The 253,760-nt window shown below is 37.5% G+C and overlaps 6 protein-coding genes and 2 long non-coding RNA genes across 11 annotated transcripts in view; 5 read left to right on the forward strand and 3 right to left on the reverse strand.

Annotated features, from left to right (window-relative positions):
* The first annotated feature begins 41,542 nt into the window (after nt 1-41,542).
* Nucleotides 41,543-44,814, forward strand: LOC125140158. The gene is made up of 3 exons (XR_007139403.1): nt 41,543-41,597; nt 41,775-41,827; nt 42,546-44,814. It is a non-coding gene; the product is annotated as an uncharacterized LOC125140158 (long non-coding RNA).
* A 23,112-nt stretch (nt 44,815-67,926) lies between these two features.
* gjb9b (gap junction protein beta 9b) lies at nt 67,927-70,956 on the forward strand. 2 transcript variants are annotated; one of them, XM_027175677.2, is made up of 2 exons: nt 67,927-68,043; nt 69,793-70,956. In XM_027175677.2, the coding sequence occupies exon 2, from the start codon at nt 69,846-69,848 to the stop codon at nt 70,596-70,598; it is 753 nt and encodes a 250-aa protein (XP_027031478.1). In that variant the 5' UTR covers nt 67,927-68,043; nt 69,793-69,845; the 3' UTR covers nt 70,599-70,956. The 2 variants fall into 2 exon arrangements, with proteins under 2 accessions (XP_027031478.1, XP_047663596.1); XM_047807640.1 differs by lacking the exon at nt 67,927-68,043 and adding an exon at nt 68,716-68,909.
* Nucleotides 70,957-72,504: 1,548 nt separating this feature from the next.
* On the forward strand, nt 72,505-77,316 carry pef1 (penta-EF-hand domain containing 1). Its single transcript, XM_027175918.2, has 5 exons — nt 72,505-72,657; nt 73,100-73,376; nt 74,364-74,504; nt 74,678-74,821; nt 76,402-77,316. Exons 1-5 carry the CDS (start codon nt 72,640-72,642, stop codon nt 76,629-76,631), a joined length of 810 nt encoding a protein of 269 aa, XP_027031719.1. The 5' UTR covers nt 72,505-72,639; the 3' UTR covers nt 76,632-77,316.
* Nucleotides 77,317-77,806: 490 nt separating this feature from the next.
* smim12 (small integral membrane protein 12) lies at nt 77,807-79,091 on the forward strand. Its single transcript, XM_027175919.2, has 2 exons — nt 77,807-77,867; nt 78,260-79,091. Exons 1-2 carry the CDS (start codon nt 77,865-77,867, stop codon nt 78,548-78,550), a joined length of 294 nt encoding a protein of 97 aa, XP_027031720.1. The 5' UTR covers nt 77,807-77,864; the 3' UTR covers nt 78,551-79,091.
* An 11,583-nt stretch (nt 79,092-90,674) lies between these two features.
* On the reverse strand, nt 90,675-95,904 carry gja4 (gap junction protein alpha 4). Its single transcript, XM_027175522.2, has 2 exons — nt 95,760-95,904; nt 90,675-93,642 (listed from the first exon to the last, which is right to left on the reverse strand). Exon 2 carries the CDS (start codon nt 93,631-93,633, stop codon nt 92,587-92,589), a length of 1,047 nt encoding a protein of 348 aa, XP_027031323.1. The 5' UTR covers nt 93,634-93,642; nt 95,760-95,904; the 3' UTR covers nt 90,675-92,586.
* Nucleotides 95,905-100,050: 4,146 nt separating this feature from the next.
* dlgap3 (discs, large (Drosophila) homolog-associated protein 3) lies at nt 100,051-243,064 on the forward strand. Of its 3 annotated transcripts, none has more exons than XM_027175943.2 (13): nt 100,051-100,216; nt 160,862-160,955; nt 183,596-183,700; nt 227,791-228,887; nt 233,367-233,584; nt 234,811-234,913; nt 235,312-235,528; nt 237,039-237,517; nt 237,663-237,757; nt 239,681-240,129; nt 241,743-241,834; nt 241,999-242,145; nt 242,567-243,064. In XM_027175943.2, the coding sequence occupies exons 4-13, from the start codon at nt 227,862-227,864 to the stop codon at nt 242,882-242,884; spliced, it is 3,144 nt and encodes a 1,047-aa protein (XP_027031744.2). In that variant the 5' UTR covers nt 100,051-100,216; nt 160,862-160,955; nt 183,596-183,700; nt 227,791-227,861; the 3' UTR covers nt 242,885-243,064. The 3 variants fall into 3 exon arrangements, with proteins under 3 accessions (XP_027031744.2, XP_047664056.1, XP_027031745.2); XM_047808100.1 differs by lacking the exon at nt 100,051-100,216 and adding an exon at nt 110,945-111,148; XM_027175944.2 differs by lacking the exons at nt 100,051-100,216; nt 160,862-160,955; nt 183,596-183,700 and adding an exon at nt 197,362-197,494.
* On the reverse strand, nt 193,356-196,984 carry LOC125140164. The gene is made up of 4 exons (XR_007139406.1): nt 196,922-196,984; nt 196,021-196,130; nt 195,333-195,416; nt 193,356-193,657 (listed from the first exon to the last, which is right to left on the reverse strand). It is a non-coding gene; the product is annotated as an uncharacterized LOC125140164 (long non-coding RNA).
* A 5,825-nt stretch (nt 243,065-248,889) lies between the features above and the next one.
* The window catches only part of ilf2 (interleukin enhancer binding factor 2), a 5,171-nt gene continuing 300 nt past the window's right edge, over nt 248,890-253,760 (reverse strand). Inside the window, exons 2-14 of the mRNA XM_027175946.2 lie at nt 253,109-253,168; nt 252,860-252,902; nt 252,345-252,449; nt 252,030-252,107; nt 251,843-251,945; nt 251,514-251,579; nt 251,302-251,418; nt 251,128-251,206; nt 250,837-250,924; nt 250,296-250,357; nt 250,097-250,211; nt 249,436-249,526; nt 248,890-249,342 (exon numbers count right to left, since the gene is read on the reverse strand). Coding sequence (XP_027031747.1) covers nt 249,191-249,342; nt 249,436-249,526; nt 250,097-250,211; nt 250,296-250,357; nt 250,837-250,924; nt 251,128-251,206; nt 251,302-251,418; nt 251,514-251,579; nt 251,843-251,945; nt 252,030-252,107; nt 252,345-252,449; nt 252,860-252,902; nt 253,109-253,168 — 1,159 coding nt within the window. The 3' untranslated portion in view covers nt 248,890-249,190. The remainder of the gene's footprint in view (nt 249,343-249,435; nt 249,527-250,096; nt 250,212-250,295; nt 250,358-250,836; nt 250,925-251,127; nt 251,207-251,301; nt 251,419-251,513; nt 251,580-251,842; nt 251,946-252,029; nt 252,108-252,344; nt 252,450-252,859; nt 252,903-253,108; nt 253,169-253,760) is intronic.

Raw genomic sequence — 253,760 nt, forward strand, 5'->3', positions numbered from 1 at the left:
CATTCTAATGTCCATATTCCCCGAGCTTTAGTAGAGGTAAGGAATAGAGCTACCAGTAAACCCGAGATTGTGTCCAACACCATTTCAGCTTTGTTTAGGCCTTGGAGTTAGGAAATTGAAATTTATTGCCATTAATCTTTAGTCCATCGTTGGGGCGCCGATGCAAAATGAAGGGGTAGATTGTGGCAGGGGGGTGACTTTGATTATGTCACGGTGCAGGTGCAGCATTAGCTGATTGGCAGCTCTACGAGCTATAAAAACATGAGCATGCACGGTTACCTGGGATGCGTCATGTCGTAACTCAGAGCCGGTCTCCAAGTCGACACATCGCAGGGTGATCTCCACACTTAGACTTTTTGGTTACTAAAGACTGTTTAAGTTAGACTTAACTGATAACTCTATAATTACTACAAAAAACACTGAGAAAACTCCTCAGACCTGGATGAGAATGAGCAAACTTCTTTATTGTGGTCAATCAGCGAACAATCTTTTAAGAGAAATTGCCAAATTGAAAGTGAAAAATGAAAACCCCCAAAAAAGAGCATGTCATGCAAAAATCAATCAAGAAAAACAAGAACTCTCGAGACGTTCTTGCAAAAATAAAAAACACACGCACACACCACACACCCCCCACACACCACACATGCACACACAACACACGCGCATACACACACGCATACACACACGCACAGACACAGACATACGCGTGCGCGGGGCTGCCTCCTTCATCTGGCCAGAAGAATTTGACACACACACATTAGCCCACGGACACGCGCATGCGCCCGCACACACGCACACCTTCGCCCTCGAGCCCCAGATATCTTCTCAATATATACCCTGGTGCTCCTAGGAGCCTCCTCTTTGGTTCCCAGTATTTCTTGGAGTCCCAGGTGCCATATCACCTTATTTACCGGAATCACCTCCTATGTTTTCTAAATACACTGACCTAATTTCCCCTTTCCCCATTACCTTTTCCCCATATGCCCATTTATGGATTTTCCTCCCCTTAGTTCTCAGGGCCTAGGTCTGTGAACCAACGTCTTATTCAGTCTACAAAAGTTATCGCTATGAGCTAAGGTCTGAGAACCATGGTCTTCTTCATTCTCCATAACAATTTATGAGCTAAGGTCTGGGAACCATAGTCTTTTCCATTCTACATAACAAGTTTGTATTTGTTATTACAAATGTGCTCAGACTAACTAGGCCTGACAGCCCCGAATCTGGTTATTTTTAATAAGTTTATGATTACAATAAACATCTTTGGCCTACAACATCGCCTGCATATGTCTTATGACAGCAATTGTAATATTTTGCAAGGCCTAATACTTTACATTGGTTATAGTATTGTAATGAATAATACTTTAATTATTTCTACTAAAATTTTTTTTACAACAGTCACTTGGTTACTTGCTGCGTCGCTAATGTGCTTGAGACGGTAAGGAGAACACGCTGTTGGTTGTTTATAGTGCACTGTTTTAATGTGTTTTAGAGACTGCGATTTGTTTGAAGAGCACTTCTGCCTTGACCCTACGAGTCGCGCTGCAATGTCTGCTTAATATTGTCACATAAATTGGGCATAGATATTGGAGAAGCTGTGAGAACCTGACACAGTGCTGGATCACTGTTTTGTATCGGCGTTGAAAGATTCCATTGGCTTTCTATAAAACATTGACATCTGCGATTGGGTAGGTATTTTGTCACATATGCATTAGAATGGGAGAACATGTCTAACAACATGTCTAGTAACAGTCTCACTTTGTTTATAGGTGTCTTGACGGCCTGTAATTATTCCAATTGGCCTGCTCCGCGTTTGTATGACTGCAGTGCTGTCGGGTTTCCAACAGAGTTTCAATCCGGTTGCCAGATCTGTTTCCAACGGGTTTCTAAGTTTACTGTATCTTTTGGTTATTTTCCTTTTGTGGTTGTTCCATATTGTTTTGTCTGTTTTTAGTTTTACAATATGAGATTTGAAGTATTTCATTTGAAATTTTGATTTGATTCTTTGGGTTGCTGCTGTTCTTCAGTTGCAATTGATTTTGTATTGCTTCTGGGGTTTGAACAGTTAATCTGGATTTTGATTTCTTATTTAAGTTACTTTCTATCCAACTGTGTTGGATTTAGTTTTGATTTATATAAATTGGCTGCAAGTTTACTTTCTTTTCCCCTCTCTTATATTTTAATTTGTATTTTGTGGAAATTTGATTTATTGGAATTATTTATTGGTTATGAAACTTTTATTTACTTTTGTTTTCTTGTTGTCTTAGTTTTTAATGTGACTGTGGTTGATACCATACATCTTTCTTGGCAGGGCCTGAGCACTAGGGGCGAAGGACGGGTTTTTGGTGGTGCTATTTCTTCACAAGTGTGTGGGTGCGTGTGTGTGTACACAGTGAAGTACAGTTATTTACTTATGAGTATGGTCTGATTATCTGCTTTTCTATGCTGGTAAGCTCTAGTCCCTGTTTCTCAACTTGTTCTGACTGTAATTGATTATACGAACTTGTGTATGCCAGTTGTAGGTGTCCCTTTTAAATTATTTGGGTGAAATTCCCAAGGTAGCGTAGTCTAAACTGAACTAAACTGACTTTTATTAGTATTTTAGTAATAAATGTTCTAGCACCTTCATATCCCCACCCTCGTACTGCCACACGTGTGTATGTATGTATGTATGTATGTATGTGTGTGTGTGTGTGTGTGTGTGTGTGTGTGTGTGTGTGTGTGTGTGTGTGTGTGTGTGTATACACATATATATATATATATATATATACTGTATATATTCTAATTCTATGTTTCCAGCAGATTTCTCAGAATTTCATGAAATGTAACAAACTCAAACATTATGTGATTTAGCAGACACCCTTATTCAGAGCCACTTACATTTTCTTATTTTATGCAACTTATGCAATTGAAAGTTAAGCTCCTCAATCAGGCAGCTTGTAATAGCTTGGTGGACCTGGGATTTGAACTCACAACCTTCTAATCAGTAATCCAACACAACCACTGTGGCTACTACAAACACTAGTAAATCATTTAAAAATGTATTTAATTATAATAGTGTAAACCATGCTCACATTCACTTTAACTATAAATAATTGTTTTTCAAAGAGCACAAATATAAGGTAGCTAAAGGCATTATATTACAGTTCTACATTATAACCTGTGATCAGCATTGTGAAGTACTGTATATACTGGATGTCTGAATTAAAATCACATTAAAATGAGATGCTGATGCTTTACTGTACATTATAATTCATAACATAACAATCAAACATCTGAACCAAGCAGAGACAAATCTCTCTTCTCTGTCTTCACACACACATTACAATGCAGAACATACTCATGTGCATTTGTGTACAGCCCTCAATTTCCCTCATTGCAGTAGCTGTGAAATTGATTATTATGATAATGCCATTGCAGGTGAAGACAGTGAAGAGAGGTAATGACATCTTTGTAATGAGTGGTCATGCCATAGCTTGCATTATTCAGTAGCAAGTCGTCTAAGTTGTGCATATTAAGCATATGTGTCAAATAAAAAACTGATCTCATTCAGTTACAGCAACTTGCTAATTGCCCCTTTATAGTTGAGAAACCTAGTCATAATACTGTGTTAATCTAGACAATCAGAATGGATTATTAATTAATATGGGTTGTTGCATTTGTGGTGAAAATAAACTCAGCAGTAACTGAAAACACAAACACACTTGCAATGTATTTTGCTGGTTTCGTTATTTCAGGCTTTTGTTTATATATTCTTTGGCACAGAAATTACCCCTGGATCTATAAGAATAAAGATTATTAACTCTGCCTCTTTTCAGAGCAAGCCCAAAAGGCATATGGCTTGTTAGAGGTTGGAGTGAAAAGGAGAATTGTCAATGATGTCATTACAATTGCAAATGGCCTTACAGGCTGCAGAAGACTAAAAATCTACAACACGCTTTTAACTTCATCATCCGCACATGATTAGCAGGATTATCAATCATATCGTTACCTTGTCCTATATATTTTGTGACAATAGCCGAGAATATTTATATACAATTACAAGACTATTGTAGTTATATAGACTGTACTGTAGTTATATAGACTTTCTACCCTAATTTTATGTTATTCTGATTAATTGGGATTTGTATTTGGTTTGGAAGGAAGGGTTTTCAGGAATGTTCAGTTCATGAAATATTATCTATTGATACTGTAGTTCAGAATGTCTGGAATATAGATATCTATGGATTTTATGATCACACAAGAACTGATTGACTTAATCGTAATGGCCAAAATACTATAGTATTAAAGGTAAAATTTGTAATTTATTAATTAAGTTTCCAAGCATGCAAGAAGTATAAAACGTCAATGATATTTTAGGGGAAAAACGGTTTACAGTAATGTCAAGCAAAGGATCTGGATTGAGTTTCTTAAAAGTAATGCAGCACAAAGTTTAATGTTAAATGGTGGAGTGAGCATCACATTGAACACTCTTTCTCCCAGTCGCTTTAACTGTGCAGTGCTTTTGGCAAACACAGCAGTGACTGATTTTATTTATTAAAAACTTCTGCTGACATTTTCCTTGTCAGGGTAATGAAACAGTCACCATTGTGTGCAATCTTACATAACGTCCTTAATACTAGTATCATTACAACATGTTTGCTCTGCTTTTCCGAATGATTTGCTCAAACTGCGCTGTGTAAGTGTGCAAATATGCCATGTGATATCTTTTAGCTTTGATTTCATTGAGATAATAGTGAAGTTGGTGAAGTGGCTAAAAGATCAAATATGTTGTTGACTGTCAAAACAGATCAGGCTATCTCGAATTATTACTTGAATTTAAATATTTCAAGCAAGTTGCATATCTGCTTTTGTTCCCATGTCTCATGATTCTCCTTGCGCATTACAGAACACCTGCCTTTCATAGCTCTGTCTTTCCCCATTAAAGTCAAATGGCAATATATAAAATCCAATCTGCTGGCTCCTTTTGAAATGGGGACTAGAATAAAGAATCAGTGTTGAAAAGAAAAAATATAGCTAAGAAGAGAATAAGGGAGGGGTGCACGGATGTCTCAAAGGAAAAAAGCCGAATAAAAAGAGCAAAAGCTAGTAAGGGAGAGGTGGAGAGAGAAAGCTGAGATTGGTAGTGTGGTCTGATTTGATTTCTTGCGTTGATATAATGGCTCTTCGTTTTCTATTAATCTTCCCTCTCACCATGCAGTGGAGGCAAATCGGGGTATTAGAATCTTGCCACTGGGCACTGTGCAGGCCATTAAAACATCATTACCATCATCTCCCATTATTCAAGGAATGTGCTGAAGGAATTACCGCTGTAATAAGACCGACCTGAATTTCAACACAGTTTAGCCTTGTAGGATGTCCTCACGCACATGCCCTCACATTGACTGGTACACACTTACATGCACACGCAGATGTCTTCGACTTCAACAAAGCAATTCATATTAGACTGACGTGACTCTGCTGCAGGGTTCCTTGCTTATTCATGAAAACGTTCACCTTTGAAAATATTAATATGAATGCTCTCAAGAATACTATTGTTGATAAGCGTATTGTGGACAAAATTACAACTCAGAGCAGCATGGAGGTTCAGTCTTGGGCCCCGGTGACTGTCTTTATGGAGTATCCCTCTGTATTGAGTATCCCTGTATGATGTATCTCTCTGTATGGAGTATCTCTTTGTATGGTATATCCCTCTGTATGGTGTTCCATCTAAGGATGGAATGATGTGTGTGTGTGTGTGTGTGTGTGTGTGTGTGTGTGTGTGTGTGTGTGTGTGTGTGTGTGTGTGTGTGTGTGTATAATACAATGAATACACAATAAATAAATACTTTTTTTTAAACAGAGAATACAGAATATATATACTATACAGAATAGAAGTGATATTCCTATTAAAATCAGTTGTGAAAAAAATATTAATATACATTTCACACTGTTTAATCCATGAAAACAATCGCTTTCATCTTATTCTATCCAAGATAAAATGAAAAAGGATTACAGTAATATATGCTAATAGCCTCTATTTTAATTCTAATTAGAAATTTAGAGGGCTTATGTTTAAAGAACATAGTGCGTATTGAATTTGAGCTAACTCTGTGATTTTCTTTAATGGTGAAATGATCCATTCTGACCCTTGCCTTCATGTATAATGTGGAGTGGAGAATGTTAAAGCCTGTGCTAAGACAATAATGAAGAAACAGGGTTCACATGTGGCATTAGTCTCTTCTTGGCTAAGTATTAGTGTTTCACTAATCTCAGGGGATTTAATACTGTAGACTCAAGTAGCAGCCAAAATAAAGAGACCAATTAGTCTAAATTCACTTTCCAATGAAGAGTCCAGGAGAGAGACCCAATACAGATAAGCAAACTGTTCTTCAAGATCAAGGTCAACAGGTGATCTGGTTTGAGTCTCTCAGATTATTATTTTTTTCTTTAATCTTCTGATTTCATCTGATCATCAAATGTTATGATACCTCTAAACAGAGCTAAGCTAAGAATGGACACTTTACAAATCAAAGTATGAATTGTAATTTTAGAATAACCAAAACATCCATAATAAGGACCAATCAGAAAAAAACTATCATTACTATAATTCTATAATATTAATTACATATAATAGGATAAAGCTGCTCTTTTATATTATAGCGATTTTGCTAAATCTATAAAACAGCATTTGCTCGACTCATCATAGCCATCCATGGGTTCACTCTCTGAATAGTGGAATGCCAGCAGATTGAGGGAAGTGAAAAACAGAATGGAAGGATGCTACAGAGAATAGGAAGACATGTGGGCCGGATGATGTGCAGTAACACAGTAAGCGGTAGCATTTTTCATTTGCCCGATTAAACACACCACTGAGTTTCTAATTATCCTGCATCATCTGATAAGAGCAATGTTCTATCCACTATCATGTCCAGGGTCTGGATCATGGAAATAATGGATAGCATTTACTTTACAAGGCGATGCGTAATGGGATTTACCCATCCTTTGCTTATACGTGTACAAGACAACATCATGCAAATGGAGTATTTATACCATTATGTGTCCCAGAGTGAGGACTGAGTTATGAGAATATTAGAATGAGTTTGCAATGGAATTAAACTCACACTGAGTGGACACATGCAAACATGCACACATTTATTTTCATGAAACAAATGAATTTTGTATTATTCTCTTTGGAATGATTAATGATAGGATGTAAGGAATTGGCAAAACAGTTACATTGCTTTACTAAGAAGGCTAGTAAGAGCTAATTACTGTATACATCTAAGTAAGTAAGATAATTTCTGTATACTTTTACATACACACATACTGTATATATTGGCATAATATATATATTGGAGAAAATAGATATGGTATCTATATGGTATCTGTCTCTATCCCTGCTTCATGACTGAGATTATCTTGCTATCTATTAGTAGAATTTAGCATGTTTTCCCATGCCTATGTGAGCTTCCTTAGCGCAGCTATTTTTTTTTCTTCGTTTGTGTGTGTGTGTGTGTGTGTGTGTGTGTGTGTGTGTGTGTGTGTGTGTGTGTGTGTGTGTGTGTGTGTGTGATTCTCTACATGCTGAAGGTCAAGGGACTGGTTCTATCGACATTCATGTGTCCCACAAATGAAACATTTCAGGTGGCTTAAAGAAATAGTTATCATGCAAACTGATTTTTTTTTGAGTGAAATATATTCTTAAGATATTCTTTTCTGCAGTGTCTTTGAAAGTGATGAAATTTCTGTTGAAAAACCCATTAATAATAAAGAAGAAAATAAGAGGGGATAGAAGGGAAGGAAAATTGATTTGATACCACATTAAAGGAAAATGGTTGGGTAAAAAATGGGCAGAGTTACACCTAATTACACAGCAATGTCCCATGACTATTAAGCAGAGCCAAGTGATTTCATGCCAATGCTTAGCCAAGTGTCTCTGCTAGGTACGATAATGCTTTTCCAAGCAGCTGAATTAATCCTTTGTTCAGAAAACAGCCTGTCCTTTATCACCTCCTTTTACACTGCTTTCCGATTCCAAGCATCGAAGTGTTTTACCCATATGAGTTGGACAAGCCAGTCTGTTTTGATGTATTGTAAGTCTGACCTCTGAAGACATGTTGGTGTCTAGCACAAACAGATCACAAACAGAGTAGCTCAATCCTACTCGGGTGGTTTTACAATCAGGGTGCCACACGTCTAGTTAATCAATTTTTTACTTTTTTATTAATTGAATCTCTTTTATTCCATTTTGCAGCATTTTTCAACAGGGAACACATACTGTACATACACTATATATTTTGGGACGTCTGCCTTCACCTGAACATGAATTTTAATGACATCACATTCTTAATGTAAGGTATAATATGGAGTTGGCCCACACTTTGCGGCTATAAGAGATTCAACTCTTCTTGGAAGGCTTTTCACAAGATTTAAAGCTACTGTATGTTTATGGGAATTTTTGACCATTCCTCTAGAACCGCATTTGTGAGGTCAGGCACTGATGTTGGACAAAAAAGGCCTGGCTCACAGTCTCCACTCTAAGTCATCCCAAAAGTATTCTATCTGGTTGAGATCAGGACTCTGTGCAGGCTAGTCAAGTTCTTCCTCAACAATCTCTCTCATCCATGTCTTTAAGGACCATGATTTGTGCACTGGTTCACAGTCAACAGCAAGGGGCCATCCCCAAACTGTTCCCACAAAGTTGGGAGCATGATATTGTCCAAAATGGCTTGGTATGCTGAAGCATTAAGGGTTCCTTTCACTGGAACTAAGGGGCCAAACCCAACCCCTTTAGCGGTGTCCCAAAACCTTTGGCAATATAGTGTATCATATGGTCAAAGTAGATTTTTTTTTTATATTTTACACAGGGCTTTGGTTACAAATGCAAACCCCCCCCCCCCCCCCCCAAAAATAAACAAACATTGGTATTCATTCAGGTACAATGAATACAACTGACAAATAGTTGAAACTATACAATTATTATCAAGTTGAATAAAGCATTATGCCCATGTGTTGTCTTATGTAATATTAACTTGCTCATGTTCAACCAGCAAAACATAAGGGTTTTGATCTTGTACTGATTTGAATGCCAGCAATGATATCCAGGCAGCAAAACATTAAAGCTCTGCATAATCCAGAGCTGGAAATCTAAGAGATTCTTTATGTCGTTCTTGCTAATTAAGGAATTCTACAGAAAAGGAATTGGTTCAAAGCTCATTGACATTAAAAACACTCGACCGCAGGCAAACAGCATTGCAAATGTAGCTGGGAAAAGATCTGCTCAGTGACAATTCAGTTTTGATTAAGCAAAGCATGACTTTTCAAACTCAGATCAAATCCCCTGGAAGAACTGTATATAAAGGAATGGTTTTTCAGTGCAAGATAATCAGGAACGAAAGCTTGCATAGCTATGGATTGAGGCGAACCCATTTACATTCACACAGATATATCTCATGTATTTCTATGCTTGCTAATTAAGCAAATAGTCAGAGATTGCAAGTTCCTATATGGTGTCCGCTGCAGCCATTCGTTCTCATTCACCTTCAGCAACCATTTTATCCTGGTTAGCATAGATGATTCAAAGCCCATCCTGGGAACACTGGGCATGAAGATAAAATACATCCTGGATGTACCTGGGCACCAAGTACAATGCAATGCTCCATGTGCACACATACCTTCACACATTCATTCAAACTTGGGGGCAATTTATTGTAGGCAGTGCACCTGCTGGCATGCTTTAGGAGGTGGAAGGAAACTAGGGGCCATGCAAAAAAACAAAGGGAATAAAGGGAAGACAGTGAAAATCTTCACACACTATAACTCATGCTTAGAATCAAAACAGGGACCCACTACCAGGAATTAGCTGTGGTGTAAAATGCTGCGGACTATTGCTGAGATGCGAAGTCATGATCTATGCTATCCAACTAGTGCACTCTGTAAAGGTAAAGCAAATCTCCTCTGATGTGTCTTTAATCAGAAGAAGTGTGAACACTGCCATCTAGTGAGACTCAATTGAACACAGTGTAAAGTGCATTCCAGTAAACGACACTACAGCTCCATCTCCCTTTCTCCCAAATCATCCATCAGCCTACTGAAACCATTTCCGCCTCCAGCTCATTAGTGCAATGCTGTATCCAGGCAAGAGAGATACATCCTATCAGCCCAAATCTAATAGTGACTTCTCGGAACCTTCACTCTGCCTCTAGCAATAGATCAGCACCAATGATAGCTTTTCCACCAGGCATCTGAAAATAAGAGAGTGAGACAGTAATAAAGCCACTCTTATCACTCCTGTCAGTGTCAGATTCATGCTGCTGGCTTTTCTAAACACATTTCTTCCTACCTTATTAATCCTTTTACAGTAAGGTGTAACAACAAGTGTGAGCTGTTACTAAAAGTTTGTACAGCCCCCACTGTGAGGCTGTAATGAATGGAAATGGACTGCACTGTTAAAATTTGTTAATGAGCCTTTCATTTGACATGGTACATTCAGTTAAGCTACAGCTATTCCAAAGTGTCCCCTAAAGAATCTAAATGAGTGTGGAAATTCTAGACGGCTGCTGAGGGTGAGAGTGTGGAGAAAGATTAATGGCTCAGAACTCTCATCATATAACTATGTAAATTTTTTAGGCTGTGCTTTGGTTGTGCTTTGCCTCCATTGTATTCCAATCTGAATATACACAATTTCCCTGCCAATGAAGTGTGTAATGTTTACCATGTGACTATCGGTTGCTGTTCAGTGCAATGTGTTATCAAGGGTTAAATTAGAATAACACAATAATGAGAAAGCTCCTTTCAAACAGTCTTATGAGCTTCGAATCCTATGTATACATTTAGACACTTGTTTCATTATGTTTCACGATTTATTAATTTCCTCACATGATTTTTTCATATGAATCATTTATCCATGTGATTTTTGTCACTTGATTCATTCAGTAATTTTGCATGATTCCTAATTTCACAGCTGACCTGTCACATGAATCAATTAATTTAACGTTACATTTTGCATGATTTATTTTAATTTTTTTTTTCACTTTATTTCACAGTCATTGTGTTTTTTGTTGTTGTTTTCCCCCCACATTAATCATTCATATGGTTTTTATTCACCACCTATAATTCATAGATATGACATGGCACACCATTTTTGCAGTGTACTTTCACATGCCTTTCACATTCAGTCCCATGCACCTCAATAATAATCACATATTAAAACCGCATTACCATGTGTTACAGACTAATTAAGATTTGATTTGGCTGAGCAACGTTTACGGATCAAGTGTTCAGTTTCAGAAGTGAATCTTGGCTCTCTTAAGATAAGTTACACATCTCTGCAGAAAACTAGCATTAAAAGATGATAAATAGATAAAGAGAACAGAAAAGCAAGTGTAATTGTAAATTATCCCAATAAAACCAGTAAAGACACAGGGGGTGGGTGGGGGGTGGGGGACTTCATCCAATGCCCAAGAACGATTGGCAGCAATGATTTGAGTAATAACCGTTATAGAGGAGAATTAGGACAATGGGCTTTTGTCTGAAATGGACACTTGTCAGCACAAAAGTACTCTCAGATTTGTATGCACATGACCATATAAATACACATGATCAAACTTACAAACTAAAACAAGAGATATGATGTGAATATGATGCTTTAAATGTTAGAAAGTCTATCTGCAGAACAAAGCAAGACAAAGCAACAGACTAATGGAATGTGTGTCTCTTTTGTTCAGTGAGATGATGTGCCTCACCATTGTAATGAGCCCTGCTCCAATTACCTTTCCAGCACAAAGGAGCAAATGGACATGCCGACAATGTGATTACCTGATAGTAATCACTTGTAATTTGATTGTCATCCTTATTTTTAATTCAGAGCAGAGTTGCCTGCATCAGAGTTTGAAATCAACAGCTAATAGGGGTTGATACTTCTTAATTATTAAGCCAGTTGAATGAAAACTTAAAGGGGAAATTTCTATCTGGCCAGGTTCATTAAATTATTTTGCGAATTAGCATGGTGTCATAAATAAAAGGGCAGAGTAATAAAGAAATTGGAGGGGGAAATGACAGTAAATGAGCAGATTTTTCTTCCACTGTAATGAAATAAAATTAGCTCTACAAATTAGCAAGCCTTTTGTATTGTGCCTAGAATGCATTTCACAATATGCAGAGGTCTTTTACAAAGTTAGAAAGGAGAATGCAATGTTTCCCCCAAATTTATGAAGTTACAAGGAGATAAAAGGATGAAGTAAGGAGATAAAGATCCATCATTTTATCATGTTACCATCTTACCATGTCCTTTTCCACAGACTCATTAGTAACACCTGGTAGCATTTTAATTTGCATCGTAAAATCACTCTACAGCTCTGGATATGATACTACAAATTCACATAAATTGGCAAAATGCAATGAGAGACTGTGAATGTAAAGAGCATATAACCGTGTTTCATTCATATTCTTATTTATTTTTTTATGAAGGGAATATTTGAGTAGTATTTATGATCTTTCTAAAGATTCTGGTAAGGCTTTCAGGACATTTCATGGTTGTACGCAGGGAAATGGTTGTGTGGAGTATTTGGACATGGCATTAGTTCATGTTTTCCCAGTAATATAAATTTTAATTAAGATAATTATCTTGCCCAGTTCTCTCGTCCATATTAAAGATTCATATGCAAATAGGAGTTGGCCTGTATCACAATAAAAGTCATAAAAATGTGACAGTGGCAAACCAAAGTGACACAGAAGGAGAAAGAGCGAAATGCACAACACTGCAATTTAACATGCAGCATATGAGGTTTATAATTAGCATTTCTAAAAAATCTGTTTAAAAAATTGACAATAAGTAAAATATTTTGGTTTAAAATGGATTTTAACCATTTCTCTTGACCATTCTCAATACTTTCACTGACTTACTGGGAATAAAAATGCCAAGCACTAGATGCCGACTCAGCAGGAACCACTCTTTTGGCAAATTCAAAAGACCAGTAAGTCTCGTAGACAAACACAATCTGTCATTTGTCCAGACAAAAGCATTCTCCTGAGTTCCTCTATCTTTTAAAGCACACTAATGCATCCGCTCTGTCCCAGCACAATGTGACTGGCTGGATGGTACACAGGCTAAAACCAGTCTACTGGCCTTGGCCCCAGAACACAGAGCTCTTCTGTATTCTCCTGCTCAGCTTCTGGATCATTGTCCACTGTGCAGTTTGACAGTCTGCCAGTTCTAATGCTGCTAGTGTAATGTCCCTTGTCAGCTCCTATAAACTCATATATCTATCACTGAGATTGGCCTTAAAAACTTTAATTATCCGAGTGAATAAAAATTACCCTTGATTTTGGGGACAGTCAGTGGAATGAGAAAAGTGTAGGATGTACAGAGTTAGATATTGCACAACAGGAGATGATCATAACAAGGGAGAAACCTGGGTAAGGCTTCTGTGAAGATATTATAGACTTATACAATAAATAAATAAATAAATAAATAAATAAATAAATAAATAAATAAATAAAAACTAGATGAATACTGCCATTTTCCAGTATATATTCATTTCCTCCATGAAATATGATAATGAACAACAAATGAAACCTGAGCAGAAAAATGATATTACAAAATAATACAAAATGTATCTAGCTGGATGGTATATGGCCTTTCTTTTTTAATTGGGTTTTTAGAGAATCAAACATGATTTAGCAACTCAAGAACAGCCATAATCTAAAAAAAAAAAAACACTTTCCATAATGTGAGACCTGCTTCCTTTGACAATATAAACAAAGTATTTTATAATTTGGCACCACTGGCACTACTGATGAAAGCTGGAATAGCTGTGTTTGAATTGAATTATGCTGTCATTTCCAGCCGGAAAGTCTGCACTTACTGGACATATGATCGATGAGCTTCACTGTCAGATGTATATGGAACAGCACATGAAGTTGTGTGTTCTCAGATATCTAGTTACATAATCTAAGTAAATCTGAGTTTATAAAAATGTGGAAGATCCCAAGAGAGATTTATGGAAGCTTTTGTGGGATTATTTCTTATTTTTCCATGATTATATTATGATGATTTGATTTGCGATTTAATCATTTGACCAATTCCATGTGACTTTGCATCATATGTAGGTGACAATGTTCTTGCCTTTGATTTTCTATTATAGCCTTAGTGATTATCTACATTGTCTTTAGTGTGTCCTTTGCTCTCGCATCCATATAAAAGAAAAATGTTTCCAACTTATGTTTAGATGCAAGAGTGCACATCTCTTTACTATATGCTTCCCTTTAAATAGTCAAATGATTTTCTAAACAGTCTAAAATGATGTAATGAAATAAATATGCACAAATGCAAACACAAACACAAGCCGGTCTTTAACCCTAAACTTCATACAATGCCATACAAAATACAAAAATTTTTATTCTCTTGGAATGCTTTTCTAGTCTTCATTATTTGACAATAAATAATTAATTTGCTGAAGGTCTTTCAGTAATTATTCTTCCTAATGAAGGCCACCACTGTGTCCCTTCCCTCTTTTTCCCCAAAGTGGCTGATAGTAAAGAGGGAAATAGGCTACAGTGAAAAGGTGTGGCCTCAATTAAATGTCCAAGGTGAGAGTAAAGGACTTTAGGATTCTGGAAGTGAGTAAAATGCAAATCAGCACAGTTACATCAGGACAAGCTTAATTAAAAGTATTACAGCAGGAGCATCTAGGAGTCTAGTAGGGAGACATGGTCTTGCAGCAGCTCTGCATATAAACTCACCTGATTAATGAGTGTTAAAAAAAAAAGATGAATGTCCCTGTTTATAATCAAGTGCCAAAAATGGAAAAACCAGGATGAAAACAAAATCCCAACATGAAAAAGATGACACCTGGAAATTGATTAATGTGGTCAACTGTTTCAGTTTTTAAAGAAAATATATTAGACTTGCAGTCTGAACAGTATATTTTTAGTATATATCTAATATCCCCAGTGTCATATGGGTTCCCCTTTGAATCTGGTTCCTCTCAAGGTTCCTTCCTTCCATTCAAGGGAGTTTTTCCTTGCCACTGCTGCCTGAGTCACCTTAGACTTGGTCATTGGGGATAAATGCATACACATTGAAATATATATTGATCTTGAATTTTGTATTATATAAATATTTATTTTATTCTTTATAAAAAACTTTTGTTTTATGTTTATGTCCTGTAAAGACAATGAGACAATGTCAGTTGTAAAAATAAACTTCAATTGAATTGAATTGAATATAAGAATATATGGGCATGAGCTGCTGTTAGATATCATACTTGCGGTACTTACATTAAGGATGGTAAAAAGCTCTTTATTAATTTATTAAATAATCATTGATAGAGTCTTGAAGAGTGTCAAGAGCATCAAGAGTGTTACACTGCACTAGCTGTGTGAAATCTGCTCACTTAACACCCCTAATATGGAAAACGTTCTTGTAAATGAGAGCTATTACCATATTTTCACCCATAAACAAGGCAAAAATAATTCCCCAAAATAAAAATAAAGGACTGCTCCTGGGATAAAGTCTGTTCAATGCTCCTAAAGACATTAACTCTCATTTAAGTCAACTTGTTTAGCTATTTAGAAACCTGCAATGGGTGGTATGAGGGGTTAATGAGCACATTAAGCCACAACAAAAAGCAGTTTAGCAAAATAGTAACTGTTATACCTGCACAAATTATACAAATTGAATATAAATCTATGAAACAACCATGCTGCATGAAGACATGTTCCATTTAATTACATTTGATTAGGCTAGTTTGAAATACAAAAGAAACAGCAGGAGGAAATGAAATTGTGCTCTTTAATGAGAAATTAGCAGGACTAGCAGGAAATCTATAATGGCATTAAACCTCACATTTATTCAGTTACCACTTTATCCAGGTCAGGGTTGCTCTGGGAACACTGGGCATTAGCTGGGAATATTACATTCAATCACATATTCACACATAGTGGCAATTTATCATAGACATCCCTGTTACTGGAATGCTTTTCGGAGGAGGAAGGAAACCCAAAAAACCTGCAGTGCTAAAAATAAGCACATTCAGTACAAAGAGATATCAGTATAGTACAAAAAGAGATAAGCTAGGAACTGGCAGTATGACTACACAAAGCTACCACTCCTTTATACACTGCCACAATAGTAGAAGATTGAGTGGGACAGAGTTCTGAGTGATAGTTCAGGTAAGACAGACAATGCTATCAGGCAGAGCTGTAGTGTTAGCTGAGTGGAAAACCAATGTTCTTTACAAAAGGAGGCTGTCTAAAGCTAAAGGAAGACATCCATATCCTTCTCAGATCTGATGGGTTAGTTCTGGTCTAGTCAGCTATAGTGTAAATTGGAAAATATTTATGGTACAAAGGTAAAAATTTTAACATCTTCAGTCAAACAATAGTCTGTTGGTGTAAAAAGTCCTACCGTTTGGACCTGATACAGCTAACAATTTTAGATTAGCAAAATGTTTTCTAAATGTTACAGTTATTTATGTTCAGAAAATGTTCCTGTAACATTGCTGTATCATTTGCTATAGCAAATATTGTAATATTGTTATTTACAATTAGTAAAATCACTTATTTTCAGCATATTTAATGACCATTTTTGTTGCATTTCAAAAAGTTATTGCAATATACAGTATAAAAATAGAACATTTAAAATAAATATCAAATAGAACATTTTGAAATCAATTTTCAACATTGAATATCAGAAAAACATACATCTCATGCAACAATCTCATTATTTTATACCAGGTTAACATTCAGATTAAGCAACTTGCTGTCACCATTTCACTTGGCTATTCAAAAATTTCCTAGTTACCAGGGTTGAGTCCATATTGTTCATAAACTATATTGGATGACTTGTGTAAAAGCATGAGATTTTCAATAGAAAAAATAAAAATGAATAAAAATGGTGTACAGTACTTCAGTGTAGAGGGTGCACTGATTTAGAATTGCAGTGTTCAAAGTGCTCTAAAAGATTGTACTTTGTATTATACATGCAAATTTGTAAATCACCTTTGAGCTAGCTAATACAAAACTGTCAAATAGTTGTCAAGTATACCAGATTCCACACTGCACAATTGGAAATAATATTTTTTAACTTGTTATTCTTCATGGCACCGATCAACATTTATTGTCTACGTGCTTTGCTGTGCATCCCAAACAAGACAGATAAGAATGATTTGAAATGATGATCTATCTATCTATCTATCTATCTATCTATCTATCTATCTATCTATCTATCTATCTATCTATCTATCTATCTATCTATCTATCTATCTATCTATCTATCTATCTATCTATCCATCCATCCATCCATCCATCCATCCATCCATCCATCCATCCATCTATCTATCTATCTATCTATCTATCTATCTATCTATCTATCTATCTATCTATCTATCTGCAGATATTAATTACGGAGACAAGAGAATGAACATTAAAAACTTGCTGAAGACTGTGATATATTATAGACTTTTTTATGTAGGTTAAGGTAATGTACCATTTTAATCGCATAAAGTAATAATTTATTAATTGCCTTTCATTGTTCCAGACTATGGCAAATTCATCAAGCAAGAGTGCTCAGTGGTTAATAATATAAAGAATGATATGTTACTAAATCAGTGTTCAGAACTGGCTGAAATAAGTTTAGGTGTCTATAAATGTACCATCAAATAAATGACCATGCATCTAAAAAATATAACATAAGAGTGAAAGAAGGAGTTTCTTATAGAGTTTAAGGTCATGCAAATATAGTAAACTGAAAATGAACATGCGCTAATTAACACAAACAAATCACCTTATAAATTGAGGCATCTGGTAAGTTGTAAGAATTAGACAATGTTGAGTTGTGTGCTTCTCTGAGGTCTGAGTTACTCCTACCTGATGTCTAATAAACATCTAGTAAAAATAAGTTCCATGCAAATGCAGAGAATTCATCATCGACAAGTTGCATATTTTAGCCTTTTCCATGTTACAAAGCAGAAGGCAGATGACTGATGATGAATTTATTCATCTGTTTTAATCTATCTTTAATCTCTAATCTTTAATCTCTAATCATTACAGATTTCACTTTTTGGAAACTCTTCATGCGTTTCTCTGTGCAAAAAGATTAGTATTCAATTCATTTCATGACTAAAATGCACTAATTAAATGATCTAAAACTAAACTTATCATATTTGTTATGTACAGATATAAGCTCTAATTCAACCTTTCTATTTGTACTACACTAGAATAACGATATGCACAACCTGTACAAGTTCAGCAGAAGTGGTTAATGAATTAAGCTTTGGATGCAACAAACTTTCCCAAGCTGATACATATTGGAGTTGTGACATCCAGGTACAAAATTTAATGCATATGTGGTGAAGTGTGAGTGCTATTAATACATTCAAAGAAAATTTACACCACATGACTGCCTCATTAATGTAATGGATTATAAACCTAATGCATATGCAATGAAGTAAAAGAGGTACTAATGCATTCAGATATGATCTATACTGCATCACTCTTTCATTATATATATTGAATTATTTCACAACACATATTTTAAAAGCTGATCGGTCATAAAGTGTTTTCAGTTGTGCTAATTAATACTAATAAACTTGTTCCAGAACATAATCATTTTTATTTCAATAGCTCAAGGACCTGCATGGTGAGCACTCCACATGATCTAAGATTTATAGGTGAATTAAAAACATGCATATTGGTTAATTAAAACATGCAACAAAGCAAAACATTTATTCTTTGATTTGGTTAAGTTATCTTTTAAAATATGTTTATTTAAACTCTAAGGAAGAAGTCTCAGTTGTCAGTGTTTTGAAAAGGTCAATAGGTTTTCGACTGAAATGTCTTCAGGAGAGAGAAGTTTGCACTTTTCAGTTACTGAGCAACATGACAAGGTATGTTTCTGTCATATTTAGACAAGCGAGTTGAAAGAAATAAGGATTCAGGGGAACAACTGTTTGTGTGTGAGAACACCAGTATCACACAGGGGGGAACCCTCACCGGAGTACTGACTTCTGGGGTTACGACTATGTGTTTCTGGGTTTTACTTCCGGTTGTGAGATTATAAAATACTAAGCTCACGATAACATCAACGTGAAGTAACATCTCCATTGCTTTCATTGTTTGTATTATTTTGTATTATTCTGTATTATTATTATTATTCACCCATTGTTCTGTTTGTACTTACCATGCTGTCAGCCTAACCCTTGTCTGTTTTGTTAGCCTAGCTCCTTGCTACTCTGATTACTGAATCTTTTGCCTGTTATTAGGATTATGTGTTTTTTATGTATGTATAATCACTTATGTGATTAAGTTTTGTATATTTCTGCCTCAGATTTATTAAAGCTGTGTTTACTTCTTCACATGGATTCTGTCGCCTCTTCCTTACAGTATACTTTGCCATCAGAGAATCCAGCATACCTAGCAAAGCTCCAAGCCTTAGTTGCTTATCATGGAGAAGCGCTAGTGGCCTACCAGGAGAAACTCACTGCACTGTAAAACACCAACACACACCTGCTTGAGCCCTGCACAACCCTCCCACACCCAGGTCAGACTCATTACGCAGACTCTTTGCCAGAAAAATTTGATGGCACATTTGATCGCTGCAAGGGATTTCTCTGCCAGTACAAGATACTTTTTAATCACCAACCAGGTGCCTTGGAGGTTGACGCTAGTAAATGCGTATTTCTCTTGACCCTCCTTACGGAAAGAGCCTTGGACAGGGCTGCAGAACCCTAGGACACAGACATCCTGGTACGTTCCTCCATAATGCATTTCACGCAACAAATTTGTGAATTGTTTAAGTTTCCATCTGAGGGGTGCGACTTCACGGTCCAAGTTACATATCACGGTGGATCACGCAGTAAAATTTAGCACTCTTGCCCCTCAGAGCATATAGAATGATGCCACTTTAAAGGTTTTCTAAGAAGGCTGTTACGATCCCAGAAGGTGTTTAGGGGTATGGCTGGGATGCAACAACATGAAATGATGTTGGATTTTATCTTTGGTGTGTATGTGGCAATCAACAACCAGGACAACAAAAATAGAGGGCAAAACAGGTTTGTATTAATATACAAGTGGTTGTGACAAGTGAAAGAACAACTACTGTAATGTTTACAATACTTACAAAAACCAGGCATCAAAAGACACAACGGGGGAAAGGGACACGAGCTGTGCCAAAACAAAGAAATAAGCAAAACAAAACCACTCTACCTTGAAATGAACCCTCTAACCTAAACTACAAAGGAAAAGTAATGAGACAGATCTTCGGCATCTAACGATGCCCTAACTAACCTACACTACCTACCCAAACAAAACGTACAGAGGGTGGCACACGCTCCTAACCTAATGTGTCTAATACAGAAATGATTACCTATGTGTTGCACAATGTATGTCACGTGACATACTTACCTGTCCACTTTCCTCAATATACACAATGTCACACACAGGGCGAATGAACACTAACATACAGACCCAGAACGAGTGACTAACGAGTTGGGTTACATGAACAGGATGACATACAACGGAAAAACACAACGCAACGAACAAATCAGCAAACGTTATCAAAGGAGGGTCAAGTTCATCCGGAACACGAGCGAGCGAACTCCATGAATGAATGGTGGCGGGTTTAAATAGGCGGGATCGGGCGTTGATTGGTGAATCGACGAGTGACGTCACATAGGATAATCAGGATTGACAGAAAAGGTGTCCAATGGCAGGGATCTGTGGAGACAGATAGCGGAGCAAAGAGAGAGTGGGAAAGAACAACAAAAAAACACCAACCTCAAGGCTGAACTTGCCTGTCGGGATAAAGACCTCTTGATAGCCCAGTACATGAGGCTGGCCATCCGCCTGGACAACATAATCAGGAACAAGCCACCACGAGATGAACCATTACCTGACCTTTCCTGTGCGGAGTTGCCTGAGCCCATGCAGATTGGCCGAACTTGTGTAACCTTTGTTTCCAATTATGCTTTAATTGTGGACGTACTGTGAGGCCTGCCCAAAATCCCCCCCCCAAAGTACCAACTAACTACTATAAACTTAGTCTGCAAATACTGGCACTACAAATTGGGCTCATTCACATGGAAAACATCCGCCCAGTTTGTCACTGCTTAACCAGATAATCAAGTCATCCTGGGCTTGCCATGACTCTGAAATCACTACCCTTCATAGAAACTCCATACTCCAACTCCATAGAAAGCCCCACAATACACCCAAATGCCAAAATAAACCCTGAATACCACGACCTGAGGGAGGTGTTTAGTAAAGCAGAAGCCTCCCAGCTACCCCCTCACAGACGCACAGATACTCCTAAATGCTACCTAACCAAAGAGGTGCATTTACCCCCTCTCTAGGCTGGACATTAAAACCATGGAGGACTACATAGAAGAGGATTTGGCAGCAGGCTTTATCAGACCCTTTACCTCTCCAGCCGCATCTGGATTCTTTTTGGTGGAAAATGACTGAATGACATAACAGTCAGGTACCCTTTTCCAACTCAGGGACAAACTGGACTGGATAAGCCCTTACAATCTGGTTTGCATATGAGGACCGCATTTTTCACCTCTATGGGTGATGCAAATACCTAAGGATACCATATGGCCTGACTTATGTGCAGTAATAAAATCCCACTGAACCACTGTGTAAATGGGAGCATAGATGCAGGTACTACTCCAGCCAACATCAAGGAACTACAGAGATTTCTCACGCACTCACTCATTTTCTACCTCTTATGCAAACTACCTCGGGTCACGGGGAGCCTGTGCCTATCTCAGACGTCATCGGGCATCAAGGCAGGATACACCCTGGACGGAGTGCCAACCCATCGCAGGGCACACACACACTCTCATTCACTCACACACTACGGACAATTTTCCAGAGATTCCAATCAACCTACCATGCATGTCTTTGGACCGGGGGAGGAAACCGGAGTACCCGGAGGAAACCACCTACAGAGATTTCTTGTCTTTGCAAACTTTTACAGAAGGTTCTTGTTCTGTGGTCGTGCCACAGACATAATTAATAAACGGAAAACCAGAGACAGCACAAACTGCCTTCAATGACATCAAGCAAAGATTTACCACAACCCCCATCCTGCAATGCCCTAACCCCAGTATGCCATTCATCGTGGAGGTCAAAGGTTCTAGTAGTGGAATAGGGGCTGTAAAAAGCTCCACCCAAGGAACTTATTTCCAGGAAATTGAATTTAGACAAAGCCAACTATGTTGGATATCAGGTTCCAAGATGACCAGAGCAGATGCTCTGTCCAGGTCTATCGCGGTCTATCTTGGATTCCCGGAGAAATTGGGGTCACTTACAGTATAATACCTGGTGATTTGGAGGGATAAGGCCCAGAGAGGTCTTTGGTAAATGCAAATGACATATTGGACCCCTCACTCATCATAATGTTTACCCAGACCGACTGCATGGCCGATGAAAGGGGGAAAGGTGGATTCTGTGAGAACACCAGTAACATCCGTAACCAGGAACCCTCACCAGATTACTGACTTCCGGGTTACGAATACGTGCTTCCGGGTTTTACTTCCAGTTGAGCAATTATAAAAACAAAGCTAATGCTAACATCAATGTGAACTATCGTCAACTCTGTTGCATACCGAGCCATTTCTCTTGCTTTCATTGTTTGCCACATTTGTGTATGTCCCATTATTCTGTTTGTACTTATAACGCCGTTAGCCTAGCCCTTGCCTGTTTTGTGTTTTGTTAGCCTAGCACCTTGCTACTCTGTTTACCGTATATTTTGCCTGTTTACAACAATTACATGTTTGCCAGACATTTTTCATATTTCTACCATGGATTTTTAAAGCTGTGTTTATTCTTCACATGAATTTTGCCTCCTCTTCCTTACTCTGTGGTTCCTAGATTGTTAGGTATGTCATTCACTGATAAATTGAAAATATTAATCATTGGCAAATTGTTATGGTATACTGTAAGAGCAGTAAAACCTTTTAGGATGTGGTATTATGGGGAACTAATTGGGGTGCACTGAGGCACAACACACCACCCTGTTGTTAATTTGTTTCTTTTTACAGCATGCCCCGAGTGTTTTATTCCATATTGAAAAACATTATGAAATATGTCCAATAATCCAAGTAATCATGCTTGCATTTTGTTTTGAATGCAATAAGTGACTTCTCTTCATGTCTATGGCAGTGCAGAGAAGCAGTTTCAACACATATCCTGATGACTCCTCTTTCTGCGAAGTGGTAATAAACATCGTAATGGCAATGTTATGACTTAAACTTGCAGTATGTGAAAAGGGGGTGAAAACTAACATTTTGGTATGATTAATGTCCATCATGCTCCAGAGCTGAGATTTTAGCTGGAATGATTTTCATACCCCAGTACAGTATCGGCAATGATTTTGAAATGCCATATCGCAGAATCTATGCATAATAGCTTAAAAATAATCTTCATCCCAAGTTAGTGTTGAGTTTCCTGACACGTACAGTAGAGTGAATTTGGTGGGAATCGGATTTGGGGTCAATTGGCGCCCAAAAATACGTTGACCCACCGGCTTAGCATTTTCGGTACTTTTTTGACCAAAAATTTACGTTTTCTGATCTTCTTTAAAATTTCAGTATGTGAAAAGGGGAGTTAATACTATCATTTTGGTATGATCAATGTGCATCCATCATGCACCAGAGCTGAGATTTTAGCTGGAATGCTTTTCATACCCCAGTACAGTATCGGCAATGATTTTGAAATGCCATATCGCAGAATCTATGCATAATAGGATAAAAATAATCTTCATCCCAAGTTAGTATTGAGTTTCCTGACACGTACTGTACTGTATGGTCTTGGCCACCCTGCTGCAGCTCAGTTTTAGGGTCTTTGCAATCTTCTTATAACCGCCTTCTTATAATCTCCATCTTTATGTAGAGCAAAAAATTCCTTTTTTTTCAGATCCTCAGAGTTCTTTTTCATGAATGACCAGTATGAGAGAGCGAGAGTGATAACACCAAATTTAACACACTTGCTCCCCATTCACACTTGAGACTTTGTAACACTAACAAGTCACATGACACCTGGGAGAGAAAATGGCTATTGGACATTTTCACTTGGGGTGTACTCACTTTTGTGGCCAGCGGTTTAACACATACGCACGTAACACTGCCGCTTTAATCGCGTCATACTCCAAACTTTGTTCTAATGTTAGAGCAGAGCACATCTCCTGCGCGTTTCCTAACAGTTTGCACTGCAAAAGCAAAGGCCGAATATGTCTAGGCCACTGTAATGTGGTCGCGATGCGTTCAAATACAGTAAAGTAAGTGTCGACTTCACTTTCTCTGAACGACGGAACTAACGAGATTTGTTTGCCAACATCGAAATCAGAAGGACTTACCAGTGCCATATGCGATGCAGCAGGGAGAGGAGAGGATGTATTCACTGGCTGGCCCAGGAATTATATTCCCCTTGTCATCAGGAGATGGACCTGAGGGCTGGCCAAACTTTAACTGGAGCTCGAGCTCTTTCAGACGAACGTCAGGCTGCGTCTTTGATATTGTTGGCGTGAGAGTTCCAGGTTTAATTCCTTCAGACGGTCCGCCAACAACTTCTCATCCGGCAAAGACGGGGGAATGGGATCTATGCTAATGACTTCTTCGGATTTGAGCTCTGCTTCCGCATCACCCAAACCTTCAGAGAGTTCAAGGTGAGAAGCAACACCCGAAACCGCACCTGCTTCCGGTAATACCTTCTGTTTTACAAGCTCAGTGCACAACACCTCTTTAATCTCCCTCTTAAGTGCAGTACGAGAAACAGCAATATCAAAGAAATCGGCAATAAGCAATAAATCTTTACGGCACTTTAGCAGTTGCTCATGCGTGGGCGCAATCGCAAATTTCTCCAATTCAAATCCCGACGACATAACTACCTCCCACACAAAGTAAAAAATCCCCAGCAAACATCAAGCAGAAAACAAACAACAAGGATCGTAGGTGAGGACGAGCCCCCAATTTCATGTTACGCCCCGTCTAGGGGTGAGGGCGAAACATGAACGAGAACGAGACACCAGGGGTAACTGAAAGAACAATATTTTACTAGGAAAACAAGTGTACAAACGGGGGTATGTCTTCAAGAGCCGACAAGGCCAAAATAACAAACAAAACGGCTATGTATTGCAACCTTTAACTTCCCTACTAAACAAAAGAAAAAGAAAACACAAATCACTTCCCTATCTCCCTAAGAATAAACACAATAAAAAAAAAAAGGTACAAACAAAATGGCATCGGTCTCCCTACTTCCCCAGAAATACTATATACCACTATATACAAATTAGCAAACAGGTCCAAACAATTGCAATCCAGAATCAAAGTCAAAAGAACATGCAGGAGTCAGTATTAACAGGAAATGCTAAGAATATAAATACACAGAGCAATTTCACACAACTAGTTAGCAGAAAGCAAGTGATGACAGCAAATGAGCCAAAGAAGCTAAACAGGAAGTGGTGGTGGAGGCTTTTATAGGCCAGAGGGAGTCAGCTGACCAGCAGGGTGTGGCACCAGGTAAACCTCAGGAACCAATCAGGGTTTATCCTGCACAGAAACACAAACACCTCCCCAAAAACAGAAAACAATTAGAAAAGGACGTAACAACATTAATGGCTGTGTTGAGTTATTTTGAGGGGACAACAAATTTACACTTTTATACAAGCTTTACACTCACTACTTTTTTTTACAATTAATTGTCATTTCCTCAGTGCTGTCACATGAAAAGATATAATCAGAATCAAATTTATTGGCCAAGTGTGTTGACACACAAGGAATTTGGTTCCAGCAGTTTGTGACTCTCAAAAGTACAGACATACACAATACTAATTAAATATTAAATATTTAATGTAATTAAATATTTACAAAAATGTAAGCGGTGTATTCACTTAGATACTGTACATGTGTAATGTATGTGAGTGTGTGTTCAATTAAAGTTATTAAATACATACATTTTCTAAAGTGAATTAACTTTAGAGCACAATGTTAATTTACCCAGACTTTCTGCTTTGTAGGGACATTAAACCAGTCAGGATTATATTTATAATAAAAGTTTTACTGTAGTTAATTAAAATTCATAGTAATTACTATATCATATCCTTTGAGGTGAATAAATGAATTAAAAATTTAGACTTTATGTTGAGTTTAGCAACAGAACAGTTTGTATAATAACAGTTCCACATATTTGATATTCAATATATGATTCAGTTCACAATCTAATAGTGCAGTTAAAGCAGATGGTAATATGACTTTATTTAAACATGTTTATGTACAGTATATATAATTGTTGTGGGAATGTCACTTTAATGTCTCACTTTTTTTTTAATTTCCCCACTTGGTCATGAAATACGTTTCAAATTTTATCCAAATATTAATCTCGCTGTTTGGCTGGTACAGTAAATAAAGATGCTCATCTGATGATCATCAACATTGGCTCATCAAATTAATGGAGTTATAGCTGTATGGACACTTGATTCATAGATGGTTACATGTGTAGTTTTGAGAGTGAAAAATAATCTTTCCATTCCTTTCTGCCTGTGAAGGTCATAGCGTATTAGTTACTTATTTACTATATTCATTACGTGACCAATTAAAAATAATATAAAATCCATAGTCACCAGATTTCAACTAAATAGAGCAACTTTGTGCATCATCCACCAGTACATTCTCCAGTGAATAATTAATTATAGATAATAAATAATATCGTTTAACAGGAATAAATGAATAAGATGTTCACATGTTAAGTGTCACGAAGTGACACGGTGAGACAAAGGCGAGTGAGGATCCAAATGCAGTTTAAAGTTTTTTACTAAACAAAACACAAACGAACAGGCAGGCAACGCGGAACAAACAGGAAACGGGAACATGGACATGCACACACCAACACCAAAAACGACCAACAACATTGAAGTGAACAGACAGAGTATATATGGTGAACGAAAACCAATCACAAAACAGAGACAGACAAGGACTAAGACAAAACACCTGGGGAAGAGAATGAATGTAATTAGTGTCCATGGTAACAGATAGGTGGGCGGGGTCAACAATTAACATCAGGGAGAGACGGCAGACAGAAACAAGGGGAAAACACAGACAGACACATTACAGAGCCCCCCCCCTACGAGCGGCTTCCAGATGCTCCCAAGTCCACAAAACCCAGTTCAGGCGGGTGAAGCGAAGGCGCAACCAGGGTGGGAGGGCGGGTCGGGTTCGTGTAGTGGTGGCGCCGGCAGAGCCGGAGGCCAGGGCGGCGCCGGCAGAGCCGGAGGCCAGGGCGGCGCCGGCAGAGCAGGAGGCCAGGGCGGCGCCGGGAGAACAGGAGGCCAGGGCGGCGCCGGGAGAACAGGAGGCCAGGGTGGTGCCGGAGGCAGAGCCAGAGACCAGAGCAGGACCGGGGACCAGGGTGGTGCTGGAGGCGGAGCCAGAGACCAGAGCAGGACCGGGGACCAGGGTGGTGCTGGAGGCGGAGCCAGAGACCAGAGCAGGACCGGCGACCAGGGCGGTGCTGGAGGCGGAGCCAGAGACCAGAGCAGGACCGGGGACCAGGGTGGTGCTGGAGGCGGAGCCAGAGACCGGAACGGAGTTGGCAGCCAGGGTGGTGCTTTGGGCCTATGAACAGGGACAGGAGGTAGAAGGGCTGGCAAGTCCAGCGAAGCAAAACACAGGGAAACAGAAACATGCATAGGTTCAGGCCAGGCAGAGAGTTCAGGTAGTTTGGGTGTCATGATGTCGACCGCGTCCTCTGACTCAGTCATTTCGGTCGACCCGGCCGATTCGGCTGGTTCCGTCAGCTCGGCCGGTTCCGTCGACCCGGTCGGTTCGGCAGGTTCCGTCGACCCGGTCGGTTCCGCGGGTTCCGTCGACCCGGTCGGTTCCGTCGACCCGGTCGGTTCGGCAGGTTCTGTCGACCCTGCAGGTTCCGTCGACCCGGTCGGTTCGGCAGGTTCTGTCGACCCTGCAGGTTCCGTCGACCCGGTCGGTTCAGCAGGTTCCGTCGACCCGGTCGGTTCCGTCGACCCGGTCGGCTCGGCAGGTTCGGCAGGTTCCATCGACCCGGTCGGTTCCGTCAACCCAGTCGGTTCGGCAGGTTCCGTCGACCCGGTCGGTTCCGTCGACCCGGTCGGTACGGCAGGTTCCATCGACCCGGTCGGTTCCGGCGACCCGGTCGGTTCCGGCGACCCGGTCGGTTCCATCGACCCGGCAGGTTCCGGCGACCCGGTCAGTTCCGTCGACCCGGTCGGTTCGGCAGGTTCCGTCGACCCGGTCGGTTCGGCCGGTTCCATCGACCCGGTCGGTTCCGGCGACCCGGCTGGTTCCGGCAACCCGGCTGGTCCAGCTGGCGGCTTAGGGATGCCGGCCGCCCGAGCCGACCTCATCGGGGTATCCGCCAGTTTGGAGACCAGCCGGTTAGCACGGACCTCAGCCGAGCTCGCCGGTACGGTAGCCATGGGAACTGGCTCAATCACGGATGTGCACGGGACTGGTCTGGGCGGAGGCACTGTGGAGCATTCGGGCGTCCGTGGCTGATTCCACTCTGTGGCCCACAGATCCCGATGCTTGCTGCCCCCCCCCAAAAAAATACTTACGGCCGGCTTCCGTCTCTACAGTGCTCACGCTCAGCGTGGACCTGTCCAGGAGCAACGCCAAGTTGACGAACTCCGAGAATGTCTTTATTTCTCTGGTAGACGGCATCAAATACCGCAGGATCTCCCTTAGTCCGTGCTTAAAAATGTCTTTGAGCGCCTTCTCATCGAAGTTGACCTCGCTGCACAGGTCCAAGAATACCTCCGTGTACTCCTCAACTGGGGCGTCCTCCTGACGTAGGCAAAACAGGAGTTCTGCTGGATCCATTGGTGGTTGGTCGTTCTGTCACGAGGTGACACGGTGAGACAAAGGCGAGTGAGGATCCAAATGCAGTTTAAAGTTTTTTACTAAACAAAACACAAACGAACAGGCAGGCAACACGGAACAAACAGGAAACGGGAACATGGACATGCACACACCAACACCAAAAACGACCAACAACATTGAAGTGAACAGACAGAGTATATATGGTGAACGAGAACCAATCACAAAACAGAGACAGACAAGGACTAAGACAAAACACCTGGGGAAGAGAATGAATGTAATTAGTGTCCATGGTAACAGATAGGTGGGCGGGGTCAACAATTAACATCAGGGAGAGACGGCAGACAGAAACAAGGGGAAAACACAGACAGACACATTACATTAAGGTTGTGAAGTATAGTTTGATACAGCATATGCTTACGTGTGCAGTTCCTTCATATTTTTAGCCTCAGTGCTACTTAGTGAATCTCACCAAAATTGCAAGAAACAAAGTCAAAGTCAAAACTTTTTTCTTTTATCCTTCACAAGTCTCTACTTCCACATAGTTTGATTTAAGAAACTTCCAAAGCATATTTCCTGGAGTGATGATGAAGACTTTATTACTCTAAGGGCCTGCTTGAGATTTATATAAGCTGGAGGAAAGAAGGGTAGGGCTTCTGTGGAGATAGGAGGTGTGGGTGGAGGGAGAGCTCTATAGGAGAGACTTACAGTAATGTCAAACTTTCTGTTAATTACTATTTTGGCTGATACTCAGAAGCTTTGTCATTTACAGTTTTGTATTTATCTGTTTCTGACTTCATGTTATGTTGAATCTCGACACCTCTCAGTGTTTTAGACGTCACTCTAAAGTCTATCTATCTATCTATCTATCTATCTATCTATCTATCTATCTATCTATCTATCTATCTATCTATCTATCTATCTATCTATCTATAATCTTATTCACATACTTTAATTATGAGACAAATCTATTGTCATTGGGAGGAAGGTTTACACTGAAGCATTACCGACACAAAACATACTGTAAATGTCTGCCTTCCTGTACAAAGGATTAAATTAACTTTGGTGAGGAAATATTTGCTGAGTAATTCTGTTGACTACATTTAAATGCATATTAAGTCATTTTTACAAGTACAAAGTGTGCATTGACGTGTTTAAATGATGATGTGTGCATGCATGAGCGTTGCAGACGTTTTAACATCTGGTGTCTGATTACAAATTGACAGCATTAGGCAGACTGACTACAGCAAGGTTATATAGTAACCTAAAATATTTCTATGTAGATTTGAAATCTAAATATATTTGATTTCCTAAAAGTAGAGATGTCAAAGAATATAATTTACAGAAAAATGTACATTTTGGCCATGAAAACTATCTAAATATAATTGTATCCGAATAGTATTCCACTGTTTATGACATGGTTCTATTCATATCTTCAAATAATTTTGCACAAGATTCTAGCACACATATCCCACTTACAGTACAACTGTATAGTCTACTTCAGTAATAAATAAGTGATTATTGCAGTGTCGACCAAAAGGTTATTGTAGTGAGTTATTAATAATAAGCCTTACCCATTCACTCTAAGTATAAAAAATAGTTTTACTTAAACTTGAGTACTTAGTTTAATTAAAAACTATAGCAATAATCAGATCATGAGAGGATTTGTGACACTGTTGCTGGGAACAGAGCTGTGAGTGTTTCAAGACTAGAAATGGGTTCCTGCATCATTTTCACACCCACTGCACCTCCTATTAGGCAATGCCCAGGGGTGCCATGTAGCTCCCTGTCATACTATTAGACCCATTGCATTGGTCCAGTGGGCAGAGATGTAACCATGGAATACACAAGTTACAGAGCACACAGAGTTCAGCAGTCCTGTTGAAGCATGCCATCCAGCAGTTTGAATAAAGTGGGAGACCAGGTTCAATCAGGAATGGCAACTGTCAGACTATGCTGACATGATATATGACTCATTGGCAGACAATCTGGTGAATTTTATAACAGAATGAAATAATAATCCTGTGTATGGAATTCTGAATGCAGGCTGTTCCTAGCATGCTCTTACCTTCAGTAAGAAGACAAGACAATGCCGCTTCAAATATTCTGACAAAACAACTGAAATTAAAATTGATTTGTGTTGAACTGCGTTGGCCTAACATAATCATATGACATCCTTGGCATAATGAGCTTATAATGCAGGCCAGTATCGACCAAACAATGTCAGTTTGACTTCTTGTTGGAGTCATATTCACTATTGTCATATTTAATGATCATTAATCAATATTGTCTTAATTTATGAATATCAGAATAGTGAACTGAACCCCAAAGCTAGGTCTCTGTCAAAAATGAAGGCTCATATATCCAATTTAACCAGAGGGATAGAGAGATCTAATGACTGATGTCTTGGAGGGGAATAAAATGCTTAGTGTGTCCTTCATATATCAAAGTGGGTGAAAGTAAACCTATTGAAAACATCAGTCACTGAACTGTATCCAAATAGGACACTGATTAATTTCTTCTTGCTTACTTGCATTGGGTCACTGTGTTGTTGTTTTTCACTGAAAATCCATACAGTTTGTTTCTATAGCTAGCTACTGTATAAATTGCTGTGGTTTTGCATAACATATGGAGTTAACAGTAAAGTCTTTAACAGTTTTGGCTTCTTGTCCTCCCAATAAGTTTGTACCTGGAATCAATTCTAATGCATACTCATACATTAACTATTTAAGAGATAGATCCAAAAACATTTAGGGTACTTTGTAAGACCTTTTTGATTCCAAGAGCATACAGTAAGGGTTGTGATGGGGCAGATCATGGCATGGAAGCGGACCCAGAAGAGTATAGTCGACTACACTGAAAAATAGTAATAAATAAATCAATCAATAAATGTTTTTTGTTTGTTTGTTTGTTTGTTTGTTTTTAATTTTTCTTATATATAAAAATGTCCTTAGTACAGCAAATCTTTTATTTTTTGTTCATGAACTATCAAGGCTTCTGTCTCACACCTTGTCCTGTAGTTTATCAAATTATAAGCTTTTTCCAATCACAAATTATTCTGCTAGGTACAAGTGCTGAAGGTATTACTTCAGGAAGGAAAGTCTTTTCACAGATTTTTATTGATTTAACATTTAATTCATCCACTTACTTTGTCTGGTAAGTGAAAAAATCATAAAATGAAAAAGTAAATGGACAGAGAATACACTTCTCAAAAATTGTTAGTCATTAAGACATATAACCCCTTTGAATTTATAGCCATGAACTAATGGGTATGTATAATAAAGTAAGTGGTGTTGCTATTGGTAGGTACTTATCCACACCATTGTAAGCAAGAAATCTTATGAAAGTGGACCTGCATAGATGTTAGCTGATCACTACAAATATAATAATTCTAGTAAAAAATAGAATATTATCTAGAATAGAATATTATAAATTTTATCGTATATCTCATAACTAGAATTTGAATACTGTATGATATATAAGTAACTGTGTCTAAGTCTTAATTCTTTGGTTGGAAGTTTTTCCTATTTTATTCTATTCTAAATTCAATTTTTATTTCACACTCAATCATACACGTGTTTCTATGTAATCATGTTCTACATGTTCTATGTAATCATACATGTGTTTCTATTAAAACAGAAAAACACACACGCAACTTTAATGAAAGTCAAAAGATGGGCTGTCATAGGAGATTGAGTTCTATGACGTTGTGACCTCTCATGCATTACACTCATTTTCAGTAAATGGGACACTCCATATCATTGTTTCTTTTTGAGGTTGACACTGATATCATTATATTATCATGGTTCCAGGTTTTCTTTAGCAAGCTCCCTTTACATACTTCCCAACAACAGCTATGACTTTGGGTGGATTTTTCCTTTATAACCTTCCACTTGACATTTCCTTCTATATTAGTTGGAGACACGGATCTTGGTGAAGTGCAGTGACTGTATCTCTAAACACATCAGAACACACACACACACACACACACACACACACACACACACACACACACACACACACACTGTGTATTAATGAAATAGTATTTTTTCTACTAAAAATCTCATGCTTTAGAGACACAGAAAATAGATAGATAGATAGATAGATAGATAGATAGATAGAGAGAGAGAGAGAGAGAGAGAGAGAGAGAGAGGACAAATCAGTTTTTTATCCATCATATCTCCAAATATTATTGCTTCATTTTAATAATCAGCTTATGAATTTGGCAACCATCTCGCATTCGGTCAGAAGAGATTCCACAGCTTATGGCATTCACTGGTATTCCAGCTAAAGTTTTGCACACACAGATTTCTGGAGGCCAATCTCACTGCCTAGTGGTCCCAGTAGTGCCTTCAAAGTTTGTTTGCACTGTTTAGCAGACAGCTCTTGTTTTCCACTGGGGAAGAGAGAATAATGTTGCTATACAGTGGGAATATTCTGTCAGCATGTTGTACTCTGTGTTAGATTTGCTCTTGGTGTTGGCATGCACTGGATGTCATCTCTGTGGGTATTACACTGCAGATGCACCCTGCTGTGATTCACACCCAACCCTGGGGCATGACATGAAACATTTGCAGCACCAGGAAATGGAGGACATGCCATTGTTCAAGATGGGAAACACAAGGAACACAATGTAAACTTTAGAACTTAAACTAGAATTTCAACATCTATACAGAACAGCCATTCAGTAATTGTCTATTGGTCTAAAACTACTGATATTTTGCAGAAAAACAAGTTTATATTTAAAAAAGGTGAATGAAGAGCCTGTTGTGGTAGATGGAGCTGTGAAGGCAGTTTTTATCCAATCAGATATTTTGCTTCTGGAAATACATCTGAGAAAAAAAAAAAGAAAAAAAAAAAGATTAGAGGATCCAGTCCAATTTCTATCTGATGGAAAGTGGTTGATAATCCATATTGGATTATAATTATCCTGAATTCATTATTCTTCTGTTAAGTAGAAGAAGAGTTTTCTGTCAGATTAAAACATTATTTATCCAATTCAAATTAATTTCCCAATAGAACATTTGCATACATTCTGTTCTTTTGCATAACTGAGTGGAGGAGAAAGACAGCAAAAACTTTAAAGTTCAATGTGTGTAAACCTTAGTCAGAAAATAGTGTGTCAGCATAGAGTGAATGGAGCCAGCATTAATAATATTAATTATATAATAATAATAATAATAATAATAATAATAATAATAATAATAATAATAATAAATAATTATATATATATATATATATATATATATATATATATATATATATATATATATATATATATATACAAGAATAATACACACATGCATATATATATATATATATATATATATATATATATATATATATATATATATATATATAGTGTGTGTGTGTGTGTGTGTGTGTGTGTGTGTGTGTGTGTGTGTGTGTGTGTGTAATACTATAAATACTCTGTACACAAAATTATTTATAGATTTATTATAGTTAAAACATTTTGATGACATCCAGACTTTTTTCATCTTTTTTTAACGAAAATATTCAGAAAACAGCATCACATTTAGAGTCACATAATCTTTAGCAGTTTGCAGTCACAAAAAAACTACACCTAACCCATGTTTTTTTCTATTCCAGTGAGGGTTGACTTGCTTTCTCACTTCAATCCAGCTGCATTGAGTTTGTTTAGAAGCCTGGATCAAGATAATCTCCAAATGGTTGCTTTGCTCCCCACATATGATTAATGTGTTCACACATGTATGATCTTAGCCTACTTTTTAATTCTAAAAAAACTTTAAATGCTACATATGTAGAAGGTGTAGAAGATAAAAAAACAACAGAGCTGTTTTATGTCATGTAACTATGTATGTCAAGTCATGTATGTCAAGTCAGGTAACTACAGATGTGCAGCTGGCACATTTTTCATAAGGCATGTACTGAAGAATCTACAGCTTCAAACGCAAATTACAACTGGTAGATGATTTGCTGTATCGCTATAAAACATGTACCAACAGTGGTCCAATTAGCTTTCATGTGGATAATGGCACTTATTCTTTTAAATTCTTTTTTTTTTAAGTCAGAAAACAGATATTTCTCTGAGAATGATCATTAGAGCCACCATCTGCTGAACATCCGTGACCTCGAGGGTATGTGAAGTTGTTAATGGGGTGTTGCCATTAACAACACACTGAAAAATAGCAGTTGAGGGTGGAAAGGAATTGAAAGAATTGAAAGAATATTTTGAAATCCCATGTGATCTATTAATCTAGAATGCTGTTTTCATTCTCCCTCCATCTGCAAGTGCGAGAGAACTGCTCCATCATCTATGAACAAGAAACCCCATCACGGCAGTGACACTGAAAATGAAACATATTGACCACCTGCACAGAATTGTTGGTTGTAAATGCTAGAAAGTGAAACATGTGGTGAACAAGTGCTAACAATCTTCTTTATGATTACTAGTTGCAGATTGATGTAAGAAAAAAAATACAGAATCAATAGACAGAGAGCATTTTGTCGGCAACAAAATTTCTCCCACCTCTGTGTAAGCAGACATCCTCTTAGTCTCTTGTGGATATTAGGAGAGTAGTGAAATTCATTACTTTACTCAACAGGTGTTTCCACAGCAACCACCAAGTTGTTTCTTTTTTTGAGATTGATTAGCACTCACATCACATCTCCTCTATGCTACACTGACAGCACAAGGTGAAAATATAAATACAAGAGAGAAAGAACAAAGGCAAAAAAGGAGAAAAATACTGACAGATCTGGAGCGAGTGAAGGCCAGCAGAGCTGACCAGCATATCAACACCAAAGTGGCTGAGTGGGTCTCCTAATCTCTTTCTCTCTCTCTCTCTCTCTCTCTCTCTCTCTCTCTCTCTCTCTCTCTCTCTCTCTCTCTCTCTCTCTCTCTCTCTCTCCCTCCCCCTCCCTCCCTCTATCTGAGGCAGAGTAGCATATCAATGCTTCAGTCAAACGTCAGCCCTACTAAATGCTCTCTCATGAAGACATGAGAAGACAGGGGTGCTTTGAGGAGGAAAACAAGTGCTTGACTAAACTAGAGCAAGAGCTCATGACGAAGCTCTTTTCACAGTTCAACAGCTGTAGGTATTGGTTGGAGTTCACTACTCAGCACTCAAACTTAAATCAGAACCCTTTAACACAGATGAATGTAAGACAATACTGGATTTTAACATGAAAAATTACTTCAAGGGTGAGTTGGATAAAAGCAACAGATTTTTTTTGGTTGTTGTTTTGCATTGTTGATTGCAAATAGATGTTTCAATAGTGTATCATTTTTCCAATGTTCTACCTATCCGGATTTCTGTGTAATATATTTTCTGTGTAGGAGAAAATATTCTACTTTGACTCACACTTGTATTACAGCCATTTTGAAATATAATGATAATAAATATTAGGTTCCTGTAAAAGTATTTGATGAGCATGTGAAGTACCAAAGGACTGAAACTCACTGACAATTTCAGTGATCATTATTCTCTGTGTCTAGTGGTACGTTTGCAGGCTCAGCCATGCATAATGCTTAGGCCCGGGACAAACCATTTATAACAAATCCCCAGTGAAACATATACTATATAACTATATAACTATAACTTATAATTCATGATCACACCATTCTATGCAATATTCATTCTGAACTTTTTCATACATTCAAGGTCTATAAAGACAAACAGTGAACACACACACACACACAAAAAAAAAGCAAAAATGCAAACAATGAGAGGCTATGGAAGGCAAAGCAACAATAAAGCATGACTTTAAAAGAAACCAGAATTTGAATAGATGTGCTAATTTGGAAATGCACAACAGATGTGAGTGCTCACTGAGATGACTGAGATGTGACCTGCAGGGTCGGAGGATATGCTGGGGCTGATGGGTAATGTTTTATTGTGCCTATTTCAGTATAACCATGACCTATTGATAGAAATACCAAAATACTCACTGATTAAAACATGTATTCAGGCTGATTTCAGGATTCATGTAATTAATTAATATTTGTTCTATTCTAATAGTTCTATCTTAGCTCAGTCTGGATTGCTGAATGTGAGTTTAGTTGACTGTATAATTCAAACATTGGAACATTAGTGGGCGTTCTGGCAGTTGTCTCTCTTGTCTCATGTGGTTTTGTTTACGTTTTGTGTTCACGGTTCTCTTTTCTATTTCCTAGTGTTTCCCAGTTTTTCTGTTATGTTACTAAATTTAATAAATCGAGTTTTTAGCTATCCTTGTGATTGGGTCTGAATTTTATCACTAAAGACACCACCGTTTTCTGACATAATGTGCAATTGCATCTTCAGAAGTTTATAGATACAGTATGTTGATCTGTAATTTTTTTTATATGTCTATTTGATAAAAGCAAATGTTATAAGTGTTTATTATGTTATAATGCTATGTTATAATCACTCATATAAAGCGAAATTAATCACAATAGGAGGGATAACAAGTATAAAAATGAAACTTGACAGACTTACTTTATAGAAATTAGAAACAACACATAGCATCGGGGCTGATGAATAAATTTATCATCATATTGCATCAAAGGCTAGAATAACATACTTTTTAAAAAGAATGATATTACCTGAAAGGTTGCTATCTGCATGAGTAGGAAAGAAGAAAGGATTCATTGTACATTTTGCGTTCACATTAAGTTTTTTTGACCTTGTGTTTGAGTGAAAGTTCTCTTTCACTAAGAACCAGTTTATATGCGGCTAGATTAATTATTTTTTCTCTGTGGATTACAAGAAAAGCCTCTGTATAAACTGCAAATGTCTCAATATTTGTATATATATATTCACAGTAGGAGTATAACTGTGTGTGTGTGTGAGAAGGTGCATGTTATTATAGGGAAAAAAATAATCTATGTCTATTTCCATTACAGTGTTCCAATCTTTGCACTTTCATGCAGTAGATAGTCAATATCCAAGGTTTGTCGATCGACACATTCACTGAATTCCTCCGAAGATGTGGCTGATCTGAGTTCCATTCACTGGAGAATCCACTGCATCTTGCAGCAAGTGTGTAAATAAAATTGGACATCTGGCTAATAAATTGGGAGTTTGTCCTTTCAGCTTTTAATTATGGACTGAGAGCATTGTCAACAGTGTTTCTAGAGGGAAAAGGATTATTGACTAGGTTGTTCTTAAGCTCTGAATGGTTTTAATTAAAGTAATCAATGTTTTTTCAAGTGTCAGATTAAACGTGGTTAAACGTGATTAAAAATTGTTCATTTCAGAGTCTAAGAGCGAACAGTGGACATCCCCTTCATAATGTTCTTCCAAAATTACTCCAAATCGGGCTAAAAATAAATAAATAATGTTACAAATATTATCTAGGATAAGAAGAATAACTACAACAAATAATTTAGTAACAGCAGACCCCTGAGTCTTGTAGTATATAAGAAGAAAAATGGAATATTTAATCAATATGTTTAGTTTATGATACTGCAATCATAGGAATATCAAAGGGCATATACAGCAGGAATGGATGACAACAAAACAAAGACATGGCTAAAGAAAAAACTCAGTCTACACATATAAGATGGTGCACAAATAACAAGAAAGATAATATATGTGCTGTTAAGTGCATATTCCTTTCCTGAAGATTTCAATTTAAATAATTAATGGAAATTTGGTTCAAAAGGGAAATTCAAACGAGATTTAAAATTTCTATAATTTCAAGCTTTATTTCAGCCCAAATATGATAGTGAATAAATCACTATATGGTGTTTTGTGTTTTCTCTAAACCATGTTAATTTATCAGATTTTTAGCTTAAAACAGATTAAATGGTTTTTGCCTTTCATTGATCTAGAAAGCCTTAGGGGAAAAAATGGCATACTGAGTCCATCTATCTGGAAATTTAGTAAATTGGCCCTTGAAAGCATTTTAAAAGCATTGACACATATACTAGAAAGTCAGAGTTCTGATTTTACATAAGCATCTACAATATTGAACATAAAAAATCATGTAAATAAATAAATAAATAAACACACAAACAAACAAATAAATGAATGAATTACCCAATGCAATTTAGACTAAAGGACATTTAGAGACCCAGAGGACATTTTAAAAAGGAGGAATTTCAGATATGAGTAGCTAAGACAAAAGTTCAGAAATCTTAATTTTTGTAGTATTGTAAAATGATATTCCTGTAATGTGGGTTTTAAAGACGGTGCTGGAAATGCTGTAGCATAGATCTTGAGATGGAAAGTTACTCGATGCAATATTTAATTGATATCTGTCCTGCCTCTGGAGATGTCCTGAAAACCTAGTTTCTTTTCCATTTCTGAAGGATCGTTTGAACGTAAATCTGTCTGATGTTCATCTAGGCACCAAGTTTGGCATAGCAAAAGCCCCAGTAATGCAAGAAATGTCTTATTTCATTTTATGTTAAATTGCCTGTCAGGTGGCCTGGTCTGATGAGTCATGTTTTCTTTTACATCATGTGGACAGCCGTGTGTGTGCATCACTTACAGTACCTGGGGATGAGATGCTCTATTGAAAGAAAGAAAGCCAGCAGAGACAGAATGATGCTCTGGGCAGTGTTGTGCTGGGAAATCTGGGGTCCTCACATGTGGATGTTACTTTGACATGAACCACCTACATAAACATTGCATCAAGTTCTGTAAGATGTGAACTGGGGCCTCCATGGATTAGACTTATATTTTCCAGCACATCCCATAGACAATTAATAAGATTGAGATCTGGGGAATTTGGAGGCAACACCTTGAACTTTTTCTTGTGTTTCTTAATCCATTCTTGAACAATTTGTCTTGGGACAGGAAGCATTATCCTTTTAAAAAGCAGATGTGTCTAATCCCATGAGATTTTTAAAATGCCAGCTTCAAGGTCCAAGAGGGCACACTCAGTCATGAAGAGAGAAGTTCTAAACATAACTAAGAGATGAATACATATATGAAGCTTTTATGCCATGACTGTATCTGAGCTGTATATATGTTTAACATCTATGGCTGTTGCTTGACACTGGTCTCAGAGAGATTCCTCTGCCTGATCTGTCCCCAGCCAGCAGCTCTCAGTTTGCAAAAACTCTCTTAATTACAATGGCAAGTGGAGCAACACATTCAGCCAGGTCAGCCTATTTAGAGTTCCACAGTCTGCACAGGTCCCTATACATTTGTCTGACAAAACAGAACAGAGTGTGTGTCTTGGTTACTGAGGTTAAGTTTTGGGTTAGATATACAAAACAGGTGAAGCATAGTGTCAAAATTAGTAGAAGGTCCTCACTTTTGACAGTAAGCAAATTATAATACATTTTACAGTCTGCCATACCCTGAACACAATATCATGCCCTTTTACAGTATCATACCCTTTCATACACTAAAAATACCCCATCATACCCAATCTCAAACCTGTTGCACACACACTATTAAGTTTTCACACACAAACATTTTCTTTATGACATATTCATAACACATTATCAGCAGCAAAAGATACAAAGAAAATAAACTTTCTGATTATGTGGTCATTATGTGGATTACTGTATGTACTCATGTCATCCTTTCCCCTCCTTTAGAGGAGGAGCTTAATGTACTGTAGATGGACTAAAAACACATTTTCCAATCAAAGTGCTAATTACACCAAACAATGACAGCATGGCCGTAAATCCCGTAAATCACCCAGACCCACAGCCACAAAAAAAAGAAAATTTGAAACCTTTTTTAATTCCTTGTTTTTATTGTTGTGATTATTTTTTTAATGATATTTTACTTTCTTTATGTAAAGCACTTTGAATTACCATTGTGTATGAAATGTGCTACAGTATAAATAAATTTGCCTTGCAGTGTAATAGACTAGATAAAATGACGGAGAAATGGAAAATTTGAACCTGAGAAAAACTTTGAAAATAACCATAATTATGCAGTCTCCATGCTACAATAATAATGATAAAAGCAAAGTTTTTCACTGTGGGGACATGTCTTTATAAGTATTATTTGTGTCCCCCTTCAAAAATTGCTCATGAGAAATTTTATATTTACTGTCCCCCCCTCTACTGTTAAATGAAATTTACGCCCATAAATGACAGAATGTTTTTTAGTTTTAATGAAACATTTTATTATTCACAGACAACATGGCATGAACACTGTAGACCCTAACAGACTTGAAACTATTGAAAAGTAAATAAATACACCTGCATATCTACTTTTATGCATGTGTGTTGCTTATTGAAAGGCTGCCAGACTGATGCCTCTGCCAGCAGCAACAACAGCTACTTGCTTTGCTTTAGGCCTTAAAGCCAACACAAAGCAAGAAATATTGAAGACAACCCATCCATAATGATCAAAATAAAATGAGTTTAAGTTTACTAGCATACCACCACAGTAGTAAGCAATCTGTTCATTTAAATTACACTTTTTTCATTTTAGTTTTGCGAACACTTACAAAATAATATTATTTAATACAATTATGTTAATAAAATATTCAGTTTGGGCTTTAGTCTCATATTTAGATTAGATAATTAATTATAATATATATATTCATTCATTCATTTTCTACCACTTTATCCGTGCCTACTCAGGCGTCATCGGGCATCAAGGCAGGATACACCCTGGACGGAGTGCCAACTCATCGCAGGACACACACACACTCTCATTCACTCACACACTACGGACAATTTTCCAGAGATTCCAATCAACCTACCATGCATGTCTTTGGACCGGGGGAGGAAACCGGAGTACCCGGAGGAAACCCCCAAGGCACGGGGAGAACATGCAAACTCCACACACACAAGGCGGAGACAGGAATCGAACCCCGACCCTGGAGGTGTGAGGCGAACGTGCTAACCACTAAGCCACCAAATATGTATATGTATATTTAATAATATAATATGTATATATAGTAATAATAATATATAACTTAAATCAGTTGTAGTGCTAATATTTTTGTGTGTGTGTAAATATATATATTGAACCACTGAACTATTTTCTTTTCATTGTACAGGAAACCTCTCGGTGTAATTGCACAGCCCCGTCATTGTCATGCTATTGATAGAGGTCAGTTTTTGCACTATAAATATTAGAGTTGTTTTGTCATTTGATATTACAGCCTCTACTAATTGATTGGGGTTGCAAACATCTAGAGGAAATTAACCATTTTTAGCATGTTTTGTAACTTTATTTACAAAAGTCTTCTCATCCATCATTTCTCTTAGTCTTCTCTTCCATCACTTTTTATTTTTTTCATGTTTATCAAGCTTTAGCTTCTGAAGCCAGCCATGAGACTGATTTCAATATGTTCTTCGTTTGTCAAAGTCATTCTTCAACTATAACATATCAAGTTGTCATGTTCACTTTTTAGATCTTACACGAAAATCAAAATGATGCCCTGAAGCTAAAAATATTGTTTTCTATACAGGCAAATGTTGTGCAAATATTGTATAATGTGCAAAATATTGTGCATTTGATATATTTAAATCATATTCAAATAAGTGATTCACACATGAAAATATTATGTTTTTGAGGGCGGTGTCAAATGGACTTGCAGGCAGGCTTTAGTCTGTTAAAGTTAAAAATATGATAGAAGGAAAACCAGGCATGGGTCAGGCAATCAACAAAAACTTTCAAGGACAAAACTTAAAAAAAAAAAAAAAAAAAAAACAGACGCCAGGGACTACTGTAATGATGGCATGAATGAACATATTTTTTCTTACCTTAAGAGAGGAACATTGCCCTGAAAGCGACAATAATATTTTTTTTCTTATTTGGTTTGCAGGTATGAATCAAAACCTGAAAAAAAAGTATCCAAGAGGTTGTTATTGGTTCTGCCAAGGAAGACTTTATGGAGGCTTACATCAAAAAAAATTCTAGGATAAAAGACTTTTTACTGACAATTACTGTTCTTGTTTTGCATAGTGAAGATTCAATAGCAGGAAAAATAGCAAAAAAATGTTAAGTAAATTCTTGTCTCAAGCAATTCTGCCAGATGTAAGAGTGATAACTAAATGATTAGCAAGCATAGACAATTTGTTTGTATACTTGCTTGTTATGTCTCTGTGTATAAACTGTATACAATTGGATAACTTTAGAATGTTGTCTTCATGATTTGAATTTTCTCCACATGTATTCCTGCAATTAAGCAAAACTCAACCACCCTGATCATGTTTTGTTGGTTTAAATTTCTTAGATTTTGTGACTGTTTTGTTTCCATGCTCTGTTCTTTCTGCAGTGCCTATTAGTGTAAAGTTGAATTTGTGTGTGCAGCTGCAAACAATTTCTGTCCTATCCTAGCACATAGACTCGAGCATATAACTGTGTGCATTCATCTGTATTTGCAGACGTCTTTCAACACTTTCACTGGCCAATGGAATACCAGCTACACTTGAGGCCCTCTCCAGACTAGGTGTTATTTAGTGCACATATGGCCTTGATTCTTAACTAAATTCATGTACAGCATATACATATACCATTAAAAGCCTGGAGTGTACGAGTTATTCTTTTACCAGGGAAAGGATAGAAAGACGTTTGCACATACACATGAATGAGCAAATGTATATGCTCAGGTATACGGAATGCATGTAGAAGATCCTTGACAAAGATCCGGCTACATCTATCCAAACACGTACAATTAATTGGATTCTCGAACAATGAAGGAAATAAAGAAAAACCCTTAACACTGATCAATGTAAGTGGCAAATGTCGATACTAATTTATGTGACTTTTTATCATTAGCCAGTACAAGAATGTTGCTTACTTTATTGAATATAAAACAGTTTTTATATATAAGACCTATCAAAATATCAGAAATATCAAATGAATATATCTATTAGCAGAACATGGAGTTATTAAAATAACAAGTTAATGTTATACATGTTATAGCATTATATGCTGCTTCTATGCCAGTTTTATTTGAAGAGTACATTAGGATTTTAAAACACATTCATAACCATGTATGGGCCCCAATGTTTCTTATTGAAGAAATAAGCATTAATTAGTATTAGTAATTACTAATCAGTATTACCCTCCTGGCAAACCTATGAGATAACAAACATTTTTATAACCTACACTGCTTTGTCATTAAATGAAACCGAAAGAGACTGCTGTATCTGTAAATATGCTTTAAATCTTATCTTGGAAATTAATGTTTCATTTTTACTGTTACCTGTTACTACATTCATGAAGTATTTATTTCTTGATGTTCTTTTGAAATGGTTGCTCTTCGAATCAGTCCATTTTGACAAAAGGGTAAGACATGCTTCTATAGAATTGAATAGAAAGATATTTTCTTCACCTAAACAATATTCAAAACTTTGCAGGTTTCAATAATGTATCATACAATAATGTATCATAATGTTTCAGTAATGACAAGCTTAGAAAAGTTGTATTTTGAATTCACATTCAAAATACTGTACCAAATAGATCTAAAATCAGCCTATATTCAAAAAAATTTGCTAGTGAAGAGGTACTGTATGTGTTCAATATACAGTATGAGCTAAAAAAAAAATCCACATTAGTTTTCTTGGTCTTAAGGCATTGGCCACGTGCTTCTTAAGGCATGAGTAAGTATTTTGTCTTTGCATCAACTTAAAGATATGGCTTAATCAATGACAGGTTTAGCAACAACTGATTTGTGGTCATTATGTCTTTTACACAGCGACTTTGATTTGGTCCTTCTCTAAAGCAGTCTTTGGCAGAGCAGGGTTGGGCAATTGAATTAATCTCACTCTGTGAAAGTGAGTAACACCTTGGAGCTTTTCTATTCAATAAAAGCCCTTTCATTTACTCATCATGCTCTCTTTATCATTCATTCTTCAGTTAACCTTTTTTATTTTCTCACTTAAACTGAAGGAGGAGGAATGACTGAAGGAATGTTGAAGAGGGTAGCAAAAAGCGTGCCTTCATCATGAATTAGTTTGAAAACATGTTGAATTTTCTTAATTATACCTGTATAGCAGTATTACTGAAATCCAAAGAAATAATGCTGTGCATTTTAAGCATATATGTCCATATATTGTTGCACTGCCTTATACATTTATTCCAAGATCTTGTGTAATATATAAGCCCAACATCTTAGGTTTATGCAAAATGAAGATCTAAGACAATGTTTTTCATGGGAAAAAAAAATTGTCCAGTTTTGTAAGGAGTGCTGCCTAATTCTGGATAAGAACAAAAGCTAAAGTCTGAAAAGAGTCTTGCCAGATCAGGCTAAGAGACAGGCGGCTCTAGTCCTATGGAGGTAATGAAGATCAATAGTACCGAGGATGAGAGCAGGCTGTGATCCAGGAACTGTCTCACAGTCATGGGCCAAGGCACTATTGATTTTACCTGCACTTCCACCATCTGATAAAGAGGCTTTCAGGATTCCTGTGTAAAAAATGCACAAAACAGGACCAACGCTGAATCTTTTTTTTCTTAATGCGGATCTCTGTTTATAAAAAGAAAAATCAATTATTTATTTTTCATCTTAAAACATTATGCCACATGTTAGCATTTATCATCACTACTCATCAGCTCCTGCTCACATACATGCCTCATTAATCACATCACCCGAGACTCATTATGCTTTGTTAATCCCCCTGTTAAGTTCTGTTGGTTGTGAGTTTCGTTGAGAGCATCTCAGTCAGCTCCTTAGTTGAGTAGTCAGGGTACCGGTCAGGGAGTTGTCCAGTTGGCTTTCATAATCCCAATATCCTTCCAGTTCATGGAATTTTTGCTCAGTAAAAAAATCCAACACTGCAAAAAAACAAATAAACAAAAAAAAAAACAAAAAAAAAACAAGCAAAACTGATCCTCACTATGTTCCTTATTTGAAATGAAACAAATGTAAGCACCTTTTGTTTCATGTTATATATACAGTTTGTTTGAGCACATGCCATACAACTGACTTGAAACACAAAAAAGAGGGTAAACCCAGGACAAGAGATCTTAAAGCTAATACAACGCAATAAATATAACCCAAACAGTTTATTCATAATCAATATTTTAAATCGTAACCCAGTAAAATAATACAAAAATAAACTTATTTTTCTGTTTTATCTGCATGTTTTCATGAATTATGTTCAGTAATGAATTAAATATATATATATATTTTTTTTTTCTTCTCCTTCATATGTTTTGAACCACTGAGTCATTTGTTCCAGTGTGTACAGATTGGCCCAGAAAGAGGCCTGTGGCTTGCCTACTGTGAGGCGTCTTCTTCATGGTTGCAGGAACAGAGAAATAGAAGAGTGGAAGTGGCACATTTGCTGCACTGCTGGGATCAGAGTGTGAAAATTTTCTGTAACGATTTGCCTTTAAGCATGGGCTAGCAGCCGTGAAACTCCATGCACTGTGCAAGGTGAGCAGGCTGGTGAGGCAGTTTCTATAAATGGAAAGTGAAACATTCCCTCTGTCTCACCTTTGAAGTCATTAAGAAGTCAAAGTGCCCCCAAAGTGCAGAACAATGTACATGTAGAGGAAAGTAACATTACAACAACACTACATGTGGACTGTGATGCAGTAAGTAGCATTGTGTTCTTTCATCTCCAGGGCCTGGGGTTTGATCCTGAACTTGGGTTACAGGGGTTTCCTCTGGATTTTTTTCTGGTTTTATCCACAAAAAAAAAAAATCTTATAGGTTTGTTTGTTCTCCCTTAGGCATGATTTAGAGTGTAGATATACAGTATGTGTGTGTGTGTGAGAAAGATGACTTTCAATGGATTGAGGTTAATTCAAAAGACATTTCAAAAATGTGATTTGTCCAAAAAAACAACCATTACACATTACCAGATATGTTGTTCAGAATTGTATTAAATACTTATCAAAAGTACAATTCATAGGAAAAATGTTTTTTTACCTTAGCCATACAGTAAACTACTGTAAACTCTGCCTAATGTTTGTAAGTATTTTAAATCTTTTTGATTAATCACACTAATTAATGTACTCAGGATTGCTTTCAAGCTCCTTACTTTTTGGCTTTCTTGTAAAAAATATAATGGAGTGAGAATATTATTGCTGGGCAGAACAAGGGATATTATCCACTGTGCCAGAGCATCAGAGCCACATGGCAAATTCCTCCCACTAATCCTCTTTAGAGGAGACGCAGAACAAGAGCTTATGGCAACAGTCACATTCTCTATGTCTCCTTTATCTCAGTCTCTGAATGACACCCTTGAGGGAAGTGATGTTGCCCTAGTGAAGAAAGATAAAACATTTGACAGGACATGATGTCTGGCATCTCAAGTCTGTATGACTCCCATCATAAGTACATGATTCATCTGCTCTGAAGTTCAGTCTTTATATCCTGGAGCAAGAGTCTGAGAATTAGTTGCCAAATTAACTGTGATCAACAAAATACACCAAATATACAAAAATACAAGAAGTTTTCACATCTTTACAACAGAATAAAAATTAGTATAGACTAGTTTGAAAGCAAACAAAAATAACAGAGCAAATTTTGCATTTTAGTTAATATTAGTTAACAATAAGCACTGCTGTTTGATCAGAACATTTTTGAATAATTTTCTATAACACATCTTACCATTCTGACAGTTTTACATTTAAAACATAATCATTTCTACAGTACCTCATTCGCATGGGTTTGAATGGTGAATGCTCGATTTATATTAAAGCAGATACATTGAATGAAAAAAAGTGGTTTTTTAAAATGACTTTTTAGAAAAGAAAGAGGAATTTATTTAGCATTTACTGAGAAAGTCAGAGTTTTTTATGTCGTTCCTTCCATCCTTCTGTCATGGGAAGGTCTTCAGGGCTGAGATTGAAAGTTTGAGCTTTCTTGTTTCTCAGTAACATGGTATAGCGGTGGTTTGCATGTTTGCGTGTTTTTTTCTTTTCTTTTGTGTGTGTGTGTGTTGATAGAGAGAAACAGAGGCTTGTTAGAGAATGACAGCTTACAGTTTAGCAAAATTTAAATTTATTTTAAATGTATATTTTCATTATATAATGAGAAAACCTGAGGCTACAGTGTTAGCAAAAACTGGATATAAGGAAGAAACTTTGAGAAAAGTGTGATTATAGATAATTCTCTTACATAATTGTGTAGTATATGGTCAAAAAGTGAAATTGTGTATTGCACTCAAAAACACACTGTATTTTCTATCAAAATATGTTTTGTTGTTGTTGTTGTTTTTCTTCAGGATTAAAGGCAAGTGTTTGTGCTTAAAGGAACTCATCCCTAGACAAATCAGGCAGCCTTGTAACCTTTTAACTTCTAACGTGTATGACGTCTATGCTTTCCTCTTAAAGTGTTCAGTTATCACATGACCAGACCAGATCTATTTTAAAAACTGATTTGCTTATTGCAAAGAAATGGGCTTGTTTGTTATCTATTGTCAAACTATATGATTAATGAATGACTACCTGTATTTCAGGTAGTCTCACTAGCATTGTTGTATCAGGTTATTATGACCTGTTAAATGCTTACTTCCTTGTTTCTTTTCCTCAAAATAAAATATACACTGAATCTCAGAAAGGCAATGGGTTGTACATTTCTTAAGACTCCACCTTAGCTTCACTCTAAATGGGGTGCCATGGATGTTGGGCTCTGTAACCTCACACTATATTGTTCCAGTGCCTGAAAATGGCTTTTATTCTGGGCTGAAGATGAGATAAGCCAGTGTCAAGAATGCAGCAGTTCAGCTCTGACATTCACTCGGGGGTTGTTATAAAGGAATAGATTCACATTCCCTGGCTCTCCTATGTTCATTTCCTTGGTGCAAAATCTTAACCTTTCTTTTTCATCTGCTCTGCCTTGGTCTCTTTTTCGTTTTCATTATGTTTAGCCCATATCTCTCTACCCTTTACAATTTTCATGTTTCACAAAATCTCATCACATCTTTTGCCATTCATTCTGTTCCCATTGCTCTCCTACTATCTCATCCCAAACGTTCCCATTCCCATCTTTTTTTTTTTTTTGCCAGTCCTTCTGCTACTGTGCCAACTTTGTGAATGCCGCTGTCATTAGGATAAAGTATGACAACCTTTGGGAATCTGTTCTTCTTCTTCAGCTAAAAAACAGCAGTGCTCAAAGACGGAGGTCTCTGAGCAGATCGGGTTATATAAAAACCATTCTGCAGTTTAATACTTTACCTCACACACTCTATCCCAGCCTGTGTGTATATGTGTATCTGTTGTGTAGAAGCATAGGCAACAAAAATCCAAGTCAGTGACTCATCCTACAGTATGTACTATGAACTATGAGTCCTCTTGGTGTTTGCCCATTGTGCAGTGTGTGGGACAACACTGACACCTCAGTGCTATCAGGCTCATTTCATCCCACAGCCTGTCACTTTCCCTCTGCATCTTACTTCTCTGGGGTCAGAAGCCCATAAATATAACTTGGATATATATGGTCACAGCTGTTAAGCAGCTCTGACACTTTACCTCCAAATGTCTCCAGCACTGTCCTGGATGCCTATAAATTCTAAAGGCTAAAGAACACTGGACATGTTCAATACAAGTCAGGAAGCGATAGCTATGTTTTACTAGGATTACTTTTATCCAGTCTTTCTTTTCTTTTACTTTTCAATTATTTTTGTTTCCACACAAATAAAAAAAATATAAATAGACTACTCTCCAATTTTCCCAAAGTCTTATATATCAAATAAATGCAGTATATATTAGTGTTTGTTTAGAAATGTCTGAGGACATAAAAGTCATCTGAGGTGAACATTTGACAGGAAGGAATTTATGTTAAAACTATAACAAAATCGGAAAAAATATAAAAAAATAAAAAAAAAAAACTCCCAGTTACATAATTGCATTTGACTATATAGTGTAAATTAATACAAGGAATAAAAGGAATAAAAGGAAATTATTTAGAATCAAACTCTTCAGTGTCCAGATCATGATGGTCCCTCTTTTAAGCCTGTATCCTCTCTAAGATTTCTAACTAATATTGTCTCAGGGAGTTTTTCTTCACCACCAATTCATCTGGCTGGTTGATTACAGAGCAACACGTACAAATGACATCTCAATGACACTTCACACAGCTTGTTTGCTGGATTGTATTTATATTTTTAGAGAAGAAGAAATGTTTATTCAGCAGCTGACCGTAACCATTCATCCTGAAATCCAGCAAAATGGCAGTTTACATTTAATAATCATGGATAGTTATTGGACAGGATTGAAATCACACACTATGTGAGCTGTGTGAGGTGATGATGTGCTAATGTGTGCAATCAGTGGTCCTGATGATAAGTAGCTAATTTTGACTTCAATTTATTTTGTTTAGATATTTTTAAAAATAAATAAATTTCATAATCAGTGATTTTTTTTTTATTTTGCATAAGCTGGTAAGAATAACTTTTCCCCCCTTTGTTAATTTGAGATAATTGTATGGTAATAAAAGCTTGTGTTAAGTTATTGGACTGCTTATCCATGCAGAACATTTCTTTTATATTCATGGAATTGTGAATGTGAACAATTCAGACAAATGGTTTTCAGTAGGGTTCAGAGGCAGCCAGGTTTGGATCAAATATCCTCATACTTATAAGAATTCATGGTTTTATGATCTTTACAAGAGCTTCTGGACCACCAGCCACAGTACAGTCCAAAATCATAAATATTTTAAATATTTTTCATACATATTTTATTCATACAGTCTCTCAATCTATTTCATGGGTACTCTAAGCAGCAAACCAGGAAAAGTCCATTATTATTGAGGCACCCTTCAAGAAAATGGAAAGCATTTTCTTAACATCAATTCTAATTCACAGTGAAAAGAAATACAGATAATTTGAGATTAAATTTAGCAAATGAAGAACATAAATGGCCTTTGGCTTTTCTTTTTAGTTAGAAATGCTCATTTTAATTTCCTGCTCCATAAATATCATGCAGCTAAATTAAACATATGTTAGATCATAATAGAGGTAGAGAACAGGACTGCCTAGCTACACCTTCACTATTTCTCAACAATGTCTGTTATCTCTTATCCAACATTCAGGAAAAAATTCTACAAGAGCACTGGGGCTGAAGCGTCATTGTCTTCATTAGCTTCAGAGCATTTCCTAAAATGAATGAATCTACCCTTTTAAAGAACAGCCCTGTTAATTATGTGGCAGGAAAATGGTTTCCATTATGATATAAATGATGTCCCATTTTCTAATTTATTCTGTGAAGCATGATCAAACTTTGAGAGAGGGATGAGGGCTACAAAAGGTTAGGCAAGGCTTAGACTGATCAAATAAAGCCATCTATTGTACAAATCAACTTTCTTTTGAGAGTCAGAGATTGAACTCTTCATTTGTAATTGCCCAGCAGGAAGGCAGTGTAGTTTAGCTATTTACTCATCCTGATCCACACATGGTCTCACACATTCAAATTCGTACAACAATTTACACAATGGTTAAGTTCAGGGTTATTTTTTTTTTTATTACATATTAAATGTAACTTTTCTTGATGAATCCATATAAATTGGATTTGATTTTTTACACATTTTAGAAAATAATACAAAGCTGAATGGTAATTTATTCAATACTACTTAAGTCCTCATAAAAGTATAATGTCTGACTTTACTAAAGGGAGGCACATTGGCTTAGTAGTTACAATGATTTCCTCTGACCTCTGAGGTTGAGGGTTTGGTTCCCGTCTCTGCCTTATGTGAAAACTGAGTTTGCATGTTCTCACTGTTCTTCAGGGGTTTCCTCAGGAAACTCAGGTTTAAATTGATTGCAGGTTGTTCACTTGTGCCCTGTGATGGTTTGGCACCCTGTCCATTATGTCCTGTGCCCTGAAACTGCAGGAATAGGCTACAGAAAAAGATGATGGGGATTTACTAACACCATGATTGACATTTTGTGCACATAAAAGCTACATTTCTTTACAAAATGAATAAATTAAACAGTGATGTGATAGTTTGACCAAATAGAATCGGATTATTTGACTCTTTATCAATACAGCAGATGCTGGCTTTTTGACCAGACTACTTCTATCTGTTCTTTCACTAAAAATTGGTAGACATGGTAATTTGCTCACGTTTATTCAAGTCCTATTGACTCCTATTGATTTGAGGCTATTATTATTATTATTATTATTATTATTATTATTATTATTATTATTATTATTATTATTGTTGTTGTTGTTGTTGTTGTTGTTGTTGTTGTTGTTGTTTATATGGTTAATGTTTTTCTTTAAAGTCTTCTTTATTTTTTTTATTGACTCCTCCAGTAAGCTTCATATTATGAAGCATTTGGGATTAAAGTGTTTAACCTAATAAAGATTACATCATTAGAATTGGAAAGAAGACTATCTTCTTAGGATAATCGCACATATAGTAAATAGTAGCACATCCAGATATCAAGAGAATCTGCATGCTACAAGAGAACAGTATAAATTCAGTGGGTGCACTAAGATCCAGCTCAGCTTCAAAACTTTTCTTGCCTTTGGAAACATATCTGCTTCTTTCAGTGTTTCGTCTCTAGAACTGTGTCTTTCTGTGTACGACCATGTCTGGAGAACAGAAAGCTGTCAAGAGTGCACCCTTGGGAAAATGCTTGGGTGTTAGCACAGAGCTGTTAGAGGGAGATGTCAGAATGTCTTTTTAAATCTTGGATTGCTTGAGCATTCTCTCAACAAAATGGCTGGGGCAAATATACTGCTAATGAACTGAGATCTCTGAAGCCATTGTGCAGCTGAGAGCATGCCTGAGAAGAAAGAAACTTTACTTTCTATATAGGGTCATTACATTTTAACATTGACTCACTATATTTATTAACTCGGTATGATTATATTATATTATATATATATATATGATCTGATTTGTATATGGTTGTATAAAGCTTGGCCTTCCTTTGACATCAAGAATCTTTTTTTTCTTTTCCAACTGCCTCTGTTGCCATGATACAATGTCACATGTCTAGAGCTCACTCTCCCTCCTGCAACACTCAGCTCCACCACTTCCTTTAGCATTCCTATCTCAGAAATAAATCCCTCCTATACTGTTTAGAAACTGTATACCTTATATAATCATTATATATCACATGGGCCCTGTTACCAACACAACACAACAGAGCAAAACCAAACAGCTTAATTACCAACCATGGAACAGGTGATAACATTAGAATAATTAGCCAGTATACTTATTCATGATCATAATGTACATTTTATGTGGCCACAACCCTCTGAATCATGACTATCCACACCTCTGTGTTTCATACAATGCTGACACTGAAATAAACTTAATCATTCATTCATTCATTCATTCATTCATTCATTCATTCATTCATTCATTTATTTTCTACCGCTTATCCGAACATCTTGGGTCACGTTGGAGCCTGTGCCTATCTCAGGCGTCATCGGGCATCAAGGCAGGATACACTCTGGACAGAGTGCCAACCCATTGCAGGGCACACACACTCTCATTCACTCACACACTACAGACAATTTCAGTCAACCAGTCAACCTACCACGCATGTCTTTGGACCGGGGGAGGAAACCGGAGCACACGGAGGAACCCCCTGAGACACGGAGAGAACTCCACACACACAAGGCGGAGGCGGTAATCGAACTCCCAACCCTGGAGGTGTGAGGCAAACATGCTAACCACTAAGCCACCATGCCCCCCTAAACTTAATCAGATAATTGATAATTATAAGTTACTAGTTTTTTCTTTAAACTCTATTACACTTGTGATGTGTTGTAATTGTGTGTATATTGAAATTGTGTGTGTGTGTGTGTGTGTGTGTGTGTGTGTGTGTGTGTGTGTGTGTGTGTGTGTGAGAGAGAGAGAGAGAGAGAGAGTGTGAGAGAGAGAGAGTGTGTGTGAGAGAGAGTGTGTGTGAGAGAGAGAGAGAGTGTGTGTGTGTGTGTGTGTGTGTGTGTGTGTGTGTGTGTGTGTGTGTGTGTGTGTGTGTGTGTGTGTGTGTGTGTGTGAGAGAGAGAGAGAGAGAGAGAGAGAGAGAGAGAGAGAGAGAGAGAGAGAGAGAGAGACCTTGAGAATTTAATTCAGAAATATTACAGTACTGGCCATGGTTGAATATTTCAGGGATGTTAACAGGTATTATCAATTATCTTAGAGGTGGGGATAGTCACTTAGATGATTCAAAGGGCTGTGCCTGAATAAATTTACAGTATTTTCAGAAAGACTAATAGAACACACTGTATATACAGCATCCTAAAATAATAATGAGATAAAAAAAGAATAAATTAGAAGAATTATTGTGGTTTCTGTTTCATATCTCTACACCCTCAGCTCTTGTTTCAGATCTTGTCTGTAAATGTTACTTCTTTTTGCAAGATTGTGTAAAATAATTGTTGTCACCTGCTCTGCAACTGTAAATATTTGTACAGCATCTTCCTTCTGCTACACAACTTTAGTAAATATGGTTATTGTTATTATGACTAATATCTCAACCATCATTTTAACACAGTTACTGCAACATAATGGGGAAAAAAGACATGAAAACACAGGTTGTGCATCACCAATCTATTACAATATATCTTATTGAGTACAAAATTAGCAGTGAATCTTATCTGTCTCGGTGTTTTTCACACAGTGCATCATCCGATATGCCGCAGCAATTATTGCCTTTCAATTGTTTTATACACAAAGTGTAACTATTCTCCATGTGCTTTTCTGCGTGTGCATTATTGGCATCTAATGCTCTCTTGTAATGATTTGATATTAAATAAGCTACCATTATAGGTATATCACACAGAATGATGAATTTTTGTTGATGTACATGCATGTTTACAGTGTTCTCTGAGTGGTTTTTCACAGTACTCGCTGAAGATATGTATAATCTTGCATTGATAATGAGGTAAACTTTTACATGAAAGTTTGAAATCTGTCATTTAAAATCACTCCTAAGTAACGAACTATTTTCCATCTACATAACAAATTCTGAGTACATTTACTTAAGTAACATAAAAGCTGTTTCAAAATAATTCTACAGAAACACCAACAAGATTGTAATACTGTCAGGACTCTCCTTGGAGCGTCTTGTCATGTGATTTGCATCAGGACTCAGGGCTGTTAATGTTCATATCTGTTTATTTCCTCCGTGGTGCAGAGTCCTTGTCTTTTGTTTGTCGGTGTTAGTTTGTAACCTGGTTGTTTAGCTGTGTCGTATTTCTTGTTTTTGTGTTTTATCCCTGCAGTTGGGTCAGGTTTTTATCCTCGCTGTGGTCGCTGCGAGTGCTGACAAATACTGACTTTTAGTGAGTCTACACCAGGAGCACATAAATACCAAAATAAATTAACATCAAATGAAACTGCATAAGTAAGCAAGCCCAATAAAATGTTCGAGTGTAGAGCATCTAAGGTGTCTGTTACTACTACAGTTATTAAATATTGCTGTGTCCTTGAAGTCATTCAACTGGAACACAAACAAAACAGCAATATTCCTATTAAAAGTGATTTAAGCCAAGAATCAGACCCTGTTAATGTGCTGATGTGCAACCTCAACCATTAAATGACCGAAAAGCTATGGCTATCAGTGGAAGAGGAGGTCATTTCCCTCCGTAGGTCACAGGAGCCCTGAAATAACGAGTGGATGTTGCTCAACATGGCGTGAAATGACTTTATTGCATTTTCACATTAAAAGCATTGATAGAGTACATTTCTAATAAAGGTTTGTAGTGCCGGAGGGAGAATCATTCAGAGGCTGGTAGTCATGCGCAAGGGCAGAGAGAGTAATGCGTGAAAAAATATCAGCCACACCTGTCTAATTCAGTAATACACACATGGCTGCAGTAAATATGAGAAAGTCAAATAATCAAATGTGTTAACTGGACACGTGGCAAAGATGAATGGACTTGGGAATTTAAAGATGGGGAAATAAACCTTGCGAATGGAAAAGCTGTAAAGATGGCCAGATTGATAGTCGTCATATGTTTGTTATTTTCACCAAGAAACTCTGCTAGTAAAATTTTCATTGTATTTTTGGACATTTTATTTGGTAGAAAGGTTTGTGTTCACAGTTGACTGCATAATTTAACTGCACTGTTCTCTAAAAATCTATAATATTACTGGTATCTAGTTTTTCCTCATCCAGCATCCTAATGGAGCAGAAAATCATAAGCTTAGCTGACAGAAAAAGCACATGCATAGCTGACAGTTAATGACAGATAACAGCATGGACATTTTAACGAGTTAAACTGCAGAAAAACTGAGATGGAGGTGAACATAAGCACCAGTGTCATCTTTCGCCAGGAGATTTACTTGAATACACAGTGACAGCACAAATTTATTGGCCATTAATCATCTGCAGTGGTCCAGCCAACATGCATAATTACCAGTGTTGTACTAATTTTCTTCTTTCCAGCCTTGTTGTCATTCTCAGGTCAGGCCAACATCAGGGAAGGAGAAGTTTGAGGGTCATTTGAGCATAGGTGAGTGCTGTTCTCAGCATGCTATTATGAGCTTTCTTAGAACACAATGGTGCCTGTTTGTCTTTCTTTTACCCCTACTGGCCCTAATTAGCAGTGGAGAATTTTTTTTTTTCCCTCTCAATTGTTTTCTTATATCACAGTCAGCTTTCAAAGGCTAACATTCCTAGGGCTACTGGCATTGTTCTACATAAGAACAGTCACAAAAAATTATGTTGTGACCCTAAGTATAGCCTTCATGGCTTAAAATCCATTACTATGCAGATTTGAGGTAATATTTCATGTAACCATCGCACTTATCATTCTTGCTGTCATTTGAACTGGCCAACCTTGATTTTATAAAAAGAACTCATGTCACAAGCTTGTCGCAAACATTTCAAATTGACAAGAGTGCCCCACTGTGATAATGACTGGATAATGAGCTGCACCACAGCTGTGCATTTGTGAGTAGAACCAGCGTTCTATATTATAAATGCAAGGACAGATCGGAGATGTCCATCTGACTCACTGTAACACAAACATGCCATTAATTGGGACATAAACCAGTTGGATGTAACTTCTTTAAACATTTTCCCTACTTTCTTACCCATTACCCCATAGAGTTTGACTGCCCCCTGGTGTACCACATTACACATGCAATTTTGCCATTTAATTAAACAAATGTGTAATTGTTCTTACTTGCTTGTGCAGCTTTCCATCATGAAAGGTCTCATAAAAACGAATATTTTACATGTTCTTGACCAGCAAACTTCCTTACACAGGATTATCAACTAAAACAACTTAGACACTGTTGCCAGGCAACATGCAGTGTCATTTTATTCCTTAAGTCCTGATCATCTAGTGATAAGTAAACATCAAGACTGGAGTAAGCACTAAAGAAAAGAAAAAAAAAAAACATCCTCACACATCATTTCAGATAATAGAACTTCTTGTATTTGAGACATATGTGTAAGCACTCAGGAAAATAAAAGGAAATTCACAAAGGGAATGTTTAAAAGCTGTAGTTCCTCATCACATTAAATATGACCTTATTGAAAGTATGAGTTGCTTTAAAACAATAGCAGGGGAGTAATGCAATGCCACTGCATCTGTATCTTTATCTTTGTCTATTGCTTCGAATATCGGTATATGCATTTGGATATAAATTTGAATGAGTATGGCCTAAACTCGAAGGTTTAATTTTTTGGTCATTGTTTTGTTTTGTTGTGTCTAATACATGTGAATCTTATCACTATGTCCATGAAAACGCTGGCAGAAATCACATTACTCTCAACATGAACTTCTGGCTCTGACAGTTCTTCAGTCTCAGCTAATGATGGGTGCAGGATATTTTAAAATCCTCCTCATACTGTTTATTTATTTATTTTTTGTTTCTCTTATGATATATTCCAATAAATTTAGCTTGCTAAAATAAAAACAAAGAGAACTGCTGCACAGTGTTAACAGTGTTCATTCCAGTATCTCTGCACACAGTTTTGTTGAACATAGGTTATGTACACTGGTCGGCGCTGCTTCTGTTTATTGTCTTTTGTATATTGTCTTTTTTGTATTGTCTTGTAATTTTTTTGTAATCTATAATGGTTTACAGATAGCATTCTACTTGATAGTCTTAATTAACATTGGCAAAGATGGAGGTAGCAGAGATGAGGATGTTGAGGTTCTCTTTAGATGTGATGAGGATAGACAGAATTAGGAACGAGCACATCAGAGGGAGAGCTCAGGTTGGCTGTTTTGGGGACAGAGAGGTCAGAGAGGCTAAATTGAAATGGTTTGGACATGTACAGAGGAGGGAGATGGTTATATTGACACAAGGATGTTGGAGATGGAGCTACCAGGTAAGTGGAAGAGGAAGAGAAGATATATGTATGCGTTAAGAGAGGACATGAAGTTAATAGGTGCGAGAGTAGAGGATGCCAAGGATAGAGTTAGGTTAATGGCTTTTTTTCTAGCTGAATTAGGGATTTTTTGTTCAATAAACAACAAATGAGACACTTGTAAAGGGTTTACTCACTATGAATTAGACTTAATTCTTCAACAATACAACGGAAACTGGTTCATAGCAAGTCTAAACATTGTATCATTGTGATCATGTGCAATAAATACTTTCTTAAACCTCTGTAATAGAAATTGTTGTGCTTGAATTAATCATTTAATTTAATCTCTTATTAGTTTTCAAACATACATAGTACCTGTAGATTCTAGGTAGCATCAAGTAACCTGCAGTTTGTTTTAATGGTTAATAAAAAAGTGTATGTGACAGTATGTGTTCTATAGCCTAAAGAAATGGTTTAGCTATCAGCAGGTAAAATCACTAAACAAGTTTTTTGTGATTTTTTTAGTCATTACAGACAATATCCCCAATAATAAATTGTGAAGTTTTAACGAATAAAGTTGAACTCATATTGAATATACCAATTAAAAAGATCTAATAAAGGACAAGGCTTTAATTTACCCAAAATGTGTGTTCCTTAAAATAAAGTGGTTCCATTTTTTTCACTAATTTTATTTATTCAAGGCATTGTTCATTCATTCGTTCATTCATTCGTTTGTTTATTCATCTTTAGTAACACTTTATCCCAGCAGATTTTTGTGAAATGAAGTCTCTTCAGAAACAGAAGACACGAGGTGCAAATACATTCTGGATGAGTATTGGTACATTACAATGCACACTCTCATTACCACAGACAATTTAGCGTAACCAGGAATTTTGAGAGGAGGTAGAAACCGGAGAAGCTGGAGGACACCCACATGGATATAAGGAGAATATTTCCAGAAATTAGTCACAATCAAAATATCTGTTGCATGTCCATTTGTGAAAATCAATTACTATAAAATGAGTTACAGCTGATCTTATTAGGAAGCTCTCTTTCCATTGCCTTTTAAGAAAATCTCAGTCCTAAAGTGGCAGTAATGTTTATATTTTGTAGTAGGAGTGATGTCTCGTTCAAATTGGATGTTGTATGCACAGGGATGCCAGTCAAGCATGTTCATTAAAATATTATTGCATCGCATTCAATGCATTCAAAGTGCATTCAAATGGGTTTTGATAATTTGATCGTATCTCTGTCTTGTTTTATTTTAATTCAAACTGTTTAAAAAGAAACAATATCTGACAGTTGTTGCCTCACAGCACAAGATTCCTTAAAAAAATAACATTGTCATATTTGAATAGCAATAAGTATTTAAAGCAATGGAAATAAGCTGTTCATGATGCATATTCAATCTGCCTGGCTCTGAATATCTTTTGGCTGTCCTGGGAGATCTCAGAATGTCTGGTAAAAAAAAAAAATCTGTATAATAGCTGCCAAGAGTAATTTAACACAAAAATACTAGCATCAGCCATGATGGTGGATTGTTGGTATACACACTGTGGATTGTTAATATACACACAACATGTGAACATCTAACAGGTTGTGTGGTGTCAAACATTGCAAACAACACCGGTTAAACATGGTGTTAATATGTTTATAATATTAACATTATGACCTATAATCAGTGGTGTAGTCTAGTTTTTTGTAGTGAGTATACTGTGATACCCCCCCCCCCCCCCCAGCCGCATACGCACCCATCCTAGAGCGACACCCCATAGGCACCACCACACTCACTAATGCATAAAATATGAATCTACATGTAATTTAGAGCATTATTAAAGACTGATTATGTGTTATCAACATTCCAATTTATTATAAGCAACAAAAGACAGTCAGCTGATAAAACCTGTGCTCCAGGTCCCATATTCATATAACATTTAAGGCTAAATGTAGCTCAAAGGTATAGTTCAAAGTTATTTCCTCAACCTCAATTTGTTCCAAAACTGTATGAGTTTCTTTCTTCTGTTTAACACAAAAGATGATATTTTGAGAAATAACACAGTTTTAATTTTTGGGTGAACTTTATACCTTTAAGAGCTACATTTAGCCTTAAATGTTATATGAATATGGGACCTGGAGCACAGGTTTTATCAGCTGTCAATTTTCAATGTACATTTAAGAGTGAACATTAAACATTTGTTCAGTTTTATCACCAGCACTTTTTCATTGCAGAATATTATGAACTGAATGAACTGGTAGTTTACAAAGCTTTCCAAATACATTTGTACTCGGGCTGTGGCTGAAATGTCACCCGAAGCTGCTGTAGCTTTAAGCACAGGCTTTCGAAAACTCAGAGTGTAGTTTGGGTCTGCTTTCGTTTTATATCTTCTTTTACATTAGTTAAGTAATTTCAAATTTGTGCCAAAAAACACCAAGCAACTCATTTTCCTCCTTGGTAGGTGACGTCAGATCAGGTCACAGGCCACGGAAGCCCAAATGGTCCAAAAACGTTAGTGATTCGCAATCGCAACCACAGTCTGTGTTCGCAACACAGACGGGGTGAATTGATGAATGAAATTTCTGTCACAAAACGATATTGTTACGTATCCTCACGCTTTTTAAGTGGGTACACGGAAATCCTTGGCATTTCCTAGTGGGTATACGGCGTATACCTGCGTATCACCTAGACGACACCACTGCCTATAATACAGTATTAAACTTATAATATTTCCACAGTGCCAACCAACATAATATTATTAACAATACATGCTTAAAAGAATATTCAGAATGTCCAGACTTGTTCATTCTGTTTCATGCTCTTGGGTTGCTGTTTTCTTTTCTTCTCATCCTTCCTTTCTTTCCTATCCTCCTCCTCCTCCTATAAACATGCTGTTGTGTGCATTATCTCTAGGTGTGAATGTGTGACATTTCATTCAGGGTATAATATCACCCCACAGACTTATTTTACTTTCTGAATTATTCTGGGAATTGTTCGTTCATTCATTTATCTTCAGTAATGCTTTATCCCAGTCAGTTTTTTTGTGAATCTGGAGTCTGGAATTTAGAAACAGAGTGCATGAGGTGGGAATATCGCATAGATGGGTGCCAGTACATTGCAGTGAACTATGCACACACACCATATCACTGTCACTGACACTTATGGACAAGTTAGTGTAATCAGGCATTTTGGGAGATGGAAGTAAACCAGAGAACCTCGATTATCCTCACATTGACATGTGGAAAACAATTCCAGCAATTAGGCTCAATCCAAATATCCATACTTGCAAGTACGGATATTCTGTTGTGAAAATCTCGTTGCATGAAGTTTTATTGCATTAATCTCTTTCAGTTAGCAAACACCTCATGGGAGAATGAATTCTTTTTCTAATGAAATGCTGAAGGTGTCCAAGTTATTCAGGAAGGTTGAAATAAAACTTATGTTCTATTTTGATTGATTGGTGTCAAATTTTTAGCATTAATGTGATAATAATAGCTTCACCATGATTCAGAGTTAATTAAATATTGAGTTTCCATCAACAACCAATAACCAACGAAGATGACCATAAATCAATGTTGAGGCTTTCAAGGGGTGTCTGACAATTAAAAAAAAAAATTTCACCTAGTGATTTCACCTTGAAACACAGTTTGGATAATGTAAATGCACTCAGTAAAAGTTGAATGCCAGTTGAAGGCATAATGAAACTATGAAATGATGTAGATATGACATTATGGATCAATTAAATGTATGAATAATCCTTGTGAAGGCCACAAATCCTTTAGTTTGCATTACTGTCCAAACTATGTGGTGTGCATGGAAACGATGAGAGAGGACAGCATCTCAATAAGGATAGAATTTTATATGGCATTATTTTTAAAAAGAAACTCTTAAATTGGGAATTTTACCTCAAAGTGAACTGTAACCACAGTGGATGACTGCTTGCTCAACTCAACCTGGTTATGGTTTTGTTAGTGTGGTTGTTTGTTTTTCAGGAGAGTAGAAAACCACCCACATTATGATTTCATCACCACAGTTTTGTCTTAGAATATAAAGGAGAAAGACATTTATTAGATTTCACTTCCCATAGTCTAATTTGTCGATGCAATATATAATACATCTGCAGTTCCTTTCAATATCTAGGACCTATTTTGAATGCCTGTAAAGAAAGATTTAATATCTAAATGTATCTGGATCAGAACTCTGAACAATATTTATTGTCTGTTGCAGACATCTGAAAAGGTTTAAACCGACAATACATGGCATGACATGGTACGATTTAGTTGTGTTTAAATATCCATAAAAGATGATATAGTATATGAATGTCTGTATCAAGACAGGCCCATAATCTCATTCTCTAGTTAAATGACTGAAAAGAGAATCACACAACTATTTTTTATATTGAGAATACATATTATTTGTGGCAGTTATTCAGTGAACACTCGATATTTTGTCATTTTAAATAAAAGAAATGTCTTTTGGAAAAATAGTGCAGAATGAATGTAAAACCATTGGTGAATCTAAATTTCAAGTGTACATTATAGTACACTTGAACCTGACCTGGCTAGCTAGTCATATTCCTTTGTTCCTTTGTGTTTATTTAGCATAGTGGATTTAGCAATGTAAAAAATTCTGCATTATCAGTCATCATGCTTCAGGAAATCTAACGTTTGTTTATTCACAGATTACAGCCAGCTAGTTTAAGGGTTCCCATGTTGAGAAACAAAACTATAATCATATCGTTTTTGTTTACTCTTGCTTAGGCAGTAATTAAATGACTGTGGAGGCTGTAGTACGGTGCAACCATGCACCAGTGTGAAAGTAAAAGTAGAACTGAATGGCTTGTGTTCATAAATGAAGATAGAGTGGGTGCTTCTTTTGTTGTATCTAAAAGCTTAATAAACTTTGTTCATGATGTAAAATTTATTAAATCGGTCAGTTGAGAGCCAACATAATACCAGTCCATATTTTCTATCCCCATTTTTTTCATGTATCAAAGGAAAGTGCTTCTCTCCAAAGGCTGTCGTCTTGATACACGCAAAAAAAAATTCTGAAAACTCTACATCATCAGAAATATTGTTTTGTTCATTATGTTTTCTGTCACTTATTTGATGATCTTTGACATGCTGAAAATAGAATGCAAAAATATAATATGAAGCCTGTAGTGATTATCACTGACTCGACTCAGGAGCTGCAATTATTAAACCAGAAACAGTTGAAAAAATAAAAACAGAACAATACACCATTCCTTATTCCCAATGCTAAATTCTTTGCATCTTATTTGCATAAAGATATGAATGATTTTTTTTTTACATTGTTTGCCCATTTCACAATGCTAATTATTACTCTGAGTATCAGAAGTCCCCAGCGATCATTATATGACTTCTGGCTGCGTCTTCTTATTGCATCTGCAGTTTGTTTCAATACAGTACTTAACACAGCTTTTCGAATTAAGGAAAAGATGGAATAAGACACAGTTATATAGTTCTACACACCTAAACACAGCACATCAATGATTGAGTAAATAGAATAGAGTAGTAATTCTTACTATTGTACTTTTTATATATTACTCGATTCCGTAGTACACAAAGCAAACAAAAAGTTCTTTTGATAAAGAATACACATAAACACAACATGCCATGCCATAAAAAGTTTTTTTTTTTTTTTTTAATTTTGTCAAAAGAATTTTGCAGTGACCCTTCAAGCTGCTGCCATTTAGGTTGCCAGGTATGACAACTGGATCTCTCCCCCTCCTTCTGTGTCATCCACCAAGCAGCACACATCTGCACTGCCAAGCAGCCAGGCATATCCGCTAGCTGACATCTCTCCTTTTATCTCTCCCTTGCTACAATCCAAACCTCCCACTGACATTGAGAAGTGCAAGTCTCGACTCTTAAATCTTCTCTCTTTTTGACTAAACCTCCCATGCCAGAGTAAAGTTTCTAGGGATTCTTCATCCCCATCACTCACTCACACTTACCACTGGGGTCCCAAGCTTTTCCTAGTATGGACTCTGTTTCATGCATTTTGCATGAGGTGTTTTTTTTTTTCTCCTTCTCCCCACTTGGCACAGGCGGGTAATAGTAACCTTAGGGAATAAGGTTTTTCAAGGGAAAATCAATTTTGCCTTTTAAAAAGAGGCATTAAACAATGGACTATCTCCCCACAGCTTGCTTACAAAGGTGGTAAATGTAGACCTATTCAGCAGAGTTGGACTTTTAGCCCCTGAACAGTCCTTCTCCATCACAACTGTGTCAAGAACAACTTCTTTGCAGTGACAACACCAATGGTTGTGACGTTCACAGATGAATTGAAATGTTCTTAATTTCTCACAGCAGATCATATCAAAAACAAGGTAAGGTTGAAGGTAAGGTAAGTTTAATACTAATCAGTCCTTCAAATCCTTATTCCAATGCATGCTTTTTTAGCTATGGGGATCAAAGAGAGACTAAAAGTTTTAATGAAAAGTGTGGAAAATGTATTTATTCATTCATCCATTCAGACAGTCAAACAGTCAGTCAGTCATCTTCAGTAACCTTTGGAGATGACCTTCAGTATCCTGGTTACAGTAGATGAAAATCCTATCCCACAAACACTGCACATGAGAGGATAAGGTAGAATTTTACCCTTGATGACATATTCTATCACAGGGCACAGTGCAGGTGCACATGCACTCATTCATTCACTCCTGCTGCGATTTTGCATACCCAAACCGAATCATATAAAACTTACCAAGATTTGAACTTATACATGCTCCACCAAGGGCTAGTACATTTTTACAGCCAGGGATCTCCTCCTGTGTAAGAAAAATATAAAAATAAATAAAATCCCTGCCCTGTTCACACAACAGATTTATTTCATTAACGTGATTTAATTATTCCAATATCATGCACACTAGTCAAATTGAGTATGTATAATCATATTAGTTGCAAAACATTTGAGCGAGAGAAACCAAATACAGTAGAATTATACAATAATGTTACAAATTAAAAAAATATGCCGTGATGTAATGTGTGTGTGTGTGTGTGTGTGTGTGTGTGTGTGTGTGTGTGTGTGTGTGTGAAGCTACAGAAATGCAGAACATGCTTGAAACACTTTGTGTTTGCTTCCTGATTCACATGTGTGAGGGTGCCAAGGGGTATTATAAAAAAGTTATAAAATTTCAAAACCTGCTGTGTTTTTGAGTAGCATCCTGGGTTTTTCCACAAGGAGTATTTGAGCATCATTTATGTAATTATTGTCCAAAAGTAGATAATCCCCAGGTTTTAATTCAAAAAGTTTCATGCTGTAACCATGGCTCAGCCAGTCTAAGGTAAAGAACTAAAGGAGCAAAGGGCAGTCATACACAGGCATGTTGTGTGCTAAGTTCTTCTTCTCATGCTCATCAGATTCATTGTGCTATAGTCTTATAGCAGAGGCCAAGTCATATTTAAAACTGAATGTTTGTCTCTCTATATCTCTGACCATCCTTATGTTGTTGCTATTGCTGCTGTGGTTTGATGATTGACATGGTTTGGTTAGTCACATATACTGGCAGTAACAAACCAGTAAGACTGCTTGCACATGGACAATTCTGTATACATCACCTGTAGATTTGAACAAGGAGGAGAAAACTGTCCCCACTGATGTCACACCCAGAGCTAAAAAAGCCAGCACTCAATATCTAAATGTAATTTAATTTATGGAGGAAAATAGCAAGCACAGCCTTTTTACTTAGCTTTATATCGAGCTGTGCTAAAAATAATCATGCTTAAAGAAGCTAGTTAGGGTGCTAGCAAACATGATGAATGTTGCTGTTCTTTTTTTTTTTATAATGAAACAAAATGTTTTACCAACAAGAACAGTGTGTTATTTTCATGTTTCACCTAAACAGCCAACAAAAAAGTTTTCTCCCCAAAAACACATATACTGTAACAAACAAACAACAGATGTCATTTGTCTGACAGGTACCAAAATGTGCTTTTAAACGTTTTTGAAAGACCCCCCAATGTTCTGCAAATGGAGGTGATTTGTGAACCATTTAAATGCTTTAAATGTCAACAGTGAAATATAATACAGTTTATTACTACAACTATGAAACTATATTGGATTTTAATGATACAATGGGCAACTTTTTTGTTTCACAGAACATTTTTTACTGGAAGTTGTAGTGAATCGAAAATATAATAAGGTTTTGATTACATCCAATGAAGAGAGTGTGTCTTTTAGAAACCACAAGTATGGGCTGAACTCATTTCTGCAATGAGCACAGTACATTACAATACAAGCCAGCAAGACTTTGGCAACTGCCTCTATGAAATTGACCTAAAATTACCTTTTACTCTCTATATAATATATATTTCTGGCCACAAACTACACAGAAAGGATTCCACAGTCACTAATCAGTGGAATGCCAACAACCTAATATTGGGACATGATACAGGGCCAGTTTATTAAACTCCAAAGCATTTATGACCTTTATACATTGATTGCATGTGACTTTTTCCGTTCAAAACTGACCAGTGAAGTAATCAATAATATAGTATTATAATATAATATAATATAATATAATATAATATAATATAATATAATATAATATAATACAGTATACATTAGCATTAAAATGACATACTGCTTATCTGAGAGCTACAATGTCTTTGGTTTCTGTGTATATATATATATATATATATATATATATATATATATATATATATATATATATATATATATATATATACTCTTTCACTTTCGAACAGAAGAATGAATGTTTAATAGAAACAGACATTCATTCCTGTGAAGGACTCCACACTCACTCACTTATCAGAATCAGGTTTATTGGCCAAGTGTGTTGACACACACGAGGAATTTGGTTCCAGCTTTTGTGACTCTCAAAAGTACAGACATAAATAACACTATACTATACAAGACAAGATAATAAAGACTATACAAGACAATGCAGAAGATGTGATAGAGTATAGACAGTATGGGCATTAACTATGAATACAGAATATATGACTGATCAGTTATGTACATAAAGTGAGAGAAGTGCATGGTTGTGCAAATAACAATATTGTGCAATATTATGCTTTTGTGCAATATGCAGAAGCAGTAGTGTGTGTAGCCTATACAGCTGATGTACATGTTATATTATTGTTTGTCAACTGAAATTTCAGTATCGTTATCCAACCAACATTCCAAACTGCATTAATCATCATAATGTTCAATTAGTCAGTCGAGAAGCAACAGTGAGACCAAATTACCTGCACCCTGTGCTAACCCTTTAATGTGTCATGACACCAGCGCTGTCTACATTTAATCTTTAAATTTAGTCTGGTTTACCTTTTGGAAATGAAATAATTTAGTTTAGAATTAAATATTGTCAGAGTTTCCATGGAAATGTAATGTATGAAGTGCAAAATAATTGGCCAAGAAAAATCGTCCATAACTTCCTGTAAACTAGATCTTACAGCATTTTGTTGTGTTGCAATGTCTATGTTAAATCATCAGCGGTGACAAAATCTCCCCTGGGACACCGTGTTAGGACTTGACTTATGTATTATTTATTTGTTTGTTTGTTTGTTTATTTATTTATTTGGATTTCCATTAGACTGATGTGATTTCAAATTGACCCATACGCAAGCCTAATGGTTTGAGACTGAAGTGAGTCTTGATGATACAGTAAGTAGTTTGACCACACAACACTGGCCTGTAGTCACCAAGTCATATTTATTCAAGAGAAATACAGAAAACACATCCGAGTAAAAAAAAGTAAGAGTAAGAGAACCTCTAGTAAATAAATAAATAAATAAATAAATAAATAAATAAATAAATAAATAAATGCTTATCATTTGAGGATGATCAGCATAGCAAACCTATGCCAGAATGATTTCTTGACAGAATTGGCATAACTCTTTATAAAATCACTTCCATTTACAGTGTGCCATTTTGGTTTCTAGACAATATCTTATCTAGTAAACAATTCTATTACTATTTTCAGGTTGTCTAACAGGCTGCTCAAACATCCACCCACATGTACATAAGCAACAGGGTGTTACGACTTTCAGGAAGCATTTACATGTATCATGTTAGTCTTCAAACATACAAAGGAGTGACTCAGCCACTTTCAGATTTCAGCCTTATGATATCTTTACAAGATTAAACAGGTAGGAATTGGTTCAAGATTCAAGACAGTTCAAGATAAGATGTATATTTTCAAACTAGTTGCTTTGCTTTTTGGATGGGAAAATGTTTGCTAGCTTTTTTGGTGGTTGTTATACTGTAGTGTTGAGGTTTGTCCAAGCATTAAGACAGTGCTGTAACTAAGCAAACACTGGGGTAGTGTAAGAGGAGAAAATGGATTATTTACACCCCCCTGGCTTGTTGAAGGAATCTTTGTGCTGTAGCAGGGTGAAAGAGTGAAAGAGTGTGTTGTGAAAGAAAATGAGTATTGTAAACATTTCAGCAACACAGCAATGCCTTTATTTCTCTGTGTACATTTTGTGGCCTTCATTACAGTTTTTATATAAAAATATATGTTTATTATGCTGGCAGATATGAATAATCTGTTTTCTCCTCTCCTGTTAATATTGCCAGCAAATATGTGTCTGTGTGCGTATGTGCATGCTCATTAACTGGGTGTGTATCTGTTTCTATCACATCAAGTGACATCCGACATTCTTTTGACGATTAAATGGGATTTATTATTCAAGTCGTAGGTTTCAGTTCCAGGTTAAGTTCCACAGAGAAAACTGTACTTGTGTAAGTGTCTGATCCCTGAAAATATTTTTGCTTTATGACACAGTGTCATAAATACATACATATGACAGAATAAATCTTTAAATAATAATCCAATTTTTTTTTTTGTTATTTTATCAATGAAAACTGCTGGATAACTATGTCTCACATTGTACTAATAAGCACTCATCTAGACACAGACTCACTGTTGTGAATAACAAACCAAGACCTGTTGTCTAACAGATACAAGGTATAAACAAGGAGAAACAGATCCTGCTTGCATCCAGCCTTTCTGGTAAAGATTTTGCACCCTGCCCCAGCCTCTGGGAAATCATCAGGCGATACGAAGCAGAGACAGCAAAACAGAAACCGAGAACTTTCAGAACCTGACATGCATTTGCGTTTGAGAGGAAATTTTAATTGAATCGGGCAGCAGTGATTTGTGGGAAAATAAATAAATAAATAAATAAATAAATAAATAAATAAATAAATAAACAAACTGCAATATTTAGCAGTTAGAGAGGGAAAACTTTTAACCATCTTTAGGCACAACATGTACTTCTGTGCAGTTCGGTTGGTGATTGTTTGAGAAAGTTAAAATTCAAAATTAAACAGTACGAGTCAATATCATCAAAATGTGGCTAAGTGGCGATCCATCCATCTATCCATTGTCTGAATTGATTATCCTACACAGGTCACAGGGGGACTCCCTGGACGGGAGTGCTAATCTATCATAGGTAGATCTTAGTGCTAGCTTAAATTAAATCAGAAAGCAAATGTTTAGTATTTAACTCATCCTGGTCCACTTTTGTAAAGTTTGTAACATTTTTAATAAATAAAAAAGATGAAAAAAAAGAATATTCCTGTAAAGGATTCCACTCATGTCATTTGCAATGGACACATTACAAGAGTCAACCAAGATAAAAATGCAGATATTTCAGCATTTATTTAATTACAGTCATTATCCTAATGTTCTAAAAAAAAAAAATAGGCCAAAGGGTACTCCAGGTGACCTAAATGTGGTGTGACACCAACTGTGTCTTCTACTTTGGGTGTATGCTTTAATACTAAATAATATTTTCTGCATGTTCTCTCATTGCCTAAATAGCAACGTGTTACATAGTGATTACATATATAAATCATACATATGATTTACCTTTTGTGTGCTCTCTGTTCAGGAGCTGTCTCTAGACCACAGTGTTGAGTAAGCTGCCAACCTCCAGCTGAAGAGATGAACTGGTTATCCCTGCAGGTCGTGCTCAGTGGTGTGAGCAAATACTCCACCGTTATTGGTCGTGTCTGGCTCTCCATGGTCTTTATCTTCCGTATGTTGGTGTTTGTGGTGGCCGTGCAGCCAGTTTGGGGAGACGATTTGAAAGAATTTGTGTGCAACACAGCTCAGCCTGGTTGCACCCACGTGTGCTATGACCAAACTTTCCCCATCTCTCATATCCGTTTGTGGGCCCTTCAGCTCATCTTAATAACCTGCCCATCTCTTTTAGTCCTGGGCCATGTAAAGCTCCGTGAAAAGAAGAATCAAGAAAACAGCAACACTCAGCAAGGCAAAAAACTGTATGCCGTCCCAGGAAGGAGGCATGGTGGCCTCTGGTGGACCTATTTGCTTAGTCTAATATTTAAAACAGTCATTGACACTGGCTTCCTCTGCATTCTGTACTACATCTACAAAGGATTTGGCTTGCCTACTATGATTAAATGTAGTCTCTATCCTTGCCCTAATGTAGTGGACTGCTATTTGTCACGTCCAACAGAAAAGAAGATCTTCACTATTTTCATGGTTGTCTCCTCTGTTTTGTGTATCCTCATGTGTATCATTGAGATATGCTACCTGGTGTTTAAGCGCTGTAACAAGATGTTTCATGAACACATAGAGCAAAAACACAAGCAATATATGGATCAGTGTGAACAGAGGGCTCTTTCCCAATCAAGGTGCAAATGTGAAGTGGATACTACAGCATCTACATAAAGCCTCAGCAAACTGAAAAAAGATGTGACTGTTAGTGAAATCAGTTAGTATCACTGCTGCACCTAGGATTCTTTACACATAAGAGACAGTGATTTCAGGAGCTGTAAATATACCCTTGATTCCATGTGAAAAAAACATCAGAGGTGTTACTTGCTTTGAACTGCAAAATAATCCTGAACAATAACAAAGAAGGTGTTATATTGAAAAATACTGGTTTTCACTTCTTGGTTTTGCCACAGATTTTAAACTGTGATTAAAAGGCCTCAGGATCATTAAGGCCACCATTTTAACATGTCTGTGTTGAGACGTCTTCTGTTGCCATATACGATATGTAAATAAAAACAAGTATTTTATCATTTTTATGTTTTGGTGTTTATAAGCTGTGTTGGCGTTTGAAGTGTGGTATTGTTTGACATTAAAGCCAAATACTGCCCCCTGGTGGACAAACATACATATTGTAGAATTTAGAAGTGTGCATTGATTCACCACTATGGCCTTATAATAACTGCAATACAATACAACAATTATTTGCATTTTCCCGATTATTGATGTCTTGCAAGATAAAATATTAGAATAAACACAACCCCTCCTCTCTCTCCAGCTGTTTCATCTTTTTGCTCAATTCCTAAATTCATACACCACCTCTTATTCAACCAAAATGTGATGGTGAAATTAAACAAAGATAGCAACTCACTTAAGAAAATAAATAGATAAATAAGAAAAGATAATTGTTGTAACAGACAGAAAGAAATCTAATCAAAAGCTTACTCAGCATCTGGCACAATCATCTGGCACTTGGAGAAGAAGCCTTATGCGAATGGCCTTGTAGCCATTTGTTGCAGCCAAAAAAACCCTTTTTCATTTACATTTTCAGAAGGCAAATTAAAAGATATTTCAACACATGAAAAGTATAAGATGTGATGGAAAGTGACATAAAGTCTTATGTCTTGTGGAACTAAATCTAACTTGATCCAGGAGGGAATAACTTGTAGATGAACCTGATGCCTGACTGAAGATTTTTTCTTTTTTTCATAAATGCCTACATCATTTCTACGGTTTATTATAGACGGATATGACTCATTAAATTCACTTTTAGCATGAAGACAGCACCAGAGGTCTTGCTGTATCTTTTTTAACCAGATGTTCTTCCACATAAGGTATTTAATGAGTCTATTCTAAAGACACTAGTAAACAGTCATGTTGTGTTTTATGCTTGATGTTCACATTTTCACTGTCTTCTCTGTCAACCATATTAAATTAGTGAATTATGGTTATCTGTAAGATAAGATAAGATAAGATAAGATAAGATAAGATAAGATAAGATAAGATAAGATAAGATATACCTTTATTTGTCCCACAATGGGGAAATTTCTCTGTTACAGCAGCAAAGAGAAAGAAATGCAAATATATACAGTATGTAATATAATATATAGTATATACACAACACAATGTATAAATACAAAGAAGAAATAATAATAATAATAATAATAATAATAATAATAATAATAATAATAATAATAATAATAATAATAAATCTGTTGCTTTCAGATATGACTTTCCAGTTTCACCTTTAATTATTCACATCATTAACACTGATTATGTTGATTTGTGAATTTGTTTTTGAATTGAAAATGAACTCAAAACTGAAACTAAAACGTAACAATTATTACTGCAGTGAAAATAAATGTCAAACTTGGGGAGAAAAATGTTCATAAAACTGCTCCAGAGTACAATTCCTATTCTGTGTTTAAACTATATTAAACCTAACTGTTGGACCATGACAAGGATAAAGTTGTAACCCTAAAGAGAGAAATATATATATATAATAATGCTGGTCAATATGACAACTTTCCACTGAGGTGTGTCTACTGTATGAGTCATAGTTCCGGGCTTTTAGACTTTTTCTCTGCTTTTAACCAATGAAAAAAGTACAAATAAATTACGTTTAATGACAAACACTAAAATAGGCCAATCAGCTTTCGGAGGCGGGACTAAGAAATCAAACGTTCGCACTCAACTCTAAGTTCCTTCTCAGAGCGAAATGAGTTTTTACACACAGGTAATGTAGCTTCCGGGTTTTAAACTGTTTATGTGTTTATTATTTGGATTCTTCTGTCGTCCGTGTGAATGTTAGTGCTGCTCTTTGTCTCAGAGAGAGTTATATATGTGTTTAAAACAATCCCGGAAATAGACTTAAGCTAATGTTTAGTGTATTCACAGCTTTCTGTGTTTATGCTAATGTAGCATCAGATACTTAGCATCACAAACCAGATAAAGTGGTCCTGTGTGTACACGAGTTCCTACAGGTTTATTTACATCTAATATATATTAGTATGGTTTAATATTTTATTAAATGGTTAATAAATAACGACTTAATCGGTGACAATCAGGGAATGTTGCATAAATTCAGCTCCTCTATATAGTGTACATTAAAGGCATTGCTGCATAAACTGCATTTATAAGAGAGTGAATGAGATTTTATTTCTCTTTTATTCACCCAGGGCTACTCAGGAGCAGGGAGTAACATTCCCAGACAGCAGCATCCTCCAGGTAACCCGTATGGAGGTGGTGCACCCCCAGGTGGGCCTGTAAGAGGTCCATATGGTGGTTCTCAGTATGGTGGGGTTCCTGGAGGACAATACGGAGGACCTTACGGTGGTTACGGTGGAGGTGCTGGGGCTCCTGGAGGTCCTTATGGAGGACAACAAGCCCCAGGAGCTCCTTACGGAGGATACGGGCAGCCACAAGGTGGACCATATGGCCAGCAGATTCCTGGAGGTCAGAAAACTATACATGCTCAGTTTTTTATTGCATAATTAATGATTAGGGATTTGTCAAGTCAAGTTAAGAAGCTTTTATTGTCATTTACACCATATATAGCTGTGGCAATACACAGTGAAATGAGACAACGTTTCTCCAGGATCATGGTGCTACATAACACAAAGACAGAGCTATAAGGACTTAGTAAGTTAGTCCTAGATACATAAAGTACAACTGTGCCACCTGGTGCAAACAGTGCAGGGCAATACACAAAACACAATACACAAAGGACAATAAACAGAAACAGCGTAGATTTGCAGTGGATTCATCCTGATTTGGCCGATGCTGACAATTGGTAAAAGTGCAAATTCATACAAAAACTGCTGCAGCCTCTTCACCAGGTGTGTGTTGCCAGGACTGTGAATAAAACACTAGAACATGAGGTTCTGTCAGCAAGTTGGTTTATTTTGCTTACTGAAGCTGTGTCTTATATCCCTTACTCCTAACTGACTGCAGTCAAAATACACAGACTGTGCAGTTTATAAAGATGAAGTACAGGTTGTACATGTGGGAGTTACAGCACTGGATGTGATAAAATCAAGTGATTGTGTGTGCATCATAGTGATTTTATTTAGTTGTGAAGTGCATAATAATGTTCCCCACAGGGCCAAAATCACTTTATGTCTCCAGTGGAGTAATTATTCTCAATAGGCTATGGGAAAATTAGATTTCATCCCAGACTTAACTATTACATCAGGACACTGATAGAGGCTATTAATTTCCTCCCAGTATCTGCGTTTATCATCAACACAATTACCTTCTACTTCACCAAAAGGCAAACCTGTTGTAGAGTTGTTATTTGTCTTTATTCTGTAATATTTCTTCAGCTATGGAGCTGCTTCAGTTATGTCTGAGACTTTAATATACCACTAGAGAGCCTATTGATTTTCAGTGCTATGTGACAATGTTTCAAATAGTTTTTTGTCCTATGTAACATCCCACCAGGGGTTAACCCCGAGGCATATCAGTGGTTTCAGACGGTTGACAACGATCGCAGCGGCTACATCAACCCGAAGGAGCTAAAACAGGCCCTGCTCAACTCCAACAACTCCGCATTCAATGATGAAACCTGCATGATGATGATCAGTCAGTACCTTTAACACCACTTCAGTCTTGATTTCTACTGATCAGGCATTTCTGTTGTTGAATGAATGACATTTATTAAGCATATTAATGGTAAATGTGGACGAATGAGCAAGTTAAGTGACAACATAGGTTCCAGATATTGAAAAACCATTAAGAGTCTGTATGTTTTGCAGATATGTTCGACAAGACCAAAACTGGACGCATTGATGTATACGGATTCTCGGCTCTCTGGTTGTTTTTGCAGCAGTGGAGGGTGATATTCCAGCAGTTTGACCGTGACCGCTCAGGTTCCATCAACAGCAACGAGTTGCATCAAGGTTATTCTATTCATGTTCTTGTATTCGCTGGGATGAAATATCCAACATCCAAACTCAGTAAAACTTTCTTATTTAAACATATAAATGCAGTTCTTAGATCTGCCAAACTTTACAGATTTTGTGTAGTAACTCTTCGGAGTATGCTGCTGTCACTCAAAATACAACAAAGGTGTCTCCTTTCAAAGTCTTCCCAGAAAAGTGGAGGGAAATCTAACAGAAATGCAGATAAACTCTTGAATGAGATTTTGTCCACAAACTTTTGGCTCTAGGATGTATTATGTGCAGTATATGAAGCTCAGACCAGTTCCTGTAAGCTTCAGACTGGAGCACCGGGAATCTGCAGAAGCAGTGTAGAACCTTGGTGTGTGAGGGTGTATAGGAAGACTCAGGAGACAGGCAGAATGTGTACTGTGCTCCGGAGCCATCGTTTATTTGGTCTGTGTTTTAGGCACAATTTAAAAACCCTCAGTTTAAATCCTTCAACAAAAAGACACTTGCAGCTTTCATTCCATCAAGTTCAAATTCATGCTTTGTTCATGTGTGTGCACATTCATCTTTCTATCTCTCCAAACTATGAAAGTACAAACAGACACAACTAAGTAAACTCGCAATAATAAGACCCAGGTGAGAACACCGTGCAAAATTTAGTATTCCTAACTCATGAATGAATTTCGTAGCTGACTGAAGGATGCTTTTAGGCTTTATGAAAATTATCACGTTTTCTACCTCAAGTACGTACAGAGAAGGAATTATTATTATATGAATGTATTATTGTCTGTTTGCTAATTTCCTAAAACTAACGTAGCGTACATTTCTAAAATAATAGTCACTTTGATAAAGCCAGACAGCATTACCTTTCAGACTGTAATAATAAAAATGCATAATGGATGCCATTTAGCTCTCTCGTCTTTCTCTTCATTTTGTCATCCTGACAGGTTGTTCCTGATTAATCAGCTACTTTACTTTACTTTAATACTTTTAAGATTGTGATCTTCCTGTCAGAAAAAAAGTCTTAAGTGTCTTATAAAGTCATATTAAAGCTGTCCAACATGTCTTCGGAGTGCTGTTTGTTAAAGAGAAGACAATATGGGATCATCTGTATAGCATTAATAAATTTGGCTTTTTCATTTTACCACCTTTATAGGATCCATAGTTTAAAGCCATTTTTCTTTATGCCTAATGCTTGTGATTAGTTTTGTAGTGTGCTATCTATGCTTTTTTCCCTCTTTCTTTCTTTCTTTCTTTCTTTCTTTCTTTCTTTCTTTCTTTCTTTGCTCACAGAAACATCTGGTGTCTCATAGTGCTCTTTTGCATAGTGCAGACTTTCAGTATAAATTTCTAATGTGTAGAACTGCTATAACACTGAACAAACAATATACATTAAAGCTGCATAATAATGACAAAATGGCAGTAAAGATAATCTCTTTTTCTCTGTCAAAATGTTCCTTCTGTGCAATAATGATCATTTGACATTTGCAGAACTGAGTCTTTATGAACCTTCCTGTGCTCTGTATTTTCAACTTCATTTATTATTCATTTTTATGTGATGATCATCCTATGAATCTCATTTCTTCCCTCAGCACTCTCTCAGCTGGGTTATAACCTGAGCCCGCAGTTCATTCAGAACCTGGTGAGCCGTTACTGCGTGCGTGGCATGAGTAATGCCCTTCAGCTCGATGGCTTTATCCAGGTGTGCACTCAACTGCAAAGCATGACCCAGGCCTTCCGTGAGAAGGACAGCGGAATGACCGGCAATGTACGCATGAGCTATGAGGACTTTCTCTCCTGCACCATCACGAAGCTTATGTGAAGATTTACATTCCATCAGATGCCAGTTTGATCCTTTCACTGGTAAAGGATGACTGCTTTTCCATGCCAAAGACCATGGGGCACTCCGTTCCCTCCTAACTGTGCCTTTCATTGCAGGGTACCTCCCCATGCCCTAAATGCCCTGTACACATGCTCTTACTGCTTGCTTTACTTGTTATTTGTTTGTTTTAATGTGCAAGTTGAAGGAACAACTTAACAAGTAGTGTTTAGTTATCAGTGCCATAACTGTGTATGTAATGCCTAAAAACTAGATCACTCAGGGAGTGAAGTTGCATTATTAAATCTGATCCCTGAAATCTGAAATTATTTTATTAACTGTATCATTTTCTATTGGAACTCCGTTCAGCTAAAACTATTTTGTTGCTATATTACTGATGTATATTAAATTATATCGTTCAACCAAATTGATATGGTGCAGCGTAAGATTGATGTACTGAAATAGTTTCAAATCCAGATGTTTGCATTTAACCAACTGAAAACTGGCTAATCAAAAATATGTGTTTTAGTAGTAGAATCCTTTTCAAATTAATCTGAAAATGTTAAATTTGAAGAAATCAGATGGAAAAGTCTCTTTTTAAAAATTATCTTTTTGAGCATTGTACCAGACGTTATGTAGATTAAACCTGTTTTTTCTCCCAGATTAAACCAAATGCTGTTTTATGCGATTTTTTTTATTTATTTTGTATTTTTGATAGAGGAAAGAACATTTTATTGTGATTATGAAGTTGTCTGATAAACAAAAAGTATTTTTTTTTTTTTGTTTTACATTGAGGTCTTTATAGCCCTTTTGCCTGATGACTTTAATTGAATAGGTTTAATCCAAACATTGAAAACAAGCTTTTATTGTGTCAGCTGAAATAAAATGTCCTGGACGAGAAAGTAAATTATTAAAGCATTAATACTAATTCTAAAAGGAAATTAGATTTTATTTTTACGCTAATAATTAAAATAACAGACCAAAGGCAATAAAAATGTTAAATCTTGAAAGTTTGTTGTTGAATACGAACGCTAGGTGGCGCCCGTAGACCGTGTACTGGCGTCATAGCAACGCGGTGAAACTGACGGAATTTTAAACCAATAACAATACGGAACGTCACAGAACGTCCACAAAGAGGAGGAGGCGGTACGTACAAACAGGAAGTGTGTTTTCGACGTCACTACCTGAGTGAATGGAAGAATTGCTCTGAAGCGCCACCAGAAGGTAAAATACTTCATGGTGTGTTTGTTGTTCTTATAAATAAACCCTCAGTAATCGTGTTACTTGTGCTTGTGCCTTAACTGAACACAATTAAATCACTTATATGAGGTATATTTGCGTTGTCGTGCTGTTTTAAACGTTAAAGAACGTTAAAGAGCAGAAGCTAATTGTAGTTAGCATTATTTTAACTGACTCCAACCTTTGGACCTTTTAACCCAAGTAAGTTTCTTTATAAAGTGTATTAAAACTCAAGACAAAGCAGTATAATGTAAATCTTTGGTTTATATGTTAGCAAGCCGTTAAGGATAATTAACATGACATGAACCCATAAGTAAGTTTGTGTTACTTTGAATTGTATAACCTTCTCTTTTTGTTTGTTTGTTTATTTATTCAGACCATTTTGAATTCAGGTTGTTTGTGCCACCATGTGGCCGGTGATGTGGGCAGCAATGCGCACTTACGCGCCCTATGTGACCTTCCCTGTGGCCTTCGTAGTGGGAGCAGTGGGGTATCACCTGGAGTGGTACATCCGGGGACCTCCAAAAACCCCAGGAGAAGAGAGAGGTATCTCGGAGCTTCGTGAGGACCGGAAGCTCGAGGAGTTGGTGGGCCGAGACAGCACGGAAGTTGTCAGTCTGAAGGACAGATTAGAGTTCGCCCCCAGGGCAGTACTGGAAAAGAACCGGCCTGAGAAAAGCTAGCTAGAGTACTGTCAGCTTTCCCAAAGAGATGAACATTCTAGCTAATATGCCGTATGTAAGGACATTTCATTGTGTACAACGTTGTTGACAATAATAATACAATCCATTACATTGCAGGTTTTTATTTCTGGTCTTGCACATGAGTTTTTCCACTGATCCAGTAATCAACTACTTAACAACTGTTCCCGAATTAAAGTGGGTGTGTTAGAGCAGGAACCTGTGCATGCAGTGATTGTCTTGTTTGCTCCATGGAAAAGACTCAAGAATGTGTTTTGTTCATTTGTGGCTTAATGTTCATAATCCATAGGCACATGGACACATGGTTGTTTATAGCACATTGGCGAAAACCCTTCAGAAGCTTCTATATACATCTCTTTTCAGTGATTATCATAAGGATGAGCAGGAAAGAAAGACTTCTAGTTTTATGTATGACTGGATGAAGGTGTGGAAGAGATGCAGAACTAAAACATAACAGAGTACAAAATAATCTATTACAATCATGTTTTAGAGAGAGCAAACAATAAAACATCACTTCCTCTCATGCAAGCATCAGCTTATTCTTGAATGTTTACATGTTCGACCAAAGGAAAACACGTGTGTCCCCTTAGATATTATTAATGTGTTTAGTGATTCTGGTGCTGTTCTGGTTTCTGCTTAAGAAGCTGGTACTATCATCTCCAACGATATTGTAAGTAATGTTGGAAACCATTAAGCATAGACAAACATTGACGAAAGAACTAAAAAAAAAACATTACGGGCTAAACCTCAGAAGAAATTGAAGATCACATGCTAATTATCAGAATCAGCATCAGAAAGCTTTATTGCCAAGTATGTTTGCGCATATAAGGAATTTGTTTGTGTCACATGCTCCCAGTACACAGAGACAATTTAAATAATAAGAGAAATTTAAAAATAAATAAATTGTATATACAGCTGTGCTAGATGGTAGAATAGAATGCGATGCAGGGATGTACTTGAATGGAGATGGTAACAATTAAATGTAAAGTTATTGCACATTGTTATTCCATAATGGTGAGAACATTTAACTTCATGAGGTAGATTTCCTGGGGAAAGAAACTGTTCTTGTGTCTGGTTGTGCTGGTAGTTGTGGCTCTGTACCGCCAGCCACATGGTAAAAGTTCAAAAAGTGGATGACTTGGATGTGAGAGATCCAAAGCTCTTTTCCTCACTCTGGATATGTACAGTTCTTGAAGGGTGGGCAGAGGAACACCAATAATCCTTTCAGCAGTCCAAACCGTTCTCTGTAGTCTTCTGATGTCTGATTTTGTTTCTGAGTCAAACCAGACATATAGCACGCTGTCTGGCCTGGCCTCGTTAAACCAGGTTTCCGTAAAACACACTGCAGCAGTGTGTGAAAACTTTTCAGGAGTGCAGGAGTTCGTTCGTTTTGTTGTGAAAAGAGCTGAGGTTTGCCAGGTGGATGCTAGGCAACGACATTTGAAATCCGCACCGGCTCGCTTCCCCCATCTGCGCATCTTTAAGTGTTTGATCTGCGTCGCTGCTCCGCCAACTACAATGTTTAGAAAAATGACAACTGGAGAGCTAAGCACCATGGCTGCCATGTGCGGCGCTATCAGAGTGGGAGTAGGTAATGAATAATCAATATCAAGATAATTATTCCAATTGTTCAAAGTGGAGATTTTTCCTATATGTTTAACTCCTGGTCATGTTAGTATACTAGTCACAATTCAGACATTGCTCCTGAATATTACAGAGATAAATAAACATCCACTTAAATATGTATCCACAGTTCATAGTGTTTCTAAGATATATGGCACTGCTCATGGTTATGGTGCAGGACACAGGTTATAGGGGGAAATACGTAATGGCCATGTGAGTCTCACTAGCCGTGTGTACACACACAATAATGGAAAGCTTTACCTATTCACCAGTGAATGTTTCACTGTTACAAAGAAGTCAGTATAAGTTTAAGTATTGGCAATGATGCATCATTGTCCAAGTATTTATTCAGTGCTCTATAACAATGAAATCAGCCACAAAAACAGGCAACCTTTTCTTTCTGGAAACAATCCTGAACATGTTGTGTTTACAGCAAACCAATTACTGATCCTTTAAACAGCATTGGAGCCCCAATCCAGCAGCATTACATTACAGCAGTAGCTTCTGTTGTTACAGCTGGCAAAAATATTATCGCAAACAGGATTTTAGTTGTTAAAAAAATATCTAAAAATCAATGTTAGGATCAAAAGAAAAACAAGTAAACACATGAGTTGCGAATAAACACATCAAAGGTACCATGATTTATGTATATTTTTATAGTGCCAACAGTCTTTTATGAGGGAGTTCATTGAGAAGCCAAAAAAAATAAAATGTAATGCCAAAAGCTCAAAATAGAGCTGAATCTATGTGTTCAGTGATGTCCACACCCTCCATGGAGGCCAGTTTAGAGTCTGCGGTACAAAACAGTCGTTGAACTTTGCGCATGTTTATATATTTTTTTCTTTTTTATAATTATATAATTAATAATGGTAGAATAAAACACTTTAACCTCACAACTGAATGCATTCAAAATAAACATCTATTTAAAAGACATGCTTTTATTTAAAAAAGAAGAAAAGAAAAAAACAATCTTTGTTGTGATGAAACATGCAATTTTTGAACATGTTGAAATAAGTTATTTCAGAGGAGTTTATAGTAGCAGGAGATTGTGTGTGTGTGTGTGTGTGTGTGTGTGTGTGTGTGTGTGTGTGCGTGGGGGGGGGGGGTACAGGTAATTCTCTGTATATTCTCAACAGGCACACGGCTCCATTGTTACTTGAGAAATGGGAAGAGGGAGCGCCGCCACCAGCCTTCTCTGGCCGCTTTAACCAGGATGTGTACAGACCCACTGCACAATGCCGGCACTATTATTTAATTCCAAGATTCTCATCAGCGCTCTAAATCCTTCCCTTTCCCATGGGTCACATGGTTCTGTTCCCACAACTTTCTGCTCTGAACTAGATGCAGGGAGGAATGACTTCCACTTCTCATGGATTCTTAAATCCCTGGGGTTCCATCACTGTCCCTTTGACCCTGTAATGTTGTGGATCTAGATTTTTATGTAAAGGTCCAATATGTCTGAACATGTGCATATAATGGAATCATTTTCAATGTATTCAACAGATGATGTTTACTTTGAGTCGTACTTTAAGGTTCAGGATAGTCTTTTGATTGTAGACTAAAAATAATAGCTTTTAACAGATATTAGTGTGTCGTGAATTTGGACAATTTGGAAAAAATGTCACCTGTGCTTCTATTCTTAAACTGAAGACGAAGAAGCCTTTGTTTTTGTCACATGCAGTGCTCAGCATAAATGAGTACACCCTGAAAGATGTCTCAGAAAAACATCCATTTTGCTTTAAAATTAATCATTTCTGTGGGATAATATGCAATGAGATATTTGTGCAAATCTGGTTCATTTGTTTTAAATGAGATTAAGCGGTACCAAAGTCAAAATTGGAACTGTTCTAACAAAATAGTAATGAGTACACCCCAATAAATGTTTTAAGAGAAAGCATTAAATTTATTTGTAATTAACAGGAATTCACCATCAGATGAGTCTAATCCATCAACATACAGGAGGCAACAGAATAATTGACAATACGGTGGTATTTGAGAAAATCTGCTCCATTATAATGCTGACAAAATGGCAGCACATAGAGAAGAAATGTCTCAATTTTTTTTTTTTTTTTTTTTGTTGCACAAAAAAGCTAAAGGCTGAAATTATTATAGCATTACTAATAAGCTTCATTTCTGTGACAAAAGTAATCCACATTTTTAAAAAGGATGGACTTGTGTGTGTGTGTGTGTGTGTGTGTGTGTGTGTGTGTGTGTGTGTGTGTGTGTGTGTGTGTGTGTGTGTGTGTACATCCAGGCTGTCCCTGCAAGTTAACACCTTGTCAAGTGCATTTCATGATGAAAAAAATTGAAGAAAATCACTGTGCAAGTTCAGCAGAGTTGGCTAAATCATTACAAAGTCAAACTGGGGTGAGTGTTTCCGGTGACACCATACAACATACACTGCAGAGGAGTGGCATGCATGGCTGTGCGCCAGGAAAAAGCCACTGCTGAAGCCCATGCACAAAACAGGCCGTCTAGAATAAGAAGGGGAAGACTACTGTTTCTCTATACTTTGGAGTGATGAGACAAAAATTCATGTTTTTGGCTCTGATGGGTTCTAAACTGTATGGTGTCACAAGGGTGATTAGTACAATGTAAAATGCATGGGGGTGGCAGTGTTCTCATGTGGGGTTGCACGAGTGCTGCAGGTGTCGGGGCATTGCATCTCATAGATCGCGTCATGAATTCACAGAAATACTGAAAGAGAAGATGCAAACATCACTCCAATTTATGCCGAGCACTGTATATATTACAGCAGAGTGGAACCCTTTGGAAGTTGAGTGCAGGGGCAGCTATGATACAGTGCCACTTAAGCAGCATGAGTTAAGGGTCTCACTCAAGGGCCCGAAAGTTACAGCTCAGTGGTGCCAGAGCTTGAACCCCTCGGGCTGACCCTGATCAATAAGCCAGAGCCTTAGCCACTTGGGTCACCACTATCCAGTTTTATTGAGCCTGTGCCACCGTCAGAGTCACTGAGCTCATTTTTTCTCCATTACTGATGTTTGATGTGTAGGTTCATTGAAGCTCTATAACTGTATCTACCTGCTACCACCTAATTGGCTGAAGGGATAGTTGCATGAATGAACAGGTATACAGGTGTATCAATTAAAGTGGCTAAACTATGATTTTAAACGCTTCATAAAACATTGAACGATATCAGGGGTGGCATCACTACAATTATTGAAGAAAAAAAGAAATAAAAAATTTGCTGGAAAAAGTGTAATTTGCATTTTAATGGATTTCATATACAATGTGTTATTTATCCTCTTTCCTACAGCCTCATCCATTCAAATCTTTTGATGAGGAGGCTGTGACATCTGTATAGTACTGGTGGGGCTTCATTATAAACAATGTAACAATGCCCACTGCTGCGCCATTGTCAGAGTGAACAATCCTCTGTACCAATCCCTAGAGAGAGCCACGGTGGAATCAGGAAGCAGACACAAACTCATTTCCTTTTTGCTGTCTAAATTAAGGACCCCACCAAATATGTTAATCTTGGGCAAATGCACTAGAATCCTGTATATTTGATGACTTAGTTTAGGTGCTATGGGAGAAAACAATCTTTTTACTATGTTTCTGATTCAGGAAGTTTATTTTAGGGGGTTGATATTGTCTAAATAAGCAAAGCTGATGTGATGTGAAAATGTCTGATTGGCCTTGCTAACTTTATTTTTTTTTCCCAGGTAAAAGGTCCCTATTTTTTTAGGCTTCTGCTCATTGATGGTATTGTTTTTTTGTTCTGTTATGGCTACAGCTGTGGAAAAGAAGTGCTTTCATCACTTGAGCTGGCAGGAAGTTTCAGTGTTCTGCCCCCGCTCTTCGGTGGTCCCAAATCATCCCAGGTTTTAGATTTTTCAGTATTTTACTCTAATGTGGAAAAGAATCTGCAGTATTAAACTAGCTGGATAAAAGCAGTTTGATCAATAGAGAAAATTTTATAATGAAGATAAAGTCGATCTAACCAACCGTGTAAAAACAAATAAAAGTCATTTTAGAGCATTTGATTTAAAATGATATAGAAATGGATGCTTGCCTGAATTATTTATAAGAACAATGGAAGTAAACAATATAAAATCGGAAAATAGGCAAGTAATGCAGAAATTATTTAATAACAATATAAATATCTTTATACCGCGTAAAAAATGTAAAAAATAGAGTAAAAATCTGGTTTCAGCACAAAGGTAATAGTAAAGTAATAAATGTAATAAATATAAAGGCATAAATATAAAATTTAGTTTAAATGCTAAGGTAAAATATGTTTCAGTGATCGACACTGAAGCTGAAGAATGTACAAGAGCTTTGATGATGTTTATGTGTGGAGAATGCTAGCACTATATGACCCTATAACAGATTATTTGGGACACAGTCTGTCAGGCATTTAGAGCTTTTTGTTGATTCAGTTCCATTAAGAGATTTAAAAACAATTCATACAATTTGCAGTCCATTCTAAATGTTCTAACTCCAGTCAGTGGAGTGATATAAAAACTGGTCCTATATAATGCTCCATTCCCCCAAAAAAGTAATAGTCAATGTTGCACATTTTTAGAACATTTAAAACTCCTTACTCCTGAGTGCTTACTGTTGGCAAGTGTATTCCCTCTACTGGTAGCTGTACAATTCTCTGTGGCCACGAGACCACCTCAGGGAAAGCACCAGTCAGGACCACCTGATTAAGACTGAAACTCAACACGGGTTTGAAGGTTTCACTTCGTATGGTAGGTTAAGTCATTGCTTGTGTCTTTTGGCTGTCTGTAAGTGTACAGGAGGAAATGAATCAGTAATCAGTACAACAAAGTCAGGACAGAGGAAACAACATGACACAAGGGTGACTCACTCATACTGATATGAGTATGCAAGTGACGAAAGAGCCAAGAACCATTGTGGTTTCTGGGTAAAGGATGATCTCAAAATGACGATTTTTTTAAATCTGTTTTAATCCACCCACTACACTGCTAAATGCAGATGGGTTTGGGTTCCTTAGGACAAACTAAATAAGACGAAGAAATGTATTACAATGATATGTTAGGTTTTAGATATTTTTTGTTTGCTTTATCGTTCAGATAATACATGGTAAGAGGTTTACATTATCTTTGTTTAAAGAAAGATAATAGTTTTGTGTAAAGAAAGGGAAAGACATGAGTTTTATATGCCTTTTTAAAACTTGAGCCAGAAAGAGAGAGAATCACATCAGGCAGCTCAACTCCCTTTGTTTGGCAGTAAAGGGAGCTAAAGGGTCACCATTTACCCGCTGTTTGCAGACCTGAACATCTTGAGAGACAATGTTTTGGCCAGAGATGACAAGATGAACTCTGCTCCAGGACAACTGCTGCAGTGTGCACTGGGCTAGCGGTGTGCAGAAAGTCTGTGTTAAGCTTGGCAGTATCACAGCACGTAGCTCATTAATGTCACAAAGGTTGAAGCAGCAATGTAGCCGACTCCCCTAAAAAAATAAACACATTCTTTGTGCCATCAAAACACTTCCTGGGGGGTGGCACAGTGATGTTACCTCACAGCTCCAAGGTCCATGGTTGAAGCCATGTCCTCTGATTCCATGTAGGTTTCCTCTGGATTTCTTAGTTTTATCCCAGCCCGAAAAAGCTGCTGCTGGTTCATTCGATGATCTAAATTGTGCCTAGTGGTGTGTGCCTAGTGGTGTGTGTGTGTGTGTGTGTGTGTGTGTGTGTGTGTGTGTGTGTGTGTGTGTGTGTGTGTGTGTGTGTGTGTGTGTGTGTGTGTGTGTGTGTGTGTGTGTGTGTGTCTGTGTCTGTGTCTGTGTCTGTGTCTGTGTGTGTGTGTCTGTGTCTGTGTCTGTGTCTGTGTCTGTGTCTGTGTCTGTGTCTGTGTGTGTGTGTGTGTGTGTGTGTGTGTGTGTGTCTGTGTGTGTCTGTGTGTGTCTGTGTGTGTCTGTGTGTGTGTGTGTCTGTGTGTGTGTGTGTGTGTGTCTGTGTTTGTGTGTGTGTTGTCCTCAAATGGACTGCCATCCCATCCATGATATTTTCCCACATCACACCCAATATTCTCGAGATTTACCACAAAATGTACCTTCAAACTTCACCAGGATAAATTTAAGGCTACACGTTTGTGTGCACTCTCTGTACTATTCCTATAATATCCCATAATGAGACTTGACTTAAATCATTGTTTTAGGTGAGAACATATGGTGCTTGGCTCTGTTTGCATTTTACTGTTTCAGATCCCATTAAAAAGATCTCATGCATTAAAAGGACTTATTAAATTGGCAGCTGGTGAATTGCCTACAGTTTTATAGAGAGGTGGCTGAACAAACACAGTTTCCTTATGGGGATTAATGCAGATTTACATTTGCAATCTGCAATATGAAGTGGTTGGAGAGATAACTGCACTGTAACTCAGTAGGAATGTAGAAATACTAAGTAATGTGGGATTTCATACAGTTTACACAGAAACAGGACAAATAGAAGTCCTACCATTTATCTCTTTAAGGAAAGAGTTCTGTAGCAACAGGGATGAAAATCTGTTGATTTAAATTTTAAATAATTATGCATTGTTTATTTCCACAAAAAATATCAAAAATGTTGTCATGGTGTCTAGCAGAAACAGCATGGTGGTGTGTCGGGTAGCATTGCTTCCTCACAGCTCCATGGTTTGATCCTGAGCTTGAGTTCTTGTGGAGTTCTGATCTCTAAGGGCATGATTCCTCTGGGTTCTCCAGTTTCCTCTCAACTCCTTTAAGCATATGTGGATTTTGACTCCTTTAAATTGCCATGGTGTGAATGAGTGTGTGCAGTGCAAACTGTAAAATACTGCTCTCCCATCTAGAACATAGTCTTATGACTAATGGGATCCTGGGATGAGATCTTGATCTATGTTTTTTTTTTTTTTTTACTGTAGACAAATAAACAAAAGCACATAAAACTGAGTAACACTGTGTGGAAGTCTGCACAGAATGTAAGAATTCTACAAGCTTTTTTCAAAAATTCTTGAACGCATTGTCTATAATCAACTGTCTGTCTATCTCTCACAGAACAACCTCCAAGACCCCAACCAGTCCGGCTTTAAAGCAGCTCACTCTACAGAGACAGCCCTTCTGGATGTCTCTGAGAAGCTACATGCTGCTAGATCAGCCAAACTGTCATCCATCCTTATCCTCCTTGACCTTTCAGCAGCGTTCAACGGTCAACCACAAGACTCTTTTATCCACCCTCAAGAGTCTTGGGATTTGCGGATCAGCTTGGGAATGGTTTGCTTCCTACCTGGAAGGACGCTCATATCAGGTAACATGGAGGGGAGTAACATCTGCTCCACACAGACTCTCCACTGGCATCCCACAGGGCTCAGTACTTGGTCCTCTTCTTTTCTCCCTGTATACTCACTCTCTTGGTGAAGTTATTTCATCACATGGGTTATCTTACCACTGCTATGCTGATGATACACAACTTATCTTCTCTTTCCCACCCTCAGATGCCACAGCTTCTGACCGGATCTCAGCATGTCTGGCAGAAATTTCATCATGGATGACTGCTCATCAGTTAAAGCTCAATCCTAGCAAAACTGAACTGCTGTTCATCCCAGGTGATTCATCCCCAGGTCATGATCTTGTTATATCCTTGCACAACGATCTGATCTCCCCTTCAGCCACAGCTCGCAACCTTGGGGTAACCATGGACAATCAACTGTCCTTTTCCTCTCATGTTGCTAATGTGACTCGCTCATGTCGGTTTCTTCTCTACAACAATAGAATAGATTCGGCCATTTTTGTCCACACAGGCTGCTCAGGTACTTGTTCAGTCTCTTGTCATTTCTAGACTGGATTACTGCAATGCACTGCTGGCAGATCTACCTATGAACGCAATCCGTCCTCTGCAAATGATCCAAAATGCAGCTGCCCGGCTTGTTTTCAACCTGCCAAAGTTCTTGCATACCACCCCGCTGCTGCGATCCCTCCACTGGCTTCCGGTAGCTGCACGCATCAGATTCAAAACACTGATGCTGGCCTACAAAGTCAAAAATGGACCAGCTCCCTCTTACCTCAAAGCCCTCATCATTCCTCGCACTGCACCCCACACCCTCCGATCTACCAGCACTGCTCGACTGGTTCCACCATCTCTCAGGGTAAGAGGCAAGAATACTACAAGACTCTTCTCTGTACTGGCACCAAGGTGGTGGAATGAACTTCCCATAGAGGTCCGGACAGCTGAGTCACTGGCTATTTTCAAGCGGCGGTTGAAGACCTACTTATTCAGGAAACACTTCAACTAGCACTTCTTCCCCTATCTTTTGCATTAAAAAAAAATACAAACTTTGACACTTTTTCATTGTAACTTTGAACAAATGTTTTAAACTCATGGTATCTTAAGTATGTAACCTAGTGAACCAGCATTAATGTATTCAATGTTAGAGATTTAAGCACCTATGTACGTTGCTCTCGATAAGGGGGTCTGCCAAATGCTTTAAATGTAAATGTAAATGTTTTTTAAGTTAATTTAATCAAGTTAGTGCAACATACTGTAGTTCTAGCTAAGAAACAATAGTGGATGATAGTGCTTTGACTGTTACAAAAAGAACCGAAAAGAGTTCTGCGAGCTTCTGCTTAAGCCATAATCCCAGTTTTCTAATCGATCACAGCTGATTCAAAATCCACATATCACTTAAACTCTAACCCCTATCAGGCACTGCCATGCCTATGCATTTATGAGATTAAGATTGACAACTCCTGATTTTAGCATATTGATCTCCAATAATGCTGTTTTCACTCAAACTGGCTTGTTCTTGTCGAGCAAGCTAAACCGTTCACATATAAATTGTACATATAAATGTACACTATAGTCTTGTACATTAGAAACTCGGGCTTAGAGAAGGTCTGAAATGTTTTTGCTCCCTTTGGCCTTCAATGCCTTCTTTGAGTCTAATTTCTGCTTCAGAATGCAATTTTAGCGAATGTTGTCAAACTAGTGGTGAATCCACAGATTTCTTCACCCCTTAATCTTTTCATGTGGAATGTTAGAGATGTAAGGAGGTGCACACAAGGATATTTGGACCTTGTAGCTTTCAGATGCCATAGCCCAACCACGTAAAATATAAAATATTCACACAGGGTGCTTTTAAAGCTGCTTCTTGTCTATGCTTGTCAAAAAGAAAGAGAAATAATGTATTTCATATCCCATTCTGTTCAGCAAAGCGTTTAATGGTTCTGAATGAACTATTCAGCAAGAGGTGATATCAGAAGGAAGAGGTAATATCAGAAGGAAGCAGTGACATCAGAAGGAAGCGGTGACATCAGAAGGAAGCGGTGACATCAGAAGGAAGCAGTGACATCAGAAGGAAGCGGTGACATCAGAAGGAAGCGATGACATCAGAAGGAAGCGATGACATCAGAAGGAAGCGGTGACATCAGAAGGAAGCGGTGACATCAAAAGGAAGCGGTGACATCAGAAGGAAGCGATGACATCAGAAGGAAGTGATGACATCAGAAGGAAGCGGTGACATCAGAAGGAAGCGGTGACATAAAAAGGAACCAGTGACATCAGAAGGGAGCGGTGACATCAGAAGGAAGAGGTGATATCAGAAGGAAGCCTTGTTATCAGAAGGAAGGTCCTCTGAACAGCATGTATCATGTCGCATTATAAAATATTCCCAGGTCAGAATTAAAACAGACTGAAGTGTTTGGGCAGTATTTAGGGGGTGGTGATGTTGGTTTTATCCCACAACCCAAGTTGGAATGAGCTCCACAAGTTATGATCCATCCTCAATAGAAGAAATTAGGCATGAAGACAAATCTAGCCATTTGTACATTGCAGTGGTCAGGATCACAAATGCGCACGGAGGTTGAGGGAGGAGTAAACAGGCGGAGGAGTTAGTAGGAATTACACTTTCACTTTCGTTCACTTACTTGCTACTGTACACTCTTAATGCTACTTTACACTTAAATGGAACTTAACTAAACTTCACTAAAATTAATTAACTTAACTGAAATTCTCTTAACTGAACTTAATTGCTACAATTTCTGTTTTATTTACATTAATTTTGCTTAATTTTCTTCATCGCTTTTCTCTTCACTTGTTTTTGCCTTTTTTTGTCACTCTTTACTCACTAACATCTGCCGGTCATTTTAATTAAAAACCTGTCCAAGGAGGTTTGTTTCTTCCTCCCTTTTAAAATGTTTCGGAAATGTGTACAGCAGGTGTCATAAAACAACGCTGATGCACGACCATTTGCAACTATTTCTGGGATGTTCGTATCTCACACGTTGTTGTTGGGGATCTTTGTTTCGACGGTGTCGGTTCGGATGCTCGTACCTCAAAAATTTTGTTTGTATCTCAAGACAATAATTTGGTCGAATCACAGCTCGTATCTCAAAAAAATTGTATGTAGATGCACTCGTATCTCGAGGTATCACTGTATAATTAAATAAAGACCAGAAATAGTGTAGAATCACAACAGTGTTTCACATCATTACTCTGTTACTGTTACGCTATAGTACCTTAGAAATATAGCCAGCAGATAAACAAGGAAAACAATTGATCTTTATTAAAAGCAAATAGAATAGATGCAAAATATAATTAATATTCGTATATTTAACTTGAATATTTTTGTCTAATACAAGTAGAAATACACTTCTTTGTTAACAGTGTGGGTGACTCTAATGCCTGAGACTGCCTGAGAGACTTGAAAGCCTGTTTAATTCCATAGATAGTTACATTGATTTGATGTGCTAATTTAGATTGCAGAGACTCCCCTCCTCCTTTTTCTAGAAAAATATAAAAATACAAAAAAAAAAACAAAAAACAGCAGAGATAAAAGTAGTTGAAGTAAAGCATGCTAGCTGCTAGTCAGCTAGCTTCCTATTAGACATTTGGCACATACAGTAGTGTTAAGTTTTGCATGTGTATGTGTGTGACATATGCGTGACCATCCATCACACTATGAATTTCTTTTTTTGTACAGACAATTCTCACTGTTGGTTCACTCAGGTAACAAGAATTAGCAGTTTATTGTAGCTTCTGATTGATTCTGTTTTGACTCTGCTACAAAATAAATTGAAAATACTGTAGCTTTGCCAAAACAACATTATCTCAGTTTTGTATCTACTAGCTAGGCTAGGTAACATTATCTCTATTGACTACATGTTGAAATTTTGTTATTACTTGCAATACTGTGCTTATGAAAAGTATAAACATTAAATACATTTAAATATACACAGATACAGTAAAAGTTTAAGCTAACTAGTCTTTTCAGGAATGAAGGAGAAAAAATGGTCCTACAAACGCAGTCACCCGGGAATGCACTCCAGCCAGGCGCTTGAGTTCAGTCAAACACACATCACACACATCACACACATCACACACATCACACACACACACACACACACACACACACACACACACACACACACACACACACACACACACACACACACACACACACACACACACAAACAGACTGTTTAAAAGGACTTTATTTCAGAATCATTTAATTAATTTCATTTTGCCTTTTGTTGTTTGAAGCCTTTCTGATTTCATAATTTGACCCTAGTTTCCATTCTTACATTGCTGATTTTGCCTTGCTTTGCTAATCACCTGACCATAGCCTGCCTAACATTTTTGATCCTACATGCTGATTTTGACAGTTTGCCTGAGTTTATTATTAAACTGAATTTTACCTGCAACTGCATCTGATTCTTTGGCACCTGCTAGCTAGCTGGTTCTAATTAGAAAATCGGTTCACTTGTAAGCAAACATGCAATGCTGTTATCCAACATTATTTGCAGGTACCAGCTGTAGATTTATAGAAACAGAGAGAAAAAGGAAACACAAAAAGCAGCCCAGAAGCAGATGGACTTTTAGTCTCAAGTGACATTTTACAATAGCTTAGTGATTAGGCCTAGAATGTAGCTACCTTATGCATGTTAAATGTTAAATACTATAATTAAAGAAACTCTGTTGTGGCCATTCACTGCCCACTAATGTTAAAAACCTAAATCCTGCATCTTTACTATACTGTTCATTAATATGTTATTTATATACGTATGTAGCTACATATAGAACACACATGTAGATGAACATGTATAATCATACACATTAACATATAAAACATACACTTTGGCTCATTAGCAGGCATTAGGTTGAGCGAAAATCTTAACACTCTACAGTAGACTATTCCTTAAATTATGATGTTTCACTGTACCTTATTTACTGATGCTAATGCTAATTACTAATGCTTGACAATCAGTGTTACCCTATCTCTCTTTCCTATCCTTAAATGTCCAGTTTACAACAAAGTACATTCCACTTTATCCAAACAGGAAATGGAGGAAATGGCATCTGTCTCACAGAAATGCTCTGGGAGCAGAAAGTGGAATTTCATCCCGCCCTCTGATTTTCCAAAACACACGAACATATACTGATCGCCTGAGCTCACACATAATGTTGATCATTGGAGTGTTTCTCTTTAGCAGCACTCTTATTGGGTTTGGTGCAAACATCCTTTTTGTAGTGACCTCTATTTGTGGTGTCACTGATACAGTTTAAGTATGTTGGAAGCATACGATCAGATGGGTGCGGCATATTCTCAGTCCACTCCACGACAGACTGAGCATAGCTGCTGTTTTCTGCTGGAAGATATAGATTTCCTTTTTCCTGATAAGTTCGAACCCGATCTTTGGTTGACTGCAGTTTTGTTGGAGTTTTCTCTATTACTCGTGGCACCCCTATCTGCTGACATTGGTACTTCTTCTCCATGTAATGTGTAATGGACAGTTGAAGAAGGTGGAAAAGCTCTACAACATTGAGCAACACAGAGACCGATGCTATGGCCTGAATATATATAGTGAAAATGGTCTTCTCGGTGGGCCGAGAGACAAAACAGTCCACCGTGTGGGGGCAGGGACTTCTCTGACATTCATACTTGGGTTGAATTACAAATCCATAGAGGAACCACAACCCAACAATAAAGCCAACCTCAATTAGTACTTTGAGGATGATGCTGACAGTGTATGCACCCAGTAGCTTCCCCCTGAGCTTAGGAAGCTTCTTTTCCTTTAGTGGAGGTATCCCATCTTCATTCTCTTCCTGTATCACATCTAGCTTGAATTCTTTGCTTTTTTGGTCCTTCTGTCTGACATGCTGCTTCTCTTTCTCCTCTTCTAGCACCCTGTTTTTCTTTAGTGCCACGTAACCAAAATATAAAATGGTGGGTGTAGAGACAAAGATGACCTGCAGAATAAAGTAACGGAAATGAGAGACAGGAAAAGCCTTGTCGTAGCACACAGCCTCACAGCCGGGCTGTTTGGTGTTGCAAACAAAATCGGCCTGTTCGTCATCCCATGCAGACTCAGCTGCAGTACACAAGACGAGGATACGGAAGAGAAAAAGAACAGTGAGCCACACGCGTCCAACACCAGTTGAGTACTCCTGACTTTCCTCTAACAGGTTTTCTAATAAACCCCAGTCACCTCTGGACATCCTCTGCACCTGCAGACACACAAACATACACAATTTAAACCAGGGAAGTCAAGAATATGCAGTTTACATAAAAAGAAATGTTCAAAGTCTTATTTTCAACATTGTAGTGACAAGTGATAGCATGTAGGATTAGCACTGGGTTATGTTCAGAGTCCCAATGTACACAGAGAATAATGTTTCTTTGAAACTTTTACAGATTTAATTCTGTACATGAATTTCAGGAATTATTATTTTATTAATAATTGTCAATAGTGCAAACCTAATCATTTGCATTATTTATTCAGATCGTGGTCTGAATTCCTGATGAGTTCAGGCTGCAATAGTGACAAATAGAAAGAACATCACTCTTGCACACATTCACGTATAAGTATATTAAAATGACGTGACTCTAGACACAAATTCCATGTGAGTTCTACTGAAAATTTCTTTTGAATCCTTTATCCTTCAAACATTCATTTAGGAAGGAATAACACACAATAGACAGTGGTGTTTTATGAAAATAATCCATGCCGGGTTTGTGTGATACACCCTATTGTGAAGTGAAAAAGATTTGTCTCTAACAGCACAGTCTGGAGTATACTAGTCTATTTATACCACAACAATTTGGCAACAATTTCAAGGTTTAATTTATTAATGAATGCTAGATTGCACACTTTAACAGTTTAGAGTTAGCTTTAATGTTGTAGAATGTCCCTGTTATCTCTCACATTATAACAATGAGAAACAGTTGTTCCCTCAGCAAAATCTCTCCTCACTCATTCACTCATTAAAATGCAGTTAGTCACTTTTCTAAGAAACCAGAAAGTGTAACCTTTACTGTCCTCCTGTGCTGGAAAGCCTTGGAAAGGTGTTACACTGACAGCTGAAACTCAAAACATCCTAACAAATAACTTCACCACATATGTAATATTTGACTAAACATGTTTTTATATATTTGTACTTTTGTGGAGTGTCTGTCATACAAGTTCCTACACTTTCACAAATGCTTGGTTCACATTATTGAGATTGTAAGGACAACATCTGGATTATGTGTACTGTAATAAATAAAATGATAAAAGTATAATTTGTTTGTAAAAACACAATGGTGTACAGTTTTTAAAAAAAAATGTATTTACACATTCTAAGATTCAAACTCCTAGGTTCAGGATTATCTTTGTAATTTATAATATAATTACATTTTATTATTTATAATATTGTAATTGTATTTATTTATTGATTATTATTTTTGTTATTTTTATTTTTTTATTTATTTGTTTCTTAAATTTTATTTATTTATTTGTTTGTTTGTTTGTTTGTTTATTTAAATCTTTAGAACAGGCCTATTATAAAACCACAGTAAGCTGATGATCCTATTTGGTTTAATATTGTTGCCATTTCAGGATTTCTAATAGCCCAGTTGTTACAGCTTGCATATATGACCAATGAAACAAATATTTAAATCAGTGGCTCTTGCCTGATTTGTTTTTTTTTTTTTAGTCCAATAGTTAATGAGCTATAGAGGAAATCTTGTTTGTTCCAAATCTCAACTCTACTGACTTGACTCTCCTTTCTAACACTATAACACAGTTATAATTTTCTCATGCACTTTTGCTAGGCCCGGGGGACAAAACAGTTGGCATTTGCTATGATTTGCATCTGTGTAAACATCCTTTACAACAAAATGGTCTTTCTGTGCTGTATTTTTTGCCCCAAAGGACTTTTTTTTATGTAAATACTAACACAAGCTGAAAGCCAATACAGACTGCAGTATAAGTGCTCCGTCCTCCATAAATAATAATAATAATAATAATAATAATAATAATAATAATAATAATTGTTGTTGTTGTTGTTATATTGATTTAGTAATTAATAGATGAATTTCTACTTAAGATATTCATTCATATGTAAAATAAGTGATTTACAGGGGCGAATTGTATAGAAATACAGTAAACAGAACAGAAACTCTACAATGTTTTCTCTCTCTATCTTTCTCTCTCTCACTCTCTCTCACTCACACACACACACACACACACACACACACACACACACACACACACACACACACACACACACACACACACACACACACACACACACACACACACACACTTTGTGACTAGACCAGATCTGTGACCCATGATCCCTACCTGTCTCTCTGTTTTTCCTGGCCTTTTGATGATCCCGCAACTCTGTGTGTCTGTTTAGCTGTAACCGAGCTTGTAATGATGCCTTGGTGTTCCTGGCAGTAAGAGAGCAGAGGGCGAGTAACTTTCCCAGGCACTCCCACAGGAACCTGGTCCAGGAAAAGGGATGGATGTGTTCAAAAATAGCCCGCTTTTGCTTCTGCCTTTTAAACTGGCTAAATGTCATCACATAGATATTCAACCCTAGGTCATAAAGCTACATGTTTATTATAAGATGTCTTCAGACTCTTTAATATTCTCTTCATGATCCTGATGAAGTGCTCAACATTCAACTTAATTACATGTTTTTGTTTTGACAGAGTGCTGCAAAAAGCCGACCATAAAAGTCAATTGGCCTTTAATAACCAAAATGACAGCTGAATTAATTTGCATCCTATTCTTTATAGGTGATTTTTTTTTTTTTTTTTTTTTTACAATTTATTAGAAAATTATTATCTTCATTATTAACATCTTAAAACATGCAGCATTTGCTGCAGCAATATTGTAATAATGATATATTCTTGCTAAACTTTCGTCAAATTAATTTCTTTTAATTATGTATTTTTGAGAACTTCTGTACATCTGACTTGGATGTGGTAACAAACAAGCATACTGTATACTAACAATAAAATATGATCGATTAGGCTGCATTTCCCTGTACCACCACAAGGTGTCACTTCAGCTTATTTAAGAGGGCCTCTTGCGGTTCGTGAAGATGTCAAAATGAGCACACTAACAGTGAAAGGTAGATTTAACACGTGAATTACATTTAATATTTATATAAATTTTCGCTTGCTCATCAAGGGGGAATGCGAGAGTAAATGGTATGCAGTCAGAAGAGTGCTTACATATTAAATGTGATTGGTCTTCCCTAGGCATTTTCCTGAATGAAATCAAATAGTTGTATAGCCAGAAGTTTAATTGTAAACACAAAGACATGAATATTATATTATGCATCACCTGCCCTGCTTTAATGCAATTGTTGTTTGAATTATTAAAATAAAATTCGTGATTGTTTATTATTAAGTGTAATATTGTTATGAGTAATGTTGAATTTACTGTTGGCCAAACCAACATAACTGTTGGTTGTATTATATTCTCACTACATTTGTCAGAATATGCATTATCCACGGTTCATGTTTTGAACAGTGTGTTTTTCAGTTATTTCATATAGAGAGCTGATTTATGGTCGTGGTTTGCCTATAAGCCATGCCTAACAGTGATGGGTCATACAAAGTGTCAATATTTTAATTGCTTGGTAGAATAAAGGGCCTATTTGAGGCAACCAAAGAAAGCAAGCATTTTCTAAAGTCTGTTCAATTGGCAATGAATCATTCTGACAAATGCTTCCCTCTCTGGCGTGTCATTATGAAACCATTTTGATTGCAGGGAACTAGAGGTTGTGCTTCTGTGAAAAAGGCAATTTCTAAATAATGATGTGATGTAACAGCAAGTCCATGTTCATAAATCAAAACCATATTTGAATGTAAGCTGTAAATGCCCTATCTCTGATACAGAACTAAAGATTAAAAGAATAGAGGAAGTTAATATTGAGAGGTTGTTCTGTAGTCCACAAGGCTACATCTGGGAGGGACAGGCCATGACTGTGCACTAAATTCAGAACTGACCTTTAACTGTGATTGGACACAGGCCCCTGAGGGTGTTGGCTTTTTTTTCTTTTTCAATTATGAAGCTGACAAAGTAGGCTCTGGTGTCATGATTTTTGTGGACTATACAAGCATGAGTGGGAGACATGACGGTGTGGCAAACACAATGTTTTAGGGCAGGGAAAAAAACTTTAGTGTTAATCCTATTATAAATAGTTATTTCTCCCAGATGTGTTCATTATCCTGGCTTCTCCTGCAGTAATATCCATACTTTATCTTTTCCCTTTGCATAATGCCATGAACACATTCTTAATGTATATTATCAACCATGGCAACAGTGTTAGTTGGCAACAACAGGATGAGTATTCTTCAAAATTATCGTGGTGACTCTTTGGTGAAACTGATCTACTGTCTCGAGAGAGTTTGAGGTTGCTGGCCAAGGTGCTGAATTCACTCAAGCCATTTTACTGTTTACTCAGATAACCGTTGTTCACACTAAAAACCAACTTCACTGTATTTAAAATAGCTTTAGCATCTCCTTTCTGAATAATAGATGAATAAAGATGAAACACTATAGACTTGAATCATAAATAAAGAGCTCTGGGTGCGTGTGTGTTGTGCGTGTGTGTTGTGCGTGTGCATGTGCGTGACATTGCTTTGCATTCATTCACACAACATCTGAGATTTTTTGTTGCTGGAGGCGGTGAATGTCGCTTGCGAAAATTGCATGCCAATCCTGTCAGAAGGCCTACAGCCTGGTGGAAAAATACAGACTCTTAATGAATCATTGAGCTTTACAGTTTTCTTCAGTTTGTTCTCCAGAAAGCCAGGTCTCTTCACATAATGACAGAGAACATTAGGCTGTAATGGTTTTGTTACTTTGTGTGATGACATATTCTCCTTTTTTATTTTCTATCATAAATGTACAATGTGTTCTTAATTATCCCTGGTTATTTTTGAAGATTATATTTGTATCTGAATAATGCTCTGTCTCTGTGAGTCATATTAGTGGTGATTTTGATGCCATTGTTTATTGAAAAGTTGTTTGGCAGCTGCTATCTTTTAGCACTACAGTATATCTGTAACTGCTTTCTTCTATGGTTTTGAAGTGATAGATACTCTTTCAAAGGGACTAGTTCAGTATGCCAGGATTCCAGGTAATGCTTTTAATCTTACTGCTTACTTACTTACTTCTTAGAGACATTTGAGTGAAATTTTCAGCTTTAAGCTTATCATTTATTCAATTTTCCTGGTTAATTTGATGTTTGAGAATAGGCTGTGACTGGGGATGAGAGAGCCAGCTGTGTTCAGAAATACTGGACGTGTTTCTCAGGAGGCAACTGGCATTGAGCCTGAATTAGGTTACAGCATTGAGGTTGAAAATGTACAGATCATGAAAAAAAAATGACATGTCAGATTTTGCTCTGGCATTCATGCATAATAAATATGAATCTCATGGCTATGAAAGAGACCTCAGAAAATGTCACAATGTAACAATACTCAGTATACTAAGATCAGAGCATTGTATATTAATAGACTGAGATATAGTGTTTCAGCAAGGACATTTTCGTGATTATATGATAAAGACAGACACGGTTGCCTTGATGTCATCAACCTGTTATTATTATACACTCATAACAACCCCCACATCAAATTAAAATAATAGCTCCAGTCATGGCCTTGTACTCATGAAGATGATCTTAACATCTGCTCTGTGGTACCCAACCCACTACAATCCCTTACAGCAATTATTTACCACAAAGCTCTCCTGAAAGTTGGGAAGGTCATGTCCATGAGGTGGGGAAAGTAATTATTATAAACTAACCTAATTATGAACAATGCAAGGTTGCATTTGCAAAATTGAATGCGAGAATTGTTCCTTACATAATTGCATCATCTGACATTACAGCTCTGTATTCAAGCACTCTCAGAAAAATAAGGCATTGAAATATCCTTTCCTAGTAGTAGTGGTACCCTTACATGCATACCATTTTTTAACTTTAGTGTGTATCTTTTACCTAAATAGGTGCAGTGAGTGGTATAAAGCTTTAAAGCTTAAAGGTATATACAGTCCAATTATGTACATTAAATGTGTTTAATGGTACACTCTAAAATATACAAAGTGCAAAAGATAGGAGTTCCAAGGTACCAGCTTTAAGGTTCCTTCTTTTATTTGCAGTAATGGATTTGTTCAAAACACAAGCAGGATTATTTAGATCATCATGAGGTAGATAGAAATTAGGCCTATTATGTCTGCGTGAATTGTAATTACAATAATAGACTTTTCAAAGATGTGATTTAAGGTTGGGGTGATAATTGGGATTGCATGGCCTACATTGAGAGAGAGAGAGAGAGAGAGAGAGAGAGAGAGAGAGAGAGAGAGAGAGAGAGAGAGAGAGAGAGAGAGAGAGAGGAATGAATATGACTCAGCCCTTTGTACTTTTTTCTAAGAAGCCTTGATTTATTCTTTTACTATACTTTGGCGATCTCATTTTATTTCTCTGAGCCTGTAGAGTGTAGCATCATCTAGTGTGCACACTTCGCTGTATAAAGCCTCTCCTCTTAGCCACGCCCCTCCTCTGGGTACCGGGCCGCTTTGGACCAATAAGATTTGAGCAGCGCCGGGACGGAAGGGAATCCTGAGCGCGCGGAACATCACAACCAGCGGCACATAACAGACCTGCAGCGAGCTTTGCTCCTCTCACCGGATTTCTGTACTGCTGAAAAGGAGAGCCTGCTGCATACAGGAATATTGACTGAACCGTTCCACAGAAAGAGGAAAATTCAAGGCTAACCTCTGAACTCCAAAGTAAGGTAAGTCTCTTTCAGAGGGATGCTTTCCAAGCCAGTGTCGGTGTTCAGTAGACTACTGCATGTTATAATGGGAAACCGGAGCACAGGTAGATTTTCTATACAGTATATTGAGTATTCTTTCTATGCACCCAGTGCGCATACGCCGTGCGCAATCACTTGGAAGTTCAGTCATGACCCGTACAATACAACCCGGGCAAGCGATCAGCACTTTACACATTCCAGCTATCTGCTGAAAATCCTGGTGCGCATGTGTAGTAGAGCCGTGATCGCTTGGAAACACTCCCAAAGCAGGGATACGGACACAGTTGTAAGCGGAAAATCAGTCCGTAGTTACAGCCCTACTCCTCAACCCCCGGCCCAAGAGTGATTATCATATTTATTGATTAACTACCGACAGGTCAGTTGGTTATGTTTCCAGATCTGCCTTAAGATTTTTGGTTTTTTGCTTTTTGGTTATCAGCAGGGTCACTTTTTTTCTATGACTGAGATTTTTTTTTTTTTACTCAAGATACATAAACCTAATATGAACTTACATTTTGAATTGCCCATTTCCAGATTGTAAAACACTTACAGTTCAAATTTATTTTCAATTCTAACTAAATCTGTTTAGATTTAATGGTAAATTTGATGACCTGTCAAAAAATAAACTGTAAAATGTAAACCAAAAATATGTTGCAGCATGGAAGACAAAGTGTTTCTTCTTCTTCTTCTTCTTCTTCTTCTTCTTCTTCTTCTTCTTCTTCTTCTTCTTCTTCTTCTTCTTCTTCTTCTTCTTCTTTCCACTGAGTACTGAGGGAAATTAATTTCTGTGTATAACAGAATATCACTGAAAATGCATAGACAAACTGCAAATTTAAATGTTCAATTGTAAAGTAACTGCCTCACGTCACAAAGATCCGGACATACAAGTCAGTAACAAATCTAAAGGAAACAGGCATATTTTATTTAAGCAGTGTATGCCAGAGATAAAAGTGCTGCAAGAGATAATGCTCTGGCAAATATTCTTCAAACAAATGTTCAGTCAACGCTGCTTTTAGTTTTCCTAATATCCACACGCTACTACCCGGTATCTGCTGCACATTTCAGACCTCTGGCTTAATGTTACTGGGGTCAAATTTGAAAGATCTCTAATAGTTATAGAATATCACAAATGTGATGTAACACGAATGTAAGCTAGTACACCGGCGCAGCCGTAGTCACCTATGTTTACAAAAGAACACAAGAGATTTCCTTGATCTCAGATTACACTGATTATATGCATATTTTTGACTAGTGCAGTGGTAAGTATAACAATTATTTTGTGTTTCACTCACACAAACAATGAAACACATTTCCAAGCAAAATTGCTGCCACACAGAGATACACATGGGTGCACTTGAACACACATGGTATGAGTCATTCATACTGTAGTGAAGGACCCACACATATACCACACTTAAACTCACTCATTCACTCTTGTTCTCTCCATGCCCATTCTCTTTGTCTTTTATCTCCAGTTCCTAAATCTCTTTTTCTCTAAGGCTTTTCTTTTCTCTCTTTCTATCACCTCATTTCTCTTTCTTTATCTCTTTTCCTAACTGTACTGTACTCTCTCCCTTTCAACTTTCTTTGCCTACAGTATGTTTCCTTTTTGTCCTATAGTCTGACATTCTCTGTCCTCTGTTCTCTCATCCCAATCTATGTTATCTCTAATGTTTAAAGGTGTTCAATAAGGTGTTTAATACTATTAAAGGCCTTCCATAATTACAAGTGTCATAGAAACAATTTAGATTAACAAATTTGCTATTCAGTGGTTCTGTCAGTGGTTCTTTTTTCATGATTTCAATATTTTTTTTTTTAGTAAAAAAAACAAACAAAAAAAAACATTTTAACGCATGCAGTATGTTAAAAGAGATTTAGGGTTGGTTAAGGGAGGAGGTATTTGTGTTAATGTCTTCATTTTAATTTTGATTTATACTCCTTTAACACATATGCAATAACTTTGATATACTTTGATTTATTTAATCAAACTAAATCTATCTATATCTTGTACACAACAGTAGAATGAGTGAGCAGTCACACAGAAATAATGAGCTAGTTATTTTTTGCAAATAAATAGATAGTCTAAATAACAGTACGTTGATGTTAATGGAACACAATCCAACCTGGGGAAAATCTCCTGCGGATACTAAAGATTGAAACAGTAATAAGCATCCAATACAGCAGCCTCTCTGGTGAGAGTATTGCTACACTGGTCCAGAACTACTCAGCCCTCAAAGTAGAGCATCTCAGTGATTGCTCTAATTAGCTTTTCTAAATCGTACACACCACCAGATTGAAAACAAAAAGAGTTTGGGACTGGAGATTTACGCACAACTTCTATAACAGCCTAAATTCCAAATGACATCATCACTAGAAGCATTAAGTGTAACCTACCCTGAACAATTAGCTGTGGGATGCTGAGCAGGCAGTCACTCCTTATCACGTTAACAGCTGAGGCAGATGGCTGCAATAAACCCACAATCTAAAAGTAGAGAATAGACAACTACTTAAAAATAATTTTCATCAAATATGACAATTTGTATAGGGTATAAGTGTGCATATATTCATATGGGGCTACAGACGTACATGGACTTCCTGGAAAACTGCATGCAATTGAAGTTACACTTTGTAAAAACGTCCTGAGTGGAAATTAACCGAAATAATTCTTGGAATATCAAGTGTTATAAACAATCATGAAATTGTAGCTGTATATTGTTTGATGAAAAAAACTATAGGAAAATCTATATGCATTTTTATTATAGTGACTGTAACCACATATGCATAGCCTATAAAATGTCACCACTACGTCATGCTTTTCCATTGGCCATTATCGTTAACCCAACTCACCCAAGTGGCATGTGTTGTTCAAATCAATCGTAGAACCACTGCTATGAATATAACCTTCCTTTTATTGGGGACCAGTAGGGTAAAACTAGTGGAGTATATCAATGCCATCACAAGGGTTCCGAGCACGTACCAGTAGCTGTGCTATTGAACAGTCTGTTAAGGGGTCGAGTGATGTTTTCATTAACCAATTGAGTTTTAGTTTTAGTGCATTTGCATGCATTTCCTTGAATCAACTTGGGACTGTCTGCCCAGATAGTCATCCAGGTAAAGGAGTACAAACAGAGCCTGACACCGAAGAAGTTCTAATGGACACATTCTTTAAAACACACTAAGAGTTAGCTTTTTAGTGCTGTTCTAGCTCCCTGCCTAGAAATTGAACCCACCCACAGCAATGAGAGTGTGGGATCCTGCCATGTGGGAGTTTTGGCCATTTATGTATGATCTTGAGAAGTATTTTTTATTGTTTTGGGTTTATGGAGTAAAATGTTCTGCTCTGCTGAAACTCCATGTGAAAAGTTTGTTGGCTAGACATGATTAGATTACAAAAAAATCTTTTGAGCAAGTTACTAAGGTAAAATAAATCAGTATTGGCCACTGCCATGATCAATGATTCCCATTCAGATTGGAATACCTGTGCAAGAACAGGCTGCTCATTTGGGCAGACTCTATACTGAACAAATCAATGAATGAAATCAAATGACTCGAGTCACTGCAAAGACTAAACAGCTTTTAACTAGTAATGTTAAACAACAATGCCTAGTGACAGTTTGTTGATACAAAATGTCTTTCATTTGGCAAAAGCAGGTGACCATCAAATGCTTTCATCAAATGATGTGCGCCAGGCCAGTTTAACATTTAGCTGCAGGATGTAAAGTGTTTTTATTAGGCTTCTAGCAATTGCATTTTTCAATATCTCTTATCCCCTAACAATCACAGATATCTGCCACATCTCACTGCTATGCTTTAGATTACTTAGATATACATTGCTCCAACATTATAGGATTTGTGAAACAACGTGTCAGCTTCTTTATATCGTGAGGAATGACATCGAATGACATGACAACATTATTCTCAACATTAGTGCTTCTACATCTGAAGTTAAAGCCCCTTGTAGGTCAATTATAATGCACTTCAGAGTGTGTATGAGGGCACTTTAATGAAGATTTTACCCCACAAGCATGTGTGCAGTGGGGTAAAGCAGTTGCTGAGAAAAAACTGGATCATCCATTCGACACATCCAGTTTTTTCTCAGCACACTCCACCAGGGTAGGCTTATTATTCAAGAAAACGAAAAGCAGTCAAACAAAGTACTATATAGTCTCTGTATGTGAGGCAGCTGTACAAAGTTGCACTGAACAGCTGATTTTGAGTTCCATTTCAGTTCCTGCCATGACAATGTGGTGAAGGACCTTACCATTTTCTCCCTGACAGCGCAGCAGCTACGTCCTCTTGTTCATTTCCTTCAGCATCAGAAGACGATTAGGTATAGTCAGCAGTATTTTTTAGGCTGTTTCATACATCACTTTTGGTGTTATGCTTCAGTTAAGTCAATGCGTGTTGAAGATCCTCAAAGGACAACATTTTAGGTATTGATCGTTGTCCACCATTTAACTTGGAATAACAGCTCATCGTCCTGCACTGAAATATAAAAGGCTGGGAAAGTTCATTGATTCACAACATATTATGTATTTATAAAATTGTGAAATTAGTTCCCCGGTATCTGCAGTGCCCACTGCTTCACTAATGCAAACAATAGGCCATGTGTTAACTCTAAGAGTAGTCAACTGCGGCAAGAATTGTAATGAGTCAAAAACTAAAATGACCATCACCCAAGGTGTGTGCACTCTCATCTGCTTTAACTGTAACAAGATTAACAAGAAACAAAGAATTATAGCATTGTACTTAATGCTTTGAATCTAATTCTTGGCAAAATAAGAAAAGCATAAACACCTTGTGGCTATTCTTTTACAGTCTACTCATGGTCATAGTCATGAGGTTGATGTTGGTGCTTTCACTTGACAGCTACCAACCAGAAAGCGTGGGATTGAACATGTGACTGTGAGCCATGTGAGGCCAATCGCTGCATCTTTTTGCACTGCAGGTGATAAATTTTTCATGCATGCACTCACAAACCAGCAACTAGCTAGTGTCAATCTGACTGACAGATGAGAGAAAGTATGTCATCCCTCCCACCCAAAGAGTACGACCATCTTTAGACCCCAGTCTGTGGATGGTCATGGCATTGTAATGATTCAAACCTTCAATCTTCAGACAATAGGGCAAATCCTGTTCACAGTTTCCTAAATGTCTGGTGAATATCAAGTGCTGAGTCAACTTGAGATGAATTTGTGTCCTGCCTTTGGCCTCAAGATATTAATTTAATCTCAGTTTAACCGCCCATCCAAACTCACACTTATTTGCAAATTGTTTAAGTTGTATATTGAGCTTTTTATCCCCACAGGACTATTTTACTCCATCTGTATTGATCAGTTCATTTCAGGACTTAAAGAAGTATGTTTCCAATTGTGAAGGTAATCAGATAAGAGTAGGCTTATGTGACAATTAGTAAGCAAAATTCATTTATTAATTCAATTAATAAAGATACCCACCTCATTTAATCAGGTACAGATTATATTCACATTGGCTCGTTCAGTTTATTTTATTGTGGACGAGGTGTTAAAACAGACCACATCAAACACAATTGTTAATGCTCCACATATACAGTAGGTATGTTCAATGTAACCATGACAACAGCACTCACCTATCACATGACCCTGTGTTTTTCCACCATTATATAGTTCAGTTTATATAGTTTCACATTATATACACAGATAATAACATGATTATCAGAGCATTGTAAATAAGTTTATCTTTATTCAGTACAAGAGCAAAACAGAAGAAATTATGTTTGGTCTTTTTTTCAATGGTAGATATATAACCTAAGGCAGAAAATACAGCTGTTAAAACACAAAGATTTAATCTAAAAAACATTTAATTTCCTCCAACAGTTCCATTAACAGCTGTATCCATTTTGACTGCAATATCAAACATTTTGGTAATAACTAGTAAAAGTCTTCATTGCAGAAATGGCAAATTAGGCATGAACCATCTAATCAAGTCTCTGCACTAATCAAAACACAGATCTCTCCCTGTCAGATCTGATGGATGAAAATGACAATTTAATATTTCATTTTGAACAACATTTTAATTATTTATGGTGACATTCATTTTTTTATTTTTTTATTTATGACCACATTACACAATATTTGATCATTTATATATTCAATTATATACACTTGTGATTTCTCTTCCTTGAAGTCTTTGAGAGAGATCAGGCACGTTCATCTGAATAGTAAAATGACATCCTCCAATCCAGACAAAAAATAAATAAATCTCTGGAATTATAGTTTCTACAGAATCAGAATTTACTTGCTAAATGCATAAACTAAATTCTGTAAGTGGTTTTGGTTGAGCTTTTGTGCCTTAAATGTTTTTGAGAGCTTAAATTCTGCCTGAAATAGTACACAGAGTGCTTCCTATCTTCTCCTGATAGTTCTCCTCAACAGCTTTCGGGTTATTGAACAGGGGTTCACATACTATACTGAACACGCTGCATGTCATGTAATTAACATCAGACATTTCTATGCATAAAAATTTCTCCCAGAAGTGAGACAGCTACTTTTTTTTCAAAGCAGATCCTAAAGGATTTACAGTATAAGTTCAAAGTGTGCAGAAAAGTGTTGCCATTGTGTCTAAGCAAAACATTATTCCCATGATCACCAGTAGCTAATAATGTAAGTCTCATTCAAATTAAGGCACAAGATATTCCAAGAACAGAAAATAACAAAGTTGTTTACTGTTATTTGTTATTCTACCCAACTAAAGCTGTTTTAATACAGTGATGATGCATAGCATGTCATAATGGCCATTTGGCCACTGTCTTCCTTTAATCGATAATAAACAACTATGTGCAATTATGTATATGTAAATTGTTCCAAATGTACAAACTATTCCTTATTTTTGAAGTGAAGCTGCAAAAAATGTGAGCACAAAACAGTGACACACCTTGTGCTACATGTGTATAAACAAGTTAAATAGATTATCCAGACAAACTAGCATTATCTGTAGACCAAAAAAGGATTAGCTTGTAGACTAACAAGTGGTTAAATGTAAGAGAAGTAACATGGCGTAAAATTTAAAATGTTGAATGAGCAAGTTATAGGTTTGTTTATGCTAGTGTGATGTTTAGCAAGTACAAATAGTAAGCTATTATGCTAACATGAGATAAACAGTTTTGCTAAATAGCAGGATGTGTGGTTTAACTAGCAGGATATTTAGTTTAACTATCATGATAAATAGGTTAATAATTATTGTTTTGATTTGGCAATAACTCTCTAACCGAGGAAAACCTTTTTAGCTTTGTTAGGCTGTGCCAAATAAAGAGAAGATAGGCCTAACTGTAGCAAAAAGGATTAGAGGTAATTGCCTGTGGCTTTTCATCTACAGTGCTTTATTCTCTGTCAAATGTGTATAATTCTTTTCAATGATATGTTAAAAAAAAAAAAAAAAAAAAAAAAACTGAAATAAAGAGTGTACTAATCAAAAAACACTGATGTGAGCATGATTAATTATCTGAATTCATGGTGAAGTTTTGAGATGATGGCAGATGTGGGTGCATTCTGTTGTAAATAAAGCATCGCTGACGTAATCGGATTTTGTGGGTTACAGCTAAGCTCCTGCTTCTACTTGGAGTTTCAAGGATAATAAAACTGCTTCAAGATTTTTTTTAGGCATGGGAATTAAAAAAATAAATACAAAAAATGGAATTCAAATGATAACAAAATGTTCGAGTTTGGAGGCTGTATAATAGTTGTGGTCTTCAAGTGTATTGTGATTGTAGTACGTTCATTCTTAAACTAGATAGAACATTACAAAGCCCTCAAATTCAATTCACATTAAAGTGTAATAAAAATACAGTAGTAAAGCATGCTTGTTCTTTTTATTAGCTGACCCAAACTCATAAAAACAGTTCCTTTAGAGATTTTTAGTCATTTTGAACATTTATGCACATAAGACAGGTGTGCACAGATGTTAGGTATAGGTACTGAGTAGTTTATGGTCATGTGCATAAAACATGTGATTTAAACATTGATAATCAATGAAGTTCTTGTGGAACATTTGTACACTCCATACCCAGGACATGTGATACTTGCAAAAATACTAAATAAACTCGTATGTAGTGCAAATAAAAAGCAAGTTGCAAACATTGAACACTGACAAGACTGTAAAAGATGTACTCTAAACAACCAAAAAAAAAAAAATTAAATAAACTGTAAATAGTGTATGTGATCAAAAAGTGACAGTGGGAAATATTGCACATAGAGTACCCCAAACTATTAGTGAATTCAAAGCAAGTAAAAAAAGATATTCTTTAAATATTGCAAACATTGTGTACATTTAGAAAGTAACTTAATGGGAGATACAGTACAGTACATATAGTACAAGGACAGTCAGGAGTCAATGTCAAAGTCCAGTGTATTGAATATGAAATATAGTGTTCAGAAAAAATAGCATTTTAAACAGATATAAATATAGATGTGAATAGGGTGCATATGTATTTGTACATGGTTTGCTGTAGGATGCACAAGGTATATTAACTCATTGTTACTAACTGTAAATGTCAGAGCTAGGTAAAAACAAAACTAACTACAAGAGCAGTATTAATCGAACAAAAAATAAATTTTTCAAACAACACCCACTTTAAATTTAAGTCTGAATACTGATACAGATACCTGTATATTAGGAGCATTAAGTAGACACAGATACTGTATGCATTATACCCCTAGAAGTTCAGAGATGCATAACATCACCTATGGTTAAATGCTTGCTGCCTTCTGCTCTGGTGCTCATAGTTATAGCCTGTTTATGACTAAGATTGCTTCCCCACATGGGCTTAACACACTCTAGTTGCAGCCCTAATTCTATCTTTACAGCCAGAATGTGTTTGTTTCATGCTGACAGGGAGATCATACAGGCTCTTTTTGATGAAACCATGGGTTTACACACTGTGCTTGAAAGGAATGAGCTATTCCCAAAATGCCACATAAAACGCTCTCCTGCTGATGCCTGATAACTCACTCATAATATACTGCAATAAAGGCCCATTTTGCATATTGCATATCAATAAATGCACTTTATTGAGTGCTGTCTTTTACAAGGTCAAAGCAGGGAACTGTAAGCTTCCATTTAGCATTGACTCAAAAAGAATTCAGTTCTAGAATGACAAATAAAGAAAATGAACTGATAAATGTAGAGATACTTGAATATAAGCTGGAATTGTGCCACTATACAGTATGCTGGGTGCAAAACTTCTGTTTTGTATATGATAGGTCATGTAGTTCTGGCTCTGTTAGCAACCAAGTGCTGCCTTGAAACATTTGAGTGACAAGCAGTAAATGATATTCATATTTGATAGTCTGTTGTGAGGTCTGTGAATGCTGGCAGGGAAATTCATTTACTTCTTCCAAAAAGCCTCTGAGCTACGATCTCAAGAGTATTAAAAACAGTAAACACCATGTATACAATACAGGGCAAAAGTCTTGGGCCTTGAGAGGAAATTCTGTCTGAAACAATTTATCTTGATAACTGTTTATTTGTCTGTAATACAAAGGAGTTCATATTTCTCAACGTCATTCCGCTGGCTTTATTCAAATCCCCTTCATCGATGGCTGAAATTCATCCTCAGGCCATAACTTTTTCACCTCTGAGATTTATACAAATCTTCTGACAAGCATCCAGAAGATGTTTTACACAACTCATATTTTGATATACCGGTACCTTATTAAATTAAAATCATATTATGGAAGGTCTTTTTCAGTTGCACCTAATAATATAAGACCATTTTGCATTTTCTGCATTTTTACTGTATTACTTTCTCACCCTGCTTTCACATTACCAGTATGAATATTACATTGTAAAATTTCAGTGTGTTAGCATAAAACAGTACAGGCTGACAATCTGAGTTGAAATTGTGCTGTTTGTGGTTATTTCTGGCTCGTTTCAATTGATCAGGGTTTGGATGTGTTGAATACCTTTGATGAATTGAATTTTACTTTAGCTTTAAGCCAGACTGTTATTTATTGTACATTTAATACTATTTGTCAAAGGCAGGCATAATTTTGAGTATTAGAATTGGATCAATTGCTTTTGATTTGCTTTTGAGTGTGTTTTATAATGTTGACCTGGCAACCCTGTTCATGGGGTTACTCAATTGCAGTGAGAGTATGTTGTAATTTTTATTAAATTAGATGCTAGTGTTAGAAAAGTGGTGAATTACAACTGGTCCTTGCACATAGTGTTCAGTCCAAAGCTGTTTAGAATATTATGACAAGATTTGGAAGGATGTCACAACAAAAGTAATATTTAGTCAAACATATCAGAACATCTTGAAACAGAATAGAAAAACAGGTTAGAAGGCCCCGGACTGTTCAAATAAATTTAATATGCAGAAGAGGATAATGTGATACACTGGAAGTAAAAACAAACTCCTAGTAAATTAATTTTTGTTCACATTGCACATAAAAGCTAAACGACTGAAAGTCTAATCAACAGGCTCTTGGCCTGCATTCAGAAATATTTTTCAGAATCATGCTAAAAGATTTTAATCTGTCACGGTCGGTGCACCTGCCTCGCCTCCTGAACGCCAACATAGAGAATCGTCTCCGGAATACTAGTCACTTCCGGACTACACCTCCCATCATCCATCACGGAGACTGATTGCACCGCCACCTGTTACCTATCAGCCACTTCCTATATAACACAAACTTGAACTTGACTCCAGTGCAAAGTCTCGATCTGCCATTGCGATCATTCTGAGCAATTCTCGTGTATTTCTAGTTCCCGCTTTGATTCAGTTTTTGTGTACTGGTTTTCTGATTGTTTGCTGCCTGCCCTGACCTTCAGCCTGTCTTTACGTTTTCGATTTCTGCCTGCTCTACGTTATTGTGTCCATCCTGACCCTCCTACTGTATATGCTACTCCTACTGTATATGCTGAGCCACTGAGGTGAGATTTTTTAACAAACGTGAGTCCATATTGAAGAGATCATATTTCAAGTATTACATGGCCACAAATTATTATTCTGTGCCTATGGCATACAGAAGTATGGCCACGACTTGATTTACGGAACATACAGTACAGTATATCCAATATGAAAGGCTATTTTTTTCTTTAGAATTTGCTTAAGGTTAAGGTGACATGGGCTAATCATATATCCATGTTACAGTGCCAATGACTATTATGTCGTTATTTATCTTTCCAATATTGAAGATATGTGGCAGTAATTTTAAAATACAATGTAAAATATTTCATGAAATGTAAATCACAAGAAGCATTTCACCTCAGCAGCTTCATATTTACGGGTAAGACTACGACCCAGAAGTGTGTAATGTCAGTATTTTCATTTGTGTTGATCAATTTCTTATTCTTTGAGACCTGATGAATCCTGATCTAACATAGCAATGTGTGTAATGTAGTAGGTGGTGAACTGAATTATGTATCTATGGAAATAAGGTTTGCATTTGCATTTTCTTTACCAAATGTTAGGGCATGAAGTAAAGTCCTTCTTATGGTAACCCATTCAAAACCTTTGCTTCTTCAACTGAATGGTGCAAAGCAGCTGGTTGACCATCTAGCACACTTCCTGGGCTCCTTAACACAGTGCAGATAAGCAATATTTCACCAGCACACACATCAGGGATGAGAGTAGAGGGACAACAGCAAAATGACTAGAGAATGAGTGCACTGTAAAGGGATGCTAACAATCTTGTTGACAGGCTTGTTCAAAGATGAATTAGAAGAAAATATGGCATGATGGAAGAAAAAGAATTGGGTGACTGTTGAGCTGTGTACTAACCTCATTAGCATATATTATTTTACTTATTAATGAAGTGCTGCAGTGTGTGTGTGTGTGTGTGTGTGTGTGTGTGTGTGTGTGTGTGTGTGTGTGTGTGTGTGTGTGTGTGTGTGTGTGTGTGTTTGTGTTTTCACCCAACTCTTATCTTCCAGCCTTTGTAAGTGGTCTGACACATCTCATGCATTTAATCACTCACAGCTGAGCTTTTTCACTGCTTAATTTCATTAAGATAATACACACACTTATTAAGATCCATATCAAAACCAACTGATAAATGTTTATCTGATCCTCAAGACACCACCACCCTTGCTATTAAAATGTTCTCTGTGAATAAACCCACACAGATCAGGAAGCATTGTTTCTAATCCTTCTGATGTGTTGAGGTACGGTAACCTCTGTGGACATCTTCATCTGTGCGGCTTCTCCACAGCTGTTTCCAAGGAGAATTATTGGCAAAAAGAAGAAACTGAGAACAGAGAGAGAGAGAGAAAGAGAGAGGGGGGGAATGGTGATGGAGGCAGGGAATGGATGTACAGGAAGAGAGATTGCATCAGAGGCTTAGAATGAAGGGATGATGTTCAGCAGTTGATGAATGGAAGATTGGAGTGAACAGGATAGAGGGCTTGGTGGAGAGATGGAAAAATAATAGAAACGAACAGACAAAAAAGGTCCTGCACCAATACTACTGTGCATTTAATTTCCTGTCTTTTCCCCCGATCTGCATGTCTCCTAACCAGGCCACAGCAGAGACCACATGAAAGCCTAAAGATGAGTTTCTATGCATTTATATGGATAATGTCACGTCTGTGCTTGTTGGATGCTGAATTATTGAACACCTCAAAGAAGGGTTGTGGAGCATCAGTGGTGGCATTCAGCTTTGAGACACATTATATTCCTTTGATATATGAGACACAGGTATAGCATTAAAATGTAGTCAAAGTAAATGTACCACCATAAAAGCAATGCATTATCTTTTGTTACAGGCATGAATTCGTGAGTTTAGACTATTGTTTACATTCATGATTGTGTTTATATAAAAAAAAACAAGCTTTTTTACCTACAGTATATTTCCCATATAAGAAAATTGTTACACTGGAAGTTTTGATTGCTTATGGATGTTAGATCAGTAAAAATAAACTCATTGTTATTATTCTCTCTAAGATCTTTTTAACTCTTTTTACCAGTATATTGGCCTGTCATTTTATTGGCAGAATGGAAACGGTCTGATATGGAATTAGTCACAACTCTGTTGTTTTGTTTTTTTTTAGTCTGAGACTCTGTTTGGATAATCTTAACTTTTAGAGAAGCTTATGAACAAGCAATTTGGGCATCTCAGAGAGCAGAAATGGGTTTGATATCAACATCTACATTGAAGATATAAACATTTGTGTGAAATAAATTTCTATGTCAATATTCTGCCTATGTTCATATAACCCATTAAACACCACTATGGAGTATGAAATGACAAAGAAATTCAATGCTGAACAAAGGTAAAACACAACAGGCACATTTATTATTATTTTTGCCTTTCAAAAAGAGTTAAATTTGGAATAGATGTTTTTGAAAATTTGGATATGAAAGCTCTTAATTACTGTTTATAATATTGGATTATTATTATAATACACCTGATTATGATTCAATAAGTGGGCCTTCCTTAATCTTTTGCCACAAAGCTGGAGGCAACTAATTGTATATGATTCCTCTGTATGCTGTAGATTCGTGATTCTCCTTTACTAAGGGGATATAAGAGGCCTAAACTTGTTCCAACATGACAATTCCTGTAGATAAAGTGAGGTCCATAAAGACAAGCATTTTCCAAGGTTGGTTTGAAAGCTCTCAAGTGGCCTGCTCAGAGCTCTGACCTCAACTACACTGAATACCCTTTGGATTAATTGAAATGCCAACTTCATGGCAGGCCTCCTTACCCGACATTAGCACCCGACCTCACTAATGCTTTTGTGGCTGGATTCGCAAATTCCCATAGCCATGATCCTAAATCTAGTGAAAGGCTTCTCAGACGAGTAAAGGCTGTTGTAGCATTAAAGGGGTGATGCCAATTCCATATAAATACCATTGGAATACTATACTCAACAAGAATACCATGCTCAACAAGGTGTCCACATTAGTTGTACCATAGTGTACCTTGTAATGAACTCCACTTGTGAATTCATGTACCTTCCATATTTACTCGAATAATATAATCCATACTGATAAATCCTGAGGGAAATCTCACAGGCTCGAGACAGATCACAGGTTACTATAGTAACAGCTAATTCATAGGAACATGCAAGTATGGCGGATGCTACATAAATATCAATCTAATAAAATGTGCTTTTATTTACCAAAGAATAGCAGATAATTGTTGACATGGTGAAGCTATCCTGAAACACATGCTTCTTGCACTTAACATAAGAATTAATTTTTGTGTTATATTGGAGGTGATGTTCTATATTTAGTACAGTACATTCAAGAAAAAGCAAAATGTGATTGTAGTGGGGACATAAAGGTTCCACAACATGTAACTACAAATGGATCAAAATTGCAATGTGCTGTTCTTCAATTATTAAAATGTATAATCAGTGTATCGAATGCTATGGTATAAGAGAAATAAAATGCCTTCTGTTATAGGAAAATCACAATCTTTAGGTTGTTAACAGTAACTGTTACTCTGCTCTGTCATGTTTTATTCCTCATAAAGGACACAAGGCTATATGCAGAAAGGTGACACTTGTTTCATATGGCTTTGTTATTATATGTTTTGCACATTTTTCTGGCATGGTTCCACTTTGGGGTTAGCACGTTCACCTCACACCTCCAGAGTTGAGGGTTCGATTCCTGCCTCCGCCTTGTGTGTGTGGAGTTTGCATGTTCTCCCCGTGCCTCGGGGGTTTCCTCCGGGTACTCCGGTTTCCTCCCCCGGTCCAAAGACATGCATGGTAGGTTGATTGGCATCTCTGGAAAACTGTCCATAGTGTGTGATTGCGTGAGTGAATGAGAGTGTGTGTGCCCTGCGATGGGTTGGCACTCCGTCCAGGGTGTATCCTGCCTTGATGCCCGATGACGCCTGAGATAGGCACAGGCTCCCCGTGACACGAGGTAGTTCGGATAAGCGGTAGAAAATGAATGAATGAATGAATGAATGGTTCCACTTTGGATAATTTGACGTAACATGAATTTTAAAATAATATATATTATTTTCTACACAGTTAAATGTACATTATTTCAAGTAGTTTATTTAATATATTCATATTTGCATCTCTCATTGACATTAAAATACACATCTATAGTATTTTCCCAATATTTTCGTATTGTTTCGTATATATATGTATTGTGCAGCCCTAGTGAGTGCTGCTCTCACCATACCTAATAACCCTTTTGGCATCCATTGCTGAAAACACTAAAACTCAAAAACCGACATGACCTCACTATCCCTGAGCAAAGAACCTATCAGTCCTAATATGTGTGACCCCCGCACAGTGTGTCATCCTTCTGAGTAGCGCCGCTCTGTACATGATTAGTCAGTAATGATTTTAATGGAGGTTTCAGGAAGTTTGTGTTAGAAACCTAGCCATCCTGTAAGAACAGCGAGAGAGAGAGAGAGAGAGAGAGAGAGAGAGAGAGAGAGAGAGAGAGAGAGAGAGAGAGAGAGAGAGAGAGAGAGAGAGAGATATAAAGTAGTAACAAGGGATGCTGAGGTACAAACTTTCTTAGCAATTTTCTCATCAACCTAGATTTAAAAAAAAAAAGAAATCCAGTCGTTTTGTTTCGGTCTCCAGGTGTTTCGCTTTTCTGATGCTGCTCCACTTGTCTTTTACTCTTCTGTCTCTTATATTTTTCACTGGACTTCTTAAGAAACAGCCTTGGGGGCCACATTTGTTTGTTTGTGTGCTGCCAGCATTGCTGTTAGATTGTTTGTGGTGAACAATGAGAGAGGAGTTCAGGACAGTGCTAAAGAAGAAAGTACGATTTTAGAGATCCTACTGGAAAAGCTATGACGATTCCCCAGAACTCTATCTCTTCATTATAGTAGCTGCCTAAATGTCTATGCTTTCTTCACAATCACACATATTTATGAGTCACATACACGTATCTCTCAGCCTAGTAGATATTAGGAACACATTTTCTCCAAAGACTGTTATTTTCTTGAATAATGCAGTATATTTTGCGATGCCAAACTATTTTCCCCTCTGCACAGCTCTGAATATGGAATTTTATTTGTATGAATAATTTCTTGAGGGTTTTCAAATCACAGTGATCACAGAGTCATCTGTGCTCTAAGGAATTTCTTCTCTTTGGGTTTTTGATGAAAAAGATGGTGCACAAGGTTTCTAAAGTTGGTGTGTTTCAAGGTGCAACTCTCAATTTTACATTTCTTTGACAACAAACTTGCCAACCTCCTGTAAGACTAATCTTATTAAACCTAAGCTGTAAACATTTATGTGCTAATATCTATTGCTTTGGTTAGCCATTAATTAAGACAGCATCCTGCAGTACCTTACAGGGTTGTATCATCGTACACTGTTGCATAATGAAAAAGAAAAAGCATAACAACATGGAGAACAAAACAAACACAGGGCTTTTAAATAAATGCAAGTTAGACGAAGACACGAGAGACAAGTTGATGACATCATTCTGTCACTATAGCAGCCTGCATCGCTCTATGGACATCATGTAACATTACAAAAATTACACACTCTGTCATGTATTTTTGAAATTATTATTGTAAAGTGATATTTTGTGTGCAAGCCAATATGTAAGTGTTTATGTAGATTTTTAGGAGTATCAAACATTCACTTGTGGATATATTGCCTAGCAACTTTGTAGCTATAAGTTAGCTAACTAGCTGATTGTTTTGTCAAATATTAGCTAGCCAGGTAAGCTTGTTAGTAGATTGTTTATATGATTAAATTCCTAAAACTTTGGGAGCTCCCACTTCAAGAATCATCAGTGTATAAACATGCCCATGTGCCTGTTCTACTCCAACCACAACCACTGCTTGCCATTTTGCTTGATCTCACTTATTCATTCACTCTCAGTATATAAACACTACAGTTCCCTTAGTTTATTGCTAAATCTTGTCTTCTCATTACAGGTACTGCTTACCTCTCATTACTATGCCTTTGTATTTTCCCACTAAAGTCTGTTTACATGTCACTCTCAACGGGTGACTTTTGCTCCCTGTTTTGCCTCCGTCCAGTCTTTCACTCTCTGGGTTTATGATTTTTGACCTTTTTGCCTGTTTTCGACTTGCCTTTACCTGCTGTTTTTGTTCTGTTTATTTCATGTTGTTTGCTAATAAACCACAGTGTTTATATTATCTTGTTAAAGCCTGATATTAAGCAGGTTGCATTGACAAAAAGACAATTTGGTGACCAGATTGTTAAGTAAAATCAGGTGTGTTTGAGTGGTGGGTTTTGTAGTGTATCTTCTATTGATGATCTCAATGAAAGTGTATACAGGTGGATGTCGTAACAGGGATGAAACCAAAATGTCACTAAAGCCCTCTAGTAGCTCTCTGCACTACAACATTTAACTGCATGCATGTCCCTGTAAGTGAACAATGAGCCAAACCTTTACTGTAAATCACCTCTCTGCCAAAATAGTGTTCTTTTAACCAGTGCTGTAGGAGAATTTGATATTCTTTATTCTTTAATGATATAGTATTTGAGTTATTTGAAGATAATTATAAGCGCATGGTTGATATGATTGACATGACATGATTTTGGACATGACAGACAAGCCCAGTGACTGCACATGCATTTCTATCACACAACGGAATCTCTTGACAGATCTGAAGCAAAGATTTGACTGAAATGAATAAACACAATGATGGCATAAACCACAGCAACTAACACTTTAGCAGCATTTACTATTGGCTGAAAGATAAAAGTTAAAGGAAAACGCTAGATGAAAATCTTGGAGCAATTTGTTGGTTAATCAATATTCATCGGTCAGCAGAGACGGATGTAATTGTATTGTACTTGAACACTTTATTTAAATGGCAGGTAGACAAATTCAAAAGGTAAAACCAAAATGTAGTCAAAAACAGGCAATCAGCAAACCTGGACAGAACTGGACAAAAAACAGAATCACAAAACCAGTAAACAAGAACAGAACAAATACCAGGAAAACATGCAGAGTAAACAAAGGTTCAGTATATCTGAAAAATAAACACAGGATGATACGTAATTTGTTTTTCAGTGAGTGAGTGCAGTGAAACTGCTTAAATATCAAAACATCTGAATGAATTCAGATGTGCATGATCAGTAATCAGGTGACTGTGAATGTGACAGTGGTTGTGAGTGACAAGTGTAGTAGTTAATTTTGGTGTTCTGTGAGAAATAGGTCAGAAGCCTGACAGAACAACTCAAAACTTTAATATATAAAATGAATATATTTGTGCAAATTATTTGAGTACAATTTAGCTTTTTACATATTGATTTATAACACTGTTCATACACTTTGAGCCAGCATTTAAAGCACCATTTAAGTTCATTTTATCTCTCAGCATTCAAACTACACTTCCAGCATGAAGAATGACCAGTAAAGGTGATCGAGTATCTATCGTGCATCCTTAGGCTCCAGTTTTGACCTACTGTACAAACTCAATTAGGATTCTGACTTTCAATTTGACCATATTTCAGCTTCAGAACACATAATGGCACCATGTTGTCTGCCCATATGTTCAGTTATGGCCTATAATTGTGATATATTAGGCAAAACATCTGTTTTCCAAAGGCTGTGCAATATAGGTATGATATCACTGAGGCCAGATTGCAGGGAGTAACACAATTGGACACAATGGACTTTTGTGTGGTGGAGAGGAGACATTATCAATGTCAAACTGAGGGCAGAGTTCACATAGAGTTGGCTTTAGTGTTTGTGTTATGCCATTCAGTTTCGGGTTGAACCATAATTGCTCAATTGCCGATATCAAAATGTATTCTCATGAAGCTAATTTTTCTGTATAGTTGTACTTCACCGATTATATAAATGGTAGTTTATCAGATTATAGACAGTTGGATTCGATCTTTTGTGAACAACTCTACTGTGTAGACGTTAACTTCTAAACAAGCATCCATATTTTTATTTGGTTCTCTGGACAGGCTGAGTTGAGTTAGATTGTTTGAGCCGTTTGTTTGTATACCTTTAATATTCTGCAGTGTGTGAGGGGACTGGCAAAACTGTGTGCACATTATTTACTCAGAGAACAGCAGCTGGGCTGCAGGGCAATGAGACCTGATCTCATACGTTTCACTGCTTTTATCCAGCAACTGAACGGAGAATGTGGTGCTTGTAACAATGCCCCTCACAGTAAGGCAGGATTGTGATATACAGACATTAAAGTTAATGCAGAGACTTTGGCTTATTCATGTAGGAGTTTGAAATGTTGTGTATTGTTGTGCAATTGCTACTCTTTGCACTTCGGGTAGATGCCAAACTGCATTTCGTTGCTGTGTACCTGTACTATGCGATGACAATAAAGTTGTATCTATCTATCTAATTCACAGCAATTTCACATTTAGTCCACATTTCTTAGATACCATGCAGAAACGGTAGGTTCTGAAATAGTTTAATTTCTCGCCAGCTTGCTTATAATTTATCATTCTCAATTCCATCGGTGGATGCTAAGCAGTGCTTCTTGCTGAGATGTGTATAGATAGGCTGACTCCTGATAAGCGCCTGAGGCATGTTGACGTTTAGAAATGTTTGTGAAATGTGTGAAAGTAACCTGTATTCTGCCTGTAAGAGCTTTACAGGCTGTACATTACACCATTGTGATTTCCTTCTGCTACAAATCAAATTTACTCACATTTTCAATTAAAGTTGTATTATACTGAGACCAAACTGTTTAGATTGAATATTAATATATTAATGTTACTAGTGTGTTACGAGTGTCCTGTCAATTTAAGAATAGGTTTAAAATTTAATCTAAGAGATTAGGAAGAAGTAGTTTCTGTGAATACTATGATACATACTATGTTACTGTGAACCCTTTTTACATTTACATTTACGGCATTTAGCAGACACCCTTATCCAGAGTGACTTACAACTGAGCAACTGAGGGTTAAGGGCCTTGCTCAGGGGCCCAGCAGTGGCAGCTTGGTGGACCTGGGGTTCGAACCCATGACCTTCCGATCAGTAGCCCAACACCTTAACCACTGAGCTACCACATCCCGTTACCAGTACACACTGGCATCCCATGCCACGTATAAAAAGGAAATCAATTTATAAGTTAAGTGTAATTTTAAGTATAAACAAATGAATTATTTTATAGCCACAAGTCTGATATAAAATTAAACAGAACACTGCTGATTTTCAGGGTAAGATGTTTTTACCTCTGTTTGAATAAACTTAGAATTGTGTTTAATATAAAAATATCAAAGAGCAGAAGTTATCACCATCAGAAGTTGATATCACCATTTACTTTAAAGATATAAAAATGCTTTGTGAAAAATACAAACTTTTTAACATATCTATAAAAATAAAATATATAAGCCCTATAAATAAATATATAAGGCATACATATTACAGCCCAGAGAGTCTACTTTCATTTAAGCCATTAATCTCCACTGTGGAATATGGACAACCTGAAACAGCCACAAATTCCATATACTGGCCATTGACATGAAAATGTAATATTGTTTTTATAAAATTTATCTAGTTTAACTACAATTGATATGGAACTTGTTGAGCAGTTGCAACAACAAAGTTCTCTCAGCATATCTTCCTTTTTTCTCTTCTGTAAACTGTTAAAATCTTTGTGATGACAGAAAAGACATACAAGACCATCGTATAAACCATCAATAAACGAAATAAACACAGATTATAGCAGCCACAGTTAGCAAGCCTAAATGCTGATTATAATAAAGATGATCTGTTTTTCATTTTGTCTCAATAGTCCAGCTACTTGTCCAGATGTTTTTTATTCTGAAATTGAAGTCTGCTGCTTCAATTTCACTTTTTTGTGATTTACTCCTAAATTGCTGTGGAGTTTAGAAACCTATTTCATTACCTGCCCAATATTTTCCAGGATGCAGTGCATTCCAATCTCATGCTGATTTGATTGTATCCATAGTAAATACTAATAGTTGTTTGAAACCGCTCTAGATTTGCATTTTGTCAATAATCGTTTTATATTTTCTGCTCAGATGCAGAAATTATACCGGTGTTGTAGACCTTATTTTAACCCATATAACGATTGACAAGTTCAGCAAATAATTTAAGTTGACATTCTTCTCCATGTTTTTATTCTTTCATTAACTCTGGTAGCTATAAAGGTGCAACTTGGTTTTAATTAGTCATTATATCCATACTGCTATCAGTATTCTAATTTTTTTTTGTATTAATGCTTGTTAAAAAATAAATAAATAAATAAAAAAGTTTATTACCAACATTTGATACCATGTGATGCTATATATGAAAATTTGGGACAATATGGGACAAGACACACAAAAACTGCCAGAATGTCCCCCTAGTGTCCAGGCAGGGAATTGCCTCAGCCATTCCTGACAAAATTAATGTTGCCAGTCAAAGCAGTCAGCAAACTGTACTTTCTAATAGTATCAAAAGGGGGAACTGCAGCATCTTCTTATAATGAACAGAACCTTATACTGTAAAACATCTTAAACATAAGGAGTTCATTATTAGCAGCAAAGAACAAGAACACAAACACTAACTAATGAAGAAAAAGTCTACAATAAAAATAATAGAACTTCTTCAGTATGTTGTTCTTGAAAATCAGCTCTTATGGTTTCAGAGTTTGCAAGCTTTTACCACCCCGTGCTTTGGGGGTTTCCTCCTGGCTCTTCAGTTTCCTCTTCCAGCCCAAAAATATGAGTGGTAGGCTGTTTGGTATCTCTGAATTGTCCATAGAGTGCGAAGGGGTATGTGCCCTGTGGTTAGTTGGCACAAGGTGTTTCCTGGGATAGGCTCCAGGTTTCACATTACCCTACAAAAGATAAGTGGTACAGAAAATGGAAGGTTGGATAGATAGATGGAGGGATGAATGGAGGGATGAATGGAGGGAGGGAGGGAAGGAGGGATTAATGATTCTTTACAAAATGGCATTCTGAAACAGTGTCATATTGACAAAATATTTACTTAGCTTTGTTCTTACTGGGTTTCTTACGACGTTTCTTTATCCAGCTCAGCTTGCGCCAGTATATTACGCTTGTATGAACAGTTTAATAAATAAAGTTTATTTTGATTATGAAGGGTAAGATAAGGTTAAGTGATGTGATTTAGTGATGTGATTTAGTCACTTCCCATGTGTACGTTCGATTCAGCACTCTCCTTTCCACACCTGTGTATTTAAGTCAGCGTTTTTTTTCCACACCTGTGTATTTAAGTCAGCAGAACACCAATATATATTTCTCAGAGCAAACACTCCACATTGTGTAGAGATAGGTTTGTGACAATCCTGGTGGTTTTGATTTGTCATTTGTACCATAATGCTGACTGTTTCAGGAGGAATTCTCCTTCATACTGCTTTGGATCTTTTTAGCTCTGTTCCTGCAGGAGTTTGTGGCTCTATACAAAATGGTCAGGGGCCGAATTAACTTGAAGAATTTCTTAAGTCGGAACGGAGTAAGGAAATGACTTAAACAAGCAATAATGTTGAGAAGTATAATACAGTTATTAGACTCCTTTTACAAGACTTATGATGAAAATATTCAGGCCCGTTGAGAAACCACAGGCTGCAGACAACAGGGCAATAGCAGCAGTGTCCTGGTGATCTCGAACCAGGTGGAATAGAATGGCATACAAGTCATGCATTCATAGAATTGTGCTGCCTTTGACTGTGTATGTGAGTGTGTTGAACACTGCACCTCTATCAACAGACCATCCATCCATTTTCTGTTCCGCTTATTCCACACAGGGTCATAGGGAACCTGGAGCATATCCCATGAGACTCTGGGCATGAAGCAGAGGACAGCCTGGACAATGTGCCAACCCATCACAGGGCATAATCTCCCACACACATTCATTCACAAACACTATGCCAATCATCCTACAATGCATTTCTTTGGAATAGGAAGGAAACTGGAGAACCTGGTGGAAACCCCTTAAGCACAGGGAGAGCATGCAAATTCTACACACCCAGGGTGGAGGTGAGAATCAAACTCCCAACCACAGAGCTGTGAGGCAAATGTGTTAAACAACAACCAGACATGCTTCAAATTAAAAAGTAGACCAGGCAAACAGTCGCAGAACACCAAAGGCTCAAATACATGTTGAGTTGCCCTCTTTTTAATACTGTAAATACTTAAATATTAATCAATCGAAGGTGATACTGGAGATGTTATTGAGCACGTTAAATGTTTTCACAGTTTAACACTAACAGTTTTATGTTTTATGAGAATGCGCTTAGGCCACTAGGCTCATTCTTTGCTAGAAATATTAGCTAGTTGACTATAAATAAAGGCTGTTGGCAAGCTACATTAGACCATGTAAGGCGCAGTGTAGAAAAGTAGGTCTTTTTTCACTTCTGAAAAGTTTTGGTACGGCTGGATGTAGTCATTTTTTGCTGCTTTGAAATTCCTCATTATTGATGTCCAGTAGTGGCAAGAACAATATGTTGTGTAAGATCTGCTATTTTCACTCGGATTTTGTTTAAACATGTAGACGGACTTTGGTGTTTTCATAAGCATAAAACTCTTACAATGTTTGATCAGGTTGCTTGTATTGTAGCAAGATGCCGGAGTACTCTAACAATTTAGCAGAGCACAGATTGCAGTCTGCTTTGCTGTATTTTGATCATTAATCCAGAAAGACACTGCCGTTCTGTTCTTTAGAATGAATGTCAGTGTACGCTATGACTATCTCATATCAAGTCCCTATCTTGTTGGCATCAGATGTTGGCATCAGAGCATTGTTTAATAGTACAAGTAAATGAGCAAGTATATTCAATACCAATATCTGTATCGATGCATCCCTTGATTCGATAATAGATGCTTTGAAGAAGCACTGTAGAAGTGTTTACATCTGCATTATTTTTCTTTCAGTTGACCTGCCACTATAGATCAACCAATTTAAGACATTAAAAGCAGTGACAACAAATTAAGCCCTTTATGCACATCCAGAATCTCCTAACCTGAAATGTTATTTATAAATGTCACATGATTTGAATTGCTACTCAGTTTCTGTGATCCAGTCTCCCCGTAACATTATATACATTAGAGAGAATGTGCATTATGATATACCATTACATTACTGAGTTACACAAACGTAACTGAAGTAGCCTTCAAGCTACTGTAAGTCCAAGCTCACAAATTAATTCTGCTTCTACCTACACACACACTAATCTCTTGACACATATATATTTATTCTCATGACCCCCTCTGTAAAAAGCACATGGGGAGAAAAACATAAATCAATAAAGACACCAATTAATTTGCAGGAAACCCTTAATTCTGCTAATTAATTCTGGCCTTTTTGCTTCCCACAGATTCTTAGTAATGCTGATACCTCCTACTCAACTCTTAGCTCTATGCTTCCTCATAGGCCTGCTGAATACAGTCATGTGAAACCTCTGAGTTGTTTTGAAACTCTTTTTGGGACTGCAGCGTGGTAGTCTGGGTGGTACTGGCTGTGACACAGCTGAATGGCAGGAGTCATGACATCTGAGTCATGACCGTGTAGTGAGCCCATCTGTGCCTCTGTTCCACACCGCTCCTTTTCTCGTTCATGCACCAGTATTATCTTCCTTCCTCTGACACTGCCACAGGTGACACTTGACCGCCGTATCTGTACGCTTCGTTGTTTTTGGTGTCTTTGATTGTGCAGGCCCTGCAGTGCATGAGTAGAGAGGATGGGGAGTGCTGATTTTCAGGGACACTCATCTACTCTTACAGCTGTAATCCATCAATCATGATCACACGTAAAAATGCCTTGGGTTTCTTTTATATAATGTGTCTGTTTTTTTTTTGTGTGTGTGTGGAAATGTTGTATGGAAATGTATTTAATTCAGTTCAGTTTTATTTGTACAGCAGGTTTAACAGTAGTCACTGTCACAAAGTAGCTTTACATAAATCTGGATGTAGATTTAGAGCCGTAATGAGCCAGCCAGAGGCAAGAGTGGTAGTGAAGGGTTCGCTGAACTGACAAGAATCCTTGAAAGGAACCACGATCAAAAGGAAACCCAACCTCTTCAGAATAGTGCGATTGTTAGTCATTACACTATACAGATATAGAGTGAAGGGTAACTGTATTATGTGTGTTGATGTTCTGTAGAGTTATAGAATACGCACTTGATTACAGCGGTGGTCCTTACTTACAAATCAACAGCATTCTTGCGGAGATTGGAGACTTGGGCATAAACTGTTAATGGGAACATTTTTCACATTTTGGTAATGCACATTTTCAAGGTATCCATGTAGGAAAATTTACATCAGCATAAAATAAGCCAGACATGAAGAAGTTCCAAAGAGATGTAGAGTATCAGTAACAGTCAGGTCCAGAAGGCAGGAGGAGAACGCATTATCCATCTCTTGTTTTTTTTTTCTTTTTAATTCCATTTGTGCTCATTCGGATTAAAAAAAGATTTGCAGATGCCTAAAATTCCACTAGTAGGTGCCATCACTTCCTCTATCCCAGAGGAAAAGGGAGGTGACTCCACCTGAGACCCATATGGGACAAAACCCCTGGAGGAACACCATTTTACTTTGACTCATGTCCAGTGCTCATGACATGAGCTGACAAAAAGGAAAAAGCTCCCCTTTTTTTTATTGCAAATGCCATTAGTCTTTGTGTGCACAAGAGCTCTGTGTAACAAAATTAAGTCCACTAAAATGGAAACACGGTCATTTTTCATCTTTGTTTTATTGATTGGTAAAAGGTTAAAGCATGAAACAGCCAGAACATTCCGTGCACCTCCAAACAATGTCTCTACGTCTTTAACACACAACTACTGCCATTATTATCTATGAACTACATACAGTTTGTATGTATAATGTAGCTATTATTTAATATTTATCAATGATATTAAAAGTATTTATGCTTATATATCAGAAGTTTTCTTTTCTTTTTTTTTTTTTTTTATATGATGGCCAGGTAAAGCTCTATTGTTATGAGTGCAGGCATGTTAGAGTATCATATGTGGTATTGAAACATGCCATGGATCTCTTTACCCTACTGACTTGCCTCATCAGTGCTGGAGGCTCATTAATAAAAATCCCAGTCCATAGATGCAGGCCAAATCTTTAGCTCTTTATAAATATATGGAGCATAATATTCCTAGCCAGTTAAAATGTGTTTTTCCTCTGAGAGCGAGAAAGAGAAAAAAACAACAACACCAGCATTATTGTATCCTTGCCACCATATAATGATTGTCTTTGAGTTCTGTGGAGGTCACTTTTATTATCAATTCCTCTGAAGTAGCACTTGCTCTGTTTTCAATTCAATTGTGATTCTAAATTCAGTCTAGCGAAAAACAGGTCACTTATAATTACCACCGCGGAATTGGAATTGGCATTTCAATTTTGACATGACACTGCTGAAAATCAGGCTCCACCCGCACCAGGCCTGGCTCACCACTACCTGTACAGCATATTATGACTAAAGTGTTTACCACATTGCACCAGCGTTAGTCGTAGTGGCTGCGACTCGGTATGCAAGAAGGGTAGATGTTAAGAAGTGACTCCATTCTATTGTAAGCAGACAGGCAGGAAGAGGAGTGTCCTCTGTCTCTGTCTCTATTCGAAGGCACTGCCGGAGAAGATTAATTTGGACTTGGGCCTTTTAAAATCTAACTAGGTAGCCTTCATTGTATCTTCATAAAGACTATATAATGCTAGTGCGTATTAATCATTGCAGGTGAATTTAGAATAAATCAAAAATTTATTTTGGTGATAGGATTTAACATATAGGATGGGTTTAAAAAAATATTTTCTAATGCTATAAAAGTCAATGGAGCAGGAAAAAGCAAAATTGCCCATGCTTGTATAAACAGTGACACCAGCCAATCAGTGTCGTCTAAGAGAACAGCTAAGGCAGATTGCACACTGTTACACTGATATAGCACCAGCAGCGGTTTGTAAAGATGTGGCAAGTTGATTTTGTGTGTCTCAGGTAAGGCATTTGTTGATGTGTTGTTGATGTGATTTGTTCATGTGACCATGTGTCTCATGTGAAGGAAGCATTTTTTAGCCTTCACTATTCTCATTTGATTGCTGTTGTTTGATGGTAGAGCTGGTTTGTGGGTAGGAATTGGGGGATTTAAAAGAAAAAAAATTTTTTTTGTTGTTGTTTTTTTTATTTTTTTATTTCTTGCTTCATTTCAGTGGGTTGAACATAAAGATTTGCAATGACATGAGTCAAAGCTATGAAATTCCAAATAGAAAGGTTGGTGTATCACCATAATCAGTGTGTCATGGACTACATTATACACATTAAATTCCATTAAACAGCCCGAGATAGGCAGTTCATCTCTCCATCTGAAAATAGCACTCCACTGGCAGACACAAAACTGGGTAATGGAAATAAATTGCTATTTAATGTCCCTGCCATGTTAGATAGCAGCTTGCTCGACTGTGCTTTGGCACTGCAATTCATACCAATATCTCTCTCTCTCTCTCTCTCTCTCTCTCTCTCTCTCTCTCTCTCTCTCTCTCTCTCTCTCTCTCTCTGACACTGTGTCAGCACTTGACCTTGATTCAGACAGAAGAGTCAAAGTAAGATTATCCCCTTTTTAGGTTCAGCCTGCGATTCTTTTTAACTTTCTGAGACTGTGTTCTCTCTTGTTCTTTTCCTGCCAATCTAAAACATTTCCCTTTGTTCCCAAAAGCTACTGGCTGATCTGTTGCACTCTTAAAATGGTTTGTTATAATGCTGTATTGTGTCCTCATATTGGGCATCATAAGAGGCATCTCATTTTGGAAAAAAAAATAAAGTACTAAAAATGTAGGATGTGCATTTGTGTGTTGTCATGTAGGAATGTATTAGAGTAAGTAATATCTGGATAATCATTATTCTGACATTATTATAATAAATATTACTGCAAACAAATGGTGTTATTTGCAAGGTTCCTGCTTGATCATTAATTTTGGCCCTTGGGAAAACAGCTAAGACTGTATTCAGCATCCTATATATATATACTGTAATAAACCACAAAATTAGAATCATCACAAAAAATTGTCCTCTGTATTGTATGTTTATTTTTATTCTGTTTGTGTAAAGGATATCCTGTTGCTTCGGTACATTTTATGGGTGTTGTACCCCCATGGTTCAAAGCCACTTGTCCATTTATTGTCATGTTTTATACTAATTTATGTTTTATCCTGATAAGCATGGTCTTTTTGAGGATCCACCTCTCTCCACTAGGCCTGAGTTCTCAATGGACTGGTAGGAAAGACAGCGGTCTCCATAACCATCATCAAGAGTCCATATCAGGATTTTTCTGTTTATTCTATTAATATACTTCGGTTAAAGCTGTGAGTGTTTGTCAGTTTGTGATTGTATATCTTATGTCATAAAATAGCAGATGGGCTTTGTGTTTGGCTGCATTAATGATTGAGTCTGTCGTGACATTAGCAACAGCTGATACAGTATATTTAGCATGTGAGGATTAAAAAGCATCTTATCAGTGAAGCTGATGAATATAATTGATGGTGCTAAAATGACAATCTTGACCTTATCTGAGAATGTCCAGTGTTTGTTCTTCTTGCATTAGGAAGAATAAGTCATTGTAAAATAACAGTGTTCTTAAAAGACCATAATTTCTTCTAGTCTAGCTGAAAAAAAGTTGTTTTTTTTTTGCAGGATTAATTCAGAAGGACTTTCTTTAAAAGCTGATCCAGCTGTGCACCAGTGTATGAGGGCCTTGTTTCCAATTCGCAACATGTCATTAGGGTTTAGTCTTATAGCTACTGTCAGCACAGATTAGCAGGTTTGAGAGAGACGTATTACTACCCTAGAGAGAGGGAGAGAGAGAGTTGGATGCATGGAGGAAGAGGTTAGTACTAGAAGCCTAAAGCTTGCGTGTAGCTGTAGATGGCTCAGGCCATCACCATGGCAACCCCATAAAGACCAGTCCCAGATGCAATTAGAAGCGCTTTGGGTCTGTGCTTTAATGGTCGAGGTTGAAAAATAATGAGAGCAAGGAGCAACATAAAACAAAGACATAAAGGAAAACAAAAAGGAGGCCTAACTTGTGTATTTAATAACCGCTTTGAGACAGGATGTCAGGTAATTACAATAGTGGGGGGATGAGTTGAAGTGGGCATGGATTGGACTCGAGGGCGGCGGGAATCTAATGGGAAATAGAGGAACAGCGCAAATAGTCTACGTAAGCAATACTCAGCCTCCCACTACAGTGTAGCACAACACAGAACAGCACCAGGGATCAATATTAAAAAGCGGGCCATTTGATTTGGAACAGTGCCGAGGGATGAAGGCTAAGCCAAGGAGCAATTAGAATTGCAATTAGAGCACAGCGAGAGCCTCCTCTTGTATATGGGTTGATATTGCAATAGGGTTCTGCCTTTGCGGCCATTTCAGAGGGAAGGAAGGATCCAGAGGGATGGCATATGACCTGTGCTGGGGTGAGTGGTTCATCCTGTGGCTACATTTTGCTCTGATTATTTTAGTTCCTAGCCTCAATAGCCTAATTTCCAATCTAATCATGACCTTTCTAACTGTATCTGCCACTACCATGCATTGTGCAATAATCATCCCCAGTTTGAACAGAGACTATATTGACATACAGTATTGTCATCGGTACTGCTTTATCATCTCTGTTCATACCTCATCTCTCGCATGCTGCTCATACAGTAGGTGCTGCAAATCCAGGAGCACTTTCTTAGCTTTGAGTTTATCCCGCAGCTTCTGCGTAACTTAATCCAGAGAGATCCTTATCTCATCAAGACCTGATCTGATTCCAACTTTCATCTCTCTCTTTTTCCCCCCCCTCCTTCTTTTATCTCATGTACTGGAATTACGTGTAATTTAATGTCTGATTTATTGCATTACTGCATGAATGATGCTCATAAACAGATGAGTCATCTTCCCTCAGTGATTAAAAATGGCAGTAATCCTATTAATTGTGTTCCCTTATGAAAAATGTAATAACCGTTGTTACAAATGTGGAATAATCTTCTATTTACTTTTTGAGTTGTTCCTGAATATCTGGTATTATTGAATGATAATTTTGCAACAGCCTCAGGCATTGTTTGACCCTCTAGCAGGATCTTAGACATAACATCTAATTACATACTAGTCAGGGCATCAGGAACACCTCATTAGCTTTGAAAAAACATCAGATGGAAAAGTCCGGAGACATCAGAAGATTTAATACGGCTCGCCGCTGTGTTCTGTCTCCTGCTTTGAAACCTGAAGTGACCAGTGACTGAGAAATGGCCTTCTTTGATGGAAATAAGGCTCTCTATTTGATCTGGACTTTGTTGTAATAATTGTGCTCTGAGAATAAGAAATCAATGGCCTTCAGTGAGGCGTCTTATGTGTAATTTTGAGATTAAATATTTGAATTTGCCGTAAGAAAGTTCAATTCTAAGTAGTGCATTCAAGATGACACACACATCACATACACAATTATATACAGTATCTGTTTATGGACTTTCAGACGATGAAATACTGGCCTACTGCTTCTTAGACTGTGTGTATAAATAACTAAAGTAAAAAAAAAAAAAAGAAGAAATAATAAGAAATTAGAAAGAATAAGAAGTAAAATATTTGTTTGGATGCATAATGTAAAAGACATCAGTTGTGTTTTATGTAGTAACAGTACCAGTGCAGTGTGAAGAGATGACTATAGTGACAGAGATTCTTTGTGGAGTCCCGAGGGATCTGTATGGGGGACATGTCTGTACTGAGGAGTCTGATAAACTGACATGTACATCATACAGATCCCTTAGGACTCCGGCACTTTCTGTTTTAACTTCATCTCAGAAAACAGTTTGTGCTTGTCATTCAAAGTTTTACGAAATTACACTTTGTTTGAATTTTTTATTTTAATTTTTTTAGTTAACATTGTTTTTTAAATACATTTATAAATTCATTTTAATATCTGTTCAATATCGAATATATTTAATAGCTGTAATATCGTTTTTCTATCGTACTTTTGTATCTTTACTTGGGCTTAGTTACAAATATTGTCAAAATAATCCATGTGGATAACAAAGCTTCATAGGCGCAATATCGAGTTTAGTTAACAAACATTCCTTTTCATTTTTGCTCTGTCCTCATATCTGTGCTGTAAGGAAACTACCCCCTATTGTTTATCTTTTTGCTGTGTGATATATCCCTAGGCTCCTGTTAAACAAACTGTTGTCATTATAGCAGTATTAGAATGACGGTAATGATAAGTTTGTGGCATAGCAGCTCCTTACCGGAACAAATTAGTCATCATAGATGTGTGTGTGTGTGTGTGTGTGTGTGTGTGTGTGTGTGTGTGTGTGTGTGTGTGTGTGTGTGTGTGTGTGTGTGTGTGTGTGTGTGTGTGTGTGTGTGTGTGTGTGTGTCCACAAGGATATGAGTATCTGACGGTTTTGCTGAAAACTTCAGCTTTTTGGAAGAAAAAATTGAGAGAAATGAAAAATAAAAACACTTAAAAGAGCCAGAAGGTTTGTTGTTGTTTACTGAGGTTATGTTTAGGGTTAGGGTTTAAAGGTTATGGTCAGGGTTTTAGTTCTAGCATAGCGTTAATGAACTATATTAATAATCACGTTGAAAGATCTTCCACAGATTGATAGTAAAACAAATGTTTGTGGGGTTGTGTGTAGTTGTAAAACCCAGAACCCAAATCAGACAAGAAAACTTCAATATTTTTTGTGTAAATATATTTTATCAGTCTGTTGTTTTTATTTATTTATTTAGTTTGCTGTGGCTTTTTTTCCTCATACACTATAAAAAAACTAATAGCAGGAAATGCAGCTATTTTTCATGGTGCTTTTCAGTTTTGCATTTCAGGGCTTGTTTCATCTTTGCTACAAAAATATATCTCAAAAACTGTGCATTTGATCTATCTATCTATCTATCTATCTATCTATCTATCTATCTATCTATCTATCTATCTATCTATCTATCTATCTATCTATCTATCTATCTATCTATCTATCTATCTATCTATCTATCTATCTATCTATCTACCTTAATATAATGTAGAAAACAAAATGTATTCATTCATTCATTCATTCATTTTCTACTGCTTATCCAAACTACTCGGGTCACAGGGAGCCAGTGCCTATCCCAGGCGTCATTGGGCATCAAGGCAGGATACACCCTGGACGGAGTGCCAACCCATCGCAGGGCACACACACATACTCTCATTCACTCACACACACACACAAAACTACGGACAATTTTCCAGAGATGCCAATCAACCTACCATGCATGTCTTTGGACCGGGGGAGGAAACCGGAGACCCGGAGGAAACCCCCGAGGCACGGGGAGAACATGCAAACTCCACACACACAAGGCAGAGGTGGGAATCGAACCCAAAACCTGGAGGTGTGAGGCGAACGTGCTAACCACTAAGCCACCGTGCCCCCCTTTATTTATTTATTTATTTATTTATTTATTTATTTATTTATTTATTTATTTATTTATTTATATAGATAGATAGATAGATAGATAGATAGATAGATAGATAGATAGATAGATAGATAGATAGATAGATAGATGGGTACTTTTTACATGACTGGAGGCAATGTTCTGCACTCCTTCAGCTGTCATACTGAATCACAAGCTTGGAGAACTTTAGGGTTTGTAATTCAAGTTACTCCTGCTCCATACAGTACTTACAATCACCCACAAATATACATCACCTTAAGGCATTGCATTACTGTCAACGTTGAGTAATGTTTAGGATATGATCACAGTGACATGGTCTTCATTGCACACTTTCTTCCTCATCACTCATTGATATCACAAAAAGATCTAGAATGTATTTTCTCCTTTATTGCTCCACTACTGAATAAATCGACATCCTGTAATTGAGTATTTGTAGGGTAGCTTTGTATTCACAGTATTAGTGTAACTGTATGTTATCACATTAGTAGTACTTAATGTAAACATTTATGACCTGCTCTGAAAAATGTCCATAGACACTCTTTAGAAAATATGTTTTCTGTGGGTTTTTTTTGTGTGTGGAAATATGGCGAAGTGTACAAATGGGTGACTTTACAGTAGAGAGGTTGTCCTCTAGATGCAAGAAGATAGGAACGCATGCCCTATAGCAGCTTCTGTATGCAAGTTTGAAAGTTAATTTCCTGCAGGTTTTTTTTTCCCTTACTGACTGCAGCTAGAAGTAGAAACTGCCCTTTTTATGTGTCTGCTTCAGCATACTGCCCCAGTGACTCTCGCACATCCGACTCTCACACATCCGTATCAGGGCATATAATCACACACACACTATTGCTTTGCTATTTAGTAGTTCAGTGGGCCTGCTGAGGTTATCATTTGTTTTGTCAAGACAAAGTAGAGAGGGAATTGAACTAAATAAAATCAGGCTGGTAGTGCTGCATTGCTAATATCCAGGCAGAGGCATGTATGATCTGTTTGTGTGAGGAGAAGGCAATGTGCTCTTTAATATCCATGTCATTACATAACGTGGCCTGTGGCGAGCTGCATGCGTGTGGACACAGCAAGGCCGCGCGTTCACAATTAACCCACATAAAGCAGGAAGCTTCTGTTTCACCTTGACCTGTGAAACTGTCTCTACCTACAGCCATGACCCCTGAGCTCTGACATGCACAGACTACACCAACACTTATTCATATGATTACATTCAGTGAACTCACAGGTTGTGTCTGACTAAAGCCTGTGTTCCACAATGAGGTTGGATGAGATCGTAAATGATTTACAATGCAGATCTGACACAACCATAACTCGGGCTCGGCTCCATTATGAAAGCAGAGAAGACGGCATGTAAAAAATTGATGTGGCCTATTTTACCAGGCAGAGAGAAAGAAAAAAAGAGATGGAAGGATCAAGAGAGATGTAGTAAAGGAAGTGAAAGAGAAAAAGTGTTTGAGTATGTATCCTGAAAGAGATGTTGATAGTGAAATGTAGCATTGATGTGTGTTTGTGTACTTTTGCTATGTATGCTTGAAATACTTCATTCCTATATGTGTGCCTGTATGTTTGTTTTCTGTCTGCTTGTCGTCTTATGACTTGCAATGGATGAGTTCCTATTTATCTGATGTATATGTATGCTTCTGTTCATTTTGCGTGTATGCATGCCAGGCGCAGCATCAGGCTCAGGGCTTCTGCTATCCCAATTAAAGTGGAGGCATCAGTGAGTTAGCTTGGGAAAGGAGAACAAGAGAGAACAGCGTGGCTTCTGTGTTACCTTGGCTTTATTACTGTAAAGTCCTGCCTGCCCAAGAGACCCATTCACCCAAATCACCTCCACACACACACACACACACACACACACACACACACACACACACACACACACACACAAACACACATATTCGCCTTGCTTTCATTAGCTCCTGTCCACTCTGCAGAATCACAGCAAGTAGTTATTTTCCCTAGAATCCTTATTCTTAAAGTTTTTATAGCCAGAGACACCTTTAATAGGAAACAGACCTCCTCAGTACAGATTTATTAAACATTGACATTACTTAAATGTGTAAAATATTGTACCTGTTTTTGGAGCCTTAGACCTGTTTATTTTTGAAGATTATACTGACTCTAAGGTACTTAGGTTTTATTTAATGCCTATGTGTTTTGGAGTCAAAGAGTGGATTAAACCTAAAGTAGATTCATAACTTAGCCACATGTGTAGCAAGTCACTCTGGATTTCCATGTAAATGTTTCATTAAAAAAAACTTCATTGGTCACCTTTTATGATCCACTACATTTACACACTCTACAGTGTATCAAGAGTTAACAATATGTTAAACAATGACAAATGATTAGGCTAATATTACATTGTAAGTGTGAAGGGTAAAAGCTTTGCCAGAATGGCAATCAGCAAAGGACATCAATATCCCAATGTTATTTGCAATGGACTTTCAGCTATTACACTCATGACATCTTTAACAACTGTAAATGAAAGTACCAGAAGTAGAAATTTAAAAAGTAATTATATACTTTAATAAATGATATCAGGTGTAAATTTCTTTGCAAAAGAGCCACACTAATTCACACACAAAGGAAAAGAAAACTCTAGCAATAAAGACTTAGCTGAATGTTAATGAGGACTAACAATAATGAGAACCTGAAATAATTGGGACAGTTTTATTTGAATGGCGATATCTACAAGCTATTTCACTTTAATAATTTAGCCTTCATATCAGTTCTCTTTAATGCTGGAGGGTCGAAATCTAAGTTAGAGTCCACTATTCCTTTTTTGCTTGGATATTTTAATACCTTCTACAGGGATTTAATCAAAAGATCTTACATGCGTTTCATGTGCAAGATGCTTATCAACCTCTCTGCTTTTACTGAGGCATAAGCATGTTCTGAGCCATGTCCGTGCATCGCTTGAAGACATCAATGTCAATTGAGATTTGGTTTAAAAAATTAGAATTTTGTTTTTCATTTTAAACAGCATTAATAGTGACTTCCCACATTACCTGATGATGTATCCATGTGGCTCTGCTGAGAGTGTTTAATGCCTGGGGTTCATACCAAACTTGAATAATGACATGAAAGCATTTGAACATGCATGCTGTGGTGCCATGCTGCATTTGATGAGTAGTTGTGTGGCGTTCATGGTGTTCAACCTGAGGCACAGCTGATAACTAAATTTAGTTTCCTGAAACAGACACACAGTTATGTTATGTGCATCAACACAATTGATACAATCATTATTTTGGATATATCTCTGGTCATCCATGACTAATTGCACTAATCTCATTAACACATATAAGAAATAGCCCAGGGTAATTGTTAATATGTGTCCAGCAAAGGCAATTAGCAGCGCTCTTCTACTGGAGAAAGAATGGAGAAAGGCCATATGGGAGAAGTAGTAAAGATGAGATATGAAGTAGGTGAAGACTGAAACCAAAGAACGTGAAGTATCAGAAGCAGGTGGGTCACAGGGATCAAGTGTTCTTTAAATTTGTTTTGTCTCTTGAGAAAAAATTGTATAGTGGATGGAACTATCCTGGTAATTGTTCCCTTTTACATTTCTCACTGGCACATACAAGTTTAAACAACATTTTATAAAAAATTTCTATTTTTTTTAAATAATCCAAAATATGTGTAGATAAATGGGCCAGATCTGGGTTTGATCCACATTAATGTCTAATGTATTTTGAGATTTCATGCAAACTGTTTACAAGTTAGAATTTTTACAGTGACTGAATGTAATGATGTGTTTGTCCTATGTTCAAACAACTAGCTAAATGTTTCATTTCACCATGCAGCACTGCTTCAATTACTTGCATATTGCCATTGAAAAATTGTCTTTTTGATACTGTATGTCCCGGGTCTTGGTCCTCTTTGTGAATTGTGAATGGAAAGGGTGACTTCATTGGGGTTTGTCTTATGCCATAAATTGAGGAGGACGTATCTTTTATTCAAGCTTTTGGAGGGAATTGATTTTTTGCTCCTTTAGCTTCCCATAGCGCTTGACCCCCTTTTTTTCGACACTCCACTGAGTCCAACAGCTCACTACAATACAGCATTGTGAAAAAATACAACAGAAATTCTATTCTAAAAATGAGGTAATATCACCACAAAATTGGAAAAGTGCATGGCTACCTTTTGGTGACTCACAGTGTTACACACACCTTTATTTTGAAGTTTCTGAAGCGAGGAGATGTTCCCATAGGGAAAGGAATGGAGAAATGGCAGCCCCTCCAATAACTATATACACTGTGGAGGAAGGAATAGATTCATTTGTTTTTTCCCTGAGGCCGAATCACACTTTAGCAACATGACAGAGATTGAGAATGGCAGGTAACAAGCCAGACTTAGGATTAGTGACAACAGAGAATCCATACGCAAGCTACGTTATATATTTGCTAGGTGCTGAATGAGTCATTATTTCATCACCATGAAAGAGTATTGTTTTCTCTTGGTTCGTTTATGATGTGACTTGGTCTTTCAGGACCCATTCATGATAAGCAATATTAGACTGACTCACTCTTTGGGATATGTCATCCAAGGTTAATGTGCTGTAATTATTGATGGATTTACTAGAAGATTTAATGAGTGTGTGTTTGCTTGTGTGTGCATGTGTATTATGACAAAAAAACTGCTCATGTGGGCTGCAGATCATATCATAAAACAAGAGATGTGATAAAACATCCAGTTATTCATTGATAAATTATGCAGAACCCAGTTTAGCGTAGTGTGTAGTGTAGTGTAGTGTAGTGTAGTGTAGCAGAACTTCACAGCCTTATGGCTTATGATTGGGAGGTTGGCCTTGCTCCATCAGACCACCATTTTCATCCTTGTCACATGCAGTTTTTTGTCACATCTTTACATCAGCTCATTCGCCTCAGTGCTGGTCCTGCCCCTTTGGTGCTTTGTTCTTCTTTTGCTCACTCCTCTTTTACTTTCTGACTTTACAGTGTGGAGTTGTAATTGACCCTCCCATTCTCTTTCATCTTCAATTCCTCCTCACAATTTCTTCATCGTTGTTTTATTCTTTGATTTGTTTTACAATCTCGCCAGTGTTTGAAATTCACACAGAGCCTTCATTAATCTCTGAGCCAGCTAGACTGGATAATTGAAAGGCATGTGGCTAGCAAAAGTCAAACGACAGTGGGTTTATCAGCTCCACATGGCATTCGAACTCCAGAGCGTGCCAGGACTCAGCTCATTTGCTTTCTGTGTCTCAGGGTTGCGAATCAGAGCAATGTAAAATACACAAGAAAAATGTGCAGTAAGAAAGCACTGAGTTAAATTGGCCTATGCTATATAAAGCAGATGGTAGAACAGTGCCTTTGTTGATATGTTCATGTAAATCATGGTGTGAGCTGAGACATTGTAGATATAGTCTTATATGGTAAAAAAAACATTTCAAGAGAGATCAGAAATTGGTAATTGGACAGAGCTCCAGGAAGAAAAAAGTGAATTCAATAATCACTCTTTAAACCATGGCGCACAAAAGAGCGTTTCAACATTGATGTGGATGGGCTGCAACAGCAGAAAACGAAAATGGGTTCCATTCCTGACAGCCATGATTAGGAATCCAAAGCTATCATGGTCACAGACTCACCCAATCTGGACAGCTGAAGATTAGAAAAACAAAATCACTTTAAGGTTTGATGTTTTGCACATGCTGTAATACTTTTCTGCTCACCGTGGTTGTAAAGAGTGATTGTTTGAGTTAGTATATTCTTCCTGGCAGCTTAAAACATTCTTGCCGTTTTCCTTTGACCTTTCTTATCAACAAGGTGTTTCCATCCACAGAGCTGTCACTCACAGTCACTGTCACTGTTCACACTATCCTGTGTAAACACTAGAGACTTGTGTGTGAAAATCCCTTGTGGATGGCTGACTAATAACTGCATAAATGAGCAGGTGTGCAGGGGTTCCAATTATAGTGAATAGTGAGTACATGTCTAATGTTTTTGTGCTAGTCAGAAAATTGGGCCAAATGCAAAAGGGATTAGCAAACTGTACTTTTTACCTTATAACTATGTACTCTGTACAGTTTTATGAATTGTAAGCCATTTTAGAGACCTTCAGGTGCAAATGTGGGGTGAAAAGCATATACTGAAACACAGCTATCTTACTTGACTGAGCCACATGTGTAGAAAGTCTGGTATCTACTGTATTAGCAGAGGATGTTGGGGACACTGGGGACATGTCTGTGAAGCACTTTTTACGTACTGGTTTTGTTCCCACCACTTTTTGAAAGTGTATTGAGTTAGAGATACTTTATTTACTAGCTCCAGGCAGAAATATATCTAAACACTTTCTAAAAATATCACTTCAGCTGTAGTCATGCCGTGTTTTTCAGGGTGCAATAAAAATGTTCCCTCTGTGATACAACTCTCGCATCCGGACAGCAATAAATGAACACGACATGAGCAAATTTCTTGCTGTTTTCTTTTTTATGCAAACCCAGTCTCTTTCATCACATAGGGTGATATGATTACATTATTGTATCATGTATTTATTTATAGAAACTGTAGTCATTTTGTGGGATATATGATTATAAGGTGATGCTTTATACAGCTGCAACTGTCATTATAGTGTCCAATTCAGTCCAGCTGTTGTATTAGGCTCTTTACTTTCTTTGGACTAATGTAGGTGATATTCCTGTAATGTCACAGTTCTCCATCCATCATTCTATGACTACTGTATTAGGTTTAAATGGATAAAGTACTGGAATTGATACAAACTACTGAAAATGCGGTAGAAATGCTTTCATAAATGTTTTTTACTGATGTATATATTGCTTTTAATTTGATTGTTTTGACATATTTTGAGAATGAGTATATATATATATATATATATATATATATATATATATATATATATATATATATATATATATATAAGTAAGTAAGTAAATAAATAAGTAATAAGTAATAGTATATACTTTAATGCTCAGTTTCCTTTCTCTCTCTCTCTCTCTCTCTCTCTCTCTCTCTCTCTCTCTCTCTCTCTCTCTCTCTCTCTCTCTCTCTCTCTCTCTCTCTTTAAAACCATGTGGGATTGGGCTGGTCCACAGCGATAAGATATGAAGCTGGTGTAGATAAGATGGATGCTGAAAGATGGCATTGCAGCCTGTTTAGATGTGTTTGTGAGCCATGGTAAGGTTATGCATTCTATTCATGTCCATTTCCCAAAAGAAAACATAAAAGGAAAAAAATAAGGTGAATTGAAAGTCTAGGAAAATTAGGTGAAAAAAGGAGTCCAGAAAAAAGTAACACTTTCATTAAAGGATTCGGTTGGTCATAACATCTCTGGAGCTTACTAGTTTACTGTCACTCACTTTATTTTCAGCCTAATTAAAATAAAGATGTCTGCTTTTCTTTAATAACATATGCTCAGTATACTTGGCTTGGTTTCACATACTCCAAAGAGAAAAAAACGATCAGTGCTGGACTGACATGAAAAGAACAGAAAGGATGGATTCTGTGACAATGAAAAGGTTTCAGTCCCAGTCTTCTTTAAACTCAGTTTAAAGTGATGCTGTTCTTGAAATAAACACTGTAATGTGTATTATGTTAATGCATCTTGCTGCCTGCCTTGCTGCACACACATAGACAGTGTAAATATAGCACATAAATGTTGTACATCTAGTATGGAGAAATGCTGGCTTAAACAGTTAGTTAAGTTTACAGAACATTACACACTCACTTTGCTGGTTATCACTGTGACTGCTCCAGCTGTCTATTTGTTGCTAGAAAACGAAGATAACCTCAGGTATTGCTGACTCTGGTTTGCAACACTCCTTGTTTTTGAATGTGTTGTGGAAAATCTCTCACTCGCAGATGAAGTTGTCTAGCTACGGCACTTGACACATATGCCAATTAAACAGTGTAGCAACTCCACTGCTGACAGTTAAGGATTTGTGACTGTGTCTCTGCTTGTTACAGGGAATATCATGAAAATATGCTTTGATGGATGGATGGATGGATGGATGGATGGATGGATGGATGGATGGATAGATAGATAGATAGATAGATAGATAGATAGATAGATAGATAGATAGATAGATAGATAGATAGATAGATAGATAGATAGATAGATAGATGTGAGTGTAAGTGTGTCTGTGTGCTACAAAGGAGTCCTACACAATATTAGGCAGGTTGTGTGTGTGTGTGTGTGTACACATACAGATTTAATGTCCTTCTTATTATACCAGTCTGTGTCTGGTGCTTGTGGAGGTATAGTGCAGTGACCAGCAGGCCATCAAGTCTGTTTCGGGAGTAAGTCTGCTGATATTACTGCTGCAAATCAAGACAGCTGCAGTGCTGATGCCAGCACATTTCAACGGCTGTGCCAAGCTAAGAGAGAGCACAGGGAGGCCATCCAATGTTCCTGCAATTTAAATTACTGTTATTGTGGCATTAGGAGATCCATTTTACGTTTGGAGATGTGCCCAACTAAGCCTAGTGGCTAATAAATCTTTTACTATTGTCTCTGACAGAGAACATTGAGGAAGTGGTCACATAGGAATAGGTGTGAGTTTGCGTGTAGATTGTGTACAGTTTCGGTGGTCTATATGACTTCATATTCTACAAATCACTTTTAGCGATAATGAGTTTTATATATTATAGTGAAGAAGAAAGTCGCTAGTTGTTTATCTATTGTGAGCATGCTTGTCAAATGGATTAGCAGAGCAAGATAATTGTGCAATCTATGTACAAACATCAGAGGCACCTACAATCTCTACTACTTCCTTACTCACTTTCAGTAACCAATGTATTGTGGTCAGGGTCATGGTGGATGCTGAGATTAGCCCAGGAACACTGGTACACCAGTCCATCACAAGGAAACATGCACACACATTTACATCCTCACTCACAATTAGAGGCATTTTATTTTAGCCAGGCTTCCTGATTGGCTGTTTTTGGAGGTGTGAGGAAACCAGAGAATCTGGAAGAAACCCACACGGACACGAAATGAACAGGTACAGAAATTCAGCAAGTGCAGACAAGAACCCAAGAACAGGATTAAACTGGGGACTCTAGCTTGATATGGCAACACTAGCCACTTCTCCAGTGTGTCTTGCCCCGCTACTTCCTTGGAAGCTTTATTATTTCTTTTATACTACTTTTGTAAATCGCTCTGGATAAGAGTATCTGCTAAATGCCGGAAATGTAAATGTTTTCAACACACACACACACACACACACACACACACACACACACACACACACACACACACACACACACACACACACACACACAGTGGCACATGCAGTGTAATGCCTGTGATATCTTAAATCAGTGTCTGAAACACTTTTCTGCCAATTGTACTGTAAATTGTACAATCACACAACTGTGTATTCAGGGTTGTTGGCTATGGCTTAATGAAAGAGGAGTGATTCTGACTGGGAATAGACAGAGAGAAAACGAAAGGCAGCTTTCATGTGAAGCTTACCAGCTTTTGCAGCTTTATTTTTTGACAGTGTCATTGCATGTCATAATTTATATATTTATAGCTTGATTGATGGCACAGCATGAAAGCTGAGAGCAGATCAGAAATTTAAAAATGGCCCTGAATCCAGCCTGGTTTCCACATAGTGCCTTCCAATTTGATAGATGCTGCTGTGTGTGTAAGTGCATGTAAGAGAGAGACGTCTGCGTGTTCTGTGGCCTTTGTAAATAAAAGCATTGGCTGATATGTGTGGATTGTCCTTGTCTATTATGAGTTCTCCTCTGCTCAGTGCTTTTTTTTGCTGTTTTACTTTACAAGACTTTAGAAAGCATGGGATCCTCCATATCCTGCATGGTGAACACACACAATCATGACTTCTGTGTGAGTTACTCAACGTGATCAAACATGTTTGTTTTCATAAGGCAGAGATGGTGAGAACGAAGACATCAGGAGTTACGACTGCTGAACATCGCATTATATAGGGCTTAGTTGTGAGCCTGGTGTCTGAGAGCTAATTCCCACACTACAGGGAGTACAACAACAATAAAATATTTAACAAGAGGACAGCTCTGGTCTAAATAAATGCTCTAGTGTAATCTTTATTCACCAAATCTGTCGTGTTTTAATGATCATTTTGATGCACATATCTCAGTAAAATGGTTTTCGGTGAAATATATATAGGAGAATAGATTATTTAAGCTGTAGTTGTATTGTTGCATTCGAATCACTTTCTGCTGCACTGGATGGTCTCGCACATGGAGATCCTCAACATTGCACATTTCATTTGAAGTCTCTATCTTTCTTTAGTGAAGAATGGCATCAGATACAGTCTACTTGTACTGAGCATCCTTTCAACACTCCGTTAATACTGTTTGACTTTATAGTATACTGTACATTTCTAGAGAAGTAGAGATTTTGATTTAGATTTTATCATTGCTCTGGTTTGCTCACTAGAGAACTTGTACATACTGTACTGATTTCCATAAAGCTGCTTTGTGTCTATTAAAAAAAAAATATTATTTTTTTGTACATTGTAGAAATTCTGTTATTTGTGTTTTCCCAGAGAATTTGCGGCATCCATGAAAGAACCGACTCCTTTGCCGACTGACAGGATAAATTATGCAGACTTAGAGCTTAATTCATAAATACGATTTGAAGAATTAATTTACATATTACAAAACATGTTATATGCAACATACTGTATTACGTTGACTTCCAGTCCGCTGCCCATGGGTTTCAATTAAGCGAATCTTGAGTAAACATGCTTTCTGTTCTTTTCTCAGTTCAGGGAAATGTGTTAAAAGCTTGAGGTCATCACACATACACTACAGATGAAGAGAGAGATTAAGTTGAAAAGGCACATACAGCCCTACATAAACACTTATAATGTATGCATACTCTCCTATATCTGGTTATATGCACAAAGAGTGTATAATACTGCTTACTCCAGATAGCAGTAGAGGGAATAGACACACCGCTCAGGCATTATGAATGTTTTATATCGCTCTGTCAATGCTGCTGGTGTTAGTCTCACAACTGTACAGAGAGATGTTTCGCTGGAGGAGGTGAAGAGGAGAGATAGAGGGGGAGAGAGAGAGAGAGAGAGAGAGAGAGAGAGAGAGAGAGAGAGAGAGAGAGAGAGAGAGAGAGAGAGAGAAAGCGAATAAGGCGCACAAGAGGAAAGCTGGATGAAGAACAGAGATGAAATGCTTCTCCATGAAAGAGCTGTGAATTTGATTCAGTATGTTGACATACCTCCTCTTGGAACAGGATAGTGTGTTGAAGTGCTTGATTGATTTTCGCAGCAGACAATAGCGTTTGTGATATACCACACCCTGCCTGGTTTTAACAATCTTAAATAAGGAACAGCAAAGAGTGTAACGAGCATTTTTCATCCGTGAAGCATTTTTCACTTTCACCCACATCTGTCAAATACAACAAAGACAGTATGCTAGACAATGAATGCCATGTGTTTTTTGGAGCTATGTTGTAAATGTTTAAGCCAAGGCCAACTATCAGAGGTGCAGACGGTGATGCAGAGCCTCACGGCTGTTACTGTGATTCATCTGATGTTTCTGAGTGGTAAATAAAATGATATTACTTACTCTTCCTGAAGAAGAAGCCCTTATGGTGGATAAAGACAGAATCACTTTCTGGATCAGTCTAAGACAGTAAATTTTTCAGCACTGAACAGCTCCAATGTAAAACACTCCTCTGGAAAGTGCCTGTCATATAACCATGAATATGCACAAATTACTCTCTCTTCAAAAGCCATATTTTTCTCTGGTTGGAAAAGGGAATGGTGTACAGGAAAACAAGAAATGCACAGAGAGACCATGTTTACTCATATAAAACTGTAGAGTGAGACCTGTCCCTGGTTGTGAAACATTTACATTGTAGAGAGCATTTAAGTAGATGAACAGAAAATCCATACAGTATGAGTATTATTATTGATAATATTTTGAATCATGTCAAAGTTGTCTTATTTGACTATTTTAAAGCTTTAGATTTTGTTACTCTATTGGCAGATAATTTTGCTATAGATATGTCAAGGTTTAATAATCTCATATTGTTTCCTATAAGCCTGAGATAGGCACAGGCTCCCCGTGACCCGAGGTAGTTCGGATAAAGCGGTAGAAAATGAATGAATGAATGAATGAATGAATGAATGTTTCCTATAATATTTGATATAAAATAGCAGGTCATTTTTACCTTAGCTTGCTAAGATTTATCACCAAACATATGAGTAGCTGAGTAAAAAAAGAGTGTGTGTCCGTGTCCGTGTCCATGTGTGTCCGTGTCCGTGTCCGTGTGTGTGTGTGTGTGTGTGTGTCTGTGTGCGTGCGTGCGTGCGTGTCCCTGTGTGTGTGTGTGTGTGTGTGTGTGTGTGTGTGTGTGTATGTATATATGTGTGTGTGTGTGTGTGTGTGTGTGTGTGTGTGTGTGTGCATGTGTATGTGCGTGTGTGCATGTCCGTGTGTGTGTGATTGGATGGTTGAGATGATCTCAGTCAGGACTGCAGGAGAGCTCAGCCAGCTTTACTGTACTGATCCTAGGAGCTCAGGAGGCAGAGCTGGCCTACAGTGCACTAATTCATTCACACACACTGACTCACTTACTCATACACACACACACCAAAACTCAACAACAACACACACAGTAAATCTAAGCTCTTATTCTACTCTAACACACTTCTCATTCTCTATTACACTTATGCATATCATTTTCTATCTTTTTCTATACCTTCATCTCATATCTCCTTTCTTTCTGTCTTTTTCTTTACTACAATCATCTTTTTTTACTTCTTACTCTCTTCACCTTTCTCTTTCCCTGTCTCTGTATGGTGTCAGTTTCATCATCTCCCTCCATTTCTCACTTGGTGCATTCACACCTCTAGTTATTGCTTCATCACATTCGTACTTTCCTCCCTTTTTCCCCATCGCCTTTCCCTGAAATTTCTCTGCTTCTTTGCACTCCAAATAATTTCTACCCCTTCCTCTGCTATTTACGCTTCTTCCCCTGTCCTGCCTCCCATCATTCCTTCTATGAGAACCTTTCATTTCCTCCTTCCATCCTTCGATCATTCAGTTGCAACAGAGGCATCCGAATCCGAAGCCTGAATGACGGCTCAAGCAATTACAAGGTGAAAAATTGAAATGTGCCTATCAGATTTCTTCCAGTTCTGATCGCTGCTGTCCTGCAGTGGTGCACTCCATAGTAAACAGGATCAGTAAAGCTGCTGTGCTTTAACACTGTTGGGTGCAGCTGCAGCATTCGGATTGGTTACAGCCGTGTAGAAACAATTCGATTATCGTCTGTTAGAAGCATCCATGCTTCCAGCTTATATGGAAATGTAGCCTTTTGCCTCCATGCTTTATGTGCATGTAGTGAAAAGTTGATCTTGTGAACGTAATAATCCTCATATTATGATTAAGAGGTGTATTGTATCATATTTTCCACTCTCAACATTGCACATAATGAGGAGTCACACTGTTATATTCAGTGTAAAAGGCAAGTCAAACTGTACACAAGGCACATATCATGTTCATATATTCTTTTATAACTGTCTCTCAACCTCACCTCTCTCTCATCATGCACAGTTAAGAGATAGTATATATAGCAAAGAGAAGTATATAGCTATTGGCTAAGCACAAAATAAAAATAAACCATGGAAATAAACCACTGTCTTTAAGCATTGTTATTTAAGCATATTATTAACATTTGTTCAATAATATTCTATTGGATCTGTAGAGCATTTCAGTCATTTGAGCACAATAGGTCAAAGTTTATTGAGATTTTGATTAAAGCAGTTTAATTTAATCGACCATTCAAACAGCCAACAACCTCAAGGACTTTATAAGAAACACAAACAGTGGATTGAGTTTTCCACATCTGTCACAGACAGTACTCACTTTTGTCAGAGAAATACACTAATGATTTTACAGATTGTCATGGAGTTTTTCTCCATGCTCTATAAAGCAGGCTGAAGACATGGCTTGTTTAACAAAAAAACTTAAAAACCAGAATGGATAGAGCCATATGTTTATTCTATGTGCTTCAGATTCAGAACATCTTCTCATCTTTTGAGTCTATGGTGCTGGGTAAAAATTATGTGTAACTATATAACATAAACACTGTGTACTGTCTAATTTATAGCCATAAACTAATCATTAATGCTAATTCATCTAAAAACCTTCTACTTGAATGCGCCTGCTATGTATACATTTGTATACACAGTTATTTTAATTGTGTTTGTTTCAAAACACACAAAACAAAAACACAGTTTTTCTGTGGTATGGGCCTTTTAAGTATTTCAGAGGGAAAATAATTTAATGTAATATTTGTTGCCATGTTTTGAGATTTCTGTAAATTTATTTAATCATGCTTTAATTGAGCTAATTTTCTGGCTGTCACTGTGAATTGAAGACAATGACAGAAACAAGGTGAGGCATGAAGAAAGTGAGAAAGAGCTATGCCATCATTCTCCTGGCAGTTTGCTTGGCATTCTTCCCTTTTCATTCCATAATAGAATTTCAGTCGCGGCATGCCATGCTGTTTCTGTGGTGTGTGTGTGTGTGTGTGTGTGTGTGTGTGTGTGTGTGTGTGTGTGTGTGTGTGTGTGTGTGTGTGTGATGGTCATGCCTGCTCTCACACACATTCTCTCACACAAAAAAGGCTGTTTTTCAATCAGATCATGCTGGCATCATTCTTTCACCTGCACTACATTACTAACTGTACAGTAAGAGTTTATTGAATTATTAATTAAAGGGAGTTTGTCCCGCAGTTCAAATATTAACAGAGCTTAGATAGTATGTATACCTGGAGTTTACCTGTCCAGGATGCCATTTGCCAAAGGGCACATTTTACTTTTGAACTGGCTAATAAGTCATGCAGCTGTAAATGGGAAGAGCATTACAGAGAGATAAACGAAGAGAAGATACATTCCTTTCTGAGATTGATTTGTCTGAGTGGTTATTATTTCCATCAGCTAATGAATTGCATGGGTTAAAATAGGAACCATGTTAGTTCTCCTTTTGCAGTCTGTGCTGCAGTAAAAATCCAATAGCTTCATCTCCACCTTTCACTCTCACTCTGAACACCATTCAGTTCATTAGCTTTATGAATTGAAACAATAAGAAATTCACACGTTCTTTTGTAGAAGTCTGTACAACACAAGCCCAGGAAATAGCTTACAAATTGCTGCTCTATTCTCGCCTCTCTTACCTTGAGATCGGGTCCTTGATCTGTTGAGCAGTTTTTGTTCATGATTGATCACATTGATGTCCGCAGATCATCCGTCTTGTGTTCTTCTGTGATTACACCGGCTGAATCTTTGTTTTCAAAGTTTCTTATCCATCTACATAAAGAAATGTACATTTCCCCTTTATTCTTCTTATCTGACTAAAAATAAGGCCAATCTGACTCTAAATACTTAGTATGTGACATGTAAGCTAAATGTAAACACTACAAAGTCAGAGAGATAATTAGATATCCAATCTTTAAAATGTAGCCATAATTATGTAAATGTCAAAGCTGCTATTATCAAATAGCAAAGCAATGACTAGACATCTAACAGTATAATAACAGTGCATCTAATAAAACTGCCCTTTAATCGGTGTTTCTACTAAATTTTCATTAACATATAAAACACTTTGGCCCAGGTGAATGAAGATGCATGGAAGGATACACGAATGAATCTGTTTCTGATTCCACAAACTGATTTATAACAAAACAATTTGAGCTCCAGTCCACTACCTTCTTATCTACAGTACATACTGTACCATATGCATCTAACATACCATAAGCCTGTGCTTCATATACATTTCATTTACTTGAAAAGTGCTCTAATTTATGTAGATATTCAGTAGGGTGAGGCAACCAAGATTTCAGAAAAATCCAACAAAAGAAAGTCCAAGATACAAGGAGTTAAACGAGAAAGTAAATAATACATTTTAGAAAAACTAAGTGGAGATATTTTTGTCCAGCGTTGCTGCAATAGAATGCAGTTATGAAAGTGTACTCTGTTTTTTTTAACCTTTTTAAAGACATAGACAGGTAACTGAACTGTGTTCAAAGCCTGAAGATAGATCAACACTATATATAGCCACTTCGAACTCCAATAGTTCGGATTAACTGGAGTCGTATTCAATAAAAAACTAAAGAAAAGTGAGCAAAGTTTATCCTGAACAAATAAACAGATCCTTATTTTCTCAGTAAGAGATAAAGGAAACCGAAAACATTTAAAGAAGCTAATCAGAGCTGAAAAGCTGAATGTAAATTTGCATCTAGAATTTTTTAGTGTTGATATGAAATTGTAATGTAATGTATTATGATGTTATAAGGTTTTTAGTGGAGCTTTGTGTATGCAAATGTACTTATTAGTCGACTGAAAAATTAATGAGCTGATAAAGATGCACATCTGTGCCTGTAATTCATGTTTACACATTGCATGTTCACACATTTTTCTACATGAAACATAAAATGAATTATTTAAATATATGATGTATGTGGTTTGCTCTATACAGCGAACTGTACTGTATACTATATTCCTATATAGTCTACAAATATAGATGCTGTTTGGTCTCTAATATAGATGTAGAGTATTTCCAGTGCTTAAATTTTCAAGGTGGCATTTTAAAGCTTACCTCATACACATCCAAATCCAAATTGCAGAGCCAAAGAAAAAACTGTTCCTGTCCAATTACTCACTAGCTGCACTATGGATTTGTAGCTCAGTGACAGCTAATCTTATTTCTTTGATGTATAACTGTGGGACCTGAACCTCTGACCTTACGCTCATGGCTGTGGCTATGCTCAAGTCGCTTTACCAGAACATCACTGTCACTACCTGTGACAAGAATTCTTGAAACAGTGTTTGCTAAGAACTGTCGAGTCAGCATACTCACACACGCTCTATTTATCGCCATACACATATTTGTTATTAAGACTCTGGTTTTATCTAGGTTGCAAATTTGATTGATATGGGGTACATGAGTGTGGCCTTATTCACTGACAGATGCTCAGTGATCTTGGCTTACACAACCCTGTCACATAATTCACATAGATCGATTCTCTCATTTTGTCTTGGGGGAGGGTAAATGCTAAACCATAGGAACCTCTCCTTTTAGTGTGTGTGTGTGTGTGTTCTGTATGATTAGGATACAGAAATGAAGCCATAGATATAGATGGTTTAATGGTTGTTTATGATAAGATCCATATCTTTAATCTTACCTAGCCAGTAAAAAAAAACACTTAATAGCTATGATCTAATGCTGAATTGTTTATGTCATTTATATATATATATATATATATATATATATATATATATATATATATATATATATATATATTAGTGTGTGTGTGTGTGTATGCGTGTGTGTATGCGTGTGTGTGTTTCACAAGCTTCCAAAGACAAGCATATTCATATAATGGCCTTTAACTGGCTTATTCAAAACAGAAGGCACTATATGTTTTGCTGGCTCACAACTAAATGGTCTAAAATGGAAACTATATTTATGTTTCTTCTTTGTCACCATTGTCAATAGGTTTATATTCAATGTGTTTACTAGAAAATTCCCTGAACATCAAAGAAAACTTGAATGCTTCTTGAAGAGAATTCATACTATAATCTGCAAAAGCATATGGAAGATATTGCCTTCTATATTTATTGGTGTACCTTTTATTAATACTTTACATACAAATCTGAAATAAATGATATTACCCACATATACTGCTACTGTACACTTAGGTGGGCCATACCAGGTTGTCCGGTTTCCTTCCAGCTCCAAGAAACATGACAGTTGGTGTACTGGCCAAACTAAATTGTCCTGAGGCATGAATAAGTCTGTGAATGATTGAGCAAATCAGTGTGCACGGTGCTTATGATGGACTGGCGTTGCAAGGGTTGCATCCCCATGTCACAATTTTCTGAAATATGTTCCGGATTCACAGTGACCCTGACCAGAATAAAGCACTTACAGAAGATGAATAAGTAAAAGCCTTAGTGTCACCCTGCAAACTATCTAAATTGGTAGCCTTGTTCATTAGTCAACTTAAGCTTGCTATCAATATGTACCAGTTTCCTAGAAACCTTTTTTTTCACTTGCTATTAACCATTTGAGTGGCAAATGTATTGTGTGTCCACCTTTCCACATCAAAACGTGAATTTAAAAGTAACATTAAATCAATTTGACCCAAATAAATAATTTTTTTCCTACCTTCCTGACAAACAGAACGGGGCATAGAAGGCTTTATTATCGCCGCATATACATTACAGCACAGTGGAATTCTTTTCTTCACATACCCCAACTGAGGAGGTTGGGATCAGAGTGCAGGGGCAGCTATGATACAGCGCCCCTGGAGCAGGAAGGTTTGAGGGCCTTGCTCAAGGGCCCAGCAGTGCCAGAGCCTTAAGCATTTGAGCCACCACCGCCCATAGAAATGATAAAAGAGACAAAATAGGAAGAAAGATCCCAGTAAAAATTCCCAGTAAGAGGAATGAATAAAGAAAGAGATGCACAGTTAAAATGTTTTCTATTATTCATTGTATATTATGCAATAAACAATATGCTAGTGATCCATTCTAACTTTCTCAGGGAAGTCAAAGTATTTGAAAGAGCTGCCAGTGCAAGAATAATGAAAAGGAAAAAGAACAGGCCAATTTTTTTACTCTGCAATATCCCACAGAGCCTGTCAGCCATACTGATTGCTGAGGTATCAAGCTGCACTAACTAAGGCAGAACTTGCAGGAGTGAAAGAAGAGTTGCACAGTGTGACAGGACATGTACACAGAAGTAAGAAGAGTAAATACAGCACTGTAACAGGCTGAAACGAACAGACTGTGGAGAGCAGATGGTCTCTGTGCTCACGCCTAAAGGCAGCCGAAAGAGGGACAGCTATGAGTGAGAAACACGAGACACAGCACAGGCACTATTAACAAGGATTGAAAAGAACTGACAGAAAGAGGGATAAGAGAGCAAAAATGGCTTGATGCATCAGAGATCATGCTGATTGCCAGTGATATATCTCTGTTTCAAAGATTTCAAGGACATTGGAAGAGAGGGCTTTTTAATACTGATCAATTTTTGATTTAAAATAAAATAATTCAAAGTGGTTGCACGCTGCTTTTAGACAGGTCTAGCGTTTACCGACTGAACACTCTGTTTTTATCTCAACTCTGTCTCAATCTTTGTCAGAATAGAATATGTAGCTTTTGAACAGTTTTTTTGTCTTCAAGATGTTAAGACTTAACCACACAATATAATGTAAGTCTCAGATCATAATTGAGTAGCATTTTTCTATCATGTTTTGGTCCTTTTTAAGGGAACAATGGTCACAACATAAAGCGCAATAATTTCACATAATGTGTTCAGTTTTATCCCTCCCACATGCATACTTCATAAACCTGTGCTTTTACTTAAATAATAAACCAGTAAAATTTATAAACTATCTAATCAATAATGTATGCAAAATATCCAGGTCCAACCATAGACAAAAATATCACAACGTGACATCAAGTCAAAGGTAGCCCAGGGAAAATGTTGGGAATGGCAACTCCAGTTATACGCCATATGGTTTGTCCTCCAGTTGCACCGGTTCTGCTCTTTTGGGACTATTATGGTCTCATTCTTGGCTGTTCACCAACATCGCCTGCATCCAAATCGCCTGGCAACAGAAATAACAGCAACTGACATCTCTGTTTATCATATCAGCTAACACCTGCAGTTTAATGCCCAATGATCAGTCAGTTCAGCACACTATAATAAGTAAGTAAAATCTGTCTCTAAATGTATGGTTAGATACCTCAGTGCACGTGGACTGTTTGTAGCCCACACACTAAGTGAGTTGGCTGTAATACCACATGTGTTTTGTCTTTGATTACTCAGTAACAGAGTGACAGTATGCAGAGAAGAGCAAGAGAGGAGAGAGAGATGAAATGATGGAAAAAGGGAAAGAGAGCATGATAAAGTTTGAGAAAGAAAAGAGGCAATTTAGAGCAAAGCACAGGGGTCAGGAGCATAGATCATTTTTAATGGATGATGGGAAATGAAAGTAAACGTTAGGAGATGGAGAAATGGTGGGATCTGTGCTACCAGTGTTGAGAGGGTAAAACACAATTATGGAGAGGAATGAAAATGGATGTGATGTCAGCATGCTATACGTGATCCGTGTCTCTCTATCTTCCCTAATAGTCGTGTTTGATGACATGCATCATGTCAGTGGTGCTCGGCAGGGCAAAGTTCAGAACCTCTTGTGATTAAAAAACAATAATTTGTATGCTATTCCTTTCTTCATCTTTCCCCTTTGCTTTCTTTCTTGGTCTGCTCGTAGTCTCTCAAACATGCAGTTAAAATTGATTTGCTCCGGTTTCAGAGGCTCTGATCTCTCTTACTGTGATGCAAAACTGACATGGCCTAAACGGAAACCATTTGAGTTTCACCCGCCATCAAACGCAGCGGCTCAGCTAATAACTTCGCTCTATGACACTTTTCATACGAATCTCATTATCCCACTATTCAAACCAGGACCCCAGCAGGACATGCTGTTATCATTAGATCATCCATTAATGATTCTAGTTCCTGTCCATGTCAGTCCAGACTCCAAGAGAAAACATAACCCCCAAAACCTCTGCCATCTAATGAGCGACATTAACATGCAGAAAGACAGAGGGGGTGAGAATGAGCCGAGAATTTGTCTAATTGGGTGAGTAATGTGGTTTTATAACTTGTGAATTCATACAGTCATGATTGGGTTTTGTATAACACAAACAATAAGCTACATAAATAAGTTGTAGGTAGCCAGCGATGGAAAGGTTGCGTGTGGGCTGAAGACTGTTAGTGTGTGCTTAACTTTTTACTCCATCTGTGTGGTGGAGTCAACAAGCTATAAATTAGACCGCATGAGATAACTATGGGCTTTGCTTGGTAATCTTCAGGTACACAGAATTCTACAGAGACAATGCAGTTTTAGGGAAAACAAGGTTAAATCAACCATTCTGAAATATCTTTTGGTTTATTCATTTCAGAAAAGGTTTGGAGTAGAGCCTCTATAGAAACAAAACCATGACCTGTCAAAAAAAAATAAAAAAAAATAGAAAATTTGTTCTAGCCACGTGTGGGTCATTAGCATAATGCTGGGTCCAGCTCTTTCTGAATCTTCTAAGATCAATGATTCAGTGAGATGATAAGGTGGATGATGAAAAAGAATGCAAAGTTTGTCTATGGAGACTAGAACATACTGCATTGTATTTTAATCCAACTGAATATAAAGACTTACACTTACAGTATACAGTGTATACTCAGATTTTTTTTAGAGAAGTACATTGCCAGGTGGTGTTTTTAATAAAACTCTGTCTCTACATAATGATGTCCGTGTGTGTGTGTGTGTGTGTGTGTGTGTGTATGTGTGTGTGTGTGTGTGTGTGTGTGTGTGTGTGTGTGTGTGTGTGTGTGTGTGTGTGTGTGTGTGTGTGTGTGTGAATATGAAAATTGCACATGAATGTTCTGTTTCTTAAAAACCAGCAGGAGTCTTAAGATGCCTTGTCTTGGAGGACTTATGGCAATTTGTGATATTTTACTGCAAACTTTGATGGACATGACTTAATAATATACTAATTTATTAATCATGCTGACACTAGCTATATTTTTGTGTTCTGTGAGCATCTCCATTCTAGCTGTTTTGTCTGAATGTGTTGTCAGCATCACAGAATTGGTGTCAGTAAAAAAAAATGCCATGGTAAAAATTTGCCATGGTAAAAATTTCCAAGATCACATTTTTTTCACATTCTGATGTATGGTGCGAACATTAACTGAAGTTCTTGACTTATATCTGCATGACTGTAAGCGTTGTGTTGTTGCCACATGATTGGCTGGTTGGATAATTGCGTAAATGTGCAAGTGTGCAAGCATTCCTAATAAAGTAGATAGTGGATGTATGTAATAGATGTATTTTTTAAGTGTTTTTGCCCGTGTAATAAAGAGTTTGTCAGTGCTGTCGGTCTATGTGAAGTTTGTGTATGTAGCCACAACAGCAGGCATTAACCCTTTGCCTGTTCCAGCTCCCATGGTTCTTGTCCCAATTCTGTCTTTGGTTCATCTATGAGTATAAAATGTTAAAATGATAGAGCCTTTTATTGTTGATCAGCAGGATTCCTGTTCTGATCCGGCTTTTTCCAGTGCTTAGTACTGTATGAGTGTGCTCTTCCCTTGTGGAATGTGTGTGGTTCAGAAAATACAATTTATAGTGGGATCGTAACAGTCATTTTTCTTTCTTGAAGGTCAAGTGCATTTAAACCAAAGAGCACTTTGCGAGCAATATAATCTCATTTTTAACTAATTTGCATGTGTGTGTGTGTGTGTGTGTGTGTGTGTGTGTGTTATTTGAGGAGAAGGGTAGCATCTGTGCTCCATTAAAAATGACCGCTCTGGGATGTCTAACTCCTATCTGTTCCTTTTTGCTGTGCCTCTCACATTCACATTCTCTATCTGCAGTGTCTGTTGTGACTCTGTGCCAGTACTGTGCGAATATGTGAATGATGGAAGCAGCAATATACAATTTAATAGGAACACTTTACCTGGACCATTCGAGATTTTTCCAATCTTCAACTATCCAGTTTCACTAAACCTGTGACCACTGTTGCTCGTCATTCCTGCTCCTGGCTGCAGGAGTGGGACCAGATGTGGTCTTCTGCTTTTATCTACCTCAAGGTTACACATTTTTGATGTTTATATTGTGTGGTTATTTGAGTTACTGTAAAATCCCAGGAGGTTTTGTGAAATGTCTTGCATCAACACCATGCCATGGTCACTGAGATTTTCCCCAATCCAATCTTTGTTGTGAACATTAACTGAAGCTCTCGACCTGTGTCTGCACCATTTTAATCATTGCATCGGTGCCACATGATTGGCTGATTTGCTAACTGTATAATTGCACTGGTATAAAAACTAATAAAGTGCATGATGAGTGCATTCATCATTGCAAATTTATTGTGAGCATGATTTGACATTCTAGCACCACCACTGCTATGTTGATGATGTCTCCTGATAACTCTTCAGTCTCCGCACATTTCATCATGCCTAACAGACGCTACAGTCTGCATAAAGGTTCTCCATCTTGCCATCTTGTCAGGTCAGTCCTTCGATTCACTGCAATCTTTATTTGCATTGTGGCCAGCCACCAGTTACAGCCAACATTTCAGTGATCCACATCTTGTAAAATTGTTCGGTTCAGCATCAAGAAAATCAAACTGTACTTGTCAGAGAACATGACTTCACTCTTCATCTAAGCACTCATTATCTTCCAGCCCAACTCATTTGCCTCTCTGCTGCCAGGCGGGCTTGTCCTGTTAAACCACTGCAAATGATCGAAACTACAGTAGACCATCTAGTTTTTAATCAAAGTCACACAGCAAAACAGCAAAACCCAATCCGATTATTATTAACTTTTTACCAGTGGATATTTCCACAATGCAGCTTTATCGCAAACTCCAGATATAGTTGTTGATCCCTAATGAGCAAGCCAGAGGCAACAAGGAAGATGACCTGACAAAGAAACATTGAGAAGATCCAGACTCAAAAGGAGAAAGGGATCGTGAGATTAAATTATTACAGTGGACAGCTATACTTTGTGATCAGTCCTTGTTAATAATCACAAGAGGTTTGGGACGAGAGACCATTGTTCAGAAAGTCCTCATGTGTGGAATTTCATCAAAGGCTTCATTAACAGCAAAATCAGGACAATCTTGAGTGCACCTTTGACAGTCTGAATGAGAAATTACAGGAGACACTGTATGGCTTTGAGGACCACAAGATAGGGCCAAACTGTAAACGTATTTCACTATATCCACCAACATATTCTAATGATAATCAACCCCATTACAGGATAATTGTCAGTTTACACCCTTCAACAGATTCACAGAATTGAATCCCGGAGGCATATTAAACATCTTTCCAAGTGCTGAATCAGTGCGTACATGTAAAAGAGCCAATGCTGGCATGCAAACAAGGTAAATAAACAACAAGATTCAACATCAAAGTAAAGGCCAAAGGAGTAGAGGATACAGAACGGTGAGAATGGTGTCCTGTCACTAAAATGTGCATGTTTGGGTGCTTTTAAATTATAGCTAACCAGTTTCTCTCTACTTGTTGTGATTCCTGTTCTTATCAATCATGACAGATTTAAGACACGCATCAGAGAAATGTTTTACTATCCGGGTCAAGTCAAATCTGTGTTTGCTGAAACTTTTATCTCTAACACTGAATCAGTAGTGCTGTAATATTGGCTCTTATATTTCTTTATGTGTAATCTCCTCAGCGGTATACATGTCTCTATTTGTAATCACTGTGTTGATTACTTAATTATTCCTTTTTTCCTTTTCCTTCTTCTTAAAAGAACCAATCAGAAAACAAATTCCTTAAAATCGGATGTGAGAATTTGCAAACACTTTAAGCCAAACTATTTCAACCGTCACTATTTATACATATATATACATACATACATTTTTAAGTTCTGAAATCAGATAATTTTGCCTATGGGTTCATAATAGTAGCTTCGTTTGCTGATACAAAGTCACTCAGAAGTCCACCCTATACTGTACTTTGTCATGCTTAGGATTACAGTGTTGACTTTTGCTGCCTGACTTCATGCAAACGTTGCATTTTTTCATTTAATCTCAATGTATTTTAGTATAAATTAGGAGGTTAACTGAGGCTTATATAGGATTGTTAAATATTGTTCAGCTCCACAGTTACATGGTTGGTTCCATAAAGAAAATGGAAAAAGCACTACGCTTGAAGGATTGTTTTGATACAATTCAATGAGCTCCTCAGTCTCCTCAGTGTGTTATTGTGTACTTAATCCCTGTAATGTCTGTATCCTTGGCCCTACCACCACCCCGTTTGGGGGGAAAAAGCATATTCTTTTTTTCAGCATCTTGGTTTAATTAACATGCCTTAAATATTAGTGAAAATACTAGAATATAGTATAGTGTAATAAACATGTAGAGGAAGGATTTGTGAACATTCCTGAATCCAGCACCAAGCAGATTCCATCCCATTCCAAAAGAGAGAGGAGGAAGTAATGAGGAAAAAAGAAAAGGAAAAGGTTTATGTAGTAGATTTATGACTGACAACAGAATAACCAATTTGGCTATAAGCTGTTCGACACACAGACAGACAGACACACACAGATGGATATTGATGGGCCAATGCTATGAGACATAAAAGAAAAGTGAGGTGACTGTGAGGTAGATGAACTTCAAATTGAAAACATAATACTGAAGTGAATATTTGTAGACATCTAGAGCAAAAAAGAAAGAATGAGAACAAAGTTTTTACTAAACTTTTGCTATCAACTGGACATTTTGGATGTCTGCTTGTGGCAGTTTTTCCCTTTTGCAAAGGAAACAATCTTCAAGGTTAATGACCTGAATAGTGTTCAATATACGAGCAATGTGTGAGTGTATGGAGGTGCTGGCAGGATCGCTTAGTAACACAGGTTACTTAGAAACTGATATTGGTACAGTACATACAATAGATGTCATATGAACTAGATCGACTAAAAAATTCCCACTTATTAATCAGGCATAACAATGGCACATGTAGCAGTTTAGACCGATTCGTTAACCCCTTAAACTCTCAATAGCTTTTAACAGGCCTGGAGTCACACTCAGTATTTTTGTAACTTCATGCATTTTCTTATTAGTTTCGCTAAAGCAGCTGAATAATTTGTTGCAATATTAAAAGTTAAAAATGTCTGCCAAACGAATAAATGTAAATTTAAGTGGAGTTGCATAAATCTTAAGTAGTGTTACAGTTAAAGGAACAGTTCTGTTCGCATATACTTTTCCATCTTAGGAAATGAGGCATTTGTCTTCATGACTTAAATTAGGTTTTGACACCAAGGGAAGTGTGCAAGTTATTTTAGCAAGTAATTAGATTTATAAGGGTTTACTTTGGAACACAGCTTTTTTTGTTTGTTTGTTTGCTGAATCCAAATTGCAGGCTTTTGTGAAGATCCCTCTTACAGTAAGACAGGAGAGGGACAAGATGACATGCCACATGCTGCTTCCTGAAATCAGAGAGTCTGCACCAAAACGTAAAAAGAGAAGGATTAGAATCATTAAGAAGAGTGAAGGAGTGTAAATCAGATGACGGAAGAGAAGGGACGGGGAAAAAAGCATCACTCCAACGTGAACGCTGTAATGACGGCTGGCGGCATTTCTGTGGCCCTTCTTTCATACATCTTGTGAAAAGACAATTAATGATCACGTGCTGTCTCATTAGGGAAGAACAGGCTGTGACCCACTTATGAAATCACATGAGTGATATTTTCTCCAAAAACAAGAGGCCATTTTCATATTTTTCATTTTACTTTGGAGTGTGCATCTTTTTAACACCAAGGAATTGTGTCTCTGGTGGTGCCACACATAAGTGTTAATATAGTTATGTGTGTGTGTGTGTGTGTGTGTGTGAGTGTGTGTGTGTGTGAGTGTGTGTGTGTGTGTGTGTGTGTGTGTGTGTGTGTGTGTGTGTGTGTGTGTGTGTGTAGAATTTGATAGAAATATGTTAGGGGTAATATTTAGGTAATAATCATGTCAGTGGTAGTTACTCACAAAGATAATAAGACAAACACGTGTGTGTGTGTGTGTGTGTGTGTGTGTGTGTGTGTGCGTGTGTGTGTGTGTGCTTATGCCTCACCAGCCCATATTTTGCTACAGTACACGGAAAAAGAGTTCAGTTGCTCACACAAGGCTCCTTCTCTTGAATATACTGATCGAACCCTGGTTAATGAGGACTGGGACACTGGAGTGCAGATGGGGGAGGGTGAACAGCTCATATGGATGAACATTAAAGAAACACTCCAGCGTTTTTCAACCTAATCTTTATCTACTGCAGCTGTAGTACATACGCAGTTACCATGGAGAAAATGTTCAGACCTGCACTGAGAAAAGAACAGAAAAGCCATTTACTCAAAACTCACTCCAAATGGAAGTTTAAGTGCAGGGGTCAAATTAAGATCTATGTCCGTATAATTTCTTTTTTAAAATACGTGTCTCTCTCTCTTTTTTAGAAGAGTTGATAGAATAACAGTATGTTATGCTGCTAATCCATCCAGTCTTTCCAGGATATTGTCGTTTTGTGTTTTGGTTTCGTAGAAATGCATTCAAAATCAAGTGGACTCTGTGACGTTCAGAGGAACTTGCAATTTAAATCTAAAATTACTGCAGAGAGTTCATCATGACATGCATTCAGCTAAAATCCTCGATTCACATGTCAAATCTGTCAACATGTGTACAGCTATCACAGAAAGTCACAGAAGTCTCTTATTATTATTATTATTATTATTATTATTATTATTATTATTATTATTATTATTATTATTGTTGTTGTTGTTGTTGTTGTTGTTGTTGTTGTTATTATTATTAAAAAACACAAACATTTTGTTGCATCGTTGCTAAAACTCAATGAAATCTTGGACGATCTCTATATGTTATAATGTCTCAATCCCTATTTGTTATAATGTCACATAAGCTACAGATAAACATACATATAGTGGATCATTTCTATTGTAATATTCAAATTTTTTTGACAAAATCCTTACTGTCTATTTCTCTCTCTCTCCTTCTCTCCTTCTCTCTCTCTCTCTCTCTCTCTCTCTCCCCATCTCTGTCAAAATCTCTCTCTCTTTGGTCAGTATTCAACACAGGTGGGTAGCTTTATTAAAACCTGGGGACAGCGCAGTTCATGCCACAATAAAAGTGCGTGTGTGGGTGTTGTATGTTTGGTATTTCTGTGGTATTTGTGGAGGGATAAAGTCAGCTACATTACAATTCAGCCCATGTGCTATCAGCACTGTCTTATTTTAATATTCTGTACAGCTGCTCTATTCATCCTGATCTAAAATGGTCAGTGGTGCAGGATTGCAAGACTTACTGCACTGGCATATTTTAAGAAAGTCGATATAGAAATTCAATTATATGTCGTACACTTCGATATGATACAGTATATAGTTCCAAATAAACATTCCAGTTACGGCTGGATTGTTTTCTGTAAGATCTATTTGCTTTTTTTAATGCAAGTACAAATAAAACATAAGATCACAGTGCTGATGATTCTGACCACCTCTGGGGCAGGTGGTAACCAGGTAAAAGTGATGTGATGGTAAAAAGTGGTTGGGTTTGAATGAATGCATTATCATGTCTCATCTGCGATCTCCGTCTGATCAGCACCTCTCATTTTCTTATAAAAGTGTTTGTACATAGAGCAGCACAAAAAAGATATTTTCAGACAGATATTTTCGATCATATATGGTTAGATTTCATATATAGAACCTATATACTTAATAGAATCTATTTTTTATCTTCTTCTGTGCATTTTTAGGGTTCCTGTTCTCAAAGTAGGGTCCCTAAAGTGTGACGTAAACCCAGGACATCTGTTTTCAATTGATGAGCTGCAAAGGAGCACCATTACCTGGGTGAGATAAAATATGTCATCTCTGATGCTTCATGATGCACTCTTTTGTTGTGGTTTCCATGGTGATGTAAATGTTTTTGTTTTTTTTAATTTGTGGAAAGTACTAGCTGATCTTAGCCAAGGAGGTTTGATATACAGCCCGGGGGTTGGGGGGGGGGGGGGACACGGACGGACGGACGGACAATAAATATGTTGAAATATCAGAGGGAATAATAAGACTTGATGTTGGGTAAATATACTTTGACCTTGATCCTCGACTGAGAGAAAAGAGCTTTCTGATGGCACTGGTTGTGACTAGATCAAAGTGAATTCCAAAATCCCACCGAGCTGCCACATTTTGTGCCACTTCAACCACATAAAAATGAGATTTATTTCTAGCCATGAATATAGCAATTGGACAAGAACAGGAAAACGTTGCTTTATCCGATAAAGGTCAGTGAAAGTTTGACTTTATATTATACTGTTTACTCTTTCGTGTAGAGCAGCTTGAAATCATGATTATAAATTTGTGCCACGTCTTAATATGTATTGCCTACTGTATAGTAGAAGCGTTCGGTGTGGGAGGAGAAAGCGCTAAAGCCTTAAGAATTTACTGAGTGAAATGTTCCATTTTTATACATTTAAACACAAGTCTATTTATAATAACTAGAGGAAAATGCTGGATCTAGAAAAGGTTTTGTTCCAGCCTGTCAGACCTGTTTGTATTAAAACACAGGGAATATGTTTACTTGAATATATATATATATATATATATATATATATATATATATATATATATATATATATATATATGTGTGTGTGTGTGTGTGTGTGTGTGTGTGTGTGTTTACTTGAAGCTATAGAGCTTCTTACAGCACACACAGAGACAGTATTTTCACTTGTTTGTTCTTTGCATGCAAAACCAATAATACTACAATGTGCTACAGGGATTTATATTGACCTGACCTCTCTGTTGCTATTTAGAAAACATGTTTCTTCTGCATGGAGTGTCACACAAGAGCACATCTTTGACTTGCAGCTGAGACAAGTCACTTACTCATCATGCATTTCCTTACACTTATTCTGCCAACCTCATCTACCTATTACCCACATTTCCTCATTAATCACTATTCAGTGTATTTATTATCACGTTTACTCTCCTGTTTTTTTGACATTCTATGTTGGCTTCATAGACTTGATCCACAGGCTCTTTCATATTATTGCTCTGTTTTATCAGATTGTCCGTCTCACATCTGTGTCGTATCGATTTGTGGATGCAAATCTTTAAAGCTTGCTTGGCCTCCCCCTGCGCCCTTATAGCCTGCCTCTGCAGTGGTTAGCCTTCCTGCTGTTTCACACACTGCTGAGAGACTCACAAGTTACATCCTTCCATAGTCAATCTGCTCTCTTCACACTGCTACACCAAGCCAGCACTGATACCATTGTACATTTGTGTGTGTGTGTGTGTGTGTGTGTGTGTGTGTGTGTGTGTGTGTGTGTGTGTGTGTGGGGGGGAATGCAGCTCTGATACAGTACATCTAATTCCTCTGTGAGACCATGTGGAGTCTGAGATCGGTGGTCGTGGAAACGGGAATATGTCTTGTATGAGAACTAAGTGAACAAACATTGAGGAACATCATAATGAAATATGGATGTCATTTGCACACAGTGCAGTCTTTGGAGGTTTTTTGTAAAACTGTGAGACATTGAGAGGCAAGTGAGGCAAGTCGAGAGATTTTAATAGAGCCTCTGGAGATCAGCATGGTGATGGATTGTTAGTAATTGCTTGTTTGCCTAAAATGTCCTTCAACAGAGGATGCTTTCGTGCATACAGCATGGTAGTAGATATGTGTCTGGACACCCAGGACAGTTTTGTAATTTTGAAAAGTGTCATGTGAGCCAGGTCAGTCTCCACAACAAGAGTAATGAGGCAGGGGACAACAGGACATCTGTCCATCGATGGCTATGACATGGTTGGAATTCGAACATGTTTTCCAGATGATAAGACACTTTTCTGTTGTGCCACTGAGGAGATTGTATAAGACCTTTAACTACAGACATTGACCTTTTCTTTATAATCCCATTTTCTGGCCCCTGACAACAAAAAAAGCTTTTTTTCCTCATAACATTATTCGATCTATCGATCACTTCATTACATCACAAACATTATGACAGACCACATGGTTTTTTGTGCAATAACATTATATGGAATATTTGTATTTTATTTTTATTCTACCCTCCACTTCATATCATATTTCTAACTCAGCTTTAGATGTCTGTAAGCACAATGAGAGCTGAACAACCAAGCTCAAATTCCTTGATTAATTAAGTGTACATTGATGTAGATTTACATTCGTAATGAGGAGCCAAAGGTGACAGTGGTAAGGAAAAACCAACCTGACACAGACTCAAAAAGTTAGAGTTCTACAGTTGGAGAAGTCAGTCGGCTTAAAGTTGCTAAAAGGATGTTTAGTATGGGTTTATTTTAAGGAAGCAGTTTAAAGGTACAAGTTATTTTCCGCACTATAAGGCGCACCTAAGAGCCTTAAATTTTCTCAAAAATCGGCCGTGCGCCTAATAATCCGGTGCGCTTTATGTGTGCACTGAGTTCTAAAATCTGTACAAATGTTGTGTGACTTTAGTAAGCGCTCCGCTTGACTGACTGTCGGACCATTTCCCGCTAACACAGGGACGTAATACATACACTACGTACGCTGGCAGCGATAAACCAATCAGAGGACATTACGTAATACGTACAGTACGTACGCTTATCTCTGCCACGCCTCCGGTAGGTATACTACTGGTATGTTGCAAAACAATATTTGTTTCTTCCTAACCATTATGCGCTCCACACTCCAGTCCAGTAGGTGGCGGTAAATGCACCTTAAGTTGGTTTGCCATCCGCCAATAAAAATCAGATGCTTACGAGACAATACAAACTACAGGCTATCAGTTACACGGTTGTAAATGATAATAGAGTAGCTGAAAGTATTCAACATCTATGTATCTATGGTTCGGGGAAGCAAGAAAATGTACTGCGTCAAGTTAAGAAAACACAGTAGATGAGGACTTTGGAGGATTTGTGGGAGAAGATTGATTAAAAAAGAATGTGTGTGTTGTTAAATAGTAGAATAAAGTTCAACTAAACTCACTGTTTTGCTTCTGTTGCCTTTTTTGTAGACCGTAAGTTTTAGCATGCGCCTTATAATATGGTGCGCATTATAATACGGTGCGCCTTATAATACGGGTTAAGTACAGAAATAGAGCCGTAATTGAGACTGCGCCTTATAATCCGGTGCGCCTTATAGTGCGGAAAATACTGTACATGAAATTATCCACATGGATATTTGTGACATGGTCATGTTTTTGCTTAGACTGATTTTTAGGTCAAAGTTAAATTCTAACATGACTGTGTGTGTTTGTGTGTGTGTGTGTGTGTGTGTGTGTGTGTGTGTGTGTGTGTGTGTGTGTGTGTGTGTGTGTGTTTGCACATCCATGTGTATGTTAAGAGAACTGAAATTCATCTTTAAAATGCAATACATTTAAAAAAAATTAACTTCAAAATTTAGATGATTATTGTTGAGCTTATCACTTATTTTGTTCTACCACACATACTTTAGTACAAAAATTGGCCACTCTATTTGTTTTTATGGCATAAACCACAGGGAATATTTCTCAAGAAAATAAGTAACCAACATAATCACAAACATAAATATTTCAGATTAATTGTCATTTTTAATTTTCTTTTTTTAATATTCTTAATTTTATAATAATAATAATAACAATAATTATTATTATTGTTGTTGTTATTATTATTATTATTATTATGATTATTATTATTATTATTATGATTATTATTATTATTATTATTATTATTATTTTTACTATATATATATATAAAATCAACTGTTTGTGTAATGTGTCTGTCTGTGTTTTCCCCTTGTTTCTGTCTGCCGTCTCTCCCTGGTGTTAATTGTTGACCCCGCCCACCTATCTGTTACGATGGACACTAATTACATTCATTCTCTTCCCCAGGTGTTTTGTCTTAGTCCTTGTCTGTCTCTGTTTTGTGATTGGTTCTCGTTCTCCATATATACTCTGTCTGTTCACTTCAATGTTGTTGGTCGTTTTTGGTGTTGGTGTGTGCATGTCCATGTTCCCGTTTCCTGTTTGTTCCGCGTTGCCTGCCTGTTTGTTTGTGTTTTGTTTAGTAAAAACCTTTAAACTGCGTTTGGATCCTCACCCGCTTTTGTTTCACCGTGTCACTTCGTGACAGAACGACCAACCCCACATGGATCCAGCAGAAATCCTGTTTTGTCTTCGTCAGGAGGACGCCCCAGTTGAGGAATACACGGAGGTATTCTTGGACCTGTGCAACGAGGTCAACTTCGGTGAGAAGGCGCTCAAAGACATTTTTAAGCACGGACTAAGGGAGATCCTGCGGTATTTGATGCCGTCTACCAGAGAAATAAAGACATTCTCGGAGTTCGTCAACTTGGCGTTGCTCCTGGACGGGTCCACGCTGAGCGTGAGTACTGTAGAGACGGAAGCCGGCCGTAAGTATTTTTTGGGGGGGGGGCAGCAAGCATTGGGATCCGTGGGCCACAGAGTGGAATCAGCCACGGACGCCCGAATGCTCCACAGTGCCTCCGCCCAGACCAGTCCCGTGCACATCCGTGATTGAGCCAGTTCCCATGGCTACCGTACCGGCGAGCTCGGCTGAGGTCCGTGCTAACCGGCTGGTCTCCAAACTGGCGGATACACCGATGAGGTCGGCTCGGGCGGCCGGCATCCCTAAGCCGCCAGCTGGACCAGCCGGGTTGCCGGAACCAGCCGGGTCGCCGGAACCGACCGGGTCGACGGAACCTGCCGGGTCGATGGAACCTGCCGGACCGACCGGACCGACCGGGTCGACGGAACCTGCCGAACCGACCGGGTCGACGGAACCGACCGGGTCGATGGAACCTGCCGAACCGACCGGGTCGACGGAACCGACCGGGTCGACGGAACCTGCCGAATCGACCGGGTCGACGGAACCGACCGGGTCGAAGGAACCGACCGGGTCGAAGGAACCTGCTGAACCGACCGGGTCGACGGAACCGACCGGGTCGAAGGAACCTGCAGAACCGTCCGGGTCGACAGAACCGACCGGGCCGAAGGAACCTGCCGAACCGACCGGGTCGATGGAACCTGCCGAACCGACCGGGTCGACGGAACCGACCGGGTCGAAGGAACCTGCAGAACCGTCCGGGTCGACGGAACCGACCGGGCCGAAGGAACCTGCCGTACCGACCGGGTCGACGGAACCGACCGGGTCGAAGGAACCTGCAGAACCGTCCGGGTCGACGGAACCGACCGGGTCGATGGAACCTGCCGTACCGACCGGGTCGACGGAACCGACCGGGTCGACGGAACCTGCCGAACCGACTGGGTCGACGGAACCGACCGGGTCGATGGAACCTGCCGAACCTGCCGAGCCGACCGGGTCGACGGAACCGACCGGGTCGACGGAACCTGCCGAACCGACCGGGTCGACGGAACCTGCAGGGTCGACAGAACCTGCCGAACCGACCGGGTCGACGGAACCTGCAGAGTCGGCGGAACCTGCCGAACCGACCAGGTCGACGGAACCTGCCGAACCGACCGGGTCGACGCAACCGGCCGAGCTGACGGAACCAGCCGAATCGGCCGGGTCGACCGAAATGACTGAGTCAGAGGACGCGGTCGACGTCATGACACCCAAACTACCTGAACTCTCTGCCTGGCCTGAACCTATGCATGTTTCTGTTTTCCTGTGTTTTGCTTCGCTGGACTTGCCAGCCCTTCTTCCTCCTGTCCCTGTTCATAGGCCCAAAGCACCACCCTGGCTGCCAACTCCATTCTGGTCTCTGGCTCAGCCTCCAGCACCACCCTGGTCTCCGGTCTTGCTCTGGTCTCTGGCTCCGCCTCCAGCACCGCCCTGGTCGCCGGTCCTGCTCTGGTCTCTGGCTCCGCCTCCAGCACCACCCTGGTCTCCGGTCTTGCTCTGGTCTCTGGCTCCGCCTCCAGCACCGCCCTGGTCGCCGGTCCTGCTCTGGTCTCTGGCTCCGCCTCCAGCACCACCCTGGGCTCTGGTCCTGCTCTGGCCTCCGGCTCCGCCTCCAGCACCACCCTGGTCTCCGGTCCTGCTCTGGTCTCTGGCTCCGCCTCCAGCACCGCCCTGGTCTCCAGTCCTGCTCTGGTCTCTGGCTCCGCCTCCAGCACCGCCCTGGTCTCCGGTCCTGCTCTGGTCTCTGGCTCCGCCTCCAGCACCGCCCTGGTCTCCGGTCCTGCTCTGGTCTCTGGCTCTGCCTCCGGCGCCGCCCTGGCCTCCTGTTCTCCCGGCGCCGCCCTGGCCTCCGGCTCTGCCGGCGCCGCCCTGGCCTCCTGTTCTCCCGGCCCTGGCCTCCTGTTCTCCCGGCGTCGCCCTGGCCTCCTGCTCTGCCGGCGCCGCCCTGGCCTCCTGCTCTGCCGGCGCCGCCCTGGCCTCCTGCTCAGCGGGCGCCACCACTACACGAACCCGACCCGCCCTCCCACCCTGGTTGCACCTTCGCTCCACCCGCCTGAACTGGGTTTTATGGACTTGGGAGCGTCTGGAAGCCGCTCGTAGGGGGGGGGCTCTGTAATGTGTCTGTCTGTGTTTTCCCCTTGTTTCTGTCTGCCGTCTCTCCCTGGTGTTAATTGTTGACCCCGCCCACCTATCTGTTACGATGGACACTAATTACATTCATTCTCTTCCCCAGGTGTTTTGTCTTAGTCCTTGTCTGTCTCTGTTTTGTGATTGGTTCTCGTTCTCCATATATACTCTGTCTGTTCACTTCAATGTTGTTGGTCGTTTTTGGTGTTGGTGTGTGCATGTCCATGTTCCCGTTTCCTGTTTGTTCCGCGTTGCCTGCCTGTTTGTTCGTGTTTTGTTTAGTAAAAACTTTAAACTGCATTTGGATCCTCACTCGCCTTTGTCTCACCGTGTCACTTCGTGACAGTTTGGTATCGTTGTAAATGAGTCAGGATTCGCATAATATCCGCCATTATTAACTCACCTTTGGCAGAATTTTGACAATTACAACGATACCAAACAGTTGATTTTATATATATATATATATATATATATGCTGTGGTATAAGAGGAATAAAACATTCAAGACATGCTCGGGTTTCTTTGTTCATTTGCTTATTTGTTGCTTAAATTAAACATCACATTTCCCCATTATTGCATATATTCCAAATACACGGGCCCTAGTATTTTATAAACGGCCCATAATAAACCTCTTCAATGAAAAGTAATTAACAAAATTTGGATTTTATAGAGAAGAAGGGGGTGGGGGTGGGGTAAGGGGGTCAGGCAGTGGCGGAGGAGATGACAGCCATTACGGTGTGAGGCTGTGATTGGATAAAAACTGTTCTTTGCACTTTTAATTAGGCCTGACAGGAAATACGAGCAGCTGAGAAGGAACTAATGAGAACAAAAATGAATGAACAGTGGCGGAACAGCAAGTTAGACTACATCCTGGTTATCATGTAGCTCAATTAATCACTCTAATCCACTCTCTCTACACTTTATTACTTACCTCAGGGGTTAGAATGTACATTATCATAGCCTGGTGCACACACATATAAAAAAACAAATGCATTTCATATTATTGTATATTTCATATAATTCTGCTGCATTTCATCATAAAACCGCTGCATTTCTACTCATTAATGTTACGTTTATTTATTTATTAGTTGCTTTTCATCAAAGTGATTTACCACTACTGTAGCTGTTGGAGCATAGCGATGTGATGAAGTGACGACACACAAATGTCAGTTGACCAGCCTCTCAATGATTAGCTCATTTATCAAAGTAATAATAACACAATATTAACAACATTCTGTAGTAATTAAATAGTTGTAATTGTGATCCACAGTAAATCTGGGATACTAACAAGGGATTTTTTGTTAGAGCAAATGTTGTTGATCTCTTACTACCATGTGCTATGTTTAATAAGCTAATCAAATATTTTTTTTAGTATGTTACCTAACATGAACAAGGTTACACAACATCGTAACAGTCAGTGAATAATCCTGCACTAAAACCTGAATTATTACTGACATAAATCTGAGCTAATGATGAGTTAAAGAACTAAAGAAGATCTAACATTAACTCTTGACATGTATCTGATGAATTCTTTAGTGAATAATGACCATCGTACAGTAAGTATGATTTTTTTTTAGTGTATGTTTTTTTAATGCATGTATTAAATGTAGCTCTATACATATGCTCTAAATGAAAGAACATTAATCAAATATGCATAATTTTAAATTGTTCCCACTTGTGGTTAAGGATCAACACTCCAGTGCCCGAGCCACCCAGAGCATGTAATAATACTACAGTGAGATTTGAAGAAATGTATAATGATGCAAATCAGGTTAAGATTAAATTATTGGTCTTTATTATAAGTGCATCTTTCTACGTTTGATAAGGACTATCAGAGTAATTCATGTATATTTAATTCATATTCTTTCTTGTAGAACTTCTTTAATTTAGTTTAACTTGACCTGCTAACAAAAATGTACTAACGTCCTTCAGTTGAAGGAATTCGTCAGATGTATGTTTATTCTTTACTATTTTTTTTTTTTACTTTTTTTTTTTTTTTTAACTCATCGTTATATTTAAGTGAGCATTACTTCAGGTATTAATGCAGGATTATTCATATTGTATGTACTGTTATTGTAATTTCAGTATTTTTATGTTACCAATTAGACACAATTATACAAAATAATACATGCTAAATACAGTTAAAGACACTGTATATGGTTAATTATGATAATACGTCGTATACTAATCCTACATGATGTGGGAAAACCAGGGTCTGCATTCATATCTGGCAACGTGTCCTGCTGTGTTTCTAAATAAGATTCGTATCATTCCAGGAAGTCAGTGAGTATTGCTTTTTAATGTAAATTGAACATGTCTTATTTGATTTATATTGGCTTCCTGTTACATTTACTACAAGGTCTTACTTTTGGCATTTATAGCTCTTAATGGCCTACTTATGGCATATCTTTCTATCTCTTGAGGCATTTCATCAAATCCAGACTACTCCACTCAGCCAAGACAGGCTTACATAATCCTGAGGATTATTTTTCCCAAGTACTGCCTAAAGTATCCTAGAGAATATTACGAATGGGAGATGTATAGGTGGTTTTATAAAAACAGATCTAAAACATGGCTATTCATATTGTCCTACACTTTTATTTACTTTGTTAAATTTAATGCTTTTAATATGATTGATGCAAACGAAATTCTCCCCTGCGTTCATGTTCCTGTCAGCGTGTATGAGCAGAAGAGGTGTGAGTGGAATGTAAGCACATAGCAAAGGTACATGAAGTGTGAGTGAAAAAACGTGTACCTGTTGGAAAAAAAAAAAACTGTGAGTTTGTCATGTGACCTCTTTGCAGTGATCTGGAGACACATTTTACTGATATGTTATTATATGTGTTATATTTTTTGTTATTCTAAGAACAGCGCATATACATTTACTGGCCATTTTATTAGGATCCTAATATCTATCCTGTGGCACCACAACAATGCATGAAATCCTGCAGGTCATGAACATAGCAGGTTAAATGTTAATGTTCACACCAAAGGTTAAACTTGGGAAATATGTGACATTAAGTACGTAATGGCGTTCGGTGCTAGATGAGCTTGTTTGTGTGTTTGAGAAACTGTCAGGATGTTCATCCACAACCTTCACAAGATGAGTTTACACAAAATGGTATGAAAACTTAAAAAGCATCCAGCGAGCATCAATCCTGCAAGATAAGAAGGGCTGTACTCAAAACACCATGTCTGAGTTACTGTACTAATATAGCCAACTTTTACATCTGTAACGAGACAAAACAATGCATCTCAGAATGCACATTGCACTTAACATTGAGTTAAAAGATTAAATAAACATTTCTTCAAAAACAATTGCTCCACATTCTAATATATGATGCGAACATTAAGGCACATGATGTGAACAATTGGTTGATTGCATAATTGCATGAATTTGTACATGTACAGTTTAAAATGGCCACTGGGTATATTTGCAGTAATTCCTCTCAGCAGTACATTGTAAGATTCTCATGGATCTCAAATTGATGATGTCATGGCTCGGTTGGTGTTAGCTAGGTTCTTTTATAAACACCTGTATCCAGAGAAGAGCTAACAGGGATTAATTAACGAGAGTTGCATGGAGATAGGTCATGGCATTTCCTTCCTTCCAAGTCCAGCAAAGAGGTCATTTCTTTCCTAGGCACTAATTAACACTGAACTAATATGAAAAAATATCTCACACCTTGACTCCAGATTGATGTATTTCTCTGAACCAGGAAGCGTTCAAAATCATTTCTCCTATTTCCTTATTGCTATTATGGACAAGGCTACGTGAGTATATATAAAAAAAAAACAGAAACATGCCCTTGCAGGATAATTTCAAAGGAAAAACAATAAGTACTTGTGATGCTAAGGATTTTATTATCTGCAGTCTGTCTAAAACACCCTTAGGTGATGCTTCACTTTAACAAGAGATTGTGCTTTAGCTATCATCACCCAGTTAACTGTCTAATGTGACTGAATGATCAAGCAACATTGCTAATGCGTGGCTAATGCAGCAGTATACAGTATCTGTGTTTTATCTGTTTTATCTGTATTATTTGAGCAAAAAAATCCTAGTAACATACAATTAAAAGCCTAAAATTTCTCAAAAGATTAAGGGAGAGGGTCCACTGTAATGTGAATTACCAAAAATGGTCCTTCTGTTGTTTTGCTCAGTTTGTCCACATAAGCACAGCTACACAGCTGGAAATAACACTGTTTATTTTTTGTTTGTTTTGTTTTATTTATTTATTTTCTTTTAATGGTAAGGGTATGCACTATGACGATATCGAGATGTGCGTATCATGGAGCTGTGTGATATTTTAAGGAAGACATTGAAGCATAAATGTCTTTGTTTGTGAGCTGCCTCATTGTTCCATCTTGTAGCTTTATAGACTGTAAATCATAACATTTCTGACCACATAATTGTAGTTAGCTAGACATTTTTTGGCAGACTGTTCTCAACTCATTTTAATTCTAAACCTGCTTTTTGGAAATATAGAATGAATGTATTGAATGAATATTTAATTTTGCCCTTTGCAGTGAGTCGCCTCGCTGTTTTGCTTCATCCTCAGGTCTTATGGTTGACAGGATGAGACGACATTGCCCTGAAGAGGGTAATCCATCCTGAGGGTTCTTGCTTATAGCCTAGTTGATGAGGCTTTGAATCTGCCAGTGCACACACACACAGACACACACACTCACATGCACACAGCTTGCTGACACCCAATAACAAGTTCTAGTACATTCAATAATGCGAAGATTTTTTTAAGAGAGGATGAATCTGTCAATACCATTTAAAAAAAAGAAACTTTTGCAAGAATTATGAATTCAAAGAACAGTTTTTTAAGCAAAGTCATTTGTTAAACTTTAAACTATATTTCAGTGAAGTGATATGGATATGTTGAGCAACCCCATGAGACTTCCTCTTCTATAGTCAGTAAACACAGCATGCTGAAGTCAGGTACTGTACAGTATGAAGCTCTGTTGCTGTTCTGTGCTTCCAAGTTTCTTTGTTAGAAGTCATTTAGGATCTTTTGCTCTGGTTTTTATATTGCTCAGGTCGTCATATTTCCTTTAACAGACTACTGTCTTTTGCACAGGAATAAAGTTAGAAGTACTAAGAAAGATACTCAAGTAATGGATCTGTTTCAACATTCACTTCTTCAGCAGCATTGCAATAACCCCATTACTTCCTGACAGCTCCCTGATGAATGGCTGGACTGTTTTTAATTTTTTAAGTACCAATATATTTCAAGACAGCTCAACTGGCAGACCAAAGTATTTCACTGGACTGAAATGAGCAGGTGAAAAATACTGTGGTAGAACCGATCAATATATGAAAAAACACTTGCCGTAATTTAGTGACTCCAGTTTTCTAAAAATGAACCGGTGTGGTTTCTGTAGCAGATCCTCTGTTTCAGCTTATCTAATCAAATACATTTACTTTAAACGAATTACTTCTAACCAGCTCATAGGCCAGAAACTAGCTACAGTGGAAGCTAAAGAGGTCAGAAAGGATTTTTTTTTTTCTGTTACTTGTTTGATTTGTTTCCAGTCTGATCAGTGAAATGACAATAATGAACTGCAAATGAACAAGCAGACAAGTCTGCATTTATTCTCATTATTATTCTATTATTTATTTCAAACACATCTTTGAAGTGAGTCATCTGTTCAGAATAGAGGTGTGCACTTGGACAAAATTAAGCCATTAGGCATTAGGATTTTACACAAACATGTATATTTTGGAGTCACTAGACAAAAAGTGGGAACGTGAAGCATTTCTGCAAAACAAAATATAACCACTTTGTCTTGTCTTGATTGTAGTCGTGAATAATCAACAATGGTTAAGCATTAAAAGCTAACTGTTGTAACAGTTAGATTGTATTAGTTACAGTAGGTTTTCAGACCTTTGAACTGTAAGTGAGAAAATTTACACAACAGTTTAACAGGTTAAAAGTTTAACTAAATACTTCTGTATTTTTATTGTGAAATTTATCATATGGAGTTGTATGCTTGCTTTTCTTCCGATATTTCTATCAACAGCCTTAAAGTGAAGTAGCTGATTCAAAGAGACTGCTGCGAGTAAATAACTCCAAAATTTAATCAGTTCTTTCCAAAGCCAAGATTAGCCACGCTGTAATTAGCCACACAAACATATGCAAATACACAAATCAGAGAGGAGCGGGCTGGGCAGCTTTCAGTGGAGCATGACAGATTTTCAGGTAGAGCGCTAGAAGGGGACAGCTGTAGGAGTTTGAATGAGCATGATGGCAGGCTTTACATAATTAAACTTCTCTAATGTGACAAATGGAAGTCAAAGAAGTCTGTACAATGCAGACAAGCTTTATTAGAGCGCCAGTTGATGCATCGCGGGTGAAGTAGGCAGAATTGTTTGAAATACACAGTGAGAAAGCACAGGATCATGAGTAGGCAAATCGAGGCTCTTGTAAACTAGCTACATGAGAAGTATGAATCAGAAGCAGTGATGGATGTGAGATTTTGCCACGTACAGTCAGAGACAATATTTGTGCACATGTTATTTATGTACCAACAAAGACAATGGTGAAGGGAGTAATGAACACAAAGATTAAGGGTGAAGCGTAAGGTTCTAGACCAATCAGGAGTTAAGGAACCAGTCTTCAGTCTTCCTCAGCATCCATGACATTCCTTGTAATTTCCCATTGATAATAGTAAATCTCATTCTTAAAACGTTTTAAAATAATGCCCCATTTTTACTTTTCATCACTTTCTGTTCAAAAGATCTCTTCAGTCGCAACTCATTCCTGCCTTTAGTGCAAAATGTAAAACATGCAATGTGTTTTGTTGAATCTGTGGCTTTTTTTTTTTTCCAAGGTCTTTGCATTGAATGTCAGCAGTAAGAGCTCCTTTTAGCAAAACGTACTTTAAAATTACATTAATTCAGTCCATGACCCTATAAAAATCCAAGATGGACGCTTCCTACTGATAGATCCTCTGTGTCAGAATCCATTCTCGACTGTTGAGAGAGTGCACTAAAGATGAGATGTAATTTTACACTCCTTCAACCCATTAACCTTTTGCAGCATGGCAAGTCGAGCACTCAACAGCTCAGAGCTTTTGTCAGGTTTCCAATATCCCTTAGACATTTGCTATTAATGCACATGTGATCAGTTTGTTAAATAACCATCCTGACTTCTGATTAAATGATCACTGCTGACTGCTTCGGTTCCGAATCGCACTTTGTCATACGTGAAGGGAAACGTAAAGAGGTGATTAATGAAGTTGTTTATTAGTAAACTGTGTACTGGTATGTAGTTGTGGCTATCAGAGAGTCTTAAATAAGTTTCAGAGATTTTATGTTTATCACCATTATCCAAGAAAGTAGCTCATTTTGGGAGCAAATTAAATGTGCTGGTTTCTGCAATTCAGTTTCTACTTAAAAATTTAATTCACATGAAATACATACGTTTCTACTCAAGCAGCAGCCTGAGCCAACACTGGGGTGCACTCAGTGGTGCAAAGAGAAATTAATAAATCGTTGCTTTGTCATTTCTTCAGTTGCCTGCCTTAGAACGCAATAGCAGCAGGAGGAGATTTTGACAGCAGAATGAATTATGGTTTTGATTAATTTCGCGTAGCTTTTTTTTTCTTTCTTTTTTTTCTTTTTTTTTTTTTTTACAGGACCTCGATTTTGTACTTCTTTTTGCAATCACCTTGAAAATAACAACACAGAGTCTTGAAATTGTAGTATATTGAAATTATAGTACGTGCTTGATGCTTCATTTGCACTGGTGGGCAGCGAGAGAGAGAGAGAGAGAGAGAGAGAGAGAGAGAGAGAGAGAGAGAGAGAGAGAGAGAGAGATCTACAGTTAATCTGATAAGGAAAATAAAACCATGTGAATATACTGTATGCACAAACTATGGCCTTGCCTGCAGTTTCATGTATGCAAATGTACCAATTCCTCTGCAGCTATGCACAATGTCTACACTGCACGTTTATTTGTGACTGAATGTTTTACATTACCACATAATCTCATTAGCTCAAATGCCTGCAGAAAACAGAGAAACACGCTTGATCGAGGGCATGTGTGTTGGACGTGAAATATGACTAAAATATGGTTCAAAATGGCACACTGCTTTAGCATGTACTGTTTACTGTATGCTTTTCATTATGTTAGTATAAAGGATGGTATCGGTATCGTAATACATGACTCCCTGACACAGTATCCACAGTATTACTCCATAGTGGTTAATTCTTATGTGTAGGTTTAGTTGTTAGTGTGTAATATAAAAAAAGATGAAGAAAGGCTTAAGGCAACCTGTTTTAACTTTAATTTGATAAGAAATATTACATTATATATAAACCATCATAGCTAGCTCAGAATAAAAATTAACAAAAAAAAAAAATGTAACAAGAATCCATCCAAGAACACAAAAACATTAGAATTTAGCCATCGTTAATCATACGAGGCAGTAAACTTTTTTTTTTGTGTGTGTGTTTTTTATTTTAAATGTCAAAAAAGTGTTTTACATGTCATAATAGTGTATGGACGTAATAGACATAATAGAATATCATGTGTTATATTCATGTATTTCTATTACATGAATCTTATTTTCTATTCTTATAACAATGGGAGAAGCAAATACTCTATAAGTTCAAAATGTTTTCATATGTGAAGCCTATCTCAATGTTATATTATTTCTATTTTGTCTTGTTTACATTTATATTCTGTTATTTGGTCAGTTTTACACCTAGAGATCAAAATTCAGTTATCATGATTTATAGTATGATTTAGTCATGAATAAAAAAAATAAATGATTCAATTTGCACATTGTAGATTGTAGTAACATCTGTAGGTCTCTCAATTCTATATTTGTGTGTTCATTTAAGTGACTGTAAAAAACATGAAACATGATTTTGGGAAAAGATCCTGTCATTTTCAACACTTAACTGTTGAAAGATATTGGCTGATATATTTGTTTGCTGTAATATGGGTGATCTTGCTCAATATCTGCATTTTGTTTAGAAAGGACGACTCTTTGGTATTCATGTGTCTTTATCTTCTTCGATGCTTAGAGCATGTATCTAATCGATTGCATTAAATCTCAATGCTTTTCATCTGCATGCGAGATGGTAGCACTTATACTGAGGTGATAGGTGCGATCCGTGTAACATTATAACCACAAAAACGAAGCGTTCTGTTTTTGTCTCCTGGACATTGTGACCCTGCTGTTTAAAACAAGCTGTACATGTACTGTAAGCTGAATAGCAGATGAAGCGAAAAGCTCCTACATTATAGAAATGGCCTGGCTCATCCAGGTCTATCAGCAGAAAATGTATATGATTTATTCATACATATGCATACAGGGACAATTAAGAGAGCGTGTGTGAGAGAGAATGAGAGAGAGAGAGAGAGAGAGAGAGAGAGAGAGAGAGAGAGAGAGAGAGAGAGATTGTGGGATTGTTAATGATATATCTCCCAGAATACATGTAAAGTGCACTGGCTCTGTGTGTGGGTTAAAGCCTCTTTGTTAGATGTTTAGCAGGGCTTGTGGGAAATCCCTGTAGCATACTGTAGCTGGCCCGTAATTAGTAGCTCTGCAGTTCCTGATTAGAACTCCATCAACCTGCAAAATGGACAGGGAGACAGGGCTGAAAAAGAAAAAGCAGGGCTATCGATCATATTAGCATAAAGAGCTGCAATCCAACCTGAAAAGAGCAAGTGTGTGAGTGTGTGAGTGTGTGAGTGTGTGAGTGTGTGAGTGTGTGTGTGTGTGTGTGTGTGAGAGAGAGAGAGAGTAGGTCAAGGCCACATATCATGCCACTGCTTCATTGTACTCTGACTTATACAGAAACGTGAGTAATGGTCAGTGTTGTATAAAGTACTAGAAATAATACTTGAGTAAAAGTACAAGTATCGTAAAAGTACAAGTATCTTATTCAGGAAACACTTCAACTAGCACTTCTTTCCTTATCTTTTGCATTTAAAAAAAAAAAAGACACTTTTTCATTGTAACTTTGAACAAATGTTTTAAACTCATGGTATCTTAAGTATGTAACCTAGTGATCCAGCATTAATGTATTCAGTGTTAGAGATTTAAGCACTTATGTACGTCGCTCTGGATAAGGGCGTCTGCCAAATGCTGTAAATGTAAATATCATACTAGAAAAAGAGTTTGGTAGAAGTGAAAGTCACCTTTTAGGATATTACTCAATTAAAAGTCTTAAAGTATCTGATATATACTGTACTAAGTATCAAAAGTAATTTTCTGATATTTAATGTACTTAAGTATTTGAAGTAAAAGTAAAAAGTAAAATTTCAGTGATTTTCGGTTGGCATAAGAGCAGGGGCGGTTCTAGGGTTTCATCTTTAGGGGTTTTAGCCCTCAGTGAGAATTTAAAACAAGAAGAGTTTTATATTACATATTATGACTACACAGTAAGCCAAAAGTTATGGTATTATTAAATGGCAAAAGTGGACACCAAAATTTTATGCATGATGTAATGATGCCAGTCTTGACTCAAATCAGTTCATGTATGTGTGCATTCTCTACAAACAGTGTGTCCAATGAATGCAGTCATTAATATAAAAATATTCACAAGACAAAGACCAAATAAATAAATGTTATTTTTATTCAGTATTGAATATTGCATTAATATTTTGTTTGTGCTATCAACTATAACTTATAACTTATATAATAAGAATAGTGAAATTTCACTGCTTTTGGTTGCCGTCTTTGCGGCTTTCAGCCGATTAACGTTATAGATAAATGAAAATTTCTACTTAAGTACGGTAACGAAGTATTTTTACTTCGTTACATTACAACACTGGTAATGGTCAAAACAATATTCAAGTAAAACTACATTTACATTTTAAAATAAAAATAATTAAACCTCATTATTATAAAAATAATTAAAAGTCATTATTACTATTTAAATCAAGCCAATTAAGCAGATTTCTGAAGCTGTCAAAACGTTGTCATCGCTGTTGTTGGTCATAGTGGCACTAAATCAGCTGCTGATGCGGATGTCACATTAAGCATTCTAACAAATATGCATTCATTTTCACATCATGAACAAATCATTCTTCTACAATGTGCAGTTTTTGTATGCAGGATCAAATTTGGGACAAAAACAGACAGTTTAAAACCAGCTTAAGAGTGAAAAGGTATGTGTAAAAAGGAAAAAAAAAACAATTTAAGTAGCTTTATTCATGAGAAATGTGAATGTTTCAGCAGTGGTGATGAAGAGAAAGACAGATTCACATATTTTTTGAACCAGATTTAATGTAAACATTTTACTCCAATGAGAAAAAAAGCCACTGGGAACCAATCCATTAGATTACAACCAGAAGAAAAGTGAAGGCGTTGTGTATTTTATTTCCTAGCAGCAGCACGGGGAAGTAACAAAATACAAATGAGCCTTTTTTTCACCTAATACTAACAAAAGAAAAATGCATTTTCAACACTACAATTTCCGACACCACACCACACATTTGTGTATAATCATATATCTGAAGGATTTTAGCTTTAACAGCAGTAGTTGATTTCAATTCCAAACAAATCTAAACTTTAACTTATATGACAGCAAGAATGAGATACAGTATCTATCACTGTTTGTTTATCTGAGTATTTATTTAGATAAGTTACTGCACTTTTATGTCTTAAGTCAGTATTTTCTTATTCACTAAAATATATATTTTTTTCTGATATATATTATTTTTGACACAAAATAGGAAGCATGACTGCAGGAAAAATACTATTTCTACATCCATCTACCAAGATACCTGGAACAGCTACTCATTTTGTTGTTAGCTTGCTAGGTGTTTTGAAATAAAGACAACTACAGCTTAAGTGTGCACGTTGCCTCGGCTAGAAGTCTGAAAGTTAGTCCTTGTCCTTAATGTTTGGATGTCTTTCATTTGCAAGATTTAGGGAGCTACATAGACCACCATTTTGTCTCTAACTAGACATTTAATTGAGAAGAAAATGTATAATTTATGCAGCTGTAATAGGGAAACAATTGGTGCTTCCTGCAGAACAGGAATGAGTTATACTGCCCTAGTTCAGTACTGTCTCTTTTTTCCTTTTTTTATTCAGACGTACTTACATATATTAGGCATTAATTTGATTAAGAAGTACTTCATTCAGAACGAACAGATAATGAGTTCTAACCTGATACAAATACAAATAGGTGGTGCACTATACAGGTTTTATGTTTTTTGTTTGCTTTTTATTTGTATTTGGTTGAGACTAAATGTTGCGCGAGGGAGAAGGAGGTTTGTGCTACAGTAGCATGAGGGTGTAAGTGAACTGACAGATATAAAGCACTCATGACATATAGCTATTAACTAAAACTATAGCTATTAACATGCATTTACAGTACAGTGCTCATTTACTCATCCTTAGTCTCTGCCTGGTAAGGGTCATAATTCTTTTACGGTGATATTTAGGCTACTAGTTTGTTTGTAAAATATACAGTAGTGGAGAGTGGGGTAAAATGACCCAGTGGGTAAGTTGACCCACCCCCTGTTTCTAGGCAACTATGCAAATTTGGTGTCATGTGACCATACATTCTGAAGGACCCCATCATTTCTAATTTGTTGTGAAGAGAAGAATCACATGGGGTAAGATTAGTTTTTTTTTTAATTAGTTAGTTTAGTTTTTTAAAATTTGTTTTTTTTTGTCTTGTTTTTTTTTCCACAAAAACACTTATTTGCTTGTTAAAGTTAATTTTCTGCATTGCAGGCATACTCGCTGTTGTGCCAAAGCATTTAGGTCTAAAGTTGTGTATGGTACATGTTGGTGATTTGTCAACATATAAAACAATGTGAATCATTAAGCTAAAGGTTAGCCTGAATTGCTAAGCTAGGCCGTTTTGACCAAAATGGTGGCTATGGGGCAAAGTGAGCCAGATGATGTGGGGTAAATTGAACCAGTGGTTGGGTCAATGAAGACACCTTTGCAGAGTTCCTTGAACATCGAACACTTAACAGAAATGTTTAAAACTATTGTTCACCAATACAAAAAATAAAAGTTTAAAGGTAAAATTCAACTTTAATTGGTTTATTTTGTGTTGTTTGATGTAGCTTTAATAAATAACATTGTTTGGAAAGGTAAATGTATTGTTAAATGACTTTTTTAAAAAGTTTTTTTTGTATTATACGTGCATAAAATAGGATAGTCAATTTACCCCCAAATGGCTCAGTTTAACCACTGACTCGGATCAACTTACCCCTAGCCTGGGGTAAGTTGAGTCACATGAACACTTTTTTTCTGAGGTCATATTTTCAAGGCTCTATGTCATAGGTGCATTCTAATATTTTCAGTCGATAGGCAACATCTCAAATTAACAGTAGATGTCTTCATTGTACTTCTGACTAAATTTGCCTTGCATGGAGATCCACATAAGTAAAAACTGGCTCATCTTACTGTACCCCACTCTCCCCTACTACTAGTACTGTGTATTTTAGGAAATAGTAACAGCTAAATGTGTTCAGAAATATTGTAGGCAGCTTCGAACAAAAATAATAACTATGCCATTTCTGAACAGAATTCACAATCCATGCAGAAAATGCATATGCATATAACAGGGTTATATACAGATACATTGGCATTGTGTGACACCTATAAAATGTAAGCACACCATACACTCTACAGTAATACAATAAATGATACAGTACTAATAATTGTTCTTGCTCTTTATTCTTTATTATTATTCATCTTCAACTGCAGTGGATGAAAAGGGTTTGACATTTAATTTCCAAGCCATGGCAGGTTTGGACAGCAAAGAGCAATAATCCTCAGCTGCACTCTGCCAGACACAGTGAATAGCATGCAGGAGAGGGAGGGAGGTTGTGGTGTGTGGTATTATCTCAGAAAACTAGTCAAGGACATTGTATTTAAATTAGGGATAGGCTTGGAGTCCGTCAGTGAGAGGTGAACAAGGAGAAGGGCACGAGAGGACTGCACTTTGTTCGGTAACTTTTTGTTGTTGTGCGTAAGCTGTTGACTGTGACAAACGCTGTTCCTTGTGTCAAAAGTAATCAGTATCATAGCCGGATAATTATGAGACTAGGAAATTAATTCAGTATTAATGATGCAACGACCCGGCTCAGTCTTATTCATAGGTGATGTACACACAAAGTGGCTCACTGATCCATTTGGGTTCATTCTACACATACATATGCACACAAAGACTCTGACACATGTGTAGTCTTAACTCTCAGACACAAACCCACACAAGCACCTCTGAATTCTTAATTGCTTTCTTGCAATCTGAATTTGTAATTAGTTCTGAAATTAACTTACTGGTGACTCGCTATGTTTCTATCTACCATGACCCATATTCTTATATTTCAGTTGCCTTTCTGCCCAGTGGGAAGAATAGCAAAGTTGTGTTGTAATTATTCTACCTCTAGCTGTAGCGCAAAATCAGTAGGAACTGTTACCTAATATTTCATTACAGCAGCATTGCTATGAGCATACTTTAGATGAGCGACATCGCAATGTTGCTGTGTTATTGCTGTATTATGAAATATGTAACACGTTTTAACTCTTTTCACTGAGAAATTTTCCATTTTCAGCTTATTAGGGGAGAGTTGTGTGTTTTGTGGCTCAGCTCAAGTGGACGGAGATGTGAGTGTCGCAGATTTTAGGCCAATGAGCACTGTTTGTTTTATCAAACTGCAATGTATGTTTTTATAAAAGGAACCCGATAAACATTTCATACATGCTCCTACTTTGTGGTGGAGGGAGAGAAATTGTTAAGCCCTTAGCCATTTCCAGGGCAAATTTGATGGAAAACAAAACAAACTTCTTTTGAAAAAAATAAAAGAGATCTTCATCTTTATACCAATTAGCTTAATAAGTTTACATCAGGATGTAATGATATGATAAAATTGTACCATTTTCTGTTTTCTTGCAGACAGTCTGAAATGCAAAACTGATGTGAAACTGTGGTTTTAAAATAACTCCAATAGTCCTTGTGATATCTGTAAAGAATCTGATCTTTATTTCAAAATAAAACTGTCTATTATATCAAGAATAATTATGACCAGATGATCCTTTTAAGATGACCAGACTGTAAGATTGCTGAACCCCAATAAAACCCATCAAAAGTTCTGGTAAACCAATATTATCCTTTTTAAATGTAACTCATATGGAAAAACACAACATTCTGTTATAAATACTTTTAAGCTCAGCACATATAATTGCACTTGTATAAGGTATGTTATAGATATATGTATTGTAGGATATATTTTGTTCATCTAAGTCTCACACACTTCTTTATTATGTCCAGTTACACTCCTGTGTTGTATAATACTGTACTCACAGAGAATAACATTAAAGTAAAAACATGATAGATAGATACATTTACAGCATTTAGCAGATGCCCTTATCCAGAGCGACTTATATTTTTATCTCATTTTATACAACTGAGCAATTGAAGGTTAAGGGCCTTGCTCAGGGGCCCAACAGTGGCAGCTTGGTGGACATGGAAATCAAACTCACAACCTTTTGATAGATAGATAGATAGATAGATAGATAGATAGATAGATAGATAGATAGATAGATAGATAGATAGATAGATAGATAGATAGAAGTGGTGGCTCGACTGGGAAGTGGTGGCTCGACTGGTTAAGGCTCTGGGTGGAGGATCGGGGTTCAAGGCCCAGCACAGCCAAGCTGCCACTGCTGGGCCCTTGAGCAAGGCCCTCAACCCTCACTGCTCCAGGGGCGCTGTATCATAGCTGCCCCTGAACTCTGACCCCAGCCTCCTCAGTTGGGGTATGTGAAGAAAAGAATTCCACTGTGCTGTAATGTGTATGTGGGGATAATAAAGGCTTTTATGCCCTGTACTACTTCTAGATAGATAGATTGATTGATTGATCTAAACTGTAAAAGATTATTTTGCATAATGGAGCACAGAAAAAAAAATTGGCAACTGAGTTACTTTACTCTCTCTCTCTCTCTCTCTCTCTCTCTCTCTCTCTCTCTCTCTCTCTCTCTCTCTTTCTCTCTCTCTCTCTCGTCCCTCAGTTTCAGATTCCTGTGAGTGAATGACAACTGCAGGAGCATTGGTTGGTCTACAGAGAAGAGTCTCCCAGTGCTGGTAATGAAACACAGTTTGCAGATGAGGAAGCAGTGAGTAGTTTTTTTCTTCTCTTGTCTTCAGAGCTTCAGCCTGCGAACTGTTAAAATCTTTCCTGTTTGTTTTGTGTATTTTTAAGTTGTTTGCCCTCAGAAGGCATTTCAAGGCCATTTGTAACTTTCTCTCAATTATCTGAATTTAATCTAGGAATCTTAAAGCTCTGTTACAGGCTGAAGGGCTTAATACTGGCTTCACACACACACACACACACACACACACACACACATACACACACACACACACACACACACGCACACACATACACACACATATGTATTTGAAATAGAAGTTTGCAGTCATTCCACATTCCCTTTTGTAAGTCATACAAACACACAAGTAACAACTGGCTGTGAGCAAAGCTTATCTGTTAAAGCTTCATCACCTTTTAGGTTACGCAAATATAAATACCCAGACCATAATGTCAACACATATAGAGTTTCCACAGTCCTATGCAATCAATTTATTCAAAGTAGCTAACAAGTGCTAATTATTTTTTAATCAGGACCAAAAGCTCTTAGCACATACTCAAATATTGTCATAGATGCTGCCAAAAATAATGTTTTGCATTTTCCTGTTGAAACCTAGCCCATGTCCTCGTCACCTTGCTTTTCTCATTTTCCCTCCAAGCAGGGAGTCTATGAAATGACACTCCATTGTCTAATTATTACTACAGTTACTGTGGATGACTCAGAATTATTTATAGAAACTATAGCTGAATTATTATTATATGTGTATATGAATTATATTGAATTATATTGATAATTCTTAAGCACTGTACGTTAACTGTTTGGCTAAAGGCACCATACTGTAAATGATCATATCCTAACAAAATTACATATTTTTCACAAAGACTCCACAGCCTTAAAGTAAGGTCCTTGATTCTTTCTGGACTAAATTTAGTTTACTGAATGTAAGCCAGTATACTATACTAATATAGTGTTGTTTTACTGTCCAACACTGTTGCAGAACACATGACAGCTGGAATCTAAGCTATTGTGAATTAGCGTGCACTTCGTTTATTCCCCGGTGGACTGACAGTGTAATTTAAATTGAGATGTTGCCAGACAGCTGCTCTGAAAATGTGCAGTGATTGAGCTCATTAGTTAGTTTTAGGATAGGTAAGTGGGTGTAAGTCTGTACCAGCATTATAGCCCCTTTAAAACAATAAGAATCTCACTTTAGTTCCTGAATTAAGAAATGTCCTTTATTAGTCAAGTTAAGGAGATGCTTGACCTACTTTGCACATTCCACTTCTAATTGTCATCACTCACATCATCATCACCCCCTCTCTCTATCTCTATTTCTCTCTCTTTCTCTCTCACTCTTTGTTGCAAACACATAGACACTCTCACTAATTTGTTAGATTACAATCAAACCTTACACTTCAAGGGCTCTTCATCAGTTGCAGCACAGCTTGATAGCCTGTGTTGCGGTAGCATATTTGTCTGGATGTCACTTTTCTTTAATGCTGTACAGAGACAACAAAAGTTCTAAGTGGGTATAAAGTCATTAATGTATTCATCTTTCCATCCATTCCCATCTGCATGGCTTTAATGTTTTTCTATTAATAATAATATCTAATAATCCATTCGTTTACCATCTATCCATCTATTCATCCATCTAGACAGTGGTGGATCAGCGGTCAGGTCTCTGGGAAGGAGTTTGAATCCTAGTAATGCCAAAATGCCACTTTTGTGTCTTAACTCTCATGTGTTCAGCTGTGTTCTGTCACTTTGGATAAAAGCATCTGCCAAATGACTTAAATGTCTTTCTAAGTAGGTCTAAGTGGGTCTAAGTGGTTTAGTGTTATCTGTGTATTAATATTCATTTCCATCAATCCATCTTTCCATCAATCCATCCATCCATTCATCCATGTCTAAGTGGCAGTAATGTTTGTTTTAATCTCCTCGTTATCTATTCACCCATCCACCTGTCCATCTATCCACCAAGGTCTGCGAGTGTTCCCAGCATTACTACTATAATTAGCTGATGATGGCAAGTTAATATCATTAGTGGTCATCTTGAGAAACAGTAGCCTCTTCCCTTTGACTAACTGACTCTTCTGTGAGAACCTAGATCATGTTATGTGATGTCATATGATGCTTGTGTCAATCTATTACTGCTAGCCTATATGTCTTATCTTACAGCTGGATTTTCTCTATTTACATTTACATTTGGTACTTCAGCAGACACTCTAATGCATTGGCACTTAAAAAGTACAACCAGATGAGATCACTGGAGAGTTTTTGGACAATAGTTGATTGTGAGAGAAGCTTGTGAAGTGACCTGAGTTGTGTAGATACATAAGAGTATAAGATGTTATGAGTTAGATAAGCAGCAGCATGAACACTCAGTGGACAAGGCATATGAATGGAGGTAGAGAGGCATGGTGGGCAAGTGTGGAAATGATTAGAGCTTTGCCAAGAATGTGAGTGGTTTCTATATTCAGGAAACTGTTCTTCTGTGGTTTCAGCCTTCCATACACACAGTACTATTCCTAGGCCAGTGTGATCAAATTATTCTTGTGTGTATATTTAGAAGAACTCCTGAGCACGTGTATGCAGAAACGCCTAGTGCAGAAAAGTGTAATCATAGTTAAACTGATTATGAGAAGCTCCTATCACACATACTGTCAATCACTTCAGCATAATTGACAGTAATTGCTCACTATGGTGCTCACAACAAAGAACAGACAGGTGATTTAGATGAAATGTAAAGTAAAATCATATTAAAGGCACATTCTAAAGATTGATTGGGATGATGTCAGCAATGGCTGACTGTGCCTTGCTGGAAGATTTGGCACAGGCAGCTGGTAAAGGGTTTGTAAGGAACATTTGAACCTCTTCATTGAGAGAGTGGTGATGAGTGGTTCATCAGTCGATTCGTTGGCCAGTGCAATTTTTATTGATTTCTGCCAGAAACTTTTGGAGAGGCCAAACAAAATGCAGTATAGCATCCCCGTGCACAACACTGGAGCCTTTTCTCAACAAACTATGGACTGAATATTGACATCTTATATGCACTCATAAAACTCGTGCTACAATACGTTACAATTTCATTGAGGGATTTCACACCATTGGAGGTTTTCTGACTGTAATTGGGGTAATAGATTGCACCCACATACTGTAAAATCCATAAAAAGAAATGAAGAAATAAGAAGACTTCTATTGCAGATATGCATAAGCAACATTTTTCATCTACAGAAAGGTGATATACAATCTTTCTTTCTGAGGCTTGTCATTGCCCCTGCTATATCAAATAATATGCTTTATGTACTTTTTTCATTTGCAATTTGCAACATTCTGAATAGGACCCATGTCTAACCCCAACAGCCTTGTTTGTATTTGCGCGCGTGTGTGTGTGTGTGTGTGTGTGTGTGTGTGTGTGTGTGTGATTGTGAGAGAATGCTTGAGACTAAAATAACCGTAATTAACTGCAATTTAAAAGCAAACTGCTGCCCACATGTGTACATACTTTATGAAAGTCTGTTGGCTAAATTGTATTACTTTTCTATAATTTCTTCCCAACGTTACATGCTTATTAAGAAAGTTGAGAGTGACTTTTGTGATTATTTTGTATAAGGATATGGTATGAATTATAATTTAAATTGTTTAATTTATTAGAACCTGACAAAACCATTTGGTCAAAGTTTTTCTCTTTGGGTCTATTTTGAGAGAGAATTTAATAAAAAATTAATCGATATATTTGTAAAACATCCTGTATGTACTGTAAGCAAATGCACACACATTTACTTAGAGATTCAATTTAAATCGGTGATTCAATATAGATTCAATTTAATATAGATTCAATTTAAATCGGTGCGAAATGTTCTGACTTTGAGATATGGGGCTATACAGAGTGTACATCACACAGCATGTGTTACCCAGGAGAAAAATTACCCTTCTTAGTAGCAACTATGTTTTTTGTCAGAAATTATAAGGTAACCATGATTCAATTTCACTACCTGGGGAAGTGAGAATTATCTGGATGCCTTCTTGTGCATGCATACATTACATAGACCATTCACGCATACTCGCTGTACTGTACACCATTGTTCCCTTTTTTCTCATCTAACATCAGACCTCATGTACACCTTAGGCTGCCTGTATATCAGCTTGTAACTGCAGATAGCTGCTCCAAATCTGGTAGCCGACCCACCGGCTCCTTTCTGGTTTTCACATCCAGTGTGAATTTATTTCTTACATTTTGGATCCATGCAGAAGCCTGTGGCTACAAGCTTCAGTTGGGTTTTCTTGTTAGTTTGCTAGTCTTGATAATTATGAATATTTCTCATGAACTATCCATTAGATAGCGACAAGCTGTCGCTTAGTACAACACTCACATTTCATACTCTTGCAGTGTCTGTCTTCCCTTAATGCTTTCATGCTTTTCTCATTTCCAGTCACCTGGTGACCTGCTGGCTTGAGAATATGTGCTGCTACCATGATCGACTGGTTCACTACTGACCTTGCAAATTTAGACTCCACAGCTCCACAGACTCCTGAAGATTGGGGCTGTAGCTAGAATGGATAATGGGGTTTGAGATGCTTCTCAGAGATAGCCTAGTACATTAGGCAGAGCTGGAGCTGAACTGGTCCCTACTCAGCTGTTTATACTTCTGTATAAACATATGGCAGTCTGAGCCACAGCCAAAGCAACTTTTTGCTAATCTTGAATGGCTATGTTCTTCGACGACTGATAAGTAGAATAAAAAACTGAAATTGAGTCTCTTACTAGGTGTATGACAGTCCGGCTCTAGCAGCTTTCAGAAATTCATCTTATGCAGCTATCAACCTCTCTGTGATGGAGCTGGCTGAAGCCTCGTTCTTGGCAGTAGGACATCTAGGCTGGGATACAAAGACTCTTACCACAAGTATGGTTTAAAGATCGTGCCAACTATGGTCTGCATAATCCATGCTGCTGGACAACTATCCTGCTTGTGTACCCTACCCTATAAGCCAGAGTAGCTCTTTGGACATTGTTAAAGAGAGCCCTGGAGTAAAGGGCGAAAGTTTCGGCGAAACTAGAAAACTACTTTCCACTTGGCACCAAAAACTGTCTGTTTCATCAAAATCCTCTAAAACCTTCTCTTGTGTGGAGCTCAGTTAAGATACTCTAAAGTCTGCCTTTTTTGTTAGTCATCAGTTCAAACAAAATGTGTGGAAAATTTACTTGCCCTAGCAATAATCGTGCTTCACAGATATTGTTGGCTGTTTAAACCTGTGTTTTGTTTTGTTTTTTTTTATCAGTAGTCTTTGCAGTATTCTGTGAAAGGAAACCTGCTGAGGGTTTGTTGTTATGGCCCATGGTACATGCACCATGGTTCTTCATTGGCTAACTGTGGTGATTTGATCATCTCTATTTATCATTATTAATTAGAGGCTGCTACTCGAGTGTCACAGTGAACCTTCTTCAAGGTTAACATTGCCTCTCTCAGTGGTGTAAGTGTACTAGTCATCTCTGCCATGTTGGAGGGCTGAAACTGAATGCTAGTAACAGAAACTATAGTTCAATGAACACTGGGTAACTGACAGTTTGGAAGCAGTGTCAGTGTAGCGGGGACTTGGTGAGAAAGTCCTAGGGAATGACGGATGTATGACAAGAATTTACTCTGGAAAATATTATATCATATTGTCACCTCATGACTGTCACTGTGACTAGAATCTTGTTTGCTTGATTGCTTGTTTATAGCACCACAGTCACATATGTAATTACGTGACATTTGCTTCATAAACCACACACGACTTAGAGTGGACTGTATAAGCTTTGTAAAGCACTTATTTTTGTAATACGAAATGTTTTCCATTTGTAATATAAAAAATGGTTATCTAAGATAAAAAAAAAAATAACACTTCATTTCTTCTACTGAGAGCTTGTAATAGCATGAACCCTGAAGTCATGGTGGTGAAAAATACCACACGAAGGTGAATAATGGCTGACATTCTCCTTTCATTGACTTATTTACTTTTCTTAATCATGTTTCTATTTCAGTTTTTTACTGAAGAAACCTCTTTTCCTCTTGCGTTTTCTTGTCTTGTATCATTCCTTCTTCAAGAGAATTGTACAGAATCAGTCTGAAGCTTGAAGTGAAACAGATCACCTTGGTAACCAAGACAATTAACCAAGTCACTTGCTATAGAAAAATGGCAGAATTTGGCAGGCAATGGCAGAGGATCAAGTGCTGGGTATAGACCGCCCATGCGTATGTTCTTATAACTGATTTGTAGAATAAAATTTTTGAGAGTCTACATGGCATAATATATTAAGGTATTTATATAATGTATTCGCACAGTTGAATGATCAGAATTGCCTGTAAGACAGTCTTGTAATGACTAATCCAGGGATTTTTGTTGATGCCACAAGTAATTATGAATAAAGACTTTCTACCGATGCAGTGTATTCTGACTTGGATAAAAAATTGTGAAACACACCTCAGCTATAGTACAAAGGTGTAAGCAGGGAATTATATTAGATTCAGATTCAGGATTATCTGTCTTTCTCTCTCTCTCTCTCTCTCTCTCTCTCTCTCTCTCTCTCTCTCTCTCTCTCTCTCTCTTTCTCTCTCTCTCTCTCTCTCTCTCTCTCTCTCTCTCTCTCTCTCTCTCTCTCTCTCTCTCTCTCTCTCTCTCTCTCATATAATATAATATAATATAAAATAATATAATATAATATAATATAATATAATATAAGAGAGAGAGCATGTTGTATCCTTTTGGAGCAAATGAGTATGGCACATTGTTTTGGAGACCTGTGCTGTCATTATGAAAATCCACTATTGTCACAAACACTGCTTATCTGTTAAACTTAACCATATCATCTGGCCATTGTCCAAAGCTGAGCTCTCTGGAGAGTTCGGTAAAATCTGGGTTGTGTTTGTGTTAGTTTATGTCAGTTGATAAGAGTATCGGGAAAATGCACTACCCTTCAATACGGGACCTTTACAAAATCTTTACATAGACTGAATTTGCCTCGGTTTTACACAACGTTTTCTTGAATAATAAATAGATAAAATGAAGTAGCTGAAACTAAGTAAAGTGAACCGCTTCAGGACTGCAGAAGACCTTTTGAATAGCAACACAGAATTACTGTCTCAGCAGTGTGTGTGTTTTTATATTTGTGTTTGTGTGTGTGTGTGTGTGTGTGTGTGTGTGTGTGTGTGTGTGTGTGTGTGTGTGTGTGTGTGTGTGTGTGTGTGTGTGTGTGTGTGTGTGTGTGTGTGTGTGTTATCCACACCCTTCATTGTCCTGTCTACTTCATTACATTAATACATTGTGTTACATCAGAATCAGCATTGTCTAGCGTTCTTTTCAGGGATCCAAGCAAAATGTTCAATGATTTATTCCATATCTTCATAAAACCGGTGTCTGGACCAGAATTATTATCAAAATTATGCTGACATTGGGAAACCACATTTGGACACCACATTCAAATCAATCCTAGCAGAGCAGAGCCTTACACAATTACTATTGAACATTTCTCAAAAAAATTAAGAATTATGTTAATCTATGGTCTCTATGATGCTCTGTAGAACTTAGCAAGAGATAAGGACTCCACAGTTGCATGAACTATGTGATTTCTTTATAATTAATCTATTTTACTATGCAGTTATATATCACAGTCACTAAATATAAAGTCCCAGTGACTCTCACATGAGTGAACTCCCTCAAAAGCATTTACAGTAGATCTCTAAGCGGTGAGTACTTTTGTATTTCATTACAAAATAAGGTAATGAGAGAAGCTCATTTGATTAGATACGAAAGCAGCCATACCAGATAATTTATTCCTTGTACTCCAAACACTTTTTTTGCAACGACACCACTAATTAACAGGTGACCTCTTGCAAAAATATCAAGAATATTCTGTTAGCTCAGTTAAACATACCAGTAGTGTGATCTTGAGCCTCGTATTTATCCTTGTGTCATGATCATAAAAATATGGCATAGCTACTAAATTTGTTTGTTGAACTTTATTTTCAGCTTCCAGACAAAAAATTCATAGTCTATCAGAATGAATTCACCCAGTGTCACTGGAGGAGGAGACGCTCAATTTTGACCTGCTTTGCCCCGTGGATAAATAGACCGATTTCTGTGCCACACATCACATTATGATTACATCAGCTACTATTTTTATGGCTATGTTTTTTGTTTGTTTTTGGATTTTCCAACTATCTTGGTGCTAGGGTGAGGGATAGGGTTAGAAAGTCTAGAAAATCATACTACAATGTTTTTAATGTCCTTATACTAGTGGCATATTGCTTTTGCATTTGAATATGTTACACTGCGGCGAATACTGTGAGCCATGATTGTTTAACAGAAAAGCTCTATCAGCAAGATGCCTTCATGCATGTAGTGCCTAGGACAAATCTCTTTACCTTTTATTTAATTTCTCTGTGAAATCATATTATGTCTTGGGATAAGGTAAAATCTGTGGACATGAAATTTCACTCACTATTTCACATTTCTAAAAAAGAATTACACAAAAGTGTACACATTGCAGTGCAGTATAAACATGAAAGGAGGTGGATAAATAATCTGCTGTCTGTTTTCCAAAGGGCAGACTCTGCTATGCTAATGTACTCATTTGTATCTGTAAAAAGTGACTACTTTACGATTTACTTCTGGACCTGCTTAACTGGAGAAAAAAATATGCCTAGGGAGCCGTCTTCCTCTCTCTTTCTTTTCTTTCTCTCTTTCTTTTCCCTACTTCTCTTATTTATCCCCTCCAGAGTTTTTTTTTTTAACTCATAGTCTCTGTTTTAATGACAAATACATTGTGCCTCCTTATCTGTAAAACATGGAGATAGTACAAATGGATGAATTGAAGAGAGGGATAAAAGATTTTCTAAACAGTGATGACTCTATTCAAACTGCTGTGATAGCGAGAGGATAGCGGATAGAAGTGCAAAAGGACAAGTATTGATTGTTCTTCCAGATTATCTTTGCAGTTGTCTTATCAATGACCGGTGTGAAAAGCAGTATAAAATTAGCTTTGCACATTATTCTAGGTTTTGTCCAGTTTGCTTTCTTATATTAACCGCTTTCTCCCACGTTACTCATATTCACTTTAATTCCTGTGCAGATTAGTTGAGCTAAGGTGAAATGTTTTGTTAACATTTATTCCTGGAATGTATTCTAAATTGCTTGAGTGGTGCTTAAGCTGATTTTCTAGTTACTCCATTTTGATTATTAAAATGAGCTGCATGTAGTTCACATTTCAATCTTAATAGCACTGCCTTGAAACACAAGCACTTTAAACCTAAGGGGAAAAAAATAGATCAGGGATAGAAAATGCTGACTGAAAAAGCAGATCATTTTTAATGATCAAAGCAGATTTTTATTGTCAGCTGCAAAAGACAAAAGACAATTAAAACATTTAATTAAAAAGAGAGACAGATTAATATGACGATATATAAATTAGATCATGAGCATTTAAAAGAACATTAAATACATTCAATAAAACTCAAAAATATTGCTGCATGAACAATTGTTTTTATTTATTATTATTATTGTTGTTGTTGTTGTTTGTTGTTGTTGTTGTTGTAAGTAACTACCGCAATTTGTTCTTAATTTAACAGGATCCAACAAAATGATTCATGAGCATATAGAATACTGTACTTTCATCCAGCTAAACTTTGAATATGGCCTTGTATGTATTTGCCATGATGATTTGGCATATGTATTTATGTAATTGCCAATTTTTGCTATTTCTATTTTCTCACTCTGGTCATGTGATTATGAATTAATAGACTTGCTGTATCTTTCCTTTAGTTCATATCAATCTCTGATCTTTCTTTCTTAGTCATTTCACCCTCTCTGCAATGATTTATGTCTGTCTCTTGAGCTTGACATGTATCAGCTCCTCAACATCCATCATGCCATGTTGCAGTCCGCTCCATCAGGCTGAACACTTCTTCTGGTGTGCTGTACACATTTGTTGTACGACTGTGAGTTCTTAAATGGTTTCAAACAAAAAAAATAAATGAAATGGGACATTTGGCAAAAGATGCTAATGATGTTCTAAGAGCACCTAATGTCATCTGACATGAAATCTTCTTTGAAAGCCATTTTTAAATAATAAATTATAAATTGCTTGATATACTAAATATACAGAATAAATGTCAATGTCATTATGAAGTCCTGTTTAAACAGCTTCAACCCCGTGCCAAATTTAGCAAGTGCCTTGCATATTAGAACATGAAAGCCTGTCAAGGCATCTATTACTAACTGTTAATCTGTGCTACGGTAGTACTATGGTAATCTACTGGCTTCAAGCATTGCTTGGAGAGCTTTCTTTTTTGTTTTGGGTGTTTGGGATTTTAAATATCAGAAAAATTTGCTCAGTGAGCTGTGATAAAAGTATTTGTTATTTGAAGATACATTCAATTAACATGGTATTTAAAGCTATAGTGCTTGTTAAAAGTAATTCTATATATTTATGTACATACACATTCACAACAGCAACAGTGAAATCGTAAATGTCATCATATTTGTATATTTGAATTTCCTTCAGTATCAATAAAGTATCTATCTATCTATCTATCTATCTATCTATCTATCTATCTATCTATCTATCTATCTATCTATCTATCTATCTATCTATCTATCTATCTATCCATCCATCCATCCATCCATCCATCCATCCATCCATCCCAATCATGCAGATAAATGGTTTTGGTTAATTTAAATGTCGGTGTGAGGAAAATATAAGATATTACCGTGGAATGGTTATTGGTGCCACACAAGCTAGTGTGAGTAATTCAGAAACTGCTAATCTTTCACAAATTGCTAAATCTCTCTCTCAATTTTTTTTTTTTTTTTGTATTTTTAACAGTATCTAGTGTTAACTGAATGTTTAGAAAACAAAACATCTTGTTGATAATAGTGGTCTGGAGGAAAATGGTCAGACTGGAGCTGACAGGAAATCTACAGTACTTGGACATGGGTGAATTACAACAGCATTAAACCACAATAGCAACACTTTTTGTAGTCTGAGGCTACAGGGGGCACAGGGAAATGTTTTTAATTTCTGAAACTAGTGCCCACTTACTGCAATGGCTGGGTTCATTTCTAGAATTTAAAAAGTGTTGATTCCTCTTTTGAAACAGTGTAGTGTGGTTATTCTGAGTGGAAGGCCCCCTTAATATTGTCTGGGAAATAATGTTTTTAAGAATTAAATTTTAGTGTAAATATAAAAGTAAGTGGGCAATTTCATCTGTGCACTTTAGCTTTCACTCTCAACCTTGAACTTGTAATGTGTCTCTCATGCATACTACGATTTGTACAGGCCACCTCCCGTGTTTTTTTTTTTTTTTTTGAAGGCCACGTTTTGCATTTTTTTTGTGATAAGCAATTACTGTTGTGCATAGATTTATTCAGAACCTTGCAGTCTGCACAGGGAAAGTATTATTGAACATATTGGAGCTTGTAAACTGTTGTGCATTTCAGAGAGCTGTCTTATTGTTGTAGGGAGACAATATTCAAAAACTGTCCCAGAAATATCAGAGGTCATCGAATTAGTTATACACCAATCAAGCATAACATCAAAACCAGGATACTTTATGTAGCAAATAAACAATCAGTTCTTAAAGTGGATGTATTGGTAGCAGGAAAATTTTAAGTATCTGACCTAACTGTGATGGCTAGATGACTGGGATACAGCGTCAGCGGAACAGCAGTCTTGAGCGGTGACCTGGGATGCAGTGGTTAATACCTACAAAACGTGGACAAAAGTTAAAAGTTAAAAAATGAATGCTGGCTATGATAGGAAGGTGTCAGAACACAAAGTTCTTTGTATGTGTCTGAGCAGACAGAGTGGCCATGCTGACCTCTGTCCACTGCTGAAAGCACCTAAAGAGAGTGTGTGAACATCAGAAATGGATCAATGGATGACAGAGACCTGTTTTTGATTAATCATGTTTTCTTTTAAATCAAGTGGATGGCTGGGTGTGTGACAGCACTGAGATGGGAAAAAGGCATGTCGATGGAGGCAGTCTGATGCTCTAGGCAATGTTATTCTGGGAAACCTTGTGCCCTGGGATTTACGTGGATGTTTCTTCAACTTGTACCACTAGCCTAAACATTGTTACAGACAAAGTATACCCCTTCACTGCAAGGTAATGACAAGGGAAATGGCAGTGGCCTCTTTCAGCAGAATATTGCACCCTGCCACACTGCAAAAATTGTTCAGGAATGGTTTGAGGAACATGACAGAGTTCAAAGGGTTCACTTGGCCTTCTGATTCTCCATATCTTAATCTGATCAAGCCTCGATGGGATATGGAGGCAAATCTCTTGGTACCAGAAACCACAGCACACCTTTAGAAGTCTTGTGGAGTCCTTGCCTTGATGGGTCAGAAGTGTCTTGATGGCAGTGGGATTTTGACATTACGGAAGACCATCCTTTGTGTAGCAGTAGAATAAGGACACTGTGATAAAATAAAGGTTCCATTTATGGTTTAAATGCATTTCAAACTTTTTAATTGAATTTTTACTGAGAACTCTGCAGTTCAAACATCGATTTTTTCTAGTAAACATTAAAGGACCGTAATAAACACTTCACTAATGACTTGCTTTCCAGGAAGAGCTTGCTCTCTCCAGATTGGTATGATGTGTCACTGAAATATGGAGCAATTTGTAAAATCTGTTCTCTTGAGCCTTCAGTAAAGTTATTAATCTGACTGATTATTTATTACAGGGGAGACTGCAGGGAAAGCAATAATCATAGTGTAGATTCACCAGAGGCTCACTTTGACAAAGCCCAGTGCCAGTCATTAGAGTCATTAGCTGTTGAAATAATGAGCGAATGAATAAGTGAGAGATAACCATGCTCTGCAATTGAGTCATGATTGCATATTGCAGCTGAAAATCAAAGATAAGTGTCAGGTTATGAAAAAAAAAAATCACACTGACTTAATTTATGGTATATTAATGAACGAGGATGTTTACAAAGCAGTCAATATTCATTTTATTTTTTTAATATTAGCATGCAGGGTGCATTCATCTCTCTGTACTCTGTACTCTTTGTATTTTGTCACCTTTGAGGTTGTTTCATTTCTAAAGTAATTATACATGACTGCACTGACTACAATGGTCTTCACTTTGACATAAAACAACCTCAAACCTCTGTCCTCTCAAAAGTCAATCAAATAATGACAAACAGAAATAAATATATAAACGTATGCATTTACACATAAATGAAGCAATACAATGACCAAACCTCAACCACATAAAAACAGACTCAAACGCTTGGACGAACAAATGTTTCTTCTTCTTCTTCTTCTTCTTCTTCTTCTTCTTCTTCTTCTTCTTCTTCCTTATATTCTTCTTCCTTATCTTCTTCTTCTTCTTCTTCTCCTTCTCCTTCTTCTTTTCCTTCTTCTTCTTCTCCTTCTTCTTCTTCTTCTTTTTCTTCTTCTTCTTCTTCTTCTTCTTTGTCTTCTACTACTTCCTTTTCTTCCTTTTCTTTTCTTTTTTTTCTTTTCTTTTTTTATATTTATTTCAGCATGTCAGTTGTAAGGGATTCCTTTATATACAAAGGGAAAGCTGCTCCATAATCAAAGAGCTTCAACAGAAAATCCCTGGTCTCCATTAAACCCCATTCACCACTATACTGTGGAATAGTTAAAAACAGCTGTTTAAATGATCCCAGAGCTCCAGAGACAGAACAGGTTCACAAAAGTTCAGAGATGTAGTAGCATGGTGCAAAGCCATGGAGAGATATATACAAATAATAAAACCTCAAAGTCAATCCTGTATTTGACTGGTAGCCAGTGAAGGAAAGCCAGAGCAGGTGAGGGGCCTTTTTTCTCTTTCTAGAGCTGCTCAGGAGACCAGTAGGTGTATTTAAAACCAACATATGATTGAATAGCCTTTAATGTCCTAATCTTCTACATTCTGGGCATGTGCACTTGTGTCCCACTGCAAGATGATCAATATAGTGGCTTCAAAAACAGCTCCTTTGTTTAATCATACACCAATTTATTGTTACACGTGTAAAAGAAGTTAGATGAAGGCGAATACTCCAGGATATTATGTCTAGGTTTAGAGGAGATTTGTTCTATGAGACTGACAATTTAAGACAAACATTGCGAGTATGAAGATGTTAAACATTCAGTAGATTACTCAGAACAAAAAGCTGAGGCTTACTGTATATTGTTGTTGTTTTTATGATAATATTGCTAATGAATGCAGTTCTTCATATGAGCAAAAATGTGGTTTGAGTGGAAAGAATTCATGTAAGCAGAGTTTGGAGTTACAGGTAAATGGATTTTGACAGAGCTGTGTGTTCAGGGTTCATCTAAACAGATTTTCAACAGAACAGTTCAGGGGATTTGTAAAGATATTTATGAGAGATTTGATGATGAAAGAGGTTTCAGTTATAGGTAAACAGGTTCTGTCAAAGTTTAGAAATTAAGGCACGTCAACAGATTTTTGACAGAGGTTCAATTTTCGAATTCATGGAAACAGACTGACAGAGCTTTGAGTTTACCATTCATGTAAACAGTGCATTGAGAATCATAATTCATAATAAATAAAATATTTACATTTACATATTTATATACATGCATTTGCACATTTATATGCTTGTAAACACAATCAGTGTTGCGCATCATTTTGCTGAACTGCGCAAGATATTCATAAGTCACCAAGCAAAACAATCAGGAGAAACGTCTCCTGACTACACTTCAAACAATTTAATAAGAAGAAATTTTTCTGAAAGTTGCCTCGAATAACAAGAAGTTTGAAAACTAGATCTGGGATTTGCAGTCAAGCAGCAGTAATGGAGTCTGCAGCCACTGATTTGGCACAATGTTTTGCACTCAGTCAGTTATGCATTATTACACTTCGCACAAGAATGAGTGCGCTATCCTAGTTTGTTGCCACATGAGCGGTTGTCCGTCCTAAGTGACACAGATGCTAGCACACACGCACGCACGCATGCACACACACACACACACACACACACACACACACACACACACACACACACACACACACACACACAATGCCACAAGCTCACACTTGTCCCTTTCATGCACTCTATGCTTTTGCTGTCTTGAAATGTTTAAGTACATACTACACTATGAACCTCTATGATTCCAAGCATTTTCTAAAGCAGATAACATTGTATGTTGTAAAAAGTGGACGTCATTTCATATATACTCTTTGTGTTGTGCTGTACTTGTGGGAGGTTCCTGTGTCTACAGTTTCTCGAATGTGTGTTTGTATGCATGAGTGTATGTTAACGTGGGCCTGTAAAAAGCTCTGTCATGTTCCTGTCAATGTGATCCGAAAATACTGTTAGAATGATGTGAATAATGCATGACTCCTCCTCCTCTCTATTTTCCTATGCTTCACACACTACATTACGATGCCATTGGCTAACAGTGCAGAGTGATTCATGGTTACAATGATTACATTTTCAGAACAGATTAGATTTTGTGAAATAGCCTCAGCACCATGTTCTATGTTTTTTTTTTTTTTTTTTTTTTTTTTTACCGATTCTGGACTCAGCTCCACTTGGCTAAGGCCAGTGTGTATGTGTGTGTAAGCAGAGATGCAGTGTGAATGTAAAACAGTATGTTGCAGGGATTGGGTGGAGAAGCCTGAAGCCATGCTCACAAAAAGGGCTTTACTTACAACTGACTCCATGATTTACTAAAGGTTTGTGGTTAAAAACAGGTGCAACATTATTATCTACAAAAAATAGGCTAATGATTTACTAACCCTAGGAGCTTGGGACATAAATATACCTGCAATATGCCCACTAACCGCAGACAAATCAGTGCCTGTTATGTTGGATCATGGTGAATCAATTCCTAGGAGTTTTCTTAAGTGTTAGGGTAATAATTAAATCTGCCACTACCCCTCCACCCCGTCAGATAGAGCCTTCACCCAAATATTGAGCGACGTCCGGGTCAAGGGCAACTTCCAGGTTTGTAAACTTCTTAACCCCAGTGCAAAGTATTGCGATTAGTTTCCACATCCCGAGCCTTTTATTGCTTTATTGTTCATTACCTGTTAATGTCCCAAATCTGTTTTGTTTCTTTGACTAGTGTTTATCTTGTCTTGTGGTTTTGTTTGCTATGTGGCCTGTCTCTTTTGTGCTATTGGACTCTTTTTTTAGTTTGCCTTTGCTCATGTTTTGGATTTCTTTGCTCTGTGTTTAATAACCACCACATATGGATTCTACTCTGTCTGCCTCCGACTCCAACTTACAGGATGATTGTGTGAGTCTCAAAATCACTTCAGCACTGACATGCAGTGATACACTGATATCACCATGAATATTGTCTATTCATGTTCTATTGACTTTTTTTTAAGTGGGTGATGTGGCCATGTAGTGGGTAGTTTTGACACCTTGCTACTCCTGGTTTAACCCTGCACTTGACTTATTGTCTGGGTGGGGTTTTGCATTCTTGTCCATTCTAGTCCAGCAGTAGGATCCTGCACTCTTACCGCTACAGCTCAGGTTTAACCAGCCCAGGAGATTATGGGTTAACTCTCCGTGCCGGTCTCAAGCCTGGATAAAATTGGAAGGTTGCATCAGGAAGGGCATCTGATGTAAAAGCCTGTACAAAATCATAATATGCAGATATGATGATCCACTGTGGCGACCTTTAAACAAACAGGGAGCAGCTTAAGGACAACAACAACAACAACAACAACAAAAGAGTAACTATGGCTGAAGTTGCTGAACACCAAAAGGATGACATTACTGTGTGAGGAACAACATAACTTGCTTAGTATCTCATGACTTAACTGCAGTGTTTCTTTGTGGCTGAGTAGTAGTTATTGCACTGCTTCTAATAATAGTTTTTTTTCTTTATTTAACAATAGACATTGTCACAAAGCAGCTTGTCATCAGCTGTGCCGTGAGTTACTACATACTGAACTACCCCGAGTTGTCGGCGCTTTCTCTCTTACTCATACATTGTTTGCCTTCACATTCTGAGTTAATTGACGTACTGGTGCATCCCCACAAGGCCAAATCGAGCATGAATGGCAGAGGACAGGTATAGTAGGCAGGAAATTTGAAGAGCAGGAATTAATGGTACTCCATCAATCTCTTCTCATCACCGTGCAGTTTTCAGCATCTCTCCCTCCCCGTGCTGCGCTGTGCTCTCCTTTCTCTTTCTCTTGTTCTTGTTATCTCTCCCTGTCCAGCTGTCCTGCATGTGCCCTTACAGCCAAAAGCTCTGCTCTCTCATTAGCTCCTTTTATGAAAGCAGAGATGAGTTTGAAAGAAAGAGACAATAGAGTACAAGGATTATTATGAGCTCATTTCCATCACCACCACCCACCATACACCCATGAGTGCTCTACAACCTCCACTCACTTCCTGCCTCTCTCTCTCTCTCTCTCTCTCTCTCTCTCTCTCTCTCTCTCTCTCTCTCTCTCTCTCTCTCTCTCTCGCTGTCACACACATATGCACATAACTTTTTTTAGTTTTTTATTTTATGTATTTATTTTTACCCTTGTGTCCTCCCATCCTCCTGTTCTTTTTATTTATGATTCTTTCACCCACCTCATTGGTGACTATGGCTCACCGCACATACACAAACTATGCTAAAGGTATGTGGACACCTCTCCTAATTTTTTCTTTCAGGTGTTCCACACCCAATCCTAACAAGTACATAGAATCAAGCACATAGCCATACACTTTCCATTCACAAACACGGATGGGTCTCAGAGACTTTAAACATTGCATTGCCATATGATGCTACCTTTGCCACAAGTCATCTGGTGAGATTTTTGCCCTGTCTCTGTGGTTTAGGACTGTATTTCATGGTTTGGGATGACTATTATTGTTTCAGTCCCTATTCACAAAAAAAAAAAAAGGTCTATAATGATATGGTTTGATATGTGTGGTGTGGGGGAATTCCAGTAGTAACTAAATTAAGGTTGTCAGTCTATAGAAACATAAATAACAATTAACTAAATAACTATTTAGTTAGTGGACATATTACTTGCTGATGATCAGTTAATACATGCACACATTTATTTTAATCCTGTGTCTTTTTGGATTACGTAAATTCCATTGGTGTTGGAATGGAAAATCCATCAAGCACATATTCAGTAGGTGTGATGCTTAGGTGTCCATGTAATTTTGGCCATATATTGCATCCCAAAGTAAAATAGATGTTAATGCATTGTGGCAGATTAAGTGTGTTTTAGCATATACCAAGAAATATAGAGCTCTTGTCAACTCTTTTTCATGGTTAGCTAAATTTGCTACTGAAAGAATAATGGTTTTCTCTTTTCGGTTTAGAAATTTCAGAAAGTCATTTAGCCAGTGAAGCTGGGCAACACAGTAATTACTTGAAAGTGAAGCAAAGTGTGAAGAGGAAGTAAAGAGACTTTTTATAGAGTAATTAGATTTAGAAATGCATGTAAAATTTTTGTGTTTTTGTTGTTGTTGCTTTTGTGAAGCCAATCTCTATGTGCATAATTCTGTATACATTATGCTCCATAGCTGTCTACTGTATGCCGGTTAAAGGCATTACATTTGGTAGCTAATTAACAATTTCTTGGCACTGTGTGTGTGACAGTAAGCAGTTAAGTGCACGTGTTCAATATCAAATTTTGGGTTTTATTGCGCATCTGGCTAACGCATCTGGCTAACTCTCTTATTTTATCCAATAACAAACCTCTGAGTCTTTGTGCAGAGCCTGTGCTTATATTGAGCTCCCTGGGTGCATGTCCCTAGGTGGTGTAGTCAACAATTTTTCCTCTAATTTCACAAATTGGTTCTTGAGACGGGTTTTTGATTTTTTTAGACAGGTTTTAGTTAGTTTAGACGATTAGCCGTTTGTGCAACAGAAAAGTCACTATGACAAAGAAAATCAATATGACAAAAAAACACATCAGCAAAATGATAAAGTAGAAAAACAGCCAACCAGAAAACACAAAAATATCCTAACGGAGTGAAACAAACAGTGCTGTCCGGACCACTACAACTGACTGGTGTTTTATTCTGCTGAAAAGCCCGAAACGTCATGCACGACCGACAAGATGATTCCCATTCACTTTTAACCGCAGCACTGACGTCACAAACTGCTGCAATAGTAACCAGCCAACCTCAACCCACTCAACTTGGATTGGTCCTTGATCAATACGCTACCATCACCGGCAAGCCTCTCCTTTTCAGCAAACCAAGCCAACTGGCAATCAAGAAACCGGTTGGGTCTTACAACCCATCGTCTGCTCAGTGCATCAGTTCTGTCATCCCTCAAACTACACTTGGATGTTAAAGCATCAGCTGTCATTTTCACACTTACTAATCATTGTACATTTTAAATCAGTTTGCAAAGAAAGCACCAGCAATCCACATGGACAAGTTTTACCCTATTTCTGTTGCTTGATGTAATCATTACTTCCATAGACCTAAGATGTTTTTTGACTTGAAATGAATAAATTTTTTCAGCTTTCCCCACACTGTCTTCAATGTCAGGTTGTTTGCTTTGCTGCCGCCAATCACAGCTCAGTCTGACACACCCACAAAGTCAGGAAATTTTGTAGCATTTATCTATAATTAACTTGTAGATAAAGCCAGAGTGCATCGGATTTTGTTAGAAATAAAACATATTATTATAGAGTCAGGGAAGAAAAAAATGCTCTAAACATAATGTTCCCGAGCAGCTGTGAGTCACTCTGTAACAGTAATTTACAGTCAGAGCTTTCAGGTTCATACTGGATAGCTATGTTACGGGACATCTATGAAGTATATCTCAGTAAGCACTGCTAAGTAACTTGAGCATGTGCAAAATTTTGTTAGTTAGCTGATATCAACTTACCCTCACTGTAATGATTAAGAGGCATTTCTCCTCCTGATGAAACACTCTAGTACCCTTTATTCATTCAAGCATGATGAGCTGCTAGACTTTTGTAATATTAAATTCTTTAAGGAATTCAGCAGAAGGGGAATAGGGTTCTGTATGAGCTGGATTGGTGGAAGTTCTTAAGGATTACAGTTTAACAGCTTTGGTAAAGCACCATTTAGCCACCTTTTACCTTTAGTTATGTTTGTATTTTGCCAGAAATTTGGTCCCAAACATGACGACCATAACAGATTCACATGACTCAAATGCTAGGATTACAAAGAATCTATTTTTGAAGCTTATTGATTAAACAATGGCCAATAATATTTCATTTACCAAAGAGATTACACGGGTATGACACTTTGATGATAATTGTTTTAGGATAAGACAGTTTGGAAAGGGGAATGGCAGGTTTACTAACACGTAAGATTGCACTGCCAATTATACCAGGATTTAGCCGTAAACCAATTTGCATCAACAAGATTCTCTCTGCCTGACTGAGTCACATGGTGTCATATGCTGAGATCTCCAATCACAGATGACTCTTTTCCACAGACCATGCTGTGAAAATGGCATTTGTTCTCAATCTGAGACATTAAGTGTTCTCAATCTGAGAGCTTACGTGGCCATTTGTGGTGCTAAATTGCACAGTGATTCACACGCCAGATGATGTAGTGCGTAAGGAGAGAAAGTGCGACAAAAAAAAAATAGGAACCAAAACTGACGCAGTGATGCAAATATGACGCAGTGTAAACAGGAATAAAGGAAGTAACGGGCAAGTGGGTGCTGCTTCAGACCGCATTTTGGTTAACATTAATCCCAAAATCTACTGCACAAAATTAAGGAAGACGAATAGGGTTTAAAATGGCTGGAGAGGCTTTTTGCTTCTGTCTGCTGAAGCATCCTTAGAGGGTGCAAGTGAAGATTCTGTGATGTAGACTGTGATCTGAAGGATGAGGAAAAGATCCCAGCTACATTTAGTCTTGATGACATCATAGTTCAGAGCAAACAGAGCAATGTCGCATCCCCTTTCTTTTTTCTGTCCCTTTCTTGCACAGTGATTCATGGTTCAGTGCATAAAGACTACATTTTTTTTCAGGAGCATCGGTAATGTTTTAATTCCCTCTGAACCCTTTTGTATTAGTCCTGAAGTAGGTAGGTGTAAGCTCAGCATATATGAATCAGCAAGACTAGACAAGCCTTGTATTTCCAGACTACAGGGTGCCTTAAGAGAGATTTGAGATGCTCTTATTTTTCTCTTTCTAAACATATCCTGCTAAAGCTATTAAGCCGAAGCTCTGGTTTCCACCACTGGATTATCAACCACCCAATATTTAGATTACGGATGCCCGCTTGCACCACTTAAAATAAATCTCTTAATAGCAAGAAGGCTTATGAGAAATTGATAATGAAAAGAAATTGGGAATCTCAGAAATGAGATGGTTTCCCAAAATTCCAGATTCAACAAATCTATAGAACACACACTTTTGTCTATATGCACATATTTTTTCATATTGAGATTGACATGTGTATCTGCACATTTACAATGATCGTGAATCGAGGACAAATGAAATATACATATAAATAATTGGTTCATAAAAAATATTTTGTGGAAGTAAAACATGTGTTTATTGATGCACACTTTAATGATGCTCTCCTACTATATAATGGACAGAATACATTAACTTTAAAAGCAGTGACATTGCAAAACTTAATGATATTAGCAGTGAAGGTGTCATGGTGTATCTAATAAAAACCTTTACAGCAGTATCCCAGTGTAATACTGTTCTCATTATTCTAAGATACTGAATGGTAATTTTGACAAATGCCTCATATACAAAGTCAGGATTAAAAAAATATTTTTTTAAGATAATTAAAATTGTTGAGTGTTGGAACTGGCATACATCTCACACTCCTAATACTGTAGATGAGGACTATCCAGGGCACCGAGTCGGTCAGGAACCAAAATAAAATAAGCTTCCAACCCTCATAATGACATTAACCAAACATGAGCATGGTTTCTGATTGGTCACTTACAAGGCTGGATATTAATAATGGAGGAATCCCATATGCTTGCACATGTAAAACTAGATCACCAGCTGTAGATACGAGGAGCCTCCTATGCCAGAAGCTCCCCCGAAGTCTGCTGGGTAAGGGAAGAACCATTCTGTCACTTGTGGAGATGTCCCTAGGCCTTGTGTGTGTGTGTGTGTGTGTGTGTGTGTGTGTGTGTGTGTGTGTGTGTGTGTGTGTGTGTGTGTGTGTACATGTTTGTTAAGCAGAAAACAGCTCATGTGATTTTCCACTCTTATTATTCAGGCATCAACTGGCTGTGTATGATAAGTAGATCAAACTGGCCTTGTGATAAAAGCAACATGGAACAAAAGCCCTTTAGATGCATTTCATTGTGCAGGTTTGGCAGACATAGGCTTTTTTGAAACCCCAGGAAACATTAAAAAATAGAAGTAAGATTGAAACAAAATTTGTCATTAGTTGTGCCAGTTTACACAGTCTAATTAGTCTTTGATCTCTTGAAAATAAAAGGAGCGTAAGGTATATGCTTGTGAAATTAATATTCTAAATCACAAGCACCAAAGCCATCGCCTGAAGTGGGCTGGGAAGTGCGTCTGTACCACTGCTTCTGTTTTATTCTCTTTCTGCAGTTGTCATGAGATTATTTTTTGAAGTATTCACTCATACTAACTGTTCACAGCATGTAGAAAGCATAACTGTGATTTCATGGATTTTGTTGTATATCCTACACTTAGGTCTAAATGAAAAATTTACATTCTAAGGCTCATAATTTACATGCCACTAAGAGGTTGGATTTAAAATGTTTAAGATGCACTGCCTCAGAATGACAGATACACCAAACTATACGAGTAAGTAATAATAAGTAATTATCTGCACAAGTGTCACTTTTTAACCACAGATGATAGATGTTTAAATATTTTGTAACATCTGGATTGCATAAAATTGTTAAGTGGCTTGCTAAAACCAGGAAGACATACTGTACATGTAATCAGACATGTCTAAACTCCATTTATTTAATTTCTTCTTCAAAAATGCATGTGGACATTCTTATAAATGCACATAATGGTCTGTGCAGTATACTGTATGTTTAGAAATACACTAAAAATGGGATATGTGTCAGTCAGATTTACAGAAAACTATTACTCCATCAAACCTGTATGTATTGCTTATACTAAACTGAGTCAAACTTGTTACTTAATTACAATATTGTATGATATAGAGTGCGTTTGATTACATTTGCAGCATTTAGCAGATGCCCTTATCCAGAGCGACTTACAATTTATCTTATTTTTAAACAACTGAGTAATTGAGGGTTAAGGGCTTTGCTCAGGGGACCAGCAGTGGCAGCTTGGTGGACAAAGGAATGGAACTCACAACCTTCCGATTGACAAAATCACATAGAAAAAAAAAAAGCATCTCAAATGTCTCTTAAGTCTTGCAATACAAGGCTTGTGTATTAATGTAGTATTAAAATAAAACAATTACACTGTGAAACCTTCAGAGATGTCAGCACTGACAGGAACTACAACCTTAGTGTTAAATTTACACAGTTAAAGCATGCATGGTAGAATGACACGGTGGGAACGTGTCTGTTACAAAACAATATTTTTTTTAGGTTCAGGGCTCTGATGTGCACTTGGTGTTCAGTTTAATTCAGGGCTTTGATAATATACACTCAAAACATATCAGTTGTACAAAGCTAGTTGTGTTGATGCTGCTCAATTCAATCAGGATGATTGTGACATTCAGTGAGCTTTTTTTTTTAGTGATTTTTTAGTCATTTCTGGCTCAAAGAATGTTGAATTATTTGCCACATAGACCTGGAAAGTTAATATATTTTACACATCTAGCCATTTAATGTACTAAAACCATGATAGCTGGGAAATCAATAAAAAACACAACATGATACTGTGGAAACACCAGCAGTGTGAAATTGCAATGTGTTATTTACTGTGTAGTAGTTGTATGTCTGTGCTTGTCCTGCAGCAACAGCTGAACATTTCTTTTTGTTTTGTTTATTTAGAAAGACTTTAAAAAATGATATGCTTTCGATATTCCTATGAAGTTACACTTTCCAATTGCTTCACGTGCAGACGTGTCATATTTGTCTGTGTGTTTGCAGTCAAGTAATAATTACCTGCACATTGGTAAAGATTTTCTGTTTAGCCTTTTTAAAAGACACACTTTGGTTGCCATAAAAGTCTATTTTTTCAGTGTGATATTTAGACGTGTAACCTTTCAGGCATGTCTGGATTCAACAGCATTTTTTTCCTGCAGAGATGTCGTTTCTGACACCTCATTTCTGTTCAACTGTTCTAAATCTGTGAATTTCAGAATTCTGTAGTTTATTTCAGATACTGAACAACTGTTTATATAAAGATCAGTCAACAAAGATCCCATTTTCTTTTAATTAGGACTGCATCTTCAAGTCTCAGGCTAGGTCTTCTGGATAAGATGGTAAAGAAATTTCTTAACGATTATCATTGTGCTCTAAATCATACCACCAATAATATGTTCCTTTTAAATTTTCCATCATGGTTATTATTCAACTGGGTAACCTCTATCAAAGTCAATTACCTTTTAATTGAATGAAGGTGAGATCTACAATAGGCAGGGTTTCTCTCATTGACCCTATCTAAAGGCTGGACTCATTGAAATAATGTGCCACAGTAAAGTGACAGAAGCACTACATCAATGGCACCAGTGAACATGATAGACAGAATAACTGTGTCATGTTCATTTCTGCTGCATTTGGGAAAGCTCTTTCTTCAAAAAACACCGGAGCTAATTCTTACCTTGCTGTTTTGTTAGCGTTCAAGGTTAGTTCAATTTAAAGCAGATAAAATATAATGAGTTCACCGGTTCATGTGCCTGCCTTAAGTTTGTGGATTAGAAGCATAACTAAACAAGAGGACTAATGCTATTAAGTCCACCCTCGGTGCAGTCAAGGTGAAGACAGAGCTGAATTTATGGCTCATATTTCTGCAGATCATTCTTCTCACTTCTAAACCACAATGATCTATCAGTAAAGCCCTGAATCCGTGATCATAATAAAAATGCAAAAATATGGCACGATGCATATACTGTATAGGTGCGGCAGATGAATTTGAATTGCGGAGGTTATAAATATTTTTGGGAGTTGTAATCATCATGTTATTTGTATGCAATTGATTTTTTATCCAAAATATCGCTAAAATGTATTTTTGTTTTAATTAATCATGATTAATCACATGATTTCTTGAAAAAGCCACAACGAGTATTTAAAGCCAGGATTATTATTCATTCTTAACTTAGATTTCACTACATCTCAACATTGAGCTAGTGAACTACTGGCTGGAAGGTTGTAAGTTCAGGATGGCAAAGCTGTCACTGTTGGGCTCTTGAGCGAGGCGCGTCAGTCCTCAACGGCTCAGTTGTATGTAAATATGTAAATGCAAGTCGCTCTGCATAAGGGTAATAAACATGCTGTATGGGTCAAAAAATAGATTGTAAATGTTAAAGTTTAGATTTTGAGTGGAGGAGAATAACAAAGCTTTACACAGGTAAAAAAGAAAATATCATCTCTAACTATAACACTGGCAGACTGTTGTTTTGCATAATGCTGATAATGTTTATTAGCGCGATAAATATCATTTTAGAATAAAAACACATATTTCACAACACATATTGCTGGAATACTCATCTGTGTATTTGGCTGGAAATCTTAAAAGTCACAGAATTGTCAGATTCTATAAGGCCTCTAAATATTAGTATATTCCTGCTTCATGAGCGTAGGTAATCAAATCAGCTCCCTCATTTATTTTCAAAACTGAGCATGCACTGAGCAATGACATTTAATATACAATAAGATTTCGCAAATTTAATGATGACATTTCTTTTATTTAAATTTGATGTATTTTGTGTCTTTCTCTGTGCTTCTTCATTTCTATGAGTGCAATCAATTTACCAAGTGTCGTATTTAGTTTATTTTATTGATTCGGTTAAATATATGACGCACCATGCATATTCCTCTAGTCTGTATCTGTCAACTCTTATTTTAGTCACAGCTGAGCTGTTTGTTATAATTTACTAGCAAATGTATTTAGTAACTGAATGATGTAGCACATTTGTATTTAAATGGAAAGACATAAATAGTGTTAGCGGAAACTGAATAGGGCTTTAAGTCAGAAAAACATAAGTTTAACCTTGCATCTGCTCTAGCTCTTAAATGCTAATCTGGTTATTAAATTATAAATTGATAGATCTCACTATTTATACTAGCACATATTGTATACTTCTATGGTTGACTATTAAAAGGAACTATTGACATATATACAGCAATATACTAGATGCAAAGTCTTGCTTGTGTTTGAAAAAGAGCCCATGATGTGTTAAAAGTGTTAAAAATGAATGTCTTACTGCCGTTATAGTAGTATACAGTAAGTAGGTACGATAAGTTATCAGATAATGTATAAATCTAAATCTAACCTCAGTAACTAAAAGGAAACATATTTTACCCCATTTAACCCCTTCTATCCTAGCATGGAACTGGTACCAGGGTGAGCTAGGACAGACATTATAAATCCTTTCTTAAGCATGCAAAGTCTGAATGTATCTACACATGCAGCATAGCAGAAGTACAGAATGAAGCTCAGCTATAAGATGACAAAGACCATTTCCACCTAAAACAAAACACTATTCCAAAAAAGAATAGGCTAAATGAACAGACAGAGGAAATGCATAATTAGTGGTTAATTATTATTTTTATTTTTTGCTGTGTTTCATCTTCCCTAAATCTGACCTTCTGACATTCTAAGTGCCAGAATTATTCAAATCCTCCTTGTAGTTTTTAAGATATACTCATATTAAATTGAGCATGTTCTTTTCAAGCAAGAGGCTCCAAAATAGGTCTAGGGTTGAACAAGTAAAATCAAAGGAACACCGGTAAAATGATACCTCCAACCATGTTAGAGAGAGAAACCAAGGTTGGCATGCTCAAATCCTCAACAAAGGTTAAACCTGAAACAAGTCTGTCACGGTCAGTCACTCTGAATAATGTGAAACACCGGAGATGCACCATGACACCTCTGACACCAGTGCTCTTCCGAGTGTTTATTCCTATGCAATCAGAGAGGCTAATGTCATTATTATTTTGATTGCCATTAATTAGATTATTATGAATGCATGGTGACAAGCTGTTTGGTCTGATTAGAAATCACTTCCCCATGAAAGGCAGAACTAACATCTCTGAGATCCAAAGCTGGACCAAATTATACTTTTTCCACCACCTCCCACAATCAGCACATGACTCTCAGTGCTTTTCCACATGCTCTGCATTAAGATGCAGCTCAGCGTACCTTACAGTTAGCGGGTACTACATCGTTTTGAGTCGTAGCAATCTCCGGTAATTTTGCCGCTCTCTGATCAATGGAATCATTGCTTTTCAAATAGAGATTCATGCTAACCCAGGGCACTTAAAGTAAGAGAGTGACTTGAAGAAAAAAAGGAATAATCAAATGTTTGATTTGGTCATGCTGCAAGACATCTGTTTCTGTTTTAGAGTACACTGAGTGCTAAGGATCTCTCCCTCCTTTCTGCAGTGCAGTGGAGTTTTTCTACACTTATTGTGCATTTGACACAGATTTATAATGTGGAGAAAGCAGACAGTGAGACGACAATAAACAAAAATTGACCTGCTGTTGTAACACTAAAACTCACACTCACATATACATCTGTGCCCTGTATAGCCATTCTCTCTGTCTCTTCTTTTCTCCATCTCCCATTCTCATATGTCTACAGACATGGATTAAGGGATGTATTCATTATAGCACACGTACTGAACAAGAATAATTGTTGATGCATGTTGTATTTTCATTGACAATAAAAGGCAAGGGGTAACCAAGCTCAACTTGTAAGAGGGTTTAGAAACACACACACGCATGCACACACACACACACACACACACACACACACACGCACACGCACACGCACACGCACACGCACGCACACACACACACACACACACACACACACACACACACACACACACACACACACACACACACACCAAGCTCTAATTTAGATGCAGAAAATCTAAAATTACACTTTGTGGCATCCTTAAGACTGCCAAATGTCACTGTTGACCATTTCTTCACTGTTGACCGTGTCAAAAAATTTGGCTCCATCATCACATACTTGTCAATGAAAATAAAAAATCTTTGTATATAGGCCTGTTAATTGAACCAGGTTGCTACATTAGTCTTGTGAAACTAAACAATAAATGAAAGCAGTTAAATGTCTTTACTGTGTGTGAAATCCCCACACACTTAACATTTAAAGTACTTTACAATAGATTACTCGGTTACATGACACTAACCACTCATTTTTGCTAGTTAACTTTTCTTGCTACTAGCTCAGTACTGGGTTGCTAGCTATCCACTCATCACCACCAAGAAAAAGCAATGTATTTTATATTTCACTGGGAAAATGCTGGGAAAATTCTGTTGGATGTATAAACACCAAATTAGCACCAAAGCTCAGAGCTGTGTATACAATGTTGCCAGGAACCCATTAACATACATTAACCCGACACAATAAACAAGGCTGCTATGACATGTCAATTCTTCAAGTCTTAGCTTGATTAACTACAAGAGACATCTTGTGGAACTGCAGATTTTTCAGTAACTGCTATATCCTGAGTGGTGCAAAAGACAGAGAAACACCCTGACTTGAGTCCACAAGTGCATACACACATTTACACCTACGGGGAATTTAAAGTACCAAGTCCGTCTGCATGTTTTTGGAATGTGGGAGGAAACTGGAGAACCCAAAGGAAACCATTTATAAGAATTATTTGCATGGGTTTAATTCCCGCCTCCATAGAGTTTGCATGTTCTCCCCGTGCCTCGGGGGTTTCCTCCGGGTACTCCGGTTTCCTCCCCGATCCAAAGACATGCATGGTAGGTTGATTGGCGTCTCTGGAAAATTGTTGTTCGTAGTGTGTGAGTGTGTGTGTGTGAATGAGAGTGTGTGTGTGCCCTGTGATGGGTTGGCACTCCGTCCAGTGTGTATCCTGCCTTGATGCCCGATGACGCCTGAGATATGCACAGGCTCACCGTGAACCGAGAAGTTCGGATAAAGCGGTAAAAAAAATGAATGAATGAATGAATGAATGAATGAATGAATGAATGAATGAATGAATATTTGCAACCTCATATACATAGTTTGCAAATGATTGAACTTGGGACCCAAGAGTTGTGAGACAGTAAGAAAGCTCACTTCTATACAAAATGAATGTACATATCTTCATATTTGTCATTTTTTCATTAACCTCTTTGGACAACCACTAAAACTAATAAAACGGTATGCTTAATTACATTAATAATACTTGATTGGTCTGATTGGTCCTCAATCAACCAATCACAATGAAGACATGACCCGCAATTTAATCTAAGAGATTCAGGCATCACATTAGCCCGGCATGGCTCAGTCACTAGACAGGAGGCGGTAGCACCTATTTTTTCTCTTATAAATATCAATTTATGTACATGGTGAAGAGTTAATTTATAGATCTTTCAGAGAATTTATTTAGTGTAAAGTCTCATTATTTATTTTCTTCCCTTGTCTGTATTTAAATAAAATGTCATTTTTGACACATTATTTGTGTTCATTTCTAAACTTGCATTTCCTCTGTAGTCTTGAAGTTTTTGATGACTCTGTGCTTGACTATTTCACAGCAGCTTATAAAGTGCAGTTTGTACTTCCTACAGAACACATTCAGTAGGTGGTCCATGTGCATATGACATAATGAGTTAGAGCCTTAGCAAAGTGAATGTTAATGTCAGACATTTTACAAGCGCATTTTGCGTATGTGTCAAATCACATTTTGTTCTTTAACACCTCGCACACATATAGTTGGTCTCAGGTCTTTATAACTAAACCAATTAATAAATTCTACTTGAGGCTGCACAAAAAAAAACTGGCCAAATATTTTTATGAGTTGCTCTTTTTGTGTGCTCTTGCTGTCTATTCTCTAAACATATAAGCTACTCATGTCACTGAGTGCTGCCCTCACATGCTTTTAACACAATTAACACCTATCTGTTACTGCACATGACGAACAGTCTGATGCGTTTAGAGAGCTCTTCAGTAGGTGCAGAGAGTTTGAGCTTCATGTCTCTGCAGACTGAGTGCAGTAATGAGAAATCTCCCAGGCCCTCTCGTGTTTCATCATTAAACTCATTACCACTCAGGCAGAATATCATGTAGCTACTGATTAAGGCCAGAAATGAGAAAATGGGGACTGGCTGAAATGCTTGCAGGTCCTATATATATATATATATATATATATATATATATATATATATATATATATATATATATATATATATATATATATATATATATATAAACAGCAGTGAACAATAGAGCTTTAATCTTTTCTTTTAACACTTCTCCTCGAATGTCCTTTGTGCCTCCATGCTCCAGGCCTTACTGATTAATAGATTAGTTTGTGTGTGTGTGTGTGTGTGTGTGTGTGTGTGTGTGTGTGTGTGTGTGTGTGTGTGTGTACGCATGCGCTGGAGAAGTCAAGTATCCACACAGAGATGCAGAGGTGTAAGGAGAAGAGAGAAAAAAGTGGAGCATGTAGAGCCATTACATCCAAATTCAGACTTGAGTGTGACAGACGCTGTGACCTACTTCTTCTAAAAGATGTGTATGTGAATGAATGTGTATATGCATGTGTGTGTTTGCATTTGTGTTCATTCAGAATTAGTTTTCAGAATTGTGTTCATTCATATTAGATTTTGCTTGCCATAATGTCAAAACAGCTTCAGGAGTTTGACAGCTGGAAAGCACATGGACTGTCTGATGTAAACTGTAAAATGCCTGATTTCCATTTCTATCTTATTATTTACAATTAATTAGATTCCAATTGCATCCCTTTGTACAACCCTATTATCACACTAGCTTATATGTGGTTCTTCCAAAAACCTTGCCACAAAGTTGAAAGCACACAATTTGATTGGATGTCTTAGTATGATGTAGCATTACAGAAAAAGAGCTTCATTTACAGTGTACATTCATTCATCTTTAATAAGTGCTTGCTCAATGCCATTGTGGTTTAAATTCAATTACTTGTTTAGTCGTATTTTAAGAAATTAAATTATAATAACAAAATAATAATCTAATAAAAATAATAGCATTGCACATCTCTAGGACAAAATATCAACTGAGATAATGCAGAATTTCCAGATTGAATAAATAAAGAAATAAAGTCAGAATTCCCATATTATAACAGTGACACTGTTGGCAGTTGTAGCTTTGTGATATTTTTTGTGTTTTTACTCTCTGATATGAAATTTAAAAAAAAAAAATACACTCCTATGTATGTGTTTTGTGGGATTTCCTTTTTCACTGAGCTAATTGCAGCACCATAGTGGACCCATTGTGAATAGATGAACATGCTAACTGCACAGTAAAAGCAACAAAAGCGGGATCTACACTCTCCTTTTCCTTTGCAGATGGATACTTAAGTGCATAAATAAATAAAAAAAAATCATTAAAACAGTAAGACAACAAATGGCTATTTTGGCATATTATGAGTGACTGTAGAGCTGTTCCATCAAAACGAAAATAAATTGTGACAATTAGTTCAATTAGCTAACAGCCAGAGCTACAAATGACCTTTGTGAGCATGCTGGGTTTTTAATCAGCAAGGAGGGGCTGTGCTCTGGCAGTATACGCAAGAGTCTAGGAGTCAATGCTTACACTCTGTACGTGTGTTAGGAATTGCTCTACATCTTTCATGCTGACTTCATCACAGAATTGTATAATCTGGAACACCACAGGCCAGTGATACGATTAGCCCTGCAGATATTACTTAAAATTTTGGTAACCCTCTTTCTAAACCCTCTTAAAAGTCTGTAGTTGTATAACTGAAGATATGAAGGCAAAGATCATGATCATTAACTATGTATATTTGATACGGACTCCATGAACAATCCACTGAACTAGAGAGTTATGGATATAACCATAAGCTGGGAGTGCAATCTTAGGGGGAAAAAAAAATTTAGAAACCTAGCCGGTTCATCAGGTTTTTATTTATTTATTATTTATTTATTTTTTGAAAGGAGATTTACTGTTCAAATAACCTATAGGAACCTGGTGAATAATATTAACAGGAACTTGTATAATTTAAAAATATAATTGCATAAATATCAGTGTAATTATGACAGAACACAATATTCCATCTTATAACTGGAAAGAAAAAGAAACAGCATCTGAGATTCAGTTATAGAGGAATCCAAAAACCAGTGAAGTAATTTGTCATGATTCCTGCACTGACCTTTAAAAGCCTTATTGCATTTTTTGGTTATTACATCCCATACTAGAAGGAGCATGTACATGTTCAAGCATAAAGATGTATGACTCATTTACCCTTTCACATTACCACTAAAACACTACAACACGATCAGACCTATAGGCATCAATCTAGTTTTTTTATGTCTCAGTGTTGTTACCATGTTTAAGGAAACCTATTATAGAAATCTGAGTTTTCTGAATTGAAAGATATCAATAGTTTTCAAATTTGCAAATTAAAAAAAAAAGTTTCAAAGTGTCTCATGCCTCAAACTATGCCTCATTGTGTAAGGTCACGTTATAGAAACTAAGCTACTGTTATGTCAACATAATTATTTTTTGGCCAGATACTTTATAACGTTATCCACAAATATGACTTTATAGCATGTTAGCCCCACCCAGTCACTTTACAGCATGTTAGCCCCACCCAGTCACTTTACAGCATGTTAGCCCCACCCAGTTACTTTACAGCATGTTAGCCCCACCCAGTCACTTTACAGCATGTTAGCCCCACCCAGTCACTATACAGCATGATAGCCCCACCCAGTCACTTTACAGCATGTTAGCCCCACCCAGTCACTTTACAGCATGTTAGCCCCACCCAGTCACTTTACAGCATGTTAGCCCCACCCAGTTACTTTACAGCATGTTAGCCCCACCCAGTCACTTTACAGCATGTTAGCCCCACCCAGTCACTTTACAGCATGTTAGCCCCACCCAGTTACTTTACAGCATGTTAGCCCCACCCAGTCACTTTACAGCATGTTAGCCCCACCCAGTCACTTTACAGCATGTTAGCCCCACCCAGTCACTATACAGTATGTTAGCCCCACCCAGTCACTTTACAGCATGTTAGCCCCACCCAGTCACTTTACAGCATGTTAGCCCCACCCAGTCACTATACAGCATGTTAGCCCCACCCAGTCACTATACAGCATGTTAGCCCCACCCAGTCACTATACAGCATGTTAGCCCCACCCAGTCACTTTACAGCATGTTAGTCCCACACAGTTACTTTACGGCAGGCAAAAACAATGGGAGATTTGAGACCTAGAGATTTCATTTCATAAAAAAAATATTCAGGTTTTTAAGTTGGAGTCGGTTTTTTCAACAAAGTATTAGTTTATGCAACTAAATTAGTATTTTATGCGACTTTTGTTGTTGTTGTTTTTCCTTCTTTTCCTAAAAAAATTCTGATGGTATTCTCTTAATTTTTATGAGTTTCGCAAAATTTCTGACATGATTTACCTTGGTTTAATTTCCTTACATAACAAAGACCAGCCATATTTAGCAGAGTGTGCAGACTTTTTTATATCCCTTTTAAATCTTCAATCATGGCCATAGCCCAGCTGAACTAAATGCATGTTTGCTCGGAAAAGCACGTAGCAAACACTCTAAGAAGAGATCCCTGCTGTGTTCCTCACCACTCCTTGGTGTTCTCTAAAAGTTTCACTGCATGAGCACTGAGAGTGTAGCATCTATTAACACTTAAGCACCTGTGCATTTTGTGCTTTTGGGCTTTGTGTATGTATTTACATCATGGCTGAAAGAGACAGACATAAGCAGGCATAAGGGGAAGTGGGATAAGGAGTTCGGTTCAGCTAAATGACAGCATGTGTGTGCATTTTGTTGTTGTTTGACCCTAAGCTGAACAAACATTCAGAATTAACATTGCAAATAGATTTCTCTATGCATACCCCGTGTTTATACATAAAGAGCAAGCAGACAAATCTCTCTCTCTCTCTCTCTCTCTCTCTCTCTCTCTCTCTCTTTCTCTCTCTCACACACTCACACACACACACACACACACACACACACACACACACACACACACACACACACACACACACACTCACTCATTAACATTCTAAAAGTGTCTTTGCACTCTGGCAAGTTTATGTGGGGTGTAGGTACTCTCTGTACTCTATTTTGTTTTGTAGAGAAGGCTATAATGAAAATAAGGGCATGGTCTTACACTTTTTTATTCATCACCACTATTGTACTGGTTGGACATATAAAACTAAATAAATCTCCATTCTTTACTACATTGAGTTAGAAAATTCCCAGTGATTTGACTGAGTGAAGGAAAGACATTTGCATTTTTATTCACTTTTTTTTCTTACTTGATATTAGATTTTAATCCATCCAGTACAATAGAGCTGTATACATTATATAATGCCATGAATAAGAAAAAAACACTCCCCATTACAACTTTTCAACCAAATTCTACCTGGATGAGACAACAATCCATCACAGGGTGCGTGATGTTTTGCGTGGTGTCCGAGGAGAATATGCTAAACTCTATATAAACACCAACTTGAACCCAAGATCAAACTCTAAACCCTTGGGCTTTTGGGAGGCAGCAGCACTGCCATCTGAACATTGTAGGAGAGCACTAACCACACACTTGCTTGTACATACAAGTTTGTATAGACACAAAATTGGGTGATTCTCAGAGCTGGACAGTGTAATTAATGTTTCTAATGAGAAAGCAGGGTCATTAATAATTTTTTTCTATACTTCTGCTTACAGAGGGCTGGGACATGCTAAGGATTCATACATAAACATATTTTAAAATGCTTTGTGACTAATCTATTTCTTACATTAACTTCATGTACATTTTATGTCAAAAATATCTTTGCAATGTTTGTGGCTCAGTGCACAACTCTTGCATCCCTGCAGTGTCATTTTATCCATGTCTCAAGACCCAATCCAAAGAGCTCAAATTGCCCTATTGAGACAAGATAGAAGAAAGACACAGAAGAGCTTTGGCAAGAGTTTCTCCCCAGGGTCTATCCCTGGCTTTATCTGTTATTATTCATCTCTCATCCTGCTTGCCGTGAGGATTGCAGGCAGTAAGAGAAGGGCAAAGGAAGAAGAGCTGGTTTATCTTGGAGAGGTTGGGAAAGAATCATATCACACTTTTAACCTGTGAATGGCAGGAAGAGAAAAAGCAGCCTTTAATGTATGAAGCGTATATGTATGCTGTAATTGATGTTTGTGTATATGTGTTTGTGGTGGAGGTGTATTTGTGAGTAGGAAATACATACAATTGATTGATGGTTATAGCAATTCATGAAGCAGATAGTGGATTTAAAATTGTCTCTATCTATCAGTATTTTCAGTGAGATGACAGTTTGTCTCAAAAGCTTCTGTTATTACAGTCGGATTGGAGCAATACAATCAGAGGGAAATCACCTTACATAGTCACCAGTGGTGTCATACCTCTGACACACACTCTCCAGAGAGGCTGCTGAAGCACAATCAATGAGGACACCATCATTTTCACACACATCATCTCCCATTGCATGACACATTATAGCTTTCATTCTCACATGGTCACAGGTGTCTTCCCTTGTGCCATACACAGGGAAGGGACATTGGGTTCTTCTTTAATATCTTATTCAGTATGGAGGTGATAGTATATACACAAAGGTATTATGCTGATAGTGAATGGAAAACCCAAATCCGAACCCTAACTCAAATGCTCAAGCCATGTATTTCTGTCAGGCTATAGGAAAAGGTTTCAGAATGAGACACTGCACTGATATGCCTGCTTTTATTTTATCTGACATGGACCTGCTGTTTTGATTATTGCTGACATTTTTTTAATTAAATTAGAAATGAATAATCTTAACAATAAAAAACTTACAAGCTAATAATACATTAGATAAAATAAAGATTGGGGCAAGATGGCTTCACATCTCCAGGGTTGGGGGTTTGATTCTCACTTCTACCATGCTTCGGGAGCTTCCTCTGGGTTCTTCAGTTTCCTCCCCGTCCAAAGACATGTATTGAAGATTGATTGGCATTGCGAAAGTGTCCGGGGTGTTTAAGTGTGTGAGTTTGTGTTTGTGGACTGACATCCTGTCCATGATGTACCCTGCCTTGTGCCTAAAGTCTCCTGGGAAAGGCTTCAGGTTCCCTGCAACTCAGTGGGATTAGCAGTGTCGAGAATGGATGGGATAAAATTAAGGAATTCAGCAGAATATCAATAACCTTACAATTAATTCAATAACCTCTCAAACCTTAAATTGTATTGAAATCTATTGCAAGCAGAATTAAAATAAAATGAATTCTGTTAAGTCTGTGGACTTTCTTTTGATTTTGTATGTCATTTCTGACTCAATAGGGAAGTTTAGATTCAATACATGATAATTGAATATACTATATGGTGTATTAGTTATATTTTATATAATTTTATTATTCCTGAACAGTGTTATCAGTTCTACTAAGGATTAAACAGTAGCATACACCATTTATAATCCAGACTAACATAATAATGCATTTTAACATTTAACAAGGATTGGATGAGATTATAGTATAATATAGAGATATATAGGTGAATATCTGAATGAAATAGCCACAATGTATTTGGACAGCATAAACCAGCACCAACAAAGACTGACCATTTTGAAATTTATGGATTTTCCTCTCAAGGAGACTTTAAAAAGTACATCTAGTGAAGACAATGTAGGAAACTGGTATAACGATTTCAGCAGAAATTATGTGTTTAAAGCTATCTGAAAGAAGTTACAAAGTTGAGACTTGTCTGAAAATTGTTGAGAGGCAAAGTTTCTATCCTTGGACAAATACACCATAGGTATTTGATACCTCTGTCATAAAGCTGTGTTTTAAAGAATAGTGGATATGATTAGTGTGAAGTGACATTTGTTATGAGGGAGCTGGTACACTGACAGGTATACTAATAAATATTCTTAATTATTAAAGATTTTTAAAATTGTAGCTAGTACTAGCTAGTGGGGAAGCACTGGATGATAAGGTGTTGGACTACTGATTAGAGGGTTGCGATTTTGAATCCCCGGGCCTTGCTTAGTTGCTCTGCTGTATAAATGAGATAAATGAAGTTGCTCTGGATAAGGGCATCTGCCAAATAATGTAAACTCTATGAAAGCCATATCATAGTCCCATATTTTGTAAAAGAAAAGTTCCTGAACTATTTGAAACAATAATTATATTAATGGATAGGGTTAGGTGGGGATGATTGTCAAAGCTAACATACTAACAACTTTACAGGCTTACTTTTTAAAATGAATATCGTGTTTGTTTCAAATGTAGTAATATGCCTTTCCAGAAGCTACATTTTAAGCTACATAATGATTGTCTGATTTAGAAACTCCACCTGCCCATGTCCACTTTGTTCCCTCCAATATTCTCTGTAAGATATTATTTAGCCCAAAATATACTCCCAAACTAACTAAGCAAGACACAGTGGTTGTAACATTAGTTTGACTGAACATATTTATTTAGAAGCAAAAAGAAAATTAACAAATTTGTCTTCAGAAAGTAGAAGTGAGCTAAAAACCCAGGGGGATTGGCTTATCTAATAGAAGGACTTTAACTACTGCTGGAAAATGGCTTTATTTCTTTATTTGCAACAGAGGAAACAGATGAAAGACGTTTGTTATCTAAAGGAGGAAACATTGATAAAATTAAGGAAATGGTCAGGGGAAATGGGAAAACTTCATGGCACTGGTGTTAAAAAGATTTTCAGAAATGATTTTGGAGCAATTTTGGTAGTAAAACGTGTGATGTGTTAGCAAAAATATTCCAGCTCTGGAAAGGAGGAACACTCACAATGTTGTATATTTTCACATTAGATGGTCCTACTTTATTATTAATGATGATTTTCCAGTCTTCAACTGTTCAGTTTGACATGTTGTGCATTCTAAAGAGTGGCAATTGCCACTTGTAGCCTTCCTGTCAGCTTGAACCACTCATTAAATAAGGCATTTCTGCTCACACAACTGTCTCTCACTGGATGTTTTTTGTTTTGCACACCATTCTCTTCAGATTCTAGTAGATGTTGTTTTATACATAATATTAAAAAATAATAAAAATCTAGTGAGGGGTTTTCCTATTAAAGTGGCCAGTGTGTACTGTAAGATCTTTGATAGCAGAACACGGAAAATAGCACGGAGTCGGGAAATGTGAGTGCAGAACAATCACCAATGTGAATTTATTAAGTGTTCTCTTGGCAATAGTGGCAGTTCAAAATAGGCTGGAGTCTACTTATAATGTCCAAGGGGAGGCCTTCAGACCCAAAGGAAGGAGGCAGTCTAGCCAGCAGCGGCAGGGTGAGCAGATCAGCTCACAGTTCAGTTTCCTTCCCGGAGCGTGGACAAAGCTCAGCAGATCCAGACTCTTGTGAGATCCTTATGAGGCGTCTGCAAAATAACATAGAGAGCCAGAACGTTACCCTTAGTTACATAGTCTCCCCTCTTACCGCCCTTCTGCTGCTGAGCCTAGCTCTCCGCTCTGTTCTCTTGCCAGAGGGTGAGTGCCACAGCGGCGCTCTTGATTGGCCACCGTCTTTTCGGCGGGAATTTTGCCGCCCAGCCTTGCACTCCGAATCAGCGGCGCTGACTTTGGTGCTGCGCGATTTCCTCCGCGCGTCAGCGCCGCTGTCCAGGGTGCTGAACCGCCGCTGTTTTTCTCTCTCGGCACGATTTCCTCTTTTTCGTATATAGGAAAGACAGTAAAAGCCCTCTTAACTTGGTGTGGCCTTTGCTATTAAAATAGTAATTCGTGGAGTTTGCCTGAAAAACAAAAAACATTTCTACCTATTAATATTCATCCATGAGCTAATGGCATTAGTAGCTAAATTATTGAAGAGGGATTTTTGCTTTAAGGGTAGTGACCAGTGCAATAAGTGTAGAGACCTCAGACTTCAAATGACTGAATTCTCAATCCCCACTAGCCATTTACTTTGAATGCACTGTCATTTTGCTTTTTAATATGAAACAAAATAGACCAACATTGTACGTGGTACATTTTCGGACCTTTCCTTAGAGATACAGAAAAAAGTTGCCACTCTAGAGAGACAACACACTATACATGTGTTTCTCCCATCTCTAAGCCAGCAGTAATCCATACTTACATCCATACATTTATCATCTACGTCAAACAGATGAGATAAGTCTTTTCTCTGATCATTTGATCTGTCCTTATTTTGCAGTAGAGCTGTCCTGTGTGTTGACTCACTTTTGGTACTACAAAGCATTCATTGTAAGAGCCAAATCTCTATATCCTACATATTCTATACTTTGCAGGTGGACACATAGGGTCAGCTTAATCAGTCTAGCAAAGACCCAGGTTCCCACATTAAGCCACCAAATATAGCAATCAACAAACCCTCAGGGGTGTCTGGTGAACTCTAGATTACATTCATTTTAATAGGCAAGCATAAAAAATGTGCTTTACTGCACATAGAAGTGTGTATGTCAATTCTTTGTTGCAGGGGACATCAGCATAATTACTTGAATAATTACCCTGTTGAATGCTGACAGGGTTATTTGTAAACTCATATAGTATTATGGGGAGTAAGATAAGGCCGTTACATATCTGTTTAAAAGGACAGCTGGCTTTTCCATTAGCTTCCTGCTTTATAGCTAGCTTTAAAACATGACCAGTGTGAGCTGCGTTTTTTTTTTTTTTTTTTTTTTTGGCTATTGTCTCAGCTGCATTATCCAACAGTTACATTATGAATTAGGTCAATTATCAATATATGTATTTAAATAGAAAAATATTAACCATCTTTTTTACAAATGCATGCACAGTGCAAAGTGACAAATGCAAAGTGACAAATGTTAGGCAAATTTTAAAAACAAACACAAAATGTTTTCAGAGTTTCCTAGTACTTGCATATTTGGATGGTGACAGGCAGCTGTGTGTCCTAACAGCAGGAAATGAGCCAGCCCGACCCCAAATATAAAAGCTCTGGGACTAAAAAGTCAATCAGAGAAGAGTCCAATTGTGCAGATCATCAGCATGAAACTCAACCTATGTGCCATTCAAGCTTTTGTTTAATTTTTCCAATTTTCTTTTCAATTTGGTTACCTTCCAATTCCCACCTTTCAGCCAGCTCTCCCCTTCATACGTCAGCTACCAACCATGGAGAGTGAAGTCTAACATATGGTTCATCTGAGACAAGTGAAACCAGCCAGTCACACATTTTTCAAATTGCCACATCACAAGGCATCATACCACACTTAAATGAAAGTGTTGTCAGCCCTCTTTCACATAAGAAAAAAAAAGTTCGCTGATGCCCACAATAAGCTAGTGTCACTCTGGTTAACAGAGGAGAGAGCGCATACCATCATTTCCAGCTAGAAAACACAGCCTATTTGCTACCTTGGCTTTTGGCCATGGATTAGTTGGAATTCTAATTTGCAATCTTGCAATAATATCACAAAAGCTTTTCTGGTCTTTCACTTGGGAGCCATGGAAGAAAAGCTGTCTTGTTTATGCAAGTAGAAAAATGTAACAGGAATGTTGGATGCAGCAAAACCAGTAGTGAAACTGGGAATGCTGTGTCTCAGACCATTTCAGAGTTGGCTGAGTGCTCAGGCTGTGTCAGCCATATCACAAATTCATGCATCGGTAGTGCTGAAGTGTCGGTCCACGTTTCTCCATCAATCTGTGTCCTAAATTGTTGAAGCATACTGAAACATCAGATGCCTCTCATGTGGGGTGGGGGTGGGGGTGGGGGGAAATGTGGAAGAGACAAAAGAAGGATTTAAAATTAAGCTTAAAATGAGCATATCCACAGCATCCATAAAATGAAAGCCGTGTGAAAGGGGCTGCAACATATTTTTGGAACATGTGAATGGGGACCCATGTACTATTGTTGTACATCAACCCCTAAGGGGATAAAAAATTGCAAATGATGTTGGACAGTGAAAAAGCTTTGGCTATAGTCAGATGTATACTTCTTTTTTCAAGACCTGCCTATCTAAAGAGCCAATAAGGTTGGAAGGATGTACACTGTCTCACCACACCACATGCCTTGGCCCAGGGATTGACACAATCACAGGCAGGTGGATCAGATTGTTTGGAACACCTATGGCTGGGTGAAAGTCAATCTGGTGATAAATGAGGCAGGATTCATTGACATACGATTGGCTATATCTACAGTTGCTGTTCTTCTACTGTCATTGTTACAGATGATACTGCACTGCATCCGTCAAATCATTGTTTTGATAGCATCATTCTGGCCAAACAAGCCACAGTTCTGACTGTTGTTGACATTACTGACTGGTCCTCTGTGACCACTGCTCATCAGCACGGACCTGCTGTCGTTGATGATTGGGTGGCTGTAGCACAGCAGATGACACACATTCAAGTTATGGGTCTGGCCCTTGTGAGCAATACCAGCATACTTCCATTAAATGGCTTGGTGCAGAAACAACCAAAAGGGAATAACCATAACAATGCCAAAGACAACCACCATAACGTAAAACACAGAACATACCATTTTAAATATATTTGTTTCTCTTCTGAATGACCAAAGACTAAATTTTCATTTAGCTTTTTAATTTGTAAATTTGGTTATATTTGTCTTACCATGATGTAGTGCTGTTGTTTACAATCCCATCCAAATATAGTATTGCATGGCGTTGCTTGTCATTTAGTGTAAACTAAAGCTCCCTTGATCCCCTTCTAATTAATCCCTTCTTACATATTTTTGTTACATTCTGACACATTATGAAAACTCATGTGCTTTTTGAAGAAGCCATCACTGGATATATCCCAGAAAGTTTTAGTTGAGTTCATTCTCATTACAAAGTGCTCCAGCTCTTAGCACATTTGATGTTAAACTCATTTTAATAAGGATTTTTTTTGTCATTGCTTAGATAGAAAAAAATATTGCATGCAATCTTGCTGAGCATTCATCATATTGGTTCATTCATTCTTCCCAGCTGTATTAGTCACATCTTTTTCTGTGGTGATGCATTACAATGTAGTGCAATAATATGTGATGCAGTGTGTGTGTGTGTGTGTGTGTGCGTGTGTGTGCGTGTGTGTGCGTGTGTGTGCGTGTGCGTGTGCGTGTGTGTGTGTGTGTGTGCGTGTGCATGTGCGTGCGCGTGCGCGTGCGCGTGCGCGTGCGTGTGCGTGTTTTCTCTCTGGATCACTCCATATGGTGTTTGTGCTCAGGTTGAGCAAAGCAGCAGTTTTGGGTTGTGAGTATGAGTAAGTAAGAGCAGACAGAACGATAAGTGGTAAATTTAAAATGCAAGAGAGACCTATGTCTGTTCAGACAGACACTCTAGAAAGACTGTCAGGGTTCCTCATAAACTGGAGCGAAAGAAGTAGGTCAGAAGCAAGGATCTAGAAATAGCTGAGAGAGAGAGAGAGAGAGAGAGAGAGAGAGAGAGAGAGAGAGAGAGAGAGAGAGAGAGAGAGAGAGAGAGAGAGAGAGAGAGAGAGAGAGAGAGAGAGAGAGAGAGAGAGAGAGAGAGAGAGAGAGAGAATGAGAGAGACAGATGGAGAGAGGGGAAGAACAGAAGAAATGTCAAGAGAAATTCTAAAGATGTCCCTGAACTGCTGGAGATGCCTTTGAGATGCATTTGATCTCTTTGCTATTTTATGCCACTCTCTACTTAATCTCTATTTCCGTCCTTGCCTGTGAGTGACTAAGGTGTGATGCTATGTGACAAGGAGTGTTGTGGACAAGTGGCACTTAAAAGAATTCTGAGAGACAGTGACTGACAGCAGCCTCTTCTAAATTACATACACATCACACACTGTGTTATTTATCCATGATGTGTGACAGTACTGTTCAAGTTCCTCTCTCTCTCTCTCTCTCTCTCTCTCTCTCTCTCTCTCTCTCTCTCTCTCTCTCTCTCTCTCTCTCTCTCTCTCTCACACACACACACACACACACACACACACACACACACACACACACACACACACACACACACACACACACACACACACACACACACACACACAACTGTGCATACATTACTTACATACAAAAGAGCACTTAATATGAATGGACTTTGAACCAGCATGTGTATGATGGAGCTAGGTAGTGGCTGCAGTCTAGCAATGACCAATAATAGGCTGTGTTATGTTTATCTATTTATTTATGTCCACTTCTTTCACCTCTAAATCAATAGAGCCACTACATGTCCTGTCACTTAAAGACAACTTTCCACCACCAATGAGCTGCAAACAGGTTCAAAACAACACAAAACACACAATAAAAAAAAAATCATTCTCCTCACCGCCTTCCTTTCTTGTGCTTATCTCATCAAGATTAACACAAACCAAGCATGGACGGAGTAGGGACAAGTCATTGGAATTGTGTGTGATGTGCATGAAATGGGTTATGGGATGAATTAGGGAAACAATATGCTTTTCTTTTCGAAATGAGTTTGGAATCAGTTATTGAGGATGTGGGCTGACTCACTGCTGCAGATAAATGAACTGAGCTCAAATGTGCTGAGACTGGATCTTGGGGTCAACTGCTGCTTTAATATTGCAAATAATAAATGTGTTATTGGCTCACCTCCTCGAAAAAAGCTTTGGAAAGGAAAAGGACCGGGTAAACAATAACATATTCTCAAAATGTCTCAGAAGAAATTCTTTTTTTTACAGAGTATATCTTTCACTGAACTACTAAAAGCAATTTGAGTCTGCAAAAAAAAAACTGGTGGGTGTAATCCTGACAGTACCCTCACAAAATACACACAGTATTTTGTACTTGTCACATGGGATAGACTAAGGAACAGGTAGAAACTGCATAAACTCAATGACAGGGTCTTGTTTATAAGATATAGCTTTTGTGTTATATGAAAGAAATATATTTTTCAGAGGAGGAGGGACTAAATTTGTTATCTATAGTTAAATCTGTAGTTATTGGTTCTTCTTAATAGTAGCTAGTTCTCTGAGTCCCAACCTATTGGTTTTTGTGTGCCTGTGACAAGAAAAATGTATTACTTCAGCATTTGAAAATATATAAATGTATATAATATATAAAACACAATCAACAATCAGCAAAATGTAGGATATAACTAAAGCATTGAAAAAATCCAATCATGATGTTTTTTTTTTTTTTGTTTTTTTTTTTATGCAGCTGACTCCAGCGCAGCCCTGTCGCGCCCACAGCGCCCGCTCTCGGCCCGGGCGGCCCACCATGGCCCAGCAATGAAGGGCTATCAGGTGAGCCGCAGCCTGTCACAACACTCCTCCGGGCCATGCCACTGCACACCTGAGGACTTTGAGGCCGCGCGTGACTACTTACGCCATGCTGACCATCCGTACTACCCACCAGGTGGCCCGCCTGAGCCCCTGGCATTGCCCCCTTCTGGTGGAGGCACTTTCCCACGCTCTCATTCCACTCAGCAGCAGCCATTTGAGTCCTGCGAAGAATGCATCTCTTCAGCTGGGCATGGACATGGGCATGGGCATGGACATGGGCATCCAAAGATGCACCGCATCCCTCCTAACCTGCTGGATCAGTTTGAGAAGCAGTTACCCTTGCATCCAGATGGCTTTCATACTCTGCAGTACCAGCGCTCAGCCAGTGGGGAACAGCGCAGCGAGAGTCCTAGCCGAATCCGTCACCTGGTGAACTCTGTTCAGCGCCTGTTTGCAAAGTCCCATTCACTTGAGGCACCATCTAAACGTGAGTTCAATGGATGCAGGGATCGTGACCGAGAGCGAGGTCAGCGCAGTGGAGGTGAAGATGGCACAGGGCACCACCACCCAGGTACACATCAGTCACGCTCGGCCCGCCGCAACAAAAGTCGGGAGCGCAGCAAAAGCGGAGACTCACGCCATGATTCCCGGCACTCTTCACGCCACCGCAGCAAGACAGCTGGCTGGTGGAGCTCTGATGACAACTTAGATAGTGACAGTAGCTTCCTGGTGGCTGGAGGCAGGGGGGTAGGACGGGGATACCCACCAGGTCATGAGACCCTGGATGCAGCAATTCAGGAGCTAACCCTGAAGAAAGTGAAAGGTCCTTCTCCTGGAGAGTGCATGGCATGCAGCACCATGGCCAGGGTAGGAGATAGTGGGCATTCTCTTAAGAGGAGTACCTGGTCAGCCATGACAGTCAACCAAGCCAGAGAAGCATATCCAGTCTCTCGGGGAGGAGGGGGAGGTTATGATAAAGCTCTGGTACCTCTGGATGGCAAGTTGAAGGAGCGTAATCTCCATTACCTACAGGCAAGTTTGTGTGTGAGTGCACACACTGCTGGTTGTGAATGACAGACATCTTATAACACACTTTACATTCTTTGTAAGCAAAACCCTTATGACACACATATACTGCATGTGGTCAGCCCGTTAATGCCACATTGAGCAGTCAGCAGTGGAATATTACATGCAGCATGATTCAGTATTTGTCTTGAAATGCCTTTGCCATTTGCTTTATTTTTGTTGTTGTTTGTTCTTCCAAACTGGAATAGTTGAAAACAAGATTGCAGGTGGAGAAATAAGCTGAACAAAGCACAAAGAATGTCCCTTTTCTAATGTGTTTTGCTAGTTTCGGGTCTTTTTGTGTGGTTTTTAAGTTGTAGTTGAGTTGAGACCTAACAATCCCTAGTATTATATAAAAGTATTATATCAGAAAACCAACATATTTCAAATTGTTACACCTCTGCTGTATTGCAGTGTGGGCAGGCTTATGAACTGATTTCATGAATTGATTTTACTGAATTAGTGTTAATGTGTGTGACAACAATAATGGTAAAAGCATGACTTGTATGGACAGACACACTGGAGCTGTGACACCATTATCTCATTATCTTACAATGATTGGCAGGATTGGAAAATGATGTCACAGCTTTTACTGTATAACCAGGCTGAGTGTGAGGGTGATATCACATGGGGTAGTAGGAAGCCTCATGCACTCACTTGGAAAGATCAATCTTATGAGGAAAAACAAACAAAAAGAAAAAACATCGGGGATTTATAATAGAACATACAGAACATCTGTATGGCATAAGCACTTTCCTCATGGAGGTTCAATCAATTATTTTGTATAGCCTGAACAAATCATAAGGCTCAGATGTATATAATATGGCAATTTAAGTGTAAAAAAATATATAATACATTTAAATTGTAAACTGTATCAGTGTAGCTTCAGTCAGTTCAGAATGCCCTGCTTAGCTCCAGCTGTTTGAATATTCATGATAAATCCAATGCATGCAGGCAGACACAGTCACACTGCCACTCTCATTGACTTGCAGATTCACCTTCCTGACAAAAGGAATTAAGCAATGTTCAGAAACAGGTTATCTGAGCTGGACTGACTGCCAGTTCTTCATTGGGGAATAAAAATGATGTGGTGATTATATTTATCAGTTATTAATTTGAAGTGTCGAGTCTGATTCCTTTATCAGACCTGTATGACAAAGTGCCAAACAGCAGAAATGCACACAACAATAAATTTACATAAAACTGTGGCCACACCTCGTACTGAGAGACCATTCAATCTGGTGGGATTTCTAATTCACAGACATGATACATTTATATAATATAATATCTGGCATGAGCTATGACCTCACACCAAAATAATAGTCTTTTAATAGACATTGTGTGTTGATTACAATAATTATGACACAGCCAGGATGAATTATAGCATCAGAAAGCATTTATTCATTTTCTGTAACAGCAGGAATGTGAACATTTATAGATTATGGTGTTTACATTATTTCACTCATTCTAATATGTTTTTTATTTCTATAACAGCTCATACAGAGAGACTTGTAAGGCAGTTGCATGCCAGGCAAGCTTCATTAACCTAATGTTATATAACAAAAAAGATATAATTGTTGGAGTTTTTTGTTAGGAGATTTCATTTTGTTAGGAGACTTCAAGTTTCCTTACATGGGAGTTAGTTCTGGTTATCACTTACAGTATGTTATAGCAGCTATACTGTATAGTGTTGTATCCAACATCAACACTAATTAATATTAACCTAAATTTCTTAATTAACCTTAATTTCTTAACTATATCTCTTGACAAAAAATCTGTCCCGCATATCACAACCATACTAAACAAACCCTCTGTCGTGAAGACTCAAGTCTTGCAGATCTTTTATAACATTAAATATAACTATACACAATTATTCATTAGCAAATTCAAAGTTGTAATTATTTTCAAATCCCTGGTATGATAGGAACGTGATCTCTGATATATATCCATACAGTCTTCAAGAACAAAGATCGATCCATTTGCCAAATATTCGATCAAATTCAATTTAAATTTGTATGTATAGCGTTTTTACAATTGATAAATTTACAAATATATAAATGTCAGTAAATCAATTTATACTTTGTACGCTGTAGCTTCTGTTGAAGTGGTTTACTATTATATTCACTGCTACAGTAATACGTAACTGTAAAAATCATAGAAAACAATCACATGCACACACAAATATAGACATCCAGGCCTGAACCATTTGAAATTAAATAGTTTTTGGAATGTATTTTTTCATAATACTGAGATAACAGTGTGATTAAAATATCCAAGATGATTGTCCATTTTACAGAGCATCCAGTACAGATGACTGCACAAAAAAGCATGATTTAAAACAGCTTTGTTTGTTAGTTTTTCACTGCTTAATATTCTAATGTGTTATTTGAGACAAACCTCCTTCTGGTTTACTTTTATTGCAGTTTATCACTATGTTCTCCTCATGTCATACATTATGTTAGGCCATTGACTGAAATCAAGCCTCAGCTGCTGTTATGTACAGTAGGTCAAGCTGCTGAAAATAGTGGCCAAAGACACTTATTATTATTATTAATAATATTGAGTCTTAGTTGAACAAACACTGACTTTACACTCTTTTCAAGTGCACAAATTGTAACAAACCTACAAAATGAATGACTGTGCCTTTGAGTAGACATGTCTATTTCATTCTGTTCTATTTTCTACTCTATGCTTATTTATTTGGGTATTTTTTGGAACTAGATATAAAACAAGACCTGAATACTCTGTGTTGCTTCTACAAGTCTCATGACCCTATCTGTAGCTTCTAATTAGAAACATTTCCACAAGAAGCGCTAGCACGCTTGCCAAAGTGCTGAAAGCTTGACCAAAGTAATGGCAGATGGCAACAGTTGCTATGCAGTGAATAGAAAGCCAGGAAAATACAGCAAGGCCACTGTAATTACATTAGTAGCCTGGCTAACTACCTAACTAGTCTTCATAGATTTATCACTCAGAGCTTGACCATTCTGAGCCATTATCCAGACTCCATCGAATGTGTTCGGAGATGCTCTAGTTATGTACATTATCGTCTTTATTGCTGCGTTCCATTAATAGGTCATTTTTAAATTAATACTTCAAAATGTAGTTATAAATAGTATAAATATCTAGTAAATATATATCTAGTAATCTCACATTATATAAGCAGGGTCTAAGAATCAGCATGTACTGTGTAAGGGCTAAATCAGCTCTTCTTGGACCCTTCTAAAGAGAGAGAGTTAACGCAAGAAGGGGTGGTGGGGTGGGGCAGTCACCCTCACCGGCCGGTTGGGGCACTAAGTCACTGAATTGGGCAATTTTCCAAGACAGAGAGCTCAAGAAGTGAAAGGAAGCAAGCTGATGAGATCGAATTCACAGAACCTGGGGGCAAATATAACAATAGTGGACAAGATGGTGCAGGTAGGATGGAGAAATAGAGTTTTCAGTGTAAAAGTAAGTGTGTGTGGTGGGGTGGGTGCATGGGTGTGTCAGTTCCAGTGTAAAAGTAAAGATGAAAAAAAATGTTAGAGAGGTCTAAGCTTGTTTATTAATATGACTAACTATTGTAGATTCCCATTGCTCTTTTCCTAAAGGATAGAAAGAAAGAGAGACCCTTAGACAAAAGGAAAAGCCAAAAGGGCCGATGGAAAGAAACGTGACACTGAAGTCTTTTGAAGGTTTTATACCCTGAGAGGCAGAGTAGGGAGCAGGAACAGTGAGATCAAACTGAATCACCTCTTGAAAGCAATGACCTTTAAGTACCCCATGACTGGGCATTCAAAATACTAGCATATGTGTGTGTATGTGTGTGAGTCATCTTTGTCTTGTGTCTGACAGAAGGTACTAAAGAAGGTATGATGGCATGGTGCACTTTCTCTGAACTCCATATTGGAGACAAAGAGGTCACGCTCTAGTGTCACTGGTGTGTGTATAAGAAACTCATGGGAATGAAGTGACAATGATGGAGTGGAAAAATTATGTTCTAGCTCTGTTTTGAGCTTTTTGCACTCGTGGCTCGTCTTTTGATGTTGTTCACAGTCCTACATGGATACCCTAAAGATTCCCTAATAAAAAAAATGTTTATGAAAAAAATCTCTAGGTCTGCTTCAGTGAATAATCTCACCTGGATAATATAGACTTTTTTCTAAAAACTGCTATAGTTATGAATTACAAATTTCCTATTCTCATTCCAGGACTCAGAAAATAATAGACTTTTATAAATTATTGGGTTTTTTTTCCCCCTAAAAGAGCATGGGTTATTTTTTTATTCTGGTTTCATGATTTTTTGTCATATCACAGACTTTTGCTTGCTTCTGATTTGTAAGATTTGAATTTATACCTCAGTTATAATTAACTATGAGAAGTTGTCTTGAGCGCAGAGCTTTATCACCTCTTTTTTTGTGTCACAGGCAGTTTGTAACTGAACTCTGGTCTGTCTGTTTGGAACAGGTTCCCACTGATGAGTGGGGTGGAGTGGGAGTGTCAGAAACCGGAGGAGAGATCCCTTGCAGACGCATGCGCAGTGGCAGCTACATTAAGGCCATGGGTGATGATGACAGCGCAGACTCAGACACCAGCCCCAAAACCTCACCAAAACGCTCTCTCATTGCTCAGAGAGATGCTTTCCGGCGTTCCATCAGCATGGACCAACGCTCTTCTACAACCAAGTGAGCTACTCACTATAATTCTAAGCAAACGAACATAACATGACATAACATTATCTAATCAGCCAATCCTCAATCAGCAGTACAATGCATTAAATCATGCAGATACATTCTATCCTTTTTGAAAAGCTGGTCTTTTTATGGGCATTGAATCTGTATGATAATGACTAATAACTACATTCATTGAGCTTCTGAATGGAGAATAGGTCATTTCTATACTTCTTCTTAGACTTACTCATGAAGATGAGAACAATTTCGGCCTCTGCCTTTGAGTCACTACCTCTGTTATAAGCTAAACCTACAGTCCTGAGAAAAAATTTTAAGTTTTTCCTCTATCTCTGCCTCTAGCAATCGCAGCATTTGGTTTGCCTCCATCTCATCAACTGTGATGGAAAACAAGTAGTCATGCAGGCTAGCTTATCATCTTTTTATCAAGCTAATCAAATCTTGATGGATAACACCCACAGCATGACATATTTCAATTAAAAATGCATCATGTTGTGAAAAAAAGCATACAAATATCCATTTCACATTGTCTTTAATCTTAAACACACACCAGGAGGACAAACATTTAATATTGTTCTTAATATTTAATAACTATTTCAGTTTAAAATGTATGGTACTCGTTAGTGGTGAGGACAAAATGTACTATTTAAAAACAAGGTCTTTGAGTCAAAATACGGAAATCATTTAAAGCTTCACACAACAATTTACTTAAAACATTTACTTAGAAGGATCTTTTAGTAACATTGAGTTCCAGTATATTCCAAAAACAATGAAGTACTGAATCTAACTGAAACAGACAGATAAATAAACACAAGGCCAAAGCACAGTGTATTCAATTTGTACATCTGTGATGCAAAGCAACCATTTTATAAGAATTTGCTTCCATGACAGTACAGCATAACAAATTAAATATTGATTAATTTAACACATAAAGTTGCTCATCCAGTATGTTACACTGCTTTTAAACAAAGAGATGTATATACTGTTAAATGCGATTCAGTCGCTGAGGTTTTCTATCATAATTTTCAAATTGCAAGAAAATGGACGCAAGACTTTTTCATTTTTACAGCTGGTAGATACAATGACAAATCATGTACGTGAACTGGCAAGAAAAAAGCTGCTTTTGTTCCCTTTATTGTATTTTATGTTTTTTTATATAGTCCATATAGACTTATATGAAATGACAGATATCTTTTTATTTGCTTGTTTATCACTTTTCCCAGGTACTCTTGTAAACAGTGTACAGATTCCTATTCAAACAGCCGTACAACACCAAAAGGACATGCACACTCTCGGAGCTACACACGCTCCCTGACCAGCTCACAGGTAACACACTCTCTCACAGATAGCACTGTTCCAGACAGTAATATTGCGCCTATCCAAAGAATAATAAAAGTCTCATTAGTGCAGGTTGATTATCTACATCTGGCTGGGCTTTTACATAATGTGCTGCTAGAAGAGCTCTAACACAAAGGCTAAGCCCTGATACTCTGATGTCATTTTATTTCCGCTTCCAGTGTCTACATTCATAGTCATTCATTACTTTTGAAAAGCATGACAAATGGCCCCGGCTTCCATGCTTCTCTTTCCTCAGGCTACTGAGTAAAAGCAAATAGAGTGTCTTTGTTTTTAACTTGTAATTCTTACAGTCGAAGCTAGTGATGTTGCAGGTGTGCATTTATTAATCATAACCTTTTTGCTCCATTGTACCTGTGTATCGGTAGCTGGGGGACACGCTGAATCGTCAGTTCGAGTCAGTGTGTGAGAGCGTGTTTGGAGAGATAGAGTCTCAGGCCGTGGAGGCCTTGGATCTGCCCGGCTGCTTTCGTACACGCAGCCATAGCTACGTACGTGCCATCCAAGCAGGCTGCTCACAAGATGATGACTGTCTGTCCGTCTTCTCCATGTCTGGCCCTCAGGGGAGCATCAAGGGTGGAGCAGGTGAGGGTTGCTTGTGTGTGCAGGTGTGTGTGTAATTGTGAATGTAAGGGTGAGAGTCTGGGTAAATAGATATCTCTGCCTCAGGCTCTCTCTTTCTCTATGCAGTACCAGGGATTACTCGAGGGTCTTAATGAGTTTTTGGATCTGTCACCCAGACACTGCTGAGGAAACAGCTCAAGGCTTTAGATATCAAAAGGAAATTCATCCTCTCTCTTTCTTTTTCACTCTCTCTCTCTCTTGTCCATTCATGCCCTACTGTATCTATGCTCTCACACTTCTTTAGCTTAAAGTAGGAAATCTATTTAGAGGTTTATTAAAACCACAGTAAAGTGTCAAGCATGTTTATTGCCACCCACACACATATATGTTTTTTAGTATTTTATTGCAATAATTACTAATGTAGCTAGATTAAACTACATCCAACCCTAACCTTAACCTTGACCTTATTAACAAAATGAAGCATTTAGTCACTTTTTGTTTTTTAATTAAAAGCTGCAGTTATATTTAAGGGGACAAGTGAAGTGTTTTCACAATGTCAGAACTCTCACATGTTCATTGTGGGGGTTACTTGTTTTTCCCCACCAAGATATATGTATGTAAATGCACACAGACACACACACACACACACACACACACACACACACACACACACACACACACACACACACACACACACACACACACACACACACACACACACACACACACACACACACAGTAGATATCCATGAACACACTGTGTTTAGTAATAGGATGACAAACTCTTTTAAAAACACACACTAGGATTGATGTAAATTAATATTGCCCATGAATAAAACATGTTTGTGCATGTGTTTGCATGTGTGTTATTTTGATGTGTCTTGCCGCGATGAATGGTCCCATGTGACTAAGCACTTTGACAGGCAGTGTTATCTCGCTGTCTAGGATAAAGATGGTTACAGGAAGAGAGGAGCTTAGAGAGTTTATTTTTCTGCCGTCACTTTAAAAAGAAAAAAGAACAGATTGTCTCTGTAAAGAAGTGTTTTCATGAAATTACCCTGTTATAAAGCAGTTTCTGGGACAGAAATATTTACCCAATTTTACTGCCAGAACTTAATTGAATTGAAATTCATGAGATGTGGGCAGTAATTAAGCAGTAACTATGAAGCAGTACATAATGAATCTGGACAATTAAAGGAATTGCTTGGAGAGGTAATGGAGGTCTATTTCAATTAAGTAATTACTATTAAATAATTTACATACATATACACCAACACATTGTGAATATTTGCTTAATAGTAAGACAAAATGTAACTTACTATTAATAACAAAATCTATAAAACACAATAAAACTTGAATGAACTAAATGGAACTGGAACACAGTTTGATGTCAGTCCAGAAAAAATAAATGAATATATTCTATAAAGATGTACCAGAAATGTTTTCAGAAATGTTTATAGACATTTTATGTTCAAGCTACATGAATAATCTAAGCATTAATAATGTCTACATTTGTATCACATACTTCTAGTGTTCCCATATCGGAAAGGCCCACCTCCACTTCCTCCACGCATGTCCAAGCCCATGATCTCAGTAACAGCACAAAGCAGCACAGAGTCCACTCAGGATGCCTACTTTCAGAGTCGGCCAAAACAGCACAGTAATTCCGTGGACCTGAGTGAGAGCTCCAGAGGAGGTTACTACCCAAGCGGGGGAGCAATGCGCATCAAACAGAGCAGCAACTCCACAGAAAGCGTAAGCATGGATGGTCGAGCCTTGAGGGACTCCGGCTATGTGGGTGGGACAGGAGCCATGAGGCCCAAGCACAGTGCCTCAGCTGAAAACCTGCTAGAAGGGCCTAGGGGGGTGAGGGAGCGTGCTGGAGGCAGCCTGGGCAAATCTGCATCCCTTCCTCAGACCAGCATCATGCTGAGCAAGAGTGTTAAGAGCATGGAGGAGCAGAAGCAGGAAGGCAAAGGGCGCAAGTGGAGGCCCTCTATAGCTGTTCAGGTGAGTAAAGAATAAAAAGCATGCTTATCCAGATTTTCTTTTATGCTGCACTTATTTGAGCTGAGTGTGACTGTGGAACCAATGAGAAACAAAGTGCAGATATACAGTACGCTAGACCTAGGCAATAAAACTTGTATGTTTTTAGGTGGATAGCTCAGAGACTCTGTCAGACTCAGATACAGAGGGCAAAGCACTGAGAGAAGTGCACTCCATCGGTGTCCAGGTGGAGGATGATAAGAGGTACAGTATCTGTTTTCTCATTTGCTTGTTTTTTTTCTTTTCAGTTCAGTTTCTTTCACTCTACCAGCAGGTTCCTTTAATCAGAGAATTCTGGATTGACAAGCTTATGGGGTGTTGTGTGGAGTGTAAATCCTACACACACGCATACATACTGTGGCTTATATGTGTAAGGAGCACAGTGTGTTGAGAGGGTGTAATTAGGCATTACATGACATGCCACATTGTGTGAAAATATGTCGTAGTCATCCAGGCAGGGCTGGTGAACTCATTATCATGTGTGTCATATGACAGGATCATTAGCCCCCTTCAGGCTTATGGATATGAGGTCACACAGTTAGAGTATTTTTTTCTTTTCATCAACACAAGGTCCTATTTGACTGGATCTGTCACATATGTATACTAAATATATGCTAATGAAAGAGTATAATGTTATGGCATCCTCTGGGTGCTGCCACATGTTGTAATCTATATTTACTAGTTTCCTGAGCAATATTTATTTAATGAAGACCTTATTCATAAATCATTTGCTTCTTTTTTGAAGTGTTACAATAGATATTTTTTTAATTAATTGGTCAACAAACAGTATTAATTGTTATTAATTCCAACATCAAATACTGACTTGTATAGTACTGACTATTGTCCTCTACAATCATTGGCACCTTTAATAGGACATTAGTACCCCTGCTCATTCATGCAATTAGGCCAATCATATGAAAACAGTACAATACATACACTTTACTAAAACAGGGAAAATATCGCCTGGTTTTCCTCCAATCTTCTGTCCAGCTTTGGTAAGCTGTGCCCACAGTAGTCTCAGATCCCTGTCTTTGATTGATATGTCCATTCTACAGATCCCTTAGGATTCCATAAAGACTTGTTTACTCCATTGACATTCTACCCACTGCAGTTTTATTCTTACTACATGTAACTCACCTGCAACTTTTGCGCATCACTTTAAATTCTGTAATGTTTGTACATTTTCTACTGTTATTACATCTATCATAATTACACATTATCTTCCACTGCTACTACATGTACCATGTAACATATTCAATAACTTCTTCTCATTCTTATTATTTCTGTTTATTCTATTTTTAACTTAGATCTTTTTTAATTTAGCTTATTTATATGCACAGTATAGGAGGAGGATAGCAGTATAGGAGGAGGAGTTGGGCAGGTTTTCATTTCAAGTTATACTGTACATATAACTGTGTATGTGACAGATAAATTCTTGACTCTTAGATCTTGTTAGATTGGAATCTTGTCAGCAGTGGTTTTCAAAGTTTAACATGTGTTTTCTGAAGTGTTTTTCTGCTCAGCATCATTGTAAAGAGTTGTAGAGACTTCATGTTAGTTAATCATGTGGCATTTCATGTAATATCATTTTTACTTCATGTTAGTGAAAATATTTTGGAATTTTGTTTGAGATGTAGGATTTTTCCAAATAGAGTGTTTCATAAGTGATGTCTATTGACGTAAAGTATAGTGTCGTAAAGTAATTCTTGGTACTGGACTCAGTTCTTTGGACTCTTCTATATTCATGCTGTTGTTAAAGCCCCATGAATTTGATTTTGTGATTACTTTATAATTAGATTCATATTGTTCCTCTGGGTACACAGTATGAAGTTGCTGGGGTAAATCTTTAGCATAGACTGTTTTACCTTTTCCCTATTACTGTATGTCCCACAGAGCTTGTATCAGAACGTGTGTTCATGTTCCTGATTGATTAGTCAATCAAGCATTCTTTCTAGAATATTAACATCACAACCATAGTGTACTGAGATTGGGTTGATCAGCAAATGGGCAGTTTACGAGCTGTATTTTTCTTTTTTTTATTCCCAACTTCTCTGAATGTCTAATATGGAATAGTTTTGGTGAAAACACTATATTCCTTGTGTTGATACAATGTGTGACTCTTTGCAGACGTGCACGGTTCAAACGCTCCAACAGCGTGACAGCAAGCGTGCAGGCTGATCTGGAGATGGAGGGTTTTGGGGTTCTGAGTGTGCCGACACAGGACAAGGGGCTACAATTTGGCTGCTCCTTCCAGCGCCACTCCTCAGAACCTGAGTCAGAATATCGCTCCACTGTGCACACACAGGGCCAGTGGGCGTACAGGGACCACTACCATGGCGCCTACACTACCGAGCCCTGTCCTCTGGAGCTGAGAGCCTTGCCTCATTCACACACTGAGCGAGCAGTAGCAAGTTGGCATGAAGGTCCACGCAGCTTGCCTGACTCGGGCAGAGCTTCACCATGCCACAGAGACGGGGAGTTCTTCCTCCGCCTGCTGCAAACTGAGGTGGAAAGGATGGAGGGATGGTGTCAAAGCATGGAGCGAGAGGCAGAGGAGAATGAGCTGCCAGATGATGGTGAGTTGAGATAGAAAGAGGGCATGGTACTGTCTATTCAATGAAGCTACTGTATATACTATAAATATTGATTTTCTCTCTAAGCCAATAGAGGGTGTTCCTTACAGTGCCTTGTATTACTGCCACTACTTGTTATATCTTGTAATGTATACATGTAATGCCTCTTCAATCTGTGACAACCATTCGATGCAATAGTAAAAGACACGGGCCATTATTTATCAAAGGTAAAAAGCAGTGCAATGCAATCAACTACACTGTGTTTGATTCATGAGTTTTCTATTGCATCAAAAAGAATGCTTTTGTAGTGCCTCGAGATTTGATGTCTTGTGCATTCTGAGATGCTTATCTGCTTGCCACAGTTGTACAGAATGATTATCTGAGTTACTGTAATCTTTCTGGCAGCTCAAACCAGCTGACCTCTCTCATCAACAAGGTATTTCTGCCTGCAGAACTGTTGCTTACTTCTTGTTTTTATTGCCCCATTCTGAATAAAAGCTTGAAGCTGTGTTCAGTAATGTTCAGGACCCCACACATCCAAGTTTAGAATAGAATAGAATAGAATAGAATAGAATAGAATAGAATAGAATAGAATAGAATAGAATAGAATAGAATAGAATAGAATAGATATAAAATATATGAAGACTATAATAGAATTTGCTATCCAAGGGTCTTTGAACAGTGGGTGGTTCACCTGTTCAGGACTCCATATCCAGGTCAGTAATTGATGGTGCCTTTTGTATGCAAAAAAAAAGTACTAATGAGCTGATAATGATCCATGTCTGCACCCGTAATTCACAATTGCAAATTGCATGTTGACACTACACCCCATTACCTACAGTATATTTTACTACAAGGTTTGTGTGTGCCCAATTGTGATTATCAGGCATAAGAAGGTCAACAACTAACACACATATGCCTGTACCTTGCAACCCTTAAAATGTAAGCTATCTAACTAATTAAACTACCATCTAATTGGAGTCTTTGTTATCATTGTTCAGTTACAACCATAGTCTGTTTTATCTTGGCTTATTTGGCTTATAGCCAGCACTAACTCAAGCTTGGGATACAGACTTTTGAAGCTTATTATCTATAAGCTACTTGTTTGTTTGTTTTTCTGGCAGATTACAGTTTTACTAATGTTTTAAATAAATGCATAAAAATAGAAAGCTTGTCTTTTACTAGAGAAATGTGTTAGCTGCCTCATATGTCAGTGTAGTGTGGGGTAACTGCTGGACTAATGCCTACCATAAAACGTTTTAAAAAATTAATTAATTAATAAAATTAATAAAAGTCCATTACTGCTGGTAAACTAAGTGTAACACCCCTAACAAGTGGACAAAGCTAATGCAAATCACTGTCTACTACAAAAAAGGTAATTGATGATCGCTCGCTTAGTATACTAGTCTTTTAAAGCATAGTATACTTCCCTTATTTGCACTAATTTATTTATCAAGTCGAATCCCTAAGTATACACATAAAAGGTCACCTCATGCTTTATATTTTAAAGAAATGATAGGCCTGAATCAAGAACACAATAGTGAATACAACGTCTGAATTCAGTCTTAAAGTAAGTCAGTGTGCTTTCCGCTATGCTCTTCTCTCCTCTCCTGTAGTGTTGGAGCTGATCAGAGCAGCAGTGGGCGGTGCACAGATGTTAATGTCCCAAAAGGTGCAGCAGTTCTTCCGAATGTGCCAGCAAAGCGTGGTAAGCAGCAAACGTTTCCTGTCTCCTCCTAGCCTGATTCCACTCACTAGGGAAACACTGATGAATTTCATTACAACTTCATTATTGTTTAGTTACTGTGAGATTTGGAAAACATGCTGCTGTAATCTGAGGCACTAGTTTTAACTCCTTACACCGCCCCTCAGGACCCGACAGCATATCCCCAGCCCACCACCCAGGACCTGGCTGCTTTCTGGGACCTGCTGCAGTTAGCCATTGAGGAGGTGCGTGTGAAGTTTCAAGACCTACAGAGGATCAAGGAATCAGGCTGGAGGCTGCCTCACGAGAAGAAGGTGAGACTGAAGAGTCATTCAGAGCCACTGTATGCCCAGATCAACCAAAGAGCCAAATCTTCAGTGGGCAGAGGAGCTGTTTGTATAACTGTAACTGGCAATCCACGGCTACCTAAGAAACACCAAAGTAGCGATGGAACAATTATGTAGAACACTGCCAAACCACACATTCTGTTCTTTCTGAATTATTAAAACATTACTATCGTGAACTAATGTAAATTTCTCTTCTCTCTGTTTTTCCTTTTCCATCTGCATTATAATGACATGGCCTTTCTTCTTCTTCTGCATGACTCCCTTGGTATTGTATGCTTGTATTTGGTGTCCTTTGTCCTATGTTTGCAAATGCTCTACATCCACATCCACATCTATCACTCTTCATTACTCATTCTGTGCCCTCACTACTACCAAACATCGTTGTCAGGAAGAGACAAAGCTTCCTCCTCCATTACCAAAGAAGCCAGTGGGTGGAGTGACTGGAAGTCTGCGGGCAGAAAGCATGGCAGAGGCAGGAGTTGGAAACACTGGTGGCACACTAATGATCTCTCGTGGTCGTAGCATGCCTGTACCCTTGCCATTGCGGGAGAAATCCCTAGAGTTGGGTGATCGGCAGAGGCTGGAGGCGAGGCGGAGGCTCCTTCAAGCAGGCCCTAAGCGAGCTGCTTCTTTCCGTCAGAATTCAGCCACAGAGAGTGGGGATAGCATCGAGATCTACATCCCTGAGGCCCAGACCAGACTGTGAGCCAGCCAAGATCAGTAAAACCAATATAGCAAGTTTCCTCTCCCTTTGAGTGACCCACAGTGTAGCTCACGTACCAAGCGTGATTCAAATGAGTTGGAAAAGAGGCAACATGGGTATTTTCTGGAAGAGAGCTCACTCGCTTGTGATCCTCACTAATTAAAAGGGCTCGCACCAGCACAACCATGTGGTATGAGACTGGGTTTTTTTTCTTTCACAAGGCTTATTTAATATCCCAAAACCTTAGGACTTTTTCAATAAATGCCTCCGCGGAATACGGGTGCAACATTGTCTTGGTGAGAGGATTTTAGAAATTTAGCTACAAATAGCAGACTCTCTTTTGATATAGTCTTGATACCTAAACTTTGCATTTAGTTTTGCCAGGGTGGTGACAGTAGCTCCTCTCACTGTGAAACAGCAGCACACTCTTGTGGCCAAGTCAGATAAGTGCATCCCTAAATCTCAGGCCTGCATTTTATGAATTTGGGCTCTGTCCCTTTGAACTGCACTTGCAGTATCATTTAGGCGCAACAGGTCAGATGTCTGACTGTTAATGGCCAGTGTTTAACAGGAGAATCCCTTACAGTCAAAGCACCCATTTATGTTACATTTATACAATCCATTGAGGATAGAAAGTAAACTTCTCAAGTTTCTTCATCTGATACTTTTTCTGCTTTAGTCACACAGAGACAATCTCCATCCTGGTAATTTAGTTTAGGAACAGGAAGCATGTCAGTCTCCCCTCGTCACCTTTGACCTTCAGTGTAAAAAAAAGGAAAAAACAAAGAAAGAAAATGAAATAGAGGAAAGTGTGATCTGCTATAGTAAAGTCAATATTACCTAGTAAGAAACACTAGCCTCTTATATATTTAGGTGGAAGAGTATAAAAAACACTGGGTTTAGACGTGTGATCTTAATTTTTTTTGTGTTTTAGGTGTCTTTAAAATGCTGAATATATGCCATGCCCCTTTACAGCGAAGGAAATTGCTGATACCTCAGAAGATTTGCCTGGATGTGTTTTCATTTACTTAATACACTGTTTTAATTTCCTTATAACATTTTGTGTGTGCGTGCGTGTGTGTGCGTGTGTGTGCAAAAAGTCAGTGTTTTCCTTTGTTCAAATAATGCAAGGTAACAGCTGCCCTTACACCGATTGCTCATCATCTTGCAAATGTCATTTTGGTACAGGTACATGTTTTTCTTCCGACTCTAGAAAACTTATCTAAAGAAGTATTTAATAGGAAATTGTATATTTTATAAATTACATTTTTAGATTTCAATATGAAAAGAGAAATCCCTATCCCTAACTCTAACCCTAAGTATTAATCAGTTTACTAGAAATGAAAAGAAGGAAAACAAAGAAAAGGGCAGGATATCTCTGTGGTGTCACATTATCTGGAATATCACTGTTGCCTAAATGTTGTTAAATATCTCTATGAAGTCATATGGAGCCTGCTGCTTGAAGTGCCCGATTTCTCTTCTCTCACTCTTGACCTCAACCTTTGATAGGTTACTGGTGTGGATTTTGAATTAAAGAAGATCCAGGAGTCACTTATAGTCTTTGTTGTCCTGTATAGACTAGTTGTGCCTAATTAGCACTTTGTGTGGCTTTTCAACTGACTATGATATTTTACTCAATATAAAGTATGTTATTCATATGAAATAGGTATAATTCTGAAAATTCAGTTTGTAACACTATTACTGGATATTCACTTCACCCAGTAATCTATGTAACATGCATGCCTTTTAATACATTCATGTTTAACTATTTATACTTTTTTTCAGTGAATCCATCGTGCCAGTTATGCTGTTATTTAATTATTTGGTTAATTTTTTTATTTTGTTTAATTAATAATTTTATTTATTTATTTGTTTGTTTGTCTGTTTTTAACTAACCCACTTTTAGTATTAGTATGAATGGCAATTACTGCACTTATATATAGCCTTTATCTCCTTATTGTATTTCTAAATTGCAGATCAACAGCTTCTAAAAATTAGGGGAATGTCAAATATATCAAATATCTGGCTCGGCATGTCAGAAAACAGGAAAGCACAAAAGACTATTCCCTTTTCCACTGTGAAGGACTTCTCTACATTTGGCATACTGGACTCCACATTTCTAGTTGTCCTTCTAGACTCATGATTTTAATGTTTACCGAAGGAACTTTGATTTTATTTTTAATTTTTTTTCTTATACAAAAATGAAATCTTGATTCTACTGTTGTTTGATTGGTTGTTTTATTCATTTATTTATTTATTTATTTATTATTTCAAAGCATCAGGCATTTACATTTTGGATGGACCCATTGTTTGGATGTTTGGAAGACTGACAGAATCATCTTCTCACAGTGATTGAAACATTTGTCCATTAGGCAAAGTGTGTCCCAGAAAAAACGGATGAACAATCTTCCAGCGAAAGCGTACACGCTGCAGTTGTCTGTACACCTCTCTGCCTCAACTATCGTATCTGAAACATGACCCAGCCATATATGGGGGTACATGGAATATGAGGAAGAACAGATGGCACTTTCTGCACACTTTCTATTCTACACGTATCTGTCCCATGCCTTGAGTTAACAAAACACACATAACAAGGATTCTCTGTCGCATCTCTGTTAGGGGCTTCTAGTACAAAAGCAGCCTGCAGGCCTGGTCCTCATCATAATATCATTAGCATTAGATTGTGCAGCTGATGATTATATTTTGGTAGCACAGAAAAGCTTTGTAGCAGTGTGTGTTCAAGGCACTGTGGTGTAGATTTTTTTCTGCTCTATAATGAATCAGTGCAGTACTTAATCACTGGATATCACATGGGTCATAGACTTTTAAACAATTACTGTGTAATTAAATATATCCTTTCACTCTGTTTTACTATTATGTAAATATATCTGTTGCATTGGAAGTTATTGTATTATATGGATTATCATGACAATAATTATTATCGCATTATAAAGAGAAAGTTGTTCCTTAACCTCTATGTTTAGACTATGGAAAATATGTATTTGCAAAGGGTATATTCTATTTCACCTCTACTAACCACCAGGGACAATCAGCTGGATATCTTTTCTGAGCCCTTCAAACATATGAAGCAGAGTGACATATGAAGCAGTATTTGTATAAAATACTGTTGTCATCATTAACAGTCATGGTTACTTTACTTTTTCTCACCTCACACACCTTTGGACTACATGTAAACCACAAACTGCAAAGCTACTAATAGCCTCCTCTCATGTCTTCTACCTCACTTAGTATATTGTGGATATATTGCAAGCACCCTTTCTTGTTAAGCTATGGATGTCTGTGCTGGGTACTGTTATTAATAAGTAGACTCACCTTTCCCTGCTGGGTTGGGTTGTCCCTTAGCATCATCTCCTCCACGTATTACTTATATATCCTCATCTTGCCCACCAAAATGCCTATGGATATATGATGTGGTTGAGTGGTTATCCATGGTCATACCACTCCATAGTCACTGCTGAGTGGGCATGATATATCAGCTGGCTTTATTCATCCCTCAGTGCACCCATTGTATTATCTGTTTAGCCATATCACTCACTGCCCATTCACCAATGTTGTGAAGCATTCACCAATGTTGGGCAGCAACTGTATCACCCATGTGCGTTTTTGCAAGAATGCAAACTCCAGTTCCACCTCTACTCCCTAAATTTTCTTGAGGCTATCGAATTCACTACGAATTTAAGCTACCCTGACACCTGAATGTGTGGGAAACATTAATATGCTTTTTACTTGGCAAGGTCAATATGCACAGTACCTTCTTGAGGATGCTAGGATTGTTCATGGCATCTGCAGTGGTAATCCTTGTAGTCTGGAACTATGAGTTTTTAGAAGTGGGTTATCATTCTAGTACTAGGCCTGGAATGCCAAAGAGATATGTATTATTCTTCTTGGAGATGGATGACTTTTATAGCCACTTGACAGAAGTTCCCCACTGGACAGAAACAGTTACCATAGACACAACCCTTACTTGCTGGGGAGCAGTTTAGGGTCACATGGACTTATTGACCTCCTGAGTTTAATATCAGAAAACATCAACCAGCAGGAACTCAGAGACATCTGTCTAGCCTTCAGATTGTGTCAGATTGTGCATCTGAGAAGTCAGTACAGGTTGGTTCAGTGAGACAATGTTATGACAGTGAGATTTTGATACCAACATGTTGAAAGCTTTGCACAGATTCCCCACAAGCTGATCCACCCATGGTTAGGCTCTGTGAGAACCAGAGCTGTACTACCAGGGCTCTATCATTGTGCCTGAGAGTATTTGGTAACCCAAATCCTGGAAATGTCTCGCAATGTGCAGGTGGACATTAACATTGACAATTGTGGTTCTCCCTGGCGGAGATGCACTGCCCTATGCTTTTCCTCTGTTAATGATGACTTTTCCCAAATTGCACATAATTTAGCAACTAAGCCACAGAGACCTTCTCATTATTACAAGATGACCAGCAAGACCTTAATTTATACTACTGCTGTCACTAATGGTGCCAAACATTCCTTGTACATGGTGCCTTGTACATGGGCCTATGTTAAGCTGTTTCCTGCTCCCCATGACATTGTGGTATAGTATAGGATATTCTCACAGCCCATGGCCATTAGGAGGGGTGAAATAGAACACTAGCAACCATGGCTCTGTGAACCCCAGATAATAACCAGAATCTATTTATTTGCAAAAAAAAAAAAAAGGACCTGCCGGTAATATGTACTTCTATTTATTGCAAAAACTGTGTCATACATCATTTAATGATGTTTTTGGAAGATCTCAAGATGTATGTGCACAAACTGAAGGTTCTTCTAACTTGTGGAGGTTATCTGGTGTTTATAGAACCTTATTTACATACATAACTAGCATTTATAATGTACAGAGAACTACCTTAATTAGATTACATTTTTTTCTTGCTGCTAAAATAGAAGGTGGGCTGGAAGAATATACATGTTTTAAAATTTAGTAAATTTTACTATATTCTGCTAGACCAGGGCTGCTGCATGCAAGATTATGGATGAGATTTTTAAATGGGTTATCAGCTTGTTCATAGCACCTGAAGTATAATGAATTACATCATGTAACATTACATTTAAAACATTTCTTTTGATCATTTTTTACTCTGACAGAAAAAAAAAATGTGGGCATTCTGTAATGTAGCAAACTAAGTTTACACTCCTTTATTTGTTCCTTCTTCATTCATGGACCAGTTTAAAGAATATAGCACTGAATTTCACCGTTCTGTTTGACTAAATATTTCAATCATTCATTGTTTTTATTATTTAAATTGTAATAAAGGCAAATTATTGTTTTTAATTTTATACTTTTTTTTTCTTGCCATTTTTACAGGCTAGATCAAACAGCAATAGCATACTTCAACCTGTTGATGTAGAATATAAATCATTTACTGAAGTTTGTTTTTGGAAAAGAATTGCAGCTAACCACTGAGGGCCTGTGACAGCTGTTTTAGATTCAGTAAGTCATTGTTCCCTTGCCATAGACGTGTACAGCTAAATGTGCAGTAGCTGAAAATAAAGACAGAAGGCTCACTGTGATGTGGTTAACCTAACACAGAATGTAACACTGTTAATGGCTGTAAACATTTTTTTAAAATTATGATAAAGCTATTTTAGCAAGGTCTAACAACCCTGTCCAGTTGTTTCTCTGTGTGTGTGTGTCCCAAAAAAGACCGCTGCCATACATAGGATGTTGAACCTTATACAGTGCTGTGAAAGTATTTGCTGATGTTTCCTGATTTTTTTTTTTTTTTTTTGTACTCAGCCTGGGGGTGGCAAGTAAAATTGAACTCAGCTTCCCCACAAATGTGCTTAATTTTCATTTTCAGGATCATTTAGATGTTAAATATGCAAAAATAAATAAATAAATAAATAAACAAACAAACATCAGGAAGAGGCAAATACTTTTTCACAGCACCGTAGGACTTTGTACAATTAAGTAAAAATCGACCAACAGAATTTTACACAAAAAATAAACCGGCCTCAACTCAATGTAGAAAAAAAAAAACTTTATCAAGGATGGAAACAAAGTAATAATACAGATCATCAGTACATAAATGTGAAGAACTTGACCTCACTGTAGTTTAAACACATGGTGTTGGTTCAAGCAACAAATGGTGGGATACATTTTTGTGTAGGGAAGGGGGACGAGGACTGAGCAGCAAACACTGGGGGGGAAAAAACTGAAATAGGAATGAACAATAAAACACAGTCCAAAACATCAATGTAAAAATTAAAAAACAGCAAAACAGGATCATCTATGATATCTGGCTTCATCTATGATCCCTTTGAGTTTCACTCCTGTGTCTCCATAATTTCATCCTCCCCTTCTCCTCCCTCCTCCAAAGCTTCCTCTTCTTCTTCTTTACGCTCTGGAGGCTTCTCATAGGCTTTCTCTGATGGGGTGACAATCACACCGTCCCATGTGGACATCTCCGAAACCAGGTCTAGAAACACAACCATGATGAAGAAAATTGAGGCCATTGTAACACTGAACATCAGTACAGTTTTTGTAGATTTATGTAAAGTTAACAACTTACAACTGGCATCTCCTTCAAGTCCTAAGATCTTCCTGTAGCCACCATGGGAAAGGACCCTCACCAATGTCTGAGCCGTAAAACACACCATATCCTGCAGACACAGTTAAAAATTAATTGACAATTGCTAATAGAGTTTTTTTTTTTTTTAGAAGAAAACAATTCAGGATTTTAATATAATCCAATACCATCTAGTTCTTATCATAAATAAGTGTCACCACTCATGTCCAGGGGTGTTACTGTTAGAAGTAAATATATAACAGTAAATATATATTATACAAGTAAGAAATAATATTAATCATATATAGAAATGCAGTTCTTGCACCTTAAGTAGTTACTTTGTGGAATAAACAGGAAATATTGCTATTGCTAAATATAGGCTTATGAATACGATATTCAGCTAGAAATAAAATAGTGTCGATCTAAAGATATTTCCTCCGTTTATTATTAAAAACAAAAATTCCATGTTTTTCTGATTTATATTTATCCTGATCGATTTCACATTTTATGTACCTTGCAGGCAGAGCTGTTGGTTTTACATGCGTGTGTGCTTCGTGGCACGAAGCATAATTCATAACCTAGGACGTGAATCCTGTGCTTATTTCATATCGTAAAACAAAACCTTATCTACAAGAGTTCCCACTATATTCTAAACAGTCCTTACCTGCTGCTCCAGGGTCATTACAGTGTGTATGCGGAAGTTGCCGCTCTCACATGGGTCTGTGATGCCTACAGAACCTGGTAAAAACAGTCCTGCTGCTAACATCTGGAGACAGCGTCTACATCACACACGTAGGCACACATGTATGTCAACTGAAACAAATAGTAAACTAGACAAATTGTTTGCAAAATAAATAGCATACCTGTAAGCAAGGTTGAGTGAAAGAGGCTGTCTGGAGGGGTTATTCATTACAGCCGAGTGCCCCTGGTTACACAACACAGTTAAAGTCAGTAAAATCTCAGGTTTAAATTAGAAACCATTAACATTAACCAACTTTTTGCTTCTTACTCACTTGTATGGCTTGTGGCCATGTAAGTTACCCAATTATGAGTAGCTCACAGGGCCAGAGCATGTGCCTAAATTTACAAATGTGCACATCCTTGTAAATGCCATCTATATATTCTTTCTTTTCAGCTGACCAGTAGTGAGTAAAAATCCCAGAAATACATTAATAATGATTACATTCGTAACTGTGATACTTATAAATATCTTTAAAAAAAATTCAGATGTTTTTCAAATCTTTCTGATAAAATTTTAGATGAGCTTAAAACAAATCCATTATGAAAAGAAAGCTTAACGTGGCCCAGAACTAATCCACTAGATCTTGGAGGAAAAGTGTACATCCGAGAGTATAGAAGCTACAGTATATAGAAGTAAATGCTGACTTTGGAGTCCTGACTCACCAGGAGGTCCAAAATCCAGGGGGTGAGAGGCTCAAAGCCAGGAAAGCGCACCCGCAGATCCTTCAACAAGCGGATCAAAACCTTCACCCTAAGCAACACACATCACACTCTGATTTACATTCAGCTACTTCACTAAAGCACCTTAAAAAAGTATCAAAGCCTGTGGAGGTTCCACATTTATAAAGGAAGGCTTTAAAATTCCAACAGACTTTGATCATTTCTTTAAACAGATTTAACTCAACAAAGCCAGGAAAAGCAATGAAGGTCATGAGAAGGCACAGGCGCGCTTACGTCGAGTGTGAGGCGTTCTCCTCGAACCAGCGAGCATGGCGAATAGCAGCCAGAGCACTCTGCAGCACCTTGATGTCCACTTCAGTGAAAAGACAAACAAAGCTTGGTCAAACTTTCATGACCACAATAAAAAAATAGAAGATAAAAAGCAAGAAAATTCATTCAGGGACTTACGGTGGAGTTCAGGGTCGAGTTTGCGCAGGTTTGGAGGGACTGTAGTGATGAGGATCTTCACTGTAGCGTCAGCTGAGCTGATCTCAAAGCCAGTCTCGTTGGTCAACATAGACAGCACTTAATCAGATAAGGAAATCAATGGAACACAGAAGTCTTGTGAATAATGACAGCGAAACATTCCCTGAGTGGTAAAGCCTATACTCAGTACTCACCCTCAGCGGGATCCTGGGTACGCAGAGTCTCTACTACTTTGTTTCCTAATGCAGCGACTGCTTCCACTGGAAGGTGCAAGGTACAGATTAAAACTAAATGTGTGACATACTGAAGTCAAAATCAATATTTTTTTTTGTGAAATATAGCACCAAAATGGTACAAATGATATTTCTTTGTTAATGTTTTTTTCACTGAAGGAAATTGTCATGTTCAATATCATGTTCAATATTTGGAAAGAGCATTTATTTGAAATACACTCAAATCCAGTGGAGACACCCAAACACAGCCATACACTACAGCCAAATCATGCTGTGTTAAAAATACTTACATGTAGGAAGAATCTTAAGAATAACTACAAGGTCAGCTACATTGTGTCCCGTCGTCATGGTGCCCTTTTTGTAGGAACCCACTTGCCGCACCTCCTCGATTTGCTGTACATTTATGATCAGCACAAACATTATATAACTGCTGAAATAGATCTGGAAATTTTATGTTAATATTATTGTAAAACTCACCACTTCAAAGTTCCCAGGTGCTACAATTAAATTGTCAATAATGTTGTTGATCTTCGTCACCAAGGACAATATGGAAGACTGCACAAAAAAGTTAGTCAGAATGTCAGCACCAACCCAGACCATTCATTTTCTTTTTAAGACTCAGAAATAGCCATTGTTTATGAAATGCTTATAGCTAACAGTTATGACATCAGTGATTACTCTTAATCGAGCTAGAACACTATGGAGGTAATCAGTTTACTCGGCAATCTCCAGGCTCTGACCTACGTTTATGTAACTGATAATCGGAGAGAGGTTAACAGAGTGTAAGTGCACCTGTTCAGCAGAGGAAGGACTAAGGTCTTGGTTTCGCTTCAGCAGCGCTTCACTAAACGCAGTCTCATCAGGGGCTGGCTTCACCCGTGGAAAGGCCATCTCACACTGAAATGTGGCAAAATAAGATTTTATATTCAATATAAATGTTTAGATTGTTGTCTAACCCCTTTTCTTCAACTAATGACAGTTTATGCTTTATTACAGTAAGGCATTATGATTGGCATTTCATGTAAACACTGGGTTAATCAAATAAAGTATACAGTGATCTAGAACGATGTTTAAATCCCACTATTGCCAAGCTGCTATTCCTTGAACAAGGCCCTTAACATCAACTGTATGGTTGTATAAATAAGATGCAAGTCACTCTGGATATGGGTATCTGCAAAATGCACAAATGTAAATGTAGTCCCCTTGTTTATAATAAGTCAGTGCTAGTGAAATATTCTTTGCATTTATGTGGCTTACAGCAAGCCACAGCAAGTAATAGATTCAATGAAAAAAGGTGATTTACTTACGACATAAAAGTCAAATGGTATGTGTGGGACAAAAGGCCGGTACCTGAAAATAAAAAAGGCATAAGCAAAGACAAAGAAGATGTATAAAGCAGTGTATTGATGTAATCAAAGAATGTATAAAACTATACTGATGTAAGCCTAGTGTATGACATAGTAAACTCTCCAAATCTTTCAGAGTGTATAAAGCATTACACTGGTTTAAATATATAGGTTGATGAATGAAGTAAGATCATAAAGTTAGACACTCACCCTTGTACCAGACCACCACGGGAGCCAAAACGGCCACCGCGGCCCCTGCCCCGATCTCCTCTGTGTGAAACAGAAACAACCTTAAAATCAATATTCAACCTCAAACATCATGCAGATATGGATCATTCCCAGGATTCCAGGTCTGTGCCTTACAGATTAATTCATTAAATGAAACAGTTTGGACATTTGAGTATTTTTTTTTTTTTACATACACAGTGTTACTTATATGGAAGTATCTAATGATACAAAAGCATTTAATAACCAGGTAGTAAAGTTTATGTTTAAAGTCAAAGGGTGAAAAAAACATAATTGCTTATTACAGACATGGCAACCCTGGTCAGGACCAAATATTATTTCTATGAACAGCTTTCGGTCTTAACATTATTATACAGAATGTAGAGTAAAGGCAAATCAATACAGGCGTTTGACTGATGTATTGAGATAAAATAAAATTATTTATTAGCTTTTTTCTACGATAAACAAGACGGTATTCTGCACACGGTGCATATCTAACACAACAAGCTTGATGTGTTTCCAGACTAGTTTCATTCATTCACAAAATCAACACAGTAATAAAACCGACTTGGTTTGTTTTTGGTGACGTTTATGAATAAATGTGAGTTCTTACACGGTCATAAACAAACGTTAGTTA

This window comes from Tachysurus fulvidraco, chromosome 24 (assembly GCF_022655615.1).
Source record: "Tachysurus fulvidraco isolate hzauxx_2018 chromosome 24, HZAU_PFXX_2.0, whole genome shotgun sequence".
NCBI classification, from domain to species: domain Eukaryota; kingdom Metazoa; phylum Chordata; class Actinopteri; order Siluriformes; family Bagridae; genus Tachysurus; species Tachysurus fulvidraco.

What these genes read in the sequence shown, in the direction of transcription:
- gja4 (XM_027175522.2), bottom strand. Translation starts at nt 93,633, where the DNA reads ATGTCCAGAGGTGACTGGGGTTTATTAGAAAACCTGTTAGAGGAAAGT.
- pef1 (XM_027175918.2), top strand. An exon ending in TGGCCAGCAGATTCCTGGAG is followed by an intron (nt 73,377 to 74,363) that starts GTCAGAAAACTA and finishes ACATCCCACCAG; the next exon opens with GGGTTAACCCCGAGGCATAT. An exon ending in AACCTGCATGATGATGATCA is followed by an intron (nt 74,505 to 74,677) that starts GTCAGTACCTTT and finishes TATGTTTTGCAG; the next exon opens with ATATGTTCGACAAGACCAAA.
- gjb9b (XM_027175677.2), top strand. Translation starts at nt 69,846, where the DNA reads ATGAACTGGTTATCCCTGCAGGTCGTGCTCAGTGGTGTGAGCAAATAC.
- dlgap3 (XM_027175943.2), top strand. Translation starts at nt 227,862, where the DNA reads ATGAAGGGCTATCAGGTGAGCCGCAGCCTGTCACAACACTCCTCCGGG. An exon ending in GCTCCCTGACCAGCTCACAG is followed by an intron (nt 234,914 to 235,311) that starts GTAACACACTCT and finishes GTGTATCGGTAG; the next exon opens with CTGGGGGACACGCTGAATCG. An exon ending in GGCTGCCTCACGAGAAGAAG is followed by an intron (nt 242,146 to 242,566) that starts GTGAGACTGAAG and finishes CATCGTTGTCAG; the next exon opens with GAAGAGACAAAGCTTCCTCC.